Source organism: Cervus elaphus, chromosome 8 (genome assembly GCF_910594005.1).
Source record: "Cervus elaphus chromosome 8, mCerEla1.1, whole genome shotgun sequence".
NCBI lineage: Eukaryota > Metazoa > Chordata > Mammalia > Artiodactyla > Cervidae > Cervus > Cervus elaphus.
The window spans coordinates 14,249,097-14,511,550 of NC_057822.1; the positions used below are offsets into that span (position 1 = coordinate 14,249,097).

General features: G+C 47.1%; 17 protein-coding genes across 25 annotated transcripts; 11 read left to right on the forward strand and 6 right to left on the reverse strand.

The window, feature by feature from the left end:
- Positions 1–4,510: 4,510 nt before the first annotated feature.
- On the forward strand, positions 4,511–17,287 carry TXLNA (taxilin alpha). 2 transcript variants are annotated; one of them, XM_043909588.1, is made up of 11 exons: positions 4,511–4,637; positions 5,182–5,391; positions 6,398–6,736; positions 8,450–8,541; positions 9,130–9,300; positions 10,648–10,842; positions 11,870–11,989; positions 12,226–12,300; positions 12,808–12,900; positions 13,198–13,293; positions 14,005–17,287. In XM_043909588.1, the coding sequence occupies exons 2-11, from the start codon at positions 5,214–5,216 to the stop codon at positions 14,329–14,331; spliced, it is 1,686 nt and encodes a 561-aa protein (XP_043765523.1). In that variant the 5' UTR covers positions 4,511–4,637; positions 5,182–5,213; the 3' UTR covers positions 14,332–17,287. The 2 variants fall into 2 exon arrangements, with proteins under 2 accessions (XP_043765523.1, XP_043765525.1); XM_043909590.1 differs by having other exon boundaries at positions 4,562–4,678.
- A 3,461-nt stretch (positions 17,288–20,748) lies between these two features.
- On the forward strand, positions 20,749–24,841 carry CCDC28B (coiled-coil domain containing 28B). Its single transcript, XM_043909601.1, has 6 exons — positions 20,749–20,859; positions 22,068–22,255; positions 23,380–23,546; positions 23,642–23,835; positions 24,053–24,075; positions 24,645–24,841. Exons 2-6 carry the CDS (start codon positions 22,092–22,094, stop codon positions 24,697–24,699), a joined length of 603 nt encoding a protein of 200 aa, XP_043765536.1. The 5' UTR covers positions 20,749–20,859; positions 22,068–22,091; the 3' UTR covers positions 24,700–24,841.
- Positions 24,842–24,986: 145 nt separating this feature from the next.
- On the forward strand, positions 24,987–27,828 carry IQCC (IQ motif containing C). 2 transcript variants are annotated; one of them, XM_043909592.1, is made up of 5 exons: positions 24,987–25,171; positions 25,615–25,758; positions 25,968–26,232; positions 26,442–26,560; positions 26,682–27,828. In XM_043909592.1, the coding sequence occupies exons 1-5, from the start codon at positions 25,130–25,132 to the stop codon at positions 27,516–27,518; spliced, it is 1,407 nt and encodes a 468-aa protein (XP_043765527.1). In that variant the 5' UTR covers positions 24,987–25,129; the 3' UTR covers positions 27,519–27,828. The 2 variants fall into 2 exon arrangements, with proteins under 2 accessions (XP_043765527.1, XP_043765526.1); XM_043909591.1 differs by having other exon boundaries at positions 24,987–25,758.
- Positions 27,829–28,300: 472 nt separating this feature from the next.
- Positions 28,301–33,174, forward strand: DCDC2B (doublecortin domain containing 2B). Its single transcript, XM_043909600.1, has 9 exons — positions 28,301–28,566; positions 29,481–29,532; positions 29,973–30,049; positions 30,300–30,431; positions 30,749–30,895; positions 30,999–31,038; positions 31,721–31,856; positions 32,266–32,369; positions 32,763–33,174. Exons 1-9 carry the CDS (start codon positions 28,301–28,303, stop codon positions 32,835–32,837), a joined length of 1,029 nt encoding a protein of 342 aa, XP_043765535.1. The 3' UTR covers positions 32,838–33,174.
- Positions 33,175–33,180: 6 nt separating this feature from the next.
- Positions 33,181–38,354, reverse strand: TMEM234 (transmembrane protein 234). 3 transcript variants are annotated; one of them, XR_006342351.1, is made up of 6 exons: positions 38,214–38,261; positions 37,782–37,933; positions 36,901–36,967; positions 34,220–34,312; positions 33,807–33,952; positions 33,181–33,570 (listed from the first exon to the last, which is right to left on the reverse strand). XR_006342351.1 is itself a non-coding variant. In XM_043909603.1 (6 exons), the coding sequence occupies exons 1-6, from the start codon at positions 38,227–38,229 to the stop codon at positions 33,317–33,319; spliced, it is 588 nt and encodes a 195-aa protein (XP_043765538.1). In that variant the 5' UTR covers positions 38,230–38,354; the 3' UTR covers positions 33,181–33,316. The 3 variants fall into 3 exon arrangements, 2 of the variants coding, with proteins under 2 accessions (XP_043765538.1, XP_043765537.1); XM_043909603.1 differs by having other exon boundaries at positions 33,181–33,512; positions 33,889–33,952; positions 38,214–38,354; XM_043909602.1 differs by having other exon boundaries at positions 33,181–33,952; positions 38,214–38,354.
- On the forward strand, positions 38,226–46,183 carry EIF3I (eukaryotic translation initiation factor 3 subunit I). 2 transcript variants are annotated; one of them, XM_043909597.1, is made up of 11 exons: positions 38,226–38,352; positions 38,446–38,538; positions 39,773–39,860; positions 40,163–40,228; positions 41,312–41,461; positions 41,549–41,676; positions 44,482–44,592; positions 44,703–44,792; positions 45,104–45,177; positions 45,689–45,781; positions 45,912–46,183. In XM_043909597.1, the coding sequence occupies exons 1-11, from the start codon at positions 38,350–38,352 to the stop codon at positions 45,991–45,993; spliced, it is 978 nt and encodes a 325-aa protein (XP_043765532.1). In that variant the 5' UTR covers positions 38,226–38,349; the 3' UTR covers positions 45,994–46,183. The 2 variants fall into 2 exon arrangements, with proteins under 2 accessions (XP_043765532.1, XP_043765534.1); XM_043909599.1 differs by lacking the exons at positions 38,226–38,352; positions 38,446–38,538 and adding an exon at positions 38,553–38,676.
- Positions 46,184–46,240: 57 nt separating this feature from the next.
- LOC122698489 (myotubularin-related protein 9-like) lies at positions 46,241–53,840 on the reverse strand. 3 transcript variants are annotated; one of them, XM_043909593.1, is made up of 11 exons: positions 53,761–53,840; positions 53,192–53,508; positions 52,905–53,013; positions 52,569–52,694; positions 52,280–52,453; positions 51,594–51,820; positions 49,409–49,570; positions 49,084–49,225; positions 48,788–49,008; positions 46,613–46,764; positions 46,241–46,539 (listed from the first exon to the last, which is right to left on the reverse strand). In XM_043909593.1, the coding sequence occupies exons 2-11, from the start codon at positions 53,374–53,376 to the stop codon at positions 46,406–46,408; spliced, it is 1,632 nt and encodes a 543-aa protein (XP_043765528.1). In that variant the 5' UTR covers positions 53,377–53,508; positions 53,761–53,840; the 3' UTR covers positions 46,241–46,405. The 3 variants fall into 3 exon arrangements, with proteins under 3 accessions (XP_043765528.1, XP_043765530.1, XP_043765529.1); XM_043909595.1 differs by lacking the exons at positions 46,613–46,764; positions 53,761–53,840 and having other exon boundaries at positions 53,192–53,750; XM_043909594.1 differs by lacking the exons at positions 46,241–46,539; positions 46,613–46,764; positions 53,761–53,840 and adding an exon at positions 47,689–48,352 and having other exon boundaries at positions 53,192–53,760.
- Positions 53,841–56,242: 2,402 nt separating this feature from the next.
- Positions 56,243–57,845, forward strand: FAM167B (family with sequence similarity 167 member B). The gene is made up of 2 exons (XM_043909604.1): positions 56,243–56,726; positions 57,360–57,845. Exons 1-2 carry the CDS (start codon positions 56,469–56,471, stop codon positions 57,588–57,590), a joined length of 489 nt encoding a protein of 162 aa, XP_043765539.1. The 5' UTR covers positions 56,243–56,468; the 3' UTR covers positions 57,591–57,845.
- A 1,814-nt stretch (positions 57,846–59,659) lies between these two features.
- On the forward strand, positions 59,660–80,606 carry LCK (LCK proto-oncogene, Src family tyrosine kinase). Its single transcript, XM_043909605.1, has 13 exons — positions 59,660–59,797; positions 71,634–71,743; positions 72,035–72,116; positions 72,269–72,359; positions 72,577–72,675; positions 72,830–72,933; positions 73,116–73,265; positions 73,549–73,701; positions 73,886–74,065; positions 76,984–77,060; positions 77,152–77,305; positions 77,388–77,519; positions 79,947–80,606. Exons 2-13 carry the CDS (start codon positions 71,639–71,641, stop codon positions 80,147–80,149), a joined length of 1,530 nt encoding a protein of 509 aa, XP_043765540.1. The 5' UTR covers positions 59,660–59,797; positions 71,634–71,638; the 3' UTR covers positions 80,150–80,606.
- Positions 80,607–84,705: 4,099 nt separating this feature from the next.
- On the forward strand, positions 84,706–117,388 carry HDAC1 (histone deacetylase 1). Its single transcript, XM_043909607.1, has 14 exons — positions 84,706–84,862; positions 92,642–92,754; positions 105,069–105,186; positions 109,880–109,954; positions 111,678–111,816; positions 112,277–112,418; positions 113,495–113,587; positions 114,801–114,909; positions 114,991–115,131; positions 115,689–115,797; positions 115,897–116,027; positions 116,282–116,434; positions 116,954–117,002; positions 117,267–117,388. The coding sequence occupies exons 1-14, from the start codon at positions 84,814–84,816 to the stop codon at positions 117,292–117,294; spliced, it is 1,449 nt and encodes a 482-aa protein (XP_043765542.1). The 5' UTR covers positions 84,706–84,813; the 3' UTR covers positions 117,295–117,388.
- Positions 117,389–118,014: 626 nt separating this feature from the next.
- On the reverse strand, positions 118,015–120,398 carry MARCKSL1 (MARCKS like 1). Its single transcript, XM_043909608.1, has 2 exons — positions 120,097–120,398; positions 118,015–119,288 (listed from the first exon to the last, which is right to left on the reverse strand). The coding sequence occupies exons 1-2, from the start codon at positions 120,181–120,183 to the stop codon at positions 118,779–118,781; spliced, it is 597 nt and encodes a 198-aa protein (XP_043765543.1). The 5' UTR covers positions 120,184–120,398; the 3' UTR covers positions 118,015–118,778.
- Positions 120,399–128,831: 8,433 nt separating this feature from the next.
- LOC122698182 (translation initiation factor IF-2-like) lies at positions 128,832–133,509 on the forward strand. The gene is made up of 5 exons (XM_043908876.1): positions 128,832–128,909; positions 131,883–131,988; positions 132,229–132,242; positions 132,361–132,864; positions 133,219–133,509. The coding sequence occupies exons 1-5, from the start codon at positions 128,832–128,834 to the stop codon at positions 133,480–133,482; spliced, it is 966 nt and encodes a 321-aa protein (XP_043764811.1). The 3' UTR covers positions 133,483–133,509.
- A 6,966-nt stretch (positions 133,510–140,475) lies between these two features.
- Positions 140,476–142,773, reverse strand: FAM229A (family with sequence similarity 229 member A). The gene is made up of 3 exons (XM_043909611.1): positions 141,132–142,773; positions 140,904–141,050; positions 140,476–140,743 (listed from the first exon to the last, which is right to left on the reverse strand). Exons 1-3 carry the CDS (start codon positions 141,266–141,268, stop codon positions 140,641–140,643), a joined length of 387 nt encoding a protein of 128 aa, XP_043765546.1. The 5' UTR covers positions 141,269–142,773; the 3' UTR covers positions 140,476–140,640.
- On the forward strand, positions 141,835–144,145 carry TSSK3 (testis specific serine kinase 3). The gene is made up of 2 exons (XM_043909612.1): positions 141,835–141,979; positions 142,690–144,145. The coding sequence occupies exons 1-2, from the start codon at positions 141,835–141,837 to the stop codon at positions 143,352–143,354; spliced, it is 810 nt and encodes a 269-aa protein (XP_043765547.1). The 3' UTR covers positions 143,355–144,145.
- Positions 143,959–166,649, reverse strand: BSDC1 (BSD domain containing 1). Of its 2 annotated transcripts, none has more exons than XM_043909609.1 (11): positions 166,474–166,649; positions 166,102–166,162; positions 160,823–160,939; positions 158,606–158,773; positions 157,316–157,370; positions 155,251–155,366; positions 154,777–154,845; positions 154,527–154,605; positions 152,972–153,451; positions 147,003–147,106; positions 143,959–145,515 (listed from the first exon to the last, which is right to left on the reverse strand). In XM_043909609.1, exons 1-11 carry the CDS (start codon positions 166,575–166,577, stop codon positions 145,483–145,485), a joined length of 1,386 nt encoding a protein of 461 aa, XP_043765544.1. In that variant the 5' UTR covers positions 166,578–166,649; the 3' UTR covers positions 143,959–145,482. The 2 variants fall into 2 exon arrangements, with proteins under 2 accessions (XP_043765544.1, XP_043765545.1); XM_043909610.1 differs by lacking the exon at positions 166,474–166,649 and adding an exon at positions 166,430–166,467.
- A 16,565-nt stretch (positions 166,650–183,214) lies between these two features.
- LOC122698183 (small EDRK-rich factor 2-like) lies at positions 183,215–187,639 on the reverse strand. Its single transcript, XM_043908877.1, has 2 exons — positions 187,615–187,639; positions 183,215–183,446 (listed from the first exon to the last, which is right to left on the reverse strand). The coding sequence occupies exons 1-2, from the start codon at positions 187,637–187,639 to the stop codon at positions 183,244–183,246; spliced, it is 228 nt and encodes a 75-aa protein (XP_043764812.1). The 3' UTR covers positions 183,215–183,243.
- A 9,907-nt stretch (positions 187,640–197,546) lies between these two features.
- ZBTB8B (zinc finger and BTB domain containing 8B) lies at positions 197,547–220,314 on the forward strand. Its single transcript, XM_043909613.1, has 4 exons — positions 197,547–197,622; positions 203,860–204,884; positions 215,325–215,503; positions 218,741–220,314. The coding sequence occupies exons 2-4, from the start codon at positions 203,900–203,902 to the stop codon at positions 219,056–219,058; spliced, it is 1,482 nt and encodes a 493-aa protein (XP_043765548.1). The 5' UTR covers positions 197,547–197,622; positions 203,860–203,899; the 3' UTR covers positions 219,059–220,314.
- Positions 220,315–262,454: the final 42,140 nt, after the last annotated feature.

The window sequence follows — 262,454 nt, forward strand, 5'->3', positions numbered from 1 at the left end:
GTAATTAGACTAGCAGCCAAAAAGTTGATACAACTCAAAAGGAGGGTTTTGGTTGGCTTGAGTACATTTTACCTTTTAATTCATTGCCAACATTAAAAGATGCAGCTGTATTTAAAAATACCTGGCACTTCCCTAGTGGTCCACTGGTAAAGAATCTGCCTTCCAATGCAGATTTGATCCCTGGTCCAGGAACTAAGATCCCACATGCTGTAGGGCAACTAAGCCAGCAGGCCACAAATAGAGAGTCCATGTGCCCAATTACTGAGACTGTGCTCTAGAGCCCGTGCTTGGCAACAAGTGAAGCCAGTGCATGCTGCAACTAGAAAGAAAAAAGCCTCCCCACCCTCAAATATCTAGCACTCCTGGGCCTGAGTTTCTGCTTGAAGACAATCTGCAAGAGTTCTATTACTGTTCACCACCATTACCATTGGGCTCCCTGGCAGATATTAATGTTGTTCCCATCTTCTCTTATAGCAAAGGAAAAAGTAACTTTTTAACCCATTTTTCTATCAAATTTTCTTATTCCTTGCCTGTGTTTTACTCATTACCTAGCAGGGCTTCCCTGATAGCTCAGATGGTAAAGAATCCACCTGCAATGCAGGAGACCCTGGTTCAATTCCTGGGTTGGGAAGATCCCCTGGAGAAGGGATAGGATACCCGCTCCAGTTTTCTTGGGCTTCCCTTGTGGCTCAGCTGGTAGAGAATCGGCCCGCAATGCGGGGAGAGACCTGAGTTCGATCCCTGGGTTGGGAAGATTAACCTGGAGAAGGGAAAGGCTACCCTATCACTCCAGTATTCTGGCCTGGAGAATCCCATGGACTATACAGTCCATAGGGTCACAAAGAGTCGGATACAACTGAGCGACTTTCATAGCTGGCCCTTGGAGGCCACTGTTGACCCTTCTCGGAACATCACTCCTCTCACCCCATGCATACCTTGTTCTATTGTTTTTTATCTCTGCCTAGAACACCCTATTCTTATGGAAATCCATCAAAGCCTGATTCATATGTTACCTCGAGATTTCCCACATGCTTTTCTGGAAATAATGAAGGCCTTGGTTTTGAGAGACCTGAATTCCAAACCTTTTTGAGCTTGAGTTCTGCCTTTTACCATTATATCAATACTGCCTCTCAATGTTACTTGGCAGACACTGCCTAAGGGGTGGGGAAGAGCATTGCCCTGAAGTCTCTCACTAAGGAAAAATATTTTACCATCTTAAGAGCTCTAATATACACAGAGTTCCAAAGAATAGAAAGGAGAGATGAGAAAGCCTTCCTCAGTGATGAATGCAAAGAAATAGAGAAAACAATAGAATGGGAAAGACTAGAGATCTCTTCAAGAAAATTAGGGATACCAAGGGAACATTTCATGCAAAGATGGTCACAATAAAAGACAGAAACGGTATGGACTTAACAGAAGCAGAAGACAAATGTGGCAAGAATACACAGAAGAACTATACAAAAAAGATCTTAACAACCCAGATAACCTCGATGGTATGATCACTCACCTAGAACCAGATATCCTGGTATGCGAAGTCAAGTGGCCTTAGGAAGCACCACTATGAACAAAGCTAGTGGAGGTGATAGAACTCCAGTTGAGCTATTTCAAATCCTAAAAGAAGATACTGTGAAAGTGCTACACTCAATATGCCAGCAAATTTGGAAAACTCAGCAGTGGCCACAGGACTGGAAAAGGTCAGTTTTCATTCCAATTCCAAAGAAAGGCAATGCCAAAGAATGTTCAAACTACCGCACAATTGCACACATCTCACGCTAGCAAAGTAATGCTCAAACTTCTCCAAGTTAGGTTTCAACAGTTCATGAACCAAGAACTTCCAGATGTGTAAGTTGGATTTAGAAAAGGCAGAGGAACCAGAGATCAAATTGCCAATATCCACTGGATCATAGAAAAAGCAAGAGTTCCAGAGAAACATCTCCTTTATTGACTACACCAAAGCCTTGACTGTGTGGATCACAACAAACTGGAAAATTCTGAAAGAGAATGGGAATACCAGACCACCTTACCTGCCTCCTGAGAAATCTGTATGCAGGTCAAAAAGCAAGTTGGAACTGGACATAGAACAATGGACTGGTTCCAAATTGGGAAAGGAGTACATCAAGGCTGTGTATTGTCACCTTGCTTATTTAACTTATATCCAGAGTACATCATGCAAAATGCCGGGCTGGATGAAGCACGAGCTGGAATCAAGATTGCCGGGAGAAATATCAGTAACCTCAGATATGCAGATGACAGCACCCTTATGGCAGAAAGCGAAGAACTAAAGAGCCTCTTGATGAAAGTGAAAGAGGAGAGTGAAAAAGTTGGTTTAAAACTCAACATCCAAACACGAAGATCATGGCATCCAGTCCCATCACTTCATGGCAAATAGATGGGGAACAATGGAAACAGTGGTAGACTTTATTTTGGGGGGCTCCAAAATCACTGCAGATGGTGACTGCAGCTATGAAATTAAAAAACACTTGCTCCTTGGAAGAAAATCTATGACCAACCTAGACAGCATATTAAAAAGCAAAGATAGTACTTTACTGACAAAGGTCCATCTAGTCAAAGCTATGTTTTTTCCAGTAGTCATGTATGGATGTGAGAGTTGGACCATAAACAAAGCTGAGCGCTGAAGAATTGATGCTTTTGAACTGTCGTTGACAGTTCAAGACTCTTGAGTCTTCTACAACTGCAAGGAGATCAAACCAGTCAATCCTGAAGGAAATCAGTCCTGAATATTCATTGGAAGGACTGATGCTGAAGCTGAAACTCCAATACTTCGGCCACCTGATGCTAAGAACTGACTCATTGGAAAAGACCCTGATGCTGGTAAAGACTGAAGGCGGGAGGAGAAGGGGATGACAGCGGATGAGATGGTTGGATGGCATCACCGACTCAATGGACATGAGTTTGAGCAAGCTCCAGGAGTTGGTGATGGACAAGGAAGCCTGGCGTGCTACAGCCCATGGGGTCACAGAGTCTGACACAACTGAGCAACTGAACTGAAGAACTCTAAAACAATGCCCAATTTGCAAAATAATTAAAAATATTCTCTGCCGTCTCAGCCCCGACTGATGCTAGGTTTTAGGACTAGAGCTTTTAGCCAACAGTTCTTGCAATGTTCAGTGACTTGTAAGCTAATAATCTCAACACCTCCCCGCTAATGCTAGAACAAAACTCTGTCCAGACCTAGAGAGCTAAAACAAACTGCAGAGAACTGAAAAGACTTTGAAGTGGCCTTTGAGTTAGGTGGGCCTCAAAAGATTTTGTTTTGCCAAGAAGGGAATTTTGGAAGGTAGAACAGCACCTACAAAAACCTGGGGAGTCCTGGAAACAGTAAAAGTATAGATGGAACAAAAAAGGCTGAGGGCATAGGTAGTACTGGCTGGAAACAGAAGCCATACCAGTTAGGCATTTAATACAGGCACACAGATTGTTAACTTTATTCCACTATCTAATAGACAAATGGATCAAGTATTGCAGTCGGTCTCACATTTGTCTTGTGGTCTCACAAGGAGAAAAGCTTGGCTTTTTTTCCTCTTTAGCCCCAGTGCAATTGGAACTTTGTAGACGGTGCGCCATGCAGAGAAAACACTCAGGAATATGCTGAGGCCAAATTTCCCCTTGCAGGGCCCCCTCAGTACTTTCCAAAGAGCCACTAGAGCTGGTAATGAAGATGGAAAAATGTTACCTTCCAGGTTACCTTGATTCATCCTCAAGGAAAGCCTACCATGGGTGGTTATTCTGAGTAAGAGGCGGGTAGTCCAGTGTTAGGATGGGTGCCAAACTTCCTGGCTTTGAATCTGCTCTCATCAGTCATTAACGATGTGACCTTGGACAAGATACCTAACTTGTGTCTTACAGTCCACAGCTGTAAATTGGGAATAACAAAAGGTACAGTATTTAAGATACCGGGGAAACTAGCGTGTTAAAAAAAACCAAACTATTAAAAAATTCTATTTGAATATGGAAATTGAAGCCCTGGGAGGGAAAAGAATGCCCAGTCACACAGCAAATTAGTGATGAAGTTGGGACTGAAATACTGGTCTGATAGCCAGCCCGGTATTCCCCTACTCCTCAGAGTTCCTAGACAGTCACAGATGTTCACATGGACAGAGGAGCCTGGCAGGTTACAACAGTCTATGGGGTCGCAAGAGTCGGACACAACTGAGCGACTAAGCACAGACACACAGACACACACACACACACAGATGTTCACAGCAGGAAGGACGGGGTAGTGGAGGCATGCAGAAAAAAGTAGCCTGGCGAAAGGCTCTAGGAGCTGAATCATAGCTTCTGCGTGATAGAAACGAGGTTGAAGAGTATTTGTGCAGAATGACTGACTCCTTTCAGACCTCCTGGGTCTGCGGCTTCGAGGACTAAAGCCCTATTGCATCTTGGGAGGCAGGGGTTAGCCCCGATGCATGGAGGGACGCGTAGTCCTTCCCCTCCCCCGCCTTTCCAACTCACCCTCCTCGGAGGCCGCCTTCGCTTCATCTTTCCCAGCAAGCCCCGCGCTAGCGCCGGCTATTGATTGGCTGCGGCGCGAGCAGGAGGCTCTGCCGGCAGCAGTTATCCAGGGTTTCCGGTCCGAGGCCAGAGCGGGCGAAGCCGTCGGGGTGTCGGCGGTGGGGGTGCGTACGGCGGCAGCTAGGGGGAACACCGCGAGCAGAGGGTCTGTGGTCTCAGATGGTTTTGGCCGGTGCGGGGAATCGCGCGGGTTCAATGTGAATGCTCGGGCCTGGGGGCGGTGGAGGGTGGCGGGGAGGCAGGGCTGTGGCCTGTGCGCATGCGCGGGGCGGCGCGCGCGCGCGGCTGTTGGGCGAGCGGGGCGTGGGTGGCTGCGCGCGCGCGCGACGGGAGTGCGCCCACGTGGGGTCTGGGGGGCGGAGAGGAACCGGGAATCCTGCGTCCCGCCACGTCAGTCCCGGTCCTTGAGACTGTACCGCGCGCGGCCTGTGGTGAGGGGCCAGTGTTGTGCCGAGAAGTGGCTTTTGGAAAAAGGAGGCCTGGCTGGGCACACTGGACTGACCAGAGACTGGGAGAAGCGCTGACTCCCTCCGGTGAAGGCCTGCCAGTTTGTTTCCAGCTTTGCGCGCCCCCCGATATTGGGATTTCTGATCCAGGCTGAGGAGGACTTTTCAAGTCTGGAAAATAGCAATGTGTTTGTTTCTATAGGATCTGTTTCTAACCTGACATTTCATACTACAATGAAGAACCAAGACAAAAAGAATGGGCCTGCCAAGCAATCAGGCAACACTTCCAACCCCAAAAGCACTCCGGGGCAACCGGAAGCAGGACCTGAGGGAGCCCAGGGGCGGCCCAGCCAGTCAGCTCCTGCGGCAGAAGCTGAAGGTTCCACCAGCCAGGCTGCAGGGAAGGCAGAGGGTGTGTGCCAGCTCTGCTTTTCCAACGCGCAGGGGGAGGAGTTTGTGGCGCGCCGGTCTAGCTTCTGGAATTAGAGGCCCAGGCCACTGTTTACCCAGCAGAGAGGAAATGTGGAGAGGAGGCCAGCGCTGAGTCTGCGCAGCCCCCACCAGGCGCTGGGGAGTGGATAGAGCCTACCATTCAAAGCCCACGGGCAGACCTCTGACAGGATTAAGTCAGGTTGAGGTTGGCAGTCAGATGAGACTCCCAACCAGCAAATCCAGGTTAGAAACACCTCATTCACCAGTGGGTAACTGATGTTTATACTTAAGGCATTTCTGGTGCTTTTTTTTTTTTTCCCTCTCCCAGAGAAGGAAGGATTTATTACTTGACGAAAGTAAAGAGAAAACTTGATTTCCCAAAACACTGTCTCCTCTGGAACTCTTATTTTTTTTTAAGACAGCACCCGGTGGCTTGCAGGATCTTAGTTCCCATCAGGGATGGACCCTCCCCCCGCCCCATGAAGCCCAGAGCCCTAACCACTGGACTGCCAGGGAATTCCCTGGGACTTTTTTAATATCAAGAGGCAATATTGGCAGGGTGGAGAAGGGAATGGACTAGACTTAGAGTTTAGATGTAGAGGTCCTGCTACATGATGCCACCCCTGTGTGTTGGATGGTCTGCTTACTTGATTTCTTTTTTTTTCCCCCAATTATTTTTATTAGTTGGGGGATAATTACTTTACAGTATTATAGTGGTTTTTGCCATACATTGACATGAATCAGCCATGGACTTGCATGTGTTCCCCATCCTGAACCCCCCTCCCATCTACTTGATTTCTTTTATGCTCAAAACAAGCGTGGTTGGGCAGTAGTGAGAAATAGTTATGTTGGTTTATAAGGAAGTAAACTGAGGCTTAGAGAATTTAGGCAACATTTAACCCAAACCAGTATGTTTGGGCCTGAAAAATCCCAACCAGCGGCCTAACCGTCTCATTTCCCTCTCTGCCCTTCATCCTCTCCTGTAGGAGCACAAGCCAAGAGTGCTCAGTCTGGCGCCCTCCAGGATGTCTCTGAGGAGCTGAGCCGCCAGCTGGAAGACATCCTCAGTACATACTGCATGGACAGCAGTCAGGGGGGCCCAGGCGAGGATGTGGCACAGGGTGAGCCTGCTGAACCCGAAGATGCAGAGAAGTCCCGGACCTATGCCTCGAGGAATGGGGAGCCTGAGCCAGAGACTCCAGTAGTCAATGGTGAGAAGGAAATCTCCAAGGGGGAGCCGGGCCCGGACGAGATCCGGACCAGTGATGAGGTCGTAGACCGAGACCACCGAAGGCCACAGGAGAAGAAGAAAGCCAAGGGTCTGGGTGAGCAGAGAGCAGCTACTTGTGAGGGGAGGGAGTTTGGACCTGACATTCCTGAGCTAGCCTGCTCTGCAAGGATTCAGAAGAAACCTGACTTCCAGAGCTGCCAAACCACATAGTCTAATCAAAGCCAGGACAGTGGGGCCATCACGTAGAGGTGTACGGTTGTTCACTGCATCAGGGGAACAAGCGGAAACTAAAGTCCAGTATACTCCTTGAGAAGATGGAAAGCAGGAGTCATCAGTAGGCATCCTGTGCTGTCACCATTTTTAACTTGCTTCGTGACCTTAGGCAAGACGTTTCTCCTCTCTGTTCCTTAGTTTTCACTTCTCTACACAATAAGAGAACTGGACTAGACCAGGGTTGAAAACTCAAATAAGTTAAGCTTAACCAGAGGGCCCCAAGAGACCAAGAGAACGCCTCCTTTATCCAAAGGCTTGACTGCCACCTGGTCCCAGTGAGTTGATAGTATGTTAGAACTGCAGCTGGCTGCTTTTTTTAGCCAGAAACATAGAGTTATGTGAAATCTCTAGATTTGTGACAGTTGGCAACTAATAGGATAGGAGCCAAACAAAACTCATCTGTGGGTTGGATTTGGCCTGTGTACCAACGATCTGCCTTTGCTGCGTTGGTCTCTCAGAGCCTCCAGGGGTTGACACTTCAGGAACGTGGCAGGGTGCTGAGCGCGGTGCCCCCTCTGACTCAGGCACAGCCAGTAGAGGAATCACTTGGGTGGGGATGGAGAGTGAGTGGGTTAAAGAAGCAAAGGTGGTATTATACCCACATCTTATGGGATCACTACTCCCCCACCCCCTCCCTGTTATCCTAATTTAAAGAAGCGTTTGGGTTGTTTTTTTTTTTAATCTTATGATCAGATATTGAAAGGTATATTTATTTATTGGCAGGGGTATAGTCATTTTAAAGTGCACTGTTGGCTGCCTCTGTTGACTGGAGTGCAGTGTTTTTGAGGAGACCTATTCCTTTTGTGTCCTTCCTTTTTCAGAAGGGCTTTCTTTGCATTAAAAGTGAAAGTCGCTCAGTTGTGTCTGACTCTTCACAACTCTCCAGGCCAGAATACTGGAGTGGGTAGCCTTTTCCTTCTCCCGGGGGTCTTCCCAACCCAGGGATCAAACCCAGGTCTCCTGCATTGCAGGCGGATTCTTTACCGCTGAACCACCAAGGAAGCCCTTCTTTGCATTGAAACAGCACTGAATTCACAGGTGGGATACCTTTTTTTCACCTGTAGGTAGAGCGGGCAGTTTTCTTTCTCCCACTCCTGGTGCTCACCTCTGAGATTTCATAGAGACTCATTCTTCTTTTTTTTTTTAAGATCTTTGTGTAAGTGGTGTATTGATTCATTAATTGTTTTGGCTGCACTGTGTGGCTTGCGGGATCTTAGTTCCCTGACCAGGGATTGAATCTGCGCCCTTGGCAGTAAACACGTGGAATCCTGGACTGTCAGGGAACTTCCTCAGTCCTTCACTGAATAAGTGTTTGTTGGGTGTGTCCTCTGTGATGGGCACTCAGGACGGTACTGGGGCTATGCTGGTGGGCAGAACTGAGTGGGTCCCAGCGCTCCTGAAGCACACAGAAGAGCAGGCAATGAGCCAGGTCAGCGAACGGAAACGTAAAGTCTGATAGGCGAGAATAGCGGGCCCAGACCCGCAGGGGCCTCCAGAGAAGGGGATACATGGCTTTGCTTCCTCTGCTCTGCAGGAAAGGAGATCACGTTACTGATGCAGACGCTGAACACGCTGAGCACCCCTGAGGAGAAGCTCGCGGCTCTGTGCAAGAAGTATGCTGAGCTGGTCAGTGCTCCCCCTTTTTACACCCTCCCTGCCCTGGGAGGTTGGCACATTTTTAATTACCCCCAAGTTGCATTATATTTCTTCCTATGGCGCTGAATAGGCTCATGGGAGGGGAGCTGAGCTGAGATGGGAAAGGACCGGGTCTAAGAAGGAGGTGAAGGTCTGTGAGGAGGAAGCAGAAGGATTATCTGTCAATAATGAAAAGGCCAACATGATACTCAGAATCATATTGAGAAGTGAAATGGGGAATCAGAGTCTGTTGCTGTATATAGGGAAGAAGGTAGCAGGTGGGCTGGTCTGTGGATATAGGTTTCCTGAGAGTTGGGCGAATGTCGTGGTTGAAGAGTCTTACGAGCTTTGAATCTGGAGTCACAACTTGGAGAGAAACTGGCATCTGCTGGCTGTGAGCCTCTGCTGGTTGGTCCTCAGCGTCCATTTCTGTATCCTTGATGTGGGGCCTTTGGGGTTATTGGGGTCAGTGTGTGAAGCACCATCATGGTGTCTAGCCTGAGCTGTGATGACTGGAGTTGGGTCAACTCTGGAGACTCTTGAGTCCCCACGGGGCTCTTCCTCTGTCCCTGTCTCCAGCTGGAAGAGCACCGGAACTCCCAGAAGCAGATGAAGCTCTTGCAGAAGAAGCAGAGCCAGCTGGTGCAGGAGAAGGACCACCTGCGCGGCGAGCACAGCAAGGCTGTCCTGGCCCGCAGCAAGCTCGAGAGCCTCTGCCGCGAGCTGCAGCGCCATAACCGCTCCCTCAAGGTGGGCCGTCCGCGCTTCCTGACCTCACTCGTCTTCAGTAGCTTTCCCCCTGAAAGTAACAAGGGCTTTGGGATAGAGATTTCCTCAGTGACACTGTGCCTTAGAGCTGCTTAACCACTTACTGTGCACTTGTATTAGGTGAGGTAGAGGTTAGATGCTGAGGGAACCCGGACGAGGGGCTTCACAGGTTTCTCCATTCCATAGAGTCCAGGGGAGCAGCCCTTCTCCCGGAGGGCCGTCAGTCAGGCCTTTGTCCTTGCTGCTGTGCTTCACCTAGGTTGGGGTCAGTCTGAGTAAGGCTTGGTCAGTACTGTGACCTCCAGATCATTAAATATACCCTTTGTGGTTCTTTAAAACTTTGCATCAGTAAGTATATTTTGCAACTTTTTTTGCTCAGTTTTATTGTTTGTTCTAAAATGTTATAAATTTAATATTGATGTGATAGAGAGTAAAAGGTGACAGAAGTCTAACAAAGGTAATTATTGCCCACCATCCTCAACCCCAGCCCCAGTAGAAACTAATGGGAAACAGACATACTTATATGTGAGTTTAAGCATAGCCTTCTAAGTTTCCTGAGTGTAAAATGTAACATAGTTTTGTTTTATTTTGTTTTTTAATGAAATTATTATACATGTATTGTTTCATAGCCTATTCCATTTTCTCAATGCCTCATCTTTCCCTATGACTTATATAAGCTTGTCTCATTCTTTTTAACAGTGGCATTATATGGATGGACTGCATTTACTCAATACCCTAGTTAGTGTGTTTTGTGTTGTTTCCAATTTTTCACTGTTACAGATACAGAGCTACAGTGAAAATTCTTTTTATATATCTCTGGCTAATTATATAGGATTTATCCATAGGCTGAATCTCAGAAGTGAAATGTCTAGGTCAAAGAGTATCAAATTTTAATTTTAATAGATTTTGCCTTCCCACCAATAGTGTCCAAGTGCCTAATTCTGCACAACCCTACCAACCCTGGGTATTACTGAATTTTAACTACTTGGTCAGGTGAGGGGGTCATAGATAAAAGCACATTTAACTGAGACTAATAGATCTTCCAAACTTATTCTGAGGCCAGGAACAGTAGGCTTCAGGAAATCTAGATTTCTTTAGAAAGGTACTTACCTGTATACTTACATTTTTCAGGGAGTCTGTGGCTCGATGTCACCTATTTACAGAGGGGTCCATTAGAAGCTCCCATTGCTTGACATCTCTTTAGAGCCTGGCTGCTCCTCACTGGGAGAGCAGGGAGGGCTACCAGGAAAGAGCATCCCTGGACTGGGGGGAGAGCCCTGTGAGGCTGGGAGCGGTGGATGATGGAGCTGGGGTGACTTCTCTGCCCAGGAAGAAGGTGTGCAACGGGCCCGGGAGGAGGAGGAGAAACGCAAGGAAGTGACCTCGCACTTCCAGGTGACGCTGAATGACATCCAGCTGCAGATGGAACAGCACAATGAGCGCAATTCCAAGCTACGCCAGGAGAACGTGGAGCTGGCTGAAAGGCTCAAGAAGCTGATTGAGCAGTATGAGCTGCGGGAGGAGGTGAGGGGCCGCCAGCGGACTGAGGAGTCTGGGTGGGTGCCAGCACCAGGCAGCACTTTCCAGGCTTCATCCCTTCACCCATTCCCCCTTCTTACCTCAGGAGGGGTCTAGATAAGGAACTGAGGTGGTGAGAGGAATCTTGCTTGTGACCACACAACTGGATCCACAGTGCCCTGTCCTAAACTGTAGGGCCAGGTGTCTTTTGGAATAAAACTGTCCATGTTCTAGACTGGAGTTATATTCATGGATCATGTATTTTGTCGCACCCCAGCAGGGATTTGTGGCAGCACCCCAGATCAGACACGTTAATGCTTATGTAGTTAAACTTGTGAGTATTCTCACCTAGGTTTATAATTAGCCCTACAGTAATATGGGTCAAATTTTTCTGCCCACTTAAGACAATTTCAGTTTTCAGAGTTTTAGAATTTGGCATTACAGGGTGGAAGCTGGAACTGTGTTCAGTGATTGACTCTAGGGGCTGTGCCCTCCAGTTACTTGCTGTTTTGCTGCCCCTGCCACCCGAAAGGGCAGGACGTCACTCCCTTGATGGGTGTTGACTGCTGTCCCAGGCACTTGAGTCCCTCTCTTTGGGTCCCTGCACACTGTCAGTTGGCCCTTCCGGGCCGAGTGAAGGGCCCTCTTCTTCTTCCCTCTCCTTTCCCCCTGGTACTCCCACTTACTAGGGAGTTGGGCTACAAAAGTGCAGGTTCTCAGTCCAGTGGAATAATGAGGCTGAAGGTTTGAGTGTATCTGTTACTTGGCTTCCTGGGAGGTGATCTCATCCCTGTGTTCATGCCAGACTGACTTAGTGGGAAAGAAACAAGGTGAGGTTGGGAAGTAGACCTTCCAGGTACTTGGGGCCACAACCTATGGGACAGGTGGGAGTTCAGCATGTCATACTGAGGTGGGAGACTGGGCAGTGCCCTGGTCTCTGCATGTGGAGCATCCTGTAGCTATTGGGCATCCCCAAGAAAAGCTCCTAACAGATGGAAACCACACACCCACCCCCGACAATGCTTTCCTGCAGCACATTGACAAAGTCTTCAAACACAAGGACCTGCAGCAGCAGCTGGTGGACGCCAAGCTCCAGCAGGCCCAGGAGATGCTGAAGGAGGCCGAGGAGAGGCACCAGCGGGAGAAGGATTTTGTGAGGCTCAGGCCCCAGGGGTGGGGGTTCTGGGAGGAAGGTGGGTCGGGTTCTGGCTCAGCTCACAGTGAAGTGTGCCCGGGAGAGGTTGTTGTCTGGTTAGGCCAGGGCACTGCCAGCTCAGAAACCATCTGAGAGCAGGAAGCCTTGGGGGGTCATGGTGCATATGGCTAAAACAGTCCAGATGCAGCCTCTAGGGGCTTCTGATGGAATCTGGGGTCCTGTCTTGGAAATAGCTCCTCAAAGAGGCTGTGGAGTCCCAGAGGATGTGTGAGCTGATGAAGCAGCAGGAGACCCACCTGAAACAGCAGGTAAGACTACAGTCTCCCCCTGTGCCTCCATGGTCCCCAAGCTGAGCCCCATCCCGGGGGAGGGAAATGGAACCCTCATTCTAGGCCCACCTTGACTCCTGTGTGACCTCCCAAGCCTTTGTTCTCTCGACCTGGCTGGCACGTATGTGGTGGTGACCAGGGTGGGTAGGCAAGCTAGAAGGACTTGTTCTAGGTCCAAAGTGTTGTGTTCCTTTTGAGGAGGTGGAGACAGAACAGGTGATTTCAATTATGTAAATGAACTTCATTCTGGAAGAAAAGTTTGAAAAGGAACATTACAGGAAATATATAAATCACCCCAGTCCTACTTTTTAGGCTTAACATTTTAGATTATATCCTTCCAAATATATGGTTTTTGTCTTGTTTTATGGAAAACTGGTATCTCAACAGAATTGTTGGGTCAGAGGGCTAAGGGTGGGTCTGAGCTGGTTGACCAGAAGTGCGCTCCAAAAAAGCCCAGTCTTACTTGTGGGCTTCTCTCTCACCCAGCTTGCCCTGTACACTGAGAAGTTTGAGGAGTTCCAGAACACTCTTTCCAAAAGCAGTGAGGTCTTCACCACATTCAAACAGGAGATGGAAAAGGTGACTGTGGTCCAGATTGGGGGTGACTATGGGGTGCAAGCGGCTTCATTCTGAATTGAACACTAGGCCTGCCTTCAGGAAGCCCCATCCCTGGAGTGCTTCATGTGGTGCTCTTTACAGTAATATGTGACTGATACCATGGGTGGGTAAGAGTGGGCCATATTTACCTGGATACACCCTGGGGTGGCTCAGAAAGCACTGATCTCGCCCCCTTGGGATGGTTTCCCAACTTGGAGACAAAGATGTAGAGATCGCCTGACCCCCTGACCATTTCCTTCTATGTGTCACATAACCCAGATGACTAAGAAGATCAAGAAGCTGGAAAAAGAAACCACCATGTACCGGTCCCGGTGGGAAAGCAGCAACAAGGCCCTGCTGGAGATGGCCGAGGAGGTGGGCTGAGTGCGGGGTGCAGCCGAGCTGGGGGGTGGGAAATTCTTGGCCCTTTCCTGTACTTTCTACTGAGAAGGATACAGTGAGCCCCAAGTGGAGCTGGGATTCACGCGCATGTCTGTCCAAGTCCAGACGCACCAGCTGTCTCCTCAAGGGAGGTAGTGAGCTTAGTGATAGGTGTGTAATGGAAGCAAAGAGAGCAAATGGAAGAAAGGAGGAAACAGCAGAAAAAGCAAGGGGTGCCGATGTGTGTGCAGCTGGCATGCAGAGCCGTGCAGATAATTTGATTTTGTGGCTTCAGGCGAAGGAGGAGAAAGTAATTGATGGAGAGGCTGCTGTGTGCCAGACCCTGCTGAGTGTGTGGATGCGCCAGCTCATTGAGCTCTCTCAAGATCTATGAGGTGATGTTAGTAGTCCAGGCTAACTGATAAGGCAACAGACTCAAAAGCCAAGCACTTGCTAAGGCCATCTGGTGAATACACAGAGGAATCCATCACCTCCAAGCCATGCCCCTTCTCTATACCACACCTGTCTCCAGCTGGCAGCCATGTCTCAGCATAAACCAGGACTGTTTACTCGAAAGGGGCCAGCTTTTGACTCTGGCCAGTGCCCAGCGTTGTTAAAATGTGAATGGTGAATGTTTTCTACCAAGTGGCAGTGGCGGGTGGGTGGTTGATGACATGGAACTGAAGGCCCCATTTCTCTCCCTAGAAAACACTCCGGGACAAAGAGCTGGAGGGCCTGCAGGTGAAAATCCAGCGGCTGGAGAAGCTGTGCCGAGCGCTGCAGTCAGAGCGCAACGACCTGAACAAGAGGGTGCAGGACCTGAGTGCTGGAGGCCAGGCTCCCCTCACTGACAGTGGCCCTGAGCGAAGGGCAGAGGCTGCCAATGCCTCTAAGGAACAGGGTGCCGAGGGGCCCAGGGTTCAAACTCCAAGCTCCCCGAGGGCCACAGAAGCTCCTTGCTGCCCCGGAGCACTGAGCACAGACCCTTCAGGCCAAACGGGGCCCCAGGAACCCACCTCCATCACTGCCTAGGGTGCCCATGCCAGGGGGCGCTCTGGGAAGGGAGCGAGCCACTCAGCTAGGCCCGGCCTGTGCGAGGCTCCCACCGCTGAGGCCCAGGGTGCTCTGACCTGGCTGACATCTGACTCTTTGCAGTTTTGGATTTTATGGGTCAGTTCTGCATACATACGGCATATGTGCAAGGCCTCATACATTTATATATCTGTAAGTGTAAAATGGGCTTGCATCACAGGTGGGGGTGTGTACACATCAAGTCAGTGGCTCTTCTGTGAGCTGAAGCGTCTTAAAGGGGAGCTGCCGGCACAGTAAGCTGGCAGGACAAGTGTCTCAAGCTTTTTCCCTGCCTGATGTGAGGCTCACCCCTCCCTCCCTGCCCTTCAGAGCTCGTGACAGGTGACACGCCCAGGCCACGACTGTGTTTCTCCTGTTAGCGGGACTTGGGCAGCTCCAGCTCTCCTAGCTTCCCTGGAAGCTCCTTTGCTTCCCTTGACCTGGAAAAGGAGTCTCCAGGCAGAGCGTTGACAGAGCACTTGGAGCTGGTGATCGGACTGCCTCCCTGCCTAGGACAAGGGACCTGGAGCATGTTCTGTGCAGGGTGATGTGCTGGTAGGGAGCCCCTCAGGTGCCGCTTCCCCTGCGTGCTGGTGGTGCCAGGACCAGGCCAATGATGCTTCGCAGTAGCCTTATCATTCACAGGTGCCTCTCTAGCCTGCACAAATGATGGACCAGAGATCACCCAAAGGATTCTTTCAGAAGGTTTGGGTTTGTTTCCTGTTTTTGTTTTGCACGTGACAGTGTTCGGGTTGAGGCTCTTCTGAGGAGGAAGGGGCGCTATAGCAGTGGTGCCTGAGCTCCTGGCCTCTAGCGCCCCACCCCCCTCAGCACCCTGCCTGGCACCTTTGCCACATTGGTGCTTAGGATTCCTGCTTGATGAAGTCAGATTATTTATAGTAAGAGAAAGGAAAGGGTCCCCATGACTTTGCCACAAGCTTCACTGTGGCTTCAGTCCTGGGTGGCCACTGCTGATGCTATCACCACTGTCTCCACGCAGCAGATGCTGGGCCCCGGGTCCAACCGTCCCCTTGGCTTGATGAGTCTGCTTCATATATCCATGCCCACAGTGTGCATTCTTTTTTGAGATTTGCCCTGATTTTGTTACCCACTTAATAAGAGCTGAGATATGCCGTCCTTGACAGCCTACTTGTTCCTGTGTGAGCGCCCCCAGGTCTTGTCCAACGGCTAATGGATAAGAATGAGACTCAGCCATTGACTGAGCCCCAGAAGTCCACAGAATGGCTACAGATAGTTGTGTCTGTTTCTTCTCTACCCCAACTCCCATCCCTTACACATGCTACTCTGTACTCTGAAAGACCTACTGTTAGCAAACTTGCCAGAGCATTAGCCAGTCTTTGTACAAAACACTTCTGGGACAGCAGAATGTATGAGTCTTGCATCAGGAAGCAGGGCTACGCTGGGTTTGGGGGTGCCATAATCCCATCTCCAGCTGGGCTTCAGCTTCATTGTAGCTGCGGAAGCCATAGACCAGGATGGATTGAGTGGATGAGTTTTTGCTTCTTGTATTTCCCTGAAGTTAGTTCGTTGTCTTATAACTCCCTTCATCTTCCACAAATAGCCCGCTCTTAACAGTTCTTAAATCCCTCAGGTGATAAGGTTCATAGAGAGTGTGAAGTACTCCTGAATCATGTTAGGACTTAGACCAGAGATGGCAAATGAATGACACATCGTTTCCCCTCTTCATCCATGGGTGGTACCACTAATCTGCTTCTGAGTATTTCCTGCTACATTCCTGGTATACCCTCATTTCTCAAGATTCCCCCAGCAGCCAGTGTGAGTGTTGAGACCTATTTGCCATCCCTGGCTGAGATCCTGCTCTGCTGAGGAACAAGAGCTGCCAACAGGGTTTGCTGGGCTAAGGAAGCACGGGAAGAGGCAGAAGTTTCTGCCTGCCCCCTTCAAAGAGCAGGGAGGCCTGCAGTGGCCCACAGGACCACCTGCCCCACTTCAGCTACCTCTTAAAGCCTATAGTGTTGGCCGGGAGGGGACTGCCAGAGCCCAGTATGGTGTGGCAAGTTGCAGTCCTCAGAAGCCACGTCTAGCTGCTTGGTGAGCAAGGTGGCCCCAGCCATGCAGGGTAGAAGCTCTGCTCTCAGCTCAGCCCTCTGTAGCCATCCAGGCCAGGCTGTAGGTGGGGTCCCATTCTTCTCTCCGTTGACCAAATCTTTTCAATCACTACAGCTGCTCTGCTTGCTCTGCTTTCCAAAGTCAGCCCGGGTTCCTGGGTGCTGCCCACACCAGCCAGGGTCCTGGGCCAGATGAAGAGGTGGCCTATCCACAAATGAAGGCCAGTTCCTTCCTCAGTGGGGCAGGTCTCCTGCCCATGACCTCAGTTTTTGGACCAAGAGCTGTGTTGGTTTCTTAGATTGCTAGCTTTTCCTCCAGGGGACCACCGCAGGTGAGGCTCTGCTGACAGTAACTTGTGTTCAGGGTCTTGTCCAGCTGAGAGCTTCGTGTACACCAGATTCTGAGAGGTGGCAGCAGCACTTTTTAAAAAATTTGTTTTCTGTGAGGGTTTTGGACCATGGGCTGCGCTCAGGCACTTTCTATGAGAGAATGTTACGTCTGTAAACAATGGTTATTTCCCCGCGCCCCCCCACCCTGGTGTCTGTTGGCAGGGGGTGCCCAGGCCTGCTGAGGTGGTTCTCCTGCTGCTGCTCCAGCCCTCCCACCGTGCTCAGCACAGAGGAGGTCACCCTAGGGACAGCCAGGCTCCTGCCTGGGGGAGGGGTGCTGCCTTCTGTCCCTGTAACTGCTTCCCTTATGGCCCAGCCTGGCCGTCCAGATTTGTTTGAAGCTGTGCTGACAGCTTTTTTGTCTCCTTTTGGTATTCACAACAGCCAGGGACTTGATGTATTTTAAAACCACATTAAATAAAGAGTCTGTTGCCTTACTTTTTCTCTTCCAACCTTCGTGGTCCTTTGCTACTTCTGGATCCATCCAACCATCACTGATGTGTCCAGATCTGTGACATCTCTGGTTCTGCCCTGGTATCACGCACCTTCCAGAGTGCCCTCCTGCCTTCCAACAGTCACTGCAGGCTTAGGACACTAGCAGATTCACTTCAACTGCCTGAGTAGAGCCCTTGGCAAAGTTGGCATGAAGCTCATCAGATATATATGATTTTTTTCCCATCAAAACTTGTCCCTGGCCTCCGAGAGTTCATGGGCTAGTGAGGGGGAAAGGTGCTTTTAGATTACAGGAAAGTTGATTGTGCTGTGGGAGCAGAGAAGAGGTCCTGTTCCCTTCACCAAGGGGATAGAGTTGGAGCCTAGAACAGCCGTAGGACCCAAAAGGCAAGTGGAAGTTTGACATTTAGTGAGGAAGTGGTTGATTTGGCAAAGCAGGTGCACTGGAGGGTAGTGGGAGGAAATGAGACCAGCCAAACCACCATGAGCCTCTGTACCAGGTTAAGGAATCTGGGCTAGATCGAGAGAGAAGGAACCACTGAAGTTGCTTAAATACGAAATCAGTCAAGTCGATGAGGAAGGCGCAAAGCGGGGAGACTAGAGTTTGGCATAGGCCAACTAGCGGGGGCCCAAATTAAGATGAGTCGATGCTGTCACCATCGCCACTGGGGCTGTCCACCATGGGTTGTATCTCTGGCACTGGCCCACCCAAGAGAATACACAGGAACCTCCACGTCCCTTTGACTTCATGCATTCCATTCCAAGAGCAGAAGCTGCACTTAATGCTTATGGATGGGTGTGTTTCTTACTCCTGTTCACCCACCCCAAGGCGAGGTGTAAAAGTTGAGACTCCTTTAAGGGAGACATCCTACTTGTACCTCACCCAGCATCCTGTTCTCTCCACCTGGGCTAGTCTGGCCCAAAGGATTACATATGAATACCTGCCACATGGCGGAGACAAGTGTCCTTCCCTCCAAGCTTCCACAGGCTTATATGTCCACACTGTTGAAGAAGTCTTAAAGTCTTCCCTTCTGGGTCAGTCTAGTTGTTAGAAGCACCTGGGAAAGAGCCCTGATGAGGTGCCTTTGGAAAGGGTGACCACCCCTATGGAACTCAGTGAGGCCCAGGCCCAAGAAAGATGCTCCTGCTCCGTGTGTGTGTAGGGGGTGGGGGGGAGGGAGGTGCGACGGTGGTGTGCTGGCCCTGGGGTAGTTATCTGAGACTGCAGGGCAGCCTCCTGTTGCATCAGATGCTTCTCAGGGGACCTGAGTTGGGAGCCTCTGACTGGTCTTTTAATAGCTGCCCCATTGATCTGGCCTCCTGGGGCAGCACCAGCAGCGCTGGCTCAGCCTTCATCAGACACTCAGGTTTCCCTCCTGGGGGCTGGTGTCAAGCGCTGGGGAATCGCACTGGTTTTGCTCTGACCTGATGCTCCCCGCACGTGTCCCCTAGGCCTGGGGGTAGGGAGAGGGTAGGCTTGGCCTTGTCATTTCATGAATGGCTGAATACACCCCCATGACCTACCAGAATGGGTGCTCTGGAGGGAGTGGTATTATCCTCAAAAGAATATTGTTGACTTTTAGTAAAATGGGACAATGACTGCCTTCCTTCAGGATTGTTACAAGGATACATAAAATGCATAATAGGGGACCTGGACTCACTTGAAAGATGGTTATCTTCTCTTGCAGTTTCTTTCTGCCTTTACTTTTTGTGTTTCATATTTGTTGTTGTTGTTCAGTTATTCAGTTGTGTCCAACTCTTTTTGACCCCATGAACTGCTGCACGCCAGGCAGCCCTGTCCTTCACCAGCTCCCAGAGCTTGCTCAGACTCGTGTCCGTTGAGTTGGTGATGCCATCCAACCATCTCATCCTCTGTTGTCCCCTTCTCCTCCTACCTTCAATCTTTCCTAGCATCATGATCTTTTCCAATGAGTCAGTTCTTCCCATCAGGTGACCAAAGTATTGGAGCTTCAGCTTCAGCATCAGTCCTTCCAATGAATACTCAGGATTGATTGCCTTTAGGATTGACAGGTTTCTCCTTGCAGTCCAAGGGATTCTCAAAAGTCTTCTGTAACACATTCAAAAACATCAGTTCTTCAACGCTCAGCCTTCTTTATAGTTCAACTCTCGCATCCATACATGACTATTGGAAAAACCATAGCTTTGACTAGACAGACCTTTGTTGGCAAAGTACTATCTCTGCTTTTTAATATGCCTTCTAGATTTGTCATAGCTTTTCTTCCAAGGAGCAAGTGTCTTTTAATTTCATGCTGAAGTCACCACCTGCAGTGATTTTGGAGCCCAAGAAAATAAAGTCTGTCACTGTTTCCATTTCTATTGTTTTCCCCATCAATCTGCGATGAAGTGATGGGACTGGATGCCATGATCTTCGTTTTTTGGATGTTGAGTCTTAAACCAGCTTTTTCACTCTCACTCTTTCACCTTCATCAAGAGGCACTTTAGTTCCTCTTCGCTTTCTGCCATTAGGGTGGTGTCATCTGCCTATCTGAAGTTATTGATATTTCTCCCCCTGGGAATCTTAATTCCAGCTTGTGTTTCATCCAGTCCGGCATTTTGCATGATGTACTCTGCATATAAGTTAAATAAGCAGGGTGACAATATACAGCCTTGACATACTCCTTTCCCAATTTGGAACTAGTCCCTTGTTCCATGTCCAGTTCTAACTGTTGCTTCTTGACCTGCGTACAGGTTTCTAAGGAGGGAGGTAAGGTGGTCTGGTATTCCCATCTCTTTAAGAATTTTCCAGTTTATTGTGATCCACACAGTCAAAGGCTTTGGCATAGTCAATGAAGCACAAGTAGATATTTTTCTGAAACTCTCTTGTGTTTTTCTATGATCCAATGGTTGTTGGCAATTTGATCTCTGGCTCCTCTGCCTTTTTGTAAATCCAGCTTGAATATCTAAAAGCTCTCAGTTCATATACTGTTGAAAGCTAGCTTGAAGAATTTTGAGCATTACTTTGGTAGTGTGTGAGATGCGTTCAATTGTGCAGTAGTTTGAACATTCTTTGGCATTGCCTTTCTTTGGGATTGGAATGAAAACTGACCTTTTCCAGTCCTGTGGTCACTGATGAGTTTTCCAAATTTGCTGGCATATTGAGTGCAGCACTTTAACAGCATCATCTTTTATGTATTTTATATGAATATATATATATACACACATTCATTCATTCTCTCCCAGCTCCCCACCTCCTTCTCTCCTCGGTTTCTGACAAAGCTTCCACCATTTTGCAAGGGACTGTAGCTTCTCTCTTAAACTGATAGGCAGTGACAGGGTTTTTTGGATTGTCCTCACATAACCAATATCATCACCTTAATTCAAAAGGAGACGTGAAGTTCAATGAAAGGGACAGCTTAATCAATGTGGAGATGCTCCTCCCATCTTACTCCATCCCACTCTTTAAAAGGTCAGTTTCTCTTTAAATGCAAATTACCTACTGCGAGCTCAGCTTCCACCCATTCCGTTCCCTAGTTGGAGAGTGCTGAGGGCGGAGGGAACCTGCAAGGAAGCATCACTCCAGACCCTAAATCTTCAGGTTAGTTTCCCCCTTGGGGGTGGGGCGCAGAGGCGGAATGACGCTGGTCTCTCGCTCCATTTCGGATCCTGGCTCCCGAGCTGAGAGATCCATTTGGCACGCGGGATTAGAGACTGATTGTGGAAAATAGATCCTAGGTCGCCACCACGCTTTCCTGGGGAGCTGGGGCTCCCGCTGTAATTCTTCTCTCGCGTCTCTAATTGGACTGAGCTGCTGCTGGGCCAGGCATTTGACGCGCTTGTTCCCCCAGCACCACACCCCCTCAGGGCCAGCCGGCTTCGTGCCAATTTAAATGCTTATGCCCCAGGCGCCACCCCAGAGTGCGGAGTCGGGCTTGGTGTTGGAAGCTAGGAGTAAGCAGCTTGGGGAAATCCCGTAAAGGGCCTCCAGACATCAGGCAGAGGGACCTCCGCGGACGTGGAGCCGAGGGGGCGGGCCGGGAGGGAGGCCGAGCGGCGCGAGCTTCGGCGCAGCCTTTGTTGGAGGCCTAGGCTGCCGGCTGCCCTGCCGGACCACCGGCCGTCTCCGACTACAGCTGCAGCCTAGAGGGGACTTCCCGACTGGGGAGGGTGAAGCAGCTGGAAGTCTGTCCCAAGGAACTAATGGGAGTCTCCTGGTGTTTACCGTTGGGGGTGGTGGAAGAGAAAGGATGCTAGTGTCTAAGTGCGGGGACTGAGCCCTGCCAGCTCAACCACTGATGCCCATCCTCTAGGGGTCCGACACAGGGTCTTCCCAGGTGATCCCATGCACGTCTTGATCCCCTTGAGGTTTGTCAGGGTCTGTCCAGGCAGTTGATAAATAGAACCGGAGTCTAATTAAGACACCCCTAATCCCCAGCTGGGCTCCTGCCAGCTCACATCCACCCTGTCTCCACCTACATTTCCTCTGCCAGCTCCACCCCCTCAGCTACAGGGACAGGAATCCCCGGGAGCAGCTGCAGCCCAAGAATAGTGTCTGATCCAGTCCTTTCAGGCAGGACCTAGGTTTTCAGGCTAAAGCTAAAGGGCAGAGGAGACCTGGATTGGGCCACAGGTCTTTGGAATACACATCTGTGATCTCAGCAGTAGGTGCTGGCACCCGGCCTTCCCCTACTGGAGTGATGAGGGGACAGTTTGAAGGTCCTGGGGCATCCTTTGCAAGTCTCAGGGATAGCTGGGTGGAGGGATGGCTTTGCCCACACCATCTCAGTGGGGCTGCCTCCCTCCCAGGGCCTGAGGCCTAGCCAGCATCCAATGGAGGACAAGAAGAAGAAAAGGAGTCCCAAGCCCTGTTTGACCCAGCCAGCCCAGCCCCCAGGCACACTACGCAGGGTCCCAGTGCCCACCAGCCACAGTGGCTCCTTGGCCCTGGGACTCCCTCATCTGCCATCCCCCAAACAGCGGACCAAGTTCAAGAGGTAGGTACAGATGGGAAGCAGGGCAAGGAGGGAGGGACCCTAACTCTGGCCTGAACCCTGTGGGCAGCAAGGTAAAGGGGGCTTAGCCTATAATTACTAAGTAGGAATCCATGCCTTCCCTGGGGCTCCCCCTCCCTCCAGTGGCCCCTGAGAATTCAGACCCAGTCCCTACTTTCAGGTGTGTTAGGAAAAGACCAGGTGGGTCACAGGGTGATGATGCACCTTAGAGCAGGGAGTGAGCAAACTTCTAGGACGTGAATCAGAGAAGGCTGTTGGGCACACTGGAGACAGAGACTGTTCTAAGCAGAGGGGCCTGCCTGGCAGAAGTATAGAAGAAAAATATTGCCTGCAAGGTTCCAGGAGTCACAAGTGGTTTGGTGGTCCCGGAGTGTCATGGGGCAGGAAATGGTGAGGGGATACTCAAGTAAACAATTTGAGTGCTCCACTTGTTTTAATGATTGAAAACTTGCCTCCTACCCTGTAATGTGTCTACCCTACAGTGTTTCCACTAAACACACATTCTTCCTCTAATTACTATGTTTCCCTGTGCCTTTGGCACCACCTGCCTGAGAGGCATGTTTGGACACAGCCAAGTGAGCGTAGCTGAAGCTCAGGGCTGGGACAGGAATAGTAGGAAATGCAGTTGGAGAGGTATGGAGGCCAAGCTGGGAAGGTCGTTCAATGTTCGCCTGTGGGCAATGGAAAATTCAAAAAATGGTTTTTATATACAAGAGGGGCAGAAAGATGTTTTTGGAAGTGGTAAAATGGCTCATATGGCAATAAGGAAGTAACTGTCCCCAAATTCACTGAGGACCAGTGAGGACAAGCGATCACAGGAGGAATAAGTGAGGGGTCAGACAGGAACCCAAGAGCCCTGCTCCAGGCGTGGTTCTGGCTGTACCACTGGAAGAAAATGACTTCTTTTGATCTCTCACCCTCACCCCTCTTCATCCACTCGCTTCCCTTAATGCATCCTAGTGCCCCAGACAGGGTCATAGAACAAACATCCACTTATGTCGATGGGTGGATAGAAAGATGAATTAGTGCATAGACAGATGGCACAAAAGACCTGGGGGTACCTGGCTTCCCCCACGCTGTGACCATGGCTATGCCCACTCACCCAGGGTAGGCAAGGAGAAATGCCGCCCCGTGCTGGCAGGAGGTGCAGGCGGCTCTGCAGGCACCCCCCTGCAGCACTCTTTCCTGACTGAGGTGACCGACGTCTATGAAATGGAAGGGGGGCTGCTGAACCTGCTCAATGACTTCCATTCAGGCCGGCTGCAGGCCTTCGGTGAGTCCTGGGTGGGACTGGAGGGCTGGGTCTCTGGGCGCGAGGCTGGGACCACAGTCCCAAGCTTGCTCCCAGAGCTGACAAGTGCTGTCCAGGGAAGGAATGCTCCTTCGAGCAGTTGGAGCACGTGCGGGAGATGCAGGAGAAGCTGGCCCGGCTGCACTTCAGCCTAGACGTGTGTGGAGAGGAGGAAGAGGAGGAGGAGGAAGAGGACGGGGTGACTGGCGGGCTGCCTGAGGAGCAGAAGAAGACGATGGCTGACCGCAACCTGGACCAGCTGCTTAGCAATGTGGGTCAGGCTGGGGGCTTTGGTTCCTGAGGGCACCAGGGGGTGGGAGGGTACATGCTGCCAAGACCATTCCTGGCCCCTAGGTGAAAAACTAGGGGTGCATGGAGGCAAAAGCTCTGGGCCTCTCAACGCCCACCAGAAGATGAGCCCCAGAACATCCAGAGTTTGGCCTGGTGCCCCTCCTTACAGAAATCCCCCTTTCTCTTTCTGTTGACAGCTGGAAGATCTTAGTAATTCTATGTATCCTTTCTAGGGGACTTGACAGTGGGTGTCTTCCCCTCCCAGATATAAAATCAGCTTCGGCCTCCCCGCCACCCTGCAGGAATATTTACAGATAACCAACATCCTCACCCCTTTCACTCCTACAGAATTAGCCACAAACTCCCCCTACCCTGGTAGAGGGTGCAGAAAGAATTCCCCAAATGTTAGGTGAAAGAACAGTGGTTGCAGGGAATATGTTCTACCTACTTATCAAAATATTTGTAGGCACTTTAGCTGACACCAATCTATGACAAAGCTTGTCTGATGTCTCCCTATTCTTTCAGCACTGAACAATTATTTTTACTGATCAGACTATCTCACATCTAGTCCTAACAGAAGTAGTGCACACACATGATCTAAACCAAAAGCCAAGGGGGTAAGGCCTGGCAAGAGGGGCCAGCAAGGGCTGCAACCCTAGACCACGGACCACCCCAGAGTCCCTGACCCCCGCCCCTTTGCGCAGTTGCGGAAACTAAGCCTGTGCAGGCTGGGACGATAGGGCTGGAAGGACCTGGGGTCCAGAGCATCACAGTCCTTGACCCGCACAGACAGAAGCTGCACCTGGCCGAGAACGCTGAGCCTGAGGAGCCGTCAGCTGTGTAGGTGTAAGACCCAAGCCTTGACTGTCCCTTCTCATTTCCTTCAAACTGTGACTTTTTTACGGACTCGAGTGGGTGTTTCGCGGCCCCCCCAGGTGCTATGGGAGAGGGGGGCACTGAATGGAATTAAACCAGAAGGAAAGAAAGCGGTCTGTGTCTTCTCTCGTTGAGCCTTTTCCTCGGTAGGGGCGCCCGGGCCCCCGCTCTCGCAGGGACTCCCCTGCGCAACACACTCTGGTTTGGGATGTCCCGCTCGGGGGGTTGGATTCCCCGAAGCTGCTCGGGGTGTATGGGAACAGCGCCGGCTCGCGCCCGGTCCTGACTGTAGCCCAAAGAAGGCCACAGAGACGGCGGGGCGGGGCCTGAGCCCATCTGCCCGCGGCGCAGGCCGGTGACGCACTGCGCAGGCGCCAGGCGGGTCAGTTTGCGCCCGGATGGAGCGGGAGCGGTTGGTTCGGAAGGTGACGGCGCTGCAGGTGCGGGGCGGGCGGCTTGCCTAGTCATTTCCCCCGACGGCTTCTCGGACTGGGTGGGACCTTTGGACCAGATGAGGCTCTCACGTCTAGTAACCTGCCCACGTGCCCACTTCCGAAGCTACCGACTCACCCCACCGGCCTAAAGAATGTGGGGACCCTACGGATCCTCACGCGTCCGCCCCCACCCCCCGCCCCGCACCGCCGCCACAAGCTCTTACGGGATCAGGGAAAGGGTGGGAAGGGCCTTCAGTCGAAGAACTGTGCTGGATCCAATCCAGCACACTCCCTCGAACCCCCGGAGCCCCAACGCACAGCGTCACCTGTCCTTTCCCCGAGCCCGGTACCCTATTGCAGTCACGCGGATGACCTCTCCAGGAGCGTTCCCCAAGATATCCCCATGTTGCAGTGATAAGGGTTTTCTCCCCCCTCGTTCTCCACACCAGGCCTGCATCCGGGGCTTCTTGGTCCGACGCCAGTTCCAGAGTCTTCGAGGTGAATATGAGGCTATTGTACGAGAGATCGAGGGTGATCTGGGCACGCTTCAGTGGACTGAGGGCTGGATTCCCAGGCCCCGATTTCTGCCAAAGGTACTACACACCCTAGAGGTAAAAAATAAAGAGGGACCTGGGCAAGGGGATTCCACCTTACCTGCCGACAAGCTTTTCTCAATGGAAAAGGGAGCAGACTCACCTCCTCACACCCCAATCCTTAGTCCTCATCAATTGGTATGCTAAATCAGAATGTCCAGATCCTTGGAGGGTTTAGCCTCAGGGCTCTCACCCCTTTGATTTCTCAGAAGGCAAAATCCCGTCAGACCTGGAAAGCCGGCGGAGAGAGGGCACCAAATCCAGAGCAGGAACTATGGAGCCACTTCCCATGTAAAGAGACTGAGAAAGAGACCATCTGGGAGGAGGTGATACTGAAGAAGTCAGGAGAGAGCTTCACAAACTCCAGCAGCCTTCCCTGCAGAGATGCCAGCGCCTGGCTTCAGGATGAGCAGAGCAGGAGGACCAGGAAACCGAGCCAAGAGACCAGAGACGTGTCAAGGATGGAAAACCCAGGTACACCTCTACCTAGATCAGGGCAAGCCTCTGCCCTCTGGGCCCTAAGCGTTCCCATCTGAAAAGTGAAAGGCTTGCTGCATCCCTTTCTTCCCTCCTGGTTGGGGGCTACTTATGGGTGGGTAGGTGGTAGGTGCCAGGCCCTAAGGGCTAAGCCAGTGCGCAGTGTCTGTCCCCTCAAGGCTTTCTCCCTTCATTCTCCTTCACAGAAGCTGCAGGTCCAGGACTGTCCCACAGCCAGACTGAGCTCCAGGAGCTCCAGAACCAGCGCAGCCACTTGGCCATGGAGCTACTGTGGCTACAACAGGCCATCAATAGCCGCAAGGAGGTAGCCACTAATTTGGAGCCTTTTTTTGCACATTTAGGGCCAAGGGTGGGGGTCAGGGAAAAGCCTTCTGCCAGGCCCAAGCAGACCTGCCTGGTACAGTATCTGTTCTTTTCTCTAACAGTACCTAGTTCTCAAACAAACACTGAGATCCTCAGAAGTGGACCAGAACAGACATGAGCCCAGCTTGTGCCAAGATCATGGGGAACAGAGCTGTGAAAAAGCTGGATCACAACCAGGCCCACCACTGGAAGACCAGTCCTACAGAGGCAGGACCCCTGGAGAGCCAGGCCATGTGGATGCCTCCTGCTGGAAGCTCAGATCACAACCCCACAAATTCTCAGAAAGACTGGCCACTCCAGATAAAACCACTGCTGGGGCCAAGTACAGGGACCCATGCTACAGACGGCCTGGACCACACCTGCCCACACCACCAGAATGCCAGGCCACAGGGAAGAGGCTCACCAAAGAGCCGGACTGTGGAGAAGAGATCTCTGGAGAGGCCTGCCTGCAGCTGACAACACTTCTAGAGGATGAAAACCACAAAGAGCTCACATCTAAGGGCTCCTGTCCTGGAAAGGCCAGGACACAGCTGCCCACACTCCGTGAGGACCCAAACACTGAAGACAACTCTCCCAGGGGACCATGCCAAAAAGAGCCTGATTGGCAAAGAGCTGTGCCACGAGAGTTGGGCGTCTCAGAGGACCATGTCAGCTGGGATGGGTCTTTGGCAGAGCATGGTGGCCTGGATCTCTGGAAGAATAAACCACCCAAGGGCCAGGCCCCCAGTGATAAAAGCTCCATAGATAGACCCTCCAGTGAATCTAGCCATGAAGGATGGCAAAACCAAAGGACTATACCATGGAGCTCGAGGCCACCTGAGAAACTGTCCACAGGATCAGACCACATAGGAGAGGATCACTGGAGGGGCAGGCAGTGGAAAACAGGACCAGCAGGCTAGACCCTGGGGAACCAGGGAGGACCAGGTTCCAAAGGGGGATGCTATGAAAGGGCAGTGAGGGAGACAGACCTCATCCTAGCTCCCTGGTCCCAATTGTACCCCCTGCCCCTGGGTATTGGTGGCTAATGAGGCCAAGAGAAGCTGGAGCACAGAGCTGGCACCAGTAGAGGGAGAAGGTAGGAGGCTACTTTCATCCTCTGCCGGTGGCTCAACCCACATTTTGGAATAGGGAGCCACCTGGGGCAAGTCAAGTTGGATAAAGGTTGAGAATAAATAAAGATGGAGAATAAAGGTTTTCGTTAGATTCTGAGCCTGGTTGTATTTATCTTCTGCCCCTGGTCAGAACAAGCTTCTGGGACCTCCTGTTCACTTCCTGCTGACATGGGGCATCCTCTCCAGAGCTGGCCAGGAGCCCCAGCCTAGGAGTAGACTAGCATCCTTGGGGAACAGACCCCCAAAGCTGTTGGGCTACAGAGTGGCAGGGAGGCTCTGAGAATCCCTGCCCCAACCTAGTACTGAACATCTGTATTTCAGTGTGATCTCTGCCACTGCCCCTCTCACTGAGCCCCGGCTATTCCTTCATACCTAATGACCAGACCCACCCTCCTGTGAGGCCCCACCAAGAGCAGACTGGATGAGACCCTGAATGCAGACAGTTGCTCCTGTGGAGGCTCTCCCTGCCTTCCTGAGTGAAAAGGCAGGCCCCACCTCTGACTGGCATTGCTCCCAACCCTGCCTTAGTTGCCTGGCAACAGCTCTGCGTCTCTAGCCAGGGACACACAATGGCCGGTGGCGGTCCAGCAGCTAAGAGAGTAGTGGTGTACCGGAATGGGGACCCCTTCTCCCCAGGCCGCCAGCTGGTGGTGACTCAACGCCGCTTCCCCACCCTGGAGGCCTTCCTCTCTGAGGTGACCTCGGCTGTGCGGGCCCCAGTGGCCGTGCGTGCTCTCTACACCCCTTGTCATGGCCACCCTGTCACCGACCTGGCAGACCTGCAGAACGGAGGGCTGTATGTGGCTGCTGGCTTCGAACATTTCCACAGGCTCCCGTGAGTGGGCTGGGGCTGGTCAAAGAGCCTGGGGAGGGAGGTAATAGCAGCAGCAAAAGCAGGTGTTACAGTACTGACTATGTAGCTCACTCATGGGACATTAACAGTCCTGTGAGGCAGGTGGTCTTATCCCCATTCTTTGGAAGGGCAAATCAAGATAGTCCTAAGCTGCCTAGGAGTAGACAACACAAGTGGAGCCACAGTTCAAGTCAAGAGTCTGACACTGATGATCATGCCCATCCAGCCAGGACCAACCCATGGCAAGAACAACATTCTCATGCTAGTTGAGCCCCCTTTGCCAAAGGCTCTTCCTGATGTGATGCTTATCACCCCCGTCACCACCACCATCAAATACTCTAAATCCATCCACAGGCATCCTGTGCTCTCCAGTAGGGATCACCCTTTACAGGGAGTGGCTGTGCTTTCCAAGATGGGAGACTAATTTCAGTGTTTGAGCTTCCAAGTCAGATCTGGCCTCCAAGCCTTCATCCACTCTCAGCGAGCTGAGAGGTTGCTCACTGTAATGTAAGGAGCCAGGAGTTGGGAGCTAGACAGACTTAGAATCTAGGTTTGGTCACTTCCATGTTACTTAGGGAGTTCTTGTTCTGTCTCATATAAAATGAGATGAAACCACATACCCTGTGAATGAGAACATTTCTGAGATACAGGAGGATTTTGACCTTTAATTATGTGGTTTGTGCCTGAGACCCCAGACTGGATGTGCAGCTTGATACACACAGGGCCTAAGGCAGGTTCAAGTGTCAGCATCTGCTTCTGGACTGAGATGACTTGAGACTGTTTCACTGGGAAGGGAGACCTGGTGAGCTGGGCCCCAGCCCCGCCCTCTGGCAGCTGATGGGCTGCTGAGGTCCCCCGGATTTCCAAGATGACCTGTGATCTCTCTGTCCTTTCAGCTATTTACCCCTTGGAGGGAAGGATCCAGGTGGGAAGAGCAGCAGATTGGCAGTGAGTCCTGGGGCAGGCCAGCCCCCAGCCCTCTGTTCTCCCCCTCCCCTGGGATGGCTCCCACTTTGGTCTGGGTGGTCAGGGGCCCTGGAAGCAGCAGGATCTGCCCTTCTCCACACCTAATCTGGAGCCAGCTGCTAGCCTTGCCGGGGTGCAGGATTTCAAAATACTGTTCCCTGCGCCTTTCACAACCTTTTATCTCCAGGCTGTGGTCCTCAAAGGAAACAGGATGCTATAAAACAGAGGGATGGGAGGGGGTTAAGAACGTGACTTAGGGAGGTAGAAGCACCCTGTGGTAAAAAGTGTGACCAGTCCCACCCTCCCGACCCCATCTTTCACCCCAGTCTGGTTCCTTTCCCTCATCCTACCCACCTTGCACTGACCTACCCCTGACCAAAGGCCTCAACGTGCTCCTGATCTGGGGACCTGATGGGTTTCAGGGTCCTCCCGTGACTCAGCAGCTGTGTGATGGGGCCCTTGGACGGCAGCTACCTGCAGGTTCCCCGTGCTACATCCAGTGAGTGCCCGTGTTGGGGAGGCAGGGGCATAGAGTTTTGTTTCAGTGAGACCAAGGAAAAGTGGGTGGATTTGTTCCAGAAGCCCCTAGTGACTGGTGGGGATGGAAAAAGTCTAACGTGCTTACTGGGTGAAGAGGGACCCGTGCACTGAGTCTCAGACTCTCTTCTGGCCCCAGTGCCATCCTTCATCCTCTCACAAGTAAGGAGTTCTGGAGACCATTCCCCTTACCAGGATGCTCTTTGTCCCAGTGTGTTCAGGAATGGGGACCTGTTAAGTCCTCCATTCAGCCTGAAGCTGTCCCAGGCCGCCAGCGAGGACTGGGAAGCACTGTTGGAGCTCCTGACGAAGAAGGTGAAATTACAGAGCGGGGCTGTGCTCAAGTGAGTCTGGGGACTGCGGAAACCCGAATGTCCCCAGAGGGAGCCGCCCTACTGGTTCTAGCCTTCCTGGAGGATGAAAAGGCCAAGGTCAAAGGAAAGCATGTTTCCCCAACGGGGACTTCTTTCTGTGCCAGAGGGAGAGGCCCTTCTGGCCCAGCCCTTGGAGCCAGGGTGGAGCCTGGGGGACTGGCCCTGGTGCCCGGAGGACCAGCAGCCACCGGGCACCTTGGAAGAGCTGTACCCACCCCCTCATAGTCTGATGAATATCAAGATACACCTTGTTCACTGGCCCTTATGTACTCACCTCTCTCCCCCAGGCTCTGCACCCTGGACGGGCTCCCACTGTCAGCAAGGGAGGCTCTGGTGAGCGGCCATTACTATGTGGCCGTTGGAGAGGATGAGTTCAAGGCCCTCCCCTATCTGGAGCTGCTGGTGCCCAGCTCCTCACTGCCCGGGGGCTGCTGGTATGTATGTATGAGGGGGAGGGGTGGCAGGTTAGAGCAAAGGAAGCCACCCTGACTCCATGTCCTGCTCTGCCCCCATAAGCCTTCTCTTTTTTCATTGCAGGCGTCCCCCGGGTCCAAAGTCCAGGCCTCACAAGCAGGTGGTAGGTGACCCAGGGGGTTGTGGGGGGCGGGAAAGAAGGAAGTGACTAGCTTCCCTCTGACCTTATCGTACTGTATCCTCTCAATAATTTTGTGAAATAAAGATTGTTATTACCATTTTCCAGAGGAGAGGCTGAAGTTCAGAGGAGTGAAGTGATTTGTTCAGGGTAACACAGTTACTGACAGCAGCCAGACCAGAACCGGGTCTGAAAGTCAGCTTATCTGGGCTCTACGATGATCTTCGGGACTCTGAGTTGCTGGACCTGATGCCAGATTGGATGCTGGGAAAATCAGCATATCTGGCATAGCAGGGTCCAAAATGGGTCCAAAGCAGCTTCCCATCTTATCCCAGTCCTGAGCCCTCCCAAGAGATGAGCCAGTGAGTTGGGGGTTCAGTTCAGTTCAGTCGCTCAGTCATGTCCGACTCTTTGGAAAAGAGTTGGTAGTAGGAGGATACAAACTGGCTTCACTGGGCATTTAGAATACCAGGCATCATCTACTATGTCCCTGGATAAAGCAGCCTGATGGAAGAGGGAGCAGGGAGGGAAGACGCAGGCTATGAAGATGGATGGCTTCTCCTCTCTCACGCTCCCAAAGGCATCAGAGGCATTCACACCTGGACTGGGAGTGGAGAAGGTAAGGACAACCTACAACCATGGCCCACGCTCAGTGTTCCCTCTGCAGGCCCAGGGCCATAGAGCACAGGCAAGCCAGTCCTCTCCAAATGAAGTCAGACAAATCAAGCCATCTGCTTTCTATGCCAGACCCCAACGAGCTATTGAGCCAAGAAGTATGCTCCCCATGCTTTCATTTCCATCAGGTGAGGGGACCCCAGAATTCAGGGCCTTCTCAGCCAGCTTCTAACAGTGACACGGGATGGTGCCTGCTGGGGATGACACAGAACAGGTGAGGGAGTTCCATGGTTCGGAGCTGGTCTTGACGTCAACACAACTGTCTCCTACTCCCTCATGTGCATAGCCAGTTCTTTGCCTTTTCATGGGGACCTGGCTTATGAAAAGAAACACATAGAAACTCAAAGATATGACATTTCAGGGGTGGGATTTGGAAGGGTTGGGGATGGGGGCCAAAGGCCTGCCCCTGAACTAACCTCCATCCTCTGTGGTCATGAGCAAGGCTCAGGGGAGGGGAGGGGGCTGATAGAGAAAGTCTGAGGAAAGAATGTTGAGGGCTCCTCAGCCTCGGCGTTGGTCTCTTGCCTTCCATATCAGGAACCAAGGGAGTGTATGGGGCTCCCCACCCAAGGAAGGAGACAGCAGGGGCCCGGGAAGTAGCAGATGATGAAGACACCCAGACAGAGCAGCCCTTGGATCAGGTGGGCTGGGGCTGGAAGCCGTGTGTTGGCTTTTGTTTTGCTTGTATGGTTTGTTTTTTGGCTGTACCCTGCAGCATGTGGGATCTTAGTTCCCCAACCAGGGATCAAACCCGCACCCACTGCATTGGAAGCCAGGGAAGTCCCTGGAAGCCACATGTTGGGACAGGAGTTCTAAGCTGGAAGCCAGCAGCCCTGGGTCCCAGAAACAATTCTCCCTTGTGACCGTGAACAAATCTAACCTTCTCAGAGCCCGAGTTCCTACGTTAAATGAGGTGGTGGATCCAGATTTCTGGTCTCTTCCTTTCCTGGAGTTGGGAAACCCCAGGCTAACGGCTGGAGGCTGGACTGGGGTGCTTAATGGCTCCGTCCTGTGTGGCCTTCTTCCTCCTCCAGCAGGCAGCACAGATAGTGGAAGAGGCCCTGTTCCTGGAAAACCAGCCTGGGGCTGGGGCAGCTATCTCAGCCTGATGCCTGCTCCACCATCTTGAGATCCGGCAGCTCCAGCCAGGAACTGGGGACCTTCATTCTGCAGTCATCTTTTATCCTCAGCCTCCAGCATCCTGTTCTCAAGGAACCAGTGTCTCCTCTGGGCTCACTGAAGGGGTATGATGCAACCCCTTCAGTCCGGCTCTTCTGCTCGTAAACTACACCCCCGTCTTCCTTTCCTTTTAGAGTAGAGAAGCCCCAGCTACAGAGGCCGTTTCCCTATGAGGTCTCTGGCCAGAGAAAGCAGAAGCCAGCTGGGTTTGGGGGAGAGACCACAAACATGGGAGCGGGTCTGTCACAATAAAAGAATACTTACTAACTTCCATCTGTTTACTACAGATTTATTACAGACAACTGACTTAGCGACTCAACAACAACTGCTCACCCAGCATTGCTCCACACGCTGGAGCTGGGCAGTGCCCGGGCCCACAGGCGTTTGAGGGGAGCAGGCAGTTGAGGATTTACACCCACCTCAACGGAGGGACAGGCGAGGCTAACAGCCAGCTCCTCCCCGCCATGTCATCTGCTATTCTTAGACACTTTCCCTCAGTTCCCTGCTCAGCCAGCGAAGGCTGAGCCCTGGAGGCTTCCTGTTTGCATTTCTGGCTCAGAGGCTGTAGCTGGCCTTCTCCTTGCAGCTGGGGATCTGCAGTCCACCATCCAGCTGCTGGGATAGTCCAGGTCAGGCCATAGTACCGGTGGCAGGTCTGGGGACTGATGTGACAGCAGAAAGTGCTGCTGGGGCACGAGGGCTACTGAGGGTGAGGGTGAAGCCTCTTGTGCTAAGTCTGAGTGGTTGAACAGCACTTGAAAGTTACAAAACCCTTCCACTCTTCTTCTCTTATTACGATCCATGAGGTAGTTATTATCCCAGGAGGTGAGGAAGCTGAGGCTGGGGCTGGGGCTGGGGCTGGGGGTGGGAGGGCTAATTCCCAGGCTCACTGCCACTACCTCATGGCCCAAGGGTCTCCTGGAGATAGCAGAGCTGGAGGTGGCCTTGGTTCAAAGTGCAGACAGTTGCCCTTGCGTCTTGGTCACTGAGCTTGTGATGCAGAGTGTAATTCCTGCCACGGTGAGCGCCATGCCAGCAAATGCTCCTGGGATAATGGGTAGAAATTGAGGAGCTCTGAGACTAGCCATGCCAGGAGGAGCTGATGCAGGGCTGAGGGAAGGGCTCAGATGGGAACTACCCAGGGGAAGGCAACTCTGATGGCAACAAGGAGGCAGGAGAGCTACAGAGGAAAGGGCAGGATGAGGGAAGAGCCTCTCCTCACCTGGTCACAGGAGACAGCTCTGGAAAAAACTAACCCAGGGGTGTCAAAGTCCAAGAAGTGGCTTCCCGAACTTGCAGTGTCCTGACTTACGTTTTCCACCAATATCTTCTCCAAGGACCTTCCCAACAATCAGTGTAAAGATGATGGCCAGAGAGTTACTGATGGGCACAGCTAGGGTCAGATCTGAGTGATCAGAATGAAAAGAATCTCTGAGATGCAAAAAAAATTTTAAAAAAGACCTCTTTCTAGGCACAAAACACTTTCATTACATCATCAAGACAGTTTTTTAAAAAGTGTCTCATGACCCCATTTTTTCAGATAAATCACAACAAAGCTCAGGATTCAAACTCAGGTCTCCTGACTTCAAATTCAGTGCTCCCTCAGGATTCCAGCAAGAAGACCTAAAACTACAAGGTCTGGGACCATCTTGGTTTGCTGGTAAGGATGAGTGAGGTCTTTGCACTCAAGAACTACTGTGATCTCAAGGACATCTGGACAGACAGGTACCCAAAACCCAGAGCACGCAGGAACATGAACGCGGTAACACCAAACACAGCTGCCACTTCTCGAGCACACTTTATGTGCTGGGTGCTTCGTGTACACATCGAATCAATCTTCACAACAACAATGCAGCAAGAGCATTAGCACCATAATGGAAACAAAGGCTCACAGACACCACATAAATGGAGGCAAGTTGAGGATTTAAACCGAGGTCTGCCTGACTCCAAAGCCTGTGCCTTTGCTGAACTAAATGGATAAGGACAAACCAAAACAGCAGGTGAAGCACATTTGTTTCTGTTTCAGCTCGGGCTTGGGCCCCATGGAATTATATAAGAGAAAAAACGTCAGAGGTAGGAACAGGTACAGGACAGGCCCCACAGGGCTGGGTCTTAAGTAGAGGTCACCACAGTCCAGGATCTGGTGCTTAGTTTTGAAGCTCTGACTTCAATAAACGAAACTTCAAAAAGACTTAACGGAGTTAACAATACTCTTAACTTAAAATTTATTACACTTAAATTTTGTACATTTGAAGCTTTTTAAGAAGACAGATTTTATGTTATGTTCTTAAAACACATACCAAAAAAAAAAAAAAAACTGAAAAAACTAATGGATAAATAAGAAACTGAGTGACTTGTTTGCCAGACTCATAACTGCCAGGCAGGCTGTGCACGCTGGCTCCTCAGCACATTCTTTCCCAGCCCTCCCAGGTCTCACCTGCTCCAGGTAGAGGAGGAGAGAACTGTGCGGCTGCTCACCCCCCGCAAGGCACTGCCATGACCGGTATTAGCCATCCAAGAAACTGACACAACTGCCACCTACTCAGAGCGCTTTCCTTAACCTTATACAACACAGAATGTAGTGGTTGCTCAAGACTGGTTTGCAACAGTAGATGGGGGAGGGAAGCAGCATGGTGTGAGGGAAGAACAGGACACTGGAGTGAGGCAGACCCAGGTTTCCCTACGTGGTCTTGGCTAGGTCATTCAAACACTCTGAGCCTGTTCCCTACCTGAGAAACAGTGATAGCAAGATAACAGCATCATCTTACAAAAGGGCTCTTATAAGATGAAATATGATAATGTGTGTATATCCTTGGCTGAATAAATACTGACCACTGTTCTGACTATTAGAATGGTGGACCTTAAAGGATATAGGCAGGGTAAGTGGTGAGATAAGAGGATCCTGAAATTCCAATTTGCTCAAAACTTGGTAAATGGCTAACTGCAGGCATCTGTCCAGAGCACTCAGCCTTCTGGGCAGCAGGGAGTGCCAGAGGCTTTTAAACTTTTTTTAAAATGAAGTCTTATGAGAAACCCAAAATGTAAAACAGATGAAGGTGGAGTGATGCTAGTTGAAGCTGACTGATCTGGAGAAGCAGATCTGGAGGTTGGCCTATTCCCTCCCCTGACTTATGAGGGGTTTCCCAGGGCTATTTGGGGTCCAAACTCCCCTCAAATCCATGGGGGGGGGGCAGGTGAGACTCCAGGTGAGTTATAGAAAAGTTATAGCAAAAACTTCTCATAGCAAGGTTCAAGAGCATAAACTTTAGTAATAGATGGCTTTGCATCCTTCTGCACTGACTGTGGGACTTAGGAGATGAAATAAGTTGCCCAAAGTTTTGTAACTTCATCGCCTTGGTGGAGATAATCATGTCCATTTTATAAGGTTGAGCTGAGAATTTTTTAAAACGTGTAAAACTAGAACAGTATCTGATGCGGTGGACGGCACACAACAATAGGGGAAAGGAAATTTATCCTTATTGAGCTCCTCTAGTCCACCGTGCACCAGGTACTGCTCTGGATGCTTCTCCATACTGAACTTAATTCTCTCAGAGCTATGAAGTCAACCATAAAAAATCAAGGTTCAAATAAGAGACTTGGTCGAGGTCAGGCAGGTAGTTAGCAGTGGAAGCAAGAGTGTCAAAGGCAGCCCTTGGGGAATTTGCTGTCAGTCCAGTGGTTAGGACTCTGTGCTTCCACTGCAGTGGGCCTGGGTTTGATCCCTGGTCAGGGAACTAAGATCCCATAAACTGCATGGTGCACACACACACACACACAAAAACAACCTTTCACACAGCCAAAGGAACTTTCTTTCTTTCTCTGCTGCTGCATAAGATTACCAGGCTTCAAACCAATCCTGTGCCTGGCAGCATACTCATAACCAACCCACCTACCCTACTGCAATATGGAACCAGATCCCTCACTCATGGCAACAAGGTGTTTGAGACACGCTCCCTCCACCCTAAGCATAGCAGATCTAAGCCAGAGACCCACCTGTTGATGCCAAGGTGAGGTAATAGAGAAGGGAACCACACTGGTTGAGAGAAAAGGGCATCAGGTACTGGAAACAGAAGAAAACTGCAGTCAGTGTGACTGCTTACCTGAGCAGAGCTGCCTTCTTTGAGCTTTGAAATAAGCCTTTCCTTGGAGGGAGGGGTAGCTATAAGGGCCTAGGGCCTAAGCCATCTGAAAAGGACCCTTCCAGGGCAGAGGGAACATCACTGACTGAACCCCAGGCCTTTGCCCTGAATGCCCTCCTCTTCAGCCCTGCTGGTTTCTATCCTCCCCATCCTGCAAGTCCCTGAGTGCCAGTGTTCCTCTTCCAAGAAACCTTCCCTCAGTCGCCTAGCTCCAGCCTCCCTCCTCTGAACTCACGCAGCACTTTATCTGTACCTCACTCAAAGCTCTTAGCCCTGAGAGGCGATTGTGTCTATGTCTTGCCTTTCCCACTAGCCGAGACTGGCAGCACTGAACTCAGAAGTAGTACTCTAGATTCTCCCTTACCCCGCTCCCCAGAGCCAGTTTGAGCCCTAAGCCCTCCCTCTGGAAAAGTCTGTTGGAAGGATCACCACAATAAAATATTGATAGCGGCTCAGGGCATCAAAGACTTGAGACCTAATTATATGTATAAGGCCCATTGCTAAGTGCTTTATGTGCCTCACCTCACTTAACCCTCACAACTGCCCCATGAGACGGTTACCCTTATTATCCCCATTTTACAGATGATGAAACTGAGACCCAAGGCAGGTAAGAGACTCATCCAAGAGCTTCTGGCGACTAAGTGGTGGAGGGCAGATTTTGACCCTGATCCGTTTGACTCCAGAGACCAAATTCTTAGCTCCTACCCGCTAGAGAGGGCTCATTCACAGACGCACCTCGGGATTCAAGAAGAGGGTTTTCATTTCCTGCAGCAACTGCCGGGCCCAGGTCTGCTCATGAACCTGCTGCAGGCGGGAGGAGGCCCGCTTCAGCAATGGCTGTGTGCCGCCCCACAGAGCGGCGACCAGCACCAGAGCCAGCACCTGCCCTGGATGGGGAGAAGAGTGACATCCCCAGCCGCCCCACCGCACGGCCTTAGCCCTCCTCCAGCCTCCCATTCCCACCCCGCCGCCCCCACAACCCTTCTTTGCTCTCCGACGCCCCGGGTGTGATTGGCGGGTAGGACAGGCCCCGGGAAGCCGGGGAGATGGATCCTGGAGCCTAGGTTCGGGGTTGTATCAGGGGTCGGGGTTAGGTGGTGAAGGTGGAGTAAGAAATGAACTTGGGATAGCGGTCTGGAAGCCAGGGGAGGGGCGGGGCCAGCTTACCCAGGGTCGCCGCCATGGCAACGCCGCTCCTCTCCACTTCCGGGAACGAAGGGGGCGGAGACTCGTAATCCGGAAGTGGCGCCAAAACCTCTTCCGGTTCTACTCACGTTGCTGCTTTCCTCGCGTCACCGCCGGGATGGTGAGTTCTGTTGTATTAAAAGTGTTGCCGTGGGGCTCCGGGCTGGGGCAGGGGCCAATTCTGGGCGCTGACACTGCCGTCCTGTCCCCACAGAAGCCGATCCTGCTGCAGGGCCATGAGCGGTCCATTACTCAGATTAAGTACAACCGCGAGGGAGACCTCCTCTTCACGGTGGCCAAGGACCCTGTGAGCGTCGGCCGACGGGCGGGCCCGCCGGGACCTTACTGAGGGGGCCCGGGAGCGGGCGAGTTCATTCTCCCTGGGCGAAGGGTGGACAAGCTAGTTTTGCTGCGAGAGATACCAAGGAGTGCCCCGTTCTGAGAAGTAGGGAGAGATCATCCCGGGGTTTGGAGGGCAAGAGCATTGCACCGATAGATGTGGGAAAGGACTCCATTGTTGATAGGAGGAGGGAGTAGCCAGGGAGAAGAAAAGCAAGGGGACCTTGTGGAAAGGGGACTGGGACGTGGGTCGTCTTGCTCATTCCGGGGAAGAACGAAACTATTCTACAAGGATAGGGGAACAGACCACCTGGAGAAGGGGGAAGTTGATCCTGGGGCGGCGAGGGATAAAGGCCTTAAAGAAGGTGTCCCTGGTATCATTTCAGTCATCCCTCTTCCTGCCACTCACTCACTGCAAACAGCCCCTCTGAGTACTGCCTTTTGAGGCACCTCCATATGAAGAAAGTTAACCCTAGTGGCTAAACGTGGGGGCTCTGAAACCAGACAGACCTGATTTGAATCCTCAGTCCTGCATTCACTAGCAGTGTGACTTTGAACATGACATTTAACCATTATAAACTTTAAGTGCCCCTTTTTACAAAATATGGGTAGTAATAGTACCTCCCTCTTGGGGTTGTCTTTAGGATTAAATGAGATTATTCAAATAAGAAGCTTACTTCAATAAAGAGTGTTTGTGAGTACCATATTAATGTTAGACACTTACATTTTAAATTCCTTAGACATTATTTTATTGGAGTCTCACAGCTACCCTCTGAAAAAGGCGTTATTGTCCTGGCCAGTTTACACATGGGAAAACTGAAGTTCAGAGGGGAAAAGCACAAATTTTGAGATAATACAGTGAGATAGTAGCAGAGCAGGGACTGGAACCCAGGTTTCCCTCCTATCAACTGCTCCCATTTGGACAGAACACCAAAACACTACTGTTTTGCTAGACTGATACTCAACTTGACCTTTTATTCCTCAAAGGGTTTAGGAGTCTGGGGAAAGGCTGGTATGATGGAGACTTTTTTGCAAGCAGGAAGAGAATCCAGGAGTTGGTCTTTTTACTAACAACCTGCTGTTCCCCAAGAGATGAGCTGGGGAGGGTAGAATCTGGCCTGGCTAGAAGCTTCTGGGGCAAAATAGTCCATGGCTCTGCCTGCGACGCCTATCATCCTGTCACATTGTCCTTGATCCTCCAGATTGTCAATGTATGGTACTCTGTGAATGGTGAGAGACTGGGCACCTACATGGGCCATACCGGAGCTGTGTGGTGTGTGGACGCTGACTGTATCCTTATCTTTGTTCTGAGTCTGTGCTCCCAGGGTCTGCCAGCAATGGAGAAGCTGCTGACCTGAAGCTGGGAGTTTGAGATGCTCTGGTGGAGTCTGGAGAATGATGCTACCTACCTCCTACTCCTTGGTCTGTTCACTAGTTCGGGGAACATTTAGGACAGGATCCAGTTCTGAATGAAGAGGATAGGATGAGAGAAGGAAGGCTCTCTGGTGCTGAATGGGGAGATGATTCAGTTGGCCTTCCAAGAGGACAAAGGCTCAGGTGAATTCTGTCACGCTTCTTAACACCCTCTTCAGGGGACACCAAGCATGTCCTCACTGGCTCAGCTGACAACAGCTGTCGTCTCTGGGACTGTGAAACAGGTAAGCCTGGATCCTTCACTTTTTCAGCAAACAGTGAGGACCTATATCATATGTTTATTGAGGCCAACAGGTTCTGGGGAAATAGAGATGAATCCAGAGATGGTTCCCAGTCTAGGGAAAAAGAGACAAGAAAATAAGGAAGACAGAGGCGAAAAGAGGCACTCCAGTGAGATACAAGCCTTTTTAGAAGTAGCAGAGTGCACTGTGAAAGCCAAGGGGGAGGCAAGTGAAGGCCTGAAATGGGGATGGGATCAGCCTGGGAGGCTTTCCCAAAGTAAGTGTCATATGAGAAGTGATCGCTGTGGCACCTGCAAGAGTGAAATCACAGTGAGTGTCGTGTCCAAGTCATCTGATCTGGCGGGAGTTCCTGCTTCTTGCGGGATGAAATAGACAGCAGTGGAGAAGCTGAGGCAGGCTAGGGCCAGAACAGGCCTTGAATGTGAACTCAGGAACATGACTTTGCTCTGTAGGACTTGGCATGCTGTGGAGGGCCCCGAGCAAGGAAGAGCGTGTTTAGTTCTTTTTTTTTCTTTTTTTAATTTTTGGCCACACCCTCTGGCAAGTGGGATCTTAGTTCTCTGACCAGGAATCAAACGCACACCCCCTGCATTGGAAGGCAGAGCCTTAACCACTGCTGGGGAAGTCCCCAAGCATATTTAGCTTTAGCAAGCCCAGGTAGCAGTGGGGAGCGTTGTAGGAACAGACAGAAGACAGGGGAGCCTGTTAATCCACTCCATTTAGTAAATATTTTCTGGGTACCCAGATCTCTCCCAGGTCTTTGCTGGGCACTGGTGACATGCAGAGAAATTAGAGCAGGTCTTTGCTATGGAGAAGCACATTCTCCACAGAGGTGGAGACAGATACAGTGTAGTCCATTGTGAGTGCCACAGTGGTGGGATGTCTGAGGAGGGACTGTGTGGAGAAGTTAAAAGACGAGCCAAAGCACAGCAGTGAGGAAGACGGGGCGGGGGGCTAGAGTCACCAGCACAGGAGGAACAGTGCATTGTGATAGGCAGGGATAGAGGGCACCCTCCTGGAATCAGCAAGGGGCTGGGACTAACCCGAGACTCTGCCTGTTCCCAGGGAAGCAGCTGGCCCTGCTCAAGACCAATTCAGCAGTCCGGACCTGTGGCTTTGACTTTGGGGGCAACATCATCATGTTCTCCACAGACAAGCAGATGGGCTACCAGTGCTTCGTGAGCTTCTTTGACCTGCGGGATCCAAGCCAGATCGGTGAGCCGGGGCTGGGGCACAGGACTGGGGTTGAGGTGAAGGGCGAGGCTCCAGAGCCCAGGGCCTGACATGTGCTGCCCCACACAGACAGCAATGAGCCCTACATGAGGATCCCTTGCAACGACTCCAAGATCACCAGTGCCGTTTGGGGACCTCTGGGAGAGTGCATCATTGCAGGCCACGAAGGTGGAGAGCTCAACCAGTATAGTGCCAAGGTAAGGTGGGCGAAGCCTACGCCCATTAGAATGATTCTCTGTGAGAGGCAGGATGAGCCCGGGGGTTAAGAGCGAGGGCCAGTTTCACACAGACTTCACCATTTTCTAAGTATGTGACCTTGGTTGTATTATATAACTTCACGGAGCCTGTTTATCTGTAAGATGTTTCAAGGATCAGATGACCTCAGATGTTTGAAAAACTTGTCATAGAGTACTCAGGACGTTACCAGTGATCACAATTAAGCGTTTCCCTGCCCCCACTGAGTGGCAGGCCCCATGCTAGACTCTGAGGACAAAGAAGGGAATCAGACATGGACCCTGCCCTCCGGGAGGCAGACTGGCATACAGCTAGCACATGGGTCAGGTTGTGAGCTGTGCCACTATTGAGGTCTCAACCAAGTACAGGAAGTGTCCTCTGTCACAGAGGAGGTTGCATGTACATTTAACCTGTGAAGAATAAATGGAGCTTCAAGCCAGAAGAGAGGGTTGTTCCACAGACACAGGAGCAGTGTGTGCGGAGGCAGAGTTAAGGGAGTAGGCGGATTCTTCAGGATGGGAATTTGGTCTCACTGGAAAGTGGTGTTGGGGAAGGGGGACCAGGACTAGATTGCGGGTCCAGTGATACGGGAGCTGTGACTTCCCCTTAGGCAGGAGGAAATCTTCAAATGGTTATGCTGATCAGGTTTTCTCTTTATTTTTTAAAATATTTATTGGTTGATTTTATTTTTATTTTTTTTTAATTTTTTTTTTATTGGTTGATTTTATATTGGCTGTATCGGGTCTTGGTGGTGGCAGCCCAGAGTGTATGAACTCTAGCTGTGGCTCTCGGTCTTCATGTGGGATATTAGTTTTCTGACCAAGGATCAAACCCACATCCCTTGCATTGTAAGATGGATTCCTAACCAGTGGACCACTAGGGAAGTCCCAGGTTTTTTTCTTTAGAAAGCTATCACAGGCTAGATTGGAGAATGCACAAAAACTAGGTAGTAGTCACAGGGATGTGGGGTACCTGACAGGAGACATTCGGGGTGACCAATGAGATGGAACATTACCAAAAGGGTGAAGTCCAGGCTGTCTCAGATTTCTGATGTGGGCTCCTGGGTTTCTGGGGAATGCTGGGATGCAATACTGTAAAGGTTGGTCAGTCACTCAACAAGCACTGGCTGTGGTCCAATAAGGTACCAGGCCTACCTGCAGGAAGGGGATGGAACCAAGGTGAAGGCCATAAATAGTGCTTGATGCCAGCAAGCAGTGGAGCTAATCTGTGCCCCCAGATGGGCCTGACTGCAAAACTGGTGCTTGTTCCCCAAAATGGAGGAGCCAGATGCCTCCCTTCCATGTGTCCATGGAGGAGACAAAGATACATTCTTCCCTCACAGTAAGTGAAAGTAACTCAGGGAAGGAAATGACAATCTTCTGAGGGTCCCTGTGTGAGGCCTAGTGCTTGAGGCCTTTTAGTCATCTTAACAAATGTTTGCAGAGCACATGCCAGGCGCCCTTCACTCAAATTCAAGTAAGACCCGTCCCAGTATCCTTGAGTCGGGAAGATCCCCCGGAGCAGGAAATGACAACCCACTCGTATTCTTGCCTGGAAGATCCCATGGACATAGAAGCCTGGGGGGCTGCAGTCCATGGGGTCACGAGGAGTCGGACATGACTGAGCACGCACACAGTGTCCTTACAGTGCTCCCGGGAACTTGTTTGTTTGTTTGTTACTAGTCCTAACCACTGGACCACCAGGGAGTTACTCCTAGGGGCTTTTATTATTTTTTTTTTCCCTAGGGGCTTTTAATCATCTTGTTTTCTAAATAGAGAAATCGAGGCACAGAGAGGTTGTGTTTGTTTTTTTTTTTTTAATTTGGCCATGCTGCGAGGCTTGCAAGATCCTAGTTCCCCACTTAGGGATTGAATCCAGGCCCTCAGTAGTAAAAGCACTGAGTTCTAACCACTGGACCACCAGGGAACTCCCACAGAGAAGTACTTTTAAGGGCAGATTCTAAAACTCTTTGTACTACATAGTCTGGCAGGTTCTGTAAGTCGGAAGGGAAATCAGATGAAAGAGCCCTTTGAGAAAACCTGAAAAAAGGCTGGATGAGCATCAGTCCTCATGAACTGTGACCAAGACCCTGTGAGGGAAGGAGATGCCAGTGGGTTCTGCCTTTTACTGGTTTTGAGCTCTCCAAGTCACACCACCTATCTGAACCATAGTTTCTTCCTTTTAAAATTCTGTTAAAATACCCACTTCATAGGATTGTTGTGAGGATTAAAAAAAATAGGTGTTGTTAGGTACTTAGCACAATGCTTGGCAAATAGTGTTGCCAAGCAATACTATTGCTTATTGTTGTTGTTATTCAGTTGCTGAGTTGTGTCCATTTCTTTGCAACCCCATGGACTATAGCATGCCTGTCTTCTCTGTCCTCTATCTTCCAGAGTTTGCTCAGATCCATGCCCATCGAGTCAGTGAGGCTGTCTAACCATCTCAGCCTCTGCCTCCGGCAAATAGTAGCCATTCAATATTTTTTGGAAGAAGGATTAAATGGAACTGCTCTACTGTTACATGATGATTAATTAATAGGTTTCACCATAAGTGAGTGTTTTCCTAGGTGGACTAGCAGTGTTTATGAAACCTGCACACGTGGGCCAGCTTGGGCTTGGTAGTGGGAGTAAATGTTGACTCAGGGGATACTAAGGCAAGCCCAGCCTGACCTCCCCTCTCCTTCATGGGACGAGAAACAGTCCAGAATCCTGGCTGAGCCTGGGGTAGTGGGACTGGAGCTGGTCAGAGCCTCCCTCTTCTGTCCACAGTCTGGGGAGGTACTGGTGAGTGTGAAGGAGCACTCCCGGCAGATCAATGACATCCAGTTATCCAGGGACATGACCATGTTCGTCACTGCATCCAAGGACAACACTGCCAAGGTGAGCCTGGGCAAGGGGTCTGGCGGGCCTGCTCCCACCCTCTGACATGGCTCTCAACTTCCCCCAAGAAGACTCCTTTTAGAGACATTTTCCCTGCCTTCTCTCTGTAGCTCTTCGACTCCACAACCCTTGAACACCAGAAGACTTTCCGGACAGAACGACCTGTCAACTCAGCTGCCCTGTCTCCCAACTACGACCATGTAAGAGAACCCACCCGAGCTTCTTGTTAAAGACTCGGAATGTTTTGAGGATCTAGTTGTTTGTCTAACAATTAAGAAAAGAGCTCTGGGGGAAAATAATGTCAGGCAGAGAGGAGATCTCAGAGCAGGAACAAGGGTGAATGATGGGGAAGCCCTGGGGGCAGGGCAGGAGGTGGCTGAGGGATGTTTGTTCCTTACCTTAATATCTTCGCAGTCTGATGTAGGAGATACTAAAGGCTTATAGGGTTGGGGAAGAAACGGAAAATGGACTTGCCTGCCCTATGGGCCCATCTAGAGTTTCTTCCCTTCAGGTGGTGCTGGGCGGTGGTCAGGAAGCCATGGATGTAACCACTACCTCCACCAGGATTGGCAAGTTCGAGGCCAGGTAAAGGGGGAAGGAACGCTTCCAAACAGAAACATCATGAAGTGTCTCTCAATGGCCACAAACCGGATAACCAAGGAAACTTTCCTTCATTCATTGGCTGCTAGGGAGTGCCGCCAGATTGGGGGCCCTCGTGTGACAAGTATCTGATAGAGCAGTTAAGAGCATGAACTCTTGGGCTCACTCTGAAGCCCTGCACATCATTGGAGTTCTCTGTGCCCAGTCACTCTTGACCGTATAATGGGCACAGTAATATTATACTTACCTCATAATACTGTGCAAATTAAATAAGTTAATAGTTGTGAAGCTCTTAAGAGCACTGCCCAGCACATGGTAAGGAAGACATTTGGGTCCAGTCTTCTCCCAACTTCATCTTGTTTCTTTGCATTCATTTCCCCCTTATCCCAGTTTCCCTGCTTTATAGTTTTGTTTGGGGAATGGTTCCCATTGATGTGTTTTGGTAGGAGATGGAGACTGAATGAACTGTTGCTTCCCACCCTGCTTTCTCTTCCAGGTTCTTCCACTTGGCCTTTGAAGAAGAGTTTGGAAGAGTCAAGGGTCACTTCGGACCTATCAACAGTGTTGCCTTCCATCCTGATGGCAAGAGGTAGGGCCTGGTGAAGGGGGCTGAGCCTAGCCCTGGTTTGCCCACCTCTGCTCCTTTCCCATGTCCTGTCCCCCAAGCCTGCTTCCCAAAAGGCAGGCCTCTGACTGGGCCCTGCCTGTCTCTTTTCCAGCTACAGCAGCGGCGGTGAAGATGGTTACGTCCGCATCCACTACTTCGACCCACAGTACTTTGAATTTGAATTTGAAGCTTAATAAGCCAGATCTCTGGGAATTCCCTGGCGGTTCCGTGGTTAGGAGACTGCACTTCCACTACAGGGGACACGGGTGATCTGCAAGCATCACCATGCAGCCGTGTACACACACACAAAGAAGCCGGATCTCCATCTGAGCCAGGGTCACAGAAGCTTTTGGACTGTATGAAATAAACTAGTTTGGAAATAAATGGTTTCTGGTCAGATATTTGATCATTTTCTCTTCTTAGTGACACCCCAGCCAGCTGTTACCAATCATGGATGCTTTTATTATTTGGACCTTCAGCCTACACTTTGGACACTTCACACGTGGATCTGGGCTGGGTTGTAGGCACTCTCTTCCAAGATCCAGAGGTGCTGAGGGGCCTGGAAAGGTTCCAGGAACATCTCAACCACCATCTAAGGACCAGTACTTAGGGTCTAGGCTCAGAGGCTGAATCTGTTGGCTGAGAGCCTTCTGTCTTCTCCTGATCTGTCACTATTTGCCACACCTTCTCCCACGCTACCTCTGAAGGCTCAGGCGGACGGGTCCCGCGCAGAAAGAGGCCTGAAGAGGAGGAGGACAGGTAAGGAAGCTGAGCAGAGGCGAGAACTCCCCCAGGGAGGAAGAGGAGGGTCACCTTGCCACAGTCGCAGGCTCTGGGGCTCCGCCGAGGGCCAGATAGCCAGGGGGTTGGGGACGTAGAGCGGGTTCCGGAGCTTTCGTTGCTCTTTTGGCTGACTGAGCCCAGACCACAGGGAGTGTGTTCGAGTTCTCACTTCACACAGGCATCTGGATGGAGTGAGACCATGAGCTTCCAGACTTGGCTGTGTGCTCTGTGATTCTGGGTGGGGGCCCTGGTTAGTAGGGTGACAGCTCCCCCAGGGCAGTGATAACATCTGCAAATGTTACTGGGATTCAGATCCTGAGCTGTGATAAAGCAGGAACAAGGCAAAGTCCTAGTTCTTAAGGAGTTCTGCTTATCTTTGCCTGAAAGGATCATGGAAGGCTAATTAAGAATGTGCCATTTGAGGGATTTCCCTTGAGGTCCAGTAGTGAAGAATCTGCCTTTCAATGCCGAGAACGTGGGATCAGTTCCTGGTGAGGGAACTAAGATCCTACATGCTACAGAGCAACTAAGCCTGTGCACTGCAACTGCGGAGCCCACGTGCTCCGGATCCCACGTGCCACAACTGTTGAGAGTCTGCACCACAAACAAAAGATCCCCAGGATGCAACAAGATCCCACATACCGCAACCAAGACCTGACACAGCCCAATAAATAATGAAAAAAATTTTAAAAATAATGTGCCAAAAAAGAAAAAGAATGTGCCATTTTAGCTGGGTCTAGCAGCAATTCTTTCTTTCTTTCACTTTCTAGCAGCAATTCACCAGGTGTGCAAAAACATGGAAATTACAAGAGCAAAAGCAAGAAAGTGGGAAAGGGCCCACTGTGAATACTGATAGGTCTAGACTGATGAGTCGGAGAAGGCAATGGCACCCCACTCCAGTACTCTTGCCTGGAAAATCCCATGGACGGAGGAGCCTGGTGGGCTGCAGTCCATGGGGTTGCTAAGAGTTGGACACGACTGAGCGACTTCACTTTCACTTTTCCATTTCACACATTGGAGAAGGAAATGGCAACCCACTCCAGTGTTCTTGCTTGGAGAATGCCAGGGACAAGGGAACCTGGTGGGCTGCCGTCTATGGGGTCGCACAGAGTTGGACACGACTGAAGCGACAGCAGCAGCAGCAGCAGACTGATGAGTTTAAAAGAGAAAAAAAAAGATGAAAGTGAAGGTACTATAAGCAGTGAGGAAGCTATTCCAATGGTCTACATGGAAAGGAAAGTCTGGATTAGGGAAGTAGAAGGGGCCTTGGACGGGAAAGGACTAAGATAAGAAATTCTTAGAAGAAAAGCTGAATATGTAGGATGGGGAGAGAGGTAAAAAGTTTCTAACCTGGATAAGCAGAGTTAGTGAAAACAACATGGTGGGGAGGAGGCCACTGGGCAAGAAAAGATAACTAAATATATGATCTCCACCTTCTTGGACAGGAGTGAACCCTCCTTCCCCTTGTCTCAGTCTGATGAAAGAAAGATGGCTAATGGGAGCAACAAGTCAACCAAATAATGACAGTAATTACCACTTGCATGCCCACTGTGCCAGGCACAGTGTTAAGCACTTGGTATGCTTTAACTCAGCTAATCCTCTCACACACACATATAGCCCACCTCTAGATTATTGTGACTATTAAGATCACCTCCTTGCTACTGATGAAACAGACTCAGGGTTGCTTTTGATCATCCATCAGGTGAATGGTGAGCCAGAATTTGAGCCCAAACAATTTGACTCCAATCCATTGCTTCACTAGAATCAACCCTGCAAAGTGGTAGAGACCCCCGGAAATGATTTTGGCAGCAATTTCCCCTTCAGTCCTCGTTTTTAAGCTAGGAGTGCATGGTTCTTGGCTGTGGACAGGGTGGGTAGGTCTGAAGGACTGACCGTGGACCCACCCATTTCTAGCTTTGCAGAAGTTAGGGGAACGTGTGAGATCTGGAGGCAGGAGAGGAGAGGACACACGGGTTTTCTACAAGAGAAACTCAAAAGGGAAAGATACCTTCTTTTTTGGAGGGGAGGGAGGAGGGGCAGTCTTAGTTCCCTGATCAGGGATTGAACCCAGCCCCCAGCAGTGAAAGCGCTGAGTCCTAACCACTGGACCACCAAGGAATTCCCAAAGATGTCTTCTAAGGAAGTAGGTACCCGGCCCTGTCTTGCGCCTGCCCTCTGGCCCACCTGGACACCCCCTTAGCTCACCTCTCCTTTTCGTTGTTGCACAGGAAGGTGCCAAAAGGGGAGGCATAGGCGTGATCGAACAGCGCCAATAGCATCCCCTCGCCAAACTCCAGCGACAGCGGGAACTGGCGACCCAGCTGCCACACGCAGTCCAGGAAGAGGAGAAAGGTGGGTGCCTCGTGTTTGGGGCGGGCGTGGGAGAAGGCTGAGTGAGCGCAGCGCAGCTGGAAGGGGTGGCCAGCCTGGGGAAGGGGCAGAGCGATGGGCATGAGGAAGTGGATAGAGGGGGGGTAGGGCTGGGCTGGGCGGCCACTCACCTGGATCCACTCTCGCTCTATCAGTTCCTGGAATCCAGCCATGGTTCGGCTCAAGGGGTCTAGGATGAGTTGGGCCAGTGAAGTGATGAGCAGGGTGCTGTCCGTGCCGTCAGCCCCATGTACCAGGACGCAGGCCCCTTCCCTGTGGGCCCAGGGCTCATCAACAGTGGCCTGTTCTTCCCTGCCTGGAGTGGCCAGGTCAGGAATAGAATGGACCCATTTGAAGGCTACCTTTGCTTGCTTACTGAGACATGGCTTTGTATCCAGTCATGGAGAGCCCTGCCCACTCTGCCCTGTTCCCTGTCTTGTAGGGTGGGGGTCTTACTGTTCCATGCTCTGAGCTGCTAGGCAGGCGGTACTCAGAGTCTCCTTCACATGGGACAGCCAGCGGCAGCTCTCTAGTCGATTAAGCCAGCGGTCCATACTCTGCTCCAGGTCCCCACAGGCCTCCACCAGGTGCACGAAGCTCTCCTGTAGGGGCCGCCCCCTGCACAAATGGGAGTCTGGTCATCGTTCCTCCAGCCTAAAGCTCTGGAGATGAGGGCTTGGAATAAAGCCTTGGAATGAGGGCTCCAGGACAATGAGGGAGACACAGAGCTCTCAGAGGAGCCCATCTGACAAGAGGGCCACAGGACCCTTTGGAGAGCCCACGTAATCTGATGGAAGTGACTCCCTAATCTTGAGGATTCCCCAATCTGCTGGAGGAGGTCCAACACCCTTTGGGGAAACCTAGTCTGTTGGAGAGGCATAACATTGCCTCCTGGAGAAACAGAATGCTCTGTTGTTGTTTAGTCACTAAGTTATGTCTGACTCTTTGTGACCCCAAGCAGCACTCCAGGCCTCCCTGTCCTTCACTATCTCCCAGAGTTTGCCCAAGTTCATGTCCATTGAGTCAGTGATGATATCCAATCATCTCATCCTCTGTGCTTCCCTCTTCTCCTTCATGGATCACAGCCTTGTCGTGGCGAAGGGGCTTGCGTAACTCAATGAAGCTATGAGCCATGCCATGCAGGGCCACCCAAGACCAACGGGTCACAGTGGGGAGTTCTGACAAAACGTGGTCCACTGGAGGAGGGAATGGCAAACCACTCCAGTGTTCTTGCCATGAACAGTATAAAAAGGCAAAAAGATAAGACACTGAAACATGACCCTCCCAGTTTGGAAGGTGTCCAATATGCTCCTGGGGGAGAACAGAGGGCAATTACTAATACCTTCAGAAATAGCCCTGGGAAACTCCCAATTTGATGAAGGTGTCACTGTCCCCTTGATGTACCCCAGCCCAATGGGAGCTACACAGGACTCCCTTGGGAGAACCAGTCTGACAAGAGGTACAGAATACTCTTCGGATTCTGGAATCTTCCCAGGAACTGTTCTGTTCTAGATCACCAGGAACCTCCTGCCAGAAAATCTAAATGGTGCTTTTTTCAGGCTTGTTTAAAAGCCTTCAGTGACTCCCCATTGCCTTTAGGATAAAATCTAAGCCCATAATCATGGTACTCAAGACCCTTGCTCTGGCCCGGGTCGCCCCTTTAGCCTCCCTACCTCCACCTCACACTCCACACTCCCATCACACTGTGCTGCACGTGCAAAGTTGCTCAGTCGTGTCCAACTCTTTGTGACCGCATGGAGTGTAGCCCACCAGGCTCCTCTGTCCATAGGATTCTCCAGGCAAGAATACTGGAGTGGGTTGCCATGCTCTCCAGGGGATCTTCCCCAACCCAGGGATGGATTCCACATCAGTGCAGAGACTGGTTCTTTACCACTAGCACCACCTGAGTCCAAAACAGGGCAATTGACTAGGCTGCCTGATCCTACACACCTGGAGGGCCTTCCACCTGGCATGGCCTTCTCCCACCCTCTGGCTTACCCCTCCTGTGTTTCAGATCTCACTAAAGCACCCTACTCTCAGGGAAGCTTTCTTAGGATGACCTGTTCTGAGAGGGGAGCGCCTCCAGTGCTGCTGCTTATCACACTGAACTCGAATTGCCTGTTCACTGCTGATCTGCCAGCCATGTCTGGGCTGACCACCATCAGCCTCTGTGCTGGGTCAATGTCAGTCAAATAAATGAATAAACAGTTTTGTATTCTGGATAGGGGAGAGGTCCACTCTCCTCAAAGCACAAATTCCCTCAGGACCTCCTCTTGGTACTACCAGCACCTGGAGACAGCGGGGACAGATAAGAACTGTGCGGGTACAGCCCTCAGGGTGGGGCTGGGACCAGTGTAGAGACAGAGAGAGTGTGTGTGTGTGAATGATGAAGTTGTTCCTGGAAGACAAATTTCAGTTTACATTAAAAAGAAGAGATTTCTCTTTCCAGGCAAAGTTGGGATGCCTAGAGAGGAAAGAGCTTTGTCAGTGGGTGCCTGCAAGTGGCCATGCCCACCTGGCAGGATGGCTACCAGGAAAGACCAAACAGTCTTGGAAGTTCCTAGAAGACATCAGTCCCCCACCCCCATCCATGACGATTCCGGCAGGAAAGAACCTAGGAGGGCATGAGAAAGCCCCTTACCTCTCCAGGGGCCGGTGCAGTCGTTTCCAGCCAGGGTAGGCAGCCTTGGCCTCGGTGCCCCCGCCAGTCATGCGGGCCTGTTTGGCGGCCTGGGGCGAGCGTGTGTCCACGATGAAGCCCCGGGCCCCGGGCCGAGCCCCCGCCAGCACAGCTCTCAGCAGCTCCTCGTCCTCAGAGCAACGCCGCTTCTGGGGCCCAGTCAGGGGCTGACCTGCACGTAGCAGCACCTGCAGACAGGGATCCAGCTCCAGAAACTGTACCCACCTAGTCCAGGCTCAGGAACTTCGCTCAGGGCATCCCTGCCGGGTGTACACACTGGAGCGGATCTAGAGCTGGCTGGGGCAGGCTGGATGGAGCTCAGGAACCCTACGGGCTTCGAATTGGGTCTCGGTGGGTTGTGGCCAGAGCGGGAAGGGACCCGAGAGTAGGCCGTGGGCGGGTCACGGGTGGACAAAAGAAGAGGAGGTTTCGGGGAGGGGGCCAGACCAGCCGGAGGCGGAGCCAGAGGCAGGGGAGACTCCAAAACTGCGGAGAGGGGCGGAGTCAGCACCGGTGAAAGCACGATTGAGCCGAGGGGGCGGGGCACATTACGGCCAGGACTGCCTAAGAGCCCGCCAGGGAAGACTGGAGCCAAATGGAGAGGCAGAGGGTCCTAGCCGCGGGGCCTGGGGAGGGGCGGGGCTCACGGTTCCACTGGGAGCGTGGTAGTAGCTGAGCACAGGGAAGCGGCCTCCCTGGCGGAAGCGGGCGCTACGCGCCAGGGCGCTGTCGTCCACCGCGCGAGGCACGATCACGGCGCGGGGGTAACTGGGGCACAAGCTGAAGTCCTCGTTCGCCTCGCTCAGCCGCCACGCGCTGGTCTGCAGCACAGGGACGAGTGAAGACCCGGTCTATGGCACCCGATGAGTGCCCGGTCTCCGCGCCCCTTCTAGACCTGGCTCTCCCACATCCCCAGCCCCGCACGACCGCGCCCACCTCGCGAGCTACTCGCTTGTAGTAACATTCGGGAGGGTGGAAGTGCCAGGCGTCGCCCAACCTCAAACCTTTGGGACGGTAGAAGAACGGAAAGGAAGTGATGACCGATTCCAGGGAGGACAGCGCCTGGGGAAGAAAGTCAAGGGATCTGGAAAAGATCGGAATCCAGTCCTCCGTTCCGCAGCTCCTGCCTCTCCACGCATTCCAGACCACCCTGCATCCCCTTCTGCTCCGGGACAACCCTGAATCCTGAGCCCCCTTGAGAAGTAAACCCTGCTGACTCCTCCCGTTACGGGATAGGGCAACTTAAGTGCCTCCGTTGCATCCTTGGCGTACCTCGATGGAGCGGGCGATGTCCAGCGTCGCCTCCACGCCCTCTATGTCCAGCTGCAACACTCTCAGGTCCTTACAGCGCAGCGTGATGGTGCCCGAGTCACCCGCAACCCTGGGAATGCACAAGCTTAGGTTTAATGTCCACTGACCCCCACAGGGGGAGGAGAAAGGAGTTTCTTAGGATTGTACGTTATGCAGCGGGGCACCAGCTCCAACTGCGCTAGCCCCTTCCCCTCTCCCGGCCGAGCCACGTGCTCCCTGACTACGGGGACGCCCCCGCCACGTCTCACCGCTTCTCGATGGAGTCAACGTTACGCAGCAGCAGCAGCCACAGGTCTGGAGTCGCCTGGGGCCCTGGCGACAGCAGCAGGTGGTGGCCGGTGATACAAAGCGTGCCACGCAGCGGGGGCTCCTCTGGGCCCCTCAGGAGCTCGGCTTGGGCCTGGCCGGTGCGGATCAGCTCCGCGAACTCCATTCCTCCAGCAGCGGGCCTGACGCCCGGCAGGGATTGACTCCGAGCGTCAGGCGGGGTGAGCGCGGGCTCCGAAAGGGACAGGAACTGGCTGGGCAGCTGGCGACGCCGGCAGGACAGCTGTTAAGGAGGCCCCTTGGAGGAAGAGACCGCACAGTTTCACAGGAATTCCCCGCCCCCCCCCCCCCACCCCATTGCTAGCACTTCTTAGTGAGGACCCCGGGACTAGAACCTGTTAGGGAAACCTCCATTTCAGCATCTGTGAAATGGGGGGAAAAAATCTTGCTAAAGTCCTTTAAGACCTCGTGTCTGGGTCGCAGGAGGCATTAAAAAAAAAATCTCTAAGATGCTGGCACTCCCACCGATTTAAAAAACAAAGAAAAATACCCGTCTCTTCTCCTGTATCCTGGTGGGAGGGGTGGAAAGGGTGAGTGTGAAACTAGGAAGTGTCTGCATCCTCTCCTACAGCTGAGGCTGGGTGGGGAAATCCCTGGGTCCACCTTAAATGCAAGCAGCTGTGTAGCTGGCCCCCCTCCCCCACCACAGCTGGCGGTCCTTGCCTGAGGGCGCCCTCTGCGGGGGCCACACCTGGTGCAGTTCTGCCCTCTGGAGCCCCATCCCTCATCACTCCATCCTTTGCCTATACACTGAGCTGGGCCCTAGGGACCCAAGGGTGGCTGAGGAAGTTTTCCTTCACAGGGTTTTCAGTCTGGCAAGAGACACACTTAAACTGGTAAGAGTTTCAATCTATTTACTGGAGGACCCATCCATCCAAATATTCTTTTATTTTTTAAACAATGATGCCTACAATGTGTTAAGTGCTGGTCACTAAGAAAAATAAAAGGTACTCCTGCCTTTAAAGAGCCTTCTGGTCTACTAGGTTCCAGGCTTTTGTGTGTGTGCAAAACCCTTCTTTCAAAGAATGAAATCATAAGTGGATTCCTCCGCCCCCCCACACACACATAATATAAACACAAAATTGGAACCGCTCTATAAAAGGAACTAGATATAAAAGAGTATAAATTGTGAAATTCCAGACCAGGAGCATCAGCTGGGATGGGAATTCGTTAAAAATGCAAATTATAGGCCCTACTCCAAGTATACTGAATCTGAATCTCTGGGAATGGGGCAGTCTATTTTGATAAGTTTCCAGGGGATTAGGATCTATGTTAAAGACTGAGAAACACTGGAAAGTATACAAAAAAGCAAAACTAATCTAGGCTGTCAAAAATTAGAGCAGTATTACTGAAACTGGGTTCCCCAGAAACCAAGTTCCCTTACTGAGTTTATGATTAATCTCTCTATCCAAAACTTTTTAATCTTTTTTATCCCCTCTGTCTAGTCAAAGCTTTGGTTTTTCCAGTAGTCATATATGGATGTGAGAGTGGGACTATAAAGAAAGCTGAGCACCCAACAATTGATGCTTTTGAACTGTGGTGTTGGAGAAGACTCTTGAGAGTCCCTTGGACTGCAAGGAGATCCAACCAGTTCATCCTAAAGGGCATCAGTCCTGAATATTCATTGGAAGGACTGATGTTGAAGCTGAAACTCCAATACTTTGGCCACCTGATGAGAAGAGATGACTCATTTGAAAAGACCCTGATGCTGGGAAAGATTGAGGGCAGGAGGAGAAGGGGACGACAGAGGATGAGATGGTTGGATGGCATCACTGACACAATGGACATGGGTTTGGGTGAACTCCAGGAGTTGGTGATGGACAGGGAGGCCTGGCATGCTGTGGTTCATGGGGTCACAAAGAGTCGGACACGACTTAGCGACTGAACTGAACTGAAGAGACATTCTGACTCTGAAACTACTATTAAGAAATGTCACAGAAACATCACAAGGTGATGATTAATCCCAGCCTCTTTGTTCTTCCCCCTTTTTTTTCCCTTTTCTTTCTTTCTTTTTGCCCTACCACGTGGCATGTGGAACTTCCCCAACCAGGGATTGAACCCGTGCCTACTGCGGTGGAAGTCTTAACCACTGGACCACTGGGGAAGTCCAGTTCTTCCCCTTTAAAAACAAAAAACAAAAACCTAACATTCAGAGACAAAGTTGATGTGGATCTGAGACTTGTCTCTTACTCCCCTGCTTGGCCCCCCTGCAATAAACCCTTACTTTGCTGCAAACACCCTGTCAGAGCTTGGCTTTCTGAACTGTAGGTACACGGGCAAGCTATGCTTGGCTACATTACCCTTAGGAGAGTGTTCTAGACACAAAGAAGCTTCCTGGGTGATGGTAATACTCCTTTGCTTGATCTGTTTACATCAGTGTGTTCAGTTGGGGAGAATTCATCAAGTCATGTATTTATGACACGTAAATTTTTTTGGGTGTGTGTTATATTTCAATACAAAGTTTTAAAAAGGGAAATGCTCTGGTTGAAGCCCTGGGAGGGGCAGGGAGAGGAAGGTCGAGGAGGCATCCTCAGCTCTGCCCTTACCCTGCACACAGTCCTTGTGGGATCTCCAAGGGAACCTAAAGTTCCTTAGAATATAGCTTGAAATCATTGATCTGTCCCAACAGAGTCAGTGACTTGTCCAAGGTCCCATAGAGCCAGCACCAGAACCCAAGTCTCCTGACTCCCAAATTAGGGATCTGGACACTATTCCTTTGCTGAAGGGCCACAGTCATGAGTCAGGACTGGGGGCAGCTTGTCAGCCTCCTATCCCCTCCCCAATCCCTTAACTTGGGTCTTGGGAAGAGGGCCAAGACGCTGGTGTGGACGATGCTTTTCTTATCCTGGAGCAACTTCCTTTCTGGGAACTGGGTGTCTCCTTTTGGGCAAAGACAATAAATTTCATCCAAGGGGCCAGAGGCGCAGGGCTCCTCCTGCCCCCACCCGGATGGGCATCACGTGGCTCCTAGGATAGCAGTCCAGGAAAATCCCAGCCCTTGCACACTCAGACTCCCACACCCATCTGCTTACCCCGACACACTCAAGCCTCCCTGACCCACCTTGAACATTCACCATCACACACTCTCTGGCTCATTTCCTTCACTCTCAGCTTCTCCCACTTCTCCCTGGGTAATACTGCCAGCCTTTCCCTAACCCCAGAGCTGCAGCCTTTCCCTGTCGCTGCTCACCCCCTACCATGTCCCTGGGACCATTAAAATTCCAGGCAGTGGGTGAAAATGAGGAGGATGAGGAAGCAGAGAGCTTGGACTCTGTGAAGGCGCTGACAGCCAAGCTGCAGCTGCAGACACGGCGGCCCTCATACCTGGAGTGGACAGCCCGGGTCCAGAGCCAGGCCTGGCGCAGGGCCCAAGCCAGACCCGAGCCCAGGGGACCTGGGGCCATTTGCGGATTCGACTCAATGGACTCTGCCCTTGAGTGGCTCCGACGGGAGCTGGTGAGTCTGGTGGGGTGGGCGGCCTTGCAGAGGGCCTTGAGGCCAGTCCTCAGGGCCCAAAACCTGGGGTATGGGGAGGGGATGAGAATGACCCTGCCTCCAGCAACTGCCCTCTCCTGTGGCTTTGTCCCAGGGTTGAGGAGCCAGGAATGGACTTGTCCAGTGTTTTATTCAGGGAGCATTACTGAAGAAGGAGTCCATCAGTCTACTGACCTTGTGCTCCTGTGGCTCAGAGGACAGAGTCCTGCCCTTGGGGGCCACCAGGGATAGCTGGGGAAGGCATGGGAGCCTCCCAGTCTTCTCTGCAAATTGATATACCCCAAAGATACAAAGGAGGCACTAACCATGCTGTCCCCAGAGGAGGCCAGTATTAACTAAGTGGCTCTTAATCCAGAATGTGCAAATATAAAAATGTCCAGCCTTCAGACTGGAGATTCCATCTAGTTGATCTAAGATCAGGCCCCAGGAACCTGTACTTGTTTAGCTTGGTTTTAGGGCAAGATCTATGAGACGGGCTATATAGAGCCGGGGTATGAGGGGGTGGGAAGGACAGAGCCAGGGCAAAGCCCCCCAGGTGTGGACCGGAAGGGAAGAATGGAGGTTCAGCGGGCTCATGCCCTCTCTCGGCCGCAGCGGGAGATGCAGGCACAGGACCGGCAGCTGGCAGGGCAGCTGCTTAGGCTGCGGGCCCAGCTGCACCGGCTGAAGGTGGACCAAGTCTGTCACCTGCACCAAGAGCTGCTGAACGAGGCCGAGCTGGAGCTGGAGCTGGAGCCCGGGGCCGGCCTGGCCCTGGCCCCGCCACTGCGGCACCTGGGCCTCACGCGCATGAACATCAGCGCCCGGCGCTTCACCCTCTGCTAAGGGATCCCTGCGTGTCTCCTGCACCACCCGCTACCCATTCCCCAGCCCACCTGGGACGAAGGAAGAGAGGGGCGCCCCAGAAGAGCCAACACCTGGAGAAGGGTCGGGGTAGAGCTGGGGAGATGCTCAGAGCTCTGGGAGCTTAAAGCCCCAGCATCCTGGGGCCCTGCTGCCCGGATGGGGGAGGAGGGCGGTTTGGAGGAAGGGGAGGAGTTCACAGGCCCCCCAGTCTCCTCAATAAATCTCTGCTTCCCATCAAGGTCTCCGCAGTCCTTTATTCAGGCCCGGGTTCACTGTCTCGCTGGTTGCTAGGGCCAGGGGTTCTACCTCGGGAGAGGAGGCTGGCCTTGCTGGTAGAGAAGCCTGATGGATCCTCATCTCCCCCACAGCTCCACTTCTATCGCTCTATCTCATCAAGATCAGGACTGGAAAAGAACTTAACAGTCTAAATCACCCCTATGGAATGTGACTCAGATAAATGAGCCGCTGAAGAACGCAGGATCTTGTAGACCTGGGTTCAATGCCAGCTGCAACATTGATTCTCTCAGACCTGGAGGAGGTCTCTTAAACTCTGCATCTGTTTCTTTATCTTTAAAATGGAAAATCCAACTCCACAAGTAGTTAGATACATCTTAAGTGAGATAATGTACAGTAAGTCCTCAATAAAATGTGCATTATTATCACTAGCCCCAGTCGTGTTCTTACTGTTGTCCTGGGGCCCAGAGATGCACTGTGAAATGCTCAGGTTCATAGCAAGGGGAGCTGGGGCCTGCAGCCGGACTCCGGGCTCTGTGTCATTCTGTAGGGCTGTTTTTTTGTTTCAAAAAAGAACTTGGTGTTTCTCAGCTTTTGTTTCTGTGTCACCCTCTTTGTCTGACTTTCCAACTCAGGCTTCCTCTTCCCCCCACCCGTTTCCTGTCTCCCCCTTCTCTCCGCAGCAGCTGAAGGTGCATACAGCATCAGCTTCCACCTCACAAACCCCAACAATGCTCTGTGGGCTTCCCCTCCCCCAACCTGCTGCCTCACTGCAGGCTCCGGAGGTGGCAACAGGTTTGTTTTCCGATGGGTGGGGTCAAAGCCCAGCTCTTGGGCCTGGGAGAGGCCACCTAGAGTTCCTCGTAGCACTGGTGACCTGACCCTCAGCCTCTGACATCTGCCACCCTCAGCCTGGCCCCTGGGGAAAGGGAGATTGTTGGCCTGCTTCGTGCTTGTGACAGGGTCCCTGCCTCCTGCCTGTAACAGAAAGTGCTGCCAGTCTGTCGCCTGTACCGGGGGCCTGGGCAGGAGTGTTTGTTCTGTCTCCCACCTGTTGCAGGAGGTGGTGTCAGGCCTTCGCCTCTGACAGGGGCTGTGGCCTCGTCTCTACCTGGGTTAGAAGGGTTGCCCTACTCTCCAACCGTAATTAGGGGGTGTTGTCCTGCCCTCTGCCCACAGAAGAGGCTATGACTCTGCTCCCTTAAAGACACCAGGTGGTCCTGTCTGCTTCCTTGAACAGCCAGTTGTCCAGCGGACTGTCTGTAAGAGGGGTGTTAGCCTCCCCTCTGCAAATAATAAAGTTCTTGCCCCATGCCCTGAGATGGCATGGCTTTGGTTCCATTGTGTGTCTAGCAGCTGTGTGCGCCTGGTATCTATCTGACTACCTGGCATCGTATCTGCTCTCCAGCGATTTTACAGGGATGTCATTCCCCCCCGACTCTGAGGTGATGTTACTTTTGCACTCTGACTGTATTGAAAGGGTCACCTGGCCCTCAGACCAACAGCCGTGCAGCTTGCCCTTCGCTGAAAGCTGAGTGGGTGTCTACTCGCCTCCTGCTCACTGGGGCTTCAAGGCAGCCTTTGAATCTCTGGTCCAGGTGCTCCCTCGGGGGGGGGGGGGCGGAGGAAGTTGCATCCAATATCCTCCTCCACCTCCGGGTGCCACCTTCGGGGTGAATGGGGCCTGGACTGGGGGTGAAAGGACCCTCGAGGGCTGAGAGGCAGGGGGCGATGGCAGCAGGAAGCTTGGGGTGCTGGAGGCTTGCGGTTGGGCTGCTGGGGCCCGGTTGGCTGCGGAGCCCTCAGGAGGAGGCAGGAAGTCAGGGTGGGACGTGGGCGCGGGGAGACAGCCGGTGGCTACGACGGTGAGGGGAGCCGAAGCTGTGTCTGGGCAGCCGGGCTAGGCCAGGAAGACCATGTGAATGGGGCCAGGGGGCTCCTGGGCTGGGCAGGTAAGGAGTACCGGGAACAGGGGCCTAAGGGCTGGGTGTGGGACCTGCGAGCAGAAGGCTGCAGCTGGGTCTGGGGTCGGGCTCCCCCGGGATGCAGCAGCCCTTCAGGCTGGGGTCAGGAACACCTGGACGGCAGGTGGGAGGCAGGCTGAACAGCCAGATCTCCCCTTTCCTGTGTAGCTGTCTCCTCCTGCCTCCACCACTGCCTGCCATCACTGCCCACCTCACTGGGAGCTTTTTCCTTGGGGATCTCTTAGGTACTGAAAAGGCCTTCAGAATCCCTACATCCAGCCCCTCATCCCACAATGGATAAGCTTCCTGAGGCCCAGACTGGGCAAAGCACTCCCTCCCCCACAGTCCGTCAGCAAGGCAGAAGCAGATAGGGTGATGACCCAGGGAGAGGTGATGGCCTAGGATGTGACTCCCCCCTGGAGCAAGGCGATGGACAGGCTTGAGTCAAGGGTCCCAAGAGTCCTTCCGCTTGCTGGTGCAGACCCCAGTGACAAGACTCTCTTGAGAGAGGGAGGGGAATCACCCAGAGCATCCGGAGGGACACGTGAGAAGTGACTTTAGCCTCGACCCACACTGCTTGAGAGAAGGAGGGGGTCTTCCTTTGGGAATGGATGGGCATGCAAGGGGATATTTACCATCTGGGATGGGGCCTGGGGCGGAAACATCTGACAGGACTCCGGGAAGTTGGGGGGTGAGAGGATGATGGGAGAAGGGAAGAGGAAGGGCTATTTTTATTCTGGACAGGGGTGCTGTTGGCCCTGGGCAAGGACAGTCTGGATTTCCATCTGGAAACTTGCCACTCCTGCCCCTGCCAAGTGTCCACAGGATGTCCTTTCCTCTTCCCTTTGTTCCCTCCCGCCCCCCACCCCTGCCCCTGCCGCTGCCTGCTTCAGGCCAGTGGGTCCTGCTGGTTCCTACTTCAGACCCCAGGAAGGTGGAGGCCCAGGGAGGCAGAGTCAGCTCCCTGTCCACCCCCTCACTTTAGCTCTCAGCCTGCAGTTTATGGGGTAAATCCCCACCTGAGCCACACTTTCCAGGTTTCCCCTGCCTCCCCCATCGCCATTGGAATTTTTCTTGAAACAGTTTCCACAGTCTCAGCCATGTCGCAGTCTTTCGTCCCCAGCTTCAAGGCCTGCAGCCTCTTGTGGGGCCTGGAAAACAAGCTGGGTCTTCCCTAGACTCCTCCAGACCCTGGACCGGCATGGCCCATCCCACACCCCAGCCTGTGCTGAAGGATGATTCAGGGTCCCTCGCCCTCGAGGCTCTGGGACAGAGGCGCTTCTCAAAGGGAAAAGGGCCAAGAGATGGAGCAAGAGAATGGGCGGAAGCTCCGGAGATCGAGAGGAGGCTTCCCTTGGGTGATCGGAAGGCTTCCTGAAAGAGTCAGGTGGTTCTGAGAAGAACAAAGGCCCATTTTGCAGAGTACCTAGGATATGCAGCCAGAGTCACTGTCTCTGGGTTGTTCCTTGGGTCCTAGGAGGGCAGAGACCTCAGGGCAAAACCAAACACAAGAGAGCCAGCGGGGTTGGTGTAGAGCAAAGGACATGCATTTCACAGTCAGGCTGACCCAGGCACAATTCTGGTTCTGCCATTTCCTTGAACAAATGACTTCACTTCTCCAAACTCCAGTTGATTTATTGGTGAAGAGGTAATAATAAATCCTCTTTGATTTCCCACCAGAGAGTGCTGGTGGGAAATCAAAGAGAAAATGGCTGTGATGTGCGGTGGGTAGTACCTGGCATGCAGTAGGTGCTTAACAGAGGTTAGGCAACCACTTCTCCTGCAAATGGTGTACCCAAGGGTGTGTGTGTGGTGGGGATGTGGGGGGGGGGCTGTCCGTACCCGGAATTACTCCTACTCAGCACCTTGGCAGGCCAGTGGGCAGCCCATTCCTTCACACTTGTGGTGTAGCTTTGCAAATGAGCTTGTTTCCTGTGTGTTCTAGTGGGTGTGAGAATTCTAGGCTGGGCCACAGGGTCTATCTTGGAGGAGAGTCCCACATATACCTTCCTACAGACACATAGACACACACACACACATGATCCTTCCCTCCCTAGGCCAAATATCATTCATATCATCACTAGGAAATGTAGGTGTGCATGGATGTTCAGAGGCAGAGGCAGGGACCACATATATATCACCCATCAGCTCAGTTCAGTCGCTCAGTCGTATCCGGCTCTGACTGCAACACACCAGGCCTCCCTGTCCATCACTAACTCCTGGAGCTTACTCAAACTCATGTCCATTGAGTCGGTGATGCCATCCAACCATCTTATCCTCTGTCGTCCCCTTCTCCTCCCACCTTCAATCATTCCCGGCATCAGGGTCTTTTCAAATGAGGTCAGTTATTTGCATCAGGTGGCCAAAGTATTGGAGTTTCAGCTTCAACATCAGTCCTTCCAGTGAATATTCAGGACTGATGCCCTTTAGGATGGACTGGTTGGATCTCCTTGCAGTCCAAGGGGCTCTCAAGAGTCTTCTCCAACACCACAGTGGGATCCTATAAATCCATGCACAGACCCACAAGCTGATGGCTTCAAGGCCAAGCTCAATTCAGTGAGAGCAGTGCTGAGGGGAGCTGAGTTTGTGGGTGGGGTGGAGGCGAGCGGGGCCCCCATCCAGGTATTGGTTGGATGATATCTGGAGCTATATTTCCAACCCTTGGTCTAAAGAATGCTAGTCCCACGAGGCGCCCGGAAAGAAAACAGTTTTGGGTCCAAATCAACACAGCCTCAGCTGTGAAGCGTCCCATGTGAAATTTACCATCAATGTTAGCTTCCCCAGAGAAGGCGGCTGTTCGATCTTGTCTAACCCGGTGTTTCTCAGACTTCAGTGGTCACAGAACCTTTTTTCTTGTATCCCTAGTCCCTTGCCTGCACCTCCAGAGACAAGAGGAGCAGTGGAAGGTTGATTCTTCTCAAAGGATTGTGTCTCTTACCAGAGTTTTTGCGTTGGTGGGGACTTGGTTGTTTTCTGTTTTTCAATTATAAAATTAGCACATGGCTGCTTCTAAAAATTTAAACAGTAGGGACTTCCCTGGTGGTCCACTGGCTAAGACTCTGTGCTCCCAGTGCAGGGGGCCCAGGTTTGATCCCTTGTCAGGGAACTAGATCCCACATGCCACAACTAAAGATACTGCATGCCGCAACTAAGACCCAGTGTCATTAAATAAAATAAATAAATATTTCTGAAAAATTTAAACAGTACAGAGACATATACAGAAATATAAGAAATGCAGCTCCCTCCAATCTCACTCTTGGGCTATGCTCACTGTGAACAGTTTGGTGTACATCCTTCCAGATTTTCCCCTATGTGGCCACTGAAAAGCGTTTTAGTTAAGAGTTTAATCCCTGGAGGCAGATAGCCTGAGGTTCAGCTACTTATTTCTATCACTTATTTGTTATGAGGCCTCAGACAAATAGCTTTACCTCATTTGGGCCTCAGTTTTTGCATTTGTGAAATGGGGATAATAATAGCACTTACTTGATAGGATTATTATGAGAATAACATGAAGTCATGCAAATGAAGGTTTAGCACAGTCTGGCTGAAAAGAATCCCCTAGGTATCCATATTCAAATGCAAATAGGGGGATTCCCTGGTGGTCCAGTGGTTAAGAATCAGCCTGCCAAGGCAGGGGACACAGGTTCTATCCCTGTGTCCACGCACATTTGCTTTCACATGCCGCTGGGCAACTGGACAATAGCCCCCACTCTCCGTAACTAGAGAAAGTCTGCACACAGCAACAGAGACCCAGTGCAGCCAAAAATAAACAAACGAGTAAATAAATACAATATTAAAAAATAAATGCAAATAGGCTTAGACTCTACATTCTGTTCTGTGACTTACTTGCCGTGTTATCTCTGGAACATTTTTCCATGTCTATGTGGAGATCTACCTCACCTTTTCAGTGGTTTTAGCTAAATATCGTTAATTTGGTTAGCGGGCAATGTGGTGATTTTAAGATGCTGCTTCCTGGACAGTATTGCTGTTTGGCGCTGTTAGTGTTGTCAGGAGTCCCAGACGTTACTGGTCAGTGAACTAAAGGCAGACCTTACTGCCTCCTGTGAAAATAGAGTGACCCACCAGAGGGGCACCCACCTCTGTCACAGAGGGCAGAGTCAAGTGGACGGGAACCTCTGATTATTCACCTGTGTGTCCCCAGCTCTAGATCAGAGCCTGGCACATAAGACATACCCATTAAATTGTAATCCGTAGGCTGGCCAAGTAAGAAAGTCGTGCCTCCTCTAACCTACCAAGCGAGGCCTAAGCTCAGAGCACTGTTTCACAGTACGGCATTTCCCCAAATACCGCATCATTGATGCGGGTGAGTGATCTTAGGGGGTCATGAATGAACATGTGCAACTGTAAATTTAGGTATCATACCATGTGTTTATTTTAATATATACTGATTTCCATTTATAGCTGGTGATACTAATTTTCCATTTTTTTAAAAAAAAAATTAAAGTACACTTGATTTACCATGTTCTGTACTCATTTTCCATTTATGGTAGCAAAGTTTTCATTTGAGATAAATATATTAAATGTGAAAAATGGTCCGTGGAAGTGCCAAAAATCAAAAAGGAAAATGAATATGTTTAAGGCTGGGGTCATGAAATACCCATGCTGGCCTCAAATAACAGTTTTCATTTACTTGGTCCTTACTATGTACCATGTTAAGTACTTTATTATATGAGGTCATCTAGATATCACATATTATGTTCACAACAGCCCTGGACACAGATATTTTTTTAATTTCCATTTTGAAGATACAGGAACCGAGGGAGGTTTATGTTCTTTTTCTTTTTGGTCACACCGCGAAGCATGCAGGATCTTAGTCCCCTGACCAGGGTCCAGGGATTGAACCTGCCCAAAAGCCCTCTGCCAGTGAATGACTGGGAGGCCTTGGGAATGAACTTGGGTGACTGTGGCACGGACATGGGGAGCTGAACCTCTCTGATCGGCACACTCCCAGAAACTTTAATAGAGTGGTGTGGATTGCCAAATTTTAAGTAATGCTTCATCCTGATAAAACCTACATGATGCAAAATACAGACAGAGGTACATAAGGAAGGGGACTCAATATGACAAATTACTCTATATATACAAGTTACTAGTTGGAGGACCTCTACCCAAAATACAAGCTTTAGAATAATCACTCTATTGCCCTTTTTATGGCAAAACTAGGAGAATCAGTTCTGTGTTCAAACCACTCCCAGTTTGTGAGACTAAATCCATCTTATTTGCATATAAGAAAAGACTCATCCTTTTGTTCTCCGTTTTCGTGAACTCTGTGAACTCACAGGGTTTATTCCAAACCGGTATTATATCAAAGAGGAACACTGAAAAAGGAAGGAATTCAGGATGTATCCCTGTTTTACCCACTAGAAATTATTTGCCATGCCTGTCAACCCTGATTCTCAAGTACCGTGATGAGGATTCGGCATGGACAGCCACAGCCCAGGCGCTTCACTGAACATATGCACTTTCACCAATTATCAAATGTTCACCAAAGAAAAAGGCCAAGAAAATGCTTTAAATTATTCCTAACAGATTTTGCCACAATGTGGCCCAGAGTGGCCTGGGTCAGTGAAATAGCCTGCCTGCTCTTGACATACACATTGACCCAAGAAACCTGGGCAAGAAACTGGCACACATTTTGGACAGAATGTTCAATAAATGAAGAGGTTTACAGTTCAGGAGAGGGAAAGTCTCATATTTTTTTTTAAGGGGACAAAACACATTCTAGGCCGTCAGGTGAGACAATGTCTATGGAGTTGGTAAAAGTGAACGAGCTGGCAAGAATCAGAGCTTGTTATGGTTTGTTGTTGTTGTTTTAATACTGATGCTTTATTATTAACTAAAGTTCATACTGTATTCAGGTTCTCTTAGTTTTTAAAAAGTAATGAATTAATTTGGCTGAGTTGGGTCTTAGTCGCTGCATGAGGGATCTTTAGTTGCAGCAAGTGAGATCTAGTTCCCTGACCAGGGATTGAACATAGGTCCTCTGCATTGACTGCTAAGTGAAGTCTTAGCCACTGGACCACCAGGGAAGTGTAAAATAGAGCTCATTGTGGTGATTCCTAAACAACCCTGGGATCAGAAAATTTGGTCCAGGAACTTCATGAAATCTGGGATTTTTGATCAATTCTACACAGAGTATGAGCAGGGAAATTCCATGGGTGGAGGAACCTGGCAGCCTATAGTCCATGGGGCCACAAAGAGTCAGGCACCAAAAAAAAAAAAAAAAGAGTCAGGCACCACAGTGACTAAACAACAACAATGATGAGCAGGGCACTGTGTGCTGGGCTCTGTGGGTAGAACGCTTTACCGCCTGAGCTACCAGGGAAGCCTGTGTTGGGCTCTGTGAAAAGAGACAAGAGAGATGGGACCTGAAATCTAGCCCTCACTCCACTCTCCAAGTTTGAAACCCCAGGGAGGGGTGGCCCTTTATAACTGGCACAAAGCCCTCTGTGGACCATGGACAGACCTTGAGTTTGACCAAGAACATTACAGACACCAGTCAGAGAAGGTCTAGAATCTACAAAGTTGCTCCTATTGACCTTGAATTCTTGAGTTGGGAGGAAAGAATGTCCTGTCTCATTCACCCCAGAATCTGCCTTTGTTACTGATTCTGGGAGTCCTGGCTATTCTCTGGATCTGCTTCCTCTTTCTTTTTCTTTCTTTCTTCATTCCTCTCCTCTCTTACTTTCAATGAGAAATTTATATTAAGCTTTAATTTTTATTTTCTTTTTATTAACCTCATTTATTAAGCTGGTTTGATCAGACTAGAATGGGACCCACATAGCAACCCACTCCAGTGTTCTTGCCTTGGAGAATCCCAGGGACGGCAGAGCCTGGTGGGCTGCCGTCTATGGGGTCACACAGAGTCGGACACGACTGAAGTGACTTAGCAGCAGCAGCATAACCTCATAATTACATAGAGACCCGTACAAACCATACATACCCCCATTTCATTGTACAGCCATCTGCATACACGGATAGGTATGCACAAATAGCATGATGCTCAATGATTAATGTGCCTCAGTAAGCACAAACTTGTATTCACCAGCCAGGGAAATGTATTCTCAAAAACGTGCATTTTTGAGACTCACCTAGTGGAGCAGTGGATAAGAATTTGCCTGCCAATGCAAGGGACACGGGTCCAATCCCTGGTCCCAGAAGATCCCACATGCCGAGGTGTGACCGAGCCCGTGTGCCACACCACTGAGCCCACTCGCCTAGAGCCTGTGCTCTGCAACAAGAGAAGCCACTGCAATGAGAAGGCCGCACATCGAAGGGATGAATAGCCCCCGCTCACCGCAACTTAGAGAAAGCCCAAACAAAAAAGCAACGAAGACCCAGCACAGCCAAAAAACTGAAAAATAAGTAAACCAAAAACATGCTTTCGAGATAGATGGAGAATTGTCTTAGAGAGAAAGGCCTGTTAACAGCGCAATGTCACACTTCTGATGGAGAGTAGATTCCATTCTGTCAGACCTCCTTCCCTGCTCCATTTTCTCCATCACCTCTCAGGATTCCCTACCCTCTTTAGACTTTCCAGGAAGTGAAGAACAGAGCAGAGTACCTGGATAGAGGAGGTAGGGGCCTAACTGGAATCCACCTCTGCCAAGAGCCCTCATGTGCTATTGGGAAAAACCACTCAGCTCCTCTGATCTGACACCATCTCCAAATTTAAAATGAGGCTGATGAATTACACTAGTGCTTCTTCTTTTATTTATTTATTTATTATTTTGGCTGCACTGGATCTTAGTTGCAACTCTTGGGATTTTAGTTGCAGCATGTGAACTCTAGTTGCGTCACGTAGGATCTAGTTCCCCGACCAGGGATGGAAGCCAGGACCCCTGCATTGGTAGCACAGAGTCTTAACCACTGAACCACCAGGCAAGTCCCTACACTCTTGCTTCTAAACTCTTCCCTCCAAGGACTTACTTGCCCTTCCCCTGTCGTACTTTTCCCCGCTCCCCCATGGCTCTCGTGATTTTGAGGGTTTTGCTGCCTAAACTACCTCATTTCGGTACTAATTTTGTTGTTTCTAGTTCAAATTTTAATCAGAGACTTAACTAAGTATGCATTGTGTGTGTGTGTGTTCAGTCGCTCAGTCGAGTCTGACCTGTGTCCGACTCTGTGCGACTCCACAGACTGTAGCCTGCTATGCTCCTCTGTCCATGGGATTCTTCCCGACAAGAATACTGGAGTGGGTTGCCATTTCCTCTTCCAGGCAATCTTTCCAACCCAGGGATCAAACCCGTGTCTCCTGCATCTCCTGAATTGGCAGGCAGATTCTTAACCACTAAGCCACCTGGGAACCCCAAGTATGCATTGAAGAAATAATAATGCAATTTGTCAAACTGAGAAACAAATCACCTGCAAGCCTTCAGTGTTATTCTGGATGCAGCCTCATAGGTGCATGTAGCTCCCAGTGGCTGGGAGCCACTCACCAGAATTATGTCTGACACTGTCAGGTCTTGGGGTCTTCTGATTGCTGCCAAGTGTTGTACTCCAAAACTCACACTTCTGTACAGGGCAGGGCCTGAAACTCGGTCCTCAGCTGGAGGACTCCAGGGGCCCTAAAAAAGTCACAGAAGAAACACTAAGGGTCAGATACCCAACAGAGTTACCAAGTACCATTTTCCTTAATTTAACACAGCTTGACTTTTTCTCACTCCTGGCCTGTCTTTTTTTAATCGACCTATAGTTGATTTACAATATTGTGTTAGTTTCAGGTATATAGCAAAGTGATTCAGTTATGCATATATATTTTTTCCCGATTCTTTTCCATTATAGGTTATACAAGATACTAAATATAGTTCCCTCTGCTATACAGTAAATTCTTGTTATTTATTTTATATGGAGTGGTGTGTATCTGTTAATCTCGTATTCTTAATTTATCCCTCCCCTCCCCCACCCCTTTCCCCTTTTGGTAGCCACAAGATCATTTTCTTTTTTTTTCCACAAGATCGTTTTCTAAGTCTGAGTCTGTTTCTGTTTTGTAATAAGTTCATTTGTATTAGTTTTTAGATTCTGTATATAAGTGATATCATGTAATATTTGTCTTTCTGTTCCTGGTTTACGTCACTCAGTGTGATAATTGTAGGTCCATCCATGTTGCCGCAAACGGCAATATTTCATTCTTTTTCACCTGGTCCCAGTCTTTAGGGACATCATCATGTCCTCTCTGGCAGGTCCAGATTTATCCAGGGTATAGGTCCTGCCTGCATGTTTTCCTGGACCCTCGCCCAAGGCCAGGAGGCTCCTCTTCTCTCCCCATGTGACCCCAGCCTGGACCACGTGCAGTATTCAGCCCTAGATTCAGCATAGATTTCTTCTGCCGGTCGACCAGCCTCTCCTCACTGCTGCACCCCAGTTCATCCCATTTTCTCAACCCCAAGCTTTTCTCATCTTGCTCTTACCCTTTCCAAAGCCCCTGAGAATGTCAGGCCTAGAAGGGACTTAACTGATCTAAGTTGACACCTTATCTGATGTTGGTGTTCTCTGTATAATATAGCCAACTGGTGGTTTTCCAAGGGCTGTTTGACTATCACAAAAAACAGATGGCTCAGGACCTCAGACCTTAGACAGTCAGCTCATCTGAGGCGGGTTCCAGAATGTAAATAGTTCTTTTCTGGAGGCTTTTGCTGTTAATCAGTTCTAAGCCATAATAAAATTCACAATCAAAAAAATAAAAAAGCCATTTGCAGCCACAGAGCTGAGCAAGATCTCTCAAATGTCTCCCCAAGACTCCTAAAGTAAGGGGGAAGAGTAGATGCGTGAACACCTTTCCTTGAAAGTCTCTTGATTTGGCTTAAAATTTTATGTACATTTTGTATTTTCCTCTATTTGTAATAGATCTGTTTAACTATGTGAATAAGGTTTAACTATGTGTTTAACGCTCATGCTTTGAGAGGTACACACCCGACTTCCGGTACCCATGAAAGGTTATAAGTATCTCAGTTTAAGAGACATGAGCTTATCAACTACACTCCAATATAAAATAAAAATTACATCAAAAAAAAAAAAGAAATGTGAGCTTAAAGCCAAGAAGATTATTTACCAGTCACATTCTTCCACTTTCCAAAGCAGGAGTTGGTAGGGCAGAATGGGTACTCATGGAAGTCTTTCTAAGCTCTAAACCGAGCCAACATTTATCTAAGCTTCTGAGGAAGGGATGACAATTCCCGATTGACAGAAAAGGCAGAATGAAACTAGAGGAGAATGATTTCAGCAAAGTGACACAATGAGTATTATTCCCAGAATTTGAACATAACTCCAGGGACTATCCTTGAATCTTTTTTTTTTTTTTCTTTTTTTCTTTAATTGAGTTATAATTGAATAGGTTCTTAAGTCTTACTAACTAAAAAAATGCCACTGCTCCCCACTTCTGGTTGACCTCAGCATGGATTAGCAGCTCTAGCTTTGTTCTGCCTGTAACAGTTGTCTGAGTTTGAGCAGAACTTTCTGGTCCTCTGTTTGCTCATCTAAAATCTGAGGTTAGACTTGGTGGTTTCTAAGACCTTTGCAAATGGGAGAATCTGTGCATTAACCCTCCACATACCAGTCAACATTTATTAACAAGAATCGTCCTGGGTGATGGGACATTCAGGCAAATAAAACACAACCTCTTCTCTTGCTGAACCCCTGTTCTCACCAAGCGGGTAGGAAAGGCAGGGGGACTGACACATAAATTAGTGTCATCATGGCACTCAGTGGAAGTTGATGATTGTGGTTGGTCAGAGTGGAACGTTGTAGGAACAAAAAGCATTGGGCATTGGGGAGGCTTCACAGAGAAGGTGATATCTGAGCTGAGCCTTGAAGGTTGAGCTAGAGTTCAATAGATGGGCAAGAGTATTCCATGGCAGGTGAACCACACATGCAAAGGTATGTTGTAAGAAGAGTGTGAGTTTTTTTGGGAAGAGGAGCTCAGAAGACAGACTCTGTGTGTGTGTATGTGTGTACACACATGTGTGTATAGCAGAATAGACTGAGGAGATGGATTTGATCTTGATATTAAAGCTTCTTGAATGTATAAATTAATTTATCTGAGGACTGGTATTTCCAGGTAGTCCAGAGGACCAGCCCTGGGGGCAGAGGTACTGTAAGTCCACCCCTGGGGACTTAGGGGTGAGATCCCCACTCTGCTTCAGGCAGAACAGCTCCACTTTTCCCTGCTTTATCTACGGGGTTCCGCTCGATTTCATCTGACAAAAAGTTTCCACTGCCAAAGCAAGCAAACAAATACAAAAAAATGTATGGCCAATATGGCCGCTGAGGGGTTTTCTGATAGGGAGAAGCAGAAAGAAGCCTCTGAAGCAGACTCTGTGGGGGATTTGGGAGAGCAGAGGCCTGATGGCTGACATTCGGGAGAGACGGTCCCTCATTCAGTGTCCTTGGCAGCAGGGGGGAACTTGTAATTAGAAGGTGAGGTACACACACCCCACTGGTAGGGGAGGATCAAAACTCAGGTCTCCCCTAGGGCTGGGGGAAGTGTATGTGATCTCTACTAGGTAGTCCCCCAACTTGGGGGATGGGCTGAGAAAGTGGGAGGGGGGAGAGGCAGGAAGTGGGCAACTAGACTAACAAAGGTGCCTGTGGCGGTTTACCCAGCCCAGGTGGGAGGGCGGGGCCTAGGTCTCAGCAGGGGCCATGTGTGACTATTGGGAGCTAGGACCCCATTTCAGCTTTTCTGCGGCTGGAGAATGGCGGCTGGGGGGCTGACAATCTCAGGCACTTCTGGAAGTTCCCAGGGCTAGGCCCTAGCATGTCTGATGTTGGGGGAGCCCTTTCAGCCCCCTCTCCATTCCCCCAGGGACCATGGGCTGTAGCTGCAGCTCAAACCCAGAAGATGACTGGATGGAAAACATCGATGTATGTGAAAACTGCCACTACCCCATAGTCCCACTGGATAGCAAGACCACGGTAAGAGGCAAGGCAGGGGGCTTGGTGAGGGAATCGGGTGGGATGTAGGTGTGGGGAGAAAGGAACAGATCATCCCTACAAGTCCTGGAGATGACAGCGAGCCCCCCGCCACACAGCAAGGAAAACCCTAGAGAGGGAAAGGGACTCTTTTAAGGTCACACAGCAAGTGGTGGGCAAATTCAGTGAGAAGATCCAGCCAAGCTGAAGTGAAGGCGAGCGGGAGAGTGGGGAGGCAAGCCAGGGTCTCACCCAGCCTCCAGCTCTCTGACTTCTCTCATCCCACTCCCACAGCTGCCCATGCGGAATGGCTCTGAAGTGCGTGATCCACTGGTCACCTACGAGGGATCCAACCCCCCAGCTTCTCCACTGCAAGGTGACCTCAACCAGCAGGGCCTGGAAGACAAGGCCTGTGGATCCTTGGCTGTCAGCCTCCGTCCCCTCCTCTCCTCCCCGACTTCTAACTCCTGAACTCACCCTCCCAGCCTGCTCCAGAAGTCTTCTCCCTGACTGCCCCTGTCTTTACAGACAACCTGGTTATCGCCCTGCACAGCTATGAGCCTTCTCACGACGGAGACCTGGGCTTCGAGAAGGGTGAACAGCTCCGTATCCTGGAGCAGTGAGTGCCCCCCTTTGCCCTGCCCATCCTGGGGTATCTTCAGTACCGCAAACCCCTGCGGTCCCGGCTTGCAGTGGGAGCCCTTCGGACAAAAATCGGAGGCTCCGGAGTGCTGAGCTGGAGGGTGGGGCGGCATGGCCTAACGAGGGGCTCCGACGGCGGGTTTCCAGCCGAGTCCGAGGCTGTGCAGACCACGCTAACCGCCGCCGTCGCGCAGGAGCGGCGAGTGGTGGAAGGCGCAGTCCCTGACCACGGGCCAGGAAGGTTTCATCCCCTTCAACTTCGTGGCCAAAGCGAACAGCCTGGAGCCCGAACCGTGAGTGGGGACGCGTCGTGGGAATGGTGGGACGCAGATCCAGGGACCTCGGAGCAGAGGCGAGGTGCTAGGGGTGGTGGCGGTGAATGCTTGAGGGTGATAGAGGAAGACTGGACCAGCGGACCAAGGAAGCCTTCGCTTCTGCCTTGAGCAGCTGGTTCTTCAAGACCCTGAGCCGCAAAGACGCGGAGAGGCAGCTCCTGGCGCCGGGGAACACGCACGGGTCCTTCCTGATCCGGGAGAGCGAGAGCACGGCTGGTGAGCCGAGGGGCTGCTGCGGGGCGTCGGGAGGGGGCCGCGGGCTGGGGCCGCTAGCCGAGGTCCGGGGTGCGAGGAGCCCGCGGGGGTGGGGGGCGTGGGGGCCGCGTTGGCGGAGGGGTGACTCGCTGGAGGCCACCCCTCCCCGTCTTCTGCGTTCCTTCATCCCTTCTTTCGTTCAGGATCGTTTTCACTGTCTGTCCGGGACTTCGACCAGACCCAGGGAGAAGTGGTGAAACATTACAAGATCCGTAACCTGGACAAAGGCGGCTTCTACATCTCGCCCCGCGTCACTTTTCCCGGCTTGCACGAGCTGGTCCGCCATTACATGAGTGAGCGCGGCAGGACTCTTCACCTGGGCCCTACCCTATCAGCCTGTCTCCCCCGGTTCCTCTCAGGGGTCCCCCTCCACCCCCCGCCCATCTCTCAGCATGCTCCTTCATTCCCCCCACCCCCACCCAAGTGCGTGAGGGGCGGTACCTTGTAGCCTCAGGGATCAGGTGACAGCCCCATTCCTCCCCTGCCTGTCCGTTTCCCCAGGTGGGGACTGAGTGAGCCCCCCACCCCCCAGTCCCGCCTTACTGACAGCCCTTCGCCCCTCCCTTGACCTCGTAGATACTTCGGACGGGCTGTGCACACGGCTGAGCCGCCCCTGCCAGACCCAGAAGCCCCAGAAGCCGTGGTGGGAGGATGAGTGGGAGGTTCCCAGGGAGACGCTGAAGCTGGTGGAGCGGCTGGGGGCTGGCCAGTTCGGAGAGGTGTGGATGGGTGAGTGAGGCCCTCCAGGACTGCGGGCAGGTGGGGAGGGGAGTCGTCTATTGAGGTCCTGAGAGTTCTACGACAGTACCCCGAGCGACTCTCTCTCACACACACACCCTGTTTCAGGTCAGCTGTCTGTCTGGCTCTGAGTACATGGGCTGCAAGTGACCCTCCCAATCCTTCTCTGCCCTAGGGTACTACAACGGGCACACGAAGGTGGCAGTCAAGAGCCTGAAGCAGGGCAGCATGTCCCCCGATGCCTTCCTGGCCGAGGCCAACCTCATGAAGCAGCTGCAACACCAGCGGCTGGTCCGGCTCTACGCGGTGGTCACCCAGGAGCCCATCTACATCATCACGGAATATATGGAGAACGGTGGGCGCCATAGCCGTGCGCGGCCGCTGGGGGCGCTGCCGTCTCCTCTGCCCCCTCCGGGAGTGGGGAGGAGATATGCGTGGCTCTGCACTGAGGTTTTTCTAGAGGAATTTTGCTGAGGCCTCAAAGACTGACTTTCAGGGGCGACAAGAGGGTGTGTGGAGAAGATACGGTTTGAACCGTATCTGGGAGCCCAGCTTGAGGAGGCAGACTCTGGTTGTTCAGCCGCTCAGTCGTGTCCCACTCTTTGCAACCCCATGGACTGCAGCATGCAAGGCCTCCCTCTCAGGTTCTGGAAGAGCACTCAACCCCCATTTTCCCTCACCTGCAGTACTGTTTGCTTTCTTCAAAGCCTTATCTTGATCTAAGGATGCTTGATCTCAGGAGATGAGTAGGTCCATAGCCCTTTTTCTATCTCTTCTGCCCCCAGCCTTGCGGGGTCTGATCTGTTCCAAGGCCCTCTTTTTCAATTCTTGGTGAGCCTCTCTCTGTCCCTTCCTCCACTGTTGGACAGATTGAGAGCCCAAGGAAGGGTAATTTAAATAAATAGAAATTTCTAGGCCCAGCTTTGGGCCAAGTCTCTGTCCCACCTCTGAGGCTCAGTTCCCTCAAGAATAACAGCAGAAATCTAGCAGAAAGTAGTAGTCATTAAGGGCTCTGACTGCTTGGGTTGGAATCCTGGCTTGAGGACTGTGTGGCCTTGGGCTGATCACTTCACTTCTCTCTGCCATGGTTTCCTCATCTGTAAAATGGTGATAATAATGCAATAGTAACTTTCTTTTTTTTTTATTATTATTATTTTTTTTTCCAGTGGGTTTTGTCGTACATTGATATGAATCAGCCATGGATTTACATGTATTCCCAATCCCGATCCCCCCTCCCACCTCCCTCTCCACCCGATTCCTCTGGGTCTTCCCAGTGCACCAGGCCGGAGCACTTGTCTCATGCATCCCACCTGGGCTGATGATCTGTTTCACCATAGATAGTATACATGCTGTTCTTTTGAAATATCCCACCCTCACCTTCTCCCACAGAGTTCAAAAGTCTGTTCTGTATTTCTGTGTCTCTTTTTCTGTTTTGCATATAAGGTTATCGTTATCACCTTTCTAAATTCCATATATATGTGTTAGTATGCTGTAATGTTATCTTTCTGGCTTACTTCACTCTGTATAATGGGCTCCAGCTTCATCCATCTCATTAGGACTGGTTCAAATGAATTCTTTTTAATGGCTGAGTAATATTCCATGGTGTATATGTACCACAGCTTCCTTATCCATTCATCTGCTGATGGGCATCTAGGTTGCTTCCATGTCCTGGCTATTATAAACAGTGCTGCGATGAACATTGGGGTGCATGTGTCTCTTTCAGATCGGGTTTCCTCAGTGTGTATGCCCAGAAGTGGGATTGCTGGGTCATATGGCAGTTCTATTTCCAGTTTTTTAAGAAATCTCCACACTGTTTTCCATAGCGGCTGTACTGCAATAGTAACTTTCTTATAGGATCTTTGTGAGGATGAAAGCTAATGCATATAGAGCAGTTAGGACAGTGCCTGCTGTATAGTAATGGCTCAGTAAGTTTGTTGTTATCTGGCTCTGATTCTTTGGGAGTATAAAATCTGTCCCTCTTTCAGGAAGGGAAAAAAGCTAATTGGCCAATGGATTCTGAAAATGGCAAATAGCAGGCCACCTTCAATTGGTAGTTGCTTGGAGCTCTGTGTTGAGAAGGATTCTGAGGTTCATTGGAAGTGAGCACTGGGATTGAGTAGCAATATCTGCCATAGACACAATGGAGGAACGACAGGGTCTGTCCACATATTTGCTGCCGTTGGGTGAGGTTTTGTCTCAGTGACTAATTCAGCACTCAAATAGGGACATTCAGGTTGTTGTCATCTTCACACAGGGTTTTAATCTCTTGAGAAGGGCCAATGGTTACTAGCTCTGTTCCAGCCACTCTAATGCCTGGTATTTTCCTAGTTACTCTCTGCTACCAGAAAGATGGTCCCTCACTCCCTCATGATACCTATTTTCATATTCCATTTTATATATTCAGCATACATTTATTGCTGTTTACTGTGGGCTGGGAGGAGCTTCCCACGCGCCTCACGTAAAGAATCCGCCTGCCAATGCAGGAGGCACAGGAGACGCAATTTTGGTCTCTGGGTCAGGAATATCCCCTGGAGGAGGAAACGGCAACCCACTCCAGTATTCTTGCCTGGAAAATCCCATAGACAAGAGGAGCCTGGTGGGCTACAGTCCATGGGGTCCCAAAGAGCCAATACAGCTTAGTGACTGAGCATGCATGCACTGCAGGCTGGGAATATTGATGAACAAAATAAGAATCTTGCTATCAGAGAAACCTTGCTTTAGTTATGCACCCTAGGAAAACCAGTTTATGCCATAGGAAAGTCTTAGCAGGAAGATGATGATGATGATACAATTTATTATTCTTGGTACGATGTAGAGAGGCTTTTTAAACGAAGAGTCTAGCTGAGCCATGACCAAAATGAATCTGTAGCAGAAGAAATGGGACAAAGAGACTTTGGAGTGGGAACCCAGTGGTCTATGAGAAAAATCTCACAGTTGTCTAGGGTAGATGGAGTAGAAGAGGCAGGAGTGGAGGGAAGAGAAGAAACTGCAGATGTGGACTATGCAGGGCTTGGATGCCTGGCTGAGGAGTTCAGGTTCCACCCCACTGGTGACAAGAAGCTTGCAGACCCCTCCAAGTGGCATCTTAGTCCCCAGGAAAAGGGCATCACACATCTCAGGTACCCTTACTCTGAACACACACTCCTCCATTTTCAGCTCTTACTCTTTCTACCACACATCAGACATGGCCTCTAGACCCCTAGTTAGGGGAGAAGGGTCTGGGAGCTTCCCCCTGGGGCAATTTGGGTCAGCAACTCTTGCTTCTGTCCACAGGAAGCCTGGTGGATTTTCTCAAGACCTCCGAAGGCATCAAGCTGACTATCAACAAACTCTTGGACATGGCCGCCCAAGTAAGGAGACTGGGGAGGGGCTGAGCATGGGCACAGGGCAATGGGATGCAGATGTCTGTCCCAGGGCTGCTGACCTGTACCTGGTCTGCAGATCGCAGAGGGCATGGCATTCATTGAAGAACGGAATTATATCCACCGCGACTTGAGGGCTGCCAACATCCTGGTGTCCCATAGCCTGAGCTGCAAGATCGCAGACTTTGGTCTAGCACGCCTCATTGAGGACAACGAGTACACAGCCAGGGAGGGTAGGTATGGGATATGAGGGAAATCAGGGGTCTCTGGGGTCTGGCCTGGCAGACCCTGGTGACCTCACTGCCCTCCCTCCAGGTGCCAAGTTTCCCATTAAGTGGACAGCCCCAGAAGCCATTAACTATGGGACATTCACCATCAAGTCGGACGTGTGGTCTTTCGGGATCCTGCTAACAGAGATTGTCACTCATGGTCGCATCCCTTACCCAGGTCGGGGTCCAGGCTGAAAGGGTGATGGGGAAGGGCAGCAAATTCATGTCTTTCTACTTCCTCCTGGGCTCAGAATGTGAACCTTTCCAGCTGCTTCCTCTCCGTCCTCCTAGGAGTGGCACTCGTGCATCCCCAGTCAGGTGCTACATCTCGTAGGCCTGTCTTCCATTTCTGTCCCTGAATCTCTCTTCCTTCAGTAATCCCAGCTCTTTTATTTAATTCTAACACAGGCAGCCTAGTAGGTAGAAGAGGATTTGGTCTGAGAGGCAAGAGGCCTGCTTTCTTTTTTCATTTTTTCCCAAGATTTATTTATTTTAATTTCTGGCCACACCTTGCAGCACGTGGGATCTTAGTTCCCCAACTGGGGATCAAACCTGCACCTGCTGCATTGGAAGGTAGTCTTAACTGCTAGACCACTGAGGAAGTTCCCAGAGGCCTGCTTTTTATTACTACATCTGCCACTGATCTTTCTGTTTGACTTTGATCAGATTATTGCTTCTTTCCCCAGTTGTAAAACGTGAGGTTAGAACAGTATTTGACCCATATGAAACACTCAAGAGTGTTAGGTTTTATTATTAATCACTTTGGGCAAGTGACTACCTTTCTGAGCCTCAGTTGCATGATATGAGAAGCAAGGTTATTTTTGAAAGAGCGTGACTCATAGTAGATGCTCACGAAACACTGACTTCCTTTCCCTCTGAAGCCTTCCATGTCGAGTGAGAGAGATGTGTAAACAACCAATTCCCACCCTCTCCCACTCCTCGCTCTATCTCCTTGACAAAGTTCTTTACCACTGAATTCAGCCAGGACAGGAATGGAATTTTTTTGGAAGGAACTTGCTAGGAAACTCTGGGGAAAGGAAACAGAACACAAAGACAGGGTCGGGAGGTCGTGCTGCCCAGTGGCCAGACTGGCAGAAGCTTCCCACATTCTGAGCAGTGTGCCCAGAACTTTGCTCCTGGGAAGGTTAAAACACCTTAGAATTAGGTGTGAGTGTGCAGGCCTTCCCTGGTCTGGACTTGTCCCATCAAAGAGTTCAAGGGCAGCGCTGGGTAGAAACATACTCTTGTCATCTTGCCAAGAGCTCACACTGCTCCCTTAGAGAATTTTTCTCCTAGAAGAATAAAGGCAATGAAAGCACGATGATAAATGGCAACTGACGCATAGTTTCAGGGTCAGGGAAACTATGGGGAGTAATGGGGACCTGGGTAAACTTGCGTCTGCGCCAGCAGATGGTTGCTATTAAGACACCAGGGCCCAAAAAACAGAGCTGTGTTTTTTCAAGAGAAGCCAAAGCTTGGAGTTTTAGGAAAATTTGCCTATTTCCAAATATTGGTGATGATTCAGATTGTTTAAAAACACAATAAAGGGCCAAGCCAAAGTGGGTCTGTCTGTGGGCTATATTTAGGCTGGGTGTAGCCAATCGGTTTGCACCCTTGACTCTGTCCATCAGTGTTGTTTCCTAGCCTATGTCTTTCCGTGCCCTGATTTTTAAATGTGAGGGACACCTATCTAGAGGCTCTCCAGGGGCAAGGCTTGAGGAAGAGAAGTCTCTATTGACTAGGTTCCAGTTTGAAGCTTTGTAGGAGTAAAACTATTGTTTTGCTAGGACGTCTAGGAGTTAGGCTTCTCTTCTCAGGAAAATGAAGGAGAAACCAGAGGCCACACAGGTAATTTAGAAACAGGGAGTCTGTTTCTGCTATGACCATTCAGTTCTCCGGACCAGCATCTCTTGGGGTCTACATGTAATGGGCCTCGCTGATGGGGCCAGGATCAGTACAAAGGGAGGGAACTGGTCCCAAGATGACTTCATCTGGGTCACAGAGGGGCCTAGTGAATCTTCTGTGCCCAATGCAGGGTCTGCCTGGCTGAGGCCCAGGATCCACCTGGCTTCCTGATGCAGCATCTCATGTGCCTGTTCCCAAAGCTGGAGAAACTTCTCCACTGTCCTGGCTGTGGGCCCCCATCCTGCGCTGGGCCCTGACAGCACCATCCTTCCCCACCAAATAATAATCATCACCGGTGCTCTTTATGCTCCATCTCCTCCTCCAGGCACCATCCTCAGGGCTGCGTACACACTTTCTCATTCAATCCTCACAACATCTCTAGGAGGTGGGAGCTCCTATTATCCCATTTTCCAAATAAGGAAACTGAGGCTCAAAGAGGGGCAGTGGGTCACGCAAGGACTCACAGCCAAACACGTGTGTTATTTCATGTTTAAGCCATAGCAGACACTCCAAGTGGCATGACTGACCTTTCGTAGGCACTGCCAGTATAGCCTTACCGTCCTTATCATCGATGAAGACCAAGATCCCTTTGGATTGGTGCTCACACCATACCTGTTGTCAGATATCTTCTTGACCATCACCCTGCCTCTGGGCTTCCGAAGTCTGGAGCCTTGATGTCAGTTCTCCTATTAACCTCTAGGGATGACCAATCCTGAGGTGATTCAGAACCTGGAGCGAGGCTACCGCATGGTACGACCTGACAACTGCCCGGAGGAGTTGTACCAGCTTATGATGCTGTGCTGGAAGGAGCGCCCAGAGGACCGGCCCACTTTTGACTACCTGCGCAGCGTGTTGGAGGACTTCTTCACGGCCACGGAGGGCCAATACCAACCCCAACCCTGAGGGCTGTAGGTGACTGGGGCTTGCAGCCCTCCCACCATCTAGCCAACCTGGCTGGGGGAGGTGCCGTTCCTGTGTCATACCCATGTGGCCTATGCACACTTGGACTCAGCATGTGAATCCCACCCATGTGCGACACATACACTTCTCATGTCTTACACACAGGATCTGTAGTTGCGTGGGCTTTGCACATGTGTCTTGTACATGTGTGGCCTGTGCATATATGTCTTGGACACTTGTCCAAGTTGTCTCTTTCTGGGTGCCCCCCTGACTTCCAAGACCACCAAAGAGAGGAGAGAGGCTGTGATTAACACCTGCTTCTCCCTGCCCCCTTTTCCTTTCCCCTGGTCATCAAGATGCTCTTTGAGGGCTGGGACCTTATCTAAAATACCTCTGTGTGCTCCTCTTTGGTGTTGGCACACATAAGGAGCTCAATAAATATCTGTTGGCGAAGATTGTACATCTTTCTGCTGCCCACTCCAGTCTCCTCTTCCCTGCGGGGGGCGGGGGGGAGTGGACGTTCCGAAGATGGACACTGAGGCACCCTGATTTGGGGTGAAAGGTGGGAAGGATGAAGGTATGTCTGAACTTTTTCCAGCCCTGCTGATGTTGGGTGCCAAGAGAAGGTCCTTATACTTTGCGGTATGTGTTTTTTAAACCCCTTCAAACCTCCACCCCAAAGAATTATGGGCACCCTAGCCAGAACCTCCTAGAGAGTAGATGTGTCCCAAGACCCTTCCTTTCCCATTGTACAAGGGTGACTGCCTTTTCCTTTTTACAGCTACTGATTCAAGAGCTATATGTTCTGATTCACCTTTAAGGTGTTTTTAAACATTGAGTTAATCCACTCACTTAACAAATATTTATTGAACATTTACTGTGCACTAGGCAGTGGATAAGATCTCTGGGGAGCTTACAGGGAAGATAGACAGTAAGCATCACAAAAAAATAAATGGTATGGTATGCTGCAAGATGATAGTGGTAAGGGGAAAATAGAACAAGGAAAGAGGGATTAAGAATGTCATATTTGGGGGAGATTTGTAGTTTTAAAGAGGGTGGACTAGGAAGGTCTCATCGAGAAGGTGAATTTTGAGCAAAGATTTGAAGGAGGTGAAGGAGTAAGTGGTATAGGGGAGGAGCACTCAGGCAGAGGGAACAGCCTGAGGCAGAAACTTGAGACACAAAGGGCAAGCTCTGAGACATAAAGGCTGCCTGAGGGAGGAGGGTAGATCCTATGGGGCCTGGGCCTGTGGCTTCTGCAGGAGCCATTTTGAGACTCACATTTTAAAAGGATGGCTCTTACTGCTGTCTTAAAAACAGACTGAGAGCCTTCCCTGATGGTCCAGTGGAAGACTCCATGCTTCCACTGCAGGGGGCATGGGTTTGATTGCTCTTCCGGGAATTAAGATCTTGCATGCCAAGGCACAGCCAAAAAGTAAACGTGTGCTGGGTGCTAAGCCCCTGCATTTGTGTCCAGCTCTTGCGACTCGTGGACCGTAGCCTATCTACAGGGGTTCTCCAGGCAAGGATACTGGAGTGGGTTGCCATTTTCTTCTCCAGGGTATCTTCCCGACCCAGGGATCAAACTTGAGTCTCTTATGTCTCCTGGATTGTCAGGCGGGTTCTTTAATTAAATTAAGTAGGGCTTCTCTGGTGGCTCCATGGTAAAGAAGCTGCCGCCAGTGTAGGAGACATGGGTTCCATCCTTGATCTGGGGAGATTCTACATGGTGCAGAGCAACAAAGCCTGTGCACCATAACTACCGAACCTGTGCTCTAGAGCCTGGGAGCCGCAACTGAAGGCTCTGTGCCTTAGAGCCCATACTCCGAAACCAGAGAAGCCATTGCAATGAGAAGCCGAAGCACAGCACCAAGACAGTAGCCTCCGCTCGCCAAAATTAGAGAAAAACCTGCCCAGCAGTGAGGACCCAACACAACCAAAAAAAAAAAAAAAATTTATAAAAAAAATTAATCAAAAAAAAGAAAAGAAGATAGACTGAGTTAGCAGCCAGTTTATAAAACTGGGGCAGTTTGGCATAAAACTCCAGATTTCTGTCTTCTCTTGAGAAAACAGCAAGATTTGGCTCCTTTGGGTTTACCTGGCCTCATGGAGCTGAGTAATGGCCACCGCCTTTAGGTGGGGCATGAGCTCTGCCTTTCACACCCTATTGCTCTCAGATTATGAACCTAAGTGTTCGTGGCTAATTTTTTTTTTTTTGTGGCTATTTATCATCATGCTTATGCTATGGTTTTTATAATAAAGAGGCAAATGAAAATTTTTGCACACTGTATTTCTATTACAAAGTGTGAAAATTAAAGATGCCTGAAGATGGCAGTGTGTTTGAAGAAAGATGGGAGGACATATTTCTTTATGAAAGTAAAAAAAGAATCCAATTTTAAAAATAAGCAAAGTACCTGACTCAAACCAATATAACTATAATATAAATCCACTCATTTATACCACCTTCCTGACCTCTGTAGGCATCTGAGTTTGTGATTCCTGTTCTGCATTTTATAAAATGCTGCCACACCCATGACCTCATCTGATCCCACCCTCCTCCTTTTTTGGACATGGCTGCAGCCACAGAGTTGATGAACTTTGTTTTCTTACACTCCATTTTACTAAGCGGGAAATGGGGACACAGAAATCTTCCTGGCTGGGAAGCACCAACACAACTGGCGATAGGGTTTATTTCTTGGTCCTTTGCTGTTTCTACAATAGAAGCGCCCAACACCACCACCTAAAGGTTAGACAAAGCACCTAAGCCAACCCTCCGACCGGACCCCTGGACACACATCTACCCTCACCCCATATAAGGAACAAGCTTCACCCCCCACCCCCGGACGGTGGCGGGGGGCGGCGGCGGGGGGGCGGGGTGGAAGCTAGCAAGCAAGCAAGGAAGCCTGTTGTTTGTTCTTGCTCCCTGATGCTGCCGGCTGCTGCCCTAGGGGCCCCAATAAAGCCTTGCCTGAAAAAAAAAAAAGTGCCCAAACTTAGATCTCCTGTTACTTTTAGAATTAAAAGCTCAAATGCAGTTCCCATGTGAGGAATACAAGTGACCAGGCTGTCTTTAGACTAAGTCATGTCCGACTCTTTTGCGGCCCCTCCCCTCCACCAGCCTGCTCTTCTGTCCAGGAGACTTCCCAGGCAAGAATACTGGAATGTGTTGCCATTTCCTTCAGGGGAATCTTCCCGACCCAGGAATTGAATTTGTGTCTCCTGCACTGGCAGGCAGCTTCTACTGTAAAGAGGCATAAAAATGTATCTTATTGACTGTAGAACCATGAGTAACTTACTTGGCACACAGTAAACACGCACTAAATATTAATATTGTTGTAGTTGCCTCTTAAATACTCCACCACAGTGCTTTTCAGCCTTTAGCTTTCAATAATGATTAACTGATTGATCTAGTGCAGTGGTTCTCAAGGATAGGGTTGGGGGCACTTTTATACTCCCTCCAATCCTCTCCTCCTTGCCCTGGAGACATTTTGCCATGAATAAGTACAATTTTTGTTGTCACAGCTGCAGGGGGCTGGGGCAGTGCTACTGGCATCTAAGAGTAGTGGCCAAAGTGAAAATGTTAGTCACTCAGTTGTGTCCCACTCTTTGGGACCCCATGGACTGTAGCCCGCCAGGCTCCTCGGTCCATGGAATTCTCCAGTATCCTTATGCTGGAGTGGGCAGCCATTCCTTTCTCCAGGGACTCTTCTCCACTCAGGGACTGGACCTGTGTCTCCAGCATTGTAGGCAGATTCTTTATCGTGTGAACCACTAGGGAAGCCCAGGATGCTGCTAAAAAACCTACAGTGCACAGGATGGTCCCCCACAACATATTTGGATATTATCCAAAATATTAATAGCTTCAGTATCTTTAGAAACTCTGGTATAAGCGACAGTTTCCTCCCCTCTAAAGGCATTCCTTAGCCCTCCTGGGTGACTGCATCAGGGAGGCAGGCTTTGGAGTAAGAAAGGCTGGGTTCTGTGCTTCCGGAGTCGAGTAAGCTTTTAAAAAAATCTGTGGTTGAAAACCGAACGTAATTATTGTGTGACTCTGAGGAAGTCACAAAGTTCTCAACTTCATTATCCTTGTCTGTAAAATGGGGATAAGGCCCCAATACAAGGCCGCCAATAGGAACAACAGAGATGACTGAGATAATGTCGGTAAAGCTATGGCACAGTCCTTCGTCTACAGCAGTTTCCTGTCGTTTGTCAATTTATTTCTCCTCCTCCAAACTTAGCTGAGTGACCTTGAGCAAGTCACTTTCCATCGTAGGCCTCTGTCAAATGACAAAGTTGGCCTCTGATCTCCAAGCAATCTCCCAAAGCGGAATCGGACACCCAAGTTAGCAGGCCCACTTTCTTCCCCCGGGACGAATGGTACGGTCCCGGGGCAGCCCCACCCCCCCCTGTCGCGGACCTTGGTACAGGCCCAGGGGGCCCTCGGAGGCCTCGCCGGGCTGCCCTTGCCCCCCGCCGAGTTCCGGGCCGTCCCAGCGCCGTTGATTGGCTGGAGTGGTGCCCGGGCTGCGCGGCTATAGGTGAGCCCGGGCGAGGATGGGCGGAGCGCGCTGGAGGCCCGCCCCCTCCCCGCTGGGTCGGACGCTGAGCGGAGCCACCGGCGGGAGGGCGGACGGACCGACTGACGGGAGGGACGGGAGGCGAGCAAGATGGCGCAGACTCAGGGCACCAAGAGGAAAGTCTGTTACTATTACGACGGTGAGCACAGTCCTCGCGCCGGGGGCGGGGCCTGGCCCGAGCCGGGCGGGATCCGGGAGAGGGAGCCGAGGAGATCCGAGGGGGGAGGCTGAGGCGTTTGGGAAAGGCTGAGGGAGGAGGCTGAGAGAAGGAGGCTGAGGCTGAGAGGAGGTCGAGGCTGAGGGCAGAGGCTGGAAAAGGTTGGGGTTGAGAGAGGAGGCTAAGAGGAAAGGAGGTGGAGCTTGAGGGAGAAGGCTGAGGGGAAGGGGGTCGAGGCTTAGAGGGGAGGCGGGGTGGGGTGGGGGGGCTCCGAGGTCAGGAGGGTCGCCTGGGGAAGCCTGAGGTCACCTTGGTGGGGAATTCTGAAGTCTGATGTGGAGTTTGCGGCGGTCTCCTAGAGGGGAGGCTGAGTCCGAGGCAGGAGGCAGAATCTGGTGAAGATTGCCGGGTTACATGTTCTGCTGAGAATCCTAAGATCTCTCACTGCCCCTTTCCTTCCTCATCTCTTCTGGTGAGAGGCCTGCAGGGCTCAGCACCTAGAGGTCACCAACTCCCCTCCCCCTGTCTCCCAGCGGGCCCTGCGGTTGCTGCTGGGAAATGGGACTCCTGGGATTGGAAGAAGAAGGATGCAACTTGTTAAAACAAACTTTTTCGTTGGACAGAAATCTGTGGAGCAGCAGCTTCTTCTGCTGTAGGTATCGTTTAGGGGCTGAGGCCAGGGGATGGTCTTGCCACCTTCCTCTCACTCAGTCTGGAGGAGCGTATAGACCATGACAGAAAAATTGCTCTACACTATCAGGTTGAGAGGAATGATAGCTCAGAGTTTGCTGGGAGCACAGAGAAGTATCTGCCCAGACTGAGAAGTCAGGCAAGGAGGTGCCATCTCAATTAGGACCTGAAGAGCAGGAGTTATTAACTAGGTCCAGGAAGGACAAAGATAACAACAAGTTGAGAGGTAAGAGAGAGGCGAGCACCTTTGAAAAATGCCCGGATGTACAATATGGTAGAGGCATAAATTTGATGGCACAGTGTTAGAAGGTGTAGAGCAAGGGTGAGAAAAAGGTTGCAAGTGATGAGGCTGGAGAAGTAAATGGGGGCCAGATCATGAAAGGCTGGGCACACCACCCTTAGAAAGTTGGATTATATTCACTGGTGAATCATTGAAGTCTTATGCAGGTTAGTGACATCATCAGATTTATTGTACCTTAGAACTATCACTCTGGAACAGAAGTTAAATGCATGAATGGAGAAGTAAGGAAAAAGGCAAGAATCCCAATTATCTGGTTTGGGCAGTTTCATGCTGAATGTAGAAGGCTATTTCAGTTGATAATATTGGGTGTTTTTATTTTTATTTATTGATTCTTTGGGGGGTTTTGTTTTTTTAAAGAAACATTTGTTGAGATGTCTGGGGGATATCCCAAGTAGAGGTGTCCAGTAGGCAGTGGCCATTCAGGTCTGCAGTTGAGAAGACAAATGAGAAGATAGAAATTTTTGATGATTGTCAGCATACATATATTCAGCTGATAATTTTAGTTACAGAAGAGGATACAGTCACCCTTGTATCCCATATAAGAAGTTGTATAGGGTAAAAAGAGAAGAGGGTCCAGGGTGGGATTCTAAGGAAGTGGGCTGAGAAAAAGTCTAGTGTTCTTCATGCTCTGTACTCCCGGGTATGTAGGGTACATTTGTACATTAGTCACTGTGTATTGGAATTGCCCATTTACTTATTCATACTTCTTACAGAAAGTGAACTCCTTAGGGAAAAGGGTCATGTTTTGTTCTACCTTTGTATACTCAGCCCCTCAAACAGTGCCTAGCTCATAGGAGATTCTCAAAAAACACTGTTCATAGAGTGAATAAAGATACAGAGGGAATGGCTTGAGATGTAAGTGAACCAGAAAGTGTTGGGTTACAGTAGCCAAAAGAGGGAGGGAGTGGCCAAGTGTTGGCAAGAACTGTTTCCTGTGCAGGATTTAGAACTGAAGTTAAATTGCTGTAGACTGAAGGGATGAGTGAAGAGGAGGCATTAGATTGAACTTTTTTTTAAAAGGGAACTGTTTTTTGGGTCATAACACTCTGTGTGTAGAGTCTTTGTTCCCAAACCAGGGATTGAACCTGTGCCCCCTGCAGTGGAAGCACGGAGTCTTAACCACTGGACCACCAGCGAAATCCCAAAAAGGAAGCTTGTTGAGACAGAGAGAGGGTTGTTGATAAAGAGGAGATGTAGTGGCTGAGAGTTAGTATGTGCAAATTGTTATGGAAAATAGGGAGAGGTTGAAGATACTGGAGAGAGGGGCTAATAATGATGGAGGTCCCTGAGGAGAGATCGGGTAAGAAGGAAACCAGAGCACACGTAGGGACACCTGTCTTTTAAGAGGAAGTTCCTTTGGGATGAGAGGGTAAGTGGCAAGAAAAAACGTGTTTGAAGGAGAGAAGATGGAAAGGAGAGGGGGCTTTCAGGATGAAGTAAGCAAATATTCCTTTTCCTGAGAGTGGGGGAGGGCAGTTGGGTAGAGTAGGAATCTTTTTTTTTTTTTTTTTTAATTTATTTCTTTGGCTGTGTAGGGTCTTGCTTGCAGCACATGGGCTCTTTTGTTGCTCCTCATAGTACATGGACTTCCTTGCCCTGGGGCATGTAGGATCTTACTTCCCCAACCAGGGACTGAACCCACATCCTCTGCATTGCAAGGCAGATTCTTAACCACTGGGCCACCAGGGAAGTCCTAGAGTAGGAATCTTGAAGAGAGATAGCTGTTATGAAAGAGGGAGCAGGAAAAAAACATTTGAAGGATTGCTGGGCAGTGGTGAGGGCCCATTTGAAGCTGGAGTCTGTGACTTCATAGCTTTATCAGTTTGCACAGTTTTGTGATCTCCACATTCTCAGTTTAAAAAGAGAAAAAGTGGAAAGACCTCCATCTCTAGAGAAGGGTGATCTCTTCCTTTCTGAGAAACTACTTGTGAGTTTCTCAGTGAGGTCACTAGTTTGGGACTGAAATTTGGCTCTGCTGCTCAAAAACTTTGAACTATTGGACAAGTCATTTTACCTTTCCAAGCCTCAGGCCTCTCCCCTGCAAAATGGAGAAACTATGAGAACAGTGCAGAAAGTCCTTTTTAATAAAGTTTTAAAAAGTTTAAAACAGCTGGACTGGTTCCAGGACCCCAGCACAGATATCAAAAGGATGTTCAGGTTCCTTACATAAAATGACACAGTACAGTAGGCCTTCCTTAGCCAGGGTTAGTGGATGGGGAGGGCCAATTCTTATCTACAAGGGTTATTTTTTTTAAGTCTCTCAGCAACCTGATTAAAAACTGTTAAAGACAGGATAGCATGTTTGGGCCCCGCCCTCAGGTACTCAGCTTTCTAGATAAGTTATCTCAGTCCCCCAAGTCTAAACCTTGGCTGGATTCTGGCTTGATAGGCAGGGGAGTTGCTAGGGATCAAGACCTATACCAGAGACATGGGTCAGCAGGAATCCAATTTATATAACATAGCAATGACCTTGTGACTCCTGACAGCCCACAAATTGGGTCTGCATCTTGAAGACTTGGACTTACCTGGTGGCTTAGATGGTAAAGAATCTGCCTGCCATGCAGGAGACTCAGGTTCCATCCTTGGGTCAGGAAGATCCCCTGGAGAAGGGACTGGCTACCCACTCCAGTATTCCTGCTTGGAGAATTCCATGGACAGAGGAACCTGGCGGGCTGTGGTTCATGGGGTCAAAAAGAGTGGGACAAAAAAAAAAAGAAAAAGAGTGGGACACAACTGAGCCACTGACGCTTTCACTTTCTGGAAGTCTCAGCCAGTGCCTTGAGAACCTGTTCTACCCACCCCCGTGGCTGGTAAGGTTGTCTGAGGAGCCCTGGGAACAAACTTCTCTGACTGCCTTCCCTCCTACTGTATCTCAAATTCTGTCTCTATGGGACTGTTGAATGCCACTACATGCTGTGCTAGCTTGTGACTGTCTGAGAACACAGGCCTCGCTAAAATGAAAAGAGGATGAACACTAGGTGTTCATTAGGTGAACACTAAGGAAATCTAAATAAAGTATGGACTTTTAATAAATAATTATCAATATTGCTTCATTAATTGTAACAGATACTTTCTATTTCACTAATGTAAAATGTTAATAGAGGAAATAGTATAGTATCTAAGAACTCTGTACTTCTTTGCAACTTTTCTGTAAACCTAAAATTGTTTTAAAGAATAAGGTTTATTTAAAAAGAGAGAGGGACTTCCCTGGTGGTCCAGTGAGTGGGATTCTGCACTCCCAAGGCAGGGGCCTGAGTTCAATCCCTGGTGGGGAAACTAGATCCCACATGCCGAAACTGAAGATCCAGTGCTGCAGTAAAGATCTAGGCTCCTGGGTGCCGAAACTAAGAAGACCTGGTGCAGGCAAATAAATATTTTAAAAAACAGAAAGAAAAGGATGAGATCCTAAATATCCAACTGTTGAGAAGTTTCCTATTATCACAGGCCATGTCTGTGCTAAAGAGAATTGAAGTACAGCTTGGATGCTGTTGGTGGCATTCCCCACAGTGCATTGCTCCCTGGAATGAAGCCTATTTCTGGCACTACTAAATCATTGATTAAGAGGTTGGGACCCTTTGTTTCACTGGTAATGAAAGATCTGCCTTATTCTAGTGAACTTCCAAGGAGAGAACTTTGGGTGTGCAATTCACGTGATTTTGAAATATTTTTCCAGGAACTTTCTACCAGGTAGACTACAGAGCCCTTTAGGTTAATTGCAAACTGAAGTAGGTACCTGGGAAACCTGATAAAGTTTTGTTTTGTTTTGTTTTCTTAATTTTGAAAATTTTGACCACCCCACTTGGGCATGTCTCAGTTCCCCAACTAGGGATCAAATTCTTGTCTCCTGCATTGGAAGCCCAGAGGCTTAACCACTGGATCACCAGGGAAGTCCTGCTGATAACAATTTTTAACATCCTGGATTTGGAGTTAGAAGGGTTGACTCTCAGATCATTCGTTAGCTCTGAGATTTTGAGCAGGCACATAACTTCTCTGAGTCTCAGTTCATTTCCTTGAATCTTTATTCAGCCTGTGTAATGTACAGGGCATATTTGTCCTTGCCTTCAAAGAGCAGTCTTGGGGACTTCCCTGGTGGTCCAGTGGCTAAGGCTCCATGCTCCCAATGCAGGGGGCCCAGGGTTCGATCCCTGGTCAGGGAAGTAGATCCCACATGCTGCAACTAAGACCCAACACAGTCAAAGAAATAAACAAAAACAAATATTAAAAAAAAAAAAAAAAGAGCAGTCTTGTAGATATAAAACAGGTATGTAAATAATTGACATACAAAATTAAGTGCCATATATAAATTGTATGCAGAGGAAAAGACCATTTATTCTGATTAGGACTATGCCTGGAGCTTTAGCTGAGCTTTGTAGTGTGAGGAGGATGCTCAGAGAAGCAATGACTTTCCAGGTCAAAGGAACAGTCTGAACAAAGGATACTTTGGTATAAGGTGAATGCATTCAAGAAGCTGACAATAATCTAGTGTGTTCATAGCAGAGACTGGCAGTTAACTCAGTTCAGTTCAGTCACATCCAACTCATTATGACCCCATGGACTTCACTGTAGCATGCCAGGCTTCCCTGTCCATCACCAACTCCCGGAGCTTGCTCAAACTTGTGTCTGTTGAGTCGGTGATGCCATCCAACCATCTCATCCTCTGTCGTCCCCTTCTCCTCCTGCCTTCAGTCTTTCTCAGCATCAGGATCTTTTCCAGTGAGTCAGTTCTTCACATCAGGTGGCCAAAGTATTGGAGTTTCAGCTTCAGCATCAGTCCTTCCAATGAATATTCAGGACTGATTTCCTTTAGGATGGACTGGTTGGATCTCCTTGCAGTCCAAGGGACTCAAGAATCTTCTCCAACACTGCAGTTCAAAAGCATCGATTCTTTGGCGCTCAGCTTTCTTTATAGTCCAACTCTCATGTCCATACGTGACTACTGGAAAAACCATAACTTTGACTAGATGGACCTTTGTTGGCAGAGTAATGTCTCTGCTTTTTAATATGCTGTCTAGGTTGGTCATAAAACTTTTCTTCCAAGAGATTGGCAGACTTTCTGTAAAGGGCCAGATAGTAAATATTTTAGAGTTTGTGTGCTTGGGAGGGCTTCCTAAGTGGCACTAGTGGTAAAGAACCCACCTGCCAGTGCAGGAGACATAAGAGATGTGGGTTCGATCCCTGGGACGGGAGGATCCCCTGGAGAAAGAGTTGGCAACCCACTCCAGTGTTCTTGCATGGAGAATCCCATGGACAGAGGAGCCTGGCAGGCTACAGTCCATGGGATCACAAAGGAGTCAAACGTGACCAAAGTGACTTAGCATGCATGTGCCATATGAGTGGGTCTCTATAGTAACTATTTAGCTACTCAACTCTGCCATTATAATGTAAAAGTAGTCATAGATAGTAAAACTTATGGGCATTGTTGTATTCCAATAACATCTTATTTAGAAAAATCAAACAGCCAGTTGTATTTAACCCAAGTGCCATAATTTGCTTGCTAACGTCTAGAACAGAATGTGTGTGTGTATGTGTATGTGGTGTGTGTGTGTTGGGGTAGGGTGGTGGTGGTAAGAAGTTGGAAAAATAGATTAAGAAAGTCCTATTGAAGTTGCTCGTTATTCTTTATCCTATAGAGAATGGGGAACCATTAAGGATTTTTGAGTAGGGTAGTGATGTTATCAAAGCTGTATATTAGGAAAATAACTAGTATGGCAGATAGTTTGAACTGACAACAGAGGGCCCGGCGGAAGGTTATTGCTGTGGATAAATCAGGAGATGGTGAGTTTATGCGGCTTCCCTGGGGGCTCTGCCAGAATCCTTGCCAGAATGCTATGGACAGAGGAGCCTGGCAGGCTACAGTCCATGGGGTCGCAAGAGTCGGACACGACTTAGTGACTAAATAACCAACCCACCTGGTGGCTCAGTGGTAAAGAATCTGCCTGCCAGTACAGGAGACATGGGTTCAGTCCCTGATTTGGGAAGATCCCACAAGCCTCGGAGCAACTTAAGCCGATGTGCCACAATCATTGAGACTGTGCTCTGTAGAGCCGGGGAACCACAACTGCTGAGCCCACATGCTGCATGCCCTAGAGCCCATGGTTCACAACAGAAGGCACTGCAGTGAGAAGCCTGAGCACCATAGCTAGAGAGTAGCCCCCATTCTCTTCAACTAGGGAAAAGCCTGAGCAGCAGTGAAGACCAGCACAGCCAAACAGAAAAAAAAAATTAATGGATAAGATAATTTAAAACGATGATGAGTTTAGTCTATAATCTATAAAATGGGAATAATACTCCCTGTCTTAACTATTTTCCAGGGTTTTTGTGAGAATCCAGTAAGAAAGTGATTGTGAAAGTACTTTGACACCATAAAGTGTTATGATGTGCAAGAGGTGAACTGTGACTTACAGTAATTCTGAGTAGTGATGATTATTTTTTCTGTTGTGGGAGTGAATTCCTTGGAGATAGTGAGGTGAGTCACCTCACTGGCCGATGTTCCCCAATAGCTTTGGACTGACCCCCCTTACACTGTTCAGTGCCTTTGGGTTCCAAGGGAAAAAACTGGGCTAGACAGACATCCTTAAGTGCTCATCTCACCATGGTCCCCTGCTTTTTTTTTTCCTTTTGGAGTTACCCTTCCTTGAGGTGGGAGAGAATCTTGGAGCCTAGAATGAACCAGACAGAATTTGCCTAGAAATTTGTTGTAAAGATCTGTGGGTTCTCCTGGGAGTGTGTGTCTGACTGTGTCACTGAAGCTGTCACTCTTTCTTCTTCAGGGGATGTTGGAAATTACTATTATGGACAAGGCCACCCAATGAAGCCTCACCGAATCCGCATGACTCACAATTTACTCCTTAACTATGGTCTCTACCGGAAGATGGAAATCTATGTGAGTTACTGGGAGCTTCACCCCTCCCTAGCCTCTTCGGCTCTGGTTCCCCATATATCATTCGTTATCTCATTTTTTTTCAATTACTCATTTATGAAATGTGTTGAGTGACTGTTACGTGGCAGACATTGTAAATGATAGAGATTCTTTGTTTTTTAAGGTGCTCACTCTAGTGCTAGTGAACAACATTTACACAAATTGTACTACAGTGTGTAAGGGCAACAATTAAAAAAATGTGTAAGATTCAGAGATACTGAGGGGGAACGTGGAAGGGAGCCTTGGAATGTTTCCTAGAAGTGATAGCTAAGCAATGTTTTAAAGATTAAATAGAAATTAGCCTGGAGTCCAGGAGGGGACTAGCATTCCAGGCTGAGGGAAGAACATACACAAAAAGGCAGGCAGAAAGGTAGGAACAATATGATGTGTTTAGGGAAATATAAGTAGTTTAGTGTGCAGGTATTGCTGCAGTATGAAGTTGACAAGTGTGAGAGAGGGGAGCTAGAGCTGGAGAGGTCAGCAAGAATTGGATGTGCTATATTAAGATATTTTGCTGGGCCAGGGTAAAAAAATCCAGTCCCTAAAAACTAAGTGATTGGAACTGTGTTGAACTCTAGTTACTAGAGAGTATGGACTTTCTAGCCATTTGGCCCGGCTCCAGCTGCTGTCTTTTGCCACATCTTCCAATTTTCCCTGATGGCTCAGCGGGTAAAGAATCTGCTTGCAATGCAGGAGATACAGGAGACGTGGATTCCATCCCTGGGTTGGAAAGATCCCCTGGAGGAGGAAAATGGCAACCCACTCCAGTATTCTTGACTGAAAAATCCCATGGGCAGAGGAGCCTGGTGATCTGTAGCCCAAAGGGTCACTAAGAGTCAGACACGACTGAGTGACCAGGCGCATAGCAGTTTTTAAAGAGAAGTCAGAACTCTGGGTTATTACATAGACTCTCCAAGGTGTAAAATGTTGGCCCAAGTTTGTTTGTTTGAAACATGTAGGAACAAAAGCACATGAACATATCTGTGGGCCAAATTTGGTCCAAAGTTTCCCAATTTGAATTTTCTGGAGGCTGTAAAAAAAAAGTATTTATTCAAAACATTTTGTTTATTTGTTTGGCTGTGCCTGGTCTTAGCTGTGGCACACAGCATCTTCCATCTTCATTGTGGTGTGCTGGATCTTTAGTTGCAGCATTCAGGATCTTACTTGTGGCATGCAGGATCTATTCCCCTAACCCAGGGAACTGAACCCAGGCCCACTACATTGGGAATGTGAACTTTTAGTCACTGGATCACTAGGGAAGTCTCAAGTGAAGTATTTTAAACGAGAAATAGGAACAGGCATGCGTTTTAGAATCAGGGAGGCTAAGTTAGGAGGCTGTTGCAAGAGTCCAAATGAGAAAATAAGGAGGGGCTGGGGGCCTGTGTTGCCTTATGGTTAGAGTATAAGGGTTGTTGAAGTCTGTGCTGACAGCTTAAGTAACCTAGCAGCAGCAGCATCCTTCCCCACCATTCCAGAGACTGAAAGGAGATGAATCTTCTGTCTGAGGCGGCCGTGTCATGTCTCTGGAGCCACTGGAGGCAGCTGGGGAAGCAAGAAGGGAAGGTAGACAGAGGAGCAGATGGAACTTGGAACCAGAGAGCATTTTCAGGTGTGAAGGGCATCTGGGAATGAAAAACATAAAAGATAGCAGAGGTTTTCAGGGACTCTAGGGAACAGACTAGCATTTAGATTAAGAGAGGGTGAATGTGGAATAGTAAGCACCAGGGCTTTGCGGGGCTGCCTGTTGCACATCTCAGCCACGCTGACCTGGCCTCAGTGTACCTCCTTCCCTGCCACTCGTCCCTCATTTCAGCCAGATCAGATCTGCCTCTTTCCACCCCATTCTGATGGGGAGGATTATTTACTCCACCTACTCATGTCTTTCTCATTTTCAAGAGTTGATTTAAGCATTATTTCTTTTTTTCATTCAACAGATTTTTGTTGAGTACTTGTTATAACCCAGGGACTTTATTAACCTCCATGAGTGATACTGAGATATTGATAATAAAAAAAAAGATCATATCTTTAAGTGAGAGGAGAAATTAACTAACATTTATTGAAGATTGCTAGGTAGCAAGCCAGGGCTACTGTTATTTACTTAATCTTTATAGCAACCTTGATTTGAATCACTCTCCACTGTGCCTACCCTACACTCTATTTTTATTAAAGAAGAAAGCCCTTCCTAGCAACTTCCTAACAGATTTCCCTTTAAGTCTCATTGGGTCATTTGCCATACTTACACCATTCACCAGCAATTTGATCCTTGTGGCTGCGTATATCCAACCGTATTGAGATCTGTTAACGAGAGGGAAGGGAGAGAATAGCCCTTTGGGAAGTAACCAACCGTGGCTGTCATAGGAGATAATAATACCTTATTGGAGATTACTTCATCTGTGTGGTATTCATACTGTAAACTAAAGCAGAAGCCCAGTGTCATCTCTTTATGAAATCTCTAAGCCATGTTCTCTTTCATGTGATCTTTTTCCTTTTCTGGTTCTCTCTCTTTTTTTTTCTCCCTTAAAAATTTTTTTATTTTTTTTTATTTTATTTTATTTTTTTTTAATTTTTTTAAAAAATCTTTCGACCATACTGCATAGCTTGCAGGATCTTAGTTCTCCAACCAGGGATCCAACCTGTACGCTCTGCACTGGGAGCACAGTCTTACCACTGGACGACCAGGGAAGTCCCTGGCGCTATCTCTTTATTGAATATGAATCTTTAGTCCTCCTCTCTCAACAGTGTTTCTCTGCACTGATCTCTTCTTTCTTCTCCCTTCTCTGGGCTATGATCCTAGCCCTTTCCCAAAGGACAAATAGCCACACGATTTCACCCTCTTTGGTTCTTTTTCTACACATCTAATTAATCTCTCCCAGAATCTAAATCCTCACTTTTCGCCCAGGCACCTTCCTATTTACATAATTAAGAATCCTGCTCTCTTCCTTGCGTTGGATGCTGATTTTGTATATTCCCAGGCTTCTTACTCATCTCATCGCCTTCTGTTCCTTTTTTTAAATGTTTTTATAAAATATTGAGTAGATATGAAAGAATTTTTATAAAATATATGTAAAGTATAAAGAATCACATTATTATTAATAGCACCTTGTTTAAGAAAAGGAATATTTCCATGACTGTTAGAACTCCTGTCTGTCCTTCCCTGATTCTGTCTTCTTCTCCAGAGTTAACCTTTGCCCTGAATTTAAGATTTATTATTTACTTGCTTTTCTTTATAATTTTACCAGTATGTATCCTTAAATGATACATATTTTACTTTTACATGTTTGAATGTTACATAAATGGAGCCATACAGTATTTATTATGTGACTTGCCTTTTTTGCTCAGTATGTTCCTCAGTCATTCATGTTGATACGTGTAATATATTTATTTTCACTGTATTTCGAAAGACTATACCACAAGTTGTCTATTTTATTGATATTGGTGGGCATTTGGTTTGTTTCTAGTTTTGAGCTATTACAAACACTGCTGCTATGAACATTCTTTTTAAAATACTTATTATTTTTGGCTATACTGGATATTAGTTGCTGCGTGCAGGCTTTCTCTAGTTGCGGCAAGCAGGGTCACTCTTCTTTGTGGTGCATAAGCTTCTCATTGCAGTGGCTTCTCTTGCAGTGGAGCATGGGCTTTAGGTGTATGGGCTCAATAGTTGCGGCTCTCAGGCTCTACTGGGCTCACCAATTGTGGTGCATGGGCTTTGTTGCCCAGCAGCATATGGACTCTTCCTGGACCAGGGATCAAACTTGTGTCCCCTACATTGGCAGGCAGATTCCTAACCACTGGACCACCAGGTAAGTCCTGAACACTCTTGAGCATATCTCTTGGTGCGCATATGCTTGAGTTTCGCCCAGGTGGTGTGCTCGGAGGATATAGGCACACAGTCATCCTTACTGCTATTTGGCATGCAGATAATGCCAAGATGATATTTCTCTTGTTACTAGTGAGGTTGAGGATCTTTTTACAGGTTTCCCTACTGAAGTTCCTATTCAGGCCTTCTGCCCATTTTTCTTTTTGATTGTCTGGTTATTCTTGTGTTTCTGTTGTAATTGGCCCTTAGATACATAGAATCAGGTTAATTGTTATTCTTGGCTTATGAACTTCCAAAGAAGATTCATGCTTGGCCATCTTTTTTAAAAAATTTACTTCGGGGACTTCCCTGGTGGTCCACTGGCTAAGACTCCACACTCCCAATGCAGGGGCCCTGGGTTCGATCCCTAGTCAGGGAATTAGATCCCACATGCCACAACTAAGAGCCAGCACAGTCAATAAATATTTAAAAAAAAAAAATTTACTTCATTTATTCATTCACTTTACTTAAATATTTTAATAATGCAATGAACATCCATATTCCTGCAACCCAATCATCTTCTAAATTTTGTGATTATTATTCTTTTGCTTATCATATTCTTATTTTTCTTGTGTATATATGTGCCTAAACAATATTTGAATTTTTTAAAAAAGGTAGTGTACTATGTGTAGTTTTCTGGGACTTGCTTCTGTCTTACAATATATATAATTACTAAAATCTATACAACTAGTTGCATATAGCTATAATTCATTTTTCTCTGCTGAATAATATTTTTATCATTTCGGTATGTTGTAATTTATCCATTCTCCCATAATCTTAATTTGTGTCTCTGTTTTTTTAAATTAATGCATTGTTTTGGCTGTGCTGGGTTCTCATTGCTGCGTGTGGACTTCGGGCAGTTGCTGTGAGCAGGGGCTACTCTTCACTGTGGTGTATGGACTTGTCTTGTTGCAGAGCACAGGCTCTAGGTGCCCGGGCTTCACTAGTTGTGGCATAGGGGCTTAGTTGCCCCTCAGCATGTGGGGTCTTCCCAGGCCAGGGATTAAACCCATGTCCCCTGCGTTGGCAGGCAGACTCTCTACCACTGGACTACCAGGTAAGTCCTATATTTAGGTTTTTAATGTTAGGACCAGTTTTTCTGTGATACTCTTATACATGTCTCTAAGTGTATTAGTGCAAAATTTTCTTATGGCTCTTTATCCGGGGGCAGAATTTCTGGACTATAGGATTTGTGAATATTAAATACCAAGTTGTTTTTCAATGTGGTTGAATGAACTGGCAATATATAAGAGATACCTTGATTTACATCCTCTCTTATGCTTGAAATTAGACTTTAAATTTTGCCAATCAAATGGGTGAAAAAAAACCTATAATTATGGTCTTGATTTGGTTTTTGGGGCTGTACCACATGGCACGTGGGATCCTAGTTCCCCAGTTCCCTGACCAGGAATTGAACTTGTGTTCCCTGCATTGGAGGCATAGAATCTTAACCTTTGGACTGCTAGAAGTCCCAGTCTTGATTTGCATTTTGCTAGTGACCAGTAAAACTGTATGTTCTCTACTGTGAGATATCTTTACATTTCTTTTGCCCATTTTCCTCTTGGGTCATTTGGCTTTCTTTTTCTTACCAATTTATAGTAGTTTTACCTCTCTGTCTCTTTTTCATTTTTGGACCACGTGGCACGTGGGATCTTAGTTCCCCCACTAGGGATAACTTAAGCCCTATGAATTGGAAGTAGGGGATCTTAATCACTGCACCTTTTCTACCAGGAAAGTCCCCTATAGTAGTTTTTTGTTTTTTCAATGTATTTTGGTATATGTAGTTCATTGTCAGTGTACTGTTATAAATATTTTCTACTCTGGTTTTGCTTTTTCAATCTAATGTATCCTTAATAAACAGATTCTTAATTATAACATAGTCATATTTATTGTTTCTTTTAAAAGTACTTTTTATGTCTTAAGAAATGCTTCCCCCAAAAAAAAAAAAAGAAATGCTTCCCAACCCTTAAGACATTCTCTTATGTTAATTTTTTAAAAATCTTTATAGGTTTGCCTTTCACATACAGACATTCACTTATCTAGAGTTGACATTTTAACATGGTTTGAAGTAAAGAAATCACTGAAATTTTACCCCCATATTGTCCAGCTATTGATTGAAAAGTCTGTTGTTTCCCCACTGAGCTAAGTGCCACCACTTTTATATCTGAAATGTCAATATTTATTAATTTATTCCACAAACACTCATTAAGCACCTACTTTGTGCCAGTTACTGTGTTGGAGTCTGTTTCTGGGCCCTCTGTTCTCTTGACTTTGCCTGTTTATTGCCCTGGCCAGGCTCCTCTGTCCATGGGATTTCCCAGGCAAGAATGCTGGAATGGGTAGCCATTGCCTTCTCCAGGATGCTGTTACTACAGTGGCTTAATTATAATAGCTTTTTATGAAGTCTTGATAACCAGTATTAAGTCCTCCCACTTTGTTACTCTTTTTTTTTAAAAAGTGACTTGCTGGGAATTCCCTGGTGGTCCAGTGGCTAAGACTCTGTGTGCTCCTGATACAGGGGGCCTGGGTTCGATCCCTGGTCAGGGAACTAGATCCCACATGCCACAACTAAGACTCTATTCAGCCAAATAAATAAAAATAAATGTTTTTTTAAAAAATAAATAAATAAAAGTGACTTGCTATTTGCTTTTTGTACTCTGAATAAATTTTAGATACCTGGGTTTGGTCAGATCCCTCAACCAAGTGGGAATGGCAACCCACTCCAGTATTCTTGCCTGGAGAATTCCTTGGACAGAAGAGCCAGGATTGCAAAGAGTCGGACACAACCGAGCAACTGACATTTCTCTTTCACTTGTCATAAATTTTAGAATTAACTCATCAATGTACAAAAAAAATCTCCTAGGATTTTGGTTGAAATTTCAGTGACTCTGTGCGTCAGTTTAGGGAGAAGTGATATCTTGAGAATATTAAGTTTTTGAATCCATGAACATTGTATATATCTCCATTTAATTTCGTCTTTTTAAATGTCTTATATAAAGATTTCCTTTAACTGCTTTATTGTGAAGTATTAACACAGAAAACTGCATAAAACAAATATGCAATTTAACAAATTGATGTAAACATTCACACGAACACCGGCTAGCTCAAGAAATAATAAAACATTGCTGCTACCTCAGAAACCTGCATGTGTCCCTTCCTGATTGTAGCCTCTTCTCTTCTCCCAGAGGTAACTTGAATTCTGACTTTTCTGTTAATTGCTCCCTTGCTGTTGGTCATAATTCAACTACCTGATTATCCATTTTTAAATAATATAGTTTAATTTTGCTGAATTTAATATAAATGGAATTACACAATATGTATTTTTTGTGTGTAGTTGTAGCTTGTTGATATTAATTACTGTATAGTAATTATCCATTTATCCATTCCACTGTTGAGGGGGAGTTGAGAATTTGGCTATCAATATAAAGTTTTATAATTTTCTCCATAAAGGTGATGTACCTCTTTTACTAGATTTTTTCCCCTTTACTTCATTTTTTAATGCTATCATAAACTGTATATCTTTTGAACTTTTTATTTATTTTTAGAATTTAACACATGACTTTTCCTTTTATTCATAAGTTCTGAGCATACATTTTGGTGTCACAAATTGAACCTTTTTTTTTTTTATTGTTTATTGGTCTATAGTAGCTCAGCTGGTAGAAAATCCACCTGCACTGCAGGAGACCCTGGTTCTGGGTTGATTCCTGGGTTGGGAAGAACCTCTGGAGAAGGGAGAGGTTGCCCACTCCCATATTCTTGGGCTTCCCTGGTGGCTCAGACTGTAAAGAATTCACCTGCAATGCAGGAGCCATGTGTTCAGTCCCTGGGTTGAAAAGATCCCCTGGAGAAGGGAATGGCAAGCTCCTTCAGTATTTTTGCCTGGAGAATTCCATGGATTGAGAAGCCTGGCAGGTTACAGTCCATGGGGTTGCAAAGAGTCAGACATGACTGAGTAACTTTCACTTCACTTCACATAAAAATTCAATCTTTTTTTTTCTGTTTAAATTATTATTAATTATTATTGTTTTGGCCACACCCCATAGAATGCAGGATCTTAGATCCCTGATACGGGATCTGACCTGTACCCCCTGCAGTGGAAATGCTGGAGTCCTAACCACTGGACTGCCAGGGTATTCTCAATGCTGTTCTTTTTTATCTAAACATATGTCCAAGGTCCCTGAGGATCTGATTCTGCTATTAGTTGTTTCTATGACTTCTTACCTCTGGTGCTTTGTTTTCTTGTGTGTTTTGTGATTTTTTTTTTTTTTTTTATATTTATTTATTTGGCTGCATTAGGTCTTTGTTGCAGCATTCAGAATCTTTTGTTTTGGCGCACAGACTCTCTAGTTGTGGCATGTGGGCTCAATGGTTGTGGCATGTGAGGTTAGTTGCTCCGTGGCATGTGGAGTATTAAGTCCCTAACCAGGGATTGAACCCGCATCCCCTGCATTTCAAGGGGGATTCTTAACCATTGGACTACCATGGAAGTCCTTTTTTGTGATTTTTGATTATGAGGTCATATTCCTTGAAACTTTGTGGCCTGGGATGAAGATGGATTCTTAGGCTGAGATTTGCTTTTACTTTGTAAAAGAGGCAGCTTTTGAGATTGGCTTCGGCCTTCAGAGGTATGGGATAGGGATGAATTTCAGTAGTAGAAAGGCTTAATCAGAGTCACTGGTGGGAAGCTCTGTAGGTCTTGTTGAGGAAGAGTTATTTTCTGGAGGATTATATTTATGAAAGAGGGTAGCGGGAGGATTAGATTGGAAAAGGAACCTTGTAAAATTCCTTGATTACTGTTGTTGTTCAGTCGCTCAGTCACGTCTGATTCTTGGTGACCCCATGGACTGCAGCATGCTACACCCTGTCCTTCAGCATCTCCTGGACCTTGCTGAAACTCATGCCCATTGAGCCAGTGATGCCATCCAACCATCTCGTCCTCTGTCATCCCCTTCTCCTCCTGTGCTAGACTTTAAAATTGAGTTTACAGTCCCCTTGATTACTATGCTAGACTTTAAAATCTTTTCTTTTGTCATTGAATGTTCTAGAAGAGGGCATTGACTTTTTAAAAGATTTTTATGACACCGTTATGGAAGATGGATTGGAAGAGGGTTAGACTGGATATAAATGGAACTGCTTAGGAGACCAAAAAATAATCCAAATGAGAGTTAATTTATTATGACAACAGATTTTTATTGAGCACTTGCACAAGCTGCATGGGGTCTTAGTTCCCCAACCAGGGATTGAACTTGGGTCATGGCAGTGAAAGCTTGGAATCCTAACCCCTAGGTCACCTGTGAACTCCTCCCCTGTCCTGTTTTCTTAGAATACATACAGACAGACCTGTTTGTGGCCTCCCAGAGTTAAATAAGCAGCACAATTTCTATACAGGTTGAATGTGATGACAAGGAAGTACAGGGTTCTCAGGAGAGCACTTCAGAGAGTTACTTAACTGAGACTCTGGGGGTCAAGGACAGCTTTCTGGGGAAATTAACTTTTCAATTGCAACCTAAAGGTTGCATAGAGGATGGGAAGAGGACAGTATTCTAGGCCATAGCAAGTGCAAAGGCCTAAAGGTGAAAGAGAATTTCCTTAAGAGAATTGCTAGTAAAGTTGTGCTCAGCAGATTGGTACAGTCGATTCATGAGAAAAATTCAGCCCCACAAACATTCTTGTTTAAATTACAAAGTATTTTTAAGAACTTTATGTTAGTATCCAACCTTTGAAATAAATGGAATTTAATCCAGAAGACCCTGGCATTTAAGCCCAGATTCCTTCACTAGTTTTTATTTATTTGTTTGTTTGAAGCACCAAGTTAGCTAAACTGCCTGGCTCTTACAAGTGCTTTGAATTTGGTGTTCCCTAGGCTAGAGCATAAAATATTTTAGGAGGATTCTAGAGAGGTGAGCAGGGACCCAATTATTTTGGTTTTTCAACCCAAACTAAAGAGTTTGAGCTTGATCTTGTGAATAATGAAGCCACTGAAGGGTTTTTAGAGGGGAGTGACGTGATTCAGTTTGAATTTTAGACAGATTACTCTGGCTGTACAATTGAGAATAGATTCACAATTATTAAGGTTAAGGGTGTGATACCAGTTAGAAGATTATTTCCACTATCCAAGCCAAAAATGTGTGACCTGGGGATGGAAGTGGACAGGCTTGACAGAGACATTGGCAGTAGTTTCAAGAGAAGTTGAATGTAGCAGATGAGGAGTCAAGGGTAATGCTCTGACTTGTCTGGAGCAACTTAGTGGATGGTGGGGAGAGTAGGAAACCTGGGAAAGAGGAGCATAGGAGAAATAAGGTGGTGGATGCAGTCTATATTATAGAGGCGGGGGGGGGGGAACCATTGTGGAGGTATAATGAAAGGGACTGGCAATGGATTGAAATGGAAGGCAAGAAGGACAGAGTTAAAGATGACACTTCACTAACAAATACAGCATAAGAGAAGTTCTGGAAGTTAAATTTGAACGCCTCTAGGCTCTTAACAAGTTGTTATGTCCAGTAGAATTTGAAGTGCCTGTGGGATTTGTGAGCGGAACTGGCTGGGAAGCTATTGGAATTGTGAATCTGAAGCTTAGAATATCAAGATGCAGTGAAAGTCTGGGCAGTCACCTATCTAGAAGGGATTGCCAAAGCAGGGCTTTGGCAACATTGTCAAGAGTGTAAAGGGCTTAGTATAGTGAAAACAACTTAGTATTTGGAACTAGTACTTGCTTTTTTCACTATGGGTTTTTTTGTTTTTCCAATAAAACAGTATCTGTCTTTTTCTAAGATTTATTTATTTATGTCTGAGCTTGGTCTTCCCTGCTGCTTGTGGGCTTTCTCTAGTTGAGGTGAGCAGGGACTACTCTTCATTGCAGTGCACAGGCTTCTCATTGTGGTGGCTTCTTATGTTGCTGAGCACAGCCCTAGGCTCGAAGGCTTCAGTAGCCGTGGAGCTCGAGCTTAATTGCTTTGTGGCATGTGGGATCTTCGTGGACCAGGGATCGAACCTGAGTCCTCTGCATTGGAAGCAGATTCTTAACTATTGGACCACCAGGGAAGCCCCTGTTTTTCATTCTTAATATTCCTCAATAAATGAGGATTAAATGAGAGTCAGATAGTACCTAGAGCCAGACCTCTGGGTTCTTATTCCAGCTTACTAGCTGTGTAACCTTGGGCAAATTATATTTAACCCCTCTCTGCTGTAGTTTCCTTACTGCAGAGTGAAAATAATAATAGTATGAACTTTAAAAGGTTGTCTCATACTGGATAGCATATAAAGTGCCTGAAACAGTGGCTGGCACAGAGTGAACAATTACTGTTAGCTGTATTGAAAATGCTTTATAAACTGTAAAAACATGGGTCATTAGAAAAGAGGGTTGTCTTTGAAGGAGACCCACCTTTAAGGGATGAGAGGAAGAGAACCTTTATTTTATTTATTTATTTTTTTTGAGAACCTTTATTTTTATTAAATTTTTTGGCTGCACCAACATAGCATGTGGAACTTCCCCAACCAGGGATTGAACCCATGCCCCCTGCAGTGGAAATTCAGAATCTTAACCGTTGGACCACCAGGGAAGTCTTTTTTTTTTTTTTTTTTAATAATTAAAAATTTCTTTGGGAGAATTTTTAAAAAGAGGACAGGCTGAATTAGAATCCTGGGATAACCAGGAAATTACTAAGTCAAAGAAGTTTTGTTTTTTTAAAGTATTTATTTATTTGGCCTCACCTGGGCCCAGTTTGCATTGTGGCAGGTAGGATCTTTAGTTCAGGCATGCGAACTCTTAGTTGCAGCATGTGGGATCTAGTTCCTCGACTGGGGATCGAACCTAGGCCCCATGTCTTGGGAACAGAGTCTTAGCCACTGGACCCCCAGGAAAGTCCCTCAAGGAAGTTTTTATGGGGAGGATGTGATCAGAATTATTGGTGTGATGATGATTTATAAAGGATTTGCCATCTATATCAGTCAGTACTAGTCATCCCTTCTTCTTGAACTCTTAGAGCCATTTGGTCCATAGTTGTATATTGTTATATTTAATATTGAAGTAATAATTTGTAAAACAATTTACAAGGAGGTTTAATAATCTCATCCACTTCTCACAGCTTTCTTGTGAAGTAGATGTTATCATCTCTATTTGGTAAATGAGGAAATTGAGGCCCAAGCAATAGACTTGCCACCACAGTTAAAAACTTAAAACAGTTTTTTAGATTTAAAAAATGGTAAAAGAAATAGACTTACCTAAGTGGTAGAGCTTGAGTTGCAGTCTAGGTTGTGAGATATTGAGTATCTTTTGATAATCTTGTTTGCTTAACTAGACTGTGAGTATCCTGAGGCCTGAATCTAATCAGTAATTTCTTTTTATCCTGTGTAGCTCACTGCTGAGTGAAGACTGGCCATGGTCAAGAATAACATGCTCTTTCTTCCCTCTGTCCTCTAGCGCCCTCACAAAGCCAATGCTGAGGAGATGACCAAGTACCACAGTGATGACTACATTAAATTCTTACGCTCCATTCGCCCAGATAACATGTCTGAGTACAGCAAGCAGATGCAGAGATGTAAGTGCATTCTCTTCCCTCTCTGCTTTCAAGCCCCCGTTAGGTCTCCCTTCTAGCTGGAGAGACTCACCTTCCCTTCACTTGTATCCCCCAGTCAGGTGACACCCTTCAGGTGACACCCCTGCTTCCTAAGGGTACTGCAGTGCTGCTTTTGTCTCAGACTGGCTTTGTTTCCTGATTGTAAGGAATAGAGACTGAGCATTGTCCAGTTAGGTTCTCAACACCATCCCCTCCAAACCATAATTGTAATGGAGAAAGCAGTGGTCTGGAAGAGGGAGACAGGCGATACAGGTCCCAGCTGTGACTCATAACTGACTGGGCAAGTCACTTCTTAGATTTTTCTTTTGTAAAGTGGACTGGATGGCATCCCATGCAGCTGTAACTGCTCTCACTATGTGAGTGTTAATTGAGAATTTAGCAGCTACTTAGGACAGACTCTAGATGATGTCATCTTTGAGTTGAGGTGATTCTGCCCCTGCCCCCTGGAACTTGAAACCAGAACAGGTCTCATTTCAGAAGCCACACTCAGCTTGTAGGAATTATGGTGATTGTTTTAGTTGTGGGGAAAAATATGTTCAGATTTGGGAAGAAACTATCATACGTGATTTCTCACTTGTGTTATTTTAGAAATTATCCTGTAGCACCTAAGATCTCATAATAAAACAGTGTAATGATATTGTCTAGAAGAAGTTTTGAGTAGTTTATGATAGTTTATTTTGGAATACCAGGAAATCTGTGACACTTCTCTTGTTACTACTGGCCACAAGGTAGTCTGATTCCTAAGGCAGAAATTTATTTGTTACAATAATTGTGCACTGCTAATGATTACAGAACTACAGAGACCTTTTTGGAAGCATTAAGCTTCTTTGCCACCCACAACTCCAGGACCAGCTGCCCCATCTAAGGTATTTACTGTCTAAATTGGCAGGGTCTTATTTCATTTCAGTCTGTCTCAAGGTGAGACAGATTCATTCCTTGCACTCGATGCCTTTAGGGGGTTCTGAAACTTATTTAGGCCAGTGATCAGGCTCTGCTCTCAGCAGAGAGGCTCTCATTAGTGAAGCAGCTTGGTATTGCAGCAAAAGAATGAGCTCTGATGTCTTAGTTTGAAATCTGTAGCTCTGCCACTTAGCTATGTGTTCTTGAGGAAGTCCACTAGCCTCTTTGAGCCTTGTTTTCTCCTCTTTAAAAGGAAGACGGTAGTGCCTATTTTATAATGGGGTTTGGGGGGATAAGTAAGATAATGTATTTAAAGCACTAACTGTCAGTGAAAGTGAATAGTAGCTTTCGCTCTTACGACTTACTGCTTTTGTTATTTTCAAATCTTCCAAGGCAGACAACATAGTAGGCCCTTGGGTGTGCACTAGTTTGGTTCTGGCTCCCAGTTTGCTCCAGTTTTCCCAAAACCAGCATTCTAAAGTTGTACATTAAAAAATTAGGTCTGAGCTTTTCTATCATTGAAAATGGAGGTAAGAAGGATGAGGCTTTCTAAGGACTTCAGGGTACTTAACTGACATGAGTCAGAGAGATGTCACTTAGTGCAGTGCTTTATAACCAGGGGTGGCTACAGAGATAACATCAGGGATGGAGAGCCGAGCTCTTTTTCAGTATTTACTAACACCTAATCTAGGAAGTTGGGCTTTCCTGGTGGCTCAGTGGTAAAGAATCCCCCTGCCAACACAGGGGATCTGGGGTTCAGTCCTTAGGTTGGGAAGATCCCTTGAGAAGGAAATGGCTGCCCACTCCAGTATTCTCGCCAGGGAAATGCCAAGGACAGGGGAGCCTGGAGGACTACAGTCCATGGGGTCACAAGAGTCCAACACGACTTAGCAAATAAACCATCACCCTGAACCTGAGAAGTTATACCTCTAGTAAGACCAAATATGTCAGATTTCCTTGCTCTTGGCTAGAATGTAATTTAAATGCTTTGTGTTCCCTTTGAGACTTTGAGAATCTAAATTAGAAGTTCTGATCTAATATTTAATAATGGGAACATAAATAAATGCATTTTGGTGGGGGGCAGATAGTCTATCAAACCATGAGGCCCACGGTAGAAACATGATAAAAGGAACTTGTGCTAATAAAATGTGGAGGCAAGCTTTTCCATTTTATAAACCTACAGAGGTGAAATGACTTTCCCAGCAAGACAGTGGTAGAATGGAGAATGGAACTCTAGTTTCCTGACTCTGGAGTATTTTATATATTTATTTTGGCTGCGCTGTGTGGCATGTGGGTGGGACTTTAGTTCTCGGACCAGGGATCAAACCCACATCCTCCACATTGGAAGCATGGAGTCTTAACCGCTGGATGCCAGGGAAGTCCCTAGAATATTTTAAAATATGTTGCAAATAAAATATTTCAGACACACAAAAAAAGTATAAAAATAATGTAATGAACATCCATGTTCCTATAATCAGCCTAAGAGAGAAAATATTACCAATACAGTTGAAGTCTCCTGGGCATCTCTATTTGATCACATGCCCTTTTTCTTCTATTCCCCTCTCCACCCCGTTTCCACCAGTACTGCCACCAAGGAGTAAGCACTATCCTGAAGTCCATGTTTAATCTGATACATCTCTCTCTGCAGTATGTTTTTTACTGCCCTCTCAACATACATCTCTCCCATATCTCCCATATCTCTCACCCAGTGTTGCTCCCTGTCATTCTAAAGCCAGGCTAAGAATGAGAAAAGTATTTATAGTGGCAAGAGAGAAAACCCATAGAAAAGTCCTCCCTAGTATCACAGATTAGTCCAGGTGAGGGTCTGCTCTCCCAGTTTACCCCTTTTCTGTCTGTAATCACACAGCTCCTGGGACTAATGGACTGGCCATTTGAGCTGCATGTTGATGTGGGGCCTGAAGGAATATATATTTTCTCATTTCTAAAATACCAGTTTCTTTCCATGGGGTCTCCACATCAAACAGGACTATAAGCAAAGCTTTAGAAACCCAGACAGGCCAAACCCACCAAAGGAGGAAGCCGCCAGAGAGGGAAATCAATTGCCAATGAATAAATAAATAGCCTGGCCTCAGGGATCAAAGTTCTTATTGACACAGCCTCCCAATGTTTACCTGGGAAGTGAGGGAGAGGGCCACCTTATGCTTGCCCCCTCCTGCACACCATCCTTCCTCATAGCACTGTTCTTGGCAGGGCTCCAGATCAGAGCACCCTCCCGAGTTTAGGGCAGTACTGGGGTTGGTAACTGTTGTGGCTGATGCAAAACTTGAGCTTCAGCTGTGTCTCAACAGGTCACCACAGTCTAAGCTGGGCTCTCTTACCCTTCTCATCCTAGGACTCCGCCTCTTTGCTCCATTTTTTTTTTTTTTTTTTAATTTTTATGATATCTTTATGCATTTGTTTGTTTATTTGGCTGCACTGGGTCTTAGTTTCAGTATGAGGGATCTTCAGTGTTTCATGTGAGATCTTTCATTGCTGTAGTTGGTCACTGAAAGTGAAAGTGAAGTTGCTCAGTCGTGTCCGACTCGTAGTGGGGTCCGACTGGTAGCGACCCCATGGACTGCAGGCTCCTCCGTCCATGGGATTTTCCAGGCAAGAGTACTGGAGTGGGTTGCCATTTCCTTCTCCACTCTTTGCTCCATTTTATTGATAACAGTGAGTGCAGTGTGAAGGCTGAGGCAAGAGAACATGGATTTAGCCCCAGCCCTGCCTCTAACTTCTGGGTATCATTGATATCTCAGCAGTTTCCTTTTTTGTGAGAGGAGACTTGGAGCTGTAAAGTTCCTCTCTAGCTCTGAGTCTGTAGACTTCAAATGTGCTTCCCTTCCTGTCTTTTTCATTTTATTTGCATTATTGTTTGCATGTGTTTCCACATTATGTGTTAGTTTGTACTTTTACCCTTTTAAGCCTGAAATAACTTTCCTTCAGTTGTTACTTGTAGTAGAAAGAGCACTGAACTGTGGGAGTCAAGACACCTGGACTCTGGTTCTACCACTGCCTGGTTGTATAGCCTTGGGCAAGTCAGTTAACTTCACATGTTTGTTCCTCTGCACAGTGGGGTTGATATGGGTCCCTATCCATCTTTTATGGAGTTGTTATGCAGATTCAATGAGATTGTGTATGTGAAATTACTGGGGAAAAGGCCAGAGTATATTTTCGTGGGCTTTTAGGACGGACAGACCAATCCTTGAATACTGCCTCTGCCATTTACCTCTTTGAGCCTGTCCCCACTTACAAAACAGGAGCAAATCCTACCTCAGAAAGTTGTGTAAGCATAGATGACACCAGGTATTTAAAGCACTTAGCATGGTGTCTGGCATGTTGTTAAGCATCAGTGGATGATAATAAAGGTCTCTATTCTTTGCTTCCTTGTTGACCAGCTGGAGTGAGATCCAGCAACAAACCCAGGCTGGAGTAAGAGGCTAAATTTTTCTCCCTCAGGAATGAAACAACATTTTCCAAGTACTTACTTGCTGAATGCTTCCCCATGTAAGGTTTCTATTAATCTTCTCAAGAATTAGATGAGGTGGATATCATTATTGCTTGTTAAAGATAATAAGCCAAAGCTCAAGAAAGTTAAATGACTGGACCCAGCCCCACAGCCAGCAAGCAGGACGGCCTGGACAAGAACCCAAGCCTTCTGAATCCAAATGCTGTGTTTTTTCCATCAGCTCATAATTATGTAAACAAAACCAAAAGGAAATTGTGGAAACTAACCTTTTCGTGTTTTTTCAAGTCAACGTTGGTGAGGACTGTCCAGTATTTGATGGCCTGTTTGAGTTCTGTCAGCTGTCTACTGGTGGCTCTGTGGGTAAGGAATATATACCCTTCATTAAGGACTGTTCTGGGTTGTACCAGTGAGGTCTGTCTTTTAGGCTACTTCGCAGTGAGGCTGACCTGTGACCATGTAAAATGGGGTTTTTACGTTAGGTCCTTAAAATGTTACTCTGCTTCAGTCTGAGCCCAGGTTCAATCTGACATGGTACAGATATGTGTCCTTGCCTGTCCTTTCCTACTAAGACATCCTGTATACAGGAACTCCCTGCAGACCTCATGGGGTTGTTGAGATGCTGAACATAAAAGTAATTTGTGAACTGCAAAGTGCTGTAAAAATGGGAAGTGTCATCATCTGTGTCTTACAAAAGAGCATGGTAATTACGTTTAGAGGTCAGAAACACTCCCCACGTATATCCCACTTCCATTAGTAATATCTATGTTATCTCTGGGAACACCCTACCATTTCTTAACAAATATTTATTTTTCTGTGATCATTGTTTTTTCTCCTCCCCTTTGCCCACCACCTCCCAATATAGTCTCAGAAAACGAAGTATACAGAGAAAAAAAATTGACTACAATCACACTATCCATGGATAACTGTCATTATTACCATTTTGGTATTTGTATATCCATGCTTTTTTCTTTGTGCACATATCTGGACAAAACATATATTCATCTATATCTTACAATTTGTTGTATATGTATAGTTTTGTGCCTCCCTCCTATGTTTTTTACTTATTAAATCTGGTTTTTATTTTTATTTTTGGTCATGCCATGTGGCTTGCAGGATCTTAGTTCCTGGACTAGGGATTGAACTTGGGCCTGTGGCAGTGAAAGTGCTGAGTCTAACCACTGGACTGCCAGGGAAGTCCCTACTTAGTAAATCTTTTTTTTTCCCTACTTAGTAAATCTTTAAAATTTATCTGTAATAAAGTTTAGCATGCTATCTAGTGGCTGCATGATTATTCTATGTTATGGACCAACTTCACTTGATATAGTTGGTCCACTCAAGTTGCTCTATGTTGGTGTTTTTTTTTTTTTTCCCACACCACGTAGCTTGAAGGATCTATCTTAGTTCCCTGGCCAGGGATTGAACTTGACCCTTTGGCAGTGGAAACGTGGAGTCCTAACCACCAGACTGCCAGGGGATTTCCTTATGTTTTTGTTGCTGTCAAAGTCATACTGCCACAAAGGCACTTGCACACATGGTGTGTATTTTTCTCTCACTTCTTCTTGGACCTATTTGTACTTCAAGCCTCTGTCTACTACATTTGGTATCTTCAAAATATTTTGACCATGAACCACAGTAAGAAATACATTTACACTTAAAATCCAGGTTATAGACGCACTCACGCACACACATCCTCTCTTGCTCTGCAGCTAGTTTCACAAAAGAGTGGTTACCTTTACTGTTATTCTGATATTTTTATTCTAAAGTCTGTCTCATTTAAAATAATATATATACAGTAACCATAGCCCACTAAATCAATTTTAAGACCTACTAGTGAGTTTTACCACTTTCAGTTTGGAAAACAGTTTTTTTAGAGTAGCCAATATTGTGTTTATTCCCATTGGAGCAGGCAGAGGGAGAGGGCTAGCTGGTGAATTGTACAGTTCAGCTGTTAAATAGGCAGATCCTACCTCTCACTGGGTTCCCATGGTTTTTGGGGGAAAGGGGAGAGAGAGCCAAAAAAGAAAAAAAATGGGGGGAGAGAGAGACTTTGTGACAGGCTTGTGTTTTTCCTTCCGGTGCCCAGCAAGTGCTGTGAAACTTAATAAGCAGCAGACGGACATCGCTGTGAATTGGGCTGGGGGCCTACACCATGCAAAGAAGTCCGAGGCATCTGGCTTCTGTTACGTCAATGATATCGTCTTGGCCATCCTGGAACTGCTAAAGTATGCCTGCCTGGCCTTGTCTCTTGGAGGAGCACCTTAGGCCAGGTTCCCACTCCCCTCTCCCCCGGGCTTGCCTCCCTAGTTTGCTTTTCCTAGCGGCGTGCCGGCTAGGATGTGTTTGGTGAGTGTCTCTGGCCATCCTCTCCTTGACGAGGCCTTGATTTGATCTGAGCCCACGGCAAGATCAGGGGCAGGTGCTGCTCAGATCCTGCCTCCAGAATGTCCTTGTGTGGCTGGAGTTGACCCTGGCTGTAGAGTAGGAAGATCGGACTTGGTCGGCTTGGTCAGGCCTCTGGAGACACCCTGCCGCTCTTCCACCTTCCTTCAGCCAGTTTCCACGTCTCTGGTGCTTAGAGATACCTGAGGGAGGCAGCCAGCCCGGTAAGCTGGGACCTGGCGCCCTTGGCGCGTCCCACTCCCAAAGAGCCCCCAGAACCCCCTGACCCCCTTCTGATCCTAGGTATCACCAGAGGGTGCTGTATATTGACATTGATATTCACCACGGCGATGGCGTGGAAGAGGCCTTCTATACCACAGACCGAGTCATGACTGTGTCCTTTCATAAATATGGAGAGTACTTCCCAGGAACTGGGGACCTACGGGTGAGAACTCCCTTCAGGGGCCAACCAGCTCACCCTCAGCTGCCAGCTCTAACTCTCCTATCTCATGTCACCAAAAACCACTTCCTGCCTCTTCTGCCATTCAGAGACCACACACCTGCCACGGTCTCTTTCCCTCTCTTGTTCTGGAGGAAGGGAATGATGGAGCATACAGGTTGTGAGGGATGGGGGCCTCCTGACTCTTTGCACTTCCCTCCTGGCCACAGCTGAGTTGCATCACACTGTTCAGATGTCCCAGACAGCTTGAATTTTAGGCTAGAAATATCAGGTTCTCTCCCATGGGCTAGGAATTGGGAACTTTGTGAACCAACTTAAGGGTTCTTAGTATTTTTAGGTTACCTTCCCCTTTGACCATCTGACTGAAAGCTGCTCTCTCCCCAGAAATGTACATAAAATTTTACATTTGATACTGAATAGTTAATAGACACCTCCTCCTACTGAAGCCCATCCATGGACCTCAGGATAAGAATCCCTGGAAGCTAATTCGTTAAAGTCTTCTGCTTGTGTTAGCATGGATACAATGAAACCACCCACTTTGCCATGCCAGTGGCCCTTGGGTGAAAAAATGGCATTAAGTCAGTTTGCTATGGCAAGCATTAGAATAACTGAGCATTTACAATTTTGAAGAATTCTTCTTTGCTGTCTGCTTTCCTTCCACACCTCCCTAGAGTTGAGGGTGGGGGAGTAGAGGAGTGAGCAGTAAAGCATTCTGGAAAAGGGTTGCTGTAGGGTGGGTGTTAATTCTGTGGTCCAGCCCCCAGCCACCTTTAACCCAGTCCAGAGGAAGAGGTCTCATGCTGTGGGGGTGGGATATTCAGTCTCTGGCTCCATAAATGGTTCTCAGCCTGGGTGCAGACTCTGGTTTATCCAGAGACGTGAGCTAGAGTTGTCCTGCCAGTGAGGGGAATGGTGCTAACTTGCTCTGTCCCTGGCCCACCTCATGGACCCAGCTTCTCTCTCTGAGAACCACTGCCTCTTTCCTTAGCATTCCAGCCCCTACCCTTGAGCTTCCTCCTAGCTTCATCTTTCAGTTTTACTTTAATGTCCTTCTTGATTAGGATATTGGAGCTGGCAAAGGCAAGTATTATGCTGTTAACTACCCTCTCCGAGATGGGATTGACGACGAGTCCTATGAGGCCATTTTCAAGCCGGTAAGTGGCGTTTCCACCACTGGGCTATAAATGGGATTGGTCTAAGGGAGGGGTAGCAAAAGCATCTCAGGGATCTCTCCCCACCGAGAGGCTGGCTGGAAATGAGATGGGTGAACCCTGGATTGCATGCTGTATGACTAGTTTGGAGAACAGAATTCCTCCAAGTATATATCTGAATCTGTTATCAACACTGTTGTTATACAGGAATGTCTAAGGCATGATCTGTGTCCTTGAAGACCTCACAGTCCATGGTGTAGCCCATGGTGTGGGAGGCAGGCACATCCCCAACAGCATGTGGTCAGTGCTGTTTTTGAGGGATGAACAGAGGAACGAGAGAAACTGTTGCCTGAGCTGGGGAAAGGGTAGTCAGAGGTGATTTCACAAGAGGTGGTGACATTTGAGCAGGACTGAGAAATGAGGAGTTACTCGTGTGAAGAAGGCGGGGGCTGGAGGGGAGGGCTGGCAGAGGGAACAGCACCATCAGAGGCACAGAGGTGCCAAAATGTAGCATGTAGGCCTGTATGATGCGGGGAGGGGTGTTGAAAGATGTGGTAGAAAATATTTGTTGGGTTAGTATTTCTTTCTTTTTTTTTTTTTGGGTTAGTATTTCAAAGGGAGCTTTGAAGGCCATGCTGAGGAGTTAAATCTTCACCTGTGAGCAGCAAGGAACCAACCATTACTAGAGTAGTAACCTAGTTAGGTCAGGTAGTAGTTTGGCAAACACCAGGTGCCTAGTATTAATACATACCTAATAGTAAGGGTGACAGAGAAGCCTGAGTTACAGTCTCCGTCCGCAGTCACATTGGAATCTAGTTGTGAGAATGAGAGATATGACAGTGAGGCAGGTCCTTATAGTGTGACGCTGAAAGTCTGCAGGACATAATGCACCGAGCAGATGCAGCTCAGGGTCAGAAGAGCTTCTTGGAGCCAGTGGTCCTGGACCTGGAGAGCAGGGAAGGATGTGGAGAATTGATAAGGAGGCTGTTTTAGGCTCAGCATTACTAGAGCTAGAAGGCTCCTGGAAAACTGAACAAAGTAGGGAAATGGGAAGCCCAGATTGGTGCTCCCTTTTCTCTACTCCTCAGCCCGGGGGAGAGGAAAAAAGTAGGAGTGGTTAATAAGGAACAGAAGAAAGTGCTGTACCCACACTTTTCAGCCTGAACCCCAGATAGGTTTTCTTGAGGCTGGTGGTGACCAGGTTGTGTCCTTTCAGGTCATGTCCAAAGTAATGGAGATGTTCCAGCCCAGTGCAGTTGTCTTGCAGTGTGGATCTGACTCCCTGTCTGGGGATCGGTTAGGCTGCTTCAATTTGACCATCAAAGGTGAGTCCAGGTAGCATAGGGATGGGCAGGCAGGGTCCTGCTGGGTGCTTCTGTAACTTGGCACCCCTTCTCCCACCAAAGGGCATGCCAAGTGTGTGGAATTTGTGAAGAGCTTCAACCTGCCTATGCTGATGTTGGGAGGAGGTGGCTATACCATCCGTAATGTCGCCCGATGCTGGACATATGAAACAGCTGTGGCCCTGGACACGGAGATCCCTAATGGTAATGGCCCCAGGGCCAGACTGGGCCGGCAGTGCTGGAGCTCCTGTGCCTCGAGCTCACGCCCACTTCCTGTTGGCTCTGCAGCGTCTTCCTCTTCAGATTCTGATTCTCTTGCTAGCCTCTTGTGATTTTCAGACCATAGCCAACAGTTTTTTTCTGAGTCCTTTAGCTGCCCCTGTCCATTCTCCCTTGACTTCTGAATTATCAGTAGTTATTTATAGCTTTGGAATTCATACTCTATAGGGTAATTGGGGTAGTGAGTGAGGGAGTACTCTCAATAAATATTGCCTAAATTTTTCTAAACCAGGCGCTTCAGCCTTCTCCTTATACACAGGCATTCTCTCACACACACACAGACACCACTGGTGTGGACACTGGAGAATGGCTGTGGCTTTTAAACAGTTGAAATTCTATAGGTACCCAAGTCTTACCCCATCCTGAAGGCATGCTTCTGTTTGATAATTGGGCTGACAGGCCCAGATAAACCTGCAAATGCTTTTCTCAGGGTTCCATGGTGGCCAGATCTCTTAACTCTCTCACCCCCCCACCCCAATTAGAGCTTCCATACAACGACTACTTCGAATACTTTGGACCAGATTTCAAACTTCATATCAGTCCTTCCAATATGACTAACCAGAACACTAATGAGTACCTGGAAAAGATCAAGTGAGTATACCCCCGCCCCTCACACCCCTAATTGAACATTTCAAGCTCAGGTCGGTCCCTGACCAGAGCCCAGCCCAACCTCTGTACCATTGGCCATAGACAGCGACTGTTTGAGAACCTGAGAATGCTGCCCCACGCACCTGGGGTCCAAATGCAGGCCATCCCCGAGGACGCCATTCCAGAGGAGAGTGGTGATGAGGATGAAGAAGACCCTGACAAGCGCATCTCAAGTAAGACCCAGACCCCAGGGGCCTCTACTTTCCTACTCTGTAGGCTGTTCTTACTTCCCTCCACTGTTCCTGCCTCCACGTTCTCTCCAAGCTGCCCAGCTGTTGAGAACCCCAAGTGCTCGTACCTGTAGGGATAATTTAATTTAGAGTCCAGGTCCCCTTCCCTCAGTGTCTTTTGTGGAAACATGCAGAAAAGCAGTCTTTTCTGAGAGAGAGAATCTGCTGTCTCACTGGAATGTTCCATTACCTCCCAGTCTGTTCCTCGGACAAACGAATTGCCTGTGAGGAAGAGTTCTCCGACTCTGATGAGGAGGGAGAAGGCGGGCGCAAGAACTCTTCCAACTTCAAGAAAGCCAAGAGAGTCAAAACAGAAGATGAAAAGGAGAAAGATCCAGAAGAGAAGAAAGGTGAGTTTGGGTTGGGCCTGGACTTGGGTCTTGAGCCCCAGGCCCTGGAAGATGAATTTATGTAGGGCACTGGGGTGGGGGGGTGGGGGGAGCTGACTTGGCACTGTCAGCCCCTTGGGGTACTCCTTTCTGTGGTTCCCAGAAGTGGCCCACAGAAGAATGAAACTCCATTCGTCATCCTCACTGGCTGATTGAGCCCTGCCAGGTTCCAGAGCCAGGGACATGCCTGGGCTCCCCTTGGTCAGGCGCGGCCCTCACATACCTCCCAAGCCCTTTCCCAGTGCTTCACCCGTTTCCCAGGGGGCTGCCTCCACCCACTGCGTTTAGGCTCTAGCAGGCTGGGAAACCGGTCCAACCTGTTTGTTCTCTACAGGTCTAGCTGGAAGGGCTTGGGATGTACTTTTCTCTTTTGTATGTCCACTGAGCTGTGATGTTGGGAAGGGGTTTCAGTGTAAGTGGAGATCCCATGGGTCTTTCAGAGGGGCTGCCCTTGACCATCCCTGCATTCTTATGTTCTAGAAGTCACAGAAGAGGAGAAAACCAAGGAAGAGAAGCAAGAAGCCAAAGGGTGAGGAAAGAACTGCCTGTCTTCTCGCTGGCATTGGAGCACCGGCCCCTTTGTCCCAGCACACCAAGAGGGACAGCTGGTCCAGCTTACAAAGGCCTCTTTCAGGGACCAGTCTGTCGTTTCTGCAGTTCTAGGCAGAGCTAGGAAGCCCCAGCCTTCAGCAGTCACCTGGGTAGCCAGGGGCCTGAGGAAGTCATTGTACCCTTCCTTTTTCCAAGGCCTCTAGGGTCGGTTATCTGATGCCAGTCTCTGTTCTCTCCACAGGGTCAAGGAAGAGGTCAAGTTGGCCTGAAGAGACCTCTCCAGTTCTGGCTTCTTGCCAAATCCCCACCTTTATCCCACAACCCTTCAGATTTTATATTTTCTATTTCTCTGTGTATTTATATTAAAATATATTAAATATAAATATCCCCAGGGACTAGAAAGGAACCAGGGCCCTGAGGTCAGGGCACACATTAGGTGAGCTTTTCTAGTAGCTGCCTCGCAACCCATCCCGCCCAAACTCTTGAACCCTAATGGGTACTGGGTGAAAGGGATCCGCTTAAGCAGCCATAGGACAAAATCTTGAAGTGCCTGCTTCGTAGCTTTGAAAAGGTGCCCTTACTGAGCATTTGAGAAGGGGTAGCTGGGTCTTCAGGGACTTCCTGTTGTTTTTAGGCTCTTAAGGTAACATTGGCCAGTTTTAGATTGGTTCTGTTCTCATGCCTGCCCTCTCTGTCTTCCCCCAATTCTGCAGGTGAAGATTGGTAGTCTAGTTTCCTTTTTGAGATACTATATTCACTTTTGTGAGAATCTTTGTAATAAAATGGTACATTTCTATACTCTCTTGAGTTCATCTCTACTCTGTAGTATCCCCTGGGTTCACGTCTCTGCCCTTCCAGTGTCCATGAGAACCTGGGCAAGCCTTCAGCGAAACCCCAGACTTACCTGTCTTGATCCCCCCCATCAAAGCTTGAGCTTGGCCAGTCTTCTCACCTTCACCCCCAGAAGACCACTCATGAAAAAGCACCACTAAAGGGACAACATTTATTCCTTTTCCAAATGTTACAGTAAAACCAGGTGGAAGAGAATGGTTTTAGCAGTTAGAAAAAAAAAAAAAGTACAAATCTGGGGTTTGGCCATTAAAAGTTATTTACAACAATGGGAGGGGGAAAAAAAGACAACGAGAAGTTGTTTCACATTACAGACCTCCCGCCCACCCCAAAGCTTAATACTTGCTTACCAAGTCAAAAAAGGAGACACGGGTTGATTCACAAGCTGGAGGTTTGAACTTGAGTAAGACATTTATAAAAACCTAGACAGGGGCAGTGTTCTCCCCAGCCCAGGTGCCACTAGGCACAGCACAGAGACTAAAAACTCAACAGGGGGAGGCTGGACACTCAGGGTTTGGGGGTGTAGGCACCCCCACATCTGGCTCAGGGATTTGGGGAGTAAACAAAACCTACTTGGAAAAGAACTGGGTAAGAAAACCAGCAAATGCCTTCGGCACAGGTGGGGACAGGGAAGGAGGTAGGGCCAAGGGCAGGAGCATTTCACATCACTAACCTAACTTGGGGAAACTGCAAGGGACCATCTTCAACTGGCCTTAAGAGGAAGACCAGATGGATGATAGGAGAATCCACAGGAGGGAGAGAAGGAGAGGGAACGTGGCTAGGGGGCAACAGCCCCTTCCTTTCTGGGCACAGGAAGGCAGCCGGGGCACCAGGTCCAGGCAGTGACCTCACAAGGACAGCACAGTTTTTGCAGCTTAGAGATCACCCACCTGCCCCCACCCAGCTACTCATTCTGCTCGCTGGCCGGTGCAGGGTCACTCTCTGGCCCCGAGGGAGTGGATGGCTCTGCGGCCTGGGGCCCTGCCTCTTCTGCGTCTCCTCCCTTGGCGGCAGCGCTGGCCTCTGCCCCTTTGGCCTGGGGCTCCTGGCTCTCGGGGGTGGCAGCAGCCTTCCCTTCCTGGGCAGTGCCCTCCTCGCCGCAGGCACTGATCTCCCCCTGCTCCTGCTCTTCCTCTGTGGGTGAGGAGGCAGACGAATCACCCCCACCCTCCTTCCGATTTCTCTTGAAGGACAGGCCGCTCAATTTGAAAGGCTTCTTGAAAGAGAATTTCTTCTTCTTCTTGGGGGTCTCCTTGGGGGGGACCTCCCCCTTAGCCTCAGCGCCCTGGCTAGGGGGTGCTGGTTCAATGGCATCACCAGTGGCCCCCGCTGCCTCCTCTGTTCCGTTCACGGGGGGCGATTCCCCTTCACCTTTGGGGGATAAGTCTCCATTGCTTTTCACGTGGCCGTTCTCCTGCAGGGCAGAGAAGACCACAATGAGGGTCAGGGTTCTAACTCCCCTCACCCAGCCCACCCAGACATCGGGGTCCCCAGTCATTCCACCGCACCCCCAGAGCCTGGTTGTAGCCTCAGCCCAGCGGCATCTAGTCAAACCTCTCTCTCCTGCCCCGCACAGGGATACAGAGGCCGCGGCCGGCAGGAGGCGCTGGGATCTCGGGGCCCCCCACCCACCTCTCCCGGGGCGCGCTCTCTATTCCGCGCAGGACCGCCCGAGGCCGCGGATCCCGGACGGGCGGGGGAGCCGTGCAGCCGATATTGGGCGGGAAGCCGCCCCGGGGCGCTGTTCCCTGCACCTGGACGGCCTATTTTCCCAGCCGCCGGCTTTGTGTAAAAGGCCCCCACCCACCGCAGGCTCTCCTCACATCGCGGCTCCTCCCTTAAAAAAGGCATTGGGATATTGAGGTCGGGTCTGCGGGGGGAGTGCCCTCGCCTCCGGGCACCCGCCCCGCGGCCCCCGGGCGCCCCCTTGGCGCGGCCCAGCAGCGCCTTTGTTCCCCGCGCTGCACTCGGGGCGGCCAGGGGGCAGCGCCGGGGGCCGGGGCCGCGAACAAAGAAGGCGGCGGGGCCCGGCCGGCGCCCCCTCCCCGCCCCTCCCCTCGCTTCGCCCGCGGGGGCTGCGGCGCCGAGAACAAAGGGACCGGGCGGGGGAGGGGGCGCCGCGTGTCCCGGGCCGGACAAAGCGCGCGGCCCCGGACCGGGGCCCTAGAGGGGGCGAAGTACGAGAGGAGGGGGCCAGGTCGAGCCGTGCCGAGCGCACCCACCTGTCCGTTGACCTTGGCGGGGGAAGCGCCTGCTGCCTCCTCGGCGGTCACGTCGCCCCGGGGAGCCTTGGAGCTCTGGCTGCCCATGGTGGGGGGTTCTGCTGGGGGGGCGCCCGGAGCCGCCCCGGGCTCGCGCCGCAGGGGATAGTTCGGTCGGGTGGGCCTGGCCGGCGGAGGGGTGGGGCTCGCGTCTGAGGGGGAGGGGTGTCGGGGGGAAACCAAGCTGCACCCCCGCTCCGCGCCCGACCCGCTAGCTGCGCCCACCGCCGCTCCGCTCCGCTCCGCTCCGCGCCAGAATGCCGCCTGCCGCCCGCCGAGCCTCCTATATATATGCGCCCAGAGCTCGGGGCGGGGCCGGACATTTAAATAAGCGCCCAATCGAGGGGCGGAGGCGGACCCAGGCCGCGGGCCCCACTTGAACGGTGGGCGACGCTGGCGGTCTGGTCCCCCAACCCACTCGGCTCCCGGGGGCAGGTGGGGTTCAGGGCGGGAAGCAGGGAGGCGGGTCCCTACGCGAGCTGGGCAGAGAGGGGGCTCCTAGAGGAAAGAGAAGGGAGCAGTCATCCCCTCCTCTCACCGCCCACCTCTCAGGGTGGACGCCCTAGCTCCAGGAGTGGCCCCCATCTTCTTAGTCCTGCATTGGCAAGCCCTGTCAGTCTCCCCCTAGAACTGGTCGAAGGACTCACATGCCCAGACTCGTCAGCCGGCGGGCTCCAGAGAATGTGGTCATGGCAGCCGCAGGGCCCTAGCTGGGTTCTGTGCCCCCTCAGGCCTGGAGATGGGTCCGAGGTCCCGCCCACGTGCTGCCTGCCCCACCAGCCTGGGAGGTCTGCCGCGCCGCAGGGTTAGTCTGGTGAGTCTGGTGAGGTGGTCCCTTGTCCCTCCTGTCAGTCCCTCGGTGGCCAGTCACACTAAGCCCCAACAGACAAACTCACCTTTGGTCCATCTTCTCTCAGACCCATGACAAAGTCCCCCCTGGGGGATCTTAGCAGGTATTTCCATCCCCATTAGAAAGCTGAGGAGCCTGAGGCTCAGAGACCTGGACTTAACCTGTCTGACTTCAGCACTCCCCAGTCACATCCGCTCCCCTACATCAGGGTTCCCCCCAAGACAGCAGAGGGAGCCCAGGAAGGGGCTCAACAACCCTTAAAACACTCCAGCTCCTCAGGAGGAGAGGCCTTGGATGGTCCCTTGAGCCAGCCCCCAAGCTGCCCAGTCCAGCCTTCATTCAGCCCTGCCTGAGTAGGGGACCCTGGAGACAGGGGCCGGGTGGAGGTGGCTGGAAACTGCAGCTGGAGCCTCCTGCCGCTAGTCCAGGCCAGGGGGAACCCCAGAGTCCTGGCTGGCCCCGGATGTGTGCGTCCGGCTGCTGCCCTCAGCCCCCAGGAGGAAGGAGATGGGGGCTGGCGGAAGCCAAGTGTTGCAAAAGCAAGGCTGTGTGTCCTGGACAGCTCAGCACGGCCCTCCCTTGTTCCCTCCCTCCTACAAGTAAGGTCTCCTGGGAGGCCTGAGGCTGTGAGGTGTGGAAACACCCCAGGGCCTGAGAAATCAGGAACTCCCACAGATCTGAGGACAGGGCTGAGATGACTTCTACCTGCAGCGCTCACTCCTGTAGCCTCCACCCCCACCCCTACTCAGAGACTACAGAATACTCTCGGCTTCATTAACGCCCTGTTTTTCAGAGTGGACACAGATTCGGAAAGGGAAAATGACATGTCCAAGGGTACACAGCAGATACCAGTAACTGAGGGTAAGACAGAGTTTGGAGAGACCTGTAAAAAGGGGCTGTGAACTATAAGGAAAGTCCCGGAAACAGTCTCTCTTGAGATCTGGGGCTGCCTGGTCAGAGTGGGAGGCAAGAAGAGCCAGCTCTTGGGACGGGAAGGCGCACCATGCCCTAGGGCAACTCACTGACAGGACAGTGACTTCTCCACCCCTGCCAGTAAGGGATGGACATCGTGACCCGCATTTCTGTCTTGACCACAATAGGGAACCCACAATGCTGCCAGGCGCTGCCAGCTCTGGCTGGCAGGGCTCAGATGAAGGCTGTGTGAGTCCTGGAGGGGTTGGAGTCAGAGGTTAAGATCCCAAGGTCCCCAATTTCCAGGCTCTGCTCTGGTGGGGATGAGTGGCGCATCGTTAGGATGATCCCAGGAGGAGAGGGGAGCCATCGAGGGCTAAAGGATCCCAAGCCCCCAGAGCCCCAGAAGGAGGCTGGTCCACAAGGGAGCCCTGCATCCCCCACCAGACATGGAAGGAGGCTGAGGAGGGGGCACCTGAGAGCTGAATCCCTCAGCAAATCCAGGTCCCAGCTGAATTCAGCCTCTGGAAGGGGGAAGAGGCTTGGGATGCTGCGGGGGTGAGTGGGGGTGGTAGAGCAGCCCCCACAGCCCCCTCCATCCACACTGCAGCTCCTTTCTCCCCAGCTGCTGCCAGCCCAGACAATGCGCCCATTGTTCTGTATCTCCAGGGGCCTGTGTGCAACTGTGTGTGTCTGTTTCTCTCTGTGTGTGACTGTGTATTGCTCTGTATCTGTCTGTGTGTGAGAGAGACTTTGTGACTCTGTGTATATGTGTGTGTGTGTGTGACCAGGTGTGTACTTTTGTAGTTGTGTGAGTTTGCATCTTTGTTTGGCAGTGTGTATTAAGGGTGAGAGAGACAGGCTTCGTGACTCTTGATGACTTTCTGAGACTTTCTGGGTGTGTGTGCCTGTCTGTCCTTGAGGTTGGGTTGGTGACTGGCTGTGACTGGGTGTGTGACTATGTGTATGTGCATGAGAGAGTGGCTACTTTGTGTTTGTGTGAGTGGCTGTGTGTGCCTCCGTGGGTCAGATCGTGGTGATCAGGACCTTTGAGATATGAGCTTTTGCCAGGACAGAGTGGCAGGGGCAGGAAGAGTGGGGACTCTGAGATGGACAGGGGAAGGGAAGCTGAGAGACTAGAATTTTCCCACATCTTCCATCTGTCCCAGTTCTCCCATAAAGGCTCAGACCCTGGTCCTGGCCTGAGATGCTCCTAGTTCCCATGGACAGAAGGGAATGAATGGGACCCCAGGAGAGCCCTAAAGGAGAGGGGAGGGCAAAAGAGAACACCACCTCATAAAGAAGGCTGTGGGGGCATGGGAGGCCTCTGAGGAGGGTCCTGAGATGGAGATCAGGTTAGATGCTAGATGAGTGGGCAGGATCTTATCAGGAATGGAGGACAGGCCTTCCAAGGGGAGGGACCAGCATATGCCAAGGCCTGGAGAGGGGAAGAGACACCAGAGGACCGCTAGGTCCCAGTGGAGACCTCAAGAATGGTGACTTGGAGCAGCCCATTTCCCAGCCCCAGGGTCCCCATCTCCTTCCAGGGAGGATCACCTGGACCCAGAGACTTTATAGTTCTAGCCCCAGCTCTGCCTTCCTTTAATTGTAAGCCAGTTCTCTCCTCTCAGGCCTCAGTTTGCTCATCTGTACAGTGACAGCTTGGCCTCTGTGATTCAAGTGCACAGACTGGAGTTCCTCCTTCTGCTCCTACGTGGCAGAGTGTCAGCTGTGAGTCACGCCGGGCCCCTGCCCGCAGGGGTTTCCCATTGGGGAGGCTGGTAATGCCTTAAGAGGAGAAGAAAGAGCTAGAGCAGGGTCAGATGAGAGACCTGTGGGTTGCATGGAGGAGGGCCCTGTGGGAGGGCCAAGGGTTGGAGGAAAAGCTTCCAGTAGCACAAGGGAACAGCAAATGGTCTGTGTGGAGTGGGGATGAAGGCAGAAGCTTGTTCTAGAGCAAAGTTAAAGAGACAGGGTTCTAGGATCTGGGGACTGGCTGGTACAGGGATGGGGTGAGGACATGGGAGTGAAGATTTCTGAGTTTTCTATTTGGGGTCCATGATCCCATGACTGAGATAGGGAATCAGAGGAAAAATAAAGCTGGCAGGGGGTTGTGGAATTTAACCTTGTTGAGTCTGAGGAGCCCAGAGAAAATTCAGGGGGCCATCCAGGAGGCAGCCTGTATGCTTCAGCACATAGGCATGTGATCATGTTTCCTGAGCCAAAGGCCAAGCCCCAAAGGCCAGACTCCGGCTAGTGACCTTAAAGGGGTAACAGACAGAAGGTTTTAAGTCAGAAGTGACCCCAGGAAATCTGGATCTCTGGTTGCTGCTAGTAAGAGGGTGACTGGAGCCAAGCAGTGCATGAGGTCACCCAGGAAGTCTTGGGGCAGTGGAAGCTCTGCCATTAGCCAGGCCAGCAGCAGGAGAGGGCCCCAGGGAGGGAGTCAATGGGAGGGGAAGGACAAACCCTAGAGCACAGACGCATGGGGATCCTGGACCACTCGGGAGAGTTTTGAAAAGGTAGGAATGACCAACGGTAATAATCACAGCTGCTACTAATACATGCCTGTTATACCACGTTACTGCGTGACCCAGTGTTCCCCTTTATAGAGGTGGATGCTGAAGCCCAGCCAGGTGGAGTGTTCATTAAGCAGAAGAGGAGGAGGTCAGGTCTAAGAGAAAGTGGTTTCCAGGCCCTCTGAGGAGCAGCCTCCACAAAGGGTCCTGCTGCTTCTGGTTTGGGAGGAGCCATTACGGATGTCAGCAGGGAGAGCATGGCAGCTGCAGGACCGGGATCCCTGGAACTGGACTCCCCAGCACCCTGGGTACGCTGGGTTCTGGCTGGGTTGTCAGCAGGCCAGTCCTGGGCCTGGAACCTGAGTCTGGATTCTGGGCACCTCAGGGACCCTTCCCTGACCCACCATCCTACCAGTCACCACATCACAGAGACAAGGGATCTGGAAAGTTTCTTTTCAGGATTTTAGGCCACTCAGCCCTTTTATTTCTCCCTTTCGCTCCCTCTTCCCCTGGGGGTGTGTGTGTGTGTGTGTGTGTGTGTGTGTGTGTGTGTGTGTTGGCAGTGGTTGTGCAAACTGGACAAGATCCAGCCACTATCTAATAGAGCTGTCTCTCTGGGGCTCAATTTCTCCAATAGCTAAGAGGTGTGTAATCCCAGCTCACCTGCCTATCTCCCCCAGGCTCAATGAGGTCACCAGAAATTCAACTCAGTTCTGGGCTGCTCTCGGCCTCTCCCTTGCCCCTGCCCCTCCCCTTTTCCCAACTTTCAGTTTCTTTTCAGATCCTCAGGTGCCTTTGTGGCGAAGAGGTGGCCAAACCAGTGGAATTTGGATTGCTAACAAATTTCCAGCCAAAATCCCCCATTTAGGGGAAGTCCCTTTAAAAGGGAAACTGAAACTCTCTCCTAGTCCAGTCCCAAGTCCCACCCCTTCCTCTCCACACTGCTCAGATCTTGCCCCATCACCTCTTCCATTCAGCCTCCTCCCCCAAATGATTTGGATCCAAGCTCCAACCACCTTCCCGCTTTGTGACTCTGGACAAATCCCTTCCCCTTACTGAGCCTCAAAATGCCCACTCCATACAGCAAGGACATCTGGCACCACTTCCGGTTGTGGCAAGGGTTCAGTCTCTGACTAGATGAACCTTCAAAGTTGACAAAGTGGTGTTGGAGAAGACTCTTGAGAGTCCCCTTGGACTGCAAGGAGATCCAACTGGTCCATCCTAAAGGAAATCAGTCCTGAATATTCATTGGAAGGACTGATGCTGAAGCTGAAACTCCAACACTTTGGCCACCTCATGCGAAGAACTGACTCATTGGAAAAGACCCTGATGCTGGGAAAGGTTGAAGGCAGGAGGAGAAGGGGACGACAGAGGATGAGATGGCTGGATGGCATCACCAACTCGATGGACATGAATTTGAGCAAACTCCGGGAGTTGGTGATGGACAGGGAAGCCTGGCGTGCTGCAGTCCATGGGATCTCAAAGAGTCAGACACAACTGAGCAACTGAACTGAACTGAAGGGTTCAGTAGGTGTTGTTGTGTTGAGGCAATGGTAGTGGTAAAGAACTGGCTCCATCATGTCCCAGCTATGTGGCTTTAGGCCTGCTCTGAGCCTCAGTCTCCATATCTGTAAAATAGGAATGATGATTATACCCCCTTCTCAGGGTTATTGTGAGATGAACGACCTAGTATCATGACATAGAGCCCTAAGAACTAAGCACCTGAAGTGCGCAGCACATGGGAAAAGTTGACAATGTTCCTAAGTGTGATTATGTGAAATCCTGGGCCAGGGCCATTCTCTTCCCTTCCTACCCTAGAGATAGGAGGTGGGGGTCTAGGGCCACCCTGGGATAACCTTGTATCCCCTCCATCAACTTTCTTCCTGGGCAGGTGGTAGAGAGACTGTTCTAAGGATGCTGAAGTGTTCAGAGGGAAATTTACTGGGCTTAATCAGTTCCTTAAAAGGGAAAGGAATCTGCCTCTCCCCAGAACCCTGAGGATTCTCTTCCTTTTCTCTCACACTCCAGAAGTATCCCCCGGGGACCTTCTTTTAGTGATTTTTCCCAGAAAAGACATACTGTGGACACCCCTTGATGTGCACATCATCTGTCTCATCCCAGCTCCTCCTCACATTCTCCTTCCCTCCCATCTGTCTGCATAGGGAGGTCTGGCATCTCTGGGGACCAGCCTGCAATGCTCCAGGTTGTGCCTCAGAGATGGGACTCCCAGCCTCACTTCCCTCTTTTTTCTTCTTGGCCTATTGATCTTCAACTCTCTTGGCTTTTTAGGTCCTCAGGGCTGATCTTCTCCTACCTCAGGGCTTTTGAACAGTCTGTTCCCTCCACCTAGAATGCCTCTTTCCACTTCTTTACTTGCTGAATTCCTACTCTTATCTTTCTCTCTCTCTCTTTTTTTTGCCATGTGGCATGTGGGATCTTAGTTCCCCGACCAGGGATGGAACCCGTGCCTCCTGCAGTGGAAGCATGGGGTCTTATTACCCACTGGACTGCCAGGGAAGTCCCTCTGCTTTCTCTTAAACCACTCCCAAGGACTTTCCAGATTCCCCAGGAGGAAGAGATGGCTCCCCCACCACATACTCCACACCCCTGGGCTGAGGGTTCCCAACACTCAGCTGCCCAAACCAGAAACCTGTGCTGCATAACTAGGCCACCCCCATCAGCTCATCCTCCCCTGTCTCCATCTCCATGATTGGCCTTTCTCACCTGGACCTGGGCCATTTCATCAGCCTTCTCACTTGTCTCTCTGCACAAGTCCAGCCCCTCCATTCATTCTCCTCTGCCTGAGAATTACTTTCCAATAGGGGGTGCTCAATGAATAATCTGTTGACAGATGGAGTAAATGAGTGAAGGAATGAATGAAAGAAATGTAGAATCAAACACATCCCCCTTGGCTTCAGACCTTTCTGTGGCTCCCTACTGCCCTCAGAACAAAGTCTGTGCCTTACATTTGAGATCCTCACTGATTCCCCATAGCACACTCTGGGCTTTCCCCCAAGCCCTAGCCTGCTCTCCTTCCTGTATTCACGTGCAATTGTCTTTCTTCTCTGCTATGCAAGAAGCGATGTTGAAATAATCCATGATGGGAAGAGATGGTAGGAACCTAACTAAAGAGAGTGGGGAGAGTGAGCCAACACCAACACTTCCTGGATTAGAGTAGACTCTGTCCTCGGGGCTGGGGACTATGAGCAGGACCTGGAATCTTCAGTTTGAGATGCCTATTAGCATCCCCGTGGAGACATCAGGCTGGCAGTTAATAGATCTATGAGCCTGGACTCCAGAGGAGACCTTTGGAGGCCTCCCAAATTTGAAGCCACAGGACTGGATGGGATCCACTGAGAGACGCGGCTCAAGAAGACACCGCCAGGGCCTCTCCAGCATTGAGACTCTGGATGGGGAGCCAGCAGGTGGGTTCAGCTCATGGGCAGAGAAAGGAAGAGAACCAGGAGCAGGGTATCCTGAAGACTGAGGGAGGAAATGGCTTCTAGAAGGAATGTGTGATCTGCCAGCTCAGATGCTGCTGAAGGTGGAGGAAGACAGAGGAGGAGAGGTATAGGAGGGGTTTGGGGGGCAGAAGTGACAAGTCTTAACAAAAGACAGGATGATGGGAGTCAGGAGGGAGGGCCAAGGATGGTGCCTGAGGGTCTGGCTTGGGAAATGGGGGGAAAGAGGTGCCAAGTTGCACTCAGGAGGTCTAGAGGAGGAGCAGTGGGGCACCACAGAAACGGAGAGGTCAGCTTTGGACAGGTTAAGTCGAAGTGCCTTTGGAATGTTGTTGGGATCTAGACATCTGGAATGAAATCTGTGTTGGAGAGAAGATCCCTGTATGTGTGTGTCTATCTGTCTCTGTAACTCTTCTCTGTCCTTCTCTATGTGTATCTATAGGAGAATCTGTATGCTGACCATTATGAAATCTCTGTCTTCAGCCCAGATCTCTCCATTACTCTGGCTGCCCTTGGAGACCACCCCGGATGTGCTACAGGGACCTCCAAGACACAGAACAACTGGCTCAGGACACAAATCAAAAAGGACAGAGCTGGAGGCAAGATAAACCAAGGAAGAGTTGGTCAGACTGGTCCAGACAACAGTGAAGGTGGCCTGAACTAGGCGAGGGCAGAGGGCAGAGGTGGAGATGAAGTGCAGAGACATTCAGGCAGTGGAGAGCACCAGAGATGGGGGCGAGGATCCATTGGAGGGAGGGGGGCTAGAGGAGGAAGGGAGCTGACTCTGGGGGTCCGCTGGGTGTGGGCAGTGGGGGTTGCTGTCTTGCATTTACCTGTTAATGTGACAGAGAGACCCCCCCAAAAGGACAGGGGATGGGTTACAAGTGGCTCTTATGGAGGGGGAGGGCGAGGCTGTTGACCACAGAGCGGTTGAGTCAGGGTACCTGCCCAAAGATGGCTCAAGCCATCAGCCCCCTCTGCCGGATCCCTGCAGGGAAGCTTGAGCTGATCCACTCCCAGCCTCGGTCCCAGGTAAGACCTGCAAGAGTGTATAAAGGGGACAGCAACAGGTGCCCAGGGCCTTGGACCTAGTTGAGGGCCGGAGACCACTCATTGCCCACCAGAGCAGACTCTGAGACCCTGCGAGGGCTGTAGGCCTAGAGATGCCATGAGGGGATCATGTCCCTCCCTTGCTTTAAACCTGTCCATGGCTCTCTACTTCCTCCTGGAGCATGTCCAACCCCTTTTCCTGGCTTTCAAGGTTCTTGAAGCACCAGGCTCAGCTAGCTCCACCTTAGGCAAAGAGCCCTGGCTGCCAATCTCATGGTTCCCTCAGCGGGATGACAGCTTCAACGATACCACTGCAGCCTGCAAATCACCAAACCTTTCTCTATGCTGCCAGTTCTGCTTGGATTGCTACTTCACATATAGCTGCACCCAGGGCCGGCCCATCTGTGGAGACTCGACTCAAGGAAATCCTCCAGAAGGCTTTCCTGGGGGACTTCCCTGGCAGCCTGGTGGTTAAGACTCGGAGCTTCCACGGCAGGGGGCATGGGTTTGATCCCTGATCTCTGGTCAGGGAACTAAGACCCCACATGTCATATGGTTTGGTTAAAAAAAGGAGGGGTGGGGGTTTCCTGACCTTGCAGAGGAGTCACTATGCCTCCCCAAATTAATGTCACCCTCCTTTGGCACCTTACTGAGCTGGCGTATGCCTTTCTCTTTCTATGACCTGTGAGAGTCTGGGGAGCTGGAGAACTTTGGGTTCACCCAGTGTACCCCATGGGGGGGGCCATGGGTGCATTAGGACATTCAAGGGTGGCTGCAAAGGTCTTCCCAGCTCTGTGGGTTCAGTCTAACTCAGTATGTGTAGCTTGGGAGGACACAGGTCATTACCCCCCAAAGTAGGGAGAGCCAGTGAGCAATGAAAGCTGCTTTATTTGGGCAGTGAAGGGCAGGAACATGGAGACCCCAGGAGAGAGGGCGAAGGGACAATCTTCACCCACAGAAAGGGGACAGAGGGCTGTGCAGTGCTCCCAGGCCATCTTCCTGCTCATCCTGGCTTGGCACAAGTTAGCCTCGGGACCGTGATGTGATGAACCTGAAGCTGTTTCCCCAAATTCCTGGAAAACAGACATCAGTGACACTCTTCCGGGACCTGGGGCACAGGGCGTGCCACTGAGCACACCAGACTGTCCTGGCTCCTGCGCAGCTCTGCTGTGAACTTGGGGGCGTCCTTGGACAAGTCACTTCATGGCTCTGAGCCTCAGTGTCCTTATATGAGGATAATGGAAACATCAATGGTACCTACCTCAAGGGTTGTGATGAAGCATGCAAAGTTTTAGCATAATAACTGGCTGAAAGTAAATGTGGAATAAATATTAGGTGTTACAACTGTTTTATTAAGAGACCTGGGTTGTGGTCCCAGTTCTGCCACGTTTTCCTCTCCGGACCTGCCTGAGTTTCCATCTATAAAATGGAATGTTGAAGGATTAAATGAAATAATGGATGTGGCAGAGGCTCGTCAGATGCGTGATCGTCTTTGCCCCTCTGAGGTTCCCCTTCCCTGGGGTTGCAGAGGAGTGGTCACCTCCACTCTGACAGGTCTTTGCTGGGCTCTCTGTCCAGGCAGGATCTGCTGCCACAGGGCCAGCCCATCTCCTCCCCTCTGTCCGTGGGGCAGAATGAGAGGAAAGGGCTGTGGTTGCCCCAGCAGGGACTGTGGTTACACAGGACGAAGGACTTCCTTCCGGACTGCAGGATGCTATCCTGGGAAGGAGCCAGAGATCGTGGGACTGATGCTGCCGAGGGGAGGGGTTGCTTCCAGGGGAATATCCAGACCAGGCAGGTTAGGCCAGAGTGGGCCAGTGGAGTGAATCAACTCAGCAGTGACCTCACTTCCAGAGATCTTGGAGGGCCCTGTTGAAACCCATCTCATCCCCACCCCACTACCCCCTGCCCACCACCCCCAAGATCAGAGAGACAACAGAAAGGAACAGAGACATAGCCAAAGGGGTATTACAAGATAGATAGCTAAAGGCAAAGGGCCATGCATGAGACAAACATGCAGGCTGTTCCCTCCAGCCAGACTCTTCCCAGAGTCTGGAGTGGCTGCTCTCTCACCCTTCAAGCCTTGATCTACAGTTACCTCCTCAGATAGGACCTCCTGGCCAACCCATCCATTCAACACCCTTTAGTGAGCCCCTGTTATGAGTCAGATCTGTGAACAAGACACAGGCTGTGCCCTCTCCACACAACATAGCACTTGGCCCACTTCATCCTTCTCAAACACAGAACACTGTTTATCTCTGACTTCTCTTTATTGTTGTCTCCCCACCAGAATGTAAGCTCCATGAGGGAGCCTCAACTATTCTTTTCACCAATTTGAACTCAGTGACTCAGAATATACATCTGACACAACCCTCTAAAATAGGCCCTGATAAATACTTGCTGAATAACCGAATGGACACAGAAACCAGGGACAGACAGACACACAGAGAAACAGAACCATGTTCAGAGGTGATGCAACATTCAGAGATGCCCCCAAATGTGAAGCACACACAGACACACACGGGAGAGTGTCCTTCAAGCAGACCGATTCACTTAGTTCATTCAGCTTGGTCACCAAGCCTGGGGCTGGGGTCACTCTTGTCCTGAAACTGACCCAGTTGGTGACTAAGGCCATGATCTATTCTGGTTTCCACACTCCCTGCGCCAGGCTCAACTTGGCACTGTGTTTGAAGAGCCCTCTTTGAAACTCTATTCTACCCCTTTAGTTGTCTTTTGATGAACAGAACTTTTAATAGAGACGAATCTATCAATCTCCTAAAAAAATGTGTGTGGTGGTTTGAAAAGGGCAGGATTGAGTAACCCCGCAGAAACCCACGCCCAGCCTGCGGGGCCTTTCTCACTGCGGCTCATCCCCTCTGGGTCCTCGAGCCTGGAAGGCAAGGCGGCCTGACCTCATGCCCGGGTATCACCCTTCCCCACCCCAACCTCCGCCAGGTCCCGCCCCTAGGCCCGCCCCTCCGAGGTCGCGCCCTCTGCGGGCCCCGCCCTTCACCGGCGCTCGGGGGTGCCGGGGAGCTAGATCGCTTTTCCTCCTGCCCAGGTATTGTTAGTTAATATTCTGCCACCGGTGCTTCCACCTAGGGAGGGAAAACTGGGCCGCCAGGACGGGGGCAAATCCGACTCGCTCTGGGATTACTCCCACTGCCTTCCGTGGACAGTCGCTTCAGGCCCCGCCCTTAACCACCCAGTTCCGCTCCCTCTTCCCCCTCCCAGCCTCAGTCAAGCCAGCCTATCCAACCCCTGACCTACCCTCGGGTCTGGGGATCCGCCTCTTCCACAGACCCCGCCCCTGCCGTAGGCTCCGCCCCTCCCCCGAGGCCCTCCGCGGGCCTCCGCCCCGCCCTCCCGGGGGCCTCCGCCTCCGCCCCGCCCCGCCCCGCGCGCTCACAGGAGGGTCGGGCGCGCGCCGTAGCAGCTGGGCCCCGCACCGAGGGCACGTCCGCCACCCCGGTGGCCCCCGGCAGCAGTAGGAGGTTGCGCGCGGGTCAGCGCCAGGCAGTGCCCGGCGAGCGGCTGCGCTCCGGGCTCATCCAGTAGTCGCCGAGGCTTCGGCGGTCGGCGGGCGCCCGCAAGACCGGGCTCCGGCAGCCCTAGAAACATAACTCCTAGTCCAGGCGGTGCGGGGGCGTGGCCTGGGGGCCCCCGTAGGGGAAACAGGGCAGCGGTCCCCCCAGGAGGCGCGACTCGCTGGGAGGAGGCGGCCTCCTCGGATCAGACGCCGCGGGGCGAGGGTCGGGATCACTCCTGGCCCAAGCTGGGGAGGAGGGAGATTGGAGGCCCCTCTCGGAGTCTTCCCAAGGACCCGCGCTCCTCCTCCCCGCCTGCTGCCAGACCCGGGGCCTTTATCTCGCCTGCACCCTCCTCGGGACCCCTTCACCGGGACAGAAGAAAATTCATCACCAAGTGGGCAGTCTCGGTGAATAGCATAGTGTCCAGGCCGCCTGGTCCTCTTCGGCCTCTTTTAATAACTGCTGGGACGTGGAGGGGGAGGCCTGAAAGCCCATATTCCCCTCGGGCCCCGCTGTTTTTAGCAGGAGGCCTCAGCTGCCAGAGCCGGGTGGGGCAGCACCAGGCCCTCTGGCGGGGTCTAGTCGGTGGTCTTTCTTCACCACCCGCTGCAGGGGCAGGGGGTTGGTCACCACCGCTGGGGGATTCCCTGGGACGCTAGTCCCGCAGGGTCAAGGACAGAAAGACAAGGACAGAGGCAGCAAGAGGGGCCCAGGAAAGGTCAGCTGCTTTTTGGATCAACCCTTCCTTTTATTTCAACCAGGGGCCTCCATCTTCTGCTTACACAACCGTGATGGTGCGCTCAGGAAGACGCCACACCTCAAGAGGCCTCACTGTTTCCAGGCTTCAGAGCTCCCCACCTCTGCCCCCCTGGCCCTTGCAGGAGCCTTTCCCTTGCTCCAGGAAACCCTTAAATCAGAGGCGGAAGGCTCCTCAGCCAACTCTAGTTCAGATATATCTGGAAGCCAGGGATGAATCTGTGGGTCTCCAATACACATATGTTTCTGGAAGCAATCTAGAAATCTAGAAAGGGTCCCTGACACCTGTCCCACCCTCCCGCCAAAAATTAAAAAAAAAGTTAAAAACCCTAACGTAAGTTTTTTTGCAGAAAGGGAAATAGATTCAGAGAGGGACAGCGAAAAGCCAGTTTACTCTGCCTGCCCCTACAAAGGGTAAGACAACTTCCCTGTGCCCTTGTCCTGCTCAGGGCATGGGGTTCAGGGCTCATAGCCCAGGTTGGGCCCTGCTCCCCCACCCCCTGGGGAACATGTTGGCCCTGTGCCGTTTTCTATACTGCCAGTTTGGGCTGTTTCCCCCAGTGACTCACACTGGCTGCTGGGAAGAGTGGGCAGCTATTCGGAGTCCCCGGAACTCTGTACGGGCTTGCCCCCCACCCCAGTTGTGTGGCCATATTTGGGGATTTCACCTTCTCTTTTCTCTCCTTGGGGAATTTCCCTCCTCTCATCCCTTCCTCCTTTCCCTGTCTCCAACCTCTGACTCCCTGATGGCTGTTTCCCAGCAGCAAACAAACAGACTCTAGTCTTTCCTATCTTTGAAAAAGAAGAAAGCCTTCCTTTGGCCCTGGGTACTTCTCCAGCTCCCCTTCACAGCCAAGATTCTTGAAAGAGTTGTGTGCACGTGTTGTTTCTACTTCCTCACCCTACCCCTGCAATCTGGCTCCCTCCCTCACCATTCCACGGGAACAGAAACAGCTCCTCAAGGTCACCACTGACCTCCTTGTTGCTAAATCCCAGGGATGCTCATGAGTCATTATCTGACTTGACCCTTCAGCAGTGACCGACTTTTGACACAAACACTCTTTTCTATTTGAAATATTTTTGAGCCTTTGTTTTTCTGAACACTGCAGTCTTGACTTATTTACTATCTCACCGGTTGCCGCCATGTGGCAAATTTCTCATTTGTTGCTCAGTGCCTAATCGTGGGTGTTCTTGGGCCTTGTAGTATGTCCCGGGGATCTTGTCGGTGCCTGTGCCTTTAATGCCCACTTTTGTCAGAGACTCACTTCTGTCTCTCAGCCCAGACCCCTCTTCCCTGCCCAAGACCTGTCTCCTGGCCCCCTTCTTCTGGATGTCCCACTTCACAGCAGACATGCCCCATACCTGTCCTTCTGATGTTCCCCAGCTTGGCTGTTTCCTCCGTTGCCTGAACTGGAAATCTGGGCTTGGTTCTCGACTCTTCCCTGTCTCTCCATTTTCATAGTCAAGCAGTTACAAAATCCTGTCCTCTCCAGGATGTCTAAAACACAGTTGCTTTTCTCCATTTCCACTGTTCACACCTGGTCCAAGGCCCCATCGCCTTTCACCTGGGAGGCTGCAGCAGCTTCCTGAATGATCTCTCTCCTGCTCCTTGCCATCTCTTCCGTGGTCTGTTCTTACAGAGCAGCCAGGGCTGTCTTTCCAAGACTTGAATGTTTCCCTCTTCACAATGTCACCAGCACCATGTTCATCGTGGCACAGACCAGTCTCGGGGCTGGGGATATTTCCCACCGCCCTGTCCTTGTGTGGCTGACCGCTTCTCGTTTTAGTTTCAGGGTCAGTTCCTTAGGGAGGCCATTGCAGATCCCCCAACAGCCTCTGCTGTTCCTTCACCTCGCCGCGCTCGGCCTCCCCTCTGTGGACCCATCTAGCCGTTGTTCAGTAGCCAGTCTAATCGACAGACATTCTACTAACTCCTGAGCCCTTCCGTTCCCAGCCCCAGGATGTCAGGGTGAATATGACACAGCCTCCGCCCTCGGTGAGTCTGTAGTGTAATGGGGTGAATAGGCATTCAACAGGGATCAGGGAAGAGGTGAGGACACAGTGGGATAAGCAGGTGCTCTGGGAGGGAACGGACAGGTGGTCAGAGGAGCCTTCTTTGAGGACTGACAATTGGTAGAGATCTGAGGGATAAGGGGGGTGGGAGGAGGCTATTCCAGGCAGAAGGAACAGCGTGCTGAGAGGTGGAAAGAAGGTTTTGTGAACTCAGGGGTGTCCTCGTGGTTGGGTAAGTGACGTAAAGGAGCCATTGATGAGATTTAAATAGGAGAATTACATGGCTAGGTTGTGGTCTTTATAGAATAATTCAGGGCTGGAGGAATCAAGCAGGGAAGGAAGTACAAGACCATAAGACCAGTTAGGAGGAGACTTCCTTGCGGAGGCTGTGGGTTTGATCCTGGTTGGGGAACCAAGATCCCACAGGCTGTGGAGCAGCTGAGCCTCTGTGCCACAAATAGTGAGCCCACGTGCCACAATGAAATATCTCACATGACACAGTGAGGATCCCAGGGGCCACAATGAAGACCCACTCAGTCAAATAAATCAATAAAAAGTATTTAAAAAATTTAAAAAAGGAATAAAAAGAAAAAAAGAAAAAACAGGTTGGAGGGCCGCTGGAGTCATCCAGATGAGTAGCAATTGGAGTCTGATTCAGGGCAATACGGTGGAATTAGAGAATCGACTGTGGGCGCCTGGACTGGGGCCTGGGGAAAAGAGAGGGAGTGAAAATGATTCCAGTGTCTTCACCCCAAGGGAGGGTGGGGAGAGGCCCATGGATCCCTGTGGGGTCCAACCCACTGATCTACCTGGTGTCAGATTGCCTGATGTCTCCCCATGGCCCTCATCCATGCTTTTTCCTAGAGAGGCAGATGGAGTCTCGAGAGGTAGATGGCTGCTAAGAAGGCCTAGGAGGAGGAGGCAGATGGGAGGAGGAAGGGAAAGTTGGGTCAGGGTTTGGATGTGATGAGGTTCCAAGGAAAGCGGCATCCGGAGTTTCCTCAGATTCCGGAAATTCCACTGTCTCTGGATTCACCTCCCCCATTCCTTCTTTAATTAATTAATTTTAACTTTTGGTTGCTCTGGGTCTTTGTTGCTGCATGTGGGTTTTCTCTAGTTGCTGTACTCTGGCTTCTCGTTGTGGAGCTTGTCTTGTGGAGCACAGGCTTTAGGGTGTGTGGGCTTCAGTAGTTGTGTTCAGGCTTAATTGCTCCTGGCATGTATCAGGATCGTCCCAGACCAGGGCTTGAACCCATGTCCTCTGCACTGGCAGATGGATTCTTATCCACTGTCCCACCAAGGAAATACCCGCCCCCGCCGCCCCCCCCCCCCCCCCCCCCCCGTGCCAATTCTGAGATGCTCAAACTCAGGGCCAGTCCTTAGGAATCCTGGAAGCCTTTTAGGGGCTGTGAGTCTATATCTGAAAAGCCACAATGCCCTGACAGGTCCCCAGGACTCTAGAGAGTCACTAACATCAGTGTGTACTTCCCACGAACTGGCCCAGTGCCCGTCACCTGCATGATCCCCTGCAGTCCTCACATTAACCCTTGGAAGCATGTAGCTTTCTATCCCCATTGTACATACCAGTCTTCCAGGGTTAAGGGACTTGCTCACATTCAAACATCTAAAACCATGCAAAAAGAGGATTTGAACCAAGGTTTGACTGACATCAGAGTCTGTGCTTTTAACTCCTGTGCTATATTAAGCCTGTCGACCCCTTGGTTGATTGGCTCAGTAAAGGGAGGAGGCTTTGTGGGGGATTTGCTTGTGGTTGGGGTGGCTGCCCCCCTCTCATATCAAGCGATGGGAAAGGGTAGCGCTGACGTCAATTGTTGCCATGGCAATACAGCAACCCTTTCCCTGCCATCTCCATGGTAACCGGGGGGGGGTCCATCTGTACTTCGCCCCCTCCTTCTAAAAGAGGGTCCCTTAGGGAGGGGCTGGCTAATAAGGTGTTTGAGAGAGAAGTCGGGGAAGGCAGGGATTTGAGTATCCTTCTTTGACTGGGCCCCTCCCCATTCCTCAGGCAGAAAATGAGGCTGGGATGTGGGGGTCCTGCTTTGGGGTCTGCATGCATGCTAAGTCACTTCAGTCGTGTCTAACTCTTTGCAACCCTATGGACTGTAGCCCACCAGGATCCTCTGTCCACTGGGATTATCCAGGCAAGAATACTGGAGTGTGTTGTCATTCCTTTCTCCAGGAGATCTTCCAGACCCAGGAATCGAACTCAACGTCTCTTACGTCTCCTGCATTGGCAGATGGGTTCTTTACCACTAGCGCCACCTGGGTAGCTTTGGGGTCTGGGGACAGCTTTATCCTCTAGAGTGAGGAAGGCAGTTCTGCTTTTCCTACCTGGGGATTCCCCTGAAAATGCCCCCTGCCCCCAAGTTCCTTAGCTCCTGAGCAGGACTGATAGGAACTTGACAAAGGGAGGCAAGAGAGAGTCCAGATACCCAGCCCTCGGGGACATGGCTAGCTGGCTCTCTGCTGCCCCTTGAAGCCAAAGGCAGCATCCTCTTTCTCTCAGTGCTAGCTGTGCCTCAGATTCCTGCCTGGTGCATGACTTTACTGAAACCTTCCACCAGATGTCATTAGCCCCATTTTACAGATTTGGAAATAGAGACTCAGAGAGGCTAAGTAATTAGCCCAAGGTTGCACAGCTAGTAAATGACAATCAGGACTCAAATCTAGGACTAGAGTTTAGGCCAGTGACTTTTCCTGGGGGAAAAAGGAAGAAGCAACAGAGAACATGATGGAAAAGGAAAAGAAAAATAGAGTCAAGAGACCCAGGTTGGAGCCTGTCACTCTCCCCGTTACCTACACAACAAGTTCAAACACACGGTCTCCCTGATCCAGCTTCTCTTCTGTTAACTCATCCGTGGGTCCCTTGAATTCTGAGCTCTCCGACAGGGACCTGCCACCACCTGGTATGGCCCAGATAGGTGTTGGTGAAAGTTGATTGAACTGATTTCCTTAAACTTCCCTGCCTCCAGGCTTTTGCCCACTGTGTTCCTTCCACCTGGAATGCCCTTTCCTCTTGCTCCTGGCCATTCTAGAGCTATCTAGCTCCAGGATCTGGCCCATTGGCAAGGTGTTTGTCTGTATTTTTTGCTATCCTTCACTAACCAAACATATGAAAGCGGCAGTAAGTTTTTTATTTTCCCTTTTATTTTTTGGCCATGTCTCACAGCTTGTGAGATCTCAGTTCCCTAACCAGGGATTGAACCAGGGCCATGGGAATGAAATCCCGTTATCCTAACCACTAAGCCACCAGGAAACTCCCAGGCAGTAAATCTTTTTTTTTTGAAGGAAAGGAGGGTTCCAGAAGCCTAGAGAAAGGAAATGAGGGAGATAAGAGAGAAAGGAAGAATGGGAAGAATTCTGCCTCTGTGGGCTGGGAAGGTCCATAGAGATCAGCTGGTGCTTTTCTTTTTTTTAAGCTAGTGAGGAAATGGACCAGAAGGAAGGGACCTGCCTCCTAGCAGGTCATTGCCAGGCCATGTGAGTTTCATGAGAGTTAAGGCCCATGCTTGTCTGTTTCATTGCTGACATTGTCCTTCACAGGCCTGGCTAGTAGACCTGTATTGACTGAGACAGGGACAAAACCTGAAAGAGAACCCAGTAGCCTGACTCCTGGTCGCACTTTCCAAGGTTCCTCATTGCCATGGAGCTGTATTGTTCCCTGGCCCCTGTCAAACTCTATCCATTTTTTTTCAGGCTTCTTTTCCTCCCAGGGGTACTTGATCATTGCATAAGTGGTCTCTGCTCCTGGAATGTTTTTTCTTCATCATTACCCCTTATTTTGTAGTGATGCTGTCAATCACCTGACTATGCTTGCACCTCAAGGGTAGGCTTACCTGTGGCTTAGCCTGGTCAATTGTAGTCTTCCATCTCCCTGACAGTGGTAGCTGGCCCAAAGAACATGCTTGTGATTTTAAGGGTCAATCATCGCCCTTTCCAGGAATAGGTATATCGAGTTGGGAGAAGCAGCTCTCCCCTCCTGGGATTTATTTTTAGGTGGTGGGGGGCTGTGTTCTGTGGCATTTGGGATCTTTGTTCCCCATTCAGGTATTGAACTTGGGCCCCCTGCAGTGGAAGTGCATAGCCCTAACCAGGGAATGCTGACTTCCCGGGACTTCAAAGCTGAGGCAGCCATGCTACCTGCCCAGAGGAGATAATCAGGGATGTATGTGAGTGTGTGCATGCTCAGTCACTTCAGTCGTGTCCAACTCTTTGCGACCCTATGGACTGTAGCCTGCCAGGCTCCTCTGTCCATGGGATTCTCCAGGCAAGGATACTGGAGTAGGTTGCCATGCCCTCCTCGAGGGGATCTTCCTGACCCAGGGATCCAACGTGCATCTCCTGCATTGGCAGGTGGATTCTTTACCACTAGCGCCACCTGGGAAACCCCATGTTGAGTCAAGTGTTCTTAAATCTCAGGGGACAGGAGACTGAGCCTGACCTTTGGGTTACATGTATTTTTTTCTGATACTAAAATAATGCAGGTTCATTAAAGCAAAATTAGAAAGTGGGAAATACTCATTCAGCTTCCAGGCAGCCCTCCTGCCATGGGCCCCTCCCAGGGATGCATTTTGCTGCCTAAAGTCTGAGGACACTGAAGAGAGCACCTGCCACCTGGGGGGCCCGGCAAAGGGGCCAAGTGGCTTAAGGCTCAGTTCTCTCACCTGTAAAATAGGAATAAGAAATCAGTTTTTCAAACGACTTCTTCCCCCATCTTTCTCTGACCCCACCAGTCCTTAGGAGAAACCAAGGGTTGAGATGGTGGGGGCAGCCCCTAATTCCTCCAACAAAGCCAGAGAGGCCCAGGGTCACAAAATAGAAGGCAGCAAAACCAAACTCCATCTTTGGAGAATTAAATGGGGCCGGGGTGGGTGGCCATTCTCTTTATTCTGAGTTGTCTGTCCATCTCCTTGTCTCAAGCTTTTCTGGGCCCCCAGAGTCCAGCACAGTAATGCTGATTTTCCTGGAGAGACAAGGGGAGTGTCAGGGAGAAGGATGAGGGCAGCGCCCAAGCAGAAGCACGGCCCTGGAGCGGGTCGTGACCAGTGGGAAAAAAAAATGAGGGGAGGCTTTGGTGCCCAGCCAGAAGCTAGCAGACCCGGAGGGAAGGGCGGGCCCCTGGGGCTGGGCCCAAGGGAGGAAGCAGCACAGGGAAAGGTGATATTGGATGGGGCGGAGCAGCCGGCGGGCCCGAGCCGACGGGATAAGATAGACACGGCCAGCCGGAGTGGAAAGAACAGTTTATGCTGTGCTTTATTAAAATGTGCATCATTCTTTTATTTTAAAATGTGCATCATTGTCTCGTGCTCGGCGCGCTCGCGACCTCAGCGTGGTGGCCCGCGGCGGGCCCCGTCCCCGCCCGGCTCCCGCGGAGCCGCCGTGCGCAGGCGCACTCAGGTGGCGCGGGCCCGGGGGCTCCCGCCCATGGCCAGGTAGACGTCGATGGGCACGTGCAGCAGCGTCAGGCAGTGGCAGCCGGGGCAGCGTCGAAGCGGCCTGCGGAAAGCGGGGCGCGACAGGGGGCGCTGAGGCGGCGGCCGGACTCATCCTGTAGGGGGCGCATCAGTCCCAGAGGTTCGGGCGTGGGTGCGGGTTGGTCCGGGAACGGAAAGTGGGCAGGGGGGGGGGGGGCCGCGGACAGGGGCGCTGGCCTCACCTGACTGGGTTGTGCTCCGTAGCTACTGGCTCCGGGCTGTCCTGGGACTCGGGGGCGGCGGCAAGGCCAGGGGAGTCTCCGGCCTCAATGGGGAATCTCCGACCCTGCGGGGGCTCCTGGGCACTCATGTCCAGGCCCCGGGGCGCTCTGCGCGGGGAGTGGCGGTCAGGCCGCTCCCGGGCCGCCGGGCGCCCCCTCCCAGCGCCCGCCCCCCGGGCCGTTGCTCACCTGCCGGAGGCCGAGGCCGGTCCCAGGCTGGAAGCAGCTGCCCGAGCCCTGGCCGCGGGAGGACGCTCCGGTCCGGGCGGAGCCGGGCAGGTGTCTGCGGCGCGTCCCGGCCCGGGCGTCGAGGGGGAGGGCTGCATTGTGACCCGGGCCGCGGCGCGCTGACCTCACAGAACCCGTTCCTCCAGCTGGGGAACCCCCGCGCCGCCCGGGCACTTAGCGCGGCGGTGAGGCGGGAGCTGGAGGGCTGTGGCCATGGGTCGCGCAGACCCCCTGCTGCCCGATGGGGGCGTCCACGGAACAGAGCTTGGCATCCCGGGCCGAGCGCAGACACCGGCAGCAACCTTTACAGGCGGGGCTACGACTCACTGCCTGGCGCGGGGGCGGGGCACGGAGGTCACTTAACCCGTGCTGGGTTTTGCGGTGGTGGTGGTGGTGAGGGCAGATGGGGCATTGCCCATTTTGGCCCAGGGTCACACAGCATTTACATCACAATTGGGCCAGAGTTTTAAAATGTCTGACCCTCTCCCTTCCCACCACCCGCGGCTCCTGTGTCCAGACGGAGAATGTTGTAGCGCTGGGGGCAGCTGCGGATGAAGTCCTTGGGGGGAAAAGAAGCGGGCCGAGGGCGATGGTGGAGTAGAGCTGCCTCGCAGAGGCAGCATGAGCTGAGAGGGTGATAGGAAGGAAGGAGGTGCTAGACAGCATGGAGGACTTTCTGCTCTCCAATGGGTACCAGCTGGGCAAGACCATTGGGGAAGGGACCTACTCAAAAGTCAAAGAAGCAGTTTCCAAAAAACACCAAAGAAAAGTGGCAATTAAAATTATAGACAAGATGGGAGGGCCAGAAGGTGAGCTGGGGCCCCTTTGGAGGAAGGGGGGTCTGGCTGAGGTGGGCGGATGCTTCCTCCAGTCAGAAGGATCAATTCCCTGCTCCCCTTTAGTCCGGAACTAAAGAAATCAAGAGAGTCTGTGGCTCTGGGGTCAGTCAGCGGGGAACAGAGGGAGTCCAGGAAAATTACACCTTCCAAAAGTCCAAGATCAATGTGGCAGGTGGTGAAGGACCCTCAGAAGCAGAGTCAGGGCCTACCAGGTCTTTCTTATTCTAAGTGGTCAAGCGATTGGCCAGGCCATGGCCAGGGCTAGCAGAGGGCAGGAGCTGGTGCAAGGGAGAGAGATGGGGAAGACAGGGCTCATGGGAAGAACTGTGGGTCAGGGGGCACAGGTGAGAGGGGCTAGCTTACCACGCTGTGGGCAAATCAGGCCTCATAACTGAGTTCGATAGATTTGTCTAAAAGTTCCCAAAGTGCTTTGCTATCCATGGTCTCACAGGCTGCTCCCAACAATCCCTGAGGCTGACGGACTAGTAATATATTAATTACAAAAACAACAGAGGTTAAAACTCCTTGCAGTGTCCAGGCAGCTCGACGCTAAAGGATGTTAAAGGGAACCAAGGCCCACGACCCAGACATGGTGGGCAGACAGAAGTTGGAAGGCAGGAGACAGAGGGAGGAGTTAGGCTCTTCTGGACTTGATTCTCCATCTCTTTTGTTTCCTTAAGAGTTTATCCAGAGATTCCTGCCTCGGGAGCTCCAGATTGTCCGTACCCTGGACCACAAGAACATCATCCAAGTGTATGAGATGCTGGAGTCTGCCGACGGGAAAATCTACCTGGTGATGGAGCTGGCTGAAGGAGGGGATGTCTTTGACTGTGTGCTGAATGGGGGGCCACTGCCTGAGAGCCGGGCCAAGGCCCTCTTCCGTCAGATGGTCGAGGCCATCCGCTACTGCCATGGCTGTGGCGTGGCCCACCGGGACCTCAAGTGTGAGAACGCCTTGTTGCAGGGCTTCAACCTGAAGCTGACAGACTTTGGCTTTGCCAAGGTGTTGCCCAAATCACGCCGGGAGCTGAGCCAGACCTTCTGCGGCAGCACCGCCTACGCCGCCCCCGAGGTGCTGCAGGGTATTCCACACGACAGCAAGAAGGGTGACATCTGGAGCATGGGCGTGGTCCTGTACGTCATGCTCTGTGCCAGCCTACCTTTTGACGACACAGACATCCCCAAGATGCTGTGGCAGCAGCAGAAGGGGGTGTCCTTCCCCACTCATCTGGGCATCTCGGCCGAATGCCAGGACTTGCTCAAGCGGCTCCTGGAACCAGATATGATTCTCCGGCCTTCAATTGAAGAAGTTAGTTGGCATCCATGGCTAGCAAGCACTTCATAAAAGCAATGGCAAGTCCTCCCCAATAAAGTAGGGGGAGAAAGCAAACCCAAAAACCCGCTTCTAAAATGGTGATATATATATTTTACATTTTAAGTTTACTTATCCTAAACTTACCTACACCCTCCCCAGCCTTACTTCTCTTTCCCTTTAAAGATCTTCATGGAACCAGAGGGCCTCATTCAGACTTCCCTTTTATTATGGCTGACAAGTGATTTTCATACAGGTGTTTAACTAAAGTTACTTAAAAATAGACCCCAGAATCATACACATACAGGGGGAGGACAGAAAAATGACCAAGAACAATCAGAACCACTGTTGTTGCATCTTCCTTTCCAAATAAAAGCAGAAGCGTTGGGAATGCAGAAACGGCCTCTTGACTCCTTGTCTTGGTGAGAGGCCTTCTGGGGGCCCTGTCCCTTCCTCACCCCAAAAGCCAAGGTGAGTCTGGGATGAAGACAAGGGACTTCCTTGGAACCCAGGCTACCACCTCCCATCCTGACCCCTCCCCCAGGCTCCAAGCAGGAGGGCACCTGCACACTGTCTTGCCCTGGCTCTGGGGCAGCTGCTGCAGGGGACAAGAACAGAGCCCCAGACACCTTCCAGCTTCTGTTGAATCTCTTTAATAGCTGTTAACGGCAAGTCTGGAAAAGGTTCAGGACAAAGTTCTTTTTTCTTTCTTTTTTAATTACAAAACTAACAGCTGTTAGAGTCTTTTTTTTTTTTCCTTTTTTCTTATCCCGGCTACAAAATACTCTGGGGAGATACATTATAATTTAAAATATATAATATTGCACAAACAACCAAAAGGTTAATTAAACTAAAGAAATAATTACAAAGAGAAAAACCCCATCCCGTGAAAAAGAAAAAAAAAGATTCAGCATTCTCTCCATCCCACCCCCTCATTGAAGGTTTGAAGTGGAAGTGACCACCACTCTCTTGGCGTCCCTCACCACGATCCCTTTAAATCATTGGTGCACACACCAGATTATGTACAAGAATCACCAGAGCAGCATCGTGAAGCACCAGGGTCTCCAGGCATTCCTGCAGCCCCTCGTCCCCCCAAGAGAGGTGAAGCTTTACCAGCGTGGAGGGTGAGAGCCACCAAGGCTGGATCTGCCTTCAGGAGGAAGAGCTTTTGCAGAAGCCTGTCAAGAATCTCAAGCAGCTCACCCCCAGCGTATCCCTCCAAGGGGCAGAAGGGTTGAGGCGGAGAAATTGGGCTTACCAGAGTTGTAAGTACTCGGCTTTGATCACTGCTCTGTACCGCTGGTAGCTGGCTTGTGTCCTAAGCTACGGGGGAGTCAAAGTGGGTGGCTGGCTGGACAAGGTACCCCGCCAGGCAACACACGGAAGGGCCTGAAGTGGCCCCCTCCCTTCTTGGGGAGGGGAAGAAGGGCAAGAGCAGACTCTTGCAGGTGGCACAGCTGGGCTAAGGACTCGGGTGCATCCGACATGAAGACGGCTTGGGAAAGGCGCTGGGGACATACCAGCCTGGACCGGGGGAAAGGAGGGAGTTTGGTCTCTAGATTCTGAACCACAAGGAGCCCTTCCAGGAATGGAAAATGCCTGGGAGGGACAGATTCCTAAGGAGGCAGATTTCCCAGAAATGAATGCCTCTTACCCACTGGGATAGGAACCAAAGTGTGTCTGCTAGCCCTGTCAAGCCAAGGGCAGGTGGCACGGCCTTCCTTGCCAGCTCATGGGTGACAGAGTGTTGTTTCGGCGTCCTCTATGAGACCGGTGGTTTAGCCTCTGTCTAACACAGGCACATGGGCGAGGGCTATCCCTTGGGACTCCTCAGCAAGAGTCCCCAGGAACAGTGGGTATTCAGCAGAGAAATGTAGGCTCTTCCAGTGGGGGATGGGGCGGGTGCGGGAAGTTTCCTCCCCTCAGGTCATCCTATGGTTGGCACAAGTCAGAGTTCCTGGTTTGGATTTAGCCAGCCCCTTCCCAGACGTGAGCAGAGGCCCAAAGGGCCAACAAGGAACAACCCAGAATCTGCCGAGAGCTCTGGTTGACAGAAGCCATTTGGGGGACATTCTTAGTCAGTGTCTTCCGGGGCCGGGCTGAGACGGGCGAGGGAGGTGGGAAGTGCTGTGGGTGGGGGAGCTGCTTGCTCTGGCTCCCCTCAGTCCCAGTCCTCCCACTCTACATCTTCCAGCTGCAAAGGGGCGACAATGGAGATAATGGAGAGCACAAACACATATTTACTCCTCTGAGTCAAGTCCAGATCCAAGCTCCGCCACTGCCCCATTTCAGGATAGCCCTCCCTGCAACCCCAAGCCCCACTCTCCCGGGCTGGACCCTGCCTATGAGAATGAACCACTAGCCTCAAGGGGGTGTCTGGGGAGCAGAGCTGCCCTCTGCCTAAGGAGTGGGTCTGATGGTTCTAGACTCAAAGGAAATGCTTCTACCAGCCAACCCTGGACACCACAAGGGGATGCCCTGCCTGCAACACCCTGTCAGTCAGTCCCTTAAGGAGAACTTGTCTCCTGCTGAGCAGAGAAGAACACAGCTCCAAGAAGCAGAACTTGAGAGTGGCACTCTGATCAGAAGCCAGTGTGGCACAGGACTAGAGGGGCTCACCGGGCCTTCACTGGGGGCTCTAGCACCCTAATCCCCTGCTGAAGTCTCCCAGGCAACTCTCTCTCGGCCTGCTGTCAGTGGATCCCCTGGTATAATGGGTTATAGAATGACTCTGTTCAGGTATGTTTTGTGTCAGGTTTTAAAGAGGGCTACAAAGACACCAAAGCCACGATGGCCCCGTGGCGTGAGAGGGCACCACGAGCCTTCTTTCCTCTGGGTATAGTGAGGTCACAGGTGTAAAATACTCTTGTGTAGGCCACTGTGGCCCCCAGCCTTCAGTCTCCCAATATGAAAAACAAGGCCCTTCCCATCTCTCGAATCTGTTCCCTCTTTATAGCAGGTTCCCTGAGCTATGTGATGGGAGGAATCATGGGGTTCTTGTGTGACAGTTCTTGATAGAACACTGATGTGAATCAGAGGTGTGGGCTGGAGCCTAAGTCCTGTCCCTTACTAGCTGTGAGAGCTTTTTGCCCAGCCTCTCCTTCATATCATTTTTCATTTGGAGAGGTAGTGAAGAGTAAGAGTAATAGGCCTCTAAGCTTCTATTTTGTGGTGGTTTCAGGAACTTCTATCAGTGCTCCCATGTCCCAGGCACTGTGCCTAACCGGAGCACATGCATCACCTACCACAGCGTGTGAGGTTATAATGACCAATGCCATGTTTAGATGGGACAGCAGAGGCTCAGGTCAAGTGATCACACTGTCTTTTGTCTCCAAGGCCAGGGTCTTAAGATCCCACACCTGGTGAGCATGAGTCACAAGATCTGGGGCAGGGTCTGGCGTCTCTATTTTTTTGGTGGTTCCTCAGGTGATTCTGATAGGAACTAATGTCAAGAACTGCCCCCATCCACCACTCTGGAACTCAGGGGAAGCAGAGCCTGAGCCTGCTGACGACCACTGTTCAGGGCCTAAGCGGGAGGCCTTGGCTCCCTTCCCACAGCTGGCCACCTCAGATGGGAAAGGATCCACCGTGAGGGGACAGTAGGGCTTGGTGGGGAGAGTCCTCAGACCTGGGATCGTTGGGCTTGCTTCCCTGTGGCCCACCATCAGCAGGCCCACTCACCTCACCGGAGGCATCCACTTTGGAGAGTGCCATCTGCACTTCTTCTTCAGTCATGTCCAAATCAAAGTCCTTCTCCCAGTCCTCACTGATGTCTGTGCTCGAGCCTAGAACCATGATCCACAGTGTGAAAGACAGGAAGGGCATGTGAAGAGGCTGCAGCTGGGGGTGATGGAACTCTTTAGAAGGGCCTGACAAATACACACCAAAGGGCTTACATCCTGCTATCTCTGGCTCAGTGATCCCACTTTTAGGAATCTATTTTAAGGAAAAATCCTGGATTCAGTAAAAAAAAATTTAACCAAAAGGATGTTTACTATAGTGTTGTTACAGTGATAAAAACTTAAAAAACCACCTAAAAGTCCTCTGCTAGGGAATTATAAAAATAAAGGGTATAGTTCTATGATGGAATGTTATGTGGCTTTTAAAGGTTAGGTTATAGAACATTTGTATGCATAGCAAAATAATCTTACACTATTAAGTGAGAAAAAGTAAGTTACTGAGTAGTGGAGAAATACTTTGGCCTAGAAACTCCCTGGGAGCCATGGAAATCTCTCAGAAAAAACAATCAATGAACCTCTTCCTCCTTAGTCACTCCATTCTACCTACACTGATCCTGCTGCTCCTGAATCATATCAGGCACATTCCCACCTAAGGCCTTTCCAAGGACTGTTTCCTGTACCTGGAACTCTTCATTAGATACCCACAGGCCAACCTGCTCACTTCCTTCACACCTTTGCTCATATCTGACCATCTAAATGTGGCCTGCCCAGATCGTCCTATTTCCAGTTGCAACACTATCCCCCCCCTCACTCTGCTCCGGACGGTCTTTTCCACTGTATTTATCACTTTCTAGTGTATTACATAATCAGGTTCTCTGTGCTTGTTGTCTAATAATAGAGAAACCAGAACGTGAGCTCCTGGAGGACAGGGATCTTCTATCTTCTTATGTATTCCAAGTGACTAGAACAAATAGTTTGTACTCAATAAACATCCCTGGACTCTTTCTCTAAATCAGGGGTTGGCAAACTATGGCCTGTGGACCAAATCCAGCCTACCATCTGCTTTTGGAAATAAAATTCTGGAACATAGCCATGGCCATTTGTTGACATATCACCTATGATTGCTTTCATGTTGAAAAGACAAGAATTGAGAAGCTGGGACAGAAACTATGTCCCCCAAAGCCTAAATATTTGTGACCTGGCTCTGTACAGAAAACATTTGCTCCTCCCTGTTCTAGGTGATTCTGATGCCTGAAGGTTTGACAGCCACTGCTCCAAACATGCATATTTGGGTACGCCTTCTTACAGGCGATACAAAAACAAGTACCTATGAAAGTTATCACTGAGAAGAATATGACAAAAGTAGTTCCTGTAAAAAAATACATGCAGTATGATTTCATTTTAAAAAATATGCTCACAGATGCAGGCACACACACAGGAAGAGCAAAATACCCATACGAATCCAACAATGGTTATCGCTCGGTGATGAGGCCATGGTGTAATTTTTCTTTTTCTTTTTTAAATGATATATTACTTTGTAATCATTATTTTAAAAGCCTCTTTTAAAACAGTAGGCTCTGATCCCCCAAGGGCACCACCTGTAAATACCTTGTTTCTTGTCTAGCTTGCTCCTCACCATACACCCAGGCTCTGAGACCTCCCCAAGCCTGGGCCCCACATTCCTTACGAGGGTTCTTGCACTGTTCTCTCCAGTCACCCTCTAGCCACAAGCAGTGTGGTAGTGTCTCTGGGCTTCTCTGGTGCTCAGATGATAAAGAATCTGCCTACAAGGCAGGAGACCTAGGTTCGATCCCTGGGAATGGCAACCCACTCCAGTATTCTTGCCTTAAGAATACCCATGGACAGAGGAGCCTGGTGGGCTGTAGTCCATGGGGTTGCAAAGAGTCGGACACAACTGAGTGACTAAGCACATAGGACATAGTATCTCTGGAGTCAAGCAAACCTGGGTGGAACTCTCTTTTTTTACTGTGTAGTCTTGGGCAAATTATTCTGGGCTTCAGTTTATTTATACTGATAAAACCATCCTCTTTGCAGAGAACCACCGGAGGAGCTTATTAGAGAGCAGATTCCTCCCTGCCCATTCCCCTCATTCAGATTTAGCAGGTGTAGGTGGTGGCCCAGAATTCTGGATGATTCTGTATAGATCTTGGCCTGCAGTTTGAGATACAACAGAGTTACAAATAGCAGCATCATGTAAAGTGCCTGTAACATACATCAGTTCAGTTCAGTTGCTCAGTCGTGTCCAACTCTTTGAGACCCCATGGACTGCAGCACGCCAGTCCTCCCTGTCCATCACCAACTCCCGTTTACTCAAACTCATGTCCATTGAGTTGGTTGTAACATACAGATACAGTGGATATTCAACAAATGGACCTGTTAAAGGCTGGTCCTACAGTTAAGTAATTTTGCACATGGCCCTCAGCCAGTCAGGATCAGATCTCAAACAAACACCCAGTTCTTCTGACTCCACGTTTAAGGTTCCCTGTGCTTTCAGGACACTCTGGGGGCTCATGCCTGGATCTCTGTCAGTGCAGGCTTCCTGTGGGTGAGAAGCCAGACTCCCGGCTGATTTCTCCCTTCAGAGCTGTGGCTGTGGTCATGACAGCTCTTCCTAACCTTAGGTTTCCCACCAGGGATTTGAAACTCTCTTCAGGGCTGAAATGCTAGGGCAAACCCGTTGGGTAGAAGAGAGTCTCAGCTAACATTTTTGGAGCACTTCATACCTATCTCAGAGGGTGGATGTGAACAGTCCCAGTTTACAGATGAGGAGACAAAGGCTTCGAGTGGCAGAGAGGTGAATCTGGGCTTTCTCTGCCACGTGCCTCCTCCCACCATCCTGTCCTATCACACAAGAGTACAGGTAAGATGGCCATTACACTGGGCACGTGTCAGAGAACTGATCTATGCAACGATCGAAGACGTCACCATGGAGTGTTACTGTTTTCTTTGGTTTGTAAGGAACAGGGAGTTTTCGGGTGATTACTAACATCATAGTGCTGTCACTCACAGCTCATTTTATTCTGTTGAATTGGATCTTTGCTTCTCCAAAGAAGAAATGGAGGACAAAATCCCTCCCAGGTGGTCAGTCAGTGGTGAAGCAGGGCCGTAAGCCCAAGGCTCTTTCCAGTCCACAGTCCACAGGGCCTGCCCCAATCTCCCCTCCCTTCTCCCTGCTGTGGGCGCCTGAGCATGCTAAGTTTAGTCTCCTCAATCAAACGGATCTTGGCACAAAATGCAGGTGGGAAGCAGCTCTGCAATGACAGGCATCACCCTGGGACCTCAGGAGTCCCTTAGGCTCAGCCACCCCAGAGACTGCTGTGCCCAGAGACCAAGCCTCCCTCATGTCATCTTTGGATGTGGACACGAGAAGGAAAAGGAGTCACTCTGCCTCCAGGACAAAAAACCTATTCTTTGAAGGTTTTACTCTCTCTACTCTGTTCCCACTGTCCCCTCCCAATCCAAGACCCCAGCTTTGCCCCCACTAAGTGTGTGAGAGGCAGTAGAGAGCACATGGTTAAGAGCTTATGCTGCATCTTCTCCATAATCTCATTTCTTCCAGTCTCTACTCATCACACTCTCCAGTAGTCCATTTCCAAATGGAACCAATAAATCTTAAACCTTCCAACTGTGTCACTGTTATCCCCACCCTTACCCAGCTCAGATTCTATGAGCCATCATTCTGATCACTTCCTGCATACACTAGACTTTTGTCCTTTTGAGTTCACCTGGATAAACTTAAACCCTGCTTCAGTCCAACTTCCCACCTGCTCTGTGCCTGTACCTGAGCGACTGAGTATGGCGGAACAAAAGTACCATAGTGCTGACTGGTCTCTCTCAAAATTCATGACCATTATCACAAATGGATCCTTCGAACCATCCACCCAGCAACCCCACAGCACCTGCTGAATCCATCACCTACTCTTCACTCTCCTAAAGGCTATTTCACATTTATCTAAATACCTCCTGTGTGGGTGATTGATCTTAGTTTCCCACCAGTAAAAAAGAAAAAGAAAAAAAAAAAGAAAATCTCACAGTTCTCATAGGGTTTTTGGTGAGGATTGAGTGATATGCATATCAAGTGCTCAGCACAGACCTATATAAATATACAGGAAGTGTCCAGAGACTGGTTGGTACCTCTTACTATCTTCATCATCTCCCCGAAGCAGGGCTCTACCTCAATTTTTTCCCTGACTGAGGATCTATCATGAAACAATGACTCTCAACTTATACAGAAAATGGAGGCTTACAGAAAATCAGTAACATTTCTGAAGTCACATGGCTTAGGAGCAAAGTTGGGATTTGAACCCAGTTCTGTCTGAACCCCAGAGGCTGAGCTCTTAGCTTAGCCTCTACATGTAAAGCCCCTAGTACAGGCTGGGCATGTAATACAAGTACCATGACCTGCTGCTTTGTGGCACCACATCCAACTTTCTGAATCTGGCTTAAGATTTTAAGTTCTATTTCTGAGCTAACCCCACCTCCCTTCTTATTCCTCCCTCTCCTGCGAACAATACAGAAAAGTGGGCTTTGGTCACCCCCTTCAACATGCCCCATGCCCTCTGCTTTTTGGACTCTGTAGGACCCTGCAGCCTGGACTACTGCTCCACCGCCCGCACCTGCCCCAAACTCTCCAACCCACCTATACAATGCCTGTCTCCTCCTTGAAACACCTGCTGATGCCCAGGGGTTCCTTCTTTCTCTGAACTCCTCTGGTACCAAGCCTGCCCCGTACTGCTTCGTGCTTCATCATAAAAGACTATAGCCTTTGCCCCTCCCTTCTCAGTGTCTCATAAAGAGTAGGTAGGAGCTCAATGGATGACCTCACTGAATCAGAGTCAGAAGGAAAGCACTGTGTTGGAAACTAGAAATCTTGCAGTTTCCATCAGGGAGCAGAGCAGGGCAGGGTGTGAGGGGCCCGTTCCCACCCACAGCAGCAAGCCGGTGTCTCACTGCCAGCAAGCCAGTGCGCACCTGCTGGGCAAGCTGGGTGGCTGACTGGTGCTGAGTGTGGGCAGACAGGATGCCTGTGGGTGAGGAGCCGAGGGGAGGTCTTGCTGACAGTCGGCTGCCTCTGCAGAGGTATCCTGGCTGTGACAAAACAAGCTGACACCAGCGCTACCACTGTTCTTTAACTGCAGGAGTTAAGAGAGGTTCCCCCCGTCACAAAGTCAGAGTGTCTCCTGTCTAAAATTTCACTAAGCAGATAAGAAACTAAAGCTCTGTTACTTAAGCTAGGTCACTGCAAGTTCATGAGTATTCATTTTATTCTTTACACTGTACACATAAGCTTTGTTCATGTATTGTATAATAATAATTAAAGAAGGCCTTGGGAAGCTAAAGGACTTTCCTGAGGTCATCCAAGGGAGAAGACCCTTGGCAGTAATCAGAGTCACAGGAGTTCCCACCCCGAAACTGAACTGTCCAAAAGGACAGAACTGGCACAGTACGGGAGTTAAGGGCATGGGTTTCAGGTCAGACAGACCTAGGTCTGAATCTGGGCTTGCTGCTCTCTGGCTGTGTGAATTTGAGCAAGTTACTTAACATCTGAGGCTCACTTTCTTCAACTATAAAATGAGGACAGTAATATAGGGAAATGAGATGTAAATTAGAAATTAACAAGCTCCCCTGGTAACTGAGAAATTAACTGCAATATTACATCTTTAACCCATGATCTGACATAAATCTTATTTTGTTGACTCTAAGACTCCAACAGTTATAAGATGCATCCTAAGTTCAGAGAATGATGCATGTTGGAATTGATGGAATACAGTAATAAACACTCAACCTATAGTAGTTGTCATCATTATCAGTATCACAAACGAGGGCCATCTCTCCTACACAAGGGACAAGGGCTCTTCACAAGGGACAAGGAGACAAGTCTGCCTTGTGAGGTGGCAACTCTCACCTGCCCTGCCCCCGCATGCTCCCTGGGCTTTGGCCCTGACTTACCTTTTTTCCCATTGTTGGAGGGTGTAGACTTCCCACTGTCCGAGTTCAGCTCAAACACCCGTAAGTCTGTGAGGACCTCTTCCCTGAGAGTCTCTACTCTGGCTGGAGGCCGGGGCTCTGGACCGCTGGGGCGGCCAGCGGGGGTGTGGGGCTTGGACTGAGCTCGGGGTGGGGGTCCAGTCTCACTCGTATCCACAGCCAGGTCCTGTTCCTCCAAAGATGCCTCTAGAAGCTTCTGGGACAGGTCCTTGGGCAGCGCTGGGGCCTCAGAGGCAGGGGGAGGTTTGGCAATCTGGGTTACCAGGGAGACGCTCTCACTGCTCTCCGAGGGGGTCACCTCTGTTGGAGGCTCGACGGGGGTCACCAGATTCTCTTCACAGGGGCTCTGGGGACTGGGTCCTCCTTCAGGGGATGTGGAAGGTCTGGCCACAGGAACCTTTGCCTCTTTTAGGGACGTGGGTGAAATGCCTGCAAGCTCCTCTGTCAAGAGAGAAAGGAAGAAGAGAGTGATGTACTCTGGTCAGCCCCAAGACCATCATGGAGACCACCAGACAGACCTCAGGTCCTCATCAAAGTCTGCTCTAGTCAAACTTGCTGGAGTCGGTTTCCTCACCCCCTCTCCATGGTAATTCTGTAGGTACTCCCTGCTGGGCAAAGTATCTCCTACCCGTGAGGCCTAGTACATGTCTGGTAGGCACTCAGCTTCTAGAAGTGCAGCCCAAGGTAACATGACAGCTTAGAAAGCCAAGACCTGAAAGTCAGTCAGGATGAGGTTCAGGCTGAGCTCCGCTACATCCCCGATGCATGATCTCGGGCAAGCCACTGAACTCTCCTTTAACCTACTTGCCTCATTTGCAAAAGAGGGATAATAAAGTTGTGGTAAGGCCCATACATGTAGAGCTTTTAGTATGGGTTAGGCATATAATATAAGCACTTAATAACTGTGTTAACATATCATACAGGTAGCTCCAACACACTCCTAATAAGCTGAGCTACCAGGCAGAGGAAGCTCAGCTCTGTCCCTAAGCCAGCGCTTCCCAAGTCTGGCTGGGCATTAACATTACCAGCAGGGCTTGTTAAAAACACAAGTCTGGGATGTCCCTGGAGGTCCAATCGTTAAGACTCCATGCTTCCACTGTAGGGGGGTGTGCATGTTCGGTCCCTGGTTGGGGAATGAAGATTCCCCCCAGGCTGCATGCTGTGGCCAAAAATTAATTTTAAAAATTTTAAAAATATATAAGTTTGGCCACATGCCCCGAGTCTTAGTTAGAAGAAGAAGGAAATCTAGAATTTCAATAAGCACCCCCTACTCTGAAGTAGCTGGTCCATGGGCTGGAACTGACACATACAATCTCTGTAACCTAGACCTGGGGTCCACCAGCCTTGGTAAACACCCCCTTGTTAGCTCAGACTATCCTTGGCACCTGCAAACACTGTATTCAATCCCTCCTCTTTCCTGAGGTGCCGTGTCCCTCCAGGCTTCTGAGAGAATGGCCCAGACAGCCCCCAACAGGCAGGACTTCGTACCTGCTCATCGCCTCTCAATACCTCTTACCTTCTTCCTCCTCCCAGCCAGGCTCTTCAGAGATGCTCTGTTCCGCCCGCTGCTTCAGGGCATCCCTCCGGGCCTGCTCCTGAAAGTGGGGGAGGAATAGATGGCCAGGAGCAGTCAGGAAACCCCCTTTCCCAGACTCTGGTTCTGACTCCAGAACTCTTGGTACCCTCTGTCCCCTTCTTCCCTCAACAAAACCCAGTCCCCACCCCAAGACTGAGTGGAGTACCTCCCCTGCTTAGACCAGCAATACCTGCTCCAGCTGATGGACTTTATAGAAATATCGATGCCAGAATTCTGAATGGGAAACAGCTGCAGGCACCTGGAGGGAGGGGACAGTGGAGATGGGACTTCAGAAGTGGTTGTGTGGGGTCCATGTCCCCAGCCTTAGCAGCCAGCTCCCAGTCATTCTGCATTTCAGAGGGTCTAAGTGGCCGAGCTGTGATTCTTACAGCACTTCCAACCCCCAGACCCACCTTCCTGGCCCAGGAGGTAGAAGAGAACTCCCATCAGGCTTTGTTGGCCCTTCCATTTCTCACCGTGATTGCCAGAAGCCTGGTGACTTAGATTCCCCCATGTGGATTCTTGGCTCAGGAGCTGGCTGAGGAGCCTGGTGAGGCTCCACAAGGCCTCCTGCTGCTCTCTAGGCCAGAGGACTCCACAATGACTCTGGACATGTCCCTCCCACCTCCCCACACCTTCAGCCAGGAGCCGGCAAGGCCCTTACCATCTTGGTGTAGAGGGCCCGGATGGAGGGGCTGCCTACAAGGAGCTCTGAGATCTCCCCCTTCTTCTCCTCCAAGCAGAACTCGGAAAGCCAGGTGTCAAACAACTCTGGAGGCCCTGCAGAGGGACAGATACTGATGGTCAGTTCTGTGGGGCTGGAGAAAGAACCCTGGGCTTAGAGAAAACACACCGAAGCCTGGACATGGACAATGAGGAAAGTTTAAGGTTTTTTCCAAAGCCATGTGGCCCAAGGTGGGGGATCAGGCAGGGTGAAGGGGTGGGTGGGCCTACTATCAGGGCATGGCCCCTCAGTGATCTCCCGGGGGCTGCAGTCTCCTCTCTTGCTGGGGCCTGCATGGTGTGTAGCTCACTACATTTGGCTACCAAAGCCTCTCCTCTCTGCAACAGCTGCTCTCAGGTCACCAGTGACACCATGCTGCCAGATCCAACGGCAGCTTCTCTGTCCTTGGTCATGTGACCATCCTACAGCTTCTGCCTTGGGAATCACTACCTTCCTCTTGAAGCCCTCTTCTCTCCTGGCTTCTCATTCTTGAGGGTATTTCCTCCCACTGCTCTTGGAGTTCCATCTGAGTCTTTGGTGGGCTCCTCTTTTTCCTTTCCTGATCTCTTCTCATTCTCCATTTTCTCCCAAGATGACCTCCACTAAACCACAAGTTTTAACCTCCTTCTCCCACTGACAGTTCCTCGGTCTGGCAGCTGAGGCTGCCTTTCTGGGCTCCAGATCCAGAGGTCCCGGTGCCACGACACAACCACTTGTACAGATGCTGCAAATACAACATGTGCTCACCTTCTTCCCTCCCGCACCTGTCCCACCCAGCTACCCACTGGCGACCTGGCGGCCCTCCCAGGCTCCTTCCTTATGCAGTGACTCTGGATTCCACTTCCTCAGTGTCTCTTATATGCACACCTTCCTCTTCAGTCTACCTGGCCCTTCCCTGTTTCTGGCTTTACCTCTGACATGAGGATTCCTACCCAGCTTCCTAACTGGTCTTCCTGTCTTGTTTCTCCCTTTCTATTTCATCCTTAACAAAACACTGCCTGAAGACTCTTTTATAAAATGCAAAATCTGATCACATCAGGTCTTAAGGCTCTTCAACAGTTCTCTACAGTATGGCTTTTTAGACTATGGTCCAAGGATAGGCTTCAAAGGGTTAAACAATTCCCATACTGCATATACAATTCTATTGAAAGAGGGCTTATGATTTTCAACAGAGTTTTAAAGGTCTTTGTGACTCAAAAAAAGGTTAAGACCCACTACTTTGAGTCTTTCAGGACAAAATTCCAATTTCTTAGTCTGGTACCCAAATCCTTTCAGTCCAGTGCCCCTGGAAGCTCTCACTGCCCTCATTTCCTCACACGTACTCTCTGTCTGGTATTCTTGAATGCCTAGGTTTTTCTAGACATTCAAATGTCCTGTTGTCATGCTTCAACATTGTTCCCGCACTTCTACAAGTAAAATTAGTTCACTTCTAATTCATTGTTAAAACCTCAATTCAGGTGTCACATCCTAGGTTTCCCAGGCTGGGTTACGTGCCATCCTCTGGGTTCCCACTGCTCCCTTCTTCTGTGGAAGCAGTCACTCCATCTCTAGTTATCTTTGCTTTATTCCGTTTCTCTTTCCTAAAGGAAGGCAGGTTCCTGGAGGTCTGGACAGGGTTGATTCAGAGTTTCACTCATTTCTGGTGTCTAGTTCCCAGCCTAGACACCAGCTCCCTTTCTAGATGTGGGGCGTGCTGTACATCGGGAGCTTAGTGAACAGGCCAGAGGGAAGGCAGGCAGGGCAGCAGGGCAGGGAGGGAGCCTGAGTGAAGATGAGGGATGAGAGGAGCAAAGCCTCTGTAGACGGGGATGAAGACAGTCTGAGTTCAGGGGGGAAAGGCAACCATCAAGCCATCCCACCAGATGCGGGGTTCAAAGGAGCCCCCGCTCTGGTCCCGTACACAGAGGATACCCGGCCACGGCTACAGAGACAAACAGGGCGTACCATCCAGACCCCCTTGGCCTCCCTGCCCAGCAAGCCTGCCCCCTCACCACTACCCCCTCACCATCTGGTTCATTGCAGTAGGTTGCTGGGTCTGACTGCAGGCTATAGAGGCGAGCCTATAAAAAAGAGAAAAAAGAAGAGAGATTCTGAGGTGCTGGGGACAGAAAGCAATGTTTCTCTGCCAATCAACCACGACCCAGCTTCTCCCCTGTTGGCTATCATACCGACAGGGCACTTGGTAATTAACAGTGTGGGTTATGAGTGGAGCACTGAGCTAGGAATCTAGAACTGGGGCTCCTAGAAAAATGGTCTTTCACCCAGTATTCCACCCCTGGAAACTAAGAAAATAAGGTAAGCAGACTACAAAATCATACATATAAAATAGTTTTGAATTATATGACACAGAAATCATATAGAATCTATATGATATAGATTAGTGCAAATATATTAATAAAGTCCAAAATTCACTGGCAAATTTTGAAATATTTAACTCAAGTTAAAACAATTCATCAAGAATTTTAATTTCATAGCCAGTCTGCCAAATGAACTGCAATTGTGCTCCCACTAGGGCCCCAAGAGTTGTTAACTTTAGCTGGTACATGGAAAGCCCCTCCTTCCTTCCTCATTGTTACAGGAAGCACGGGTGGGCTGCATCAGAACTTTAGCAACTGATTTTGCTTGATTCACTGTTACAATTTAAAATTCTGTAATTAAAAAAATTTCACAATCCACTTAAATGTGTACTAAGTGGTGGTGCTAATACTAGTGCTGAAAAACATGCTTGAAAAATCAGGTTTGGGGTGGAAACTCAATGTGGTAAAATGCTGGCCAAACTGCTGTGACACCACACCGCGAATGTGGGAGAAAAAACTCCAGGGAATGTGAGCAATAATGGTGAGAAAATAAAATGCAGTAGAAATACACTACTGCTGCTGCTGCTAAATTGCTTCAGTCGTGTCCAACTCTGTGCGACCCCATGGACTGCAGCCCACCAGGCTCCTCCGTCCATGGGATTTTCCAGGCAAGAGTACTGGAGTGGGGTGCCATTGCCTTCTCCGAGAAATACACTACTGTTGTTGATATAATTGCTTTGAAGACATACTCCTCCTGTACATTTATTCCAATTAAAAATTAGTCTTAAACAACACAAATGTGGAACTCGTGCCTGTAAAGACGCTCTCGAGCACTTCTTGTTATGGATGAAAGTTGAAAGGAATCTAAATGTGCAACACTAGAGAAATGACTGAATAAATTATGCTATATACACCTGCAAGAATTTAAAGACATTAAAAATGATGGTGATAAGGAAAGATCAGGTGGGAAGCTAGAGCCCGGGGCCGCTAGTGAGTACCTTGGTGCCATCATAGGGCTCAGCGGTGCCAGAAGGTGTGCCCATCAGGGTGATGACGTCGCAGTCGATGGTTTTGTCTGGTGACGGAGCAAAGGTATCGGAGATCACCCCCAGGAAGTCAGACAGCCCTTTCTTCATTTTCTCTGTCGCTCCAGAGGAGCCTTCAGTCTGCAGAGAGAAGCCAACAGAGGAAGTAAGCGGCTCAGGAGCAGGCTGCGATCTGGGGTATGGGGTAGAGAGGGTGAAGCATCAGGGGTCAAAGTGTACTGTGTAGGGGCACCAGGGAAATGTTCACAACTGTTCACCCCATCTCTGGGGCTGGAGACGGAGAGAGGGGCAGCCAGGGTCCCCACCCCCCAGATGGGGATGCAGATTAGGGCCGCAGTAGGCCTGTGTAGGTCAGAGCAGAGCTCCTTGAGTGGGCTGTTTCACCAAAATTTCAAGGCCAGTCAAGCTGATCAAAGATTGACAGGAGAGAATTCATGGCACAGACATTCAGCAGGGAAGAGGACTTAGAGGGAGAGAGATGGGAAAGGTACCAGCTTTCGGGTCAATCTGGGATTTGAATCCCAGCTCTACTACTTGTTAGTAATAAGACCTAAACCTCTCAGAGTCTGTTTCCTTATCTATAAAATGCAGATAAATATACTTCCTGCAGGGGGTTACTTTGGAGATTTTTTAAGAGATAATGCATGTACAATGTCTGGCACATAGCAAACATTTAATAACTAGCAGTACTGTAATATTACAATCTCATCATCATCATTGCTCAGGAGGTATTTTGTATGAAAGGTTGAGGAAATACGGGCAGGATGAGGACAGACAGCCTTGCCTAGAGACAAGCCTGGGACCAGCTGAGGGCCAATGCATGGACCCCCTAGAAGGGGCAAGTGGGGCATCCCTCTGAAGCCATGCTGGTCAGAATGCCCTTGAGCAAGAAGGGACGGTGTGCTGTGAGATAGGACCAGGCTCCGCAAACCCTGCAGCAAAGTGTCATATATTTACTCCTGATAAGGCTGCCCAGGCATTTTAAACCTTGAGCCTATCAACTGTGCCTGGCACATGTTGGCACAGGTATATAACTGTATTTGTTGAATGAAAAAAGGAATAAATAAATGAAGGAAACAAGTCGTGTCTCTGCTACTGGCTGTACGTGCAGCAGTTCAGCTGGGTGACTACTTGTCATTCATGCTCATCAGTGGCTGTGGTCAGCAGGCAGACAGTATTTTCTAAGATTCAACAAAAGAAGCCTGGCTAAAAACACTCCACAATATGTTTTTCATAACATGGCCTCTAATTACAAGGCGACTGATTCCGCTGGTGATCAAAGAAACTGAAGTTTGTTCCACTACTAAAGGGGAAGTTGTAATACAAAACCAGTACCCTATACTTTCTCAGAAATTTGAAATCTGTGGGGGTATCTCTGACCGTATACAATTTTCAATTTTCATGCTGACTTGAGAATCGAACTCCTATCTCAGAGGAGAATTCCAGTATACATCTCTGATTGGTAAAACCTGGACCAGTAAAAATACAAGCTGGCAAAAACTTTTTGGAGGTAGTTCTACAGAAGATATTAAAAGGTCTAAAACTATATTCATCTTATATCCTTTTCAATACCTTATTTGCAAGAAATATTAAAGGCAAAGATTAAGCGATCAGAATGTTCACTGTAGCTCTGCTTACAATATTGGAAAAAACTGAATCAGGAAACTAGGAACTGGTCAAATCCACATAATAGAATACCATGCCATGGGCTTCCCTGGTGGCGCAATGGTGAAGACTGCCTGCCTATGCAGCAGACACAGGTTCAATCCCTGGTCCGGGAAAATCCCACATCTGGCGGGGCAACTAAGCAGTGCACCACAGCTCCTGGGCCTGTGCTCCAGAGCCTGGGAGCAGCAACTGCTGAAGCCCGCACGCCCCAGAGCCTGTGCTCCTGGACAAGAGAAGCCACCACCACGGGAAGCCCAGGCACCACAGCTAGAGAGGAGTCCCCGCTCACTGCCGCTAGAGAGAAGCCTGAGCAGCAGCGAAGACCCAGCACAGTCAAAAAGAAAAATAAATAAATAAAATGTCAAAAGAGAAAAAAAGAATACCATGCCATTTCTGATGCTGCAGCACCGGGTCTGCAATGATTCATTAAACAGGTAGGTTATGAAACATGGCATTCAGGCGACGGGGGGCAGTCCCTGGGAGGGAGGAAGTGGTACTCACAGTCAGCTTCTCCTTGACCACGCTGGCGGTGGCTGCAATGGTGCAGGCTGTGTCGTGCTGCACCACCTGGGTGAACTCCGTCAGGTCCCGCTTCATGAACTCCAGGGCTTCGGAGGACTAAGGGAAGACACAAAGGGATGACAGCCGGCAGCTCCCCCACCCCTTGTTTCTGTTTCCTGCGCCTCAGTGCCAGACAGAAACATGGCGAGCAACTGACATGGGAAGCCTGGGCTCAGAAACAATGCTCACTTGTCCCAATTCCACGACCTGGGATTACTCAACAGCAGAGAGCACAGAACTTCCTGCTGCTCTGAGAACGGGGGACTGAGCTCAGCGCAGGTACTTATAAGCTCTGTGGCTAGGAGGAACTCTCATCAAGTCCTCGGTTTTCTCCTAGGTAACGAGGGAGGTGGACTAGAGCAGTGGTTCTCATGAGCAGACTGGGCTAGGGCGCACGTGTAGTCTGAAAACAAGACAGACTTTGCATCATGTCGCTATGCTGTAAGCCATGACCTTTGTCTCAATTTCAAACATGAAGAGAAATAATTTTTTTTAATCAAAGAAAAGTGTTCTCTATTTTTACTTCTTTTTTTTGTTACAAGGAAATTCAGTTGAAATATGAGACTGCAGGTGAAAATATTTGTGTGAAAGGTTTCACAAACAGGTTGTATTGGTAACTGCAATAGTTTAGAAAGCTTTTATGAGCAATTTTTGACAATACCAGTAAAAAGGTGTGTCATTTTTTTATATTCAACAAGAGGGGTGTTAAGAGAAATATTGGATTAGATTCTCTCCTAGACTGCCTTGGTTCTACCACTTCAAAGCTCTGTTCATCCATAGAGCTCCTTCGGGCAGAACTGATACTCGCTTCTGTCGGACAGTTTTCCTCTCACTCTGCACTCAGACCCAGTGGGCGACAGCAGCCCTTCAGTTCTTGTTTAAGTCTTACCTTGTCTTCATCCTCACCCACTCTAAGACATCTTCCTGGACTATCTCTGTGCTCACCTCTGCAAGCCCTTTCATTTTATAAGGGATAGTTATCTGCATTTTTAAAGTGTCTTTTTGAGTGTTCTGGTGATTTTTTTCCTTTGGGGAAAGGTCTGCCTTGTTCTCACTAGCCTGGGAAGTCTCATCTATCAGCCAGAGGCTTCTCTGCGAGTGGGAATGCTTCCATTTCAGATCTGGGACTCCTTAACTGGACCGGAAGAGTCATTTTTATTAATTCTCTCTCCATGCACACCACCACCACCACCTTAGTCCAGGCTAACCTGCTCTTTCATCTGGACTCTTCTCCCAGGTTGCATGAAAGTGAAATTCGCTCAGTTGTGTCCAACTCTTTGTGACCCCATGGAATTCTCCAGGCCAGAATAGTGGAGTGGGTAGCCTTCCCCTTCTCCAGGGGATCTTCCCAATCCAGGGATCGAACCCAGGTCTCCTGCATTGCAGGCGGATTCTTTACCAGCTGAGCCACCAGGGAAGCCAAGAATACTGGAGTGTGTAGCCTATCCCTTCTCCAGGGGATCTTCCCGACCTAGGAATTGAACCAGGGTCTTCTGCACTGCAGGCGGATTCTTTACCAACTGAGCTACGAGGGAAGCCCCCCAGGTTGCATAAGATGCCTCTAATATCTTTTCCTCATGGCAACAGGGTGACCTCTGTAAGTCAGAGCAGACCGAGATGCCCTGTTTTACAGTCTTCAGTGGCTACACGGTATCCCATGGCAAGTATAAAAGTATAAAATCTTTCCCTTCGCTTACAAGGTCCGTATAATCTCGTCTCTGGGAGACTCTCCCACTATGCCCCTCACTGAGCTCCAGCTGGCCGTGCTCAAAATTTCCCAAATGTTCCAGTATCTTTCCTACCTCAGGGTGTCTGAATACATCATTCCCTCTCCTTGACACAGTTCTAACTCTTCAAGACAAGCAAACAAACACAATGAACAAACCCCCTCTGCCGGATAACTCCTGTTCCTCTTTCAGAGCTGTGCCTACATGTCACTCCCCTGGGGAGCTTCCCTGATGCCACCTCAGACCAGGCTGGCTCTTCAGCTCATGGCACCTGCATGTTCTCTTCTTTAACATTTCCTCTACTTTAGATTTCTGATACCTGTTCACTGTCTATCTTCCTGGGTAAACAGCGAGTTCTGTGAACACAAAGCCTTTGTTTTTTATTCACTGATACTCTCCCAGTGTCTGACATAGAGCCTGCCATAGAGTTAGACTGGCATGCACCAGGGCAGTTTTAATTATTAACCATTTATATGATTATCTGACGAATGGCTGTCTCCCTCACTTGACTGTGAACTGAGGGGACCAATGTGAATAGACATGGTGCCAGTCCTCTGGAAGGTCACAGTTTCCTGGGGAAAATGCTCATGTAACAGTGCTGAGGTGCAAGGGCGGAGCAGTGACCAGTGTATTGTGGGGAGGCTGGAGCGACTTGGTGAAGGGAAGCCTGGACGGAGCCTTAAAGAATGAGTAGGAGTTACTAAGGAAAACTGGGCATGGTGGCACCTGGAGTTTACTGAGGCCTACAAGCATTTTGGTCCTGGGAGAAATGAAAATAAAGAGCAAAGCAGAAGTGGTGAGGGATAAACCTTGAGAGGGCGACCATGGAGGGCCTGGGCAGCCCTGATGGTGATGGGGAACCACCAAAGTCTGCAGGAGGTAGGACATGATGAGATTTGTGTTTTTGACATGTCACTCCTAAGACTGGGATGGACGACAGGTCCAAGACTTGAGTAGACTAGAAATGGAGGAAGACCAGTCAGGAGGCTGTTGCAATAGTCCAGGAGAGAAAACAGAAGAATATGAATAAGGACAGTGCTGGTAAGGATGACAGGATGGAACTGGTTCAAGAAATATTAGGCAAAAAAGATGGATTTGGTGATTAAATAGATGTGTTTATTGAGGGAAACAGAGTCACGAAGAGCTACTGGCAACTAAACTAGGTGACTGGGTGGTTGCAGTGCTGCTAGCCAAGGGAGGAAATGCTGAAGGGGGAGCAAGTTTAGAGAGAAGCTATATGGTATATATAGCTATATAAATATATTCTATAGTCTATGTATTTTGGAAGCTATATAGTGTCTGTGACTGGGGGATATTTGGGTCAATTGTCCAGCAGGAACTATTCTCAAACACTAAAGCTCTGAGGAAAGGGCTAGGAGTCACCCTAAAATGAAAACGGAAGAGCTCACCCAGGAAGAGTCCATTCAGTGAACACAGCAAGGCACTGAGGACCAGGTTCCTCAAACACCACCTTTAAGAGGCAGGCAGAGGAAGAGGAACTCGTGAAACAGGAAAGCCTGGAGAAGTAGGTGGAGAACTGAGAATCATGCCATAAAAGCCAAGGGAGTATACTTTCAAGAAAGAGAGAGTGACCACTAGTGTCTAATGCAGCAGAATGGTCCAGGAAGATAAGGGCTGAAAAACACCAACTGGATTTGGCAAGTGGTAGGTGAAGCCGAGTGTTTATAAAGATAAGTCTACATGTAGTGGCTTCAGGGGTGGGGACGGAGTCAAGAGACATGATGTTACTGACTTCAAATTTTAAAAAGGAGGAGGTGAGGCTGTCAACTCGAAGTAAAAAAGGAAGTGGTTGGACAGGGAATGTGAGGGGAGAGTTAGGTTTGGGGAAAGCTACTGAAGGCAAGGGGAGGAGCAAATATGAGACTGAAAACACTTGCTAGGGTAGGGGGTGGAGGCTGAGAGGCCCAAGACCAGGCCCAGATGAGTTTGGGGAATCCGTGGTAGAGGCAAAGAGCAATGCAACTTTTCCCACCAGTGTTCATGGGCAAGTGCGAACACACACACACACACACACACACACAACAGGAGGAAGTAAGAGGAAGAGGAATGCAGATTATATCACCATATCAAAGCTGTAGTTTCCGGGGCAGTATATGCTATGGGGTGCAAGAAAATTGGGGGGTGTGTGTGGCTGGGAACTGAGTGGTCCAGATGGAGCCAGGATAGTGAGGGAAGGAAAGCACTGAAAGACTACGAACAAAATTAATAGAAAATGGTAGCTGGTATTTAAGAGGTTTCCCCATCACTCTCAGTACTTAAAAAAAAAAGGACTTATTTAATGCTTATTGTGTGCTAGATACTGTTTTGGTGCTTTACATATATCATCATTTAATCATGACAACAATTCTATCAAGTAGGTATTAGTGTCCCACTTTACAGATGAGGAACTGGGGCTTTAAGAGGTTAAATATCTTGCCAAAGTTCATATAAGTGTAGGAAATTACGTCTTTTCTTTTCAAATGGGGAACTGTCAAAGGCAGAAACAATACTCCCTCCCTGTGCTTCAAATGAGAGAACAAACATGGAAGGCTAATTGACTACCTATTTTTTTGGGTTATGGGAAGACCACCCTTCACAGTAATACATAGGAGGCCCTCACACAACATTTACTAAACAAATGTCAGGCTCTCCTTCCAGAAGACTGCTCAACAAGAAGCAAGCTACTCTTGGGTCCCTTCTATTAGAACTCAGTTTGAAATTCTCCGAGTCTTCATTAACAACATAAACAGCTCAGGTCATTCTCAGGTTTTCTGGGCTGTAGTTGAAAGGCTAGTATGCAGGCCAGCGAGGATAAAAATGCTCACACAGTAGAGCATTGATTTAACTGAAGCCAAAAGCCTCCTGGAGTTGCCCTGAAGCAGGACTCACCCCAGATGCTTGAGGTTAAATAGTAATTAACTTTTTCCAGAATTCAGATGAGTTGGTTTTGACAAACCAGCATGGAATGAAACAGGTACACACACTGGCATTGTCCACGGGCAGAGCCAAGCCTCACTCACCCCCGAGGGATTGCTGTCTCCTCACTAGACCATGAGTTTGGGGAGGCCCAAGACTGCATCTGTTGGGCTAATGTCGGTGTCCTGAGGACCAAAGAGTGAGAGTGCGCCAGCATACACTCATACATTCCACTATTTGCATGACTATAGGAGTAAGTTTCTATCGCTAGAATCCTTTTTCTTCAAGGCCTAGATCAAATGTTCTCTTTTACGAAACTGTTAATTTCCCAAGTGGGAATACATCGCTCCTTCCCACGGATTCCAACGACACGGTAGCTCCAGTCTTTAAGACCATCTTTGTTTCACTGCAGCTAGAGTCACACTGGTCTGAGTCGGGGGTCTGTCCTTCCGGAGGGCCCAAGTCAGCCCGGTCCCCGAGGCCCGGAACCCACAAGGTTCAGCGGGACAGGCTCGGAACAGGGTGTAGGGAGATGGCTTGGGGCCCTCCCGGAGAAAGGGCGCTGGCCCAGCTTACCTTCTCCTTGACTGCCTGGTAGCTCTGCTGCAGCCAGCTCCGCCACCATCCCACGTCCTCCCTGTGGAAGACAGACACATCTGGCGGCCCCGCGGTGCGACTGTGGCCCGCGCAATGATCGGGTCTCAGTTCCCCTCTCAGATGTGGCCCGTGGGCTGGGGCATCACAGGCCGCTTCCCCACCCCGTCACGCTGCGATTCCACCCCGCCCTTTCAGTTCCGTTCAGGCCCGCGCTGGCCTCCCGTTCCCCCGGGGGACCCTGGCCCAGCATCCCAGCCCTGGGGAGAATTCGGGGCCCAACGCCCGCAGAACTGGATGACGGGCTCACCCTTCCGCCATCTTGCCCGCGTGACATCACCACTATTTACTGACCTTTGACATCCGACACGGCACCGCCCCCTCAAGCACCACCCCGGAGCGCGCGGCCCAATCCCGGCGCCGACATCGTCCTCAGCCCCATCTCCGCCCGGCTCCATCACTAGACTCCGCCTCCTTAAACTCGGTCCAGGCTCGGTCCAGGGTTCGGACTTAAAACTCCGCTCCTGAAAGCTCGGTCCAATCCTTACTCAAGATTGTCTCCAGGCCCCACCCCAAATGTTAGCCCCGCCCCCACACCATCGAACGCCTGTCGGTATCCGCTGACATCGGATACGGTGGCCGCTTTGGGTCAAGATCGGCCGTGTGGCTGGGGGCTCGGGTTGTAAAACGGGTCGAGAGGAGGCAGGGAGCCAGCCAGCCTTGACCTCGAACGTCTGTGTCCCTGAGCGCAGGGCTAGGACCGCCCCCCTTTATGAAACCTGCCGCGTAGCCGCAGCCTGGGGTCTCTTCGGGCTAATTGAGCAAGCGCAGTCCGTGGAGCTCTGGGCGGGGGTTTGGAGGAAAATTCAGATGTCTTCGATGCAACCTCTCGGGCAGGCACTCTCAGGAGATTGGGGAGACAGACACATTTAGTTAGCTCAATTTTGGGCGACCCAGTTCAAAACTACGTGAACTGGATGTGGTCTGGAGAAATCCGGAGACAGTCTGGAGGAGAAAGACTGTGTGTGTGTGTGTTTGGAGGAGGAAGATTTTGTGTGTAAAGTGTGTGTGTGTGTGTGTGTTTGGAGGAGGAAGATTTTGTGTGTGTGTGTGGTAACTTCCCGAGTGTGTGTGTGTGTGTGTGTGTGTGTGTGTGTGTGTTTGGAGGAGGAAGATTTTGTGTGTGAAGTGTGTGTGTGTGTGTGTGTGTTTGGAGGAGGAAGATTTTGTGTGTGTGTGTGGTAACTTCCCGAATGAGGCCTCCGTTTCACTTACCGCCTCATCTGCTACCTGCCTGCATCTGTGCTCTCACACTTTGGCCTAGATCCCGTCCTCTCTTTAATTTAAAAAATTTTTTACTGGAGTGTAGTTGATTTATAATCTTGTGTTAGTTTCCGCTGTACAGCAGAGTGAATAAGTTATACGTTTGTGTTCAGTTGCTCAGTCGTGTGACCCCATGGAATGTAGCCTGCCAGGGTGTTCTGTCCATGAAATTTTCCAGGCAAGAATGGGCTGGGATCCAACCCACATCTCCTGGGTCTCCTGCACTGGCAGGTGGATTCTTTACCATTATGCCACCTGGAAGACCCCATATATATACATATATATCCACTCTTTTTTGGGTTCTTTTCTTATATGGGTCATTTCAGAGTACTGAGTAGAGTTTCGTGTGCTCTTCAGTAGGTGCCTGGATAGTTATCTATCCACTGTCTCTTGTCTATGGGTGTAGCTATAATAATTCTTTTCCCCCACTCCATTTTATTTCCCTTTTCCCAAGATTATTTCTGTCATCATGCATGCTATTATTTCTTCCATCTTCATAGCAAGCAAACAAAAAACTAACCCTCTCTTGACCCATCACCATTTCCCTACTCCCCTTTACAGCAAAACTCCTGGAAGCATTCCCTATATTCACATGTCCCCATTTTCTCTTGATCTCACTTCAGTGAGGTTTTTGCCTCTCCACAGTCATTTGAATTAAGTTTGTTAGGGTACCAAGAGCAGTGGCCAATTTGCAATTCTTATCTTATTTGAACCTTGTTTAACACAATTGATCACTTTCATTCTTCAGACATTTTCTTTACCTGCTTCCAGGACATCTTGCCCTTCTGAATTTCCTCCTACTTCTTTGGTGTCTCCTTCTCGGTGTTCTTTGCTGTTTTGTTTTCACACCTACTTCTTGTCCCTAGAATGTCCTAGGGCTCAGTCCTGGACCCTCTCCTTTTCGATCTCTGTCATCGTTTCCCCAGATGGTGTCATCAGGCCACATGATTTTAAATGCCATTTATACACTGACAATTCTCTGAATTTTCTCTCCAACCGACATGTGTTCTCTGAATACCGAGATCGTTATCTGTATTTGGTTGTATGATAGACATATTAACTTAACGTGTTCCCAAACTCCTGATGTATCTGCCCCAACTTCCTGCAAACTTCTCCAAAGCTGTAAACAGCAACTGTATCCCTCTACTTGCTCAAAAGTAGACCTGGGAGACAATTTGATTCCTCACTTTTTTTTCATACTCAAAAGATAATTCCTTGGCAAATCTAGTTGGTGCTACCTTTAAATCAAAATCAAAATCTAGTAGCCTCTCATCACCTCCATTGCCACTATGTAGGTCCAAACCACTGTCATCTCACACCTGGATTACTGGTATCTCTTGCCTTCTATTAGTCTAGTCTTAGTTCATCCTGAAGGCAGTCTTTTAAAAAGCATATGACAGTGGTCATGTAAAGTGGTGCAGCTACTGTGGAAAACAGTATGGTGGTTCTGCAAAAAATTAAACAGAACTACCATGTGATCTAACAATTCCATTTCTAGGTATATATCCCAGAGAATTGAAAGCAGAAATTCAAGCAGATACTTATATGCCCATATTCACAGCTGCGTTATTCACAAAAGCCAAGAAGTGAAAGCAACCCAAGTATTGCTTGACATATAAATGGATAAACAAGATGTGGTATACACATATACATGTTGGAGTATTATTTAGCTTTAAAAAGGAAGGAAATTCTGACACATGCTATAACATGTAAGAACCATGAAGACATTATACCAAATGAAATAAGCCAGTCACAAAAGGACAAATATTGTAATATTCTACTTACATGAGATGCTTTGAATAGTTAAATTCATAGAGGCAGATTATAGAATGGTGGTTACCAGGGGCCAGGGGGAGATGGGAATGGGATGTTATTGTTTAATGGATTCAGAGTTTGAATCTGAAAAGGCCACAGTCTTTTGCTCAGAAATCTCCAATGTCTTCTTTTTCCACTCAGAGGAAAAGCCACTACAGCCTCACAATTTCCTTGAAGTTGATCTGATCTTGATCTACTAGGCCTCTCATTCCCTCTATTCCAGCTGCAGTGGCCTTGAAAATTTCCAGCACTCTCCTGACTCAGGGCCTTTGAACTTCCTGTTCCCTCTGCTTAGAATGCTCTTCCCCCAGATATTCATGTGCCCAGAACGGTGCCTGGAATGGAATATTGGTAGGGCAGGTGAAATAGAACATGTAAAGAGAGTAAAGACAAAGACAAGTCTAATTGGGAGCAAGCTGGACTGTCTAAAGAGAAAATTGAAAAGAGAAGATGGAGATGAGGTTGTAAAGATCATTAACTCCTTTACTCCTGAGAACCTTGGATGAACAACTAAAAATTCAAACCTAATCCATGGATAGAGAGGAGAGTTACCAGAGCTTTTAAAATTTAGTTCTATTAAGTGTTTAAAAAATTTTTTTTGACCATACCATGCAGCCTGTGGGACCTTAATTCCCCGACCAGGGATCAAACGGGCATCCCCTGCAATGGGAGCATGGATTATTAACCACTAGGCCACCAGGGATGTCCCCACCAGAGGTTTTAGAATAAGGAAATGACTTGTGCTGTGAAGGCAATGTGATCTAGTGACCACACACTAATGGTGCTATTTATTAATCAGGTGATCATCTTACACAGTGTTCCTTATGTTATCTTCCCAATTGTCCTATAGGGTAGGAAATATTTTTGATCTCTGTTTTGTAGTGGAAGAAGATGAGATTCAGAGAGATGGAGTGAGATGAACTACAGCTGGGAAATGGCAGAACTCTGATTTGAACCCAAGGCTTTTTGATAAAATCAAGTTTCTGACCATAGCATATTCCTTCACTTCGTCCAGGCTCATTTCTTGCCTCCCCACCCAGCCACGAGCTGCAGACAGACGGGAACTCTGTCTTCTCCTCCCACCCTGCCATCCCCAGGCCTAGCACAGGACTCGCGCGTGAGGTCCTCTGTGTGTGTGGACTGAGTGGGACCTTCTTGGATCTCTTTGGTCTTCCCCATCTGTCCTTCCCTGCACCCTGAGCCTTGGCTCCCTTGAATGACATCAAGCAGATCTGGATTCAAATCCCAGCCCAGTCACTTCCCAGCAACATGGCCTTGGGCAAGTTAACTTCCCCTCACTTTAGTGCCTTCATCATTAAAATGTGGATACAACTCCTGGTTGTTGTGAGAATTAAGTAAAATAAGTAAAATACAGGGAATCCCCTGCCAGTCCAGTGTTTAGGACTCTGTACCATCACTACTGTAGGGCTCTGTTTCAACCCCTGGTTGGGGAACTAAGTTCCCACAAGCCTTGAGGCTTGGCTGGAAAAAAAAAAAAAACAAACCATAAAAACAAAATGAAAAAAGCCCCTAACATGTCATATGAAAGTCCTTAATATGGTAATTATTATTGTCTTAGTCCTTCACCCTTGTCCTAGGCACGGTTAGAGGACTCAAAAGCATCTGTTGAACTAAATGGAATGTTAAAGATCGCTAGATTGAGATCCAGGAGAAGTAGATTTTAATCCTGGGTTATGAGCATTGGTCACATTTCCCTTTTTGGCATTGTTTTTTCATCATCCTAGGGACATCTGAGTTTTCTTCTAATTCTAAGGTGAAGTATGAATGCATCATTTCACCCTGTCCCTGACCCTCAGAGCCTCGTTTGACCCACGTCTCCTCTCCTGCCCTGCTGGATCCTTCTTAGTGGACAATTCTTGTCCCAGGAGCCTCCCAGCTTTGGCTCCCAGGGAGCCCTAACACACAGCTGCCACCAGATGGTGCTGTGGACTCATTCAAGTGAAGTTGGCTTTCCGTCTCCAGCAGGGCTGACGGGAGTGATACTAGGATGCCCTTCTGGTTGGTTCCTCTAGACAGTCTGGGCTTCCCCAGTGGAAGGGAGCCAGGCCCAGGATGATCCTTGGAAGTGAAGTTTCCAAAGCCTGCCCTGGTTCTGCTGTGGAAATCCAGCATAGAGTTGGCTGCAGGACTAGCTGCATAAATTGTAGGACCCAGTGCAAAATGAAAATGCCTAAGCTGCTGGTCGACTTCCCTGGTGGCCCAGATGGTAAAGCGCCTGCCTACAATGCGGGAGACCCGGGTTCAATCCCTGGGTCGGGAAGATCTCCTGGAGAAGGAAATGGCTACCCACTCCAGGACTCTTGCCATGGAAAATCCCATGGATGGAGGAACCTGGTAGGCTACAGTCCATGGGGTCGCAGAGAGTCGGACACGATGGAGCCACTTTACTTTCAAGCTGCTGATGGAAGCAGCACAGGGCATGTCTAAAAGCCAGCAGAAAGTTTCTGGTTCAGCCTTCTAGTGCTGAGTATGCTGGTTGTTGAACACAGCCATGGTTGTTGTTTAGTCACCATGTCATGTCTGACTGTTTGCGACCCCATGGACTATAGCCTGCCAGGCTCCTCTGTCCATGGGCTTTCCCAGGCAAGAGTCCAGGGTTGCCATTTCCTTCCCCAGGGGATCTTCCTAACCCAGGGGTTGGATCTGCAACCCCTGCATTGGTAGACGGATTCTTTACCACTGAGCCCGAACACAGCCATTACAAAAATGTAAATTACAGAAACTGAAAATTAAATAAATGATATAAAAACAAAACCAAAATGATATAAAAACAAGGCAATAAATGCCTCAAACTCATATTTTTAAACATTTTGCTATCATCTATGCCTTTGAAATAACTTACATTTTTTATATCTATGTGGAGAAAATGCCAAGTAATGGTGTGTGACTTACTGTAATCTCTTTCCAACTCTACATTAGGTGATATCACATTGATAGTTTAAAATCGACGAAGGTGGGAGTGTTTACATCATCAAATCTACAGACGTTACAAACTATGTGCCCTGCCCCCAAGCCAGTTGTTAAACTTTTCTGGGTACACCTCTGGTCTTAGTTGTACTCCTAACATGTTGTGTTGTGTGATCTTGGGCAGAACCCTGTTCCTTCCAGCCTCTGATAAGTCTATGCATCACTTTGAAATTTACAAAAGGAGACTTCCCTGGTGGTCCAGTGGTTAAGAATCTGCCTGCCAATGCAGGAGACTAGGGTTTGATCCCTGGTCTGGGAAGATTCCACATGCCTTGGGACAATTAAGCCTATGTGCCACAACTATTGAGCCTGTGCTCTCAAACTCAGGAATTACAACTACTGAACCCTTGCACCGCGGCTGCTGAAGCCTGGTTCTCTAGAGCCCACACTGCAACAAGAGAAGCCACTGCAGTGAGAAGCCTGCATACCACAACTAGAGAGTAACCCCCACTTGTCCACAGCTAGAGAAAGCCCCCGCTCAGGAACCAAGACTCAAGCAACCAAAAATAAATAAATAAAATTAATTTTTAGAAAGTAAATTAAAAGAAACAAACCAACCAACCAGGGCAAATGATGTTTCTGCAAAAGAGCAGATGCCTTTGGCTACCAGGGTGGTTGTCACCAAGGCTTCCAGAAGGTGGCGCTGTGGACTGACTCAGGGAAGCGAGCCAGCTTATCTTTCTGTGCCCTTTTCTGGTGTTGAAAAACACAAGAGCAGTAATAACATATTCCAGCTGCTTTCATCGCTGCTCTTGGGACTTGGGACATCATAAGCTTGCTCCATGGCTGTATCTGAGAGTGGGCAGACGAAAGAGCTAGTCTGCTCTACTTCTGTAGAAGGACACAGCAGTGGGAGGTGAGAACTAGCGTTTCCTCCCTACAGTGACTGTAACAGACATTGAGGGTTTTTCCCCAAATGGAGACTGGGGTTGGATGCTGAAGGAGTTCAGGAAATGTCAGCCTAAAATATGTTGCCTTGGAATATTGATTATTTTGCATTGAAGGCACTTGAAAAATGACAGATTCAGGAAAAAGCTCTCTGAACTTCATCTGCTTAAGGACAAATCCTCCTAAAGGAACTCAGTTTTCATAAATCCCAGGGAAGAGACTAGAAGTTGGCCCCATTCCCAGACAGACTGTCACAAACTGTCACATCTGTTGTATCATATATTCTTCTGAGGGCCCATTCATCTTTTCCCCCAAATCATTTACTTTTCCCCCTAAGTATCTCCTTATTAAGTGAGTGTATAATATTTTAAAGTTTCCTTTTTTTATTTTTGGCTGTGCTGGGTCATCATTGCTGCATGGGCTTTTCTCTAGTAGCGGCGAGTGGGGGCTATACTCCATTGTGGTGCACGGGCTTCTCATTGCAGTGGCTTCTCTTGTGGAGCACTGGCTCTAGGGTGTGTGGGCTTCAGAAGTTGAGGCACGTGGGCTCAGCAGTTGCAGTTTCCAGGCTCTAGAGCACAGGTTCAGTAGTTGTGGTACACAGGTTTACTTGCTCCACGGCGTGTAGGATCTTCCCCGATCAGCAATTGAACCAGTGTCTCTCCTGCATTGACAGGTGGATTCTTTACCACTGAGCCACTGGGAAAGCCCTAAGTCAGTGTATAATCTTTTAATTCCCACCCCCCCTTTTTTTGGTATTTACTATTTTTTTCCCCTGCTATGTCCCATGTACCCAATATTAAAAATGAATGTTTGTATATCTTTTCTCCTGTTAATCCACCTGTTATCAGTTTATTTCATAGACCCAGCTATGGAACCTGGGAGGTAGAGGGAGTCTTTTCCTCTCTACAGTGTGGATGGCTCAAACATTAACTGTCTATGTACCCCATTTGCTGCCAAACATATATCTCTGTGTCCCAAACTGGGAACTTACTCCCCAAGGAGTAGAAAGCGGTTGTTATTCCTGTAATTAAAAACACTCTTAACCCTCCAGGAAAGGCATCCCAATGCCTTGATGTCCCCCCTCTAGCTTTTTCTCAATCCCTTCTTGAAAATCTGTGATCTATGACTGCATGGTGAAGGTAGTCTCAATATACAATCACAAAGAGACAGAAGTGGGGAAAAGAGAGAAGCAAGAAGAAAATGTATGTAAAAATGTTAAATATGTACACTGAGGAAGGAAGATCAAGTAGAGGCTATAATCTTCACCTCCTTGATTAATTTATTAGTATTATTATTTTTGGCTACGCTGTGCTGTATGTGGAATCTTAGTTCTCCCTCCAGGAATGGAACATGCGCCCCTGCCTTGGAAGCGCAAAGTCTTAACCACTGGGCCACGGGGGAAGTCCCTCTTTGACTTATTCAAAAGTTGATCTTGTATTTATGATTTTCCTTCTTAACTATTCCAGGTTCCTTCTGCCTTCGGTCAGCAATGTAGTAAAGTTCTGTGCCCACAGACCAGACAGATTCTCTTGTATAGAACTGCAGCAGTCTTGCAGTAACTTCGATCACAGGCTTTGTAGTAGGAATAGGATTCTCAGCGAATGCAGGTGTCTGTCCCTAAGCCTCTGGCCCCTATTGTGTGGTAACAACTTATTTCCTCTTGATAGCCAGTTCTGAACCCTACAAAATACCTTGATTTCTTTTTCTGCTTGTCTGTTCAGGAGTATGAGGTACTCAAAATGGTTGAGTCAGGACTTCCGTGGTGGTCTAGTGGTTAAGAAACCCATCTTCCAATGCAGGAAGTGTGGGTTCGATCCCTGGTGGAGATCACACCCTACATGGTGCAGGGCAATCAGCCCACAAGCCACAACGACTGCCTCAACTAGAGAGAAGCCTCTGAGCACATCTGCCTCAACTAGAGAGAAGCCTCTGAGCACATCTGCCTCAACTAGAGAGAAGCCCACAAGCTACAGCTAAGACCCAACACAGCCAAAAATTAAATAAAAATAAATATTTAAAAAATTACTTAAAAATGGCTGAGTGGCAGTTTCAGCTTCCAGTTTGGGGGGAAAAATTGTGTCACTTGGCGGACGCATTCCCCTCCTTGGACTCTAGAAGCTTTTTAACATACCTTGCTTCCCTGCAGTCATGAGGTCAAGAAACAGGTCATTTTTAAAATAATTTTATTTGTTTATTGCTGGCTGCGCTGGGTCTTCGTTGCTGCTCGGGCTTTTCTCTGGTTGTGGTGAGAGGGGGCTACTCTCTAGTTGCGGTGGGAAGACATCTCACTACGGTGCCTTCTCTTGTTGCAGAACACAGGCTCTGGGTTGGTGTGGGCTCAGTAGTTGCAGCGCATGGGCTCAGTAGTTGCATCTCCCTGCCTCCGGAGCACAGGCTCAGTAGTTGTCGCACATAAGCTCAGTTGCTCCTCAGTGTATGGGATCTTCCTGGATCGGGTATTGAACTCGTGTCCCCTGCATTGGCAGGCGGATTCTTTACCACTGAGCCACCAGGGAAGCCCAAGAAACAGATAATTTTTGAGTGAGGAAAAAATTGCATTGTTCGAAGAAGCCACTCCTGCATCCAGCCCCTTGGTTCTCAGACTCTGTGACTGGCTACAGGAGAGACAGTACCCTAGTTCAGAGGATTACTCTATCTTGCAGATGGTACTCCACCTCCCAAAGTGTTGTCTACCAGCTTGTACTTTATCTGGGCCTTTAATAGGCCTTTCTACCATTCTAGGCTGGCTAATGAAGCACACAGCAAGGCCAGTGAATCCTGTCTCATTTCTTTTCTTGTGAAGTGAGTTCCATGGTCAGAAACAATACTGTATAGGATATCAAGACTGTGCATTTAGTCCACAGGTGGAGGAGGTTCTGGCAGAGGCGTTCGAGGCAAGGAAAGCAGATCCATATCCAGATCCATATCCAGAATAAGTGCTTCTTCTAGTGAGACAAATTCCTGCCTCCATCACGGAGTCCTCTGTAATCAATCTGCCCAAGTAGTTGGCTGCTCCCCTTAAGGTCTGATACTAGTTCAAGGGTCCAGGTGGTGCTAGTAGTAAAGAACCCGCCTGCCAGTGCTGAAGATATAAGAGATGCGGTTTTGATCCCTGGGTCAGGAAGATGCCCTGGAGAAGGAAATGGCAACCCACTCCAGTATTCCTGCCTGGAGAATCCCATGGACAAAGGAGCCTGGCAGGCTATAGTCCATGGGGTCGCAAAGAGTTGGATATGACTGAAGCGACTTATCATGCATGTATGCAAGGGTCCAGGGCTGTTAGCTGCTTTGTGCAAACTGGACATCAGTCCTGTTGGTTGCCTGACCACCCTTGGTGAGGGATATTCCTATCCTTGAGCCCATGGCTAATCTCCACCCCTGTCATCATGGTATTTTGTGCGTGAACCCATTGAACAAGAGCTGGACTGGCCGGGGGAAAAGGTCATCAGTTAACATCCAGTTAACACCCACAGAGCATCCTATTTTCTGGTTATTAAAAACTTCCCCCCACTGGGGGCCCATGGTGAGTATTCATATGGCATACTCCTGTATTATGATTTTGGATATTCGTAGAAATCTATCTTTTGCAAACTTCTTTCTCATGAACTTCTAATTTTTAAAACTTAGAGCTACTCACATCATTAGTCCAGGACCTGGTATAGATCCTGAGCTCAGGTCTTCTCTCCCTCCAGGCAAAGGGGACAATGAGACAGACTTCTTATAGTTCTAACTGGGGAGAGATTTTCTTCTCCACTAGACTTTGGGGCCACATAGCCATTTCTATAAAACCATTTCTTGCTCTTTCACAGTCTGCTATCTGAAAGCCAACCTCTAATAGTTTTTCCTGTATAGGGAGCCTTGTTGCAATCACAGCCACAGCTGTGAACATATGGTCTGGGCCTATTTCAGCAGGTCTATCCTCGTTCCTCTGTCCCCAGCTTTTGTTCCCAAGACTCTCATTTTGTTTTCTTCAGTAGCCATCACCTGGGATTCAGTGTCGATCCTGATTTCAGGCCATCTCTCCTTTGAGTTGTGGTTGTTGTTCAGTTGCTAAGTTGTGTCTGACTCTTTGAGACCCCATGGGCTGCAGCATGCCAGGCTTCCCTGTCCTTCACTATCTCCCAGAGTTTGCTCAAATAATTGTGCATTGTCAGTGATGCTGTCTAACCATCTCATCCTCTGCAGCCATTCTCTCCTTTTGCCTTTAATCCCTCCCAGCATCAGGGTCTTTTCCAATGAGTCAGCTCTTTGCATCAGGTGGCCAAAGTATTGGAGCTTCAGTTACAGCATCAGCCCTTCTAATGAATATTCAGGATTGATCTCCTTTAGGATTGATTGATCTCCTTGCTCTCCAAGGGGCTTTCAAGGGTCTTGTCCAGCACCACAATTCGAAACATCAGTTCTTTGGTGCTCAGCCTTCTTTATGGTCAAACTTTGTCTCACAAAGTAGAAACAACCACACGCTCTACTCCATGTTCTGCCACAGGACAATTTCCTTCCTCTGCTCTCCTTCAGGGTCATCTTGAATGGGGTGCCCCAGCCACAGCAGTCTACATTTCTGGCTGATACCTACACATTGTACAGAGCCACGCATAAAGCAGTTCTACATTTTTCCTTCTCAATCTCCTGGGTTGAAGTTGTCATAACAATGTGGCAGGAATGGGTACACTGGGAGGGGGACAACCTACACATTGCCCCTACAGGTCTGTTTGGGCCAGGTTTTACATGGACCATTTCCCCTGAAGCATTGCAGGCATAAGAATTAATTAGAGAACATCCAGTTCACAATGGGCAGCTCAGGTCACAAGGTCATCTGGAGCCCTGTGGTCAGGTGTGCTGTCTATCAGAGCCCATTAAAACTTTACGAGCTAGCTCACAAAAGAGAAATACTCTCTGATGAATAAAGCATATTGTTGTTTAGTCGCTTAGTCGATGGCAGTTTCCAGGCTAGAATACTAGAGTGGGTTGCCATTTCCTTCTCCAGGGGATCTTCCTGACCCAGGGATTGAACCTGCGTCTCCTGAATTGCAGGTGGGTTTTTCTTTATTTTACCACTGAACCACTAGGGTAGCCCGAAAGAAACATGGCTTTACCTCTAAACCCTAAGGATCTGGCTACAGAGTTTCCTCTATCATTGTTTGCAATTAGAGCATCCTAATTTACCTGGCACTTTGAGCTGTTGATCTGTTTGGTCATCAGGATGAAAAGACTGAACTACTTACACTGCAGCCTGAATCAACTGGAGAGACCACTCTTACTTTGCTTTCTCTGTGCCTTCCTCAAAGCTGGAAACTGGTAGATGGGTAGGAATAGTTTCCCAGTCATGCTGTATGTTGTTGTTGTTCCGTTGCCTGACTCTTTGCTACCTCATGGACTGCAGCACGCCAGGCTTTCCTGTCTCTCACCATCTCCCGGAGTTTGCCCAAGTTCATATCCATTGCATCGGTGATGCCACCCAGCCATCTCATCCTCTGATGCCCTCTTCTTCTTCTACCTTCAATTTTTCCCAGCATCAGGGACTTTTCCACTGAGTCAGCTGTTTGCATCAGGTGATCAAAATACTGGAGTTTCAGTTTCAGCATCAGTCCTTCCAGTGAATATTCAGGGTTGATTTCCTTTAAGATTGACTGGTTTGATCTTGCTGTCCAAGGGACTCTCAAGAGTCTTCTCCAACACCACAGTTCGAAGGCATCAATTCATTGGTGCTCTGTCTTCTTTATGGTCCAGCTCTCACAGCCATACGTGACCACTGGGAAGAACATAGCCCTGACTATTTGGACCTTCCTCAGCGTGAATCATGATGTATGTTTCCTCCCAAATCCAAAGAGACCCATCAAGTACTAGGCTCCTTCTATGAGGAAGGAAGTCTAAAGTGCAGCAACCTTGGCCTTTGCTTTGGAGTAAATGTCCTGATGTGTTCAGGCCACAAACTCTAGGATTTTAATGTAGTGTCAGGCTATTATATTTTCACTGGATTCATCTCACACCCTTTGGCACCTGCTATTTTCCATGTTTTGTGTTCTGTCCATATGAGGCCTCCAGCATGGCTGCCTGTGGGATGAAGTGACAGATACGTGGATTGACTCTTGATATCTATGCCACCATCTTTCTACCTGAGGAGCTGTAAAGCTAAAAACATTTCCCAGACTCCCTTGCAGCTAAGGTTCTAGATGAGATTTAGGAAAACAGAAGTGAGGCAGAAGGCATTTTTCTGCAGCAGTGGCTATGGGCAAGCAAGATCTGCTTGAAATACCTGGAGTGATTTCTGTTTCCTGCACTGGACTGCATGGTCCAGATGGTAACAGAGTAAAAATGTAAAAATTCCTGTAGACTACATTAGGGCTTGGAGCAGAAGGGTTGGCTTTTCTTTGGGGCAAGATTATAAAGCTAACTGCTTCTTTTATTCTCTGCCACAATGGAAAAAAATACATGGTTTTTTCCAATGAAGTTTGGGGGGTTGTGCTGGTATACTTTTCCCCCAAAACCACATCTGGAACAGCTTTTGCAATTGGAGTCACTGTCTGATTAAGTTTACAATATTATTCTGTGTTCTTCAAGACCATCTATCTTGTCTGAAGAATGGATACACATGTGACAAAAATCACTATGTCTGCATATTCAAAGTCATTAATGGTGGAGTTAATCTCTTCAATTCTCTCAGGATTTTTAATCTTAATTTACATATTGGTGGGCATGATGAACTTCAATAATATCTAGTTCATTTTTCTTATAATAAAAACTTTTAACATGTTGTCTAGGAGCCAGTGTAGGATTCTGTCAATGATTTAAGATATTTATTCCAATTACACAAATGAGAACAAAGACTAGCACATGCCTAGATCAGTCCTTAAATGGACTTTGATCAAAACTCCATTTATGGCCTAATTCCCTATACTTCATATTGTCTCTTAGTACTTAATTTCTCATCTGTTCTTTTGTCATCTCCTTTGTACTCCCAGGACTAGAGGCCTGCAAGTTATATATTTCCCAGATTCCTTTGCTAGCTGGGTTCCCGTTAGTTTCTGCCAATGGGAGACAACTAGTTATGTTTTTTTGTTAATAGATATTTTCTAATCTCCATATGTATTGCAAACATCTTCTCCCATTCTATGTTTGCCTTTTTTCTTTGTTTATTTAAAAAATTTTATTTATTTATTTTTGGTTGTACTGGGTCTTGCTGCCCGTGGGCTTTCTTTAGTTGCATTGAGCAGGGGCTGCTCTAGTTGTGGTTCTTGGGTTTCCTATTGTGGTGGCTTCTCATTGCAGAGCACGGACTCCAGGGCATGTTGGCTTCAGTAGTTGCAGCAGATGGGCTCAATAGTTGTGGCACTTGGGCTTAGTTGCCCCACAGTACATAGAATCTTCCTGGGCCAGGAATCAAACCCATGTCCCCTGCATTGGCAGGTGGATTCTTTTTTTTTTTTTTTTCACACAGTTTACCAGTTTATTTGTCCTAAATAAATAAAGTCGGAGAATATCCATACTCCCACGATGTCTTTCCCAAAAGAGCAGCTTAAGATATAGATGCATATTTTTGCAGCGCGTGTTCTCAAGTTAGGCTCAGGAGAGTGTTTGTCCTGGCTTGTGCAGGACTGGATCTGGCTATGAAGACTCTCCCCAGGTTCCCTTCTCTGCTTCGGACCTGAGTCCCCTGCTAGGACCCCTATGTCCTGTTCCTCCTCTTGGAGCACCTGCCGCCTCTCCTCTCTGTAGCTCACAGGGAGCAGCGCCCACAGCTGTGTGGCCCTGTGGCCGGCCGCTCGCAGAGAGCTCTGTCCTGTATCACCAGCTACCACTGCAGGCCCCTTGCCAACCCCTCACCCTGGAAGTAGCTCACCCAGGGCAAAGGGAGGGCAGGTGGATTCTTAACCACTGGACCACCAGGAAAGTCCACTTGGTTGTATTTGAAGGTGGAAGGGAGAAAGTCTTCTGCTTCAGGAGGTGCCTTATCTTTGGCAGCAGAAGGTACTCTGGCATCATCAGTAGTGAGTGTGGGGTTGGGCACACTTAGGCATCAGCCTAAGAGTGAAAGTAGCTTCCTGGGTTCCAGAGACTTCCGTCTTTCACCACTAGCTTCCAGCATTTCCAATATCTTTGTCACTAATCCATGCATTACATTCTCTGTGCTTGAAATATGTAGGGTGGTGTCTGTTTTCCAACTGGTACTGATTCACACATTTCCATAAACCCACACTCTTTTGCAGCACAGGGGAATTATAGGTGCCTAGAAAAAAGTGTGGCCAGTGTCTGAGCACAAGTTCTTTGGATCAGGCAGGAAAAAGACTCACAGTATGATCTTACGGTATTTTTGTTGTATCTCTCCTTAAGGGTCCTTGATTTTCTTTTTCCTTAGTGGTCAGAGCATTTGTAAATTGATTTGGATATGGGGATTAGATGAAAGCTCAAATTTGTTTATTATGTCAGTAGAAGCCTTTGTTCACTGGACCCAGAAGTGTTTTTTTCTTGTTATTGTTATAAAAACTAAATGGGAGAAAAAACCTAAATGGGAACTGTTAATGATTACTCAGTTGCTTTCAAAGACTTCTGTGGATCAAACCACTGTGATTTCATGCCCACTATGCTTCTTATTGATAACCCTTCCCATTTTGTATTTGATGGGTAGTTGCTCCCACCTGACTCCACCACCCCAGAATCCTCCCATCCTCCCTGAGCTGAGTCTATTTCAATTGTAGACCCGATTACCACCATTCCTGACTCACAGAGGATGGTCGGAAGAGTGCTTTTTAATGATTTTGGCATGTCCCTCATCAATTGTCCTTCAGCTTTGTTGCTGCTGCTGCTGCTGCTAAGTCGCTTCAGTCGTGTCTGACTCTGTGTGACCCCATAGACGGCAGCCCACCAGGCTCCCCCGTCCCTGGGATTCTCCAGGCAAGAACACTGGAGTGGGTTGCCATTTCCTTCTGCAATGCATGAAAGTGAAAAGTGAAAGTGAAGTCACTCAGTCCTGTCCGACTCTATGAGACCCCATGGACTGCAGCCTACCAGGCTCCTTCGTCCATAGGATTTTCCAGGCAAGAGTACTGGAGTGGGGTGCCATTGCCTTCTCCTCAGCTTTGTTAAAGGAAGTAAATTTTGGATCTTTTCAAAGAATATAATAAAGGCTTGGTCAGCAAGATGCATATATATAGATTTAATAAATCATCCTGCCTCTTGAAATCTTTGAATTTCTTCCTCTGGTTTATGCCAAGAGATTTTGACTGTCATACAAATTAATGATGGGTCAGTATTGTATCCACATTTGCATAAACTAACACTTCAAATTGCTAGAATAACAGCTGCCAGCTGTCAGAGGGAGCATACTGAATGCAGACTCTCCAGTAAGCACACTCAGATCGATACATTCATTTTGATCTGAAATTTTATTTAGGCTTTACTTAAGTACCCTCCAAATCCCCCTCACAAATAGTCTCCTGCTTTTCCATTATATAAAATAGCAAATTGCTGCAATTTTTTCTTTCAGCAGACGTCCTCTTGCCCTTTTTTTTTTTTTTTTTGGTCTGCATTTTATCCTGTAAGATATGAAGGTTTGAACTTTGGTTCTGGCTTGGACTTGGTTCTAGGGGCAAGAAAGGACTTAAGTTTTCTCCAGCAACGGGGGTTCAGCCTTACCGATTAAGAGGATCAAAATCTTCAGACAAGAGAGGAGAGAACACTTCCTTATGGCTTAGTAGACCTTCTACGCTCTTGCTAAGAAATTTAGTTCGGTCTTACTACGTGGATTAAACGTATTTGAAGAATCTGTCTTAATTGACCTACACTTAACTGATTTGCTTGAGTAACTGTACTGTCCATGACCACTTTTTTCCTCCACGCTTTTATTTATTTATTTATTTTTACAAAGTTACTTTTAATACTTTGGGGTGAGCCCCACAGGAATAAAAAGCACTGGTAACCCCCAAGAGTGGCCCAGGGGGAGAGAGGCTACCCGAGGGGTAGGAAGCACAGGCGGGACCCGCCGCAGACTCGGGGCGAAGGGCGTGCTATCGGTGCCGGGACCGTGAGCCCACAGGAGAAACCGCGAGCGTGACGGGGCTGGCTCCAGGCACACGGGCGGAGGGCGAGAGGGTTGGACACGAAGCCACAAAGCTACCTGGGCTCCTCTTTCTTCTCCTTTGCCTTTTTCTGCTTCTGCTGCATGATCTCCGAGTCCCTCTCCTTGGGGGCGGCAGCAGGAAGCCCGTCATCTCGGCGATTTCCCTTAACCGAGTCGCTCTGCTTTTTCACATTCTTCTGGAGGGCGAGCTTGCGCTGGCGATGGCAACCGCTCCGGCCTGCCTCCGTTGCGTCCCCTCGTTCAGTACGACGTTACAGGCCCCTCTCCTTCCACGCTTTTAAACAAAGTTGAGGTGCTCAACATTTGCTCATTCATAGAGAAATGCAAATCAAAACCACAATGAGGTATCATCTCACACCAGTCAGAATGTCCATAATCAAAAAGTCTACAAACAATAAAGTCTGGAGAGGGTATGGAGAAAAGGGAACCCTTTTACACTGTTGGTAGGAATGTAAACTGATAACAACCACTATGGAGAACAGTATGGAGATTCCTTAAAAATCTAGGAATAAAACTACCATACGATCCAGCAATCTCACTACTGGGCATGTACCCTGAGGAAACCAGAATTGAAAAAGACGTGTATACTCCAATATTCACTGCAGCACTATTTACAATAGCTAGGACATGGGAGTAACCTAGAGATCCATCAGCAGATGAATGGATAAGGAAGTTGTGGTACATAAACACAATGGAATATTACTCAGCTATAAAAAGGAATGCATTTGAGCCAGTTCTAATGAGGTGGATGAACCTAGAGCCTATTATACAGAGTGAAGTAAGTCAGAAAGAGAAGGACAAATACCGTATATTAATGCATTTGTATGGAATCTAGAAAGATGGTATTGATGATCCTATCTGCATGGCAGCAAAGGAGACACAGACGTAAAAAACAGACTTCTGGACTCACTGGGAGAAGGAAAGGGTGGGATGATTTGAGAGAATAGCATTGAAACATACATATAATATATCTAAAATATATGTAAAAATAAATGTAAATATATGTAAAATATAAATATACATATGTAAAATAGATAACCAATGTGAATTTGATGTATGACACAGGGCACCCAAAACCGGTGCTCTATGACAACCTAGAGTGATAGAGTGAGGAGGGAGGTGGGAGGGAGGTTCAGGATGGAGGGGACACATGTTTACCTATGGCTGATTCATATTGATGTGTGGCAAAAACAATCACAATATTGTAAAGGAATTATCCTTCAATTAAATAAATAAATTAAAAAATCTGAGATAGAATTCATATAACATACAATTCACCATTTAAAAGTATATAATTTAGGGACTTCCCTGGTATTCCGGTGGCTTAAGAATCCTCTTTGCAGTGCAGGGGACACGGGTTCCATTTCTGGTCCAGGAACTAAGATCCCACATGCTGTGGAGCCACTAAGCCTGAGAGCCAAAACTACTGAGCCTGCACCACATTGAAAGGTCCCTCATGACAACAACTAAGACCTGATGCAGTCAAAACAAATTTTTTAAAGTTTTTTTTTAAGTATATGATTTAGTGGCATTTAGTGTTTGCACAACATAGTACAACTACCATCTCTCTAGTTTCTACTTTTTTTTTAATCACTCCAGAAAATTACCTCATATTCTTATTTTCCCCTCCCCCATTCCCTGGTAACTACTAACCTACTTTCTGTACCTATGGGTTTGTCTATTCTGGGTATGTTATATAAAAGGAATCAAACAAAATATGGTCTTTTGTGTCTGGCTTTTTCACTTGGCATGTTTTTGAGATTCATGCAACTTGTAGTATATATCAATACTTTGTTCTTTCTTATGATTGAATAGTATTCCATTGAGTGTTTATACCACATTTTGCCTATCCATGTATCTGTTGATGGACTTTGTGTTTTTGTCCATTATGAATAGGGCTGATAAATATATTTGTGGTTAAGTTTCTCTGTGAATATATGTTTTCATTTTCTTGGGTATATACCTAAGAGTAAATATATTACTATATTTCTGGGTCATATTGTAATCCTATCCAACTTTTTGAGGAACTTATTAAAACTTTCAACGATAGATGTACCATTTTACATTCTTGTCAGCAATGTACAAGAGTTTCTATCTCTCCATAGCCTTGTGACCTTTGTTATTATATTATCTGTCTTTTTGATTAAAGCCGTATTAGTGGATGTAAAGTGGTATCTCATTGTGGTTTTGATTTGCATTTCCTTAATTACATTTCCTTAATCCTTTGCATTTCCTTAATTACCAATGATGCTGAGCATCTTTCATGTATGTACTGGACATATGTATCTCTTCTTTGAAGAAACATCTATTCAAGTCCTTTGCTCATTTTAAATTGGGTTGTTTGTCTATTTGTTGTTGAGTTGTAAGAGTTCTTTATATACTCTGAAACCTTATTAGATATATAATTTGGACATATTTTCTCTAATTATGTAAGCTGCTTTCACATCTTTGAGAAAACAAAATTTTTAATGTTTTGAAATCCAAATTATCTATTTTCTCTTTTGTTTGGCCTTTTGTTGTGAAATCTAAGAATCCATTGCCAGATGTGAAGTTGTGAAGATTTACCTCTGTTTTTTTCTAAGGGTTTTATAGTTTTAGATCTTATACTTAGGTCAATGATTCATTTTCATTAACTTCTGTATATGCGGTGAGGTAGGGATCCAACTTCCTTCTTCTGTACATGGTTATCCAGTTGTTCCAGTACCATTTATTGAAAAGACTATTCTTCCCCTATTGGTCTTGACTTACTTACTGGAAGTCAGTAGATGTTTGGGTTTATTTCTGGACTCTCAATTCTATTCCTTGGTTTATTTATCTATTCTTATACCAGTACCACACTGTATTGATGATTGTAGCTTTGTAGTAAGTTTTTTTGTTTTTTTTTTTTTAATTTTTTAATTTATTTATTTGGCTGCTCTGGGTCTTAGTTGTAGCATGTGGGATCTAGCTCCCTGACCAGGGGTCGAACCTGGGCCTCCTGCACTGGGAGCTCAGAGTCCCAGCCATGGACCACCAGGGAAGTCCCTGTAGTAAGTTTTGAAATCAGAAAGTCTGAGTTTTCCAGCTCTATTTTTCTTTTTCAATATTCCTTTGGCTATTCAGAGTTCCTTGCAGTTCCACATGAATTTGAGAATCAGTTTCTCTATTTCTGAAAGAAAAAAAAGGGCCATTGGAGTTTTAGTAGGGATTGTGTTGAATCTGTAGATTGCTGAGGGACGTTATTGTTATCTTAATAATATTGTCTTCTAATCTGTAAACATGAAATGTCTTCCCATTTATTTAGACCTTTTTAAATTTCAGCAATGTTTTCTAGTTTTCAGTACACAAGTTTTTTACCTCCTTGATTACATTCCTAGGTATTTTATTCTGTTGCATGCTATTGTAAATGGAATTGTTTTCTTGATTTCCTTTTCAGATTATTCATTGCTGGAATATAGAATCAAAACTGATTTTTGTGTGTTGTCCATTCTCTCTTTAAATATACTGACTGATGTCCACAGCATGTGGGATGCTCATGGCTAATTGGTTACACTCTAACCCATGCTGATCCAAACAGGTAAGATGTACTTACCAAGACTTATTTCCCACTTTCTTATAAACACAATCCTGAGACAGCAATATTCCCGGCTAAGAAATTACATTCTCTTACAGGCAAGAGTGGTCATATGACTACATTCTGGCTAACAAAATGTAAGTAGGAATTATTGGGTAGGGTTTCCAGGAAAGCTCTTTAAAAAGATGAGCTAGTTCAGTTGGTATATATCTTTTGCCCTTTTATGTTCCCCTTCTTCCTTCCTGGAGCTTGACTTTAATGACTGGAGCGCCAGTAGTTATCCTATGACCCAGAAAGAATCTTAAATATGAAAGCTGTGTACTAGATGATAGACAGGATAACAAAAGGACCTAAGTCCTTGATGATTTTGTGGAATGTCACAGCCCTGGCTGCCTACCTCTGGACTTCTCATTTCATTAGAAAAATTAAATCCAGAATTTAAGTTTTAGGTTTTTCAGGTCTCTATCACTTAAAATTCCTACTTTAATCAGAATTTCTGTTTCTGCAGACAACAAAATCCACCTTAAAGAGGGTAGATTCAAGGAGGAGGTAGGGTCTGGGGCAATGAAGAAGCAGATTTTTGCAGGGTGGAAAACAGGTGAGCCTTCTATTACAGAAGTGAAATACACACACACACACACACACACACACATGCTGCTCAGTCACTTCAGCCACGTCCAACTCTTTGCAACTCCATGGACTGTAGTCCACCAGGCTCCTCTGTCCATGGGATTTCTCAGGCAAGAATACTGCTGTGGGTTGCCATGCCTTCCTCCAGGGCATCTTCCTTGACTAAGTGATTGAACTCACATTTCCTGTGTCTCCTGAACAGTGCAGGGCGATTCCTTACCGCTGAGCCACGGGGGAAGTCCCATACGTACATATGACCAAATCATTTTGTTGTGTAGAAGAAATTAATACAACATAACATTGTAAATGAACTATAATTCAATAAAATAAAAAATAAAGTAACAAGTGAAATATTTATTCCCAATGTTGTCTGTCTTATCTTGGTAAAGCAGGTCACAGGGACTTCCCTGGCGGTCCAGTGGTGAAGAATTCATCTTGCATTGCAGGGGATGAGGGTTCAATCCCTGGTAGGGGAACTAAGATGCCACATGTCCCAGGGCAACTAGGCCCTCTCGCTGAAACTATTGAGCTCATGTGCTGCAGCTAGAGTCTATGCACACAAGGAAAGATCCCGCCTGACTCAATGAAGATCCCGCATGCTGCAACTAAGACCCAACACAGCCAAATAAACTATTTTTTTTAAAAGAAGAAAGCAGGTCATAAACCAACTGAGGCATTAGCTTTAGGGGCAGGGGTAGGAAAATTCGGATTGTTGGTTCATGCTGGCTCCTTGCTACATTTAGTAAAGTCCTTTGATGGAAAGATGTCCTACTCACAGTAGGGCAAGCCAGATTGCAAGAAGAGATGATTGGAGCATAGCTTTACTAAGGAAGGAACTCTGCTTAAACCCTGAGATCTAAATTGACTAGAACCTCATAATTTGGTCTCTTGCACAACTGAAAAAGCCACCTGCTTCTGTTTCCCAAACTGGACAGGCCATTCCTGGTGCCAGCAAAGTGGCTGCCTTGAAAGAAGATAAGACTGTGGTTTCGGGACCTTTTAAAAATATCTTTCACCTGCCAGTGCTCGTGTGTAGGCTCAGTCCTTCAGTTGTGTCCAACTCTTTGCTACCCCATGGACTGTAGCCCGCCAGGCTCCTCTGTCCATGGGATTCTCCAGGCAAGAATACTGGAGTGGGTTCCCATTCCCTTCTCCAGGGGATGTTCCTGACCCAGGGATCGAACCTGCCTTTTGCACCTCCTGCATTGCAGGAGGATTCTTTACCTTCTGAGTGACTGGGGAAATTCTTGGGGGATTGTATTTGAGGCCATTTCTGGGTCCTGGAATCCATATCATCAAGAAATGGGCTGTGCTGCTCTATCAGTCAGGATCCAATCAAGAAACAGAAAATGTATCAGTTGTTTTAAGAGAGAGCATTTAATACAAACAATTGGTAAGCAGATGTTGGAGAATGAAAAAGGCCAAGAGAGAAATGAAAGTGTCATAAAGAGAGTAACTGCAAGAAGCTGTTACTACCCCTACCTCTGGGGCATCATAGGGAATAGGGTGGAATCATTTCAATTTAGATATTTATTTCTTTGGCTGTGCCGGGTCTTAGTTGCAGCATATGATATATTAGATCTTTATTGTGGCATGGGAACTCTTAGTTGTAGCATGTGGGATCTAGTTCCCTGACCAGAGATCAAACCCAGGCCCCCTGCATTGGGGGTGAGTAGTCTTAGCCATGGACCACCAGGGAAGTCCTGGAATCATTTCAGTTTAGAAGCTCAAACTAGATTTACAAAGAAAAAAATTGGACACCAGTTAAATCTGAATTTCAAATAAATGATGAGCTATTTCATACGTAAATAGGTCCAAATGTCATAGGGGACATACGTATACTAAAAGAAATTATTCATAGTTTATCTGAAATTCAAATTTAACTGGTGGTGTTGTTTTTCTTTGCAAAATCTGGCAAATGTAGCTGGAACCCAGACCTCTGAGAAGAGGAGGCAGCTTGCAATCCCTGGTATCTCTCAGGGGGACACAGTGAAATAGATTCTATGAATGTTAGAAAAGTACAAACCAAAATCAACCGCCGCTTCTGGAACAAACTGAAGTTACCCGAGTCAAAATCATTGCCAAAATGATGCTGAGGGAACAGGAGTAAACAGGAAGAAGGATACACCTTCACCCTCTTCCAGAAATGCAGTCTCCCTCTGGGGTCCCCTCCTGGCAGCTGGCAAAAAAAGAACTGTGATTTCCCAGAGTCTCAGCTCTGGCATCACAAAGCTGAGCATTGAGGGTGGCTTGAAGCTGAGAGACAATAATCAGAACAGCCCGGCAGCTGCCAAGAAGGACGTTTTCTCCAGTGCCACCTCGGATGTGGACACAGAAAACGATGGACTAAGAAGATCCTTCCAGAGAAGAGATCCAGGGGGCTGCCTGGCTCCCAAGAATTTACAATATTGACTGGGCAGGAAATCCTCACTATTCCTGCCCCAGAGGTTTTAATAATAGTGTTGCACAATTGCCATGACTTCTAGGGGTTCGCATTCTCTACTGTAGCTTTTTTTTGAATTGCACGTTTCTTTTTTCTTCTTTATCTTTGTATATTGGGAGTGTTGAATGACAGGCAGGTAGTGTTTTCCACATTTGGACTTGATAGAGAAGACTGCACATCACAGACAGACTTTCAGTGAGATGTAGTAACTGGATGGGATTTTACATGGCCTGTCAGGGAGGAGATAAGCGTGTTTGATGTTTAGGAATAAATGCATGTGGATATGGGTGTCCAAAGAAGCAGACTGTGCAGAGAGGGAGTAAATACCATCCTACACAAGTTCTTCCAGGGAAGATAAAAAGTGGGAATATTCTCCAAGGCATTTTATGAATTTGACATTACCATGAAACCAAACCTGAGGATAGGACAAGCATAAAAATTAAAGACCCATCCCAATCATAAATATGAATGCAAAAACCCTAAATAAGATAGTAGCAAGTCAAGTCCAGCAATTTATGAAAAAGGTAAGAATTTATGACCAAGTGAATTTTATCCTAGGAATGCAACATTCATTTGACAATTTAAAAAATCCATTAACATAATCCACTGTATTTGTAAATTAAATGAGAAAAATCATGCATTCACCTCAATAAAGGCAGAAAAAGTGTTTGTAAAATTCAACATCTATTCATGATTAAAAAAAAAAACAAAAGGAACGGTAATAAGAGGAACTGAACTTTTGAATCAGACTCACGTAAGTCATAGCTCTTACCCTATACTAGACTAATAAAGGAAAAAGGCAATCACAAAACACAGGTAAAGTATTTTTCCCTTGGAGAAGTCCAATACTGTCAGATGGAGCTCCCCATTTAGAGAGCGTGTCCTTCCATTCTAACAATAAGATGTGTTCTAGGGACCTCCCTGGTCACCCAGTGGCTAAGACTCTGAGGTACCAATGCAGGGTATGTGTACTAAGTTGATTTAGTCGTGTTAGAGTCTTTGCGACCCCATGGACTGTAGCCCACCAGGCTCCTCTGTCCATGGGATTCTCCAGGTAAGAATACTGGAGTGGGTTGCCATGCCCTCCTTCAGGGATCTTCCTGACTCAGGGATTGAACCTGTGTCTGTTATACCTCCTGCATTGGCAGGCAGGTTCTTTACCACTAGCGCCACCTGGGATGGATACCAATGCAGGATGCTTGGGTTCTATCCTTGGTCCAGGAACTAGGGTCCCACACGCCCAAGGCAACTAAGCCCCCATATGGCAATTAGAGAAGCCTGCTCACTGCAGAGAGACACCACTGCACAGAGAAACTAGAGGAAGCCAGTGCGCCACAATGAAGACCAAGTGCAGCCAAAATAAAAATAGATAAATTGAATTAAATAAAAATAAAAGATCCAAAATGTCACAACTAAAGATCCAGCATGCTGCAAAGAAGATGGAACATCCTGTATGCTGCAACTAAGACCAAGCACAGCTAAATAAATAAATACATATTACAAAAAAGAAAAGAAGGATGTGTCTTAGTTTCAGATTTAACAGGTGAGGTGTGTTTTGAGCAATATGTAGGAAGCCATTGCTTCCTTTTGGTTGTGGAACATCTCTATCTTATATCTGATTAATTACACTGCTTATATTCCCCATTCTCTGCTTAGCCATGCTCTCCATAAATCCATAAAATCCAGGATTATTTACAGTAAGCAGTTTATACAGGGCAGGTGTATCCTATTAAAAACATTTCATAGACAAGGATTTTCTGTTACTTTTCTGCTAGTAAGTATATACTCTTATTGTGTTTACCAAGAGCATGGGTTATTAGTGTGTATGTAAGATTTGACCAGGGATATTTTTTTCCCCTTTCATCTCAGGAGAAAGAGGGAGTGAGTTGCAGGCCTGCTATTAACTCTTTTCTTCCCATTAGGGAACTTCCTTAATCCCCTATGGCATATTTACAATCAATGTGCTTTGTATATTAAAATTCTCCAGAGAATTCCCTGGAGGTTCAGTGGTTAGGACCCCACACGTTCACTGCTGAGGCCCAGGTTCAATTCCTGATTGAGGAACTAAGATTCCACAAGCCTTGTGGTGTGGAAAACACATTCTCAAAAATAAGAAGTAAAATCAAAACAAAACAGCAACAAGATTGAGCTGCTCATAGCAGAGGATCATTCATGTGCCTCCCAGGGTGCCAAAAAGTCCACCTAACCATTCTCGATGAGGTCAGGGTTTCACCTGGGAGTAAAATACGGACTGAGGTGCCATTTGGGATGTGACCCAGGAGTTAGCACTCAACCCTGGGAAAAATTCAGTGTCTCACCCAAGGGAAAATGTGTTCACTTAAGAATAAGGCTGGCTGCTCACATTGGCAGGTCAACCCAGAGTTGCTGTTGAGTTAAAATGACATGTATTAAAAAATATCCTGACTTCCATTGAGGAGTAGCATATTTGGTGGTGACCACTTCCCGATTCCCCCGAGATGAAGAGAAATGACGATCCAGCATCTGGAGATGCAGAGCAGGTGGCATGCCGGGGGGTGACTTTGCCCTGGGTATCAACTGTTGGGGAGAGGGCAGGTGGGACATGCATTAGTGCAGTGCACAATATTCATAGTCTAGTCTATTGTTCAGGACAAATCAGATGTCTCCTGACAGGTGTGCAACTCTGTCCTTGCATACTGTTGGAAATTTCGCAGCTGCTCCTGACTCTGCTGTTCAATTACTTTACACATGCACTTTCAGTGGGAACCTTGGAAAACCCTCAAGAAGAGATGAATTATCTGTTGTTCCTCAAGTGGTTCTCTTTGGAGAGAAACGATCTCATTGTTCCAGGTGCTCCTCACTAGAACAGATGTTGATTGTGGCCACAGTAAATGCAGAGGTTATACTGGAAAGAATATGATTGTCAGTGTTTTTAGGTTCAGCACTGTAGCAGCTGCCATGACCTCTGTCTCATAAATGGCCCTGTCATAGGCCACATGGGGCTTCCCAGGTGGCTCAGTGGTCAAGAATCTGCCTGCTAATGCAGGAGACGCAGGAGATGCGGGCTTGGTCCCTGGGTCAGGAAGATCCCCTGGAGGAGGAAAATGACAGTCCACTCCAGTGTTCTTGCCTGGAGAATCCCATGGACAAAGAAGCCTGGCGGGTTACGGTCTATAGTGTCACAAAGAGTTGGACACGACTGAGGGACTCAGAATGCACGCCCCCAATAGGTCACATACATGTCAAATCCTGGGGCGCCAGTACTGTGGTTGCCCAATGAATGACTGGGTATCATAAATTCTTGCCCTTTGCCAAGGCTGCCAAAATGATGACTTGCAGAGGCTTTAAAAAAATATTGATATCTGTTTATTTATTTGGTTGCACCAGGTTTTAGTTGCAGCATGCAGGATCTTTCATCTTCATTGTGACATGTGGGATCTTTTCATTTTGGGGTGAGAACTCTTGGTTGCAGCATGAATACAGTTCCATGTACTATACAGTCTGTCCTTGTTGTTTATGTTTTATACATACTACCGTGTATCTGGTTTTTCAAATTTATTTTATTGAAGTATAGTTGATTTTGCAATATTTTAATTTTGGCTGTACAGCAAAGTGATTCAGTTATACATAGATATACTTTCTTTTTCATATGCTTTTCCATTATGGTTTATCCCAGAATATTGAATATAGTTCCCTGTGCTATACAGGAGGACCTTGTTGTTTATCCATTCTCTATATAAAAGTTTGTCTCTGCTAATCCCAAACTCCCCGTCCATCCCTTCCCCACCCTCCACTCCTCTTGGCAACCACAAGTCTGTTCTCTATTATCTGTGAGTCTTTTTTTTTTTTCTGTAGATAAATTCATTTGTGTCATATTTTAGATTCCACATATAAGCGATACCATATGGTATTTGTCTTTCTCTTCCTGACTTACGTCATTTAGTATGATAATCTCTAGGACTACCCATGTTATTGCAAATGGCATGATTGTGTTCTTTTTATATGTGTACCACAACTTCTTTATCCATTAATCTGTCAAAGGACATTTCGGTTGTTCTAATGTCTTGGCTATTGTGAATAGTGCTGCTATGAACATAGGGATGCATGCATCTTTTTGAATTATAGTTTTGTCTGAATGTATGCTCAGGAGTGGGATTGCTAGATCAAATGGCAACTCCATTTTTAGTTTTTTGAGGAACCTCCAGACTGTTTTCCATAGTGGCTGCACCAATTTACAGTCCCACCTAGAACAAAGGAAGGTTTCCTTTTCTCTACACCCTCTCTCCAGCATTTGTTATTTGTGCATTTTTAAATGATGGCCAGTCTGACCAGTGTGAGGTGGTACCTCATTGTAGTTCTGTTTTGCATTTCTCTGATAATTAGCAATGCTGAGCATCTTTTCATGTGCCTGTTGGGCATCTGAATGTCTTCTTTGGAGAAATGTCTATTTAGATCTTCTGCCCATTTTTTGATTGGGTTGGGTTTTTCAGTTGTTTTTGAGTTGTATGTGTTGTTTGCATATTTTGGATTAAGTCCTTGTCGGTCATATCATTTTCAAATATTTTCTCCTAGTCTGTAGGTCGTCTTTTCATTTTGTTTATGGTTTCCTTTGCTGTACAAATGCTTATAAGTTTGATTAGGTTCCTTTTGCTTATTTTTGCTTTTATTTCTATTAGTAGTATGTATCTGTTAATTCCAAATTCCTAATTTATCACTCCCTTTCCCCTTTGGTAACCATAAGTTTGTTTTCTATGTCTGTGAGTCTACTCCTGTTTTGTAAATAAGTTCATTTGTAGTGTATTTTTTAGATTCCACATATAAGTGATGTCCTATGGTATTTGTCTTTGTCTGACTTACTTCACTTAGTATAATAATATCTAGGTCCATCCATGTTGCTGCAAATGGCATTATTTCATTTTTTTCTAGTGGCTGAGTAGAATTCTATTGTATATATACCAAATCTTCTTTATCCATTCATCTCTTGAGGGACATTTAGGTTGCTTCCATGTCTTAAAAGCCCCTCTGTTGTAGCAGCCTGGAATATTTCTATCATCTGGCACAGAGCATATAGATCTCAGCAATAAAATTTGATACCTTAAATTCAGATCCTGGATCCAGGAACTGCAGAATTAATAACACAGGGTGTTAATTAATGTTATTAATTACATATATGTAATTAACACAGGTGTTAATTACACACAGGGTGTTAATTACATATATGGCTGTAATTAAGGTTAAGGCACCAATGTCATGACTTCTCAGGTTAGACGATATGAGAGGCTGAGCTTGGAGATGCCTCCCTTCCAATGACTATTCCACTGCCATGGGATCAAATGTCCTTGGGTCCTGAGCTGGTCATTGGGAACTGTGTGGCAAGGAGAGCCACCCAGAGAGTAAAGATATGCTGCTATTCTTCTCTCGGCATCTAGCTTTGCAAGAGATAAATAAACTGCTTTTCTCTGATGAATCGTACAATGGTGCTAGACTGACATTTCACCTTTTAAATTATTTTTATTTAAATTGTCTAAGTTGTCTTTAGAGTGAGCTGAAGTTTAATTGTTGACAAGCTCTACAATATATTGTGAACCAGCCCTCTCTATCTCTTCCACAGCTATCAGCATCTTTTACTGGGACCATTTACTATGAGATCATCTCTCTCCACTGCTTAAGATCCTTCAAAGGTATCTCACCCAATGTAAAACATACCACAAAAAATCCAACCTACAATTCTCTACATGATCTGGCTTCTGCTCCTTTATCCATTTACATTTCCTGTCACCTGGACTGGCTATATACTTTGTGGGACCCAGTAAAAAATGAAACTATGGGGCTCCTTGTTAAAAAATTATTAAGAATTGCAAGAGAGCAATTAGACCAGCAGAGCCTTAAAGCAAGCATGGAGCCTTTCTGAGAGCGGGGCTCCATGGGATTGCACAAGTTGCATGCCCATTAAGCTGGTCTGCCTGTCATCCACTTCTCATTCAGAGGTCATCCTCTTGTTTCTGTTTTAGAGCTTTTGTGCTAACTCTTCCTTGGCCTGGAATGCTCTTCTGTTTAACATTAGCATGGTTCACTTCTCCTAGTTAGGGTCTCAGTTGCAACATCACCAGCTGAGAGAGGCCATCCAGGACCCTCAACTTAACCTAGCCACTGAGTCATTCTTTGTTGCTTCACCACTCTTTTTAGCTCTTTGCCATGCACTTCACCTAGTTCCTTTTTAAAAGCCATCTATCTATTTATTGGCCATCTCTCCCTGTTATGGGTTGAATTGTACCCCTCATCTCACCACTGCAATTCTTATATTGAAATCCTAACCCCCAGTATCTCATAATGTGATCTTATTTGGAAATAGGGTTGTTGCAGATGCAAGTAGTTAAGATGAGGTTGTACTGGCGTAGAAGTGAAGTGAAGTCGCTCAGTTGTGTCTGACTCTGCGACCCCATGAACTGTAGCCCAACAGGCTCCTCAGTCCATGGAATTCTCCAGGCAAGAATACTGGAGTGGGTTGCCATTTCCTTCTCCAGGAGATCTTCCTGACCCAGGGATCGAACCCAGGTCTCCTGCATTGTAGGCAGATGCTTTACCATCTGAGCTACCAGGAAAGCTGGTGTAGGGTGAACTCCTAATCTAATACAACGTGCATGCTTAGTCACTCAGCCATGTCCAACTCTTTGTGACCCTATGGACTGTAGTCTGCCAGGCTCCTCAGTCCATGGGACTCGCCAGGTAAGCATACTGGAGTGGGTTGCCATTTCCTCCTCCAGGGAATCTTCCCAACCCAGGGAGTGAGCCCACATAGCCTCCTGCGTTGCAGGTGGATTCTTTACCCACACAGCCATCGGGGAAGCCTAATTCAATACGACTGTCTTATAAAAAGGGGGAATCTGAACACAGACATGTATTCAGGGGAAGCACCACGGGAACATGAACGTGAAGATGGCCAAGAAAAGAGCCCTGGACCAGATTTTTCCTTTACAAGGAACTAACCCTACCTACACCTGGATTTTGGACTTCAATAGTCTCCAGATCTGTGAGACAATCGATTTCTGCTGTTTAAGCCAGTCTATAGTACTTTGTTACAGCAGCTCTCGCGAACGAATACATCCTCCGTTAGAACTAAACTGAGAGCATTAACCTGGTTTGTCTGTTTCACAGCCGTCTCAGAACGTGCCTGTACTGTTACTTAGAACACATCAGTACTGCTGTTTAACGATTTCACTTGTATATATAAACCTGAAAGCCTTTCAAGGGAAGAGAGTGTTGCAGGTGTTCATGAAAAACCTGTTGAGTAGATTAAACCATGTCACTCATTTCCAGGTTCCTTGCGGAGAGCGCCGGCAGTTGTGTGCGGACTGACAGATCATAGCTCTTATTCCGTAGACTTTATTAATATGCACGACGTGCTTTTAGCTCTCCGGACAAAGAGACTGATACTTCGCGGGTCCGTCAAGTGGGACTCAGAAGACCGATCGGAGCTCTAGCCTTTTACAAGCGCTGGTCCTTGCTCCTTTTGGCATCTTGGTACTTGTAGTTTTGTTCTCTGTAGCTTTGCCCGAGAAATGAACTGTGAGACCACAACTCCCATCACTCCGCGAGCACTGGAGCCTTCAGAGCGCATCCTCTGGAGGGGGCGCCGAAGCCATTGAGCAACCTTCTGGTTCAAGGGCCCGCCTTCCTGAACCCAGAAGCACCCGTGATTGGTCGGCTGCCCCGCCTCTCAGCGGAGGGGGCGACAGGTGAATGAAAGGGGGGCGTGTCTGTGCGCGTAGCTCGGCGGCGGCGCGTCTGGAAGGAACTAGCTGGAAGGTGAGAGCAGAGAAGCGGCTTCACGCTGCGGCTTTCGTTGGCTTGGGGAGGATTCGGGGCGCCGTGGGGGCGGGATGGGCAACGGACAGGGACGTTCCGCGTCGGTCGGCCTCTCTCGGACCGCCCGGCCCTGGCTGATCCCCGGACCCCAGCCGGGCGAAGCCGCACTCAGTGACGGACCCTCTCGCTCCCCTCCAGCGTGGGGAGGGCCGTGCGGCGGCCGTTTCCCCGCTCCTCCCAGACACTGGGTTGCCCCCTATGCCCGGAGTCGTCCCGCGGGTGGTATGGGCGCACGCAGATTCTGACGGTCCCAGGGCGCAAGGGTTCGGCCAGACTGGGTCAGTTGGCAGTGACGGTCACTTTGTTCGGGAGAGACCATGGGAGGGGCAAGGCCTCGGTTCTCACCTTCGGGACCCAAAGACTATCCAGTAACGGATTCTGGTGATTTCTGCAGGGTTGTCTGCCTCCGGGCGGGGGAGGATCCTCTTGACTTGTGATCAATTTAGCAGTTGAATCAAAGATGCAGTTGACCCAGAAATACTTTCTGTGAAAGTGGAAACTCTTCTTCTGAGTCGTTTCCCTCCACTCCGTGCGTTTGGGAAAGGAATGAATGACTTCCCCAGCCTTTCTCACGGTTTCCAGGAGGGTTAGTTAGGGAAGTCAGGTTGGCATAAGTGGGTAAGGATGTCAGCTCTAGATTCGAACCAAGCTCGGTGCCAGTCCTAGCCTGAGCGTGTTATATGTAAACTTGAACCTCAGTTTCCTCCTCTGAAAAAGAGGAAGTAATGATTTTATCTATTGCACTGGGTTCTTGGGAGGTTAACATTAGTTTATGCTTGTAAAGTATTAATACTTTTTACAGTGCTTCATGAGAAGTAGTTCTCAGTAAATGCTAACGATTGAGGAGCAGATTTTCATTATTCTCCGGTTGGTGAAACTGCAGGAGTGTTGTCAGAAAGAGTGGGTGGATTTCAAAGCTGCTTTTGACGCTGGAATAAAGACATTCTCTCAGAGGAATGTGGGAGTTTGTTGCTGACACTAGTGTTGGCATCTGCCCTCTCCTGGAAGACATGAGATGTTCTGGGTTTACTTTTCTATTCTTGGCCTCTTCCTTGTGTCAGGCATTGCTTGTAGCCAGTAACTGTTGAATTGAATTGGAACCATGGGAAGGTTGGGAGGGTCCCTGCCAGAGTGTGGATAAATGTGCTTCTGGAAGCCGTGTACCCTACAAGCTTCTTTTCTAGGAGAAGTGGTGATCCTTGGTTTGTGCCAGGGATGCAGAGCACCGAAGGCAAGTGGAATTGATGTGAATAAACATTTCCACGTTGTATGCCAAATGCAGTTGGAGAAAGGTTTGAAGAAAATACGTGGATAGATTTTTGCAAAGTCAAGGGAGTATTTCCATGATCTAGTAGAATCTAGAATATTTGCAGACAGAAAGCCAAAGGAAATAGGTTTTGAGTGTTATTGCTAGAAAGGCGCATCTTCTAGTGAAAAATACAAGTGCCTGGGAGAGGGGCTCTGTAGATAAGACCATTCTACAAGTTAACAAGTATTGGGCCTGGGACTTCCCTGGTGGTCCAGGGGCTAAGACTCCATACTCCCAATACAGCAGACTCGGGTTCTATCCCTAGTCAGGGATAGATAACACCTGGCTCAGCCAGATAAATAAATGAATACTTCTTAAAGAAGAATTGGGCCTATTTAATAATCTCCCTTATTTACCAATTCCTTATCCCTCTGTCCCTCCTCCTTTTTCTTCTTTGCTAAAAAGGAAAGAGGGGGGTAAAAAAAAGCAATATATGCATACAGTAAAAGATCCTAACAGTATGGAAAGCTTATAAATGAAAAATGAAAGTCGTTCCAAAAACCTCCTATCTCTAGTCCCTCTTCTCAAGGTTTAGTTCAGTTCAGTTCAGTTGCTCAGTTGTGTCTGACTCTTTGTGACCCCACGAACTGCAGCACGCCAGGCCTCCCTGTCCATCACGAACTTCCAGGGATTACTCAAACTCATGTCTATCAAGTCGGTGATGCCATCCAACCATCTCATCTTCTGTCGTCCCCTTCTCCTCCCACCTTCAGTCTTTCCCAGCATCAGGGTCTTTTCCAAGGAGTCAGTTCTTTGCATCAAGTGGCCAAAGTATTGGAGCTTCAGCTTCAGCATCAGTCTTTCCAATGAATATTCAGGACTGATTTCCTTTAGGATGGACTGGTTGGATCTCCTTGCAGTCCAAGGGACTCTCAAGAGTCTTCTCCAACACCACAGTTCAAAAGCATCAATTCTTTGGTGTTCGGCCTTCTTTATGGTCCAACTCTCACATCTATACATGACTACTGGAAAAAACCATAGCTTTGACTATATATGAACATTTGTTGGCAAAGTAATGTCTCTGCTTTTTTATATGCTGTCTAGGTTTGTCATAGTCTTTTAATTTCATGGCTGCAGTAAACATCTGCAATGATTTTGGAGCCCAAGAAAATAAAGTCTGTCACTGTTTCCATTGTTTCCCCATCTATTTGCCATGAAGTGATGGGACTGGATGCCATGATCTTTGTTTTTTGAATGTTGAGTTTTAAACCAGCTTTTTCACTCTCCTCTTTCACTTTCATCAAAAGGGTCTTTAGTTCCTTTTCTCTTTTTGCCATAAGGGTGGTATCATCTGCATATCTAAGGTTATTGATATTTCTCCTGGAAATCTTGATTCCAGCTTGGGCTTCATCCAGCCTGGCATTTCACATAATGTACTTTGCAAGTAAGTTAAATAAGCAAGGTGACAACATGCAGCCTTGACATACTCCTTTCCCGATTTGGAACCAGTCTGTTCCATGTCCAGTTCTAACTGTTGCTTCTTGACCTGCATACAGATTTCTCAGGAGGCAGGTAAGGTGGTCTGGTATTCCCATCTCTTTAAGAATTTTCCACAGTTTGTTATGATCCACACAGTCAAAGGCTTTGGCATGGTCAATGAAGCAGAAGTAGATGTTTTTCTGGAACTCTCTTGCTTTTTCTGTGATCCAGCAGATGCTGGCAATTTGATCTCTGGTTCCTCTGCCTTTTCTAAATCCAGCTTGAACATCTGAAAGTTCTCAGTTCATGTACTGTTGAGGTTATCTGCTATTAACTCTTGTTTATCTGCTGTTAACTCTTGCTCATATAACCTTCCAGAAAAAAATTCTTACATATACTAACAAAAGCATATACATAGATGGGATAATACTGTACATTTTGTTTTGCATCTTATGTTTTTCCTTAATCTATCTTGATGAGTTTTTTATATGAACATACAGAATTTGGGAGCAAAAGATGTGTAATTTTTATAGGGGGCGCCACACCATACCTCATTCAGGGATCTTCGTTTCCTGACCAGGGATTGAACCTGCGCTCCCTGCAGTGGAAGTGCAATCTTAACCCACTGGACCACCAGGAAAATCCAAAAGATGTGTACATTTTAAATTTTGATAAATATTGGCAAATTCCCCTCTAAAATGGTGTTCCCAATGATATTTCTATCAACAGTGGATATTATTACTTTGAAAATTTTTTTACTAGTCTGATCGGTTTTCTTTCAGTTCTGAGGAAGAACAGAATTTGATATTTAAATGTAGCATTCTCCTGTATCTTGTTTTCCCCTTAATATGATTGCCAAAAGGAGGAAGGTTTGGCTGGAAAATTTAGAAGAGGTAAGAATGACCAGGAACTCTTAATCTTGTGAAAACTTTCAGGGTTGATTTATTCGGAAGGAGAAGAGTTTTTTGAATATCAGACAGTTCTCTTCCTTTCTGAATCAAAATGTTAATTTTAACTACTTTGGATGAAAAAACATTCCCAAAATTATAACCTCCTGGAGTTTAAGATGAATATAAAAAGAATCATCTTGATGACTTAGGCCCATCCATCATAGCCCTGGGGTATAATTTAGTGATGTCCTTAGGCCATTTGGAATATGTAGGAGCATTTAATACCCTTAGCTAAGTGGCCTCAGGCTGATATTTTGAAAAAATTCCTGGGTCTGTTTTTGATAACTTTTTTTTACCTTTTCCTAGCTGTCAATTCTCACTTTTAAATTTGTCAGTTTACTTACAGAGGCTCCTTTACTTCTTTTTAGTTTCTAAACTTAATGTTCACTTATAAACGTGTAGAAAGTAGGTGTAAACTGCCATTTAATGAGGCTGTTGTTGGTCTTTTATGAGTACAGTCTGTTAGGTTAACACACAGGCCTTGAGAGATCCCTTGGCAGTGGAAAGACTCTGTGGGTAGAGGTTCCTCATTTCTCGTGGGTGGGGTAAATGTTGTGTTCCACTTGTAGAAAAGAAGAGTGCTGAAGAGTTATTAGCTGTGGTTGGCAGCTTTCACTAGGCCTTTTGGGATTCCAATAGAAGAAGAAGATATAGGAACTTCTCTGAGCTCAATGGGTCAGTAAATAAAAGGGGTAAATTGATCGATGGTTCCGTGGTTTGTGTGATGGGAAAAGATAGAGAGGCGAGCTCAGGGGAGGTCAGCTTCTGTCTTCCTCACTTGCAGAAGGATTTTAAACTTGATTTATGCTTTATATTTGTCCTGGGGACTTCCCTGGTGGCTCAGATGGTAAAGAATCTGCCTGCAATGTAGGAGACCTGGGTTCAATCCCTGAGTCAGGAAGATCCCTGGAGAAGGGAATGGCTACCCACTCCAGTATTCTTGCCTGGTGGGCTCCTCTGTCCATGGGGTCAGAAGAGTCAGACACGGGTGAGCAATTAACAATTGTATTTGTTACATACTCGTTCTACTTGGCAGGTAAGAGAGGAGTATTCTTTTGTATTCAGCTAACCTACTTTGTCCAAAGCACTGCCAAATGCTGTGAAAGTGTTAGTCTCTCTGTCGAGTCTGACTCTTTGTGATCCCATGGACTGTCACCTGCCAGGCTCCTCTGTCCATGAAATCCTCCAAGAATACTAGCAAGAATACTAGAGTGGGTAGCCATTCCCTTCTCCAGGGGATCTTCCTGACCCAGGGATGGAACCTGGTTCTCCCGCATTATAGGCAGATTCTTTTTTTTTTATAGGCAGATTCTTTATCATCTGAGCCACCAGGGAAGCCCTGCCAGGTGCTTTATGGGAAATCAAATGAAATAAGACATGGCTCATGCCTTCTAAGGGCTTATAGTCCAGTGACAGAGAAGCACTGGGACATAAAAAATACAGAGGAGAGAATGAAGGGTTGTGGAGTCAATCAATTAGGAATATCTCAGTTGCACTGAGAAAATTCAACCAAAGCAAAAAGGGACTTAATGGCTTCTGGCACAGCATGAGCTGGGGCTCAGATGGTGTCCCTGGCCTCCATCTGTTGCTCCTGTTTGAACTGGGCTGTCATCTGTGTTAGGCTGGTTTCCCTTGTGGTGTGGCAGCAGCATCCCTCATATCCCACATGCCCACAGAGCAAAGAGCCATTCTTTTTTTGGATCCCCCAGCAAATGTTTCATTGCTTTTCATTGGCTCTGACCTAGTCACATGGCCATCTCTGAGCCAATCACTGTGGTCAGAGGGTAAGTTGTGTTGATGGGTTTAGCCTATGTTACAGCTTACACATCTGGAGCTTGGGCATGGTGCTAGCTTTATGCAAAGCACATTGGCTGTGGATGGGGCAAGGATGATTCCATCAAAGCCAAAAAGGACAATAAAACCATAAGACTGGAGAATGCATTCTGGCTAGCCCAAGCATCCACCAAGTGTTCCCACAAACTTATGGTAATGAGTGTGAGCTGAGACTAGACGTGCCAGTCCCTAAGTTCTGTATTGGGACACTGGAGACTGAATGGAGACCGTAATTCTTAGATCAGGTATTATTTATATTTTGAGCCTTAAAGAAAAGTCAAATGTCATTTATAAGAGCATGAACTCTGGAGGTTTTGAGTCCTGGCTCTGTTGCAGCTGGATCATCTCCTATCCTCTGAGCCTTCAAAGTACAATATCGTAAGTATAATATTAGTCCTTACTAATAGGGTTGTTATAAAAGCTCACAGAAAGAATCTATGTAAAATACTAAGTACTGCACCCACATACAGTTAGCTATAGTTACTTTTACTGTTTCTCATTAGTTAACCCAGTTAGACAATCTTTTATTTTTGTTAGCCCATATTATAAAGATATTACTTAACTGGGTTTTGGGGAAGAATTTTAAAAAAAAACAAAAAAGAACATCTTATTTGTAAGGTTGGCATTTGTGAACTGAAAACAACAACAACAACAAAATCTTGGCAGAGATCCAGGCTCCTCTTGAGCAGCAGCAGCTGGTGGAGAAATGGAGATGCAATCCTATTATGCCAAGCTCCTGGGGGAGCTGAATGAACAGCGGCAGAGGGACTTCTTCTGCGACTGCAGCATCATCGTGGAAGGGCGGATCTTCAAGGCCCACAGGAACATCTTGTTTGCCAACAGCGGCTACTTCCGTGCCCTGCTGGTTCACTACATCCAGGACAGCGGGCGGCACAGCACCGCCTCCCTGGACATCGTCACCTCCGACGCCTTCTCCACCATCTTAGACTTCCTCTATTCTGGGAAGTTGGATTTGTGTGGGGAGAACGTGATTGAAGTTATGTCGGCTGCCAGCTACCTGCAGATGAACGACGTGGTGAACTTCTGCAAGACATACATCAGATCCTCCCTTGACATCTGCAGAAAGATGGAGAAGGAGGCTGCGGTGGCGGCCGCAGTGGCCGCAGCGGCAGCAGCCGCGGCAGCAGCCGCAGCGGCCGCCGCGGCTCATCAGGTGGACAGTGGAAGCCCCAGGAAAGGGACCATCGGTGAGACCAAGAGCTTGGTCTCTCCAGCCGAGGGGGAGGAGAGTGTGGACAGACAAAGAGAGCCCCCCAGTGGTGATTGCAGAGGCTGCTGCCCTCTGGAACTGGTGGGGAAAGGCAGCCAGGGCAGTGGCTGGGCCGACAGTGACCGCTCCTCTCGGCCGGAACAGATGGAGCCCAAGGCGGAGTTGGGTGCTGCGGAGGTGGAGGTGGAGATGGATGGACAGCTGCAGCCTCCTGCCACCCCACTGAGCCTGGCCCACCGGGAGGAGGGTTTGCCCAGCGGCCAGGCTATCGACTTGGCTTACAATAACTACCATGTTAAGCAGTTCCTGGAGGCACTCCTGTGCAACAGTGCCGTCCAGAGCAAAGAGGATGTGGACCATCACTTTTCTCGGAGTTTGGAGGGAAGACCAGATGGTGCAGGAGTAGCAGCCATGAGTTCCATGATGGATGTGCAGACTGACTGGTATGGAGAGGACTCAGGTGAGCTCCATGAGCCTCCATCGTCTCTGCAGCTCATTTCGCACACGCTTGTGTGCCTTCTGGTCTCCCACCACCGTCTGCCATCATTGTCATTGTCACTACCATCGTCATCACCACCATAGCATCCCTATCATCACCATCTCCACCGTTATCTCCACATTATCGCTGCCACCACTGCCAGTAGCATTAATTGAGCACCTGCTGTGTCCAGGGCATTGCCTCTTCATGTATGTATGTATTTATTTATTTATTTTTAACCTCTACAACTAGAGTATAAGTGTGTTGAATGCAGTTTGGACACATGGAAAGAACCCACTCTCTTCTGCTAACCACAAGGGGGACTTTGGGTAAATTCATGAAATTTCTTTGAACCCCCTTTTTTTTTTTCAGGATATAATCACTCCCACCTTGCCTTCTTACAGAGTTGAGGACCAAATGAAAAGGTTTTCAGAACTTTTTTTCTCACATATGAGAACATGTTCTGTACAGGTAGGAAATTTATCCTTCTTTGTGTCAACCATGGTGCCTGGCTGATGTATTCAGTTGACATGTCGTGGCTGATAGTGTGATGTCCTGGAGAATATTTGAGAGTTGAATTGGGCTTCATGTAGGTAAATTTCTTGTATCCTTTGGTAGGATTTTGTGTTTTAAGAGAACTTAGTTTTTTGCCGAAACAATTCTGAGAGATGGGATAATATGGTTAACTCTTCTTACAGATGAGGTAATTGTGTTGTAAACTGTCTTGTTGGAGATAGAAATAGACATGGCTGTCTCCTTACTGATGAAAGTACCCTTGGCTTCTTTTCAAGCCAAGAAATTAATGAGTCACATTTCTAATTCACCCTTCAGTACTGTGCAGTGAAAGTTGACTAAATAAGGGGAGGTGATCTGCTCTTATTCATTACTAAATGACTATTTCGAGACTTTAAAAAAAAATAACACGTACACATGGGGTCGTGAAAGAGTTGGACATGACTTAGTGACTAAACACCACCACACAGGAGAAACCCAGGAAAACTGAGTCTGTCTGGAGACTTTTAAATTTCTTTTTTTTTTCATTTTAACTTTTTTTTTAATGAAAAATTACTTCATCCCTGCCTCAAAATTTCATTTTTTTTTTTTTTAAAAATCAAGAATGCTCTGTATGTCTGACCTAATCTAGACTTGAAAAACTTGAAAATATGGTTTCTGGTCATCAGAGACACTGGCTTAACTAGCATGTAAACATTAGTGGTTGTTTTTAGTGATTACCCTATGGGAACTTGTTGAAATCTAGTTTCTTTGTAAAAACTTAATTAATTTTTGGCTGCACTAGGTCTTCATTGCTGCACGTGGGGTTTCTCTAGGTGCGGGAGCAGGGGCTACTCTTCACTGTGGTGCAAGGGCTCCTCATTGCGGTGGCTTCTCTTGTTGCGGAGCACAGGCTTCAGGCATGAGGACTTCAGTAGTTGCAGCATGCCATGCAGGCTCAGTAGATTCAGCATGCGGTAGTTTAATTGCCCTGCAGCATGTGGAATCTTCCCAGACCAGGGATGGACTGGGTGTCCCCTGCATTGGCGGGCAGATTCTTAACTATTGGAGCACCCGGGACTTCCCAAACCTATTTTCTGTGTAAGAGTAGCACTTCACAGTCTATGTTCCCCTTTTGCATCCATCAGCCCCTTGTAGTGCCATGTAAATTAGGTGGAGGAAGTATGGAGAAACTGAGACCCAGAGGGTTTGGTGAGTTCCTTAAGAATATAGAACTGGCACATGTCACCACTAATGCTCTTTGATAGCAACCCAAACCCAGGCTGGCTTCATTTCACTTGTGAAACAAACTGTGAAGGCAGCACAGATGGTTAGAAAATTTCAGTGCACTGATTTTATCTCTCAACCCCTCTGCCTGTATCACAAGTATCAAGAAATAGAAATTCAGGTCTACGCCACCTTCATTCAAATCCATCTGTCCATCTATAACGTCAGCTTTCCAACTCATCCTGTGGCAAGACAGTCTCCTGGCTTCTTGCCGTGCCTGATGTCTGCCAGGTTTTGATTCCATTTGCATGGCTCCAGGGTACATTTACTCCAAGTGCCAAGGGACAGAGTAGGACTGATTTGTTTGTTTTTTCATATATTTCCTCAAATACTTGAGCACCTTCCTTGTGAAGATACAAAGATAAGTCAGATATGGCTCCAGCACTCAAAAAATTGATGGCTTCTTATAGAAGCTAAACTGTGTGAAAGTGGCACCATGTGGTACAAAGGTACTAGGGCTGGAAGACAGATGGAGGTGTGAATTTCACAGCAGTCCAGAAGCAGAACTGGCTTCCACCTGTTAGGTTAGAGAGGCATTATGAAAGTGGCATCTGAGTACTCACTACTGTATATAAAATCTATAAGTAGTGACTTATTGTATAGCATAGGGAACTATATTCTTTATCTTGCTGTAACATATTAGTATAATGCAAAAGAATCTGGAAAATAATATGTATATGTTTAACAATCACCTTGCTATATACCTGAAACTAACACAATATGGCAAATCAACTATATTTCAATTTTTTTTAAAGTGGCATTTGAGGGTAAGAAGAGAAAACAGGGAGAAATTTTAGTCAATCATGGAAAGCCTTAAATGGTAAGAGGCAAGTTTCTATCTATAGGCAGGGGAATTTTTGGTAGTTTCTGAGCTTGGGAGTGGACAGGAAAGATTAATTTGGCCTCAGCATAAGGTAGTGAAGAAATGGGAGACCAGGGCAGGGAGATGGTGAGGAGGCAGTTATAGCACTTGTGTATTCACTCATCTCTGACACTAGCAGACACTCTCAAAGCACATGGTCCTCCTATAATCTCTTCTCCCCTGGACCTCCCAACGCCAGCCTCACTATCTCCTGTTGTTTCCTGAAAAGTCCATCTATATTGGCCACTTCTACTGTTTTACCTCCCATTCTTTTCTCAGCCCACTGTGAGTAAAGACCCCCACCCCACACCCCACCTGCTTCATGAGGTCAGCTGTACGTTTCCAGAGCTGATCCAGTGAGTAGTTTTCAGATGTTATCTTTCTGACCACTCTCAGTAGTTAACTCTGATCTTTCCTTCTTGAAATTCTTTCTTCCTGTGGCTTCTGACACCTTGAGTACCCATCACTGTTACCTTTGTCCATTTCTTTGCAGCCTCATCATGGGATTGTTTAAAGTCAGTATGTCCAGAATTCCATCATGGCCTTGCTTCTTTAACATCTTATCATTCCTGTTCATTTATTCATTTAACAGATATTTATTGAGCACTTCCTGTATGCTAGGCACTGTTTATAACAGTGAACAAAAGACAGTCCTTGTCCTCATGGAGCTGAATTCTAGCGTTGTGAGCCAGACGGTAAACACAGAAGTACCTGTATAATAGGAAGAAGGACTAAAGCAGGGACATAGTTGATTGAGAGTGAAGGGATGCTGTTTTATTTACTGTTGACCAGGACTTGCTAACAGGTTGCCTTTAAGCAAAGACCTGAAGTGAGTAAGAGAGCAAACTGCAGAGATATCAGGGGGAACATTCCAGGCAGAGAGAAGAGCATGTGCAAAGGCCCAGGTGTAGGATCACATTTGGCAAGTGAACAAAAGGAACAGCCAGGATGTTGGTGTGGCTGGAGTGGAGTGACCAAGGCAGAGAGTGTTGGGGATAAGGTCAGAGAGGTTGAATAAGGGTGGATCAGGTAGGCCCTTGAAGGTGATGAGAAGGTCTTTGAGTATTGCTCAGCAGAGAGTGACTTGAGATGACATATATTAAAAGGATCCTTCTGAGTACTGTGTGCATTTACCTTCTAAGTGGGCCTCTTGCTTCCACTCTTGCTTTCCTATAGGCTACAGGGGAGCATAGGCCACAGGGAGCATAGACTATAGCGAAGGATGTGGGAGTAGGAGGACCACTTAGGAGGTGACTGCAATAACTCAGGTGAGGCGTGTATGCTTTCTTCTTTTTCTATTTTTTTTTAAACATTTTATTTATTTCGTCTTATTTATTTATTTGGCTGCACCAGGTCTTAGTTATGGCATGTAAACTCTTAGTTACAGCACATGAACTCTCAGTTATGGCATGCGGTTCTAGGTCCCTGACCAGGGATTGAACCTGGACCCCTTGCGTTGAGAGCACAGTGTTAATCTCTGGACCACTTGGGAAGTCCCCTTTTTCTATTTTTTAAAATTTTATTTTATTGTTGGGGTCTAATTGCTTTACACGGTTGTGTTTCTGCTGCACAACAAAGTGAATCAGCTATTGGTATATACATAGCCCCTCCCTCTTGCCTCTCTCCCACCCCACCCTCCTTGAATGGTTTGGTAGCAGTAGACAGGCGAGAGGTGATTGGGTTAGGACTGTGCTGACTCTGAAAGATAGAGCTGACCAGTTTCTAATGGCTATATGAGTGTTATGAGAAAAAGAAGCATTAAAGATGGCCTTAATGTTTTTACCTTGAGCGATTGATTTAAATGTTATGTTTGTGGTGCCTGTTGGATATCCCAGTGAAGATGCGCAGTAAGCGATTACATCTATAAGTCAGAGCTGAGATATAAATCTAGGGGTCATTGTTGGGTCCGTGCAATTTAAATCCTGTATATTCCATAGATCTAGAAGGAGAAGATAAGAGAGCTAAGGACTGAGCCCTGGGACGCTCCAACATTGAGAGGTCAGGAAAATAAGGGAGCCAGTGAAGGAAACTGAGAAGGGGCAGTCCGTGAGGTAGCAGAGAATCAAGAAAGAGTGTTGTTCTACTTCCCTGGTGGTCCAGTGGTTAAGACTCTGTGCTTCCAATGCGGAGGGTGCAGGTTTGATCCCTGGTGGGGAAAGTAAGATCCCACGTGCTGCATGACACAACCAAGGAGGAAGGAAGAAAGAGTGATGAATGTCAAGAGAGAAACTGTTTCAAGATAAAGGAGAAATCAACAACGTCTAGTACTATGTGTAGGCAGATTGAGAACTGATCATTGGGTTTAATAATGGAGACGTCATGGGTGAGCAGTATGAATGAAGTGGTGGGCAGAAGACCAAATGGCGTAGGCTTAAACGAGGACACAGAGACTCCCCTGCCACTCCAGTGGTTAAGATTTCCCCTTCCAGTGCAAGGGGTGCCGGTTTGATCCCTGAGCAGGGCGCTAAGATCCCACTTGCCTTAGGACCAAAAAAAATCAAAACATGAGACAGAATCAATATTGTAACAAATTCAGTAAAGACTTAAAAAATGGGAGGGGCAACATCAAATAGGATGCCTAAAACTTAAAGAAAAATTAAAATAGATAAGCAACAAAGATATATTGTATAGCACAGTGAATTGTAATCGTTTTCTTGTAAGGGAGCATAAATTGTAAAAATACTGAATCACTATGCTATACACCTGAAATGTACATAATATTGTAAATAAACTATACTTTGATAAAAATAATCACATAAAATGGTGATTATGGTGATTATTGGAATATTAGAATAAAGCACTAAGCCCAGAGAGCCCAAAAATAAAACAACAAAAACCTCAAATGTAGATGTGAAGATGGTATAGTACTTCTTCAAGAAATTTACTTTGAAGGGAACAAAGACATGCTTCCATGGCTGGAAGGGGATGTGAGGTTAAGGTCTCCTGCATTGCAGGCAGATTCTTTACTCTCTGAGCCACCAGGGAAACCCAAGTTTCAGCTTAGGTAGGAGAAAAATTCGGGAGATGGATGATGGTGAGAGTTACAGAACGATGCTAATGTACTTAGTGCTACTGAGCTGTACAGTTAAATATGGTTAAAATAGTCTGTTTTATATTATGTGACCTTTACCACATAAAAAAACATTTAAAAAATGTGATGCTTGGGTCCCACCTCGCCCATTAGCTTGGGATGGAGATTGGGCATTAGTATTGTTTTTCATTTTAAGCTGTATTTTAGTATGCAGGCAAAGTTGAGAGCTGTTCATCTAGGATTGGGTGGCTGAGGCAGATTGGAGGACAAGGTCTCTGGAAGAAAGGACATCCAGGAACAGAGAGGCCAGGGCATTGGAAGGGTCATTTTTGGTATTCACACCAAGAATTTTTCCAGGAGTCGAGTCTGAAGGCAATGTGATCAAGTCTCCAAGGAGCGAGATGAGCTGGGGCCTCCTAGATGACTGTAACAAGGATGAGCATTGGTATCATCTGATGGGATGACCTTCAAAACATCTTAGGTTTTTGCTCTGGAGATGACAGTGAAGCCCAAGGAAGACCCACCCTCCCTTGATCCAGGGTGTCAAGGCCATGGGTTAACGGAATCAGGGTGCTTAGGGGAGAGCCAGGCCTCAGTTAAATCAACGCTTCAGTCTACTGAGGACTCACAACTATATTCTTCACTTCTTTCCCCAAGCTCCAGATTGATCTGTCTAACCCAAGTATTCCCTGATGGATGCACTGAGCCTGCCTCAAACCTGATAAAATCCCGACTGGCCTCATTCATCCTGCACCTGCTTTTCCTCCTGTGTTCCCTGCCTTGGTTTATTTCACCATCACCTATTACATCCGCTAACCTAGAATCAGTGTCATTTAGAATCTTCTCTTTCCTCTGCTCTGTCCTCTCCACTGAGGTCATCATGTGCTGTGAATTTTATTTCTCTATCCTCTCTCCTCTCCACTTCCACAGTCACGGCTTTAATTCTATGTCATCTCTCATCCCCTCCCACCTGGACTTCCTGCCTTTAATCTTGCCTCTCTTAAATCCTTCCCCTGTATTATCCCCAGAGGAATCCTTTAAAAGTCATATCACCTTGTACCTTCCTTGCTTAAAACCCTACCTGCTTAAAGGATAAAGTCTGAGTTCATTAACATGCTAGTGTCACAGAGGCAGGGATTTTTGTCTTTTCTGATCATACTGTATCCCCAGGGCCTAGAACATAGCCTGGCACATTGTAGGTGCTCAGGATAAATTTGCTGAGTGAATTCATAAATGTGACCTTGGACCTTCCCAAGAAGTTCTTGCCCCTTTCCTTGGCTTCATTCCTCATTCTTCTCCACCCTGCTTTGTATTCCCTATTCTCATTTACCTCTGTGCCTAAACTTGTGCTGTTTCCCTGCCTGAGATATTCTTTCTCTTTCTCGAACTCCCAGTGAACTATTCATCCTTCAAAACCTTGCTCAAAGGTCACCTGTCCTGTGAGATCATCACTGAACTCCAGGAGAGAATTCATTACTTTTCACTATCTTTCTTTCTTCTTTTTTAAAAATTTTTATTCGAGTACAGTTGTTTTCCAATGTTGTGTTAGTTTCTGCTGTACAGAAAAATGAATGAGTTATATGTTTACACATGTGCTGTGCTGTATTTAGTTACTCAGTCGTGTCCGACTCTTTGCGACCCCATGGACTGCAGCCTGTCAGGCTCCTCTGTCCTTGGGGATGCTCCAGGCAAGAATACTGGAGTGGGTTGCCATGCCCTCCTCCAGGGGAATCTTCCCAATCCATGGATCGAACCCAGGTCTCCCGCATTGCAGGCAGATTCTTTATCAACCGAGCCATCAGGGAAGCCTAGGTATACATATATCCCCTCTTTTTTAGATTTCCTTCCCATTTAGGTCACCATAGAACTACGCTGGTGGCTGAGATGGTAAAGAATCCCCCTGCAATGCAGGAGACCCAGGTTCGATCTCGCGGTCGGGAAGCTCCCTTGGAAAAGGGAATGGCAACCCACTCCAGTATTCTTATCTGGAGAATCCCATGGACAGAGGAGACTGGAGGGCTATAGAATTGAGTCACAAAGAGTCAGACGTGACTGAGTGACTAAGCACAGTAGCACAGGGCGTTGAGTAGAATTCTCTGTTATACAATTGATTCTCATTAGTTATCTATTTTATACACACTAGTGTATATATGTCAGTCCCAATCTCCCAATTCATCCCACCGCCACCCTTGTCTACATTTCTACATCACTTTGAACTTTGCATTTGTTGCATTATATTGTATGAATTTGTTTACCTGTCTTTCTCTCCTGCTAGACTTATCTTCTTGGGTGAAGAAACAAGTATCTTGAAAATCCATCTTGACACAGTGCCTCACGTGTAATAGGCATTCAAGTGAACTGTTCTTCTAGGGGAATCAGATCATGAGAGAGAAGGAAAATGTTGCAATCATTCATACTTTTCTGATGGAGATATAGTTAATGTTTTTTTTTTCCCCCAAGGTCTAACAGTGGACCCATTTCACTTAATGTTTTTGTAGATAATCAGGAAGAAGGTGATAGCACAATGTCAGGCTGATGGGGATAAATGTTGGGAAGAGTCCACAGTGCCAGGGGAGTGAGCAGGAAACTGGTATCTCAGCACCAGGGTAGGCAGTGAGAAGTAAATAATCCAACATGTATATGCAATGCTGAGCCATAAGCTGCTGCTTTTATTCTGGGAGACAGATTTTGGAGTCATTATTGTTGTTCAGTTGCTCAGTCATGTCCAACTCTTTGCAACCCTATAAACTGTAGCACGCCTGGCTTTCCTGTCCTTCACCATCTCCCAGAGTTTGCTGAAACTCATGTCCATTGAGCTGATGATGCCATTCAACCATCTCATCCTCTGTTGCCCCTTTCTCTTCCTTCCCTCAATCTTTCCCAGCATCAGAGTCTTCTCCAATGAGTCGGCTCTTCACATCAGGTGGCCAAAGTATTGGAGCTTCAGCTTCAGCATCAGTCCTTCTGATAAGTACTCAGGGTTGATTTCCTTTGGGATTGACTGGTTTGATCTCCTTCATTATAGATTATGCAAAATGTTAGACATTATCAACATGGGAACTAGAAGCTAAAGAGGATAATCTCCACCCTTACATAGAATGATGTTGGGTACTCACTTGACATTCAGCTTGCCATACTTTTGGAAGCACCTCAGGAAAGGTAAAGCCCAGGTAGGTGTCTTGAGAAGGTCTCAGAGAAAAGGAGTTACTCCTGTGATGAGAGAGACCATAGGAGCCTGGCCAGCTTCATCAGGAAAGAAACACCTAGGCGATGACGATGTGAAAAAAATGGCTGACATTTATGAGAGCTTATTATGTGCCAGGTGTGCTGTGTTTTAGGTATTCCCTCACTTCATTCTTGCCACAATCCTGTGAGGTGGGAATTATTATCATCCCTATTTTACAGATGAGTAAAGTGAAGCACAGAGAAGTCAAGTAAGATGTCCAAGGTCACACAGCTTGTAATGGTAGAGCCAGAACATGACTCCTAATTTCTGTGCCTGGAAAATTTGAGCTATTGTGTTATTATAACTTGAGTTATTAGTGCCTCCACATATCTGATGTGATCAAATTCTGTAAAATCCTGAAGGGCATGGATAGAGGAAATGAATCTCCTCTATCTGCCAATGAATACTGCCAATAGGATAACTCAGGAAACTTGAAAGGGTTGGTCTCTGTACATGTGGGTGATAATCATGTCACCCTAACAGCTGTATGAACAGGTGAAAAAAAAAAGGAAAAAAAATTTAAATGAATTTTTAGATATATGATGATTTCATATATACAGAGTTAATATAAATTCCAAACACTGTGGGGGCTGCTTTATAGCAAACCTCTTCTACACATGCCTGAAAGCTATTCCAGGAGCTGTTGTAAAGAAAGCATGAATCCTGGTCTAGAGGTCTGATCCATCATAATAGTTTTTCCCCCCCACACACAAATTTTTGAGGGTCATTATATCAGTTCAGGAGGTTTGCATTAGTCAACTCAGGCAGCCAAAACAGAGTATCACAGGCTGAGTAGTTTTATCAACAGAAATTTATTATATCACAGTTTTGGAGGCTCAGAGTCCAAGATCGAGCTGCCAATATGGTTGGTTTCTAGTGAGAGCTCTCTTCCTGGCTTGCAGACAACTACCTTTTTGCTGGTCCTCATGTGACCTGTCCTCTGTGCAAGAGGAGAGAGAGAAAGCCACCTCTGGCATTGTTCCTCTTCTTATAAGGAGCCCAGTCCTTTCAGATAAGAGCGCTACCCTTACGACTTCATTTAACCTTAATTACCTTTTTAAAGGCCCTGTCTTCACATACAAGCGGCCCTGGAGGTTATGACTTTAAGTTAGGAATTTGTGGGGAGGGATGCAATTCATTCTATAACAGGGTCTCGGTCATTGTTTTCCTAAAATGAAATCAAGGAGAATTAGACATTATGAGTGAGTATTATTTTGGGAAGCGTTTCAAGCTGTCCACATGAGGATACGTGTGTTCTCAGGCTGTAACATACTCGGAGCCACAGAGAAGTTTGAAAGCTGATGCCTCACAGCATTCCTTGCAGTCTTATATCAGTGGCCCGTTTCCCTCTCTGGCTGACCCGGAGCCGAACAGAGTCGGGGTCTGCAGACCGCGTCTTGCTGTTGGCTGCTGGTGGAGTTGGGATTCTCCGTCTCGAACTGGGCTGGTGGAGTTCTGCCCTGGATTCCATCCGTCAGAGGGCAGCCAGTCCCGCTGCTGCTTATGGTACCATTTGCTCCCCAGGTGACGTGCTGGTGGTGCCCATCAAGCTGCACAAGTGTCCTTTCTGCCCCTACACCGCCAAACAGAAGGGCATCCTTAAGCGGCACATCCGCTCGCACACGGGGGAGCGGCCCTACCCTTGTGAGACCTGTGGCAAGAGGTTCACTCGGCAGGAGCATCTGCGGAGTCACGCGCTCAGTGTAAGTGTCGCAGATGGCGGCTCTCAGGATGGGGAGAACGGCGGGGCGTGGAGGGCGGTTCGTGAAATGTGTTTAATGCAAAGGTGAAGCCCCTCTGTCTTTCACTTCTCTGTCCGCCGGGGTATTGTCAGAGAATTTTAAACATGTATTTCTGCTACTAAATTATAGCTGGGTTAGTGGCACTTAGAAAAAGTGAAAACTTATATGGTGACAGGCTACTTTTCCTAGGAGGAAAGTTAAGAAAGTTCAGATCCTAGTTTGAGAATGGTTGTCAAAAGGCAGAGAACACTGGGGCTTAGACAGGGGATTGGGGGTCTGTTCCCTTCAGGATGATGCCAAGGATAAGCTGCAGCATTGGTTTCCCACCCAACCTTAGCACCCCGGGGTGGGGAAGAGGTATAACACCATTTATAGGGCTGCTTGTGAGCAGCAAAGAGGATCCCCGCCCAAGTGGCCCTCCCCTTCCACTGGCTGCTGCCTAGGATTCTGTCTTCCATGTAAGTGGATGAGCCCCAGCTGCTAAAAAGCAGACCATTTATAAAGGCATTGCATTTAAGGTCATCTTTGAGCAAGGCAGCCACTGGGGGCTTCCCTGGTGGCTCAGATGGTAAAGAACCTGCCTGCAATACAGGACACCTGGGTTCGATCCCTGGTTTGGGAAGATCCCCTGGAGAAGGGAATGGCTACCCACTCCAGCATTCTTGCCTGGAGAATTCCACGGACAGAGGAGCCTGGCGGGCTACATTCCATGGGGTTGCAGAGTCAGACACAGCTGAGCCACTAACACTTGAGCAAGGCAATCAGTCTTTGGAAACGCCAACATAAAAATGATTTGGATTTCAAAAGACACTCTCAAGAATGTGAAAAGACAACCCACAAAATGGGAGTGGTGCCACTTCACACAAACTGGGATTGCTATAATAAAAAATTTATAATAACCCAGTGCTGGTGAGGATGTGGAGAAACTGGAATCCTCATATACTGCTAATGGGAACACAAAATGGTGCTGCCACTGTGGAAGACAGTTTAATGTTTCCTCCAAAGGTTAGGCATAGAGTTACCATTGTGATTAGTCACTCAGTCGTGTCTGACTTCTTTGCGACTGCATGGACTGTGGCCCGCCAGGCTCTTCTGTCCTTGGGATTCTCCAGGCAAGAATACTGGAGTGAGTAGCCATTGCCTTCTCCAGGGGATCTTCCCAATCCAGGGATCGAACCTGGGTTTCCTGCATTGCAGGTAGAGCTTTACCATCTGAGCCACCTGGGAAGCCCAAAGTTACCATTAGGACCCAGCAATTCTATGTCTAGGTATATACCCAAGAGAACTGAAAACATGCATTCACACAAAAACTTGCACACAGATGTTCATGCCAGGATTATTATTATTTATTATGAATAACAGCCAAATTATTTATTATGAATAAGGATTATAATAGCCCCCAAAGTAGAAACAATCCAAATATTCATCAGCTGATGAATGAATAAACAAAATGTGGTATATCCCTATAATGGACTATTGTTTAGCCATAAAATGAGATGAAGTCCTGATACACACTACAACATGAAATAACCTTGAAAGCATTAGGCTCTGTGAAAGAAGCAAGTCACCAAAGGCCATCTATTATGTGATTCCATTTATATGAAATATACAAAGTGGGCAGACCCATGGAGATAGAGAGTAGATTAGTGGTTGAGGCCTGTGGGGATGGGAGAGACAAGACCATTAATGGGCACAGGTTTTCTTTATGGAGTGATGAAAATGTCCTAAAATTAGATGGTGGTGATAGTTGTACAACCTTACGAGTGTACTAAAAACCACTGAATTGTACAGTTTAAACAGGTGAATTTTATGATATGTGAATTACAGTTTTGATAGAATCTAGACTTAGATGCATTCAAGGTGACTGACTGCCTTTCCTGAGTGTTGGACCCTGCACATTTGTCTGACAATGGCCTTATCCCAAGATATTAAGTTTTTGTTTGGCCCTTTTTTTTTTTCTTCAAGTTATATCTCCAATCCATCTTGGCAAAAATCAGTCCCTGGGTGCCTCTTAAGATGTTTCATTGGTTGGAATCCCCATTCCACTCTGTACTAGGTCCAGTCTACTATTCAAAGTCTCCATCAGGCTGCAAGGGTCACAAACACACTCAGGTTGACTCAGGAAACCTCATGAGAAGCCAAGACATGTAAGGGCAGCTCTAGCAACCCAAGTATTGTTATTGGCCCTTCTCCTGCATCAGCCTCTCTGTCTGTCTCACCTCTTGTGTGTATCCTTCATCCAGAGCCTCCATAAGGGAGGCTGTCATTCATTCACAGATCCCTAGTTGACTGGAGTTCCTGAAGAGGGCACACTTTAGATAGATAGTTCCTTATACAGAGAGGACCCCTGGGGCTGCTGTCTTCATGAGGAGTTGCATGGGGTAGGAGATCAAGTTCTCTTTTCTAGTATGCAAAGCTCTTTTCGTATGTAAAGAACACATTTATCAACAAAAAAGTCAAGGCTGAAGCATTCGCTGGCATGTTTGGGAAATAGGCTGTTCGGCAAATCTGCCTTCTTAATAACTAAACATTCCAAAGTACTTAAGAAGCCATGGCTAAAATCTGAATTGGTTCACTGATTGCCCTTCTATGCCAGGCACTAGGGGTACAGTAACAGATGTGACCCAGAGGACAGAGAACATGGGTGAAGCTAGTCCACGACCTCCTGGAGCTTATAATCTATCAATTTCTATAGATCTATAATCTAGTAAATTATAAATCTATAACCTAGTAAATTTTACCAATGATTTGTTAGACGTGAAGGGAGAAGTACAGGTGAGACTATATAGCTGGGAGATCTAGTCTGGCCTGGAGCATCAGAAAAGACTTCCATGAAAGGCATTAGTGGGAATTCCTTGACAATCCAGGGGTGAGGACTCCACGCTTTCACTGCCAAGGTGCAGGTTTCATCACTGGTCAGGGATCTAAGATCCTATAAGCCTGTGGCACAGCCAAAAAAAACCAAAAGGAGTTTAGTAAGAGGGGAGGGGGGCAATGGGGAGGAGGACTGGCTCCATGCACATCCAGTGGCCCTGGGCTGGAAAGGATCTTGGTGAGGCTGAGATGGTGTCAGAAAAAGCCAAGGGGAGAGTGGTGAGAAATGCGGCCGGAGGGTCAGTCAGCGGCCATATTGCATGGGGCCCCGAAGGCCATGGCTCGTTCTCTTTTCTCTGACATTCACTGTGCTGGTGATTTTAGGTTCATAGATCCAACCGTCCAATCATCTGCAAGGGCTGCAGAAGAACCTTCATGAGTCACCTGTCGCCGGGGCTGCGGCGCTTCGGGCTGTGTGACAGTTGCACCTGTGTTACGGACACGCACGACGACGATGACGAATTGATGCCCATCAACCTCAGCCTGGTGGAGGCGTCGTTCGAGAGCCAAGAAAAGAGTGACACAGACAATGACTGGCCGATCTACGTGGAGTCTGGGGAGGAAAACGACCCTGCCGGAGAGGATTCTGACGACAGACCCCAAATTCAGCCCAACTTATCTGGTGGAGAGACGCTTACGTAGCAGTAACTTGGTGGAGGAGAGGGTTTAGAATTTGTTCTTGCTGATTCTGTGAGTGAAAGCCACCCTTTGTCCAATGTCATAGAACCCTGAGAGGAACATTTTTTCACTGCCAATTATTTGCATTTCTGTTAGGCTGCACAGTGGAGGTTGGATTCTGTGACTCAGAGGGCTAATGAATTTTTAGTGGTGCCCCTGGCTTCCGAAGACTTTCTGAGTAAATCAAGGTTGGCCCTGAGGCTTGCTGTTTTTTTTTTTCCAGAGCTGTGCATCCAAACTCTGGTTTGGAGGAAGATAAGAAAACCTCTGTACTGGTTTTTGTAGTTTCTCAGTCTTCTGCATTCCTGTGTCGTCATCCTCTTTCTCTGAAAAGGTGGGCAAGGGTATACTAAATTTCGAGATCAGTCTTACCTCTGCCAAGCCTCTCCTGATCAATTCTGTACTTTAACTTTCTGGTGAAGTATTAAGGAGAAAGCTTGCTTGATTTAAGGTAGGCAGGGCTGTCTGGCATTATGATTGTAAAAGGTACTTTCTAAATCTAAGATTGCAGTTTTAGAGGCTGAGGGTATTTATGTGCAGACAAGCATGGATATGAGCTGAAAGGCTCCTTATGGCGCTGTGACTTGCCCCATCGAATTACATTTTAAGCTAGCCCCAGGAAGGGAGCCTGAAAGCCCAGGTCTGGGTGGTTTCCCTGTCTGGCTTGGTGTTTGATGATTGTGTGCACACAAATAACCTGTTTTACCAGCATAAAGCAAGTCATTTGGGCAAAACTTAAAATGCTCCTCTGCGTTTTCCAGCCATTTCTGAGAGCCACCACTGTGTAACCTGGCAATGCAGCCGTCACTGACATTCTTTTACTTTATGAATAGAACTGTAATTGAAGGGAAAGGGTAAGCCTACATAAGCAAGTTGTATTTCCAAATTGTTTACCTTTAAAAGATCATCTGGAGGGAAAGGGAAGGTTAGTAGAAGAACAGGTTTTAAAACCAGTCTGTTCTTTATTCACTTTGCAGCCATACAATTATTCTAACAAAAGAATCTGTATTTCTTTAAAAGGCTAAAGGACAATAAGTATTATGGATTAAAGATATTTCAGGCACTTCCATAATTTTGCCTTATGTTTAAGTATCCAAAATGGATTTTAAAAGAAATTCCTTTTCTTCCTTTAATTTTTTTGGACCCCATGGACTGTAGCCCTCCAGGCTCCTCTGTCCATGGGATTCTCCAGACCAGAATATTGGAGTGGGTTGTCCTTTCCTTTTCCAGGGGATCTTCCCAACCCAGGGATTGAACCTGGTTCTCCCACATTATAGGCAGATTCTTTACCGTCTGTGCCACCAGGGAAGCCCTCCTTTAATTTTACTATAATTATATTTCAAAAGGTAGTAAAAAATATCACTTTCTACCTCTGAACAAAAAGAGATAACCAAAAAAATATAAATTTGCTTGCAAATAAATGTTAGCATTGAAGGGTTCAGAAAGCATTTAGACCATGCTTCTTAACAGAAGTTGGAACCCCGGGACAGTGCTGCTCAAACTGTGGCCTGAAACAGCTGCAGCTCCATGAATTCTTGGATCCCAGTCCACACAGTAGGGCCATACCTTGGCCTGCAGTTGATTGGAAATCTAAAAATGGGTCTTTTGGGAATTCCCTGAAGTCCGGTGATTAGGACTCCATGCTTCTGCTGCAGGGGTCCTGGGTTCCATCCCTGGTCGGGGGACTGAGCTCCCTGGAAAACACACAGTGCGCAGCAAACAAAAAAACCAACAACAAAAAAAATGGTCTTTTATCAGAGGTAGTTGGAAAATTATTGTTCTAGGTCAAGAGTTACACAGGGAAAATTATCAAGGATCAGAAATACTTTTCTTACCAGAAATGAGACTATTAGTGTTGTTTTAAAAGAGGGACCTTAGCAAGAGGGAAACCTAAATGGAGGTATAAAAGATGTACTTTGCAAGGAGTTTTGTTATCTTTTGCTTTCTCTGTCTAAAGTATTTCTTTTTTTTTTTTTTGTCTAAAGTATTTCTGATGTTTTAATTTGACTTTTCTACCTCGCAGTTCAGCTCTCGCCTGCTTTCTCCAGCGAGCAGTGATCCTCTTTGGTGATCCCATGATCTATTCATATCCCTGGGTGCAAGATAAAACATTTTGCATTAGAGATTTCACTCTAAGACAGTGATTTGCAACTCGGGGTGATTTTGTTCCCCAGAGGACCTGTATCCGGCAGTGTCTGGAGACCCTCTCGGGTGTCATAGCTCGGGGTGGGGTGATGCTGGCATCCAGTGGGTGGAGGCAGGGATGCTGTTAAATGCCCTACAATGTATAGGACGGTCCCTACAGCAAAGATGAATGTAGTCCACAATGTCAAGAGTACCAAGGTTGAGAAACCAGCTGTAAGATAAAGCAGGCTTTTAAAAAATGATATCTTTAATGAACTTAATTTTGTTGTACATTTTAGGCTACCTTTTACCTTCATAATATTTATTAGGTTCTTATGCTTCTCTGGTAGCTCAGATGGTAAAGAATCTGCCTGCAGTGCAGGAGATCTGGGCTCCATTCCTATATTGGGAAAATCCCCTGGAGAAGGGAATGGCAACCCACTCTAGTATTCTTGCCTGGAGAATCCCATGGACAGAGGAGCCTGGCAGTCTATAGTTCATGGGGTTGCAAAAAAGTCAGACACAACTGAGCGACTTACACTTTGACTTATGCTCCCACAAGTTTTGGAAAATAGTGAATTCATAAAATGAGGGCACTGAGGCCAGATGATAGATGGTCCACGACTTGCCCAAGATCTGATTAGGTTTGTGATGTGTAAACTTAGAAATTCTGATCCAATTCGTACTGCTAGAACCATTACTGGGCTCTGACTTTAAAGTAGCAAAATCACTGAGAGGAAAATGGAATGTGAAGCTTAGTATTTAAACAATTCTCTTTCTCCGTAATGTCTCAGATTGTTACATTCCTGGTTGGCTGTTTGGAGTTTGTGTGTTGGCATTGGGAGTAACTGGATTTGGTAGTTGAATTCTATTACATTTAAGGGAGATAATTCCTCTGTGTGGACTATCAGATCATAAACTGCCCTCAGTTTTAAATTTATGTTCACATTTGGTGGTCAGTATTTTTAACCTACACAGTGTCTCTGAGGTTTAATTTGTGGAGTTGGTGATATTTTTATAAGTAGATTCATAGTTGGTCCAATGCAGACCATTCATGATCTAGTTTATATTTGGCATCTTTCTGGCACATTCAATCCAGGTCTTTTTGTCTTCTATTATATATATTGAATGGATGGGAACAAGATTCTTACTTGTAATGGAATTTTAAGGTGGCATCCTTGGAAAGTTGTTTCTCTTGGGAAAAGGGAACAGGCTTTCAAGGCAAGGGTTGGAAAGGAATGAAAATAAGGCATGTTACCTGTAATACATTTAGAAATCATCATCATGGCTTCTGGTCATTTGGTGGAAAGATGCCATTCTGATGTAAATATTTTGGTGGTCACTAGACTTTGAATATTCTTTAAGAAAGCTATTGACTTAGTGGTCTGCAAAATATTGTGAAATTGAGTATTCTGGAGGATATATAGTTCAGAATACAACAAAGGGTTTTTTTTTTTTTTTTTAATTTTGTTGTTGTTAATTGATGTTGTGATAAACCCCATGGAGAGAAAGGCAACTGGTTGGACTACAAGTGCTGATTCTGAAGGCGGTGGGAAGACAGGAGAGGCCTTCGGTCACCCGAATTACTACTGTTTAATTTGGACTTCTAAGTTGTTCTTGTGTGTCCTTTGTGCATTGTTAATATAATTATCTCTGTGAAGTCTAGTAGAGTGGGGTAGGGAGGGGCAAGGGGTTGGGGTGGGTGAGAAGTTCCTATCACATTCTTTTGAGCATCACCTCTGTATTTCCTGCTGTTGTTTGTCCCTTGTAGCTGCTTTGTACTTTCACATGGTCACACTATCTTCTAACTAAAAAATGAGGTGCTTTATTCAGTTGCTTATGATAGGCAGTGTTTTCATTGATTTTTATTCAATATTTCCACCAAATATTGCTGTGTTCCTCACACCTCTCATTAAAGCTCTGACAGTTTGAATTCTTTTCTTCAAATAATGCTTCTGTGGAGATAAATGGAAAGTTGTTTGGCAGGGGTGGCTTGATTAGTTTCTAATATGTTCCTAGTTTTCAAAGGTGACACTAACTCACACCGTTGTGGTCAGATGATATGGAGTCTTCATAACTTGAAGAGGACATTTAGCATCTGTTCTGACCCTCCAGATGGATAATTTTACTACTGCCAGTTTTTCATGGGCAATTGTGGTTTGGGGAAGCAATTTGTATATCCATCATTTGATTTTTTTTTTTTTTTTTTGGTCCTCTCTCAGTAGCATCTTAAAAATCAGTGGGCGTTAGGATTGGGGTTATGTACTTAGATGAAGAAAGTTTAGCATAAACTAGCTTGGGGATTTTAAAGGTTGGTGTCAATATGAGATAAATGTCTGGGTGACATGTAATAGATATGGATTATATGTCATGCAGACTGTGAAGGGCATAATTAGGATTTTTTTAGGAGCAGAACATGCCAAACAGTTTCACATTTTTCTACTACCCATAGTCTCTATGGAGCTTCTTCTGCCACTAGAAACAGCAAGCAAATAGTAATAAGGTGCCTTCCAGGAGGCTACTTGGGCTCAACTCGATGTTTAGAAACAGTCAAACTCATAAACCATCACATCAGATTCACTAAGAAGGAGATAGGATGGTGGACTTTCCCTGGTGGTCCAGTGGTTAAGGATCTGCCTTCTAATGCAGGAGATGCTGGTTCGATCTCTGGTTGGGGAACTAAGATCCCACATCCCGCAGAGTGCCTGAGTGCCACAACTGGAAAGTCCGTGTGCTATAAATAAGACCCGACACAGCCAAATAAATAAATATTTTTTTAAGAAAGAAGGTTATAGGATGGGAAGCATGGCTCACCAACAGGGCAGAGCCAGATATTACTCTTCATCAGAGTCCCTGCATCTGTCTGTGTGACTCAGGTGCAAGGAGATAGACACACATCCCGCAGGTATGGAAGCTATTCTGGCTTAAAAGCTTCTTGTTCCGTGGTAACGAGTATCTCTTATAACAACTCTACTGAAATATCTTCCCCACAAGAGACATGTCTCTTCCAAGAGTCACTAGAGTTAGGGAAGCCCAGAGCTGTGGCTTCCTATCACGCATTTAATAGTTCTCCCAGTTTACAGTTTACCAACTTGGGGTCATTTCTACCATATGGAATGTTGCCTAGCAACGTGGTTGATATACTACTCTTCATTAGGTTGCCGGGGGACAGAGCTGGAAAATTAACCCAAGGTTAAATTCTCACACAGAAGGGGAAAATGTTTTGTTAATCCTTTACCAAATGGTATGCTGAGCAATTATACAACAGATACTGCACATATTTCCTATAAAATATAGCCAGAGAAATTTCCTATGAAGAGACGGCCTACACCAACTTATTTTTCCTTCCTTGAAGAGTGTTCATTCTTTGTACTTAGTTACTTGTGATTAATATACTCTGTGAATTTTGCTGAGGTGTGTTTAAGAGTTGGATAAATGGTCCTATCAAAATATCTTATATCCTTTTGTGCTACTCAGCATAGGTGGGTATAGTGTGACATCCTATAGGGACATCATTAAATGGAAATTTCTGGGGATTCCATCATTCACACTTTGATGGGAACCTGTGTCCACCTGGCAACCACCAAACACCAGGTTTTTGATAATGGTGCCTCTTATCATTGGATCATGTGGTGCTACCCTTGCCTGCTTCTGTTGCTCCTGGCAGATCAATAAAGGAGGACAGCCAGTTATTTATTCAACAGGTATCCAGTAATTATTTATGAAGTCCTTGTTGTTTGTCAGACACTAGGGGTACCTGTGGGATACATCAATGAACAAGCACAATCCCTGTCCTCAAGGAACTTGCAGTGTGTAATCAGGGAGGCTAACAGTTAAACCATACAGTTTGGGGTGGATTAGAGGCAGGAACAGGGTGTTCTGAGAGTGCTTGGGCAGAGTGTCCAGCCCAATCTTAAGAGCCTTAGGGAAGGCTTTCTTGTCTCTTGTCCAATAAACTCCTACCTTTGGGATACAATTTATAAACAACTCAGTTTCTGATATTTCTTACTGTTTTCAAACATGGTAGCTTTGGACATTAACAGTGTTTAAATTACATGTTTTATTCAATTATATAATACTACTACAAACATTTCAGAACATCCTAGTCTTTAGCAAATATGCATCAGGTGCTATGGTTTTCTTATTTAAGAAACAACAACAACAAACAACTTCCCATCATCTCCGCCCCCTGTAATAAGTTAGAAGAAAGGTATTGTTACTGTGACAGATGGAGGAGCCCCATTGCATATGGATTGAGTCTTGGTTGGCCATGTAAACTAGTTAATTCCCCAACCAGATAGATACAGAAGAGAACCATTAAATCAAAGGACTGGAGATAGTCTCCTCCAAAGAGATTTTATGGAGAGTGGAAACGACTAGTATTTAGTTCCCACACAACTAGTTAGGATCAGAAGCCAGATCCTGCCAGGCCAATGCTGATAACAACAAACATGTCTGGGCAGGCAGCAAGGACCATCTGTAGACAGCATTTGTTTCCTTGGGTGCCCATCAGACTAAAATTAAAGCAGAGGAAAATGCTGTTTTAGCCTCATGTGGCTTTGTGTGATCCTGGCCTGAATTCTTGCAATGCTTAGACAGGGAAGGGAAAGTCACATGTTGAACATTAGGGAGTTAATTTAATTTCTTTTCCTATAATACCCACACATATTTGAAACAACATAAACTACCATCAACACACAGCAGATCAAAATTTTATTGTCCACTTATTTAATATGTATCAGGTATTTGATATTAATGTATTCACTTTGTAAAAACTTTGAAATTAAAAAAAATTATGAATTAAAAAATTTACAACATTATCTTGAAATTACTTTTGCCAACCTCTCTAGCTGATTTTTGAAATATAAATTGGGTATGATTCAGAGAAGGTGACAAGGATAATCATATTTGAAACAAAAACCCACGTATTTCAAAGACAGCAACCCATATAATATGATATTGAGTGAAAATGTATTTTAGGTATTTCTTGACTCAGTGGATTTTAATAAATCTATTATAAGAGCTAATTTTATTTAAAGCTGTGTGATAATATACGAAAGTTCAAAGTAAAACAGATTAGCCACTTGACGATCTGAAAATACTGTGAAGCAGTGGTCCTGGTTGTTAATGAAATAACAAGTTTGGGATTAAAATGAATGCAAATCATCTTTACCTTGGTTACATCTTTAACTTGGTTTACCTGGGGGTAAACAGGAAATAGTCTTAAACTAAATTTTTGTTTTGATTTCCAAAAAGTCAGATTAAGACACCCTAATGACAAATTTGGAATAGAAACGGTATTATCCAAGTTCAAGGAAGAGTCTTTTGTTCCTTTATTGCTCATTTTGTCTTCAGAAACAAGTGTAATTTAACTGGCTTTTCAGGGCATTTATTTTACATGAAATTTTATGAATATAATATTAGTTAAGAAAGAAAACTCACAAAATAAAGAAAACTATTAAATAGAGCTCTAAGCACTAGAAGCTTCCATCAAAATCTTTTCCCACCTCTCTGTCCCCTGATGTTACGACCATTACTTCCTTATATTAGACAATTTCTGGGCAGAGTATTCCAAGCCAGGACGTTTTAGATTCTGTGACAGAAGACTGACCACCCCTTGAAGAGTGGGTGATGCGGGATGCAAAATAAGCAAAAACTATGGCAGATAACACAAAACTCAAAAGAGGCACAGCCATTCTAAGGGCTTAGCTCTACAGGCATACACTTTTCAACAACTCTTAAAAGAAAAATAGAAACTGACTTTATTTTTAATCCACAAGTTTCCAAGTAGATTAATTCCTCTAACAAAGGCACTTGTCAATACTGCTATCAAAAAAGGAAAAAAAGACAAAGTTGGAAATGATCCTGATCATTAAAACAATAGCAACTGATTTCTCTTTTTTAAGGAGTGGGAAACTTTCTGCTTTTTGGAATGGAATTGGTCTTTATGTTATAGTGGTTATGTACCAGATATGTTTATACGATTCAGTGTCGTCCACATTGTGTGTTGGTTAGCTATTTTTACTTTTTATTTATAAAGAACTAAAAATAAGACAGAATGAAGTAATAAATTGGTGGATATATAATCTATATAATCTAGATCTGACCTCATTTCTGTTGTTTTGGCATTCCATTTTTAAGATAAATCTTTAAGTCGTGTGCATATTTTTGTTTTAAAAATTATTTCTGCTTAAACAGTTTCAAATATTTATCTTCTAAAGACAGGAAGTTGATTCAGTGTTAGCAACGTATTGCTATAATTTTACATTTTAAAAAATGTTGAGGCAGGTTTATTTAAGATTGGCTGGGCTCACTGCCAGCTCTTGAGAAAAGCATTTATAGCTTATAGACTTTAAAAAAAGTTCTGCATAGTAATATAGAACTACTAACACTAAGTACACTTTACATCTGTTTGAAGACTCAATTTCATTTAGTAACAGGCAAAACAAGTTACTGTCTAGAGCACAGGTTGGGTCAAAGCTGCTAGCTGCTTGGTTTTGGCAAAGAAAGTTTTATTAAAACACAAGTTCACCCATTCTTTCCCATATTGTGTATGCCAGCTTTTGCACTACGGTGGCAAAGTTGAGTGGTTGCAACAGACTTTTCATCCACGAAGCCCAAAATATTTGCTATCTGGCTCTATATAGAGAGTTTGCCCACCTGTGATCTAGAATGTGGGACAGGATGTGAAATCTTTTATTCCTTATGTAGAAATGATGACGGCAAGGTAAGTTCTATCGATCTGGTGAGCATAACCAGAATTTAAACCAACGTGTGAACATCAGTAGGATCTAAACAAGCCTGGTATGTATGAGAATCAGTGGTGGTTCGCAGCTGATGTATATGAAGCGTTGGGGGGAAGTCGCTGGAAGGATCTGACCAGGAGAAAACAAGTCATTTGTCTCAGCTCCAGCGAAGTATGCCTGAGCCTTCAATGTGAGAGCTACAGGCAGAAACTAAATGAGCATGATGCAAGACCTTAGTGAGATGCTAGTTCAAACTTCACTGCTTTGAACATCTGATGCCCAAAGCTTGAGACCAAGTGGGAGGGCAGAACACTGACTGCTCTGCACTTCTGTAACTCTGCACTTCCTTGATGTATTCTCAGCGGGCTTCCCTCATAGCTCATTTGGTAAAGAATCCGCCTGCAATGCCGGAGTCCCCAGTTCGATTCCTGGGTTGGGAAGATCCCCTGGGGGAAGGGATAGGCTACCCACTCCAGTATTCTCAGCACAGCTATGGCTCACAGGCAGTAGCAAGACAGGTTAAATCCAGCTGGATAGGGAATTCCCTGGTGGTCTAGGGAACTGGTTAGGACTCTGTGCTTCCACTGCAGGGGGCATGGGTTCGATTCCTGGTTGGGGAACTAAGATCCTGCAAGCTGCGTGGTGCAGCCAAATCAATCATCCAGCTGGACAGCCTGTAATGGTGAGCACTGGAGGCAGGTGGGATGTCAGCTTTCCCAGGCACACATGAATTCAGCAGCAGCAGCCGACAACCAAGTGCTCTTTCTAGTCAGGGCACTTTTGGTTTCAAGGAACAGGCACTCAAGCAAGCTTAAGACAATGGTTCTCAAAGTATGGTTCTAGTCCTAGCAACATCAGCAGCATTCCTAGAGGCATTTGGATGCAAACTAAAGCTTGAGAACAGTTTTAAGAGCATTTATTTCAAGAGAAAAACGAGTGACATTATGAGTGTCCTAGGAGAGCAAGTCAGCAAATCATCCGAAATTCGAAAGTCAGGAGTGAGGCTGTTGTGGTTCTTGTTCATGCTCTTTGTCTGCCTCTCTATGCCTGTGTGAGGCTCCCCAGCCGTTCTCACTTCCACAACCATTCATCAGTTCTAAATGACTGTTCCAGCGCCTACTTGTCCTTAAAATCCTCCAAAGGTGGGGCTTCCCTGGTGGCTCAGTGGTGAAGCATCTGCCTGCCAATGTAGGATGACACAGGTTCGATTCCTGATCTGGGCAGATCCTACATGCCACGGAGCACCTAAGCCTGTGCCCCACAACTACTGAGCCTGTGCTCTAGAGTCTGGGAAACAACAACTATTGAATCCATCCGCCCAGCAACTACTGAAGCCTGCATGCCCTGGAACCTGTACTCACAAGAGAAACTACTGCAATGTGAAGCCTGCAGAGTGACCCAACCACAGAGTGGCCCCTGCTCCTGCAACTAGTGAAAGCCTGAAGGCAGCAGTGAAGACCCAGCACAGCCAAAAAGAAATAAAATTATAAAAAAAAAAAAAAAAAAAAACTATTTTAAAAGTCCTCCAAAGGAAAACACCCCAGTTTCTGCCCAGCAAAGGATAGGTTCCCTCAGGTCAATGGTAATTCGGGCAGAAGAGGGCTCAAGCTGGAGATGAGGGGTGGAGGGGTAGAGGGGTTAGGGGATGTTATTTAGAAGTTTAAGGTGGGCGATGAGAGGGGATGAGGCAAAGCCCCTGAGAAGCAGCACTGGGGAGGGCAAGTGCATATGTGTCTCCCCTACCAAGAATATCAAGGAAGACAGGAAAATTTGAGAACCAATGGCAGAATTGTACATGGCTGTAGCGGTTTCCTTTAAAAGTGGAGCAAAATATTTAGTTATATACCGCAAAGAATTGAATTTGAAAACAGGTGTTCCAACAAAAACTTGTATGCAAACATTCTTAGCAGATCTATTCATAATAGAAAAAAGGTGGAAACACCCAAGTATCCATGAACAGATGAAAGGATAAACAAAATCTGGTGTATGCATACAACAGAATATTATTCATCCATTAAAAGGAATGAAGTTCTGATGCATGCTACAACTTGGATAAACCTTGAGAACATTAAGTTCAGTTAGAGAAGCCGGTCACAAAGGACACCGATATTGCACAATTCCATTTATAGAAAATACTTAGAATAGGCAAATCCATAGAGACAAAAAAGCAGAGTGGTGGTTGCTAGCAGCTGGGTGGGGAGGAGGGAATGGATGCTAATGGCTGGTTTCCTTTTGAGGTGATGAAAAAGTTCTGGCACTAAATAGCGGTGATGAATGTATAAACCCTGTGAATGTACTTGATGTACTTGATGTCACTGAATTGTACTTCAAAATAACAAATTTTATACTATATGCATTTTACAATTATATATATACATATATATATATACACACACACAATACACGTATATATATACAATATACTCTCTCAGTTCAGTTCAGTCGCTCAGTCGTATCCGACTCTTTGCGACCCCATGAATCGCAGCACGCCAGGCCTCCCTGTCCATCATAAATACAATTATACATATATACTCCCACTATATATATATATACATACATATATATGGGACTCCCCTAGGTATCCGCCGAAGGGCAGGCTGGCGTCGTGGCAGCTGAGGACCGGCCCGCGAGCCTCAGTGAGGGCGTAGGCGCCCCGGGCGGGGTACCCCGAGACGTCCCCGGACCGGGAGAGCGGCGGCGGGAGGCACAGAGGCGAGCGGGCGCCATTTGCAGTCCCGGGCTCAGCGGCGGTGGCGCGCCGGCTCTGAGGCGCTGGAGACGGTCTCAAAGGAGGCGCGGCCGGGCGGCCGGCGCCAAGGACCTGGCGTTGGGCGGCGGCTGGGCGCACCGGTTCCCGGACTGCGCGCCCGCCTTGCCCTGCTGACCGCGCCCGTCTGCCCGCAGGGCCCGGCCGCTCCCGCCGCGGCCCAGGGAAAGGCGGGAAGACACGCGGAGCTTCCTGGCGGCGGCGGGAAGGCGGCGCGGCGCCGGTGCCCAGCGTGTCTGGAGTCGTCGGGCGCCGCGAACTCCCAGAGGGTCGGCGGCCGCCTGGCCTCGGGCAGCGCAGCGAGGATGGGGCGGCCTGGTGGGGGCAGCCAGCCAATTGGTAGACTCTCCATTTTTTTGTGTGCCTCATCTCGCAAAGATTGTGTGTCTCCTCTCACTAGATTGAGGCTATGCGTTCCGGCAGGACTTATCGCAGAAGAGGTGCTGCGTTCTGCTCAAAGCATCATATCAGTGACCCCCTGTCAGTCTGTCAGTTTGCCTCCTTACTGACGACGTGCATGTTGATCCTTGATTAAAATGACGCCCGACAAGCTTTTCCACCGTGAAGTTAGACTTTTATTACTTGTAAAGTATTCCATAGTGTTAGTCACTCAGTCCGACACTTTGTGACCCCATGAACTGTAGCCCACCAGGGTCGTCTGTCTACGGAATTTTCCAGGTAAGAATCCTGGAGTGGGTTGCCATTCCCTTTTTCAGGGGATCTTCCCAACCCAGGGATCCAACCCAGGTCTCCTGCATCGCAGGCAGATTCTTTTACAGTCTGAGTCACCAGGGAAGCCAGGAGGTATTAAATATTTTGAAACTCCATAAATCGCTCATTTCTCATCAAAGTGCTAAAATTTTATTTGTTATTTTACCCTTCCAGTTGTACTCAGATATAATTGACATACAGCACTGTATATGTTAAAGGTGTATAGCATATTGCTTTGACTAATAGACATCATGAAATGGTTAGCACAGTAAGTTTAGTGAATATAGATCATCTCATATAGATATAAAATTAAAGAAATAGAAAAAATATTTTTCCCTGTGATGAGAACTCTTATGATTTACTCTGAACAATTTACTCTCATATATAACATACAGAAGTGTAAGTAATATTTATCATGTTGTACATTACATCCCTAGTACCTATTTATCTTGTAAACAGACATTTGTCCATTTTGACTTTGTTGTTTAGTCACTCAGTCGTGTCTCTTTGTGGCCCCATGGACTGCAGCGTGCCAGGCTTCCCTGTCCTTCACCAACTCCTGGAGCTTGCCCAAACTTATGTCCATTGAGTTGGTGATGCCATCCAACCATCTCATTCTCTGTCGTCTCCTTTTCCTCCTGCCTTCAATCTTTCCCAGCCTCAGGGTCTTTTCCAATGGGTTGGCTCTTTCCATCAGGTGACCAAAGTGTTGACACTTCAGCTTCAGCATCAGTCCTTCCAATGAATATTCAGGATTGATTTCCTTGAGGATTGACTGGTTTGATTGTCTTGCAGTCCAAGGGACTCTCAAGAGTGTTTTCCAACACCACAGTTCAAAAGCATCCATTCTTCGGCATTCAGCCTTCTTTGTGGTCCAACTCTTAACATCCATACACAACTACTGGAAAAACCATAGCTTTGACTAGATGGACATTTGTTGGCAAAATAATGTCTCTGATTTTAATACACTGTCTAGGTTTGTCATAGCTTTTCTTTACACAAATAGCTGATTAGATATTTATAAACATTTCAAAATGAAAACCATGATAATATGATCTGTCACCATACAAATACATTACGTAACTATTGGCTATATTTCCCCACTCTGTGCCTTTCATACACATGACTCATTTAGTTTCGCAACTGGGAGTTTGTACCTGTTAATCTCCCTTACCTATTTACTTATTAAGTCATATGGGATCATGGTTTTCTGTTTTACTTATTGGGCTGTAATCTATGGCTGTCATTTATTTTAATATTCAAACTGTCCCAGATTTGGCCAGTGAAAGCCCATTCAGGTCAACTTTTGTGTCCTTTGGATTTCATATGGTTATTTGAGCACTTTATTCATTTCTTACATGAGATGTTCCATGCTCTTTGTTGTCGTCGTTTTGTCGCTGAGTTGTGTCCTCTTTTGTGACCCCATGGACACCAGGCTCCTCCGTCCATGGGATTTTCCAGGCAAGAATACTGGAGTAGGTTGCCATTTCCTTATCCAGGGGCTCTTGCCGACCCAGGGATCTAACTGTCATCTCTTACATTGGCATCCAAGTTCATTGTGTCTTTTTTCCCTGCCCCAGCCCCCAAATCACATACTTCTCTAAAAAGCTTTGGTTCGTTTTAGTGAAGAACCATTATTTAGAAATCAAGGACTGGGGACTTACCTGGTGGTCCAGTGGTTAAGAATCTGCCTTCCAGTGAATTTGAGTCAGTCCTAATGAGGTGGATGAACCTAGAGCCTGTTATACAGAGTGAAGTAAGTCAGAAAGAGAAAGACAAATACTGTATATTAACCCATATGTATGAAATCTAGAAAAATGGTTACTGATGATCCTATTTGCAGGACAGGAATAGAGACGCAGACATAGAGAACAGACTTGTGGACACAACAGGGGAAGGACAGAATGGGGCATATTGACAGAGTAGCATTGAAACATACACATCACCATGTGTAAAATAGATAGTGGGAATTTGCTGTGTAACACAGGCAGCCCAAACTGTTGCTCTGTGACAACCTAGAGGGATGCAGTGGGGTTGGGAGTGGGACAGAGGTTCAAGAGGGAGGGGATATATGAATACTTATAGCTGAATCTCATTGTGGTCTGGCAGAAACCACACAATATTGTAAAGCACTTCTCCTCCAAAAAATAAAAAAAAAAAACAACTTCCTTCCAATGCAGGGGACTCGGGTTCAATCCCGGTTGTGGAGGAACTAAGATCGCACGTGCTGTGGGGCAAGTAAGTCTGCCCTGAAACTACTGAGCCCTGCGCTACAAGGAAGGTCCTGGGTGCTGGAACTGAGACCCAGTGCAGTAAAATAAATAAGTTGTTTTTTTTTTTTCAAAAAAGAAACCAAGACCTGGATGCCAGGTATGCTCATTGCTTATGAGGAGTTGTTTTCAGGACCTCTCAGTGGACATTTCCTTGGATATACCGATAAATAGATAGATTGACATAGATAGGTAACTCGAATTCCAGTCCAGTACCACAGAATTCATTCTGATTTTCTCCTTGTTCTTGATTTTTTGTATATGTACTGTTAAGGGGAAATATGACTACATTTATTCTTTCAAAAACTTCTATTTCCATCCTTCAGGTAAAATATTCCAATCTATAAAATCTGAAACTACCAAAAAACCACATGAGGAAAATCAACCATAATCTCAGCATTAAAAACAAAAAACATGTTTTGTAAGTGTATTTTCAGCCTTTTCTTTATATGTAGGTCTCCTCCTTTAAGTTATAGGAAATCATACCATGAGTATAATTCTGTACCCTCCTTTTTTCATTTAACTTTGCAGGAGTAGGCAAATTACAGTCCACAGGCCAAACCTGGCCCACTGCCTGTTTTTTTCCCATGAATTCAGATTGGTTTTTAAATTTGAAGTGATTGAAACAAAATCAAAAGAGGAATACTGTTCTGTGACATGTGAAAATTGGATAAAATTCAATTGTTTCATTGGAACACAGTCATCCATATCTATTTATAAATTGTCCATGGCTGCTTTTCCCTAGGACAGCAGAGTTGAATGATTGTCAAAGAGCTGTATCGCCTACAAAGTATAAATTAAAATACTATGTGGCCCTTTACAGAAAAGTTTGCCAACCCCTGAAATATTATATATTAATCATATTCTTAAATTAGCTGCTAAATCTGTGCTTTGAAACATTATGGGAATGACAACAATAATACTTAGTACATTTTAGGTGCTTACTAAGGGAATTTCTTCCCAATAATTCAGGAAGAGAAGGAAATAGGAGGAGGAAAAGGAAGAGGAATAATGGTTGTTAGATTTGTCTCTTTTCAGGTGTTTGCTGAACTTATTATTTCCAACTATTAGAAAAGATGTCTTTGCCCTGGTCATTAAACAAGATGTCTGTTATCAATCTTTCATGACTAAAATAATAAAGTCATTTGAAAAAATTATTTGGGGCCCAAATAATCTTGTTGTTACCAAATTGGTAATATGTCTAATTTTAGCTAGATTTTCCCGTTTATGGGAGCTTTGGTGAATCATAAAAATTGCTCTATAAGACTCACAGATGTAGAGAACAGGCCAGTGGTTACCAGTGGGGAGAGGGAAGGGAAGAGGGGCAGCATGGGGGTAGCGGGGAGAAGGGTTATTATGGGATTATATGAAATCATGTGTGTGAAGCTTTTGAAAATTGTAAAGCACTGTAGAAATGAAAGAATGTTTCATTCAATGAAAAAAATTCAAGGGAATTCCCTGGTAGTTCAGTGGTTAGGACTCTGCGCTTCCACTGCCAGGGGCACGAAGTTCCATCCCTGGCTGGAGAGCTGAGATCATACAAGTTGCTGGGCAGGTAGCCAACAACAACAACTACAAATAACAATAGTAATAAAACCCTGGCTCTATAACAAATGTGGGAAGATGGTGGGGCGCTGAAGAGGCCTCTGCTACCTTTCTTCTCCCACCTCTAGCCACATGGTCTGAGCAGGATAAATACTGGGAAACCTTCTGTTTAGATCTCTTTGACCAAAGAAGAGCCATGAGTTTGTTATTTTTATTATTTATGTCTGTAGTTTTCAAAGTAGCAATTAATGATTTCAATACTTATTGAGAGGTGAGGTTTTTATACTCTCCTCTCGAATCTAGGTGGGTTTGTGACTGCTCTACGATGTAGTATACGGCAGAAGTGATATTTGGAGGCTGGGAAAGGCCTTATACTTTCCACCTAGCTCTCTTGGAATGCTGACTCTTGGGATACTCCCTCTGGGTTTGCTGCCCCAGAGAACCCAGACACCGTGCAGTGAAAAGCCAAGCCATATGGAGAGGCCATGTGCTTAAGTGCTCTGCTTAATAGTTCCGGTGGAGCCCAGCCTTCAGCCTTTCCAGACCAGGCTCAGCCAAGTGAATGAAGAAGCCATTTGAACTCCTAGCTGTTAAATCACCAGTTGAAGCCTGGAACAGCATGGAGCAGAGAAGAATAGCCCCCACTGTGCCTTCTGAGAATTCATAACCCACAAAATCAATATGCCCAATAAAAGGGTGGTTGCTTTATAGCACCAAGTTTGGGGTGGATGTTGTACAGCAAAAGTAACTAAAACAACACTATCTCAATATGGACCTCACATTAAACTGTAAAATAAGTATAAGCAATGAAAAGCCATGGAGGGTGGAAGATAATTAAAGCTAAAGATTGTTAGTATAACTGAATATTAAATATAGTTCTGAGTTTTCTTGCAGGCAAAATTATAAACAGAGAGATTGCTAAGTGTAATGGTTCTCATTGTATAATAATAGGAAAATAGCTATTTCTCAGGAGGAAAGTTTTTCTGGCACTAAAGTCTAAAAGGAATTTATTAAACGGTTTCCTCTAAAATGGATATTGAAAAAATATCATGGTCAAATTCTTTACTGAGGGTTTTTACAGAATTCACAAAGGCTGTTTCTAATATGGACCTTCAATAAGCCCCAAGTACACAACACTAAATCATAAACTTATACTGTCTAGCTTGATGTGGAGACTGAGCTCATAAAATCCAGAGGAACAAATAGTTAGCACATTCCTTTGACCCTCTGAGCAACCATACAAACCAGACTTTTGATAAGGGCTTGTCAGCAGCCAATCATTAAAAGATAACTTTTCTGGTGAATATCTCGGTTGCAGGAATTCTGTGATGTTGATTGATGATCCCTTATTCTCTTTAAAACATAAGAAGACAAAGTTGCAGTGCTCACAACTCATCATGAAGCCAGAGCTACAGAACAGAGATTGGGCTGAAGTTTTCCTTAAAAAATATTCTTGAGAGACTTCCCTGGCAGTTCAGTGGTTAAGACCCCATCCTTCCACTGCAAGGGCATGGATTCAATCCCTGATCAGGGGACTAGGATCACACATGCCTCCCAGTGTGGCCAATAATAATAATATTCATTTAATAATATATTTTGTTTAACTTTATATATTCAAAATATTATAATTTCAATATGTAATCAATATAAGATATTATTAATGAGATACTTTACATTCTTCATACTAAGTCTCAGGAATTTGTAGCTTACACTTACCAGGAAATCTAATTTGGAGTAACCATATTTCAAGTGCTCAATAGCCACTTGTGACTAGAGACTACCATATCAGACTGTACAGGTCTAGATCATAATCTGAAAAAAGGTAAAAGTGTTAAGTAAGTAGGATATTTTCACCAAGTAGAATATATTACTTAAAATGATCAGACTTAAAAAAAATAAAAACAAACCATGAAGAGTTATAAAAATATTAACTCAAAGGAGTCATAGTTTTGCTAATTCATCCAAACTGGCATCATCTTCAAAGGTGACCTCACGCTCCCCCTTGCATCATCTGTGGTACTCCCTGAAAACACCACTCCCTTTCATGTTGCTTTTGCTCTCATTTTCTTCTGCTCTCTTATCTCTTCCTCACTCCACACACCCTATACACTTCACCCTGGTGAAAATTTACTTCTCCTTTTAGACCAAGTCCTGGTGGACTTCCTTTTCTCCAAATTCCTGCTCCAGGAGGGCAAGAACCAAGCCTTGTTTGTTGCAATTTTGATACCAATTCACATGTATGGGGTTTCCAGCCCCACAAAGCAAATTCTCCACCACCAAATAGTTGGGTGTCCTACAATTCAACTCAGTTCTGACACTACCTGGAGACAACATCAGATCAGTCCTCCAAGATTGACCCCCACTCCTGCCCACTTAAGAGGCCAATCTCAAGTGTAGATTGTCACTTGTTCTTCTGACCTCCTGGCTATACACTGGAGGTTCTGATGACTTTCTCCTCCTCCCCTTACTCGCTGGGGCTTCCCAGGTGGCACAGTGGTAAAGAATCCACCTGCCAGTGCAGGGGATGCAAGAGAAGTGGGTTCGATCCCTAGGTTGGAAATATCCCCTAGAGTACAAAATGGCAACCCACTCCAGTATTTTTGCCTGGAAAATTCCATGGACAGAGGAGCCTGGAGGGCTACAGTCCATGGGGTCACAAAGAGTCTGAGCGACTAAGCACACACACAAGCCTTACTCACTAAATAACAGGTTTATTATAAAAAAAAAAATGTGACTCAGAAACAGCCAGATGGAAGAGATGCATAGAGCTAGGTATGTGGGAAGGGGCGCAGAGCTTCCATGCCTTCTCTGAGTGTGTCAGTACTTCTGGATCTCCAGGTGTCCACCAACCTGTGTCGATGAAAAATTAATCAGTCAATCTAAGAAAGAATTGGAAAATTTTATTCAAGCCAAATTTGAGGACTATAACCTGGGAAGAGTATCTCAGAAATCTCTGAGACCTGTTCCATCTGCTAGAAGTCATGACATAGTCTTTCTAAATTTTTTGAGACAGAGGGCTCATTAAATAGCATATTTTTGACAGTTTACATAATCTAGATTTAAATACCATCACAGGGGAGATCATGTGACCTTTTACAAGACCAAGAAGGAACGTAGTCTTTTAAAGAGTTGTCTTGTTGATACTGGAAGAATGTTGCTATCTATGATTGAACAGGTGATCCTGCTGATTGGAGAGGTTTGGTCAATGTAAAATGCAGGCATGCAAGGCACAATGGGGAGAGAGGGGAGGCCAAAGGGAAAAGAAAAATTTAAAAAAAAAATTGTTTGTTTATTTTTGGCTGCCCTGGATCTTTGTTGCAGTTCAAGGGCTTTCTCTAGTTGTGTCGTGAGGGCTTCTCTGTGGTGGCTTCTCTTATTGCAGATGAGGAGCGAGGGCTCTAGAGCTCATGGGCTGTAGTAGTTGCAGCTCCTGGGTTTAATTGCCTCTTGGCATGTTGAATCTTCCTGCACCAGGGATCGAGCCCATCGTCTCCTGCATTGGCAGGCAGATTCTTAACCACTGGACCACTAGGGAAGTCTGGAGAGAAAATTTTTTATGTCTAAATTTTTCTTGTCTTGCCATAAACATGAATTTTATTTCACATGCAGAAGGTCTCCAAACCCCATTCTTTGGGACATTATGGAGGCTTCATTATATAAGGACAATTGATTAGATCATTGGCCTTTGTCAACTGAGTCCAACTCCAGCCTCTCTTCCTTCCTCTGAGGTCAGGGGGCTGGGAATAAAAGTTCCAAATGTCTAATCACACGGTTGCTTCCCCTGGTAACCAGTCCCCACCTAGTCACCTCATTAAGATAAACTCAGGGGAGTTGAAACGAGTTTGTTATAAGTATCAAGACACCTCTTGAGCTCTCATCACTTAGGAAATTCCAAGAGTTTTAGGGGCTCTGTGCCAGGAACAATTACAAGATAGCACACACACTTTAATGACCCTCACCACTGTTCTTTCTTTTAATATTTGTTGAGTACCTCTAGGCGCTGGGGATACTGAAGCTGAATTTGGCCTATTTATCCCAACACTGAATTAAATCTCAGAGACAGAGTGTTAGGTGAAATAGGAAAGTATAGCTTTATTCCTTTGCCAAGCAAAGGGGGCCACAGCTAATGCCCTCAAAACTGTGTATCCCAATGAGGAGGAGGGTAGTGGTGGGAGATTGTGAGGAGTTTTATAGTCAAGGTGAAGGGTTGCTAATAAGGATCAAGGAGCATGCAGGGCCTACATTCCTTCAATCCAGAGAACATCTGGTCGCAAGTGATGATGGATGAGTTGTGACCTTCTCTGGAATGAAAATGCTTCACCAAGTAGTTAACCTCTTCCATTTGCTTAGGGTTTTAGTTCTGCAGAAGAGCTCAAAGATGTTGTTATGTGTATCCCTTGAGAGGGAGCCAGAAACCTGCCCCCTAGGCTACACTTTTTTTTTTCTTAAACAATTTTTTAAAATATATTTATTAATTAAAAAAATATTTTGGCTGCCCTGGGTCTTCATTGCTGCATGTGGGCCCTCTCCAGCTGTGGAGTGCAGGGATCACTCTCCAACTGTGGTTCAAGGACCTCTCACTGCGGTGGCTTCCCCTGTTGCAGAACACTGGCTCTAGAGCATTTGAGCTTCCGAAGTAGAAGCACTCGGGCTCAGAAACTGCAGCTCTTGGGCTCTGGAGCAAGGACTCAGTAGCACAGCTGGGCCTTGTGGTACATGGGCCCCGTTGCCCTTAGGTAGATGGAATCTTCACAAACCAGGGATCAAACCCATGTCCTCCACACCGGTAGGTGGATTCTCAGCCACTGGACAGCCAGGGAAGTCCTGCACTATTGTTTCTTAACTGCTCCTTCCTTGTCCCTGCATCCCTTGCCTTCTTGATTAGCAGCTATTTGAAACTGCCGTTTGGTGCTCAAGGAAGGGAACACAAATCCTTTTGTGCCTGGGAGCGCCACAGCGTTCTGCTCCGTCTCAATACCTGGGTGAATGAGACACAGCCTGCCTCCAAGTATCTTGTGGTCTTGGGGGGATGACCAACAAATTAATGAGGCACTTTAATGCAGTTAGATACGTGCCAAAGCACAGTGCTTGGGAGCACCTGGGAGGGGACCCAAGCCTGGTGCTCGGGCAGCCAGACTTTTCTGCCCAACTTCTCAGGTAGTCCCTTCCGATTTTCCTTTAAGGGGACACTGAAGAACTGCTTACCGAGTGTCTGTTGAATGACTAGGAGACCTCAGCACAGAGCTGAGAAGAGTGACGTGCAGACCTGGAGAGATGTGCCGCTGAGATATCCGTTTACGAAAGAACTTGCCGACAGCCTGCTGCAGTTAGAGCCCTCGAGTGCTTCAGCTTTCCAGAAGCCCAGCCAAAATCTGGGACTCCTCCATCAGGCAGTGTTTGCTCTGGAGATTCCCAATGGGCTGGCAGAAACCCTGTCACTAACTGATCTGTTTTCTCAAGCCTGCTTTTCTGCCCCTTTTCCTTCACAGGTGTTTCTCCCTGTTAATCCTTCTATATTCCCAACTCGAACTCAGCATCTACTTCCCAGAAAACCCAACCTGTGACTTTGGTCTTAAACCCATTCATTCTAGACTAGTATGAAAAGCCCACAAAATTGTGGCAATAAGCCAAATTTGATTGACTGCATAGGAGGTAATAACAATAACAAATATTTTCTTAGTGCTTTTTTTGGCCATGCTGTGTAGCTTGCAGGATCTTAGTTCCCCCAACTAGGGATTGAACCTGGACCCCTGAAGTCGAAACACAAAGTCTTAACTACTGGACCGCCAGGGACATCCTCTTGTACAAGGTTACTTGCTAAAATTATACATTAAAATTTTTAAATTTTATATTGGAGTACAGTTGACTTGGGCTTTTCAGGTGGTTCAGTGGTAAAGAATCGACCTACCAACACAGAAGACAGGTTCAGTCCCTGGGTTGAGAAGATTCTCTTGGAGAAGGAAATGGCAACCCACTCCAGTATTCTTGCCTAGGAAATCCCATGAACAGAGGAGCCTGGTGGGCTAAGGTCTGTGAGGTCACAAAAGAGTTGGACATGACTTAATGACTAAACAACAACAATAATAATTGATTTATCATGTTGTATTAGTTTTCAATATACAGCTAAATGATTTAGTTATACGTATATTAGGTTGGTGCAAATATAATTGCAGTTTTGGGCCATGAATTTTAAATCATTATGGCTATTCTCAAGTTCATCTTTATTAGTCAAAATAGGAGCCATTACAATCAACGCATTTTTGCCAGCAAGAAATAAATTTGTTTATTCCTGTAGTGTAAAAATCCTTGCTTCGGGATTTGACAAACTCATTTTCTCCCTCCTGCTGGTTGTGGAAGCATTTTCCCTGCAAAAAGTTGTTTAGATGCTTAAAAATGTGGTAGTCAGTTGGTGAGAGGTCAGGTGAATATGGCAGATGGGACAAAACTTCATAGCCAAATTTGTTCAACTTTTGAAGCTTTGGTTGTGTGATGTGTGGTCAAGTGTTGTGTGGAGAATTGGGCCCATTCTGTTGACCAGTGCCAGCTGCATGCATTGCAGTTTTCAATGCACCTCATCAATTTGCTGAGCATACTTCTCAGAGGTAGTGGTTTCACCAGAACTCAGAAAGCAGTAGTGGATCAGACCAGCAGCAAACCACCAAACAGTGACTGTGACCTTTTTGTAATGCAGGTTTGCCTTTGGGAAGTGCTTTGAGAAGAGTGACGTGCAGACCTGGAGAGATGTGCCACTGAGATCTCCGTATACGAAAGAACTTGCTGACTAAGCTGGTCCATCACCGTTTGTCGAATAAAATCCACTTTTTGTTGCACATCATAATCTGATAGAGAAATGGTTCATTGTGTAAAATAAGAGAAGACGACACTTCAAAATTGATGATTTTTTAGATTTCTGGTCAGCTCATGAGCCACTCATTTATTGAGCTTTTTCACCTTTCCAATTTGTTTCAAATGCCAAATGAGAGGGGCTTCCCAGGTGGTGCTAGAGGTAAAGAACCCACCTGCCAATGCAGGAGAAGTAAGAGATGCGGGTTCGACCCCTGGGTTGGGGAGATCCTCTGGAGTAGGGCATGGCAACTGTCAACACAAATTGTCACTTACCAAGGGCATTGCCAACGACTGAACAACAAAGGCATTTGCCATCTGCCTCTACCGAGATCGAACCCCATGCTGCCATAGCTGTTGACCTTCACCAACCCCTGAGGGAGTTCAGGGTGGAACAAGACACTCTGCTCCAGGGAATCTGGTGGGACAGGTCTTTAGATAGTTGGGTGTTTTTAGGAACAGATTTTATAATCTCAATCCTTGCATCTCCTCATATCTAGAGAAGCTCTAAAATCCTTCATGGTGACATCAGAGCCTCATGACTAACAAAAAACCTTTTGTAAAATGAGTGCTTCAGGGTATTGAACTCCCCTTTCACCAAAACCTTATATATTGACTTTCCCCCCATTGCAGCTTTGGAGCAGTCTCTCAGAGCTGAGATGCTGCCTCCCAGGCTGCAGTCCTCATTTGCCCCAAATAAAACTTAAATTGCAACTATATCTTTTTTCAGTTGACAGTTATGGCGACCACGAAGGGACCTAGAGTGGACTTCCTTCCTTTGACTGGACTCCAAGAGGAACCGGAGCTTTGGTACCAGCAGTGGCCCCTTGCGCCCATTCGCCTCCTTGGGGAGTGCAGATGAATTTGGGTAAGTCTCTCCTGGTTCTCGAATTTGGGGCTTGGTTGAATGACACTGAAAAATACCCACCCAGTCAAAAGATACTGGGTGGGGGGCTGGCTGAAAGATGCCAGGAGAATTGCCCACCTAGTGGAAAGGTACTGGATAGGGGGGCTCAACTGGGAAAAAATTGAAGAATACCCAGGGCTCAGCAGAAAGATGCTGAGGTTGCTCCGTTGTAGGGGACTGGATGGTCTTGGCTGAATGGTTAAGAGGCTGATCTGACACTTTTCCTCAATTTGACTGTCATTATAGAATTTGTCAGGATAAAAGTGAGGAAAATATATGAGAGCTTTGCTCTGAAGAAAAGAGACAATGCTCCTCCCGGCTGGTTTCAGTTTTCTCAGGTCACTGAGAAATTTATGGGAGTGGTGGAGGCCTAGTCCTCATACCTTACAGTGGTCCTACAGGGAAACCCAGTCATTAATTAAAATACTTGTTCGTCCAGGGGTCGCACATAAGAACTGGCCATTCAGCGACCTGAGTAGTCTCGGTGGTCTTAGATTGCAGTAGGCAGAATCCGAGACACGTAAAATGAGCTGCAACGACTCTGGGGTGACTCCTGGAGGAGATAAGCTCTCAAGCAGCACATGGGCCCACTACACAAGTTCACTGGTGATTTTTTTCGGCTGACAAATTCAGCTCAAGATGGGAAATGGAATCTCTCAAAAACAGAAACAAAGGGGTGTGAGAAACCCAGCCTCTGACCAACACTCCAGCCAGATTCATGTACAATATATATGGAGCTCATACTTGCAAGTACCTAGTTAATTGGAGAAATTATACTAAAAAAGATCTTAACCTAAAATGGCCAAATTGGGGTTCTTTTGATATTCCAAAATTGGTATTTTTGCACGCACAGCTAGAAAAGACTGGCCATGCTTTGGTATCTAGAAGCTTCTAAAACAGGATATGATAGAGTAACTTCTTCACAGGAAACCAACAAGAAATTGCTCGAAACTGTATCAGAACTAAAAAAGGCTGCTAGCACTGACTTTGCCAGGCCACAGGTCTCATGGAAGTAGGAAGTCACATTTGGCATTTATGCCATTTGGCTTTTGATTTCTGGGCATCTTTGCCTTTTGTTTCATTCGGAGTGTGACTTCTGGCTGGTGAAGTTCTGGTTTGGTTTGGTTTTGTTGCTTTGGTTTGAGTGCACAGACATCTGGTACAAACTGCTCGAGTTAATATGGGAATTGCTCACTCTAAAGTTCCACACTCCACATGGGAACCCCTTGGAGGGAAAAAAAAATTTTTTTTTTTTGACTGGTTAATCTATAGCTGTGATCCAATGATAAGAAAAATGGCCTAAAAATATTAGATCTTTATTGACATAGGATTGGGAAATGGACTGAACTTCCCTTATGTCCAGGACTTCCTCCTGTAATCAACAGCCTGGGGCTGATCAAACTAAGACCCCTACTTCCCCAGAGGGACAATCCCTGCTGGGACCAATCTGCCCTTGTTATCATGGGCCAAGTTGAGCACTATCTGGTCTAAATTTTGGCTATAAAACTATGGTCACAGAAAAATACAATTTTTGACAATGTGGTCACAATATTGTTTAGACTCCAGAGGAAGCTTGGGAAAAAAATTCTCTCTTCAAGAATTCTTGCCCTGAGGAAATAGCTCCTCCTATACCTTTAGACCAGAGCTCTCTGGATCACTTATCTAAACCATTTCCAACTCCTGAAACCAAAAGAAAAAAAAAAAAGAGGAACAAAGCCTTTAAAAACCTCATTCCAACCATTTTTTTCTTCATAACTAAGTTTGGAAAACAAAGCTATAGGATCTCTTGTGTTTATTTGGATATATGTATGTCTCAGAGTGTGTCTTTGTTTTCTTGGATAATATTGCTGATCGCTAAGATCAGTTTGTAAATGAGCTCTAATCTAATTGGCCTTTAAAAAAAAAAGTAAGTACTTACAAATCAAATAATTCTAAATACAAGAGAAATTAACCTAAATGAATTTCAGGTTCCTGTGAACTGGGAAATATTCAGTATTAAATACCTGATATCAGTGTTTGTTGATCTAACTAATGTAGACATGTCTAAGAGTAATTAACATTAAGCAGAATATTTTCATTGTACCTAGATTTAATATAAGTTAAATATTATTATATCTGTTGCAAGTTTGTCAGCAAGGAAATTACAAGTGAAGAAACGTCTAAAAAATGTAAATAAGATATGAGCCTACAGATAGACTCTATTAAAAATAATTATGCTTTTTAAGAATATGTGTCTAAAATAGTCTCTCCAGATTAGGATAACTTGAACTTCTAAGGGTTGTGCTAAACTAAGTGTTGGAAGTCTTTGTTGAATAGCTAAGTCATTTCCAAATAAAATAAGATTTTGAAACAGTTACTACTACTAAACACTAATTTCCTCTTACAGAGAAACTAAAGAGATTTGGGATTAAAAATAAATGATGTTTGGTGCCATCCTAAAATGTTCTCTCTAAGAAAGCAAGACTCTTGAGAGTCCCTTGGACTGCAAGGAGATCCAACCAGTCCATCCTAAATTAGGAGGTCAGTTCTGAGTGTTCATTGAAAGGACTGATGTTGAAGCTGAAACTCCAATACTTTGGCCACTTGATGCGAAGAGCTGACTCATTTGGAAAGACCCTGATGCTGGGAAAGATTGAAGGTGGGAGGAAAAGGGGACGACACTAGAGGATGAGATGGTTGGATGGCATCACCGACTCAATGGAGATGAGTTTTGAGTAAACTCTGGGAGTTGGTGATGGATAGGGAGGCCTGGCGTTCTGTGGTCCATGGGGTCATGAAGAGTCAGACATGACTGAGCAACTGAACTGAACTGAAGAAAACAAAGGTTTTAGAAAATATCACTGGTATTTATGCTCACCAATCTATAAAATTCTAATATAAAAGTCAGTTCTTGGTGGCTTAAGGGAAGTAGGAAGTGTGTTTTTGGTAAAGAAGTTATGAGGAATGGAATTGCATTTTGTGAAAGGAAAAGGAAGTAAGCCTGACTCACAGGTGGCTTTTTAGGATGGAAGAACACAGTAATGGGTACAGAAAGGGAACCATTAGGAAAGAGTTTTGTACATGGTTAGGACTAAGTTTGGATTAGGACTAAGTGGATTGGTTGTGGCTCAGACGGTAAAGCATCTGTCTACAATGCAGGAGACTTGGGTTCGATCCCTGGGTCGGGAAGATTCCCTGGAGAAGGAAATGGCAACCCACTCCAGTACTCTTGCCTAGAAAATCCCATGAACGGAGGAGCCTGGTGCAGGCTACTGTCCATGGGGTCACAAAGGGTCGGACATGACTGAGCGACTTCACTTCAGGACTAAGTTTAAAATAAAGTTAATTAAGTTTACCTTTTAAATAAAGTAAACTGGTGCAAAAACTTGAATTTACCTTTTCTCTCTAAGAGGACCTCTTTCTTCAGATATTGAACTGCCTTTGATAATAGATTTAAGTTTCTTTATCTCTTAAATGATCTGTTCTGACATCCCTTATTGTTACTTTGGCTAAGTGAATAGCTATTGTTTCACAATGACCCATAATCCTATCTGACTGAGTGTTCTAAACCTTTTTGATATTAGTTGACAAAACTTCTTAAATCATTATAATGAAGAAGATTTCAGTGGGCCCCTGAGACATCCAAAAGAGAGATATTACACTAATTAGGTTCATTCTGTATACAGAATTGATATATAGCTCAACTGGAATTCCATCACCTCAACTAGCTTTGCTCATAGTGATGCTTCCTAAGGCCCACTTGACTTCACATTCCAGGGTGTCTGGCTCTAGGTGAGTAATCACATCACTGTGATTATCTGGGTCATGAAGATCTTTCTTGTATAGTTCTTCTCTGTATTCTTGCCACACTACAAAGCTAGTGGAGGTGATGGAATTCCAGTTGAGTTATCTCAAATCCTAAAAGATGATGGTGTAAAAGTGCTTCACTCAATATGCCAACAAATTTGGAAAACTCAGCAGTGGCCACAGGACTGGAAAAGGTCAGTTTTCATTTCAATCCCAAAGAAAGGCAATGCCAAAGAATGCTCAAACTACCGCACAGTTATACTCATCTCACATGCTAGCAAAGTAATGCTCAAAATTCTCCAAGCCAGGCTTCAACAGTACATGAACCATAAAATTCCAGATGTTCAAGCTGGATTTAGAAAAGGCAGAGGAACCAGAGATCAAATTGCCAAAATCCACTGGATAATAGAGAAAGCAAGAGAGTTCCAGAAAAACATCTACTTCTGCTTTATTGACTATCCCAAAGCCTTTCACTGTGTGGGTCACAATAAACTGTGGAAAATTCTGAAAGAGATGGGGATACCAGACCATCTTACCTGCCTCCTGAGAAATCTGTATGCAGGTCAAGAAGCAACAGTTAGAACCAGACATGGAACAACAGATTGGTTCCAAACTTGGAAAGGAGTATGTCAAGGTTGTGTATTGTCACCCTGCTTATTTAACTTATATGTAGAGTACATCATGAGAAATGCTGGACTGGATGAATCACAAACTGAAATGAAGATTGCTGGGAGAAAGATCAATAACCTCAGATATGCAGATGACACTACCCTTATGGCAGAAAGTGAAGAAGAACTAAAGAGCCTCTTGATGAAAGTGAAAGAGGAGAGTGAAAAAGTTGGCTTAAAACTTAACATTCAGAAAACTAAGATCATGGCATCTGGTCCCATCACTTCATGGCAAATAGACAGGGAAACAATGGAAACTGACAGACTTTATTTTTGGGGGCTCCAAAATCACTGAAGATGGTGACTGCAGCCATGAAATTAAAAGACGCTTGCTCCTTGGAAGAAAAGTTATGATCAACCTAGACAGCATATTAAAAAGCAGAGACATTACTTTGCCAGCAAAGATCCGTCTAGTCAAAGCTTTCATTTTTCTAGTAGTCATGTATGAATGTGAGAGTTGGACTATAAAGAAAGCTGAGTGCCGAAGAATTGATACTTTTAAACTGTGGTGTTGGAGAAGACTCTTGAGAGTTCCTTGGAGTGCAAGGAGATCCAACCAGTCCATCCTAAAGGAAATTAGTCCCGAATATTCATTAGAAGGACTGATGCTGAAGCTGAAACTCCAATACTTTGGCCACCTGATGCAAAGAACTGACTCATTTGAAAGGACCCTGATGCTGGGAATGATTGAAGGAGGGAGGAGAAGGGGACGACAGAGGATGAGGTGGTTGGATGGGATCACCGATTCGATGGCCATGAGTTTGAGTAAGCTCTGGGAGTTGGTGATGGACAGGGAAGCCTGGTGTGCTGTAGAGCATGGGCTTGCAAAGAGTTGGATACGACTGAGCAACTGAACTGAACTGAACTGAACTGTATACTGAATTACATGCGGAGTATTGTCAAGTGAGTAATAAGTGTCAGGTTATATTGTATGGTAAATTTTACTGTATGGAGTTCCTAAAATTCTGATATGTTCGGGTAAAATGTTATCAGACATAATTCTGTCTCAAAATATTGTCATAGCACTAACCAATTTTCGCAAAAATGCTTCCTATTCAAGAAGATTTATAAAAAGGGGGTTTTGGATAAATACCAGTTTCTGAACTGGGTAAGGATTCTAATGGAAAACTTGATGACTTCACAGAGATTAACAAAAGGACTAAATGAACTGGTGAATATGCTTATAACTTTTATGGTTTCTATCTGAAAAATTACTGATTTGAATATGTGTTTTCCAGGTGTAAGAAAAAAAAAACCTTCCCCTCAAACTAATTATGATAGTAATTTGGTAAAATTATATTCTATAAACAAATTGAAACATTTATCTTTTCTGTCTATCTGAACCCTCCAGAGATTGGAAGCTCTTAGTTTCTAGTAACTTTATCAGATAAGTTAGGAAAGTTATCTCGATAACAGGTACAGAAATCTCAAGGAATTTTGGAGAACATGAGAAGGGAGGAATTTACTGACATCTGTTAGGCAAAATCTATGATAAACCTTTGGCATGACTTTCCTAGCCCTGAAAGGTTTCATTTTAAAAGTTCAGTCTATAAGACTCTATAAGAGTCTCAGCAAAGCAAAAAAGTCTATGATCAATTATGGTTATATAAATCATCAGGCCAAGTTTATTGAGACCAGACCTGTATTACAAACAAGTCTTAATTTGGTTATATTTGGTAAAAATTACAGTGATTTTAGGGAGAAAAAGATGTTTCAATGAATGTTAAATCCCAGGTTGTTAATGGAGGTCTGTATCTACTAAGACTCATTTCCTGGATAGTTCTTTGATGTTAGGGTATATTAATGTAAAATTTAATTGAGTTATTAAAGGACACTCTAAGACTGTTTCTGAAGCTTATCTCAGTAATCTGTCTTTGGATGAAGATCAGATGCCTCACACATGATCAGCAACCAAGACTGGAAGAAGACATAATTTAAGGAACTGTCTCCAACCTGGATGGAAGGACCTTTCTATCAGGTACTCTTAACTAGGTCATGCCCAGTGAAATTGAAGGGAAATTGACTCTTGGTTTAACTCCCACTTCCAAAGGCCCTAAACTGAGCTCCTCTATAGAGAGGCCTGCTGACCTCAAACTCACCTTAAAACAGTGCTCAGAGGAAACTACACTACACTAGAACGAGAAGAAGACGACATCAGAAGTAGACAGCTTGCCCAAGGTGCTGATCTGACTTGTATGATCATTTATGATGTTTTCTTGATTCCTTGGACCTATGCCTATCAATCAAATGTTTTCTATCATGGACATGATTCTGTGATAGTTGAAAACTCAATCCAATTGTTGGGTTGTGGCCAATTACCTGTGTCTAGTACTCCTGGGTTACCATGGTGGATTTCTGTTCTCTAGGGCTCTGATTGGATACCCGCTAGGAAATTTATTTTAGGTGAAGGTTCAGTCCTGTTCTATCTATTCATGATATTACCAGATGGGATCCTCTCACCTGGCCAATTAATAACACTTGCTCTGATGCAGGCCATAGATTTAAGTTTTCTCTTAGGGTCATTCAAACTCAATCAGAGTGATGAGCTAAGTCTCAATAAAAAAAGTAACCTCTCATTTATTAAATGGAAAACTCCCACAATTATGGCATGGATCTACATGGTTAACACCAGGCTATGGTCATTTAGGTCTTCCCTGGTGGCTCAGAGGGTAAAGCGTCTGCCTGCAATGCTGGAGACCTGGGTTTGATCCCTGGGTGGGGAAGATCCCCTGGAGAAGGAAATAGCAACCCACTGCAGTATTCTTGCCTGGAAAACCCCATGGATGGAGAAGCCTGGTAGGCTACAGTCCATGGGGTCACAAAGAGTTGGACACTACTGAGCGACTTCACTTTCACTTTGTGGTCATTTAAGTTTATAAGCTCCTCTATGTTGGGAAGGGTTAAATCAAGCTAAAAATGGTCAACCTGGTAATTACAAGACAAGGCTGGGTGCTTTATGAATTATGTCAATTATTACCCTTAGAGAAAGTGATTGGTATGGAACTCAGTGGATTTTTGGCATTAGTTGATGGCCTTCATATCTACAGCGATGGATAGGAAGGTGTAGCCTGGGATTCTCATGAATTTAAGGTCATACATGTTAACAAATTAGAGGTAAAGCCAACCAATCTACCACTGGTATGATCCCAGTGGGTCAAGGATCTGTATTCTACTGGTATGACCATTTAGCAGCTTTTTTGTGTGTGTTTGTGTGTGCCTTCAGTGGGGTTAGAAGATGTAATTGGCCATATTGAAGCCTTAATAACTTTCATAAGCTTTAAATGATAGTAACCAGGCCATTAGCCTATTGAATTCTGAGATCTCTATGATGAGAAAGGCAGTGCTACACAACTGCAAGGCCCTTGACACTTGACAGCATCTCAGGGAGATATCTGCTTTAATTCCAAGTGAATGCTATATTTTCGTACCTGATAAATCCTTTAATGTAACACATTTGATGAACCACATGAAAAATCAGATTTCTGCTTTAAGTGACCCATACCCTAGTCTTGATGATCTTTAAAAAAAAAAAAAAAAACTGGTTTGGTGTGGGAGGCTCATGGTTAAAATATTTACTTTAAATTCCACTAATGTTATTAACTATACCATTTGTATTTTGCTTATTTCACAAGATTATTATTTCTTTTATTACCAACTGTATGACTGAGCCTCCAATGAAAATGATGACTAGACTTGAAGCAGTTGATCAAATGTATAGCTCGATATATGATCAATGATTATAATAGTGTAACTCTAGATATGGGAAGATGCAACAAAAGGGAATACTTTCCTGGACCATAACTAGAAGACAGGTGTCCAGAAACCTTTGACTATTAAGACCTAGTCCAGTAATAGCACATTGAGTGGCCTATTAACAAAAACCTTCTTCAGAGCTGGGAACAAGCCTTTCCAGCAATGTGAGACAAAATGGTCATGAAATGCCCCCCAGAGTATGGTCAGATTTATGACCACATGGGGGCTGTGTCAACTACAAACTGACACTTACCAAGAGCATTGCCAACAACTGAACAACAAGGGCATTTGCCACCTGTCTTTACCGAGATTGAACCCCATGCTGCTATAGCTGTTGACCTTCACCAACCCTTGAGGGAGCTCAGGGTGGAGTGAGACACTCTGTGCTAAATCCCTTCATGGTGACATCAGAGCCTCATGACTAACAAAAAACCTTTTGTAAAATGAGTGCTTCATGGTATTGAACTCCCCCTTCACCAAAACCTTATATATTGACTTTCCCCCACTGCTGCTTTGGAGCAGTCTCTCAGAGCTATCTGAGATGCTGCCTCCCGGGCTACAGTCCTCATTTTGCCCCAAATAAAACTTAACCTGCAACTACATCTTTTTTTAGCCAATATAACCCACTTTGGTATTCTTGCCTGGAGAATCCCCATGGACAGAGAAGCCTGGCGGGCTACAGTGAATAGGATCACAGAGTCGGACATGACTGAAGCGACTTAGCAGACACGCACACACGCCGAATGATAAAATGGCAACTTCTCATGTAGTTGTAAGAGGAACAGCTTCAATGATTCTCTCAAAGGGTCGTTGTCAACTTCCAATGGCCAGCTACTGCACTCCTCATCTTCAAGGCTCTCATCTACTTGGCAAAACTTCTTGAACCAGCATTGCACTGTAAATCGTTAACAGTTCCTGGGCCAAATGCATTGTTGATGTTGTGAGTTGTCGCTGATACTTTATGAGCCATTTTGATCTCGAATAAGAAAATTGCTCGAATTTGCTTTTAGTCTAACATCATTTCCATAGTCTAAAATAAATATAAAATAAGTGGCAGGTAAGTCATGAGAAGAAACATAAAGTGAGAAATATGCATTTAAATGATGTATAACATATCCACATTTACTTAAGAATGAATTCCAATATCAAACAGCAAATTTCAACAATGCAAAACTGCAATTACTTTTACACCAACCTAATATCTATTCTTTTTCAGATTCTTTTCCCGTATAGCTTATTACAGAGTATTGAGTAGAGTTCCTGTGCTACATAGCAGATCTTTGTTGATTATTTACTTTATATATAAATATATATAGGTTAATGCTATTTTTAGTGTAAAAACGAGCATGAAAGTGGCCAGAAAAGGAAATGTACCATCAGTCAGTTCAGTCGCTCAGTCGTGTCCGACTCTTTGCCACCCCATGAATTGCAGCACGCCAGGCCTCCCTGTCCATCACCAACTCCCAGAGTCCACCCAAACCCATGTCCATTGAGTCAGTGATGCCGTCCAGTCATCTCATCCTCTGTCGTCCCCTTCTCCTCCTGCCCCCAATCTTTCCCAGCATTAGGGTCTTTTCCAATGAGTCAGCTCTTCACATGAGGTGGCCAAAGTATTGGAGTTTCAGCTTCAACATCAGTCCTTCCAATGAACACCCAGGACTGATTTCCATTAGGATGGACTGGTTGGATCTCCTTGCAGTCCAAGGGACTCTCAAGAGTCTTCTCCAACACCACAGTTCAAAAGCATCAATTTTTCGGCACTCAGCTTTCTTCACAGTCCAACTCTCACATCCATACATGACTACTGGAAAAACCATACCCTTGACTGGACAGACCTTTGTTGGCAAAGTAATGTCTCTGCTTTTAACTATACTATCCAGGTTGGTCATAACTTTCCTTCCAAGGAGTGAGTATCTTTTAATTTCATGACTGCAGTCACCATCTGCAGTGATTTTGGAGCCCCCAAAAATAAAGTCTGACACTGTTTCCGCATTTATTTGCCATGAAGTGATGGGACCAGATGCCATGATCTTAGTTTTCTGAATCTTGAGCTTTAAGCCAACTTTTTCACTCTCCTCCTTCACTTTCATCAAGAGGCTTTTTAGTTCCTCTTCACTTTCTGCCATAAGGGTGGTGTCATCTGCATATCTGAGGTTACTGATATTTCTTCTGGCAATCTTGATTCCAGCTTGTGCTTGTTCCAGCCCAGCATTTCTCATGATGTACTCTGCATATAAGTTAAATAAGCAGGTGACAATATACAGCCTTGACGTACTCCTTTTCCTATTTGGAACCAGTCTGTTGTTCCATGTCCAGTTCTTTAAGCCTTAATAAAAAGGTTATTTCACTTAAAATTAATGTTGCAAAATTTAACACAAAGCTACAATAATCGAATCAGTACAATGGTACATCAATGTATAATAGATGAATGGGACAGAGTATCACATCCAGAAAAAGACTCTTGAATATATGTAAATTTAATATCTGATAAAAGCAATTTTTTAAACCCATAAGGAAAGGATAACATTTATATAAATACCATTGGGACAACTGGATAGGTGTATTGGAAAAAAGAAGTAGATCCTATACATCAAAACAAAATTTAGATGGATTTCTAAACACCGAAAGACAAAGTTATAAGTATTAAGGGGCTTCCCAGGTTGCCTGCCTGCAAATGCAGAAGACATAAGAGACTTGGTCAGAGGGTAACAGGCAGGAAGGCTAGGGGTCCCCAAGCAGAGGAATCAAACCACAAGTGTCACACTGTTTTTCCCCCTTCTCTATACACATTTATTTTTTTCCCATTTATTTTTATTAGTTGGAGGCTAATTACTTTACCATATTGTAGTGGTTTTTGCCATACATTGACATGAGTCAGTCATGGATTTACATGTGTTCCCCTTCCTGATCCCCCCTCCCTCTCTATACACATTTAAAAGGTTTCTTTTAAAACTCTGTGTTGCCATGACGACACCTGGTTCCACCTGAACTTAACTTTTCTCAAACCTTGAGCTAACCAATGCATTTTTCTTATGGAAATGTTTTTCTTAAGCTATATTAATGAACTATGTATTTACCTTAGAATCTGCCTTTCTTCAAGTTGGTTCTGCCTAAGACTCAGAACCGATAATGGCTCAACAAACCAGTATGTTTTACTCATGGACATGTTCTCTTAATCTATGTTAATGGAACTATGCATTTACTTGGAAATCTGCCTTCCTTCAAGGTTCATGTCAATTGTTTTATAGCCCAGGACGACTCACCTTGTGCCAATGCTATCTCAAAATGCTTGTTGTGGGTAAGGGGCCTGATGCCATTCTGTGAGTTTTCAGACGTTTCCTTTCTCTAATTGTTGTAGCCACGCATTCTGGGACACAAACTCACTCAGAAGGACAGTGCAGATGGTGGAATGCAGTTTATTACACCGGTGGGCCCAAGGCAGAGTCTCCTCTTAGCCAAGGACCCTGACCAGCATTTGTGAAAATCTTTTATACCCCATGTGTACGTGTCTAAACCCACCACCCCAAATTCCTCAAGACTTACCTAAACAAAGGAAGGGTAAATACAATCCCAAAAACCCCATCATTCATGTGCCTTGTGCTTAAACAGTTAAACAATTAGCCAATAATCAATAAGCCTGAGGTTACACTCCGATAGGTACAGAAAATTTATGACCTCTCTGGAGGAAGGGGTGATTAGTGTATGTGTTCTCTTAGGCGAGGAGTAACCTGGATATGATCTTCAAGGTTCCCCTGTCTGGAGGGGGTCTTATCCTTCTTTTGTCATTTCCATATGCACTAAACACAGAATTTAGAGTCCACTGGAGAGGTGGCCGAGCGTGATCAGCATGAACAGGCCTAAGGCGGAGTCCAGGCCCTATGAATTCCTTCTTCATAATTAGCAGCTTATTAGTAGGTATATTAACAACAACACAAGAGAAGACTCTACACATGGACATCACCAGATGGCCAACACTGAAATCAGATTGATTCTATTCTTTGCAGCCAAAGATGGAGAAGCTCTATACAGTCAGCAAAAACAAGACTGGGGGCTGGCTGTGGCTCAGATCATGAACTCCTTATTGCCAAATTCAGACTTATAGCGAAGAAAGTAGGGGAACCAGGCCATTCAGATATGACCTAAATCAAATCCCTTACGATTATACAGTGGAAGTGAAAAATAGATTTAAGGAACTAGATCTGATACAGTGACTGATGAACTATGGACGGAGGTTCGTGACATTGTACAGGAGACAGGGATCAAGCCCATCCCCCCAAAAAAGAAATATAAAAAAGCAAAATGGCTATCTGAGGAGGCCTTACAAATAGCTGTGAAAAGAAGAGAAGCAAAAAGCAAAGGCAAAAAGGAAAGATAAACCCATTTGAATGCAGAGTTCCAAATAGCAAGGAGAGATAAGAAAGCCTTCTTCAGCATTCAATGCAAAGAAATAGAGGAAAACAATAGACTGGGAAAGACTAGAGATCTCTTCAAGAAAATTAGAGATACCAAGGGAACATTTCAGGCAAAGATGGGCTCAATAAAGAACAGAAATGGTATGGACCTAACAGAAGCAGAAGATATTAAGAAGAGGTGGCAAGAATACACTGAAGATCTATACAAAAAAGATCTTCACAACCCAGATAATCACGATGGTGTGATTACTCACCTGAGCCACACATCCTGGAATGTGAAGTCAAGTGGGCCTTAGGAAGCATCACTACGAACAAAGCTAGTGGAGGTGATGGAATTCCATTTGAGCTATTTCAAATCCTAAAAGATGATGGTGTAAAAGTGCTGCAGTCAAAATGCCAGCAAATTTGGAAAACTCAGGAGTGGCCACAGGACTGGAAAAGGTGAGTTTTCATTCCAATCTCTAAGAAAGGCAATGCCAAAGAATGCTCAAACTACCACACAATTCTACTCATCTCACATGCTCGTAAAGTAATGCTCAAAATTCTCCAAGCCAGGCTTCAGCAATAAGTGAACTGTGAACTTCCAAATGTTCAAGCTGGATTTAGAAAAGGCAGAGGAACCAGAGATCAAATCGCCAACATCCTCTGGATCATCGAAAATGCAAGAGAGTTCCAGAAAAACATCTACTTCTGCTTTATTGACTATGCCAAAGCCTTTGACTATGTAGATCACAACAAACTGTGGAAAATTCTGAAAGAGATGGGAATACCATACCACCTGACCTGCCACCTGAGAAACCTGTATGCAGGTCAGGAAGCAACAGTTGGAACCAGACATGGAACAACAGACTGTTTCCAAACTGGGAAAGAAGTATGTCAAGGCTGTATATTGTCACCCTGCTTATTTAACTTATATGCAGAGTACATCATGAGAAATGCTGGGCTGGATGAAGCACAAGCTGAAATCAAGATTGATGGGAGAAAGATCAATAACCTCAGATATGCAGATGACACTACCCTTATGGCAGAAAGTGAAGAGGAACTAAAGAGCCTCTTGATGCAAGTGAAAGAGGAGAGTGAAAACATTGACTTAAAGCTCAACATTCAGAAAACTAAGATCATGGCATCTGGTCCCATCACTTCATGGCAAATAGATGGGGAGACAGTGGAAGCAGTGTCAGACTTTATTTTGGGGGGCTGCAAAATCACTGCAGATGGTGACTGCAGCCATGAAATTAAAAGATACTTACTCCTTGGAAGGAAAGTTATGACTAACCTAGACAGCATATTAAAAAGCAGAGACATTACTTTGCCAACAAAGGTCCATCTAGTCAAGGCTTTGGTTTTTCCAGTAGTCATGTATGGAAGGAAAGTTGGACTATAAAGAAAGACGAGTGCCGAAGAATTGAGGCTTTTGAACTGTGGTGTTGGAGAAGACTCTTGAGAGTCCCTTGGACTGCAAGGAGATCCAACCAGTCCATCCTAAAGGAGATCAGTCCTGGGTGTTCATTGGAAGGACTGATGTTGAAGCTGAAACTCCAGTACTTTGGCCACCTGGTGTGAAGACCTGACTCATTTGAAAAGACCCTGATGCTAGGAAAGATTGAAGGCAGCAGGAGAAGGGGACGACAGAGGATGAGATGGTTGGATGGCATCACCGACTAGATGGACATGAGTTTGGGTAAACTCCAGGAGTTGGTGATGGACAGGGAGGCCTGGCATGCTGTGGTCCATGAGGTTACAAAGAGTCAGACACGACTGAGCGATTGAACTGAACTGAACTGAATAGGTATATAACTTCTTGCCAAAAACTAGCAAGGGGGGCATTCTTTCTGCCCCCTTCTGATGTCTATGTCAGAAGCTTTCTCTATTTCTTTTATACTTTAATAAAACTTTATTACAAAAAGCTCTGAGGGATCAAGCCTCATCACTGGCCCAATTGAATTCCTCTTCTCCTAAGGCCAAGAATCCCTGTGTTGTTCATGGCTGGTAGCAACAGCTTTTCATTGGGTTCTATCCTTGGGTCAGGAAGGTCCTCTGGAGGAGGGCATGGTAACCCACTCCAATATTCTTGCCTGGAGAATCCCATGGACCGAGGAGCCTCGTGAGCTACACCCCATAGAGTCGCAAAGAGTAAGTCATAACTGAAGCGACTTAGTACACAGAATGCAAAGGATGATATTTATAATCTTTATGTGAGAAAATCTTATCTAAGGAAGAACAGAGAACTCAGAGATGATAAAAGTAAAAGATAGACAGTTTTTACTACATCAAAATTTTTTGTAAAGTGAAGGGTATTACAAGCAAAGTTAAAAGGTAAGGAAGATTAGAATGATGCATTTGCCAAACATATAACAGAGAAAGGATTAATATCTATAATACATAAAATGTATATATATGTACATTTTATGTATATATATTATATATGTATGTATGTATACACATATATATGTATATATATTATATATGTGTATTATACATATATATGTATACACATAAAATGTATAATACATAAAATACATGAAAGAAAGCCCATATATCTCAACAGAAAAAAAGACAGGAATTTACAGAAGAAAGATAATACCCAATATCATATGAAAAGAAGTTCAGCCTCATTGATCAGCAGAGCTGCAGCTTTAAACAATAGACAGTTATTATTTTTAATCAATCAAATTGACAACTATTAAAATGATTCATAATAATCCAGTTTGGTTTTCTGGAAAATGAGCACCCTGATACACCATTTGTAAGAATACAATTGGTAGAGTCTTTTGAAGGGCAATTTGTCATTATGTCTAAACGTTAATAGGCTGAAGTTTGATTTAGCAATTATACTTCTAGGGAATCTATTTTACAGAAATGCAGGCAGGCAGTGTGAAAGCGAACATGGAGGTAAGTTGAGATCAGGAGCAGACTCGGCCCACAAGCAAGAGCTAGCATCCCACAAGGATGGAATGGAACCCATGTCAGTTTTCACTGCTTCCAGTCTTGCAGATCCTGCTGGAGCCAGAACCTTTGTCACAGAGCAAAATACATGCAACTGGCCCAGGAGTTGGAGAAGTTGAAAGAGGATCCAGGTGAAGGCAGAGAAGTTGCAGTTTCAACTGCTACTTCACTTCCAAGGTGGTTAATTAGCAAATCACCAACAATGTTTATGAACTACAAAATGCCTGCTGCTTTCCTTTTGTCCCTCAAATCTCACTTGTGGTCCACTCTAAAGGAAGCATACAGGAAAAGAAATTCTGGGAAACGTAGTTTAGCCCAACCAAGAAAACAACTCTAATGTCTATTGGTAAGTAATAGTCAAGAAAGTTAAGTTATACCATGAAATACTATGCAGCCCTTAAAGAGAATATCACCGCAATGCTATATCACTACACACCCACCAGAATGTCTAACATGAATAAGACCGACAACACCAAGTTTTGGCATGGATGTGCAGTAACCAGTTCTTACATACTTTGTTTTTGTAAGTGTAAAGTGGTATAGCCACTTTGGAAAAAAAGTAGGGCAGGTTTTGTTTTTTTTTCAATAAAATTTAACAAATTTCTATCCTATAAACCAGCAATCCCACTCCTTGATTCTTACTCAAGAGAAATAAAAGTTTATGTGCATAAAAAGACTTCTACAGGAATGTGTATAGCAGCTCTATTCATCATGGCCCAAAACCTGGAAACAGACCAGGAGTCCAACAGAACAGATACATAAATACATCTATTCATACAATGGAGTAGTACTCAGTAATTATAATAAATAAGGGTGAATCCCCAAATCATTACACCTAGTGAAATAACTATTACACAAAAGAACACATATTTTATACTTCCATTTATATGAGAATCTAGAACAGGTAAGACTAAACTTCAATGGAATAAAATTAGAACAGTGGTTGCAATGTTAAGGGCAGGAATTGACCTGGAGAAAAACATGAGGGAATCTACTACAGTGATGATGTTTTATGTCTTTATATGGGTTTTGATTACACAAGTGTATGAATTTTTAAATATCAGCCAAAGCAGGCTTAAGGTTTGTGTATTCCATTGTATGTACATTTTAACTGGAACAAAAAATGAAGTATAAACACTACACTGTAATTAATGATATTTATACTGATCTTTTCAGGAGGAGGTGTACTGATGTCTGAAATTTACTTAGGAATGCATCAAAAAGCAAAATGAATGGATGGATAGACATAAAATAAAGGAAATCTAGTAAAATATTAATGGAAGGGTCTATGTGGTGTGTATATGGGTATTCACTGTAAAATTCTTTCAACTTTGCTGTATGATTGAAATTTTTCGTAATAAAAGATTGGGGGAATAAAAGAATGAGATAAATTTTGTGTTTACAGACATGGTGAGATATCCAAAACACATTATTACAAACAAGCCATGGGGGGACTTCTTAGTGGTTCAGTGGTTAAGACTCGCATTTCCAACACAGGGGATTTGGGTTCCATCATTAGTAGGGAGGGTTTCCCTTGTGGCTCAGCTGGTAAACAATTCTCCTGCAATCCGGGATACCTGGGTTCAATCCCTGGGTTGGGAAGATCCCCTAGGGAAGGGAAAGGCTACCCACTCCAGTATTCTGGCCTGGAGAATTCCATGGACTGTATAGTCCATGGGGTCGCAAAGAGTCGGACACAACTGAATGGCTTTCACTTCACTTCACTCCATTAGTTGGGAAGCTAAGATCCCATATACCTCTTGGCCAAAGAAAACAAATTGTAAAACAGAAACAATATTGTAACAAATTCAATAAATATTTTTAAAATGGTCCACATAAAAAAGAAAAATCTTAAAAAAATAACAATCTCAGGGGTAAAGTGTAGTATGATATCATGGGCATAAAACAACTAAATAGGTCTTCCCTGATGGTTCAGTGGTTAAGAATCTGCCTGCCAATGCAGGGGAGCAGTTCAATCTCTGGTCCAGGAAGATTCCACATGCAGCAGGGCAAATAAGCCTGTGAGCCCCAACTACTGAAGCTGGCATGCCCCAGAGCCTATGCTCCACAGCAAGAGAAGCCACCACGATGAGAAGCCCATGCACTGACACTAGAGAGTAGCCCCCACACAGCAACAAAGATCTGGCATAGCCAAAAATAAATAAATAAGTAAAAATTAAAAAAATTTTAAACTAATGAAACTCAACTAAACAATACCAACCTCACTTATGTGAGTCAATTAATAGAGGATCTGTATTAGACTGTTAACAATAGTAACCTTTGGGGGTAGAAAGTAGAATGAGAGCATTGGTGTTTTAGCCTAGTTTTCTAGAAAGCAGAGCCTGAGACAAAAGCTTATGGGTTAACTCTTTGGGAAATGGTGCAGTCCCAGGGAAGCAGGAGTAAGGGAGAAAGGAGAGTAAAGCAGGGAAGGAATTCAGTAAAATAGGGGCTTCCCTCTTAGCTCAGTTGGTAAAGAATCCACCTGCAATTCAGGAGACACTGGTGTGATTCCTGGGTTGGAAAGATCCTCTGGAGAAGGGAAAGGCTACCCACTCCAGTATTCTAGCCTAGATAATTGCATGGACTATGGGCTATAGTTCATGGGGTCGCAAAGAATCGGACACAACTGAGTGACTTTCACTTCACTTCACATACATGCATTACTGTGCTGCCCACAGCTTCATACCAAGAACAGGTGACGGGTCTCTGGGGATGTCATCAGGAAGGCTGTATGAAACTAGCACATCCCCTAACTGTCCATGGTGGGGAGGAAGGGAGAAGAATGTATCTGCTGTTTTCTGTATCTCACTAGACAAAGTGTACCCCCAAAAAGCATCAACTCCCTCACATTTCTGGAACCAGTCAGTTTGGAAGCATGGGTGCTGAGTGGATCTTGCAGAACATTTTTGTCTCAGCACCACCCGATGAGCCCCAGGGCTAGTTCTCAGGCTTAAAAGTGGGTAGTGTCTGTGAGCAACTTGGGAGGCCAAGATTAGTCCCCACAGTAGACCCTTCTGGACAGCTGGGGGAGTACAAGACAATATCGCCTCTGCCTTCAGAGCTTGGCCAGCCCCCCTCCTGCATCCTAGAGGAATGTGCTTACTACCAAGCAATCCTTCTGGGGGAGTCTTTAACAGTACTGTGAGAAAAGTTCACTGAGCAAATCTGGGTCTAGCACTGACCTCGGTAAACCAGGACTTTCCCTTTGGGTAACATTTTGTAGCTAATAGTATAGGGAGATAGAATAAATTATGGAAATTTATAGCTTAATATTATGTTAACAAAAAACTTTGAGATACTATTTTGGATAAAGCAACACATTATTATTACTTTATTATTATTAATGGCTGCACTGTGTGGCTTGTGGGATCTTTGTTCCCTGACCAGGGATTAAACCCCAGGTCTTAGGCAATGAAAGCGTGGAGTCCTAACCACTGGGTGTAAAGCAATATGTTACATGAAACGAAGTGAGATTTAATTTTTATTCCCTTTGTAAATGGTTTCATGAAAGTTAATTCAAAAATTGGAAAATAGTCTGTTGTGATAATGTGTTCTGGGCTGTGGCATGCAACTGAACTTATGGTCACTGGAATAAGCATACAGAATTGCTGTTGTTATTTAGCTACTAAGTCGTGTCCAGCTCTTTGCAATGATGTGGACTGTATGTAGCATTCCAGGCTTCTGCTCTCCATGGGGTTTCCCAGGCAAGAATACTGGAGTGGGTTGCCATTTCCTTCTCCAGGGCATCTTCCTGACCCAGGGATTGAACCTGTGTCTTCTGCTCTGGCAGGCAGATTCTTTACCACTGAGCCACCATGAAAGCTCCAAGCCCATAGAGTGAGGTTTCTCTATCCATGGGATTCTCCAGGCAAGAATACT

Excerpts from the sequence above, each read along its gene's own strand:
- TXLNA (XM_043909588.1), top strand. The coding sequence starts at position 5,214 with ATGAAGAACCAAGACAAAAAGAATGGGCCTGCCAAGCAATCAGGCAAC. Across the intron at positions 6,737-8,449 it reads GAAGAAAGCCAAGGGTCTGG|GAAAGGAGATCACGTTACTG; the intron begins GTGAGCAGAGAG and ends TCTGCTCTGCAG. Across the intron at positions 11,990-12,225 it reads ACCAGCGGGAGAAGGATTTT|CTCCTCAAAGAGGCTGTGGA; the intron begins GTGAGGCTCAGG and ends TCTTGGAAATAG.
- CCDC28B (XM_043909601.1), top strand. The coding sequence starts at position 22,092 with ATGGAGGACAAGAAGAAGAAAAGGAGTCCCAAGCCCTGTTTGACCCAG. Across the intron at positions 23,547-23,641 it reads AGGCCGGCTGCAGGCCTTCG|GGAAGGAATGCTCCTTCGAG; the intron begins GTGAGTCCTGGG and ends AGTGCTGTCCAG. Across the intron at positions 23,836-24,052 it reads TGGACCAGCTGCTTAGCAAT|CTGGAAGATCTTAGTAATTC; the intron begins GTGGGTCAGGCT and ends TTCTGTTGACAG.
- IQCC (XM_043909591.1), top strand. The coding sequence starts at position 25,318 with ATGTGGGGACCCTACGGATCCTCACGCGTCCGCCCCCACCCCCCGCCC. Across the intron at positions 25,759-25,967 it reads GGCCCCGATTTCTGCCAAAG|AAGGCAAAATCCCGTCAGAC; the intron begins GTACTACACACC and ends TTGATTTCTCAG. Across the intron at positions 26,561-26,681 it reads CCATCAATAGCCGCAAGGAG|TACCTAGTTCTCAAACAAAC; the intron begins GTAGCCACTAAT and ends TTTCTCTAACAG.
- DCDC2B (XM_043909600.1), top strand. The coding sequence starts at position 28,301 with ATGGCCGGTGGCGGTCCAGCAGCTAAGAGAGTAGTGGTGTACCGGAAT. Across the intron at positions 30,050-30,299 it reads GGTTCCCCGTGCTACATCCA|TGTGTTCAGGAATGGGGACC; the intron begins GTGAGTGCCCGT and ends TCTTTGTCCCAG. Across the intron at positions 30,432-30,748 it reads CAGAGCGGGGCTGTGCTCAA|GCTCTGCACCCTGGACGGGC; the intron begins GTGAGTCTGGGG and ends TCTCTCCCCCAG.
- TMEM234 (XM_043909603.1), bottom strand. Across the intron at positions 36,968-37,781 it reads CCCTCTTCTTGAATCCCGAG|TACCTGATGCCCTTTTCTCT; the intron begins GTGCGTCTGTGA and ends TTCTGTTTCCAG. Across the intron at positions 34,313-36,900 it reads CCTCACCTTGGCATCAACAG|ATCTGACCCTAGCTGTGCCC; the intron begins GTGGGTCTCTGG and ends CTGATCACTCAG.
- EIF3I (XM_043909597.1), top strand. Across the intron at positions 38,539-39,772 it reads TCACGGTGGCCAAGGACCCT|ATTGTCAATGTATGGTACTC; the intron begins GTGAGCGTCGGC and ends TTGATCCTCCAG. Across the intron at positions 39,861-40,162 it reads GTGGTGTGTGGACGCTGACT|GGGACACCAAGCATGTCCTC; the intron begins GTATCCTTATCT and ends CACCCTCTTCAG.
- LOC122698489 (XM_043909593.1), bottom strand. The coding sequence starts at position 53,376 with ATGGAGTTCGCGGAGCTGATCCGCACCGGCCAGGCCCAAGCCGAGCTC. Across the intron at positions 53,014-53,191 it reads GTTGACTCCATCGAGAAGCG|GGTTGCGGGTGACTCGGGCA; the intron begins GTGAGACGTGGC and ends GTGCATTCCCAG. Across the intron at positions 51,821-52,279 it reads ACCACGCTCCCAGTGGAACC|GTGCTGCTACGTGCAGGTCA; the intron begins GTGAGCCCCGCC and ends CCCTGTCTGCAG.
- FAM167B (XM_043909604.1), top strand. The coding sequence starts at position 56,469 with ATGTCCCTGGGACCATTAAAATTCCAGGCAGTGGGTGAAAATGAGGAG. Across the intron at positions 56,727-57,359 it reads AGTGGCTCCGACGGGAGCTG|CGGGAGATGCAGGCACAGGA; the intron begins GTGAGTCTGGTG and ends TCTCGGCCGCAG.
- LCK (XM_043909605.1), top strand. The coding sequence starts at position 71,639 with ATGGGCTGTAGCTGCAGCTCAAACCCAGAAGATGACTGGATGGAAAAC. Across the intron at positions 71,744-72,034 it reads CACTGGATAGCAAGACCACG|CTGCCCATGCGGAATGGCTC; the intron begins GTAAGAGGCAAG and ends CCACTCCCACAG. Across the intron at positions 72,676-72,829 it reads AACAGCCTGGAGCCCGAACC|CTGGTTCTTCAAGACCCTGA; the intron begins GTGAGTGGGGAC and ends TGCCTTGAGCAG.
- HDAC1 (XM_043909607.1), top strand. The coding sequence starts at position 84,814 with ATGGCGCAGACTCAGGGCACCAAGAGGAAAGTCTGTTACTATTACGAC. Across the intron at positions 116,435-116,953 it reads AGATCCAGAAGAGAAGAAAG|AAGTCACAGAAGAGGAGAAA; the intron begins GTGAGTTTGGGT and ends CTTATGTTCTAG. Across the intron at positions 117,003-117,266 it reads GAGAAGCAAGAAGCCAAAGG|GGTCAAGGAAGAGGTCAAGT; the intron begins GTGAGGAAAGAA and ends TTCTCTCCACAG.
- MARCKSL1 (XM_043909608.1), bottom strand. The coding sequence starts at position 120,183 with ATGGGCAGCCAGAGCTCCAAGGCTCCCCGGGGCGACGTGACCGCCGAG. Across the intron at positions 119,289-120,096 it reads CCGCCAAGGTCAACGGACAG|GAGAACGGCCACGTGAAAAG; the intron begins GTGGGTGCGCTC and ends TCTGCCCTGCAG.
- LOC122698182 (XM_043908876.1), top strand. The coding sequence starts at position 128,832 with ATGGCTCAAGCCATCAGCCCCCTCTGCCGGATCCCTGCAGGGAAGCTT. Across the intron at positions 128,910-131,882 it reads ACTCCCAGCCTCGGTCCCAG|GTCCCGCCCCTAGGCCCGCC; the intron begins GTAAGACCTGCA and ends AACCTCCGCCAG. Across the intron at positions 132,865-133,218 it reads TCACCAAGTGGGCAGTCTCG|GGGCCTCCATCTTCTGCTTA; the intron begins GTGAATAGCATA and ends TATTTCAACCAG.
- FAM229A (XM_043909611.1), bottom strand. The coding sequence starts at position 141,268 with ATGCAGCCCTCCCCCTCGACGCCCGGGCCGGGACGCGCCGCAGACACC. Across the intron at positions 141,051-141,131 it reads CCGGCCTCGGCCTCCGGCAG|AGCGCCCCGGGGCCTGGACA; the intron begins GTGAGCAACGGC and ends CTCCCCGCGCAG. Across the intron at positions 140,744-140,903 it reads ACGGAGCACAACCCAGTCAG|GCCGCTTCGACGCTGCCCCG; the intron begins GTGAGGCCAGCG and ends CGCTTTCCGCAG.
- TSSK3 (XM_043909612.1), top strand. The coding sequence starts at position 141,835 with ATGGAGGACTTTCTGCTCTCCAATGGGTACCAGCTGGGCAAGACCATT. Across the intron at positions 141,980-142,689 it reads CAAGATGGGAGGGCCAGAAG|AGTTTATCCAGAGATTCCTG; the intron begins GTGAGCTGGGGC and ends TGTTTCCTTAAG.
- BSDC1 (XM_043909609.1), bottom strand. The coding sequence starts at position 166,577 with ATGGAGCCGGGCGGAGATGGGGCTGAGGACGATGTCGGCGCCGGGATT. Across the intron at positions 166,163-166,473 it reads TGCCGTGTCGGATGTCAAAG|GGAGGACGTGGGATGGTGGC; the intron begins GTCAGTAAATAG and ends TGTCTTCCACAG. Across the intron at positions 155,367-157,315 it reads CTACTGCAATGAACCAGATG|GGCCTCCAGAGTTGTTTGAC; the intron begins GTGAGGGGGTAG and ends GTCCCTCTGCAG.
- LOC122698183 (XM_043908877.1), bottom strand. The coding sequence starts at position 187,639 with ATGGGACTTCCCCCGTGGCTCAGCG. Across the intron at positions 183,447-187,614 it reads ACTTCCCCCGTGGCTCAGCG|GGGACGCAACGGAGGCAGGC; the intron begins GTAAGGAATCGC and ends GTACTGAACGAG.
- ZBTB8B (XM_043909613.1), top strand. The coding sequence starts at position 203,900 with ATGGAGATGCAATCCTATTATGCCAAGCTCCTGGGGGAGCTGAATGAA. Across the intron at positions 204,885-215,324 it reads CTGGTATGGAGAGGACTCAG|GTGACGTGCTGGTGGTGCCC; the intron begins GTGAGCTCCATG and ends TTTGCTCCCCAG. Across the intron at positions 215,504-218,740 it reads TGCGGAGTCACGCGCTCAGT|GTTCATAGATCCAACCGTCC; the intron begins GTAAGTGTCGCA and ends TGGTGATTTTAG.